Raw genomic sequence first — 246,208 nt, 5'->3', positions numbered from 1 at the left:
CTTTGGGGAGTCTTCACAGGGTCACATCTTGACCTCACACAAATCACACACACACACACACACTGTACTCTTTGTGTGTATGTAGATGTCATATGTTAATGAACCTATGCATATTCATGTAACCTCAATAAAAGAACAGTGTTACGGGAGAACGGACGAGAGCAACTGGGGTCAAGCGAAGGAACGGCGTTTCTCCGGTTCTCTCCCATGCACGAGAAACATGAAGAACTTTGCCTACTTCGTGTCTTGCTTGCGGTGTAATTATATTGTCTTCAACGTTCCAGCGAATAGGTTCAAGCTACAAACCTATCAGAAACCCGATCCGTACCCCGCATGTCCAAAAGGCCACTGCTTCCACTCGAAGCATTTTACGATAGTTACAGGTCAGAGTATCTGTTAAGATTTTAAGAATAATAAATATCTCTTAAAATGTTTCCAATAATGAAACATTTCAATATAATGTAGACAAAAACGAAAAATAAAAAGAGAGTTACGGATCAGGACTCCCGATCCTTACTGCGCATGTGCAAAGTCGGACCGTACAAATCGGGTCTACCCGATCCGTACCGTGCATGTGCAGGGGTTTTCTTCTTCTTCTGTTTTGTTTAATGGCAGTTTACTAGTGATAGAATTTCCGGCTCTTTTAGGTTGTTAGGCCCTAAAAAAATGCACCCTTTAAAGACCCTAAGGGACCAAAACGGCCACGCCCCAAGAAGTGCAATAAAAATATTATATATTCATATTTTTTTCCACTATAAATTGGTCAGTCTTTTAAAACTACTTCTCCCTGAAATATTCATATAAAGTTTTAATTATATTTTCGTTGTTTTAACCCTCTAAATCACAGTTTTATTACATGAGCGCCCTGTTTTTTTAGCCCCAAAAAACAAAAAAACTAAATAGTTTCCAAAAAAACCATTTGAAGTAATATTCGTTTGTTATTATAATTATGCCTTTAGATGGACCAAAGATTGGCACCAACATTCATTCTGATCAATTACTATTTTTTCTAGGAGCACATTAAATGTAATATAATGGTGATCATGTTTTCACTTTTTGATTATGTTAACTGCTTATTAGCACTTATTATTTACTTATTGCTTATTACCACTAAATACTATTACCTTGTTGTGTTCTAAAATAAAAAAAGATATATGAAAATAAAAATACAAGATCACTTTGAACCAGAAAACATTTATTTTTAGAACTTTAGAACAATGAACATATACTGTTTGGAATGGGGAAAGGTATGAGAGATATGAGAAAGAGATAAAGAGTGAGAGATGGGGGCTGGGGGCTGGGGGGGGGGCAGTCCTGCTCAGGTGGAGCAGTTGCTGCAGGCTGTGGTCCTTGCATGCGGCCTTCCCACATTTGCAGCAGGTGGTAACGACCCTCCTTTTTCCTGCGCAAAGGTCACATCGCTTCCTCACCTTAGATTTGATGGCTGCAGAGGGACCTGCAGCAGCAGCAGCACCCTGCGCATTTTTCACAAACTCTACTGTGTGGGAAGAGCGGGGAAGTCGCTCTCTCTTGGCAATGTACGGTTGAACTAAGGTTTCTCCAACCTCCTCGATGTAGAGCCTCCTTCTGTAAGCTTTGCTTTGCTGCCAGGCTGGGTCAACCGCGGTCCACAGGACGTAACCATTATAGAGCGAAATGTCGATCAGGTGGTGGAAAAGGGCTAACGGCCACCTCCTCGTTCGCCTTCTACATGTGTAGGTGGCAACAGCCTAATAAAAAAACAAAACACACACACACAAAAAAACACATTAAACCTACGTATATTTTACACAAGAATATATGAGCAAGAATGAATAAACAAGCTCGGGCTTGTTCTTCCTAATGGTGCCAACCAGGGTATTTTTTTGCCTGAGTAGCTCCTCTGACAGAGGGAAGGAAGTAAAAAAATTGTCACACGTGACGCTGTGTCCCTGGAGCCCCTCTGTCAGCTCCAGAACCACTCGCATCCCCTGGTTGATCTCAGCGTGCCCACCGGCTGCTTTTCCCGTGTAGAGCTGCAGTCTCCAGGCATAAGACGTCTCTACGTCGCAGACCGCCCATACCTTCAGACCATACTTTGCTGGCTTTTGGGGCATATACTGCCTGAAGGCGCACCTCCCTTTGAAAGGAATATGTTGTTCATCCACACAAATTTCCTTGTTTGGGCAGAACATCATCTGGAGGCGATGGGTCCACATATCCCAGATTTTGCGAAATGGACCCAGTTTGTCATCACGGTGTCTTGGTCTCGAAAGTTTGTCATCGAATCGCAGAGCGCTGCTGATGTAGCGAAACCTTTTCTCGGACATGGTAGCCCGAAAAACCACCCGGCCGGATTTCTCACTCCAGAGACTGAGTGTTGATTCGTTTCGGGAATGGTAAACACCAGCCAGAATTAGTAGCCCCACATACGCACGCAGTTCATCGCTGTCCACGTCTTTCCAGTCAGCGATAGTACGTCTCCCCTGGATATTGGTCATTGAGACGATATGCAGGATAATTTCATCGGTGACAAAAAGAGAAAAACTGGATTGTGGGTCACTGATCCCGGCGGTGGCATGAAAAGTAGGTCCGGTGTGTCCCGTGGCCGCTGGAACGTAGCGGAGCGTCTCAGCGTTTGTCGGAGAACACTTTATTCCATTTTTGGAAATCCACCCTGCTGATTCTTCCTCCATCTCTCCGCTCTCATTTTCAGACTCTGATCCATATGAGTCGGAACCGGACTCCAGCTCCTCCGTTTCCTCCTCCGAAGAAATCTCCGCGTCATCTCCCGAATCCTCGGTGGATGATGAGGCGCTATCCTCGCACTCGGGGTCCAGGATCATTTGCAACGCTTCCTCCGTGTTGTACCGTCTTGCCATTGTGAAAAAGACTACTCCCGCGCTACTGCTCATTCTTATAACCACGGCTTTAGTGCAGCTGCATAAACAACCTGAGCTTGCAGACAAAACAAGTCTAATTTGGCTTTGGTATTAGTTTTATATTTGATTTTTTTGCATTGCAGTGTGGACTTCAAAAGGAGAAAAAACGTTTGAAATTAGACACACACTCTTTGATTCTGAGGTTAGACACACACTCCTTTATTTTTTTTTAAGACACACACACATTGATAGTGACCCAAACTCATCATTTGAGCATTAAGACACTGCTGTAAATGTGGGATTTTCCAGCTGTAAATGTTGTATTTTCCAGCAGGCGTCAAATGTGAAACAAGGGCGCCACCTGGTGGACAAATAAAAAAGAATTACAATTCTAAGACCCCTGCTTCAAAGTCACAGTGAAAGTGAAAAGATGACATTTAACTTGATGGTAATGATTGGGCAGTGAAAAATAGCGTTTATAATGGGTTTCAATGGGGCACAAATGGGCCACTAGGGCCTTAAGAGGATGTGCATTATTAGCTTAGCCACTGAAGCTAATTTAAGGAAGTCAGACTTAAATTTTGAAATAAAATTATAGGCAAGGCAAGGCAAGGCAAGTTTATTTGTATAGCACAATTCAACAACAAGGTGATTCAAAGTGCTTTACAGAGACATTAGAAACAAGAACAAATAAAAAGCATGATTTAAAATTGATTAAAACAAGCAAATAAACTAACTAACTAATTAACAAACAAACAAACAAAACAGTATATAAAATCAAAACAGATAAAATCAGAAATAGATAAAATCAGTAGTTAAATGTAAGTTTTGAAATTTAAGCTTAAAAGTGTGGATTTGGTGCTTTATTCAAATGCAGCTGAGAACAGGTGAGTCTTCAACCTGGATTTAAATAAACTGAGTGTTTCAGCTGATCTGAGGCTTTCTGGGAGTTTGTTCCAGATATAAGGAGCATAGAAGCTGAATGCAGCTTCTCCGTGTCTGGTTCTGACTCTGGGAACTGATAAAAGACCAGATCCAGATGACCTGAGGGATCTGGAAGGTTCATACTGGGTCAGGAGGTCACTGATGTATTTTGGTCCTAAACCATTCAGAGCTTTATAGACCAGCATCAGAACTTTAAAGTCTATCCTCTGACGGACAGGCAGCCAGTGTAAAGACCTCAGAGCTGGACTGATGTGGTCCACTTTTTTGGTCTTAGTGAGGACTCGAGCAGCAGAGTTCTGAATGAGCTGTAGTTGTCTGACTGATTTTTTAGGTAGACCTGTAAAGATGCTGTTACAGTAGTCAAGCCTACTAAAGATGAATGCATGGACTAGTTTTTCCAGGTCCTATTGAGACATCAGATCTTTTATCCTTGAAATATTCTCGAGGTGATAGTAAGCTGACTTTGTTATTGTCTTAATGTGTTTTTCTAAGTTTAGGTCTGCATCCATCACTACACCCAAATTTCTCGCCTGGTTTGTGGTTTTTAGATGTATAGATTGAAGTTCTCTGGTGACCTGTAATCGTTTTTCTTTGGCGCCAAAGACTATTACCTCAGTTTTGTTTTTGTTTAGCTGGAGAAAATTGTGGCACAACCAGTCATTGATTTCCTCAATGCATTTACCAAGAGCCTGTACAGGGCCTCGGTCTCCTGGTGACATTGTGATATATATTTGTGTGTCATCTGCATAGCTATGATAGTTTATTTTGTTGTTCTTTATAATCTGTGCCAGTGGGAGCATGTAGATGTTAAACAGAAGGGGTCCCAAGATGGAACCTTGGGGAACTCCACATGTGATACTTGTCTGCTCAGATGTGAAGTTACCTATTGATACAAAGTATTTCCTGTTTTCTAAGTATGTTTTGAACCAGTTTAGTACAGTTCCTGAAAGACCTGTCCAGTTCTCCAGTCGTTTGAGTAATATGTTGTGGTCAACTGTATCAAATGCTGCACTGAGATCCAGTAAAACTAAGACTGACATTTTTCCACTGTCTGTATTCAGACATATGTCATTAAACACTTTGGTCAGAGCGGTTTCAGTGCTGTGGTTCTGTCTAAAACCTGACTGGAAGGCATCGTAGCAATTATTCTGTTTTAAGAAGTAACTGAGCTGTTGAGAAACTGCTTTTTCAATGATCTTACTTAAAAATGGGAGATTTGAGATCGGCCTGTAGTTGTTCATTTGTGTCTTGTCAAGATTGTCCTTTTTCAGTATAGGTTTGATTACAGCAGTTTTTAGTGATTCTGGAAACACACCTGATAATAAAGAAAAGTTGACGATTTGTAACAGGTCTGACTCTAAAGTCTTTGAGACCTTTTTGAAAAAACTTGTTGGCAGGACATCTAAACAGTAGGAGGAGGAGTTCAGTTTACCTAAGATGTCCTCCAGGTCTTTGCTGTTAATAGGTTGAAACTGTTTCATGGTGTTTAAACAGTTTTTTGGTGGACACAGTACATATCCTGGATCTGCTGTTGATGTACCAATTGCTTGTCTAATTTTTTGGATTTTTTCTGTGAAGAATTTGGCAAAGTCATTGCAGGCCATGGTCGAATGAAGTTCAGCTGCCACTGACACAGGAGGGTTTGTTAGCCTGTCAACTGTAGAAAATAAGACCCGAGCATTATGGCTGTTTTTAGTGATGATGTCAGAGAAGTAGGACCTCCTTGCATTCCTCAGTTGTAAGTTATAATTGTGAAGTTTCTCTTTATAAATGTCATAATGAACCTGGAGGTTTGTTTTTCTCCATCTGCGCTCAGCTTTCCTACACTCTCTTTTTTCATTTTTCACCAGTGTGGAGTTTCTCCATGGAGACTTTTTCCTTCCAGAGATAACCTTCACCTTAATGGGAGCAATAGTGTCCATTACATTTAACATGTTAGCATTGAAGCTATTGACGAGCTCATTGACTGACCCTCTGGACAGGTCAGGTGTTAATGGGAAGACCTGGTTAAAAATTGCACTACTGTGTTCAGTTATACACCGTTTTGTGATCACTGTTGTTGATATATTTGTGTGGGCTGAGATTTTACTTTCAAAGAAAACACAGTAATGATCAGACAGGCCCACATCAGACACAGTAACCTTTGAAATGCTCAGGCCTTTGGAGATCAGTAGGTCAAGAGTGTGTCCTCTATTATGTGTGGCCTCTGTTACATGCTGAGTCAGCCCAAAGTTGCCCAGAGTGTTACTCAGGTCTTTAGTCCCTTTGTCTTGAGGGTTGTCCACATGAATGTTAAAATCCCCAACAATAATTACACAGTCAAAATCAACACAGATCACAGACAGCAGTTCACTGAGGTCATTAAAAAAGTCTGTGCAGTATTTGGGAGGCCTGTAAACATTAAGAAACACAACTTTGGATGGGGCCTTCAGCTGTAAAGCCACATATTCAAAAGACTGAAAACTTCCAGGAGATAGCTGCTTACATTGAAATGATTCATTAAATAAGACAGCAACCCCTCCTCCTCTCCTGCTCACCCTGGCCTCACTGATAAAACTGTAGTTAGGAGGGGTCGTCTCGATGAGAACAGCTCCACTGTTACTTTGGTCCAACCAAGTTTCAGTTAAAAACATAAAATCAAGGCTGTGCTCAGTGATTAAATCATTAATTAAAAATGTTTTCCCAGCTAAAGATCTAACGTTTAATAAAGCCAACTTAAGTGTTTTAGAGGTATTACTTGTCCCCTCGTGTTTGGGAGCAGTCTGTGGCACACAAGGTATGTTTACTATGTTTAAAGATCTTTTAGAGTGCAGCTCTCTGTGTTTTGACCAGGCCACATGTCTCCTGTCACCTAAAAGTACAGAAATTTTAAAACCTTCTAGTAAACAGGGTCCCAGCTTCTCCTGGGAAAAGTCACCACTGCCATAATCCTCACAGCCCGGACCCTTCACACATCACACATCAGACTGCGGAGACAGGGCATGAAGAGGAACTAAGGGGGGCGAGGCTGGGCAATGTGACTTCGATTGCTCTGTTGAGGGTGGGGCTCGATGGCGAACCTTTGGCCGCTCTGGTGGGGGGTTTATGGGGGACAAAAAGGGATTGGGACGGGGGGTAGATCTGAGCCCAGCATTGACCCGCTCCATCATCTCCTCAGTGAATTTCAGGTGTGGGGAGGAGGGAGAAAGGGAGGGGGAGGAGGGTGATGGCCTGTCAGGGGTTTGGGGGACTGGGGAAGGTCGTGGTCCCTTGTCCTGGTCGTTGGTATTGTTGAGAGAGTTGGAGGCAAATAGGGACCCCTCTTCTTGCCTTCGATGTCTCTCCTTTCTGAGGCTCTTCCTCAGATGCCTTAGATGTCTTTCCTTTCTGAAGCTCTTCCCGGGTGGGGGCAAATGGAGCTCCTCCTCAAGGTTTCTGCTGGGCTTTGTCTGTTCTTGGAGTACTGTTTGTTCCTCTTTATGAGATAACTCCTCGTTTATCTCAGCCTTGGCACCAAGCACAGATGGATGACGTATGGAATAAAACAAGTTGGAGGTGAACAGTTTCACCCCTGACTTGTTAAAATTAAATCCATTTGCTTTGAACAGATGCCTGCGTTCCCAAAAAATATTAAAGTTGTCGATAAAATGCACTGAGTGGTCAGCACATGCTGATATAAGCCATTTATTCAGTGTAAACAACCTGCTGAATCTCTCGTCTCCTCCTCTGACCGGCGGTACAGGTCCACTGATGAATACAGCTGCATTCAGAGAGTTTACAGTATTTAATAATCCAATAAAGTCCCGTTTCAGAACCTCCGACTGTTGTTTGGACACATCGTTTGACCCTGTATGCAGAACAATGTTTGTCACAGTTGGATATTCATCTGCAATTTGAAGAATTCTCTCCTTCAGGTTGTTGACCATATCGTTAGGAAAGCAGAGGACTTTAGTGTTCTTACCGCACATCCTTTGTACATCCTTTACGGCAGAGTCACCCACAATCAGAGTTTCAGGCCTAGCCTTTAGCTTTCCCTGTGGTCTTTTGCTATTCAGCAGATTTTCAGACCTTACTTCGCTACTTTTAGATGGATGGTTGTCCGATATAGATCCAGGGTCCTTTGATAGTGGAGCAAATCTGTTCTGCAGTTTCACATTCAGTTGTTTTGGAGGTTTGTTGTTATTCTTCCTATTCACGGTTGTCCAGTCCTGTTTCCTCCCGTATACAGGGGTAGAAGAGCTTCTCTGTCTCGTAGGAAGTGAAAGCCAGTCGGTTTCAGAGATTTCAGCTCGCTGTGCCCTGCCTGTGGTACGTCCTCCCCCTTCCAGGAGACATGATTTATGTCTTGGTTTTGCACCAAGACAGTCCAAGGGGGGATTATCACTTGAGGATTTATAATAATGCACAGAGTCTACTTTCTTGGTCATGTTATCTGTGCTCCTTAGCTGTGTACTAGCTTGCTCATTCGCCATTGTTTTGAATCAAAGGCAAGGTTGTTTCATTTCCACACAGTCCATTTACCTCCACGTTTACTTCTAAGCGATGAATTTTTGTCTCCAGTACTGCAATCTTCTGCAGGAGGCTGTGGTAGTCATCTGTGGAGAGGGAAGGCATCTTGTTGCTAGTTAGCCTAGCGGTTAGCCCCTTTCCAGGCTATTGAGGCTGCTCGGTGCCCAGACGCTGTAATCAGGCTTCAGCTGTGTCTAGGCCACAGACACACGGAGCGCTGAGGATAAGGTAACTATAAAAATGTTGCTGTTTCTGTTAAGAACACTTTAGTCCTAATGATCTATGAGTGTCCAGAAGCTATCGCAGGTAAGCTCATAAGGAAAAAAGGGAAAAAATCAGCATAAAAATCAATAAAATCAATAAAAGAAGCAAAGCATTAAAGAGCAAAGAGATGAAGCGTCCACACTTACAAAAACCAAACTTTTTTTTGTAAAATTTGGCTATATTCCATTCAACACAGTGCAAATGGCTTGTAACCGGAAAAAGAAAGCCACAAAAAATCCCCAGGGCCTTTTTATTTATATATGTTTATATATAATATATGCGGTGGCCCCTACAGACAAAGCACGTACAAACTCCAAAAAGGACGTAAAAATTCCAAAACACATTTCTAGCGTTAACTGAACTTCCAAAACAGAGCTACCTAGACACTTAAATTACACAATTGAAAGCATATGTGTTTGTGTATTTATACACAAGCACTCATATATATTCAAATAATTCAAAAACATTTTCATTTACCTGTTACTACCACACACTAAATCCGGTCGTTGGTACTTGCTGGCTTGTGTAGCCACTAGGTAACAAAAGCTCAACACTGCGCCCTAGCATCCTGGAGCACTTCTGTTGTGTTTTGTACGTGTTTCAGAGTTTTTACGTGTTTTAGAGTTTTTACGTGTTTTGGAGTTTTTACGTGTTTTGGAGTTTGTACGTGCTTCTGGGTTTGTACATGCTTTGTCTCTAGGGGCCACCGTAAATATACTTTTATTTATTCACTCCACATAAAATGTAATGTGGAGTGATGATAATAAATATGATAATAAATAAATCATATAATACAAAAACCAACTAGTCACAGTTCAACTTAAACAACACAAAACACTGCAAACCACAACACAATTAAATATAAATTAAAATATGAAAACAAAAAGAAGATGCATATTCTGTCATATTGGCCCGCATGAATAAACTTTCTGAATCCTTTATCATCTGCAACTGAAAATAGTTGTGGATGATTACTATACCTTTCTAATGTGACGTTGTTGTCCCTGGCTCTCTCTCCCTCCAGCAGAGGGAAGCTGACCCCCCACCCACTTGAAACGTAAAGGCAAATAGCCGGAGCGGTTAGTGCTACGTTTGTGCAGATTTGTGCAGGTAAAATTAGCGTTTGTGCTGCTACGGTTTTTGAGATATTAAACATTATTTTATAGGTCATTCAAAGGTCACCATCCCCCCAGACTGCTCCAAAACAAACCAAAATGGTCTACTTTTTTAGTGCTACGTTTGTGCTGATTTGTGCAGGTAAAATTAGCGTTTATGCTGCTATGATTTGAGATATCCTGTTATGGTTTACTGCTGAAAAATGTCTTTTTCAAATGACCTTTCACTTTGTGTGTTCACTTGTTCAATAAAGTTCTGTTAAAAAAACCCTCTTGTTGTATTTAATCAGCTAAATTTGTAATGAGTGTATTTTTTTTTAACTTCAATTTCTTTACTTCAATCACTTTTTGTTCATAAAACCACGATGCAAATGCTTGAGTATTTTTTTTTTTTTAGAGTGGATTAAAAATTTTTTATTGAAAACTACATTTGAACATTTTACACTCCCATGAACACTTTTTGAGAAACGAACAAGCTAGCAGTCTTTTGCATCAAATACACATTTTCTGGCAGAAAAAACTATTATTTGGCATTACTGTGTCTGAAGGATTCTTAGAACAGCGTTCATCTGATTTCTGAACAAGGTAAGCTTACATTTAAAATACTGAGGTTTTAGTTACTGAGTTAATACATGATATAGCTAACTGTCTGGATCAAAAGGATTTTTTTTCAATGTTAAACATTTTCAAAAATGTCCAAGAAAAAAGTTTCTAAAGCACTTTAAAACATGTAGCACACTGGACTAAAGTGCTGTACAGTACATGGGTTAAATACTCAGACTCAATTGAATAAACTCACAAATTCAATAGCTCCATCTTAAAAACAAAAATTCCACAAAATATGAAAGTGTAGATTGGTGGAGAACTTGGGGGAGGGGTTGCCCCTGGCTGTATATATAGTTCAGAAATCACATTTTGCTCCATCATAATCGTAGTGTGTGTTTTTTTTTTTAGATGCCTCGAAAGCCATCTGTAGACAAGGTTTCCAGTTTTGCAGTTCTTTGCAATTCAAAAGAGGCCATAGTCCAAAATGGCAAAATAGCCACTCCAGCTGCATCAGTCTGGAAAGAGCTGAGTCAGCAGCTAGAAGACAAGATGTCAGCAAAGGCCCTGTACACTTTTGTGAAGCTAAATAGACACAACATCTGGTCAGCTTTGAAAATCAGTGATCAGGAAAGTAATAGTGAAGGAGAGTTCGATTCACATTGCATTTCTCCTGGACAAGAAAACTGTCAAGCTTTTGAACTAGAAGTCCCTTTTGAGGACTGGGTTAAATTTATTCCTGAAAAGGTTGAATACAATGACAAGTTTTCTCCTACCCAAAAAAGGGAATACACAATTTTGAAACCTGGCACTTGGACTCATATCATCAACGATCTTATATGGAAGAAGATCAAACATACATGTACACTTGTGTTCCAAAGAGCAAAGGTCCATCCAACTGTCAACAATAATTATCTGGACATCAGAGGCGACTGTAAGGAGTGTCATGGCCAGTTAGAAATGTCATGTGACAGACAGCCAGCAATTAATAGTCCAATGGTGCTCCAGTGTTTCATGAGAAATACAGATCTCTCCCTGCACACTGGCCACTCCAAGCGGTTCATGTCTGGAAACCTGCGTGAACAGATCGCTAAAGAGCTGCGTGAGGGCAGAATGGAACCAGCTGTATGGAGGTCAGCGAGGGCAGCAGATCTGATGGATGTTGGAGATCCTGAGCCAAGCCACCTTCCAAATTTGGCCACTCTGCGAAAAGCCAAACAAGAGAGAAAAGACTTGGAATTAGGAGATAAGGACCCCATTGCATCTCTGCAATTGTTAAAATATAGTGTTCCTCACAGTGGTAGCATCCGAGATATTGGACTGGACAAGTTTTTCTGTCACTACTGGAGTCAAACACAGATGCATGTTTATAAGACATTGTCAAAAAAATCTCCCCCAACTGTGTGTTTTGATGCAACCGGTTCAGTTGTGAAAAAACTGCTGAGACCAAATGGCAAATCTGGCCATATCTTCCTTTATCAGGGTATTCTGAAAGAAAACAATTGCCCCAGTGTCCCAGTGGTGCAAATGCTGTCAGAGAAACATGATGTTAATGCCATCGCAAACTGGTTGACAGAATGGATTCGTGCAGGTGCACCTGTGCCAAAGGAAGCTGTGAGTGACTTTTCTCTGGCAATTCTGGGAGCTCTGGTTAAGGCTTTCACTCCTCATCCTGATCTGAAGTCCTACCTTAATGAATGCTTTCATGTCCTTCTTGGAACCCAGTCTGCCAAACTCCCCCCTTGTTTTATCAGGGTTGATGTTGCGCACTGCATCAAGATGATATGCCAGTGGGACTGCCTGAAGAAGAAAACACATCGTGTTAAAGATTTCTTTGTCAGGTCATTAGCAAAACTTCTTCAGTCTCAATGTTTGGACCATGCAAAACAGCTCCTACATGCTATCACTGTTGTGGCCCTCAGTGAGGCAGAAGGTGATGACAGTTCTGGAGCCCCTCTTCCTTCAGAAAGGTGCAAGAAATACTTGAAAGCCCAAATTGCTCAAGACTCCATCATCATTCCAGATGAACAGACGGAGGAAAGTGAGAGAGTGGATTCAGTGGATGAGATCCAGACTGACCTACGACAGTGGGTAACAGAAATATGTGAGGAGAGCAGGTCACTTGCTGCAGCAAACGGGGATAGAGATAATATTCACTTTCTCCCTGAGATTATTCCTCATATAATAAGACTGGCAAGTTACTTGCCACTCTGGACAGGAATAATGGTCCCTCTCTTCCAAAGCACCAGCATCACAGCAAGTTCAGCCACTGTTGAAGCTGAGTTCAAAAACATAAAACATGGCCTTTTCAAACATGACAACTTGCCTCTTCGAGTCGATCGCTTCATTGCTCGTCATCTTTCCTTCATCGAGGGAAATATGCGGATTTGTTCTGCAAAAGAAAAGGTCAAAGATGAGGCAACAGTGGGATCACTGAAAGTCACAGATGCCAATTCTGGATCCATGACGACTCACAATGCAGAAGACAAAATAAAAATGGATGCTCACCCGTTTGTGGGATCTGATGCTGCCACAAACATTCTTCCGGCTGATGGGGATGCAGTTGAGAACTGGAGGGGCCTAGCTGTTCCACCCAAAAAAAGGAAGAGGACTTCCTACCTCTCTTCATGTACCGAATGGCTCCATGCAGATGAAACTTTTGGAGCCAAAAGAGTGAAAGTGGGATTATTAAAAAATGGAAACCTCCATCAGCCTATTCAATTAGGGGAATCGACAATCTCTGTGCTCAATACCTGTGCATTTGATGCATTTTTTCAGTGCTTATGTTGTGCCTTCTGTGACAGCTCCACATTTCAAAATGCTGTTCTGAAAAACAGTGAAAACCCAGTCCTGCAGCTGGTGAAAGCCATTGCCACAGATGGTGTGACCCAACAAACCTACAGAAGGAGAGCAGAGCTGCTTAGTGTAATGTTTGAAGCTGTCTCGTTAAGGTCTGGTGCGATCCAAATCGCTGCTCAGTGCAATATCTCCGCTGTAATTGCTAAGACAATGAGGAACATCTCAAGTGTTTATTTTACCAAACACTGCTCTTCACAGCACTGCTACCTCAGCAAAGGGATGACAAGGGAAGTGCCATTTGTTTCTCTTGCCATCTCTGTCCTCAAAGAGTCTGGTATGGCTCATCTTGGCACAGCTGTGGAAGCAGGACTTGGCCTACCTGAGTCTACCTGCCTCAGGCCACTCTCCAATCCATCTCTGTGTCCATCAGAATTCAAAACAGAAGACAGCACCACAGGAAATGAGCTCTGTGCAGGGACAGTTACTCACAGCTACAACATTGGAGATATCGTGTGGATTGATACTGACCTTGCAAACCAAACAGAATTTCCACTGAATGAATTTCCCTCCAACCTGGTTCTCCAAGGAAAGTCGTTCACTTTGAGGGCATTAATTGCTTTCCATGGAAAGATGACCACTGATGGTTTGGGGCATTACACTGCATACTGCAGGAGAGCTCCATGTGTGTGGGAGTGCTATGATGACCTGGGAAATGGAGTGACAGGAGCATCTGAAAAGAAAAAAATACAACCCCATGCTGTGTTATACACAGTATAATGAGTGCTGCCTGCATTTTTCTGTTTTATTTGGTTCATTGCAGTTACATGTGTTCAAATGGCTAGTGTGTGTTATCAGTAAGTTCAGTTTTGCACATAAAGTTAAAGTTCTAAATTAAAAATCTTTTAACACTCTTTTCTTTGTCAGTCTGATGCATATATGCTTTTACACACCCAGTCACCTTCACCCGTAGCCTTGAAAGTAACCGTTCCATTTTTCTGTATTTGTTTTGTGTTGACCTGGTGGCTTAAGTCAGGGGTCAGCATCCTTTTCATTTCAAAGGGCCCCCTTTCCCCCTGCTGCTACAAAACCTGTCTAGAGCCTAAAAAAAGAAAGAGCCTATAAATATCTAGAAAATGAGTTGTTGTATCGTGTAAGCTATGGAAATGTAAATAAAAATGCTTATTTTTAGATTTGATAAGACAATGAATCATCAAAGCTTTATATCGGAAAAAAGTATTTGTTAAAATGAAGCCAGCTACGTGAGTCCTTTCCATAATAATTGAAAATTAGGAAAGATGGGCAACCAACTTGAAAATTACAGTAAACAGATTTGAACCTAAGAAACATTAAATCACTTTTAAAAGCCTTGTACATTCAGTGAATAGTCAATGCAGATATTTCATAAAAAAGACAAACTGTTAACAGAACCCTTTCTGGTTGTCTTTATAATAAAAAAAATGACTTACTTGGACTTATAAGAGCCACAGTGGAGGGGCCGGAGAGCCACATGTTGCTTTAGAGCCGCAGGTTGAAGATCCCTCGCCTAGGTGCTGTGGAATATTCAGTTTTCTACACGTAGGTAACAACCTATCAAAGCAAACACTTCATTTTTTCTGAGACAGCTACATTAATAATAATGAACATATATAATTCAAAACAAAATCATAGAGGCCAACTGGGTATGTAAAAAATAATAATAATTTAGGTATACGTGAATCACTTCACATGAAACTCAGTTTTGCCACAGAAAAAATAAAAACTTTAGCCTACCTTGTGTACGTTTCTGCACTAGTAACAAAAGAAATATCGACCTTTCCGCTGAATAAATTGTGTTACTAAAGTGTAAACTAATAAAAGTTAATATGCAGCAAGCCTAGAAAAAGTGCAAAACGCCACAGCTGCTGAAACTCACTGCCACAGACACTGGTGTTATACAGTGTAGGCCGTAATAATTAAAATCATTATATCTCAGATACTGTAGCAGCACAAACGCTAATTTTACCTGCACAAATCAGCACAAACGTAGCACTAAAAAAGTAGACCATTTTGGCCCGTTTTGGAGCAGTCTGGGGGGATGGTGACCTTTGAATGACCTATAAAATAATGTTTAATATCTCAAAAACCGTAGCAGCACAAACGCTAATTTTACCTGCACAAATCTGCACAAACGTAGCACTAACCGCTCCGCCTATTTGCCTTTACGTTTCAAGTGGGTGGGGGGGTCAGCTTCACTCTGCTCCTCCCTCCCGCTCTGTTCCTAAGCTACTGCCAGTGTAACTACCGCCCCTCCCCCCTCTGCCCAGCGCAAAGCACAAGGCTCGCGTGCGGAGTGAAGCGGGAAAAAGTGCGAGAGAGAGAGAGAAAGAAAAAAAAAAACCCACGGCTTGTGACGAGTAGCCGGCTCTGAGAGCCATTTCGTTCGCCACCGACACATCACTACAGTTTACTCCCCAGTGTACGAGGATACTGCCACCTGCTGACCGAGCGAATGAACCCTATTGTAAACTGAATTAGCGTCATTACAAACGTGTGTTAAATTTGATTTAGTGATAGTCGAATGTGTTTATGCTCGTCTGTGTGGAGAGGATTGTTGGAATAGTGATGATGATGTCCGCTATCACTGTCAATTGTCAGTAAACACTTAATCTGGCTGATGAATCTACACGTGACACATTACTTAGTCAGTATTATTAAGTCTGTAAGTAGGTGCCATTCTTTCTATTTTACGGCGCTGTTGTTCAATCGGGGGACGAGAAAAGCATGAATTTGTTTGTAAACGGATTCTCCATTGTTTAAATGTCCCGGGCAGTCGAAAAGGAGGCAGAGCTGCTGAGAAATGCTAAGAGCTAACTGGGCGCTAACCGAGTCATTCAAATACATTAACTCTCGCAATGTTGGCAACAAGAGGAAGTGACTAGAGATGGACCGATCCTATATTATGTATCGGAATCGGGCCGATACTGACTTAAATTACTGGATCGGATATCGGAGAGAAATAAAAAATTTAATCCGATCCATTAAATATCAAAAAAGCACCTCACAAAACTTGCGACACGGCGTAACTCGGCTCATAACCGTAGCACGTTGGAGCAGTGTGGGTCACGTGATAGAGCGGCTGTGTGTGTTTGTAGCCTCGCTACCAAACCAGCATTTCATCTCCGATGAAGTTACCCCAGAGAGAAGTAAAGCAAGTGTGTAAGTTCATCTCTGAATGTTTGTAAATCTTTCCCGCGTTAAGCTTAACAACCGATATATGGAGCGAATGCGTCTTCTGGCTGCTACTTCAATCATAAAACTGATCAATGATCAGCTGATCGGCTTTTCTGTCGCGAGTCTTGTTTGTTTTTGGCCCACTTCGCACCAGAAAGAGGAAACCAGCGGATAAACAACAGCAGCACGTTTAAGCTTGATAAGCTGTTGTTAGAATTTATTTAATATTACTTTCTACACCAGGATCTTTTTCTACGCAGCTGACGGCTGGTAACTGTGCAGGGGCGGATCTAGCAAAGTTTACCCAGGGGGCCGATAGGGCATGAACAGGGGAAAGGGGGCACAAAGACATACTTTTCTGTCTTATTCTCATTTAAAATATCTAGCTTTTAATAAATAATTATCTGAATCTTACACCCAAAGCTTTAATCTGATGTAAAATGTATAGAAGTCCATTAGTGTATATAGTAACTGTTAAGTCTAATATACCCTAGTAAGCTATACTTGGGAAGGTACCATCTGTGCAGTCTGCAGTTCTGTTGAAGAAAGATGTTGAATCTATTTAATTATTCTTGAAAAATAATTTATTTCTGTGCATTTTTTTCCCACATTGCATCAAATTAAAGTTGATTACGTTGATTAAGCATCATGGGGTGGGGGGTGGTTCCCTATTTTTTTTTTTTCTGAGAGTTTGCAACCCTATTGGTTAGGTTGCTTAATATTTCTGCTAAGTACTCTTTAAAATACTAGAAATATTTTGGGTGCAGTGTATTTTTTGCATACAGGTATAACAGAATAGCTTTAGTATTGTTGTTGTTGTTTTTTTTAACTTGAGTATTAACTTGTACAAAAAGCAGCAAGATATTAAAAAACAGTTTTATTGATTAATAATAATAATAATGGATTGGATTTATATAGCCCTTTTTAAGGCACCCAAAGCGCTTTACAATACCACTATTCATTCACTCTCACATTCATACACTGGTGGAGGCAGCTACAGTTGTAGCCACAGCTGCTCTGGGGCAGACTGACAGAAGCGAGGCTGCCATATCGCGCCATCGGCCCCTCTGGCCAACACCAGAACAACTACACAATATAGTGTGATTAAAACACACTATATCGGATTCATATCGGTATCGGCAGATATCCAAATTTATGATATCAGACATAAAAAAGTGGTATCTCTAGAAGTGACGTAAGATTTGCACATGCGTTGTACCGATCGGGTTTCCATTACGGATCCGGTAGTGACAGCGCCGTCGATTCCGGTGTAGACTTCAGGTCTGTCTCAATATGCGTACTTGTGCGTTCTCGTGTACTCGTGATACGTCATCAGTACGCATCAAGTCGAGAACGTGAAAAATTCTCAGATGTGTTCTCGCTCCGCCTGTTTTATCGAGCATGCATTGGTGGTGACTTGTGTGTACTTGGTACAGCTAAATATCTCAGAATGCATTTCGTCTCAAACCCAAATGCGGCAATGGCGGAGGAGTGCGGCTAAAAACTTTTAAATATTACTCTTTCTGGGTCACAGAAAGTAGCTCAATTTATCAAGCTATATATTTCCAAATGTGCTACAACGTTTTCGGAGACGTCTGTGACCCGCCAGCTCCATAGCAGACCGGGAGGTCGAGGGTCACTAGAGCCGCCGAGAACAGCGGACTCCCGACAGGGGTGGATCTAGAAGGGTGGCATGGGGTGGCAAGTGCCACCCTAAAATGATCCCTTGCCACCCCAAGTGCCACCCCAGTTTTGCATATGACCATGTTGGTTATTAAAATAAGATAGCATTAACAGTTTGAGCGTAGTTACAGTCAGCAGTGAATATAAATGCTAAAACTGAATATATTGCATAGTGTTCCCCCCCTGCACCAGTAACAAATGGTTCAGCCCATAGCAGGACCGGCTTTTTTCTTGTTTTCAATAGCAAGCGATGCTTATGATCGTGCCAGAGCACATTTTGAACAACACCATGGGAATTTCGCTTTTTACACAGGTGGGTGGATGTTACACTGTGGAAATGGAAGAAAGGTGAGTGTTATTAACCCTCTGTGGTCCACAGACACGCTGCACCTCCAAATCACATGACTGATGTAAGCTGACATAGCAACAAGCTGCAGCCACGCTGAGTCTCTGTTTCAGCCACATTGAAAGTTCAGACTTCAAAGTTTTTTAATTTTAATTACAGGCCAGTAAATCCAGAGTTATGATAACATATATCAGCCACGCTTTTTTCTAAATACTGTCGTCACGTGTGTGTGTGTGTGTTTTAAGTGTTTTCTAAGGAAAGCACGAAAATAGTAAAGAAAGGAAAAAAGCCACCACTTTCCTATGAGTAGAAAAATGTACCATGTTGACCAATTAAAAAAAAGTCAACAGGTGGGATTTGGTTGTTTAGGAAGAGGGAAAAGTTTTGGGAGTGACGGTAACGGCAGCGAGACAGAGCGAGCGAGTGAGAGAGAGAGAGAGTTTAGATGTGGGAGATTTGTGACGTTTAGTGTGGAGTGTTTACTTAGTGTGTTGTCTTGTGTAGTTGTTCTGTTGTGTAGTCGTTTCGTTTTGTGTGTCAGTGAGGGCACTAATGAATGTCACAAAGGCACATTTGAAACGTAAACACTGTCACTAAGTAGAAAACCAGCGGAGTGATACACCTGCTGTTGTCATGCCGGCAGGTTTATCCCTGTGCTCTTCTGTCTTTTGGTGGACAAACTTGTTTTTCACTGGCACACATCATTTGTGGGGAATCTTATTGCCACACCTGATTGTTCTTTCATTTTAGTAATATTTTTTAATTCTTATACAAAATGAAAAAAAAAACAAAAAACCAACAAAAAAAAAACGACAGGTGTATTGGCTGCATTTTTAGATAAATAGTTGTATATGTTTACAAAATGTACATTTTATATTTGCATTTCAAGTTATAAAAATTTACTCAACATGTCTGTGGATTTTATTTTTACAGTAAAAAAAAACACTACTAGGATTTTTGGGCGATTGTGCCTCAAGAGTTGGCAGTTCTTCTTCGGAAGGTTGCTGGTTCGAGCCCTAGCTCCGACAGTCTCGGCCGTTGTGTCCTTGGGCAAGACACTTCACCCGTTACCTACTGGTGGTGGTCAGAGGGCCCGGTGGCGCCAGTGTCCGGCAGCCTCGCCTCTGTCAGTGCGCCCCAGGGTGGCTGTGGCTACAATGTAACAAAATGAAAAAAAAAAAAAAACCCCAGCAGGTGTATCGGTTTCATTTTTAGATAAATAGTTGTATATGTTTACAAAATGCACATTTTATATTTGCATTTCAAGTTATAAAAATTTACCCAACATGTCTGTGGTTTTTTTACAGTAAAAAAATACTAGTAGGATTTTAAGTTCGTTGTGTGATTTCAGATCAGTAACACTAATGCAGTATGTCAGTGAAAAAAACAAACTAAATTCAGTTGAGCTGAAAAGATACCAAACAAGGCAAGGGGGGAAAAAAATGAAACAATCTGAGGGTGAAATACAAACGTAAACTCAAAAGGAGTCAAAAATGGCCAGTTGTATTTCAGACCTCAGTGGGTTAATCCAACAAATCGTGAAAAATTAGGTTTAAATTTTTGTTCATGACAGTGCAGATTTCTGACATTTAAGCTGTAACAATGTGTTTTCTGTCAAAAAACAGTGTGAAACGTAAGTTAGACTTGTGTTTGTAAATGAACCGCCAGTGTTGTGTAGCTTTCTGGATTTTATAGTTATTGGGCTACATATTTATTTATTATACAGGCTGTACAGTACATAACATCAAAACTCACATGTTTTATGTAACTAAAGTGTGTAATTATGTGGGCTACAGACAATAATTAAGTTATAGACTATATTTATATGAAAAACGTGTATACTTACTGCATTTGAATTATTTTAACCATATGTAACCACCTGCATATGTGTTTGAAAAAAAAAAAGGCTTTGATTTTGCCACCCCATTTGATTTCTTTGCCACCCTCATGCACCCTAAGAAAATTTCTCTAGATCCGCCCCTGACTCCCGGCACATCGTTTTGAACTCCCCGGCGGTCTTTCACTACTCGGGTTAAACATGATATATAAGTCTCTTAGATCACTTCTAAATGTTAATATTTGGTTTATTTCAGTGTTTTATTTGTTCCTGAGTAAATCGGGTTGGCTGAGATTAAAGTTAAGCTTCATAACATATTACATACAGTTAAATTAAGAGGGGGCGGCGGTAAAAACGCCAGACCTGTGACATCATCAAGTACGCTGGTGTTCCAATTGTGCAAATTGCGAGCCGTTCGCGTTCTAAGCTACGAAGCCGCACCGCTTGATGGATTGTCGGAGCATTACGGCTATCGTAGGCGGAGCCTCGCGGAGTGATACGTACTGTGCTTCAACATAATGTTACCGTATTGTGTGTGTATGACCTCTTTTTAAGTTTTGTGGATATTATACATGGTTACACTGAGGATACGTCGGCCAGTTTCCACTGGAAATGCCTTTTGGTTAAACTGTCAGCGAGGAATTTGCACTGTTACATTTTTATATAACTTTAATGCACATAAACAACAGCTGCTTGTTTAAGTGAAAATACATTGATGGGTTTTTTTTTTGCACTAATAAAGTTGTGGAGTTGTAAAGTATTTTGTCTGGTGTCAATTATATCGTAAATAAATAAAATAATTTTTTATTTTTATTTATATAGCACCTTTCAAGACAGAATCACAAAGTGCTGCACATAAGATTACAAGTCATAAAAAGATTTAAAAAGAGAAAATAAAACAGGCAAAAAATTAACCAAAAGCAGTTTTAAAAAAGTGAGTTTTGAGTTGTTTTTTAAAAACAGCTGCTGAGTCCACAGTTCTTAATGTTTGGGGGAGAGAGTTCCAGAGTCTCAGGACCACAGCGGCAAAAGCTCTGTCACCCTTAGTCCTCCTCTTAGTGTTTTTAAAGCAAGTAAGCCCTGATCAGATGACCTCAAAGACCTGCTGGGGACATCGGGCTGTAGCAGATCAAAGATGTAGGCTGGTGCCAGTCCGTGCACAGCTCTGTAGGTCAAGACCAGGATCTTAAAATTGACTCTAAATTTAACAGGAAGCCAGTGTAGCTGAGATAACAACGGTGTCACATGTGAGTACTTGGAGGATTTTGTCAAAAGTCTAGCTGCAGCGTTTTGCACAACCTGCAGACGATCCAGAGAACCTTTGCTTAGACACATAAACAGCGAATTACAATAATCCAAGCATGAAGAAATAAATGCACGTATAGCAATCTCCAGTTCAGAGCGAGATAAAACCGGGCTTAGCCTAGCCACATTTCTTAAATGATAAAAACAAGACCGAACCAGAGATTTCACATGCCCATCCAATGTGAGACTCGAGTCAAAGGTGACACCTAAATTCCTGATAGAGGATTTAACATAAAGTGAGAGAGGACCAAGGGCTTTTGCTATCTGCGATAGAAACCTATCAGGGGCGCATACGAGGACTTCGGTTTTCCCCTCGTTGAGTTGGAGGAAATTTGCAGCCATCCAACGTTTGATCGAATCTAAGCAATCATTCAGACGCTGAAGTGTAGATAAATCCTCGGGCATAAAAGAAACGTACAACTGAATATCATCAGCATAACAGTGATAAGAAATGTCCTCAAAGAGCCCATTATATGCTGGAGGGGGAGAAGATAAATTAAAAACAATAAAGGCCCCAAAACTGACCCTTGAGGGACACCATAGGTAAGGGAGGTAGAGGATGACCTAAAATCGGAGACTGCCACAGAAAAGGATCGGTGATGGAGATAAGAGGAGAACCACTCTAATGCAGTTCCAGATACACCAACCCAATTTTTCAGCCTTTCAATGAGGATGTGATGGTCAGCTGTGCCGAAAGCTGATGTGAGGTCCAACATGAGTAGAACAGAGCATTTTCCTGCATCATTATCCATCAAGATATCACTTTGAGACCCTAAGAAGGGCCGTCTCCGTGGAGTGAAATCGACGCAAACCGGACTGAAACTTATCGTAAATGCCATGTTTATCAGGAGCTGCCATAAGCTGCTTAGCCACAACCTTTTCTAGAAGCTTAGCAATGAACGATAACTTAGAGATAGGTCTGTAGCTGCTCCAAAGAGAGGGGTCAAGCTGAGGTTGTTTTAAAAGTGGGAGAATAGCAGCGTTTTTAAAATAAACCGGAACTATACCAGACGCCAGTGAAGAGTTGATTAAAGTGAGCACACATGGGCCAATAGACTGGAAGACATTTTTGAATAATGATGCAGGTACAATGTCAAGTGAACAGGAGAATGCTTTCACTGAATTCACTAATTTTACCAGCTCAGGTAGCATAGCTGGACTGGCCATCGGGCATTTGCCCGGTGGGCCGCTGGCAATTTTTTGTTTTTATGGGCCAATCGATTTTTTTTTTTTGGAAGGGTATAAATAATGAAAGGTGTTGGATTGGCCAATTGGTCATGATCGACTCTGGGCTGGACCAATTACAGCCGAGGAGGTCGGATGCACCCTCCCCCTTGTTTAGCAATCTTATAGACGAACTAAAGAAAATGGAGAACAAAAAAAGGAAAGGAGGTGCAGAAAAAATTAGGGCCAAAAAAAAACAAGCCCTTCAGGCAGACGCTGCCAGATGTGTAAAAATAACTGAATTGTTTGGCGGTAGCTATGGCATAGCTTCCACAGATTTAGCAACATCAGCAAGTGGTGGAGGCCAGCAGGTGGATAAGGGAAAGGGGAGGCAAGAGGAGAGACCCGAGGCGGCCGCCGGTCATAGTGGCAGAGGAACTGAACTTCAGGTAAGAAGTTATGACCTGCTGTCTGTCTGTGTCAGATATAAACCAAGTTTAGTTGTAGTTTGTTTTCGTTGTGCTGACTTTTTACAGGCGCTTAGAATAACTGGTACTGCGTACTAGCTAGCATGACGGAGTTTATATACTGCTGGGCGGGTGCTATGATGTTACTGATAGTACATTTTATTTTATGCTTAAGGTTAGTTTCTCAAACTCCTCAAAATCTTAACAAATTGTGCCAATCCTTACATGTTGCACCAGGCTGATCTATCATCAAAAGTGGAGAAGTCTGTGACAGAGGAGACAGAAGAGCAGCAGAGAGAGATGGAGAGATGACTTTGTCATCCATGAGGGATGCATTTGACATATGTTTCACATATTATAGCCCAACAAGTTACTTATAGCAATTTAAATAACAGCAATCAGTTTTTGGCAAATACCGGAAATCAGTTTTTTGCAAACAATCACTTTTTGGCACAACACCGGCTATTGCAGTTAATAATACAACAGCTTCTTGCCATTTTTTGTGTTTCTTTTTATCGCTGTGTAACTGAGTTCAATTGAAAGCCTGCATGCGCTAGTACCTCTTGCCACAAGTTCCCAGAGTCCTTTGCGATTTTACCCCTGAATGACGTCACATTTTTGGTGGGCCGGTCTCTAGTCAAAATGCCCGGGCCGATTTTTTGTCCCAGTCCAGCCCTGTCAGGTAGTGAAACAGGAGAGAAAGTATCCAAGATAATGGGCCGGGATGGGGTAGAGATCGAGATAACAGGTGAGTGTGTAAAATTCATTCTCACGTTATGAATTTTTGCAAGCAGAAAAGAGAGAAAATTTTCACAGTCCTCGTTAGAAAAAATAGGGGCCACAGGCAGAGCAGGAGTAACAATGTCACTAATGGTGTTGAATAGCGCCTTAGGATTGCCTCTGCTCTTTGTAACCAAGTGTGAGAAATGGGCAGCCCTCGCATCTCTGATCGCATTATTAAAAGAAGGTAAAAGGTCCTTAAGATAGAGGAGGTGAACATTTAGATGCGTTTTCCTCCACCTGCGCTCCGCTTTACAACAATCACGTTTTAGACAACAAATACTGTCATTTAGCCAAGGAGGAGATTTGGAGGCAGAAACACTCCTCGTCTTAACCGGACAGATTTAATCTGAAATAGAAAGGCAATAATTATTAAAAAGACTGGTTGAGAAATCAACACCATTTTGAGGAGATAGCTGTAAGTTAAAAGCATCCACAAATTTCTCCGCTGTGGAGGAGTTTAAGATGCGAGAGCTAACCATCCGTCTGACGGGGGACAAAGGCTCATTAAAAGACAAGTTAAAAACAATAACATAGTGATCAGAAATAAAAATGTTGTCAGAGCAAATAAAATCAATATTTAAACCCAAAGTAAAAACAAGGTCCAGTGTGTGAGCTTTGCTGTGTGTAGGACCGAACACATGCTGAGCAAAATGAAAAGAACCCATAATGTTCATAAAGTCACTGGTGAATGGGTCGGAGTCATCATCAACGTGAATGTTAAAGTCACCAACTATAAGCACTCTAAACTAGGGCTGCACGATTAATCGTTAGAAAATCACGATCTCGATTCATACTTATGTGCGATCTCATTTCCAAATGACAACGATTAAAAAAAAAAAAAAAAAAAAAAGATGACGATTGTACCGCATTTTGATCCGGGACGTAATGCATGAAAACAAGCGCTCACTCTTCCTGCTCAACAAATGACAAGGGCGGAGCCTTATACCACGTGATACAGAAGCTGTGCCGTGTGATGCTAAAATTAGCAGGGAAAAAACAACGGAGAGCACGTCAGGGATGACGAGAAAGTGACAGGAGAAAATCCGTCCCGGTCAACCACCCAAACATCAATAACGGGAACCTTATACAGCGCCTCCCTATACCCGTCGAACTCCCGCAGGCACAAAGAAATTACGGAGGCTATCACTTATCACCTGACCAAAGATATGGCTCCCATCAACACTGTGCAAAACGAGGGATTTAGGAGAATGATCAACACCCTAGACAAACGCTACACAGTGCCGTCCCGCAACTATTTTTCTATTGTTGCACTACCTGCTCTATACACGCAGTGTCGAGCACCGGTGGAGACGGAATTTCAAGCAGTACAACATTTTGCGGCAACAACAAAACGTGGGACATTTGTTGTTTTTATGTTTCTTTATTGTTTTTATGTTCAGTCTCAACTGTTATGAAGTTGATGTGCAGTTAATAAGTGCAATAAATATTTATACCGGAAAAGAGAATCGTGAGAGAATCGTGATCTCAATTCTGAGCCAAAAAATCGTGATTCTCATTTTATGCAAAATCGTGCAGCCCTACTCTAGACAGCCTCATAGTAGCGGATAAGAAGTCACTGAGCTCCGATAAAAATAACCTGTTATATCCAGGTGGACGATACACCACAGCACAGTAGAAAGGGTCCTTGTTACCAATTTTAAGCAGCTGCAGCTCAAACGAGCGAAAATGTCCAGTTTTCACGGAGCGGCAGGAGAAACGGTCCTGGAAAGCCACGGCAAGCCCACCACCCCGACCAGACAACCGAGGCTGGGTAATAAAAGTACAGCCATCCAGGCAGAGTTCAATAAGTGATGAGTAGTCTACATCCTGCTGCCAGGTCTCAGTCAGGAATAAAAAATCGAGTTTTTTAGATAATATAAAATCATTCAACAAGAATGATTTATTAGACAGAGATCGAGCGTTAAAAAGCGCCATATTCAGTGAGCTAGAAGCCTCATTATTTGCAGAGGCTCGAGTTAATGGATGTAAATACACAGGGTTCGAGCCGTCACACTCGTAGAATCCACTCACCGAGGGAAGAAAAAGCCAGCCCGCAGAAGAGTCTGGATAAACCCTCCTGAGGTGGCACGGTCTCAAAGAGCCGGGCCCAGCGTATCCAAACAAGGCCGTGGAAAACAAGTCCCCCTCCATGGAGCTTTTCTGAACACAGGAGACAACGCACGCTCGACGTCGCTTACCAGCCAAACCACGCCGCCAGTAAAGCCTGAGCTTTACCTGAAAACCTTCTCTTCTCCCTCTCCTTCTCCGTGGTCTAGAGGGACCACTGAAATCGCCTGACGAGGATCCAGCTAATGGAGGAGGGTGGAAAATGCCAGAGGACGACGAGACATCATGTGGCATCATAGAGGATCAGATGGATAGCAAAGCCAGGCGATCATACACCAGGGCAGCAAATACATCATTAAAACTGAGTGAGAACAGTAGAGCAGAAAAGGACAACACAACAGTAGTAGAGCGCGACAAACTGCACCCGGCAGCGGCAGAGCCAATCACAGGCACCATCATACCGGAAAACAGTACCGTCAGTTATATCGTTATTGCAAATTTTCAAATGTATATCGTGATAAATATTTTTGGTCATATCGCCCTGCTCCAGCTGAAAGTCAGTGATGCTGCTCGGTTTGCAGTCCTGAATATCACGGCACAAGCAGGATTCACTGCACTGTTAATGTTAGCTATGTTATATTGCTGCCTCTGTTCGGTGGTGTCGAGCCAAACGGACTTTAACGTGTGTTTGAACGAGCTGACGGTTCACTCGTTAAGCTGAAAGAAAGATGCTTTAATCACAGCAGTCACACATGTGTCCACTGCACCATCTGGAACTCTTCTTGTTTACACTCGTAATAACACAAACACTAAATCCTGCTTCTCTGGTGCTGTTGTGTAGCAGTGTGTACACCTGAGACTGTCACCTGTCTGTCTGTCCTGCACTCTCTCTCTGTTTCTTTCTCTCTGATTGTGGAATAAAAGTATGAACATGTGTTTATAAGTTACACTTGTGTTTGAATCCTGCAGCTTATCACACATTTGATTTCCATGTGTGACGACTGCAAGTGTCCAGAGTGAGGACAGACTGAGGGACCCACTGCTGCACATCATCTGTGAGGCTTTGCACCCCTGATGATCCACCAGGACAAACTCAGCAGTGTGTGAGGAAGAGGAGGAGGAAGAGCCAGCAGCAGCTGACAGATGGAGAGAATAGACAGACTGTTCCCTGTTTGTGAAGGACTGCTAGGAAAGTTTAACATAACTGTCTGTGCTGAATCAGTCTTATTAGGTAATGTTCAAATAATGTTATCATCCCAGTGTTTCCAGTGTGGGAGAAAGTACTCAGGGCCTTCAAGTTACACACTATGAAAGGCAGCAACAAGTTTAATGTTCAGAAACCTAAAGTCTGTATCAGCAGCAGAATGGAGCTAAAATAAATGTTGGTTCCAGTTCTATGAAGCTTTGAGTATTTTGCATTAGTAGCACTACTGTGTTTGTTGCATCTGTAGTGGTGGCACGGCAATGTGAAGGGGACCAAATGGAAAAAACAACCACACGAGCCTTCAATTGTTCTCAAAGCTTTGAATATATTTTCTCCTTTTTTGTGATACAGAGGTTTTGTCATGCTCATCAGCAACACATCTAGAAAAATCCCCTGAGCCTCTCAACAAACCCCTCCTTAAATAGATGCTGGTCATACCATCACCAATAAAATGTAAAAAGGTCTTCCCACCCCGACACAGCCCAACTACAAAAACCTATACAGTGAAACATTGCAGTTATTTTGACACACCTCACAAATATCTAATTACAAAACACCCCCAGCTAAACCATATCACAACTAACTAAATCAAATCAAACTGAAAATTCAACCCACTCCCCCCTCAGCTCTCATCAGATGGTTCAACCCACTATCAGTGGGTGATTGGTAAACTCCTCTCAGGTGAACATCATTAGGCCATAATCATGTGTGCACTCCATGACTAAGGCCTTCAGGAAGTTGACTTCAAGGGAGAGCGAGAGAGAGAGAGAGAGGTTAATGGACTTCAAAACAAAAGCATACAAAATCAAAACTTCCTATTAGACACTGTGAGTGCGTACATCATATAGTGAGGGCGATGCTCCCCAGCACCCTCACATTTCTTCCCCCCCTACACCAGGCTCGCCAACACAGTTGCGAGACAAAAAGTCAGCCACTTTATTCTGCCTTCCCGGTCGATAATGGATGATAAACCGGTATGGTTGTAGAGACAGGAACCAGCGTGTAATCCGGCTGTTTGTGTCCTTCATCCGCTCCAACCACTGCAACGCCTTATGATCTGTCTCCAAGACGAACTCCCTCCCGAGCAGGTAATACTTCAACGTGTCAATAGCCCACTTCACGGCCAGACACTCCAACTCTACTGCTGAATACCGGGTCTCCCTTGGAAACAGCTTTCTGCTAATAAAGGCCACTGGTCTCTGGTTCTCTCCCACGCCCTGCAACAGGACAGCTCCAATTCCTCGATTAGAAGCATCAGTTTGTACCGTAAAAGGCAAGTCAAAGTTGGGACTCTGAAGCACAGGTTCACAACACAAGGCCTCCTTCAAATCTTTGAAGGCCTTCTCTTGCTCCTCTCCCCTCACCAGTTTAGATTTTACTGTACTGGTGAGATCTGACAAGGGTGCCGCCCTCTCTGAAAAGTTTGGAATGAAGCGTTGGTACCAGCTCAATAGTCCAAGGAAAGACTTTACCTGTTTGCGGGTGTGAGGTTTCTCCCTCATCCGGATGGCTTCCACTTTATCTTTGACTGGCTTGATTTCACCGTTTCCAATGTTGTAACCCAGATACTCAAGCTCCTGCTTTGCCAGGGTACACTTTTTGGGGTATATCGTCAGGCCGGCTTCCTTGATTCTTCCAAACACTGCCTCCAAGTGAGTCAGATGTTCCTCCCACGAAGAACTGTGAATGAAAATGTCATCCAGGTAGGCCGCAGCAAATTTTTCCATACCTGCCAACACTTTATTCATTAACCTTTGGAAGATCGCAGGCGCTCCATGCAGGCCAAACAGCATCCTAGTGTATTGCCACAACCCCTGCGGTGTTCTGAAGGCAGTTAAAGGCTTTGCAGCATCCGACAATGGCACCTGCCAATATCCTTTACATAGATCTAACGTAGTGAGGAACTTTGCTTGTCCCACACGATCGATCAGATCTTCCAGCCTGGGTAGAGGAAAAGCATCAAATTCAGACTGTGCATTTACCTTTCTGAAGTCATTGCAGAATCTGAGGCTGTCGTCCTTTTTTACCACCATCACAATAGGATTACTCCATTCACTGGTGGAGGGCTCAATGACCCCCAACTCCAACATCAAAGCTACCTCCTTCTCCAAAACAGGCAGCAATTTTTGCAGAATTAACGCTCCGTATATGAGCTCCATTGCTCCGTGCTTTCGTCGAAGGGACCGATAGGGCCAGTAACTCCAGCCATTACTCGGCTCCTGGTTGAATGGCACTCTTCCCCTCACAACTGTTCCTTTTCGTAACGTCTCTTTTATCCGTTTATGTTTTGGTTAACGTCACTTACGGAGTCTGCCTTCGTCGTCCTGTCCGCTGTACATTCCTCCCCGTTTCGCTGAGAAAAAAAAAAAGCGGCATCCACCCTCGCACACCGGGAGCGTCGTTCTCCCTCCGGCGCCGTCTAACACCAGGTCAGCGCGAGGCATCAGCAGGAAAAAAAAAGTGTAAAACTCCGAAGCGGACTGCAGCGTCGGTCCAGACGTCCTCGTCGCCACTTTTGTTATATCTTCACTCCGGGTTACTAGTATAACAATGATACTCGGACCACGACGTAACTTGAGGTATTTATTATAACGGCATAACTTAACATGGAGCTAGCCCGAGCAACAGCCTAAAAGCATTTTTTCCCATAATGCATCGGGGCATGCCCACTACGGATCCTGTTATAACCCAAAATACACAACAACATTCTCTGCCTTATTGGTGTTCTTTCTTTCAGACGGATGTCATGCTCCACAAGATTTGTTGCCCCCGGTTTCTCCTGAAAAAGACCCGGTGGAATAATGGCACGCAATTCTTCCTGCTGAGATACAGAGAGATGGGAGAGGTCAAGAGAGGCCGCGTTAAGCCCAACAGGAATAAACCCCTCAACCATTTCATCCTCCTCCGCCACTGTTCGCACCAACAACTGCTGTTGGATTGGATTATCCCGGGTTTTCCATTCCTTTAGCAGATTGATGTGAAATGTTTGTCGCGGATTCCTTCTCTCAGGCATCTGGATCTCATAAGTTGTTGAACTCAGCTTTCTTAGCACAGTATATGGACCTTGCCACTTAGCCAACAATTTGTTTTCAGCAGTAGGAAGTAGTAAGAGTACCTGCTGTCCTTGGCTGAATGATCTCTCCCTTGCTGCCCGGTTATAGCAGGCCTGTTGTCGCTGCTGCGCCTTCTGCATATCCTTCTTTACCAGTTTGGTGTTTTGCTCCATTTTCTCCCTCATCTGGAGGACGAAGTCCAAAACACTCATCACCTCTCTCCTCGGCTTCACCCAGGATTCCTGCAGCACATCCAATGGTCCTCTCACCTGCCTGCCATAAAGGAGCTCAAAAGGTGAAAAGCCAGTTGAGGCTTGAGGCACCTCCCTATAAGCAAACAGCAAATAGGGAAGCCACTTATCCCAGTCTTTGGCATTAGCCGAGATGAACTTCTTCAACATTGCTTTCAGAGTTCGATTGTATCGCTCCACCAAGCCATCTGTTTGGGGATGGTAAGGGGTGGTCCGGATACTTCTAATACCTAAAAGCTTATAAACCTGCCTCAGGGTATGTGAAAGGAAGTTTGTTCCCTGATCTGTCAAAATCTCAGACGGAATACCCACTTGGGAAAAAAGCTGCAGAAGGGCATAAGCTATCTGTTTTGCTGTAATATCCCTCAGGGGAAAAGCTTCTGGGTATCTGGTACTGTAATCACAAACCACCAATATATAGCGATTACCTGCCTGGGTTCGCTCTAGCGGCCCCACTATATCCATTGCAATACGACTAAATGGAACCTCAATAACAGGTAAAGGCTATAAAGGAAACTTTGGGACTTTTTTTATCCCCGGCCAGCTGACAGATTGAGCAAGACTGGCAAAACTCCTCAACCTCTCTGTTCATACCTGGCCAAAAGAACCTGCTGGCTATTCGGTCCCTTGTTTTCTGCGTTCCCAGATGCCCCGCCCAGGGAATACTATGCCCCAGTCTCAAAACTTGCTCCCGCCACTGCTGGGGGACTACTAACTTCCCTTTGTCATCCCTCCTGCCTTTGTAGTACAACACTTGTCCTTTGAGGTATTAATCCTCTTCTATCAACTGACCGTGCTGCACTTCTGCTGCCTGTTTAAAAGGGCCTTCCAATGTCACATCCTGTTTCTGCAGCTCTGAATAGTCTTCTTGGACAGTTTCTCCACTACCTGGCACTGGCAGCTCAACAATATTTTTAATCGTCCCCGTCATTTTGTCTATTCTTCTTTGTCTTTTGCTTTTCCTAGCTTTAATGGCAACTTCTGGCAACACCTCCGCAAAAAATGGCAATTCCGAGAAAATGTCAGGTTGCTCGCTCTGGTCCTCCGCCCCATTTTGAGTCTCATACATGTGCTCACTAATTAGCTTCGGGACTGCACTGACACCACTCTCAGCCTTTGGCACCTGCTCATTGCATTGTTCCTCCTCCTTCTGCTTTTGTCTCTGTGACCTTGTGACAATATTCACAGGTTTACAAGTTTGTACCAGCTCCTGCAGAATAGGCACATCCTGACCTAAAATTACAGGATATGACAAGCTTTCCACCATAAGGTACTTCTGTCCAGAAATTTCTAGATAAACTACTGTTACGGGGTAATAATAATAATGGATTGGATTTATATAGTGCTTTTCAAGGCACCCAAAGCGCTTTACAATGCCATTATTCATTCACTCTCACATTCACACACTGGTGGAGGCAGCTACAGTTGTAGCCACAGCTGCTCTGGGGCAGACTGACAGAAGCGAGGCTGCCATATCGCGCCATCGGCCCCTCTGGCCAACACCAGTAGGCGGTAGGGTAAAGTGTCTTGCCCAGGGACACAACGACCAGGACAGAGAGCCCGGGGATCGAACCGGCGATCTTCCGGTTACAGATACGCTTCCCAACCCCCTGAGCCACGGTCGCCCCAATGAGTGTTCAATATATCAGTCTACTCTTCATTCTATCAGAAACAGTTTTCACAGCTTGTACATTTTGTTTTTACACATGTATGTAAGCATTGAGCCAAATTTAGTAATGCCAACATATTAACCGAACAATATTTGTCTCTTATGTATAATACATCTATATATACACTGTCAAAGATACTTGTCTTTGAATCTTTGAATCTTTGACACAGAGTTAAAGCTCACTGCTATAATATATCATAATAATCTGACAATACTATAATATTGGCCATATTATATTTACATTACCACAGTGAGATGATTTTAGTCTCATGAACAACATTAGCTAATTGTTATTTACTAACTAATCTTAAATGACTGTTCAGCACAGAAATGAAGCCCAACAATCATGTTTTACAGTCCTGTGGTCTCAGCCTCAGATACTCAACTAATCAAAGTGATGTCATGACAAAAATGAATGAACAAAAAACATTTTTCTCCTTCATTTCTGTCACACAAAGCTGTATGAAACATTTCTTGCGGTTAGTGTCATGGTTGCTAGGCAACCTGAGCAGCATGACGAAGGCTCCTATTTCACGAGCCTCTCACTTCCGCACTTGTCGTACTTCCTAGTACGCGCCGTACTTAGTATGCAAACTGCGCGTACTCCGAAGCGTGGGGTCGCTGGATTGGGACACAGCCAGAGCAATACTGGAAGAGCATATGGGAGAAGGACACAACCAATAACGGCAATGCTGGGTGGTTAGTGGATCTAAGAACAGACCACAGCAACCTCCCTGAACAGGGTCCAGTAACCAACACAGTGGCAGACATTCAACAAAGGGTCTCCAGTATGAAGAGTTGGACAGCACCAGGCCCCAGCATGGTTCACGCTGACTGGTTGAAGAAGCTGATTGCACTCCACGAATGCCTGGCAGCACAAGTGGACCAGCTGCTTGTCGATGAGAGACACCCGGAATGACTAACCAAAGGCCGGACAGTCTTGATCCTCAAGGGCCCCCAGAAGAGACCGGTCCCCTCCAACTACCGACCAATAACCTGCCTCAGCACCACGTGGAAGCTCCTGTCAGGCATCATAGCTGCTAAGATGAACAGGCACATGGGTCAATACATGAGCGGGGCACAGAAAGGGATGGGCAAGAATACCAGAGACGCAAAACACCAGCTACTGGTAGACCAAGCAGTCAGCCGAGACTGCAGGACCAGACTGACCAACCTGTGCACTGCCTGGATTGATTACAAGAAGGCCTATGACTCAATGCCCCACAGCTGGATACTGGAATCCCTAGAATTGTACAAGATCAATGGGACCCTAAGAGCCTTCATCAGGAACTCAATGGGGATGTGGCGCACAACACTAGAGGCCAACTCCAAGCCCATAGCACAAGTCACCATCAAGTGCGGATCTACCACGGAGATGCTCTGTCCCCACTGCTGTTCTGTACAGGCCTGAACCCCCTCAGTGAGATCATTAACAAGACTGGCTACGGATACCGACTACGGAACGGAGCAGTTGTCAGCCACCTCCCGTACATGGATGACATCAAGCTGTATGCCAAGAGTGAACGAGACATCGATTCACTGATCCACACTACCAGGCTATACAGCAATGACATTGGAATGTCGTTCGGACTGGAGAAGTGTAGTCGAATGGTAACAAAGAGAGGGAAGGTAGTCAGAACTGAGGGGATTGAGCTACCAGAAAGCAACATTGCAGACACAGAGGTGAGTAGCTTGAATAAAGCAATATTGATTCATTAAATCCTGAATCGACTTTTAAATATAACTGTGTTTTGCCAGAAACACCAGAATCTCAGGTTAAAGCTCACAAAACTATTTCAGCAAACAGCAAATGAGAGCAGGTACACGGATTCTGCACAGAGACGTGAACACAAAGCGGACCTGACGCATCAGAATTAGCTTTGTCTTTCTCAGCTGTCTCACCCGACCACCCGTACACGGACGCGCCATCGGGGCTGAAAGCCGACAGCTCACTGATTCTGATGCGTTGGGTCTGCGCTTTGTGTTTACGTCTTTTTTGCGCTCGATTCTGAAGCTGCAGGTTTTGTCTCTCTCCGACCAAAATTCACTGAACCAGCAGCAAAAGAAGCAGCAAACTACGCTTTGCATTTGATAAATACCGTCATGAATTCCCTCTGACTTTTACTATTTTGCTTCCACCACGATAAAAATCACACTTCCTGCACAGCTCTGTGTGTACTTCAAGAACAGTTTCCCATCTCAAATTTCTGCTTTCAGCATTATTCATTCGCTTATTACCCATCAGTCTACCGTTGTTCACAGCGCTGTCTGCTTTTTTTTCATTTAAATGACCTCGGACAAGAAAGCCTCGTTTCTGCTGTTCAATACTGAAGAAATTTAAACATTTTAAAATGATGCAAAACTGCAGAATATTTTTATGGTTATCTGCCACAAAGAGCCAGACCAGGAAAATCTCCTTCATGTTTTTCTGTGTTTTATTCTCAGTTACTTTCACACAAAGGCCTCTGCTGTGATGTTCACAATTCTGATGAAGTCTCACATGTATCAGTACTGATAAATGTTCAGAATTATAATATTTCTGACTGTCTGAGGCTAAGTTGAATTGAATCGAACCGGGACCTTGTGAACCGGAATCGAATAGATTGTAGAAATCAGTGATGATCAGTGATACCCAGCCCTAGTGAGCAGCCTGAAAAGAACTATTGATAACTTTTTTGTTAAGGCCTGATCCGTCTTAAATTCATAGCCAGCTCTGACACGGAGCCATCAATATTTGAATGCTGAAAAAGCAGCAGTGTATCCAGAAACACATTATATGCTGCAATAAATACACTGCCCAAGTGTCCCCTCTCCCCACTGCCTTTCAGCAGCAGACAGCAGCAAACAGGTTGTCAGAGGAGGCCAAGATGATGATTAAGTTTAACATTTTCTACAATATTACCAAAGAGTGCCAAAGAATTTGTGACTCTGCTCTGGTACCTCAGGGGGCAGAAACCCAAGAAAGAGGAGGAACCATCGTGAAAGAACAGACTCCTGTACGTCTCCCGTCTTCCCAAATAAGGGAAACTGTATCAGACTAAATGTGTTTGTGGGTAAGAGTGGAGTTACATCAGAACCACCCCATTGCCATTTTAGTCACTGGATCGTTTAAGCTCTCTGTGACAGAGGATTATGAACACACGGTAAGTGGATCAGAAGTGAGAGGACATGGCTGCAACCACAGACACACAGGTTTGAGGAATAACAGGTGAAAGACCTTACATAGTGAAATATGCTCTCAAGGTCAGTGCCATTCAAATGAAATGTTATTGTTTCAGCCATTATAGTAAAAGATGCAGACGCACAGTCAGCAAGTATCAATGAGTTCATTCCAGACGAAATGTCAAAGCACTACCTGCAGATGGCGCCACAGGAACATAATTACAGCAAAGGCAAAAGGGCTCAGCACTGTTTACTGGGTGTGCATAGGTTTCTATTTATTTAATGCATTTAAAAAAAGGATCTATTTATTTATGGATAGTCAAACAGAAAACAGTTACATGGGGAACAATAAATGTTCCAGTACAACAGACCTCTGTAGGACCCTTCTCAGAAGCATCCTGGTGATACGAACCTGCTCTTCTAATCCAAACTTATAATTAAACATAACAAAGTTTATTAATAGCTTCCTCCCATGTAACACAGAAAAAAAGGTCTGGGATTCATTGCAAATTAGCCTGGCTCTCTCAATTAGGAAAGCAACATTTAATCAGCTCAGTTTTCTTCCACTGGGATTTCTGCCTAATTCCATCCAAGAGCCTGTGGTTAGCAGGATAATGTGTGTGTGTGTGTGTGTGTGTGTGTGTGTGTGTGTGTGTGTGTGTGTGTGTGTGTGTGTGTGTGTGTGTGTGTGTGTGTGTGTGTTTTAATGACTGCATTCCACAGTTGTGAGAAAGAAGCTGAAAATACAGCACGACCTGTACACAGAACTAATTCCCTCACAGCTTCCTTCAGGGCTGGACTTCTAATCACACTGAAAGCATTCTCAAAGCGGTTAGAGCATTTATAAAGTGGATGTATGTGGAACTGAAATGTTTCAGTCAGGTTTTCTTATCTTCATTTGAAGATATAATCGACATAATTTGTTCAACTTTTGTTAAGTGTGTTTTTAACACAGTGGGTTTTTGCTTTTGTGCTGTGTGGAGGAGTGTAATGAATAATTCTTGCTTAGCTGGCTGTTTAGGTCCCTGTGCAGAGATCAGCTAGTGGTTCTGATGTAATGCAAGCTTATATATTACATGTTAGCAAAAACATGAAAGAAAGAAAAGTACTGAGTTAATATGCAATGCATTAAAATTTAGCTAACTGACGAGTCAATATTCCAGCTTCATGTGAATTCTGATTGTTCCGTTATCACATCAAACACATACAACTAAAAACCTGTTACTTTTACATAATGAATAATGAAATGTAACACAAAGTAACTTGAAGCTATTCAGATTTTGTTATCTAGCCTTTTGTTCACATGCTAAGTGTGTTTTAGGTCACTGAAAACAGAATTTTGAAGCTTTTCAGAAACTCTGTCTCTACATTTACATGCAGACAAAGGAACCAGCCGTGCGCCTGTTTCTCCTTTTTGACATCAGACTGTGTTATTGTCTGGAGGCTTCTGAGTGGCCAGCGATTAGGGTCATATCACCACCTGTTATAAAAACTACCTGTGTACATGTGGATGTAGTCTTGCTTCATTACTTTGAAACTTTGAAAAATTGACTGTACGTGTCGACATCTGACCTGGAACGAATTCCACCTTCGATAATGTTACAGCGTTCCACTATTCCAGCTTATTATATTATTATTATTATTCCAGCTGTCTTAGAGGCTGTTGGTTCTGCTTTCAGTCATTTTTGTTCTTGGTTTATCCGTTTGTTAGCGGTCTAGTGTCCACAGATTTCAAGAAATTGATTTCAGCTCTGATGTCCTTTTAACAGGAAGAAACCTCCAGCAGAACCAGGCTCAGGGAGGGGCGGGGCCATCTGCTGCGACCAGTTGGGGGTTTAAAATACTCTAGGAACAACAAGTAGGCCTGCAGTGTGAGAGTCAAGTGCTCTAATAGGGTGATATGGTACTACAAGGTCATTAAGATAAGATGGGGCCTGATTATTTAAGACCACACAAGCTTTTATGGATCATCTTCAAACTTCACAGCAATATTCTGGGTCTTGGGGGACATGAGTACCTAGGTTGGCTAAGTATTTCATCTGGACACTGACTAAACCGTATTGAGTATGTGGTATAAAAGGGCATGGAGAGAGCTGAACAACCACGTCTTATCTTTTCAATACGGTGTCTTACATCCCAGTGACACCATAACAAGCTGACGCCAGCATGTTGTCATAAAACATCATAAAATGCACTGCGAGCTCTTTGGGAGTTTAGAAAATATAAAGATGAATCATCCATTTACCATTTAGCATCCAAAATATTCAAGTTTTTGTGTCCTCGTCGCTCTTGCTGTGTTCGTTTTTGGTGCTTCTGTACCGCCTGAGCTGACGGCTGTGCATCTCTGGCTTTTTTCTCACATCCTCATTTTTTCCTCATAATTTAATGCTATTCCTTTAACTGCTAGTTAAATGCACCTGGGAATAATTGAATGTGTGACTGCTTGGTAGTAAAGACAGATGTTTATGTTTTCATGCAGCGCACACACTTACTGATAGCGTTAGGTTCACCATATTTACATCCTGTGATCACATCTCTGTTTCCTACAATGCACAAGTAATTCAGAGGAAATACTCCAGCATGACTGACCTCTGACTGTTTCCCATACAGACTCCCAAGTTGCTGTTAATTGTAAGCTGGCTACCATTACCATAAATTAATACGTATAAATAAAAAAATGAATTTAGTATATTTGTTCTTTGGCCTCCAGGATAAAAGCTGTTTTGAAGGTAAAGATAACGTTGTTTGTGAGACACGCTGCTTCAAATGAAAATTTCTGCCTTTTGTCACAGAAACATTAGAGACTTAAACACTTCATCAACCTGAGCCTAACTCACAGTACGGATGTTCAGCAAGCAGTGAGGATCTGCATAAAGAGTGCACTGAAGGTGATTATAGGAAATGTGTTCATGCTATAAACTAACTGTCAGCTTCTTTTTCCTCCTTTCTGTCTCTCCTGAGTCTCTCAGCCTTAAAAAAGCTCAAAGACGAGTACCAGTTAAAGCAGATATATGACAACGGCATGCGGTGTTTTGGCTGAGATCATTTTGCACTCCTGCGGTGCAGGTCACCGTGTCACATCAGAAATAACACAAGCTTGCAAGCTTCATTTTGTTGTCATCATTTGAAGCGCCACTTGAAATGGCAGTGTTTCTATTTTAGGCTTCAGACAGAGACGTTTTCTTTTGGTCCCAGGATGTGTTCAAAGGCAGCAGGATGGTGCTGTCGGAGCTTTGGGATGGAGGCAGAGGTGCTGCGCTTCATCAGATATGATCGCAGCAGACAGCACTGAAAGTTCAGAGTGAAAGGGCAGAAAGCTCTCTGTCTGACTGGACCGCTGCCTTTGTGGCGCCAGTTCAACGACACAGCGACCCTCGTCGTTTCTTTGAAACTCACATTGTGCTATTTTGTATTCTATGAACTGTTCAGCTTTACATTTCTGTTGCTACTGTCCTTTTTATATTCCAGTGTTGTGTTTTCAGAGAGGAGACTTCCTGCTGCTGTTGCCTTAAAAATGTCTCTCTGGGATTATTTTCAAAGCAGGTGAAAAAATGAGACATTAAAACAAATTCTTTAATTTTCTTTGCTAGAAAACAGAAACTGTAACCATACCCCGAGGCTGGGGGGCGAGCCCTGAGCAGGTCGGATTCTGCAGCTGAAGGACGCTGGCCTTCCAGGGACCCTGTGTTTTTTTTAACTGTCCAGTTCCTGATAAAGATCAGCAATCTGGCTGCTCTATTTTTAGTAAAGATATTACTGGCAAGGAGGGGATGGAGACTCCAGCTTTGTATGCTGCTTGCTTCCTGCATCATCAGGGATGGCTGTTCATCAGCAAGCACTGTCTGAACCCCACTGCTGTGCCCGACGCTTCAAATTATATGATGATCGGCCTCATTAGCAAAACATTAAAGGGTCTCAACTCCCCACATTCAGAACTCAGTCGCCTGTGTTTAATTGAAATGGGATAAGGCACATTGTGGAAAATGAGAAACGTTATGACAGAAAGAGTTTGTGACCTGATCCGACCTCTGGTGGTGATCAACAAGAATTCCAGGCAAAGCCGACGCCCACTGTCCTAAAACCACATTCACTATATGGTGTACGGTACTGTGCCCCGCATTTCTTTTTGTTTGCCAGTCTTCTTGAGCTGTAGTTCTCAAATCTTTCAAAGTTTTCCTTTGGACATTGGCTGCTTTTTCACCCATTTTCAGTCCTTGTGTCTGAACATTTCAGAGGATTATTCTTTGTTTGGTTTTTGGTAGTTGAACTACTTAAAACTGACCTCCGAATAACTGAAATATAAAAAGACAGCTAACTCAAGAGATGAACCAGAGTTGTGTTTACAACATAAAAAGAACCTATTTTAAATTGGGCACCTTAGTTTTTAGCAGCCTGTTGCAAAAATATAATTTGCTCCCTTTTTTTTTTTTAAATCTATGCAAAATATCAAAGACTACATAATCTGACAGGCAAAAAACAGAACTAGCAAAGTGTTTCCCAAACTGCTGCAATGTGTCCTAAAGAAAGTTGAGGAATGTAGAGGACAAAAATAAGTGTCAGGCCTAAAGAAGGGAGAAAATCTTGCAAAGCCCCTTGAGCTGAGAAATGATCGTTTGCATGAATTAAAACACTTTACAGTTACTACTTCGCTCCTTCAAACACCTTGACTAGAAGCAGTGTGTTTCTCTCCTCACAAGTTGTTCTCTACTTCTGGTCAACATGATTAACCCTTTGATTAGGATTGATAATTCAAGTCCACCTTAAAACTAGTGCATTATATTAAAATCTGTCATAATTCATTATTCTTAGGTCATCCAACTATTTAAGTTGATTTTGAAGGTAACATAATCCTGAAATGAGGTTTGCAAACATTTGATAGTATACTATGGAATATCCTGTACTATGTAGAAGTAGAAGTAGTAAGTAATTAGTAGTAATTATACGATGAGTGGGGCCTATTTCAATTTTCCCAGAACAATATAAAGAAATGAAGGGTGAAACGTGTCTGATTGTCCTGTGGTGTTTGTGTCTGACTGATGTGCTACAGTGTGCTGAATGTTTTGCTGCTGTGGGGATCATTCACAGGGGTTCGTAAAGAGCTCTGTTGGAGCTCTGTTCGCTCCACTTCCTCCCCCTCTATCTGCCAGTGCAGTTAGAAGCTAACCAAGACCAAATGAGAGACCAACATGAGCCCCACTAAAATACTCTGTGTTTCATTCTGATCCCAGATTTTATAGATGTGATGAAGACGGAGAGTAACTCGGTTACTCAGAGTTTCACTGAACAGCCGTACATCAGGGAATGATGATGCATGTAATTACAGACAGATCAGCTGCTGTGTCTACTTGTTGATTGAGCTGTGCTTGGATTGCTGAGAGATGTCACTGTTTCCTGCTCGTGGACTCTGGGGAGACGGCGACGGGCCTTCTGGTTGGCAGCGTCTCAGCTGTAAAACCTGCTGGCTGAAAACCACGCAAATGCTGTTAAATGAGTTTCACTGAGGAAAAGGAAAGTTCTTGGTTTTGTCACTGACGTTTGCCACCTGATGCAAAAACATCACAAATAATTTGTGAATAAGCAACACTTTACCTTGACACTAAAGTACATATACAGCTTGTATTTGAACTGCTGCTATGACTTCTGTTCACACCATGAAGTACTTTATGGTACTTTTGTTACAAGTTGTACTACTGATGTTACCACTCCACGCATCTGAGACTCGATGGCAGTCTGAGTAAAGTGGGCTGCTGTGGTTAGGTCTCAGGCCTTTGAGGTTCCTTTTTTCAAAGGTTGAAGATGGGAACAGATACATCGGTCACACAGATACACAGCTGCAGTGGTAACCAGTTCTGTGTGTTGGTTTTGACATGGAAGGATGCTCAGACTGGTGAGTCTGAGACAGCTCTGCAGGGTCTCGTTTGCTTTCATCAATAAATAAAGAATACATCAAAAACATAACAGTAGTAAAGGAAAATGCTACACAGAGTTTTATATCAGAGTAAAGAAAACTACATGCAGAGTTGCACGATACTGGGTCATCTGCAATCACAGTTATCCCAGACGATTATAGAATATGAATTTTATATTATAACTGTATGCCACTGAATGTTGTCAAGTATGATTTGCACTTTAAAATGTATATTAAAAAAACAGAACCCAATTTTTATGACACCTATTAAGCTGATTGTGAAAGGAAGTTACTGCCTTCAGTTTTCTCGCTGGTCACTTTGTTTCTTCGTCGGCATTGTGCAAAGATTTTCTTGTCCTTTGTAAAAAAACATAAAAATGCTCCTTTGTGTGATATAAATGTGAAGTCTTTACTTTGGCTTTTCATTTACAAACATACTAAGTGCTGCTGTAAACAAACACTTTCAGGTTTTATTCAGTATCTGAGCCATAATTGTCTCTGTTCAGCTAGATTTTGTAATGCACCACCTGTACAATGCAGAGACAGCTGTTGTTGCTTCTTCTGCCACTGTTAACACAGTTTTGGTTTTGTGGTGGCAGAGGACAGATCAGCTCCTCCGTCCCAGCCTGCCCTTTACGCACTAAAGCTTTAATCGGTGCCCTGGTTACATGATTACTGTCTGTGTGTCGGCCCCTGTTATTCTCCTGTTTAGTTGAGCGTTATGACTAAACTAATACTTACTTTACTGTCACGTGTTTTCGCTACTGTGCGTGTGATGTGCTGTCAGGAGGACAGATGTCTTCTTTAAGGTCAGTATTTCATTCATCTGCACACATTTATAGGCAAACCTTTACAACAGGTGTCTCTGTGGTGTTGCCTCTGCATAAACACACATGAAGTCCTCGTAGATGGGAGTATTTAAACCATCACTCACAGCGAGCTGTGCGATCTGTGCTGAAACTGGAGCCTCCTGGAGGCTCTTTTTCTTTCCTGGGTGGAAATTTCCTCTTCAGATTCTTTGATCGAGTCCAAACCGTGACGGCACGGAAGACGGGCGCAGATCAACGTGCTGATTTTCTGAAGCAAAGAGTGAGGCGGTGCCACAATGGGTGACTTTAATCATGTGATAATATGTAAGGTGTCGACACGTTACACATTTTAAGTAACAAGCCCGACGATGACGAGCGGCTGTGCGTCTTGGACGCCGGAGACGCGCAACGGCATGAGGAGCTCAGTCTGTTTGGAGCCACCGGCTGAGATCATTCATCACTCCCAGCACTGACCGACCGGCCGACTGAACAGATAGCGGGATACAAACAGACTCCTTATGTCTCTGTGAAATATCCGTCAACAAAAGATGGATGTCCTCCTCTCCCCCCCAAAAGATACGACAGCGACGGGTGAGTGAAATCGGAGATGCTGCGCAAGGCGGCCAAAATCCCGGAGCTTTTGTGAACAGGGCTGTGGGTGTGTGCGCGTCAGGCTCGCTGTTAAACCTTCAGACTGCACTCGCCAACTTCCCCCGCTTTCATCAAGTCATGTCTGATACAGAGCGATGGGCAAGTTTGACGACAACGAGAGGATAATCCTCAACGTCGGGGGGACGAGGCACGAGACCTACAAAACCACCTTAAAGACGCTGCCGGGGACGCGACTGGCCCTGCTCGCCTCCGATTCGGACATCGACTCCGTGCTGGATCAGCTGCAACAAGTCCCCGGCTTCATCGAGTACAACGCGCGGACCAACGAGTACTTCTTCGACCGTCACCCGGGCGTCTTCGCCTACGTGCTCAACTACTACCGCACCGGCAAGCTTCACTGCCCGGCGGATGTGTGCGGACCGCTGTTCGAGGAGGAGCTCTCCTTTTGGGGCATCGATGAGACGGACGTGGAGCCCTGCTGTTGGATGACATACCGACAGCACCGGGACGCGGAGGAGGCTCTGGACGTGTTCGAGCTCAACGTGGACAACGGAGACGAGGACGACGAGATAGGGAAGAGGCTCGGCATCGAGGACGTGGCTGCCGACGGGAATGTCAGCCTGTGGAGGAAGTGGCAGCCGGTAATCTGGAATCTGTTCGAGGACCCCTACTCATCCAGGGCGGCGAGGGTAAGAGCGCACCGCTGCGTCTGAGGCTCTCCAAAACACACAATGAGCTCCACTCTGCTAACTCTTTGCCTTTCATTCACAGAAACAAACAGCAGCTCACGCTGTTAAGGGTAGCTCCACAGTTTCACTGCATGAGTCAAATTCACAAGTTGGCAAGTTGTCTCGAAACTTGTCCACCTCCCCCAAAATGTGAGCGTTGCGCTCCTGAAGTGTTTTCTTTGCAACCAAAGCTTTACTGTGAATAGGAAGAATCCATTGCTTTATAGTGAGTCCTGCTGATTTCCAGATTTAATTATGCCACTTTAAAAATAAGCAGATTTTTCCAGTCATGATCAAACAAGGTGCCAACACCGTCAGGGTGGATATTCATAGCAGCAGTGTTGTATCCTGTATCTGTCTCTCAGTGCTTCCTGTTTATCGGCCCCAGCTTGGGAAATATCACTCCATCACTGACACTATTTAGATCACAGCCAGCCTTTTCTAATAAACTGCATCTCAGCAGCACTGCTCCAAAGAAATGTGTGGGACTTTCATCTTTTCTAAAATTAGAGCAGTGCCTCGTGCTGGGAATAATAGTGATGTCAACTTATAGGCCACATGTGGCATCTTCATCTTTCCTTTCTGCTCATCTTTTAGTTATTTTAGACTCGAGCACAATGTGAAATCAAAGGATTTAACCACCTGGCTCACAAGGCTTGTTGTTTACTGAATGTGCAACACCAAGATGTTAGAACCAACCCAGACAAGCACATGCTGCCCTCAGGTGTTATAAATCAATCAGCAAAAGTTTGGGAATAGTTCATTCAGTCTCTCTGCAGAAGTCCACATCTGGAACAGCTGCCTGTCTGCTTTCAGAGCAGGAGCTGTGGTAAGCTCGCCTCAGGCTGCTGGTATATTCTGGGGCAAATTGTTCCCTCATTGGCTGATTGATGTGCTGTAAGAGGGAATATGAGCAAGTTGTGATGTCATGTTGTGTAAATGGAAATGATGCCTCACAAAGTCTTCAGGATGTCTCAGACAGCATGCTGCTGCTGCACAGGTTTGAGTGATGTAGGTGATTTGAAGGGTAATTAAACACAAAGACAGCGACGCAGGAACAAAGCGCTCTGGCGAGGTTTGATCTAAGTGTCAGGGCAACAAACATCTGACCTGACATCACTGTTCAGGGTGTGGTTAGAGGTCAGGGGGGCTGGAAGTTTGGAGCTCCTGAAGTGCTCATAGCTGAGGCCACATTTATGATATATATACAAACCAGGGCTCAAATCTGTCACATATAAATGAACGGCATCATGTTTCACTGTGCGTGGTTAAAGGAACGTGCCAGTATCACATTATTCTTCCTCCACTCGTACCTGAGTGACCTGGCATAATTTACAGTTCAAATGAAACCTTGTTTATGTCGTGCTGGGACTCTGTGCAGTCTCTCTGCTCATGCACTGTCTGACATTTTTAACTAACTGTCTTCTGATTCGCTGTCTCATAAATGTAAGGCAGATAGTACTATCATGAGAAGACTACATCAATCATATCGGATGTGTTTGACATCAGAGAGCCACAGATAGAGAAGAAAACTGTCTGAAACGAAGCTTTTACAGTAACAGTATATTGTTACTGTTACATGCATATATTATGTATAGAAAAAGGCATGATAAATTAGGTCCACTTTGTTGTAATGGAGCTGTTTGTTGTAACCACAGTGAATGAAAAAGAAACATAAATAAAAAAAATGCAGTGCTAAAAACTGTGGACGTGAATCAGAGTTCTGCTTGACAGTATTGTGATATTTTGCAATGCCAGTGCCACTCCTCACACCTCCTTCATCAGCCTTTCAAAAAGAGCATTTTGTCTTGGTGTCCATTGTTGCTGCAGCTGCTGTGTCAAAGCTCTGATGCCAGCTTGTTTCTCTCTGCGACACCAGCGGCACTACTTGATCATCCATCTGTGGATTTAATAAAACTATTTGTTTCAACACACTGTGATCTTGATGTTAGTACAAGATTAATATTTCTCTTAGCATTATTTAAAATAAATACATTTTGAAAAAATACAGGCAGCGCAGTAAGCACAGCAACAAGAACGTCCTGGGTTTGAATCCCCACAGCTGTGAGTGGTTGTGTGTCTCAGCCTTGTGACAGGCTGGCCACCTGTCGCCTCGCGTCCTGTGCTAGCCGGGATAGGCTCCAGCACCCGCCACCCTGGAGAGGATGGATAGACTTGAATATCTGTTAGCTGATATTGTTTTTATTTCTTTCTGGAGTTGGTTTTCCCACATTTGTAAGTTTTTACAGCATATATAATATCCAAAATGTCAACAACCACTGGTCTTTAAACCGGGGACAAAATCATCTCAGAGAAGATCGGCAAATAAAAAGGTGGTGAAGGCTCCTGCAGTGCCACTTGGAAACTGAATATCCTCACCACGGCACGATTGTTGCATCCAGTACAGCCCTTTAGCTTTTTCACCCATAATCCTCGGAGGCTCTGAAGGCGTCCGTAAGTCAGGCACAAATGCTCCGCCCACAGGCTGATATTAGGCTAGATATAACCTACAGCTGAGGGAAAATATGCTTTTATCTTTTTTGGTGAAAACATGTAAGCACAAAGTAGATTTCTGTGCTTCGAGCATTTATCGTACCGCGTCTGTACAGAACAATAAGAGCTGCTGTTATATATTCACCACACATCCTGCTCATTGATAAATTTCCCCTCAGTATGTTTGAGCGTTTGCTTTTCCTTTCGTCAGTAAGCTGAATCAGGCTCTGCCTTCTCCACGCAGCAGCTCGTCCATCTAAAAAGAGAACAGCAGAGTCCGTTTTCACCATTATATCATTCCTCCTCTTCAGCGTCTGCAGGACCACCATGAGGCTGATGTTTAAATAAAGAAAGCAGTGTTGTTGCCTCGCACAACAACTCATCAGACAAAGTTTGCTGTAACAGCAGGTGATAAGGCAAACATACATTTCTTAATTATGTTGTACTGATACGCTAATTCTATCATAATTCTGTGGTGAGATAAGAATTGTTCCAGTTTTGAAAACTGTGAAAAATTGCAGAAAAGCCAGAATATCAGTGTAAATTTGTTCACTCGTGGAATTGCTACGAGCCCATGTTCTCAGGTCAGAGGAGTCCTCAAAGATCAGCAGGAAATGTAAATGTCCTTTCACTCCTCATTTCAGAGTCTGACTCTATAATTTTACCAAAGTGGAGGTGCTGGGCAGGATGAGAGTGTGTGGGTGGGCAGGTGACCTCGCCCCAGATCGCTTGTCCTCCTCTTTCAGTCCATCAACAGACTTTGAGCGAGGATGATGGCAGGGAATTTTTCCTGTGTGTGAAAAGGCTGACGTTCCCACACCCGCTGACAAATTTGAGCTTGGATTTATTTCACATCATTAATCTGTAAATGGAAACTCTAACTGATGGGGACAAAATTCAATCTTTCCAGCCTTTTGTTCCTCCAGACGTGGCTGCTAATTTCTTGGAAGTGTTTCTTGGCGATTACCCTGCTGACAGAGGAAGGAGCAGACGTGTAACAGAGGTAAATATTGAGTTAGTCTCCGCGTCGCTTTAGTAGCAGGACGGAGTAGATGGAGATGAATGCTCGTGTTTACAACACGCATACGTCTGTCTTCCTGTAGCAACACTAACCAACCGTATTTTCCTGCCACCAGTACAATAGAGAAGCATCTGCTTCTACGAGCGCCTTCAAACCTTTATTGTCTCCATGAGAATCACATTCCCTCACTGTGATGTGATAATTGCAGCCTTTTTCTTCTTGTTTAAAGCACTCCTGTAGCATTAAAGACCAGCTGGCGTATGGTTAACCTGATAATACAACTCTTACACAAGTGTTAGGTGTGTGCCTGAAAGAACCCCCTCAGGGCATTAATCTACTCCCTGACAAGGTGTTAAGGAGAGAAGGAAGGGAAATGATCCTCCAAGGAAAGGAAGCATGTCGTTTGAGTTCACCTCCAGCCCTGACACCACAGCGGGGACAGCGTTAACAGTGAAGTGCTCTTTAACAGCAGGAAGATGAGACGCGACTGGATCCTGTTTGTCGTCACTGTCGATTTGGTTTATGTCATTTAATAGAAACAAGTAAACTTTCATATGTTCTGTTTTCATTTTGATGGTTATCTCATAGCGCATGAAAAACATCAGATGTCAGCCTCGTGTACGACGATCCACCACAGACCAACAGGAATTTAATTATATATATGAAAAACAACTTTTCCTTAATTTTGTGAGATTTACTGCTAACGATGAAGTTCCTCTCGTTGGACTGAAAGTCCCCGTGGTGTCTGTCAGACTCACTGCCACATTACACGTGTGCATTAACCTAACGCAAAATTTCAGCTCTTCTTACATTCATTTGGAGATTATTTATGTTACAGCTGTTACAGTTTTTAGTTAGGAAACCTGTAAATGTAACTTCAAGTCCCGCCACATTACTATTACTCTACACTGTGTCCTTACATATGCAGAGCTCCCCATCGTCAAAGCAGTGTTGTCAGGTACAGCCAGCTAGCATCAGCCCTAAGCTTCAGGCTCACTGTAATCAGCAGTGTGGGGCATTAGTCTGTGTATAAGGATCGTAATATTCAGGTCAGGTAATCACAATCTATTATGACATAAATCTAATCAAAGCTCATTTCCAGTGTAATTTTCAGTGATCCACCACTAAGAACCCAGCCTGCTGTACAGCATTGGTTACATATGGCTAATGCATCTGTATCGCAGGGTTAACAAGAAGTATAGTCCCTTTGCTAGCAATTGTTACAAACTGAGTAAACACAGAAAGAATGAGTGCATTTGACTCAACAGCCATCCAGCATTTTGGCTGTGCTGCGCTAAAACGAGTTTAGACAGCAGAGGAATGAGTTGTTTTCACCTGCAGGTGGTTATTTCTCAAAAAACTACAGTTAAAAGTCACTTGTTCCTTTGAACATAAAGATCTTCTAATGCAACTACACTGCAGTGAACAGGGTTTAAGAACCAAAGTTCTGACTCTGTAAGCATATACAGCAGTAGTCTAAGGAGCTTGGAAAGAAAAGCGTCTGGACTTGTTGAAGTCACATCCTGGGCCATCTGATCTCAGGAATTCGCATGATAGGGTGGGGCCAGGTTTCACAATGAGCTCACCTGAAACTCTGGCTGATTGGGGCCCACACCCAGTTTCACACCTTGGCTCAGGCGATTAGAGGATCATCAGGGGGTCCTTTTGTCCCTCTGTGGGGGGAAACTCCCACTAGGTTTATATCTGGGACTCTCCACCATTTGACCTTAGAACTGAAGAAGCTTCTCGGATGAGAGGTGAAACGTCTTCAAGTAACTTAAAGAAGTCCAGACGCTTTTCTTTGCAAGCTCCTTTGACTACGATGACCTGGATGACTGAGAACCTTCACAGATATATACAGCAGTAGATGATTTCCACATATTTTTCCTTTTGTAGTTGTAGGTGATAAATATTACCTGCTGAGTAAAACGTCTCAGGGTTGTGATCTGCTGCAGTCCCAGTTTTCTTTCTAACTCACTGTGTTCAGAGACCCATAAATCAAAGACAAGCTGACATCCATCCTGCGACAGGGTTCACCTCTGTGCTGGGTGCCATGCACGGCGTGATGTTGTAAGGATTTTCAGGGGGTAGCTTTGGCCAAACGAAGTGCACAGCTAACAACCGAACACTTTCTTTATATCCAGGGAACATGTCAATAATGTGAGTTATAACTAGAGATGACACGATACCACTTTTTTATGTCCGATACCGATATCATAAATTTGGATATCTGCTGATACCGATATGAATCCGATATAGTGTTTTTAATCAATAAAACAGTTTTTTTAATATCTTGCTGCATTTTGTGTAAGTTCATACTCAAGTTTAAATAAACAACAACGCTAAAGCTATTCTGTTATACCTGTATGCAAAAAATACACTGCACCCAAAATATTTCATAGTTCAGCAAAACTGATCAATCAAATGAACTTAAACCTACTCCAGCCTCCCTATTCTGGTATTTTAAAGAGTAAGCAACCTAACTAACAGGGTTGCAAACTCCCAGCAAAAAAAAAATAGGGAACCACCCTCCACCTCATGATGCTTAATCAATGTAATCAACTTTAATTTGATGCAGTGTGGGAAAAAATGCACAGAAATAAATAATTTTTCAAGAATAATTAAATAGATTCAACATCTTTCTTCAACAGAACTGCAGACTGCACAGATGGTACCTTCCCAAAGGAAAAAGTACTATAGCTTACTAGGGTATATTAGACTTAACAGTTACTACAGTTGGGCAAAAAAGTATTTAGTCAGCCACCGATTGTGCAAGTTCCCCCACCTAAAATGATGACAGAGGTCAGTAATTTGCACCAGAGGTACACTTCAACTGTGAGAGACAGAATGTGAAAAAAAAATCCATGAATCCACATGGTAGGATTTGTAAAGAATTTATTCGTAAATCAGGGTGGAAAATAAGTATTTGGTCAATAACAAAAATACAACTCAATACTTTGTAACATAACCTTTGTTGGCAATAACAGAGGTCAAACGTTTACTATAGGTCTTTACCAGGTTTGCACACACAGTAGCTGGTATTTTGGCCCATTCCTCCATGCAGATCTTCTCGAGAGCAGTGATGTTTTGGAGCTGTCGCCGAGCAACACGGACTTTCAACTCCCGCCACAGATTTTCTATGGGGTTGAGGTCTGGAGACTGGCTAGGCCACTCCAGGACTTTCAAATGCTTCTTACGGAGCCACTCCTTTGTTGCCCAGGGCGGTGTGTTTTGGATCATTGTCATGTTGGAAGACCCAGCCTCGTTTCATCTTCAAAGTTCTCACTGATGGAAGGAGGTTTTGGCTCAAAATCTCACGATACATGGCCCCATTCATTCTGTCCTTAACACGGATCAGTCGTCCTGTCCCCTTGGCAGAAAAACAGCCCCATAGCATGATGTTTCCACCCCCATGCTTCACAGTAGGTATGGTGTTCTTGGGATGCAACTCAGTATTCTTCTTCCTCCAAACACGACGAGTTGAGTTTATACCAAAAAGTTCTACTTTGGTTTCATCTGACCACATGACATTCTCCCAATCCTCTGCTGTATCATCCATGTGCTCTCTGGCAAACTTCAGACGGGCCTGGACATGCACTGGCTTCAGCAGCGGAACACGTCTGGCACTGCGGGATTTGATTCCCTGCCGTTGTAGTGTGTTACTGATGGTGACCTTTGTTACTTTGGTCCCAGCTCTCTGCAGGTCATTCACCAGGTCCCCCCGTGTGGTTCTGGGATCTTTCCTCACCGTTCTCATGATCATTTTGACCCCACGGGATGAGATCTTGCGTGGAGCCCCAGATCGAGGGAGATTATCAGTGGTCTTGTATGTCTTCCATTTTCTGATGATTGCTCCCACAGTTGATTTTTTTCACACCAAGCTGCTTGCCTATTGTAGATTCACTCTTCCCAGTCTGGTGCAGGTCTACAATACTTTTCCTGGTGTCCTTCGAAAGCTCTTTGGTCTTGGCCATGGCGGAGTTTGGAGTCTGACTGTTTGAGGCTGTGGACAGGTGTCTTTTATACAGATGATGAGTTCAAACAGGTGCCATTCATACAGGTAACGAGTGGGGGACAGAAAAGCTTCTTACAGAAGACATTACAGGTCTGTGAGAGCCAGAGATTTTCCTTGTTTGAGGTGACCAAATACTTATTTTCCACCCTAATTTACGAATAAATTCTCTACAAATCCTACCATGTGAATTCATGGATTTTTTTTTTTTCACATTCTGTCTCTCACAGTTGAAGTGTACCTCTGGTGCAAATTACTGACCTCTGTCATCATTTTAAGTGGGGGAACTTGCACAATCGGTGGCTGACTAAATACTTTTTTGCCCCACTGTATATACAGTAATGGACTTCTATATATTTTACATCAGATTAAAACTTTGGGTGTAAGATTCAGATAATTATTTATTTAAAGCTCGACATTTTAAATGAGAATAAGAAAGAAAAGTATGTCTTTGTGCCCCCTTTCCCTGTTCATGCCCTATCGGCCCCCCTGGCTCCAGGTGGCAGTCATCCCAGGCCTCAGTCAGGAGGAGAGGGCGCTGCTCTTGCGGCGACCAGCAGGTTGTCTCTGTCTGTCAGTGTCAGTGTTTTAACTTTTTTTTATTTCATTCTTTTATTCCTTTATTTTATTTTATCTTATTTTTTTTTGCCTGAGGAAATCCTATAGCATCGGCTTGTGCTTTGTGGAACTTCTTTTAATGAAGATGGGTTTTTTTATTTCGCATGGTTTTATTGGCAATCCTGACGGTTGTTTGGAGTCAGTGCTACTCTCAAACAATTACACATCATTGCTTGGTACGGTAATATGTCCCTGAATAATAATACCAGACTTAACAACCTGGTTAAAGTGTCTGGCAAGATTTCAGGGAGGTCTCAGGTCCAGCTTGTGGACTTTTATAACAGGCAGGTGCTGAGGAAGGCAACCTCTGTCCTGTTGTGTTCAGATCATCCTCTCTTTAATGATTTTCAACTGCTTCCATCAGGTCGTCGTTATAAAGTGCCTGCAGTGAAGACAAAGAGACATAGACTGTCTTTTGTACCTAGTGCTATTATCATGGCTAATAACACTAAACCATAAGCGTTGTTGCCATTGCACATTGTACTTTTTTGATGAAAAATCTAGGTTGTTTTATCAGGCTTATATTATATTATCTTGGTGAGTGTATGTGACGTGTTGGTTGTCTGTTTGTTTGTTTGTACGGACATACTGCAAATCAATTTCCCGTTAGTGACAATAAAGTTACCATTGACCATTGGCTAAGCTTTGCTAGACCCGCCCCTGCACAGTTACGTCAGCTGCGTAGAAAAAGATCCTGGTGTAGAAAGTAATATTAAATAAATTCTAACAACAGCTTATCTTGATAAACGTGCTGCTGTTGTTCAGCCGCTGGTTTCCTCTTTCTGGCGCGAAGTGAGCAATAAACAAACAAGAGAGACAGACTCAACAGAAAAGCCGATCAGCTGATCCTTGATCAGTTTCATGATTGAAGTAGCAGCAAGAAGACGCAGTCGCTCCATATATCGGTTGTTAAGCTTAACGCTGGAATGATTTACAAACATTCAGAGATGAACTTACACACTTGCTTTACTTCTCTCTGGGATAACTTCCTCGGAGATGAAATGCTGGTTTGGTAGCGAGGCTACAAACACACACAGCCGCTCTATCACGTGACCCACACTGCTCCGACATGCTACGGTTATGAGCCGAGTTACGCCGTGTCGCAAGTTTTGTGAGGTGCTTTTTTGATATTTAATGGATCGATTACATTTTTTATTTCTCTCTGATATCCGATCCAGTAATTTAAGTCAGTATCGGACCGATACCGATACGTAATATAGGATCGGTCCATCTCTAGTTCTAACACTGACCTCAGACCTCTACACTGCATTTCAATGAGCAAGCTGGATGAAGAAGCAACAGCTGGATGTGAACTGGGATTGTTTCTGGTCACAGTCACTGAAACCACAGAGGTGAACCCTGTCACAGGAGCATATCTGCTTTACCTAATTTTATGCCCTTACATTTGTAGATGTTATTGAGTTTTGTGCTCTTGGAAGCAACTGACCTCTCTAGTGTGCAGTATCATCGTCTTGTGACAAAAACAGGAAAACTGATAGAAAATGCAAATTATATTCAATTATGTTAAATTGTGTGTTCATATGATATAACCTTCAAAACTGTTATGCTTTCCTTAATAATCTCAAAAAATCTCAGTCCTTGTATTTTTTATTGAACAAATACGTTTTCATTTCTGATTGTCCCTCTACAGACACAAACTTAGAGATGTTCCCTAAACCCCGAGTCCGCTAGGGTGACCTATCATATATTCAGTACTGAAAGTAACTAAAGGTAATACTGGATCTGTGAAAGAGTGATAAAAGAACTATCTGGGCTTTAAGTGATGATGTATGAACCCTGCTTCTGGGTCCAAACTACTCAGAGTTTATTAAGGCTGTTGTGTTTTTAACATGTTTTAATGCTTTGTATCTTGTTCTATTTAATCTCAAAAAGCCCCTAAAAACAGTCGGTGATCACTGTCGGCCTCTCTCCGTTTTTAAAGCTCAGTTTGTAAGCCCTTACGATGCAACTACAGCCCAGCCCATGCAGCAGTATATGAATGACTAACCTCGTATTGACTATGTGCACGAGACAATGCTAACTTCCTGGTTTGAGACTGGATGTGGGGTTGTGCATTTCCGGTAGCTTTACTTTGCGGTCAATCGCTACTGCGAAGCTATACTCCAAAATCATGTCCAAAACTCGAAAACGGAAAGATCGCGTTAAGTTACAAAGAGCAGAAGGTGGGAACTCTCACCGCTGTTGTGTCACAAAAAATCTAATGATCAGTTTTGATGTTTAAAGAGTTTAGATCGATCAGTTGTTTACATCACTCAACACAAGCAGAACTGCATCACTGCAGCAGAAGACACATCGTCCACATTCAGAAGCACATCTCTGTATAGTGACTGGTCTTATGATTTAAACAGGCAAATGTTCAGCATTCAAACTACAGGTGAAGAATAGTCAAACCAGATGTTTCCCCATTATGTCGAGATCAGCTAGTCAAGTACACACCTACACAGCATGTTAACAAACTGTGAAAAAAGCCACACAAAAATGAATGATTGCTGGTAACGGTTTCTATACATTAGTATTTACGAAGGGTATGTTGTGATTTACCTTCAAAATTACAGCGGTCCCTCGCTATAACGCGGTTCACCTTTCACCTCGCTGTTTCGCAGATTTTTTAGTGCAAGTTTGCTTGCTTATTTTTACGTCACATTGTGTCCTGCGTCCTGATCGCTGCAGACGATCTCCTCCGTGACGTCTCTCAGTACAGAATCGCTGCATCGATCGCTAGCAGTGTGACTCTGAAGTGCAGTACTGTATGTCCACGATGTCCACGAAACGTTTTGCACCGTCATAAAATTGGCTCCTTGATTTCACCTATCGCTGGTTATTTTTAGAACATAACACCCGCGATAAACGAGGGACAGCTGAGAAATATAACATTTGAATCCCTTTTCTCTTTTGCTCTGAGGCGCGGGGGAAAAATATCGACAAGTCGATGAACATCATTTACAGATATATTGGGTAAATGCCCAAGACATCTATAGAAATGTTAATCGCTACTTGATTCATTCATTTGCTTAACTTGTTTTGGACCGTAAACCAGGCGCGAATAGGACACCGGAAACAAAGCTCCCCACAGGAGTTTCCGCACCGGAAGTAGCATATGCTAATGTGCACATAGTCAATTGTGGATGGATTATCTCAGTTGTTCTCCTGACTGAAGTCTGGTCCGTTTACAGCATCCTGCCATGCGATTGCATTTGTCTCTAACCATCAGGAACCCTCACGCTAACTTTTATCGAGTGGAAAAAAGTTAGCGTTCATCCTCCAGCTTCACAGTTAATGTTATGCTAACATCCCTCTGTTAGCATAGCTAGCGATCACGTAGCACATCATTATATACCAGCTAGCTCAACTTCAGTGACCCTACAAATGTCACTGCTGTTTAGTTTTATGTCTTCATGCTTTACAAATAAAGGCCATTTTTCATTTATGTTGGAAGTGATAGCAGAGCTGTACGTTTGAATTTTTTCAGAAATCTCTCAGTCAGAACATGCTATATCATGTTTAGGTGGAAACTAGCGAGCTAACTTCCTGCTAACTTCTAACTCCGTTAAATTTACTAAATTCTGTTTTCGTGGATGCCTGGATGTTAAACTTAATTGTTACACCTGGTAGAGCAGCAACGCTGATCATTTTATTACAGATGAAAGAATTTAGACGACTTTCAGTGATGCGGCAGTGTTTGTTTGACTTTGGGACCTGAAGCAGAGTTTGGGCTCAGGCACGGCTAATGATGTCACACTTAAAGACTGGATAAGCCACTGGGGAGATATTTTGGAAAAAATTTGTGATTGCTCACCGAGCAAAAGTTCTTTCCGATCATTCAAAGTCTTTAATGCTCGCAGATGGCAAATGCTGTAAAAGCATGTCCCATAATAAATGCACTATTTCACAAATGGACCGAGCAAAAACATCCACCTTGCAAACAGTGCTACAAATTTAAGGGTAAATTGCTCGATGTTTAGCTGATAGATTCAGTTCTATTCAGTTTTATTTATATAGCGCCAAATCCCAACAATAGTTCCCTCAAGGTGTTTTATATTGTAAGGTAAAGAGGTACATTTTCAGATGCTATAGTTTTGTCTTGCACAAGATCATTTGTTTACAATGATATCACAACGAGTGTGGCAATTCTCCACATGACAGCTTCATTAACAGCAGAATGAGTGGCACCAGGGCATAGCTCTGTGTCAGATCAGCCGTCTATAGCTGTCAGAAAGCCTTTCATGTGTTTGTCTCTGCAGGTAAGCTCAAATCCCAAAGTCTGAGCTGCTCCTTTAACCAGCTCGTATGCGAGTGTTCATGTGCCAGCAGTCAGTGGTAGCAGGCGTGTTTCTCTGAGCTCCCCACACTGTTTCTATTGTTGTAGCCATCCTGTTCTCTTCTCACTCTCAGTGCTGTCTCTTTAATCTGCATGCAGTGTGTTTTAAGAGTGACTGTCAGCATGTCCACTGGTGTGTGTGTGTGTCTCTAATAGTAGGAAGTCTGAACATTTCTGGTTGATTATGATTCTGAAAAGGAAAAGTGAATGTATTTTGGTTGTGTGTCTCTGTGTGTATTTGTGTTAACCTGTTTGTTTGTCCCTCTCATGTTTCTGTAGTTGGCCATGGCTGGATTAGGAGGGTAACAAAAAAAAGAACAAAACAAAACAAAAAAGCCCACCCACTAGCTTTTCCATTTCCCCTGTGTATGCTTTGAGGCACAGTTTTAAATGATGCCTGACTTTGTTGTGCCCCCCACCCACACCCCACACCCCCAATTCTTCACAAACGCCTCACCCATCCACCCACGCCCACAGCCCCCATTTTTCCATGATCCCATCTGAAACCGCAGCTTGCTTTCTGCCACTTAAAAGGTTAAAAACCCAAACCGTCTGGGTGCCGCCTGCCGCACGCCTGAAGATACCGAAGCCAGGCTGCACGCTCAGCCTTCCTGTTGTCATGGCAACATCATTGCTCATCACCACGGCCTGTTTTCATTGAGATGTGTCCGGTCCGTGAAACTGATTGATTTCAGAAACCTGCTCGACCGTGAACCCTTAATGTTCAGTAACCCCTTGCGTGCTGGCTTGTTAGTTCTGTGATGCCAAAAAAAAAAAGGGTGTTTGAGAGTCACTTGCACAACAGATCTGCATTTGCATGTCTCTTTAACTGTTTTCTTATCACTGTGAGAGGTGACACATGTTGATTGTGATGTAGCTTCTTAACTTTTTGTCACTGTCTGTCTGAGCTACAGGTGTACAGGCCCTTGTGCCTCATCAGAAACACTTGTTGAATCCTGTTATGCAGAGTTTGAGGCTGTAAGACAGGAAATGTTCCTGATCCACTGCAAACAGACTGCAAGGCCACGCTGAGTAAATAGAGTCTGACGTGTAAACAGTAGCAGACCTGACACTGGGTAGGAGAACAGGGCGAATGGCTGCCCGAGTGTGGGTGGTGACGGCACGCCGCTGGGCATGTTTGTAGCCGCTGCCAGTCACGTTAATCTGCCCCGCCAATCATCATCCTGCGCTGCTTTGGTGGACTATAATAGCTTGTGTGCAGGGGGGAGCGTGGGGGGCTGCAGCTGTGGTAATTAGTTTAGTATGAGTAAGATTAGACATATAGAGGAAACTATCCTAAAATCATTGAGGAATATTAGATTTTTCCACATTTTTATTCAGTATCCCATGATCCCATCTAAGGAATTATGTTATAGGTCACAGGTGTTACACAGTCACCCCTGAAAAGTTTTGGCTTTTGTCCTGATCAATGGGGGCGTGTCCACAGGGAGGTCATGTGATGGTACCGCCCTCCAAACTATGTCTGGACCCTCACTAGCCCATCTCAAATGGCTTTGGGCTAGAGTCGTTTAGTCTTACGATGCATCAGTGATAGAAAGTACTCAAGTACTTTACTGAAATGCAGTTTGACTATATTCTAGTATTTCTACTTATGATATGTGCTGCTTCTTTTACATTTCATAACATTCACTTTAAATCATTGTTTACTAATTTGTCTGAAGATTATAAATAAAAATACTTCTAACATGTTATATTATAAAATGCCACATAACTGTATATAAGCACATGAGATACTGCCAGGAGCTGAAGACCCATCTATTATTTGCTTTATCACAGTCAAACAGAACATTTTGTATCCAAACCCACCAGACCAATCAGAATATCAAGCATTTGATAAATAAACACCTTTTTGTGCTTGGATAATAAAGTGGCTTCATCACTTTTGTGTTTTATGAATTGGCAAATAGATTAGCAAAGCGAATATTTATCCTTTGTGAGAATGCAGTGAGCATTCACCACCAAAAAGATGATTTGGAGGATTGTGCTGTTGTGCACAATCAAAAGCAGAGGTAAGACAGAGCCTTTTGGATAGTTTATGACAGAGAGTGTTCAGCATGCATGGTTGGATCCCTTTCCTCACAGGTCTCGCTGTTTGCTATATGCAGGTCTTGCACTCTCGGTCTTTCTGACAGACTCACCCTTTCTCACATATTCACAGTCACAAGCATTTCACTGAAGAACACAGAGACTTTTAAATTATTACCTCGCAGATGAAAGTGCCAGCTGTGGCATACATGATGACTGTCACTCTAAGACGCTAATTTGGGTTTCCGTCATTCTCTCTCTTTGTAATAACTGTTGAATATTCACGGGGCGATTTGAAATCACTTTTAAAAATAATGTTCTTCATGAATTTTTTTTATCACATTTTGCTTGGAATTATTTTTAGTAACTGTTAGTTCTGACATATTTGTCTTTAATCTTCACGCTTTGCAGTCAGTTGTTTAAAAAAAAAAATCCCAGTTGATGCAACGGCAGTTTGAAAGAAAGAGAAGTAGTGGACTGTGCGTAATAACTTCGGTGGAGATTCAATTCAATTTTATTTATATAGCGCCAAATCTCAACAAAAGTCGCCTCAAGGCGCTTCATAGATACAGAGAAAAACCCAACAATCATATGACCCCCTATGAGCAGCACTTTGGCGACAGTGGGAAGGAAAAACTCCCTTTTAACAGGAAGAAACCTCCAGCAGAACCAGGCTCAGGGAGGGCGGGGCCATCTGCTGTGATTGGTTGGGGTGAGAGAAGGAAGACAGGATAAAGACATGCTGTGGAATTGCAGCATAACTAAGGGAGGATTCAGGGTCACCTGGTCCAGCCCTAACTATATGCTTTAGCAAAAAGGAAGCCTAATCTTGAAAGTAGAGATAGTGTCTGTCTCCTGAATCCAAACTGGAAGCTGGTTCCACAGAAGAGGGGCCTGAAAACTGAAGGCTCTCCCTCCCATTCTACTTTTAAATACTCTAGGAACAACAAGTAGGCCTGCAGAGCGAGAGTGAAGTGCTCTAATAGGGTGATATGGTACTACAAGGTCATTGAGATAAGATGGGGCCTGATTATTTAAGACCTTGTATGTGAGGAGCAGGATTTTGAATTCAATTCTGGATTTAACAGGAAGCCAAAACAGGAGAAATCTGCTCTCTTTCTAGTCCCTGTCAGTACTCTTGCTGCAGCATTTTGGATTAGCTGAAGGCTTTTCAGGGAGTTTTTAGGACTTCCTGATAATAATGAATTACAGTAGTCCAGCCTGGAAGTAATAAATGCATGAACTAGTTTTTCAGCGTCACTCTGAGACAGGATATTTCTAATTTTAGAGATGTTACACACATGGAAGAAATATATTTGTTTAATATGTGCGTTGAAGGACATGTCCTGGTCAAAAATGACTCCAAGGTTCCTCACAGCGTTACTGGAGGCCAAGGTAATGCCATCCAGAGTAAGAATCTGGTTAGATACCATATTTCTAAGGTTTTCAGGGCTGAGTACAATAACCTCAGTTTTATCTGAATGTGGTCGCCCTCAATGGAGCAGCTGGGAAAAAAGACCACAAGGTTCCTGCATTTCATGTAAAATACATACAGTATGTGGAAGGCAGTTGGCATGATGTGCATTTGATTGTGAACGTAGAAGCATTTTGCAGCATGACACAATTACTGCATGTTTGACTTCCATGATTGCCACACTCCTCTGTGTCCTGATGGTAGTTAGAGTCTTCCATTAAAAACCAGACTTGGATTTAGGCACACACCTCAGGTGGGTGGGATGGGTTGCTGCACACAGTCAGTTTGTGTGACAGTCACCACAAAAATGTGGTGGTTTTCACAGAAAGCGTATGGCTCGATGTCGCCCAAACTGGAAGAGCTTTAATATTCAATTTGCAAACAGAAAATGATGCGACCATGGGTGGAGACTGCGAGGAGTGCTGCTGGAACTGGAACGGATCAAACCGAAGGAGATAGGTCTTGTTCTTTGATGTCTGTATCAGCAGGAGGACACCTTGAAAGATACTCAGTTATACAGTAGAAAGACATGCTTCAGAAGTGCACTTAGGAGTGGGTGAGATACAAGCTATGTATCATGCATTTATGAATGTAATGCGATGCATGCTAAAGGTGTGCTCCTCCTGTCTGCGTGTGCTCTACCCATCGACTGCCAGGAGGGGCCCTGACGCAGGCACCGAGACACTAGATGTGCCATTTGTTTGGGCTTACTGCTGAATAATTAATGCTTATCCATTCACTCTAAGAGACTGAGCGCTTCCCAAGGACAATGGATTTACTGAAACTTCTTTCCTCTGGCACCATTTGCACAACCTCAAGGCTCATGCATTAAAAGGTAATTAATAAATCAGGCTTTTAGTCTGATTTGTGTTCAAGTCTGTACTCCAGTTGGCTGACTGTAGCTCAGGTGCTCCTTACATAGCATAGCACGAGTTCACTGGGACCAGCTTAAGCTTGGTTTGATGATCCTGTTTTGTCCCTTAAATCTCAGCAGTTACTAATTTTGTGTGTAAATTGTGGGTCATAAACCCTTGACTCATTAATTTAGCCAAACACATCACATATTTGCTGTTAGTAAATCGAGTCATTCATCAGCTGATGCAGATGATACTAAACATTTATGAATCTAAACAGTGTCTGAGAACCTGAGCTTCTGTAACAAAAGGGGTATTCATTGTTTTGACCATGTGTGGGCGCCACAACAAGAAATCCTCTCCATGCAAACATCCAGCACGCAGAGGAAAAGATGAGTATGATTTTGTATTTGTTGCCACGACTGTGGAATGTGTAACATTTGTACTGTAGCTGATACCCCAGGAACAAAAGGCCACAACACTGAATATTGGATTTCTATTATAAAAGAGACATAAAGTGGTCAAAAAATTAGACCTTTACTTCTTTCTCCTTCAGCTGCTCCCTTAAGGGAACAACCTCCTCCTCATCCTCCATGTCCTCTTACATTACATCCATGAATCTTCACTGTGGTCCCTCTTTTCCCATGTTCTACATGATTTGTCCAGTATATCCACAGTTCCTCCTTTGCAGATGTCCAAATCATCTCAGACTCACTGCTCTTTGTCTCCAAACTTGTCTCCACCTCTAATCCTGTCTCCAAACAAGACCTCATAGCACATCTCACTACCATTATATAAATCTTCCCTTTCACTTTTGCTGCCATCGCTCTGTCACACATCATCGCTTGCACTCATCTCTACTCAGTCCACCTTCCATCCATGTTTGCTACCTCTGCACCAGTCTCCCTCTCAGACATGTACTTTGTCTTGCTTCTGCTGACTTCCATTCCTCTTCTCTCCAGAGCGTACCACCACCTCTCCAGGCTCTCTTCCACCTGCTCTCACTACAGATCACAATTTAATCTGCAACCATGAATAATAACTTCATTAGGGGTGGGATAGCTGAGTGAGAACAATGTGACACTGCCCATGATAATGGTGGTATTATAATACAACAGTTCTAAAGGGGGGGGGGGGGGGGGCATGGATTCGATCAGTCTGTGGCACTGCTCCGGTGTTATGACAGACTCTCTGATAGGAGTCTTCAGCTGTTAGGTCTGGCATATATCACATCTTCACAATATCCCGTAGATTTTCAACGGGGTTAGGGTCAGGCGAGTTTTCTGGCCAATTAAGCACAGGGATACCATTGTCCTTCAATCAGGTACTGGTAGCTTTGCCAATGTGTGCAGGTGCCAAGTCCTGTTGGAAAATTAAATCTGCATCTCCATAAAGTTGGTCAGCAGCAGAAGGCATGAATTGCTCTAAAACTTCCTGGTACATGGCTGTGTTGACCTTGGACCTCAGAAAACACAGCGGAGCAACACGAAACCATCACTGACTGTGGAAACATTTCACCTCTGGAACTCTGGGACCCTGATTTCCAAAGGAATGCAGAATTTTCCTTCACCAGAGAACATCACTTCACTGCTCAGCAGCAGCAATATTGAATCTTTTCACAATGATTCTCTGAGATACTGAATTTGGGGTTTTTATTAGTTGTCAGTTATAATCATCAAAATTAAAAGAAACACACTTGAAATACATCAGTCTGTGTGGAATGAACTCACATTATACACATTTCACTTTTTGAATGGAATTAGTGAAATAAATCAACTTTTTGATGATATTCTAACACCTGTATATATATCACAGCAACAATCACCCCAAAGTGCTTTATACTGTAAGGTAAAGACAGTCAAACCCCAACAATCAGACGACCCCCTTTGAGCAAGCACTTTGGCGACAGTGGGAAGGAAAAACTCCCTTTTGTCACGCTGCCGAGGCGAGCCGTGTGGTGTTGGAGGGAGAAAGGACTCAAAATGCAGGCAGTAGATGATAATGCTAGTGATGTTTACAAAGTGGTGTAGTGGCAAAACAGGCAGTGAGGGATGACAAAACTAAAGAAACTGGGAAAACTAAATAACAAACCTGAGAGGGTACCAGCAGGGGGGAGCAGCAGGGCGCCACGGACGAGGGCCAGGACACCGTGGACCACAAACAAACCAGCAACAGGCAGGAGAACACAGGGCTTAAATACACACAGCAGCAATCAGGGGATGAGAGACAGGAGGGAAACACAGCTGGAAGCAGTTTGTTTTTTTTAGTTTTTTTTTTTAAATTTGACTTTTTTTTTTTTTTTTTACAGAACTTGCAGACAAATTCAATATAAAGATGCAGGAATATGAGTTTAAAGAAATAATAATATAAACCTGTCGCTATTCACATAAATATGATCATAACTCGGTTGGTCCCTTTCACTTTACACTGTTAAGGTAGCGTCAGTGCTTCGTTATGCAATCCGTTCCAGTTGTTCACAGGGGACATCCACATTACTGAAAATCCAGTCCTCGTTTTCACTGCTACTTTACACTCCGCTCGTATACACCTGCGGACACACTAGCGTACATGCGGCAAACAGCAAGAAATCATGGATATACGCAAGTTTTTCAAGAAAGTAAGTCTTCATCACTGGCTGGTAGTAACAATTAGTTAGCTCTAGCTAACAGCAGAGAGTGCCATGTAAATAATGAACCAGGTGCTCCCCATTTTGATAAATAAAAACCTGGCTAGCGCACTAAGTTAAATTGTTAGCATAATGTTAATTTCTGTCACTCATTTTAGCTCTGAAAAATCGAGCTGAGCTCATTCAGGTATGGTTATCATCAGTGGAAATAATAATAATCACTCCTCCATCCCCATTAACCTGTAGGAGTCAGGGCAGAGGATCACAGAGAGGGAGAAGGGAGAGACCTCTGCTGGAGAGGTGGGTCTAAGATTTCACAGGATGGAGTCATTTGTGATGCAGACAGTCTGATTAGAATGTTATGGAACTCAATATGGATATGAAATATGAAACATTTCAGTCACGGTACAACATATAAGACCTGTTTAACTTGAGCTTTTATTTAGAAGAGTCAAGGTTAGAAAGTGGAGAGAGCAAAGATATATATATATATAAGTCAAATTAGCCTGACTCACATATTTTTGAGGGTTCTATTTTAATATTACTTCAATTCAAGTAATTTAGTAATATTTTTCAGGGCTTTAAATTGCAACCATTTTAGTCACATGCATGCTCAAAATGTAATGTTTGTAACTTCAAAATATTTGGGAGCAACAAATTACTGTGGCGCGTGAGCAGAACTCACGATATTAGCAATTTACATTACAATTCAGTATGTTTTAATGTATCTTGAAGGGTGAGGCAGAAGGAGTGGCTGAGGGAGAAAAAGGTCAACAGGCAAGTTCAAGTCAGAGAGAGCAAGGAGAGACAGAGGAGCTGCAGCAAATGGATCGAGAGGCAGAGGAAGATCAAGTTATTACAGAGAGAGGAGAGCAAACAGGCCAAGAGAGGGAAAATGATGAAGCAGCTGCAGCAACTCATACTACTACAGGGTTTGATTTAGGTGACAAAGACACAGGGCCCAGACAGGTGAAGCTGAAGAGCTATCCACATGATACTTTTGGTACACAGAAGCGAGCATTTAACCACAGCTGGTTTGAATATTCAGTCAACCAGAATGCAGCTTTCTGCTTCCCATGTAGAGTGTTTGGCAAAAACATCAAACATGATAGTTTGGTCAGTAGCGGTTGCAAGAACTGGAAGAAAGCTTTAGTCATCTTTGGCAAGCATGAGCTGGCACAAACACATAAGGACAGTGTTGTTACATGGAAAAGCTACCAGGGAACTAGCAAACAGGGAAACGTTGCACAGATGATAGCAACTGCAAATGTGAGAGAGATAGTCGAAAGAAGAGAGTATCTCAGACGAATTGTTGCAGTCACCTCCATGTTAGGGAGGCAGGGACTCCCTTTTCGTGGCCATGATGAAGGTGACGACAGCACCAACAGAGGGAATTTTCTTGCGTGCATAGAGCTTTTGAAGGAGTTTGATCCTTTTCTTCAAAAACATAATCCCCCATCAAATGCACAGTATATCTCGCCAACATCCCAGAATGACATGATTGACTGTTGTGCCCAGGAAGTTACTGGTGTCATTGTATCTGAAATGACAAAGTCTAAAGTCTATGCCATCATGGCAGATGAGGCAAGGGATGAAAAGGCAGAGCAGTTAGCTGTTTGTGTCAGGTACGTGTCAGAGGGGGCAGTGAAGGTTTCCTTGCACTAGCAGAGATAAAATCATTTGATGCCCAGTCCATTGCAAATGAGATTCAGCAGCAGATCCAAAACTATGGTCTTGCAGAGCTTAAATGTGTAGCACAAACATATGATGGTGCAGCCGTGTACAAGCACATTTTAGAAGGCTCCATCCTGAGGCTATCTATGTGCATTGTTATGCTCATCAACTCAACCTGGTTTTGTGCAATACTTGCAAGGCTGTCCCAGAGGCTGTGGAGCTTTTCAGCTTGTTGGAGTGTGTGTATTCTTTCTTCAGCACCTCCCTAGTCAATCATCATAAGTTCATGGAGACTCAGGCAAAGCTTGGATTGACAAAAACTGAGCTTGTGCAACTTTCAAACACTCGCTGGGCATGTCATTTGCGATCAATCAGTGCAGTTCTTGAGACATTGCCTGCCATTTTGGAGTGCCTATCTGCAATTGGATCCCCCATAGCTGTTGGTCACAGAGCAAAGCTCTACAAGTTCTCAGCAGTCTATGCACTACTGATGTTTCAGTCGATTCTGTCTGTAACCGAAGGACTCCACAAATTTCTGCAGAAAGAGACTTTAGACCTGGCAGAAGCTTTTATCTGCAAACAAGCTGTGTGTGACACACTTAAGGGCAAACTCTCAGATGCATTTGCTACAGAGCTGTATGAGAAAACCAAGGCCCTGTGTAACAACCACAGTATCCCTGAACCAGGTGCCAAGACAAGGCACAAGCAGAGGAAAATAGAGGATTTTGTCCTGGAGGCAACTGTGGGTTCACGCACTGAATTGAACAACTCAGACACATTGAAAAGAGAGTTACTTTTCCCTTGTGTGGATCGGATGGTTGGCGAGCTTGATCAAAGATTTTGCAGTGTAGATGCAGGGCTGCTAAAAGGCATCCAGGCATGCAGTCCTAAATCTGAGAACTTCTTGAGTGAACCACACTTGAATGAACTTGCAAAGCACTGCAGACTTGACCTGAAAAAAGAGGAGGTTCTGGTGGCCAGAAACTTTCTTACCCAGAAAACAGAGGCTGGATGTCCACCCAAAAATATGTTGTCTGTGTACAACCTCCTTGATTCAGACATGTTTCCCTCTCTGAAGGCAACCATCCAAGTTGCCCTAACAGTGCCTGTCAGCAGGTGCTCGTGCAAAAGGTCCTTTAGTGCACTGCGTCGGCTGCACTGCGTCGGCTGCACTCCTGGCTGCATCAAACAATGGGTCAGAAAAGACTTCACAGTCTTGCAGTCATGTCTGTTGAAAAAGACACGCTTCAGCATCTGAGTCACAACAGAGTGATTGACCGATTTGCCACTCTTAAAAACAGACGTCATTCTTTGATGCTTCCACCAAGTAACTGGTGATTGCAGCCATAAAAATGATGTACTTTTTTATTTTCAGTTTTTTTCTTGTTATTGATGCAGCAAACACATTTCCTCTGTTTTCTTGTTGCACTGTATTATAAAACAGACTGAAATAAAACAATAGATCTATTGGTGGCCTAGGATGTTTAATCTATCCAAAAAAGTACGAAAACAATTTCTCAGTCTTGTTTTCTGTTTGTGAAATTTTGTGCTCATTCACTATGTTCGTTCATATTGTGTGCATCTCTTGGGGGCTAAGCCCCCCCTGTCCTTAAAACATAGTGACGCCCCTGCCTGGAAGAAATCAGAGCCGACGGGACAGAGGAAGCGTAAACTGAACACACTCACATGAGACAGAGACCTTCAGAATAAAACAGGAAACTCAGACACAGAGAACCAGACAAGACGCTGAACTAAACAGACAGATTCACACACAGTGTGACACCATAGACAGAAGTGGCACCAGGACAGGCACAGAACAGAAACCTAACAAATGGCAAATCATAACAGAATACATACTCAGGATAAACAAAAGCATAAAGAAACACAAAACACTGAGTCGGCAGACTCAGGACCATGACACCTTTTAACAGGAAGTAACCTCTAGCAGAACCAGGCTGAGAGAGGGGCGGGGCCATCTGCCTCAACCAAGGGTGTGGGGAGGAAGACAGGACAAAGACCATTCTGTGGAAGAGAACCGGAGATGAATAATAACTAATGCTTAAATGCAGAGTGGTGTATAAACACAGGGTAAGTGAGTAAAGAAGAAACACTCAGTGCATCATGGGAATCCCCCGGCAGCCTACACCTATTGCAGCATAACTAAGGGAGGATTTAGGATCCTCTGATCCAACCACAACTATAATATTTTAAAAAAGGAAAGTTTGAAGCCTAATCTTGAAAGTAGAGATAGTGTCTGTCTCCTGAATCCAAACTGGAAGCTGGTTCCACAGAAGAGGGGCCTGAAAACTGAAGGCTCTGCCTCCCATTCTACTTTTAAATACTCTAGGAACAACAAGTAGGCCTGCAGAGCGAGAGCGAAGTGCTCTAATAGGGTGATATGATAACATGAGGTATTTCAGATAAATGGACGCTGTTTATTTCCAGTACTCAGATAAAAAATTATATGCAGAACTGTTCTTTCTAATCTATTAAGCTGTGATGATGATGCCCCAGACTTCAGTGTGAGCATGTCATCTGTGGGTTTGGTTAAAGTGTAACTGTGTGAGACAACGAGGCCTTTTTAAAAAGCATTATAATACATCAATGTTTTATCATCAAGTTAAAACATCATCAAATAAAATGTAGCTCAATAAAAAGCTGGACATCCTGGTGAAGCTAATGTTTTGACCCAATAGTGAAATGCTTTCAGTCATGTAAAAGAATATTTCTGTCTGTCTGCTTCTCCTACCCAGGGTTTGAAATCCAGTCACTTAGCAACTGAAGGCTGATGAAATCTAATAAGCTGCACATCCTTCAGACCTTTTTTTTCTTTAAGCCAAAGTAAGTGTTGAAGAAATGCTTTCCTGCTGCTTAGATTAACTCACATCTTGTAGGAGCGCACCATCAGAGCCTCTGACTTTAGGCAAAGGTCAGGCTGCATTTCTAAAGACGTGTTTATGCTCAGTGGCATCTTATTTATCTGCCAAGAGTCACAGTTGTTGCACACAGGCTTTTGGCTGACAGCACACTGCTCAGCTATCCTCACAGCTTTGAAAAAAGGCCAAATATCCATTGTACAGACTGTACACTGTCAGACACACAAGGGTCAGGCTTCAAAAATATCATACAAACAAGGAAAAGACAGACGTGTACGAAACGAGCTGCCATCTCCTAATAATGGAGCAAGCTGACCCCCGTAACAGCTGAAGGTGTTGTTGGTGTTTATTTCTGTCCCTACAAAGTGAAGCGCAGTAACGTTGGTGACGTTTGCTTGGTCATTTTATCTGATGCTAACTGAGTGCCTGGTTACTCGGCAGCATCAGCCCCTGGATCTCTCTGTCTGTCTATGCTGGCTTAAAGGGGGTCCACTGTCAAATGCAGCCACATGTGAGCGAGCAGGTGTTCAGTTACATGGCGAGACAAATCCACACCTCAAAAAGACCAAAGTGACAGACCGCCAGACAACTGAGGACAAAACAGTCCTGTAACAAGTGTGTGGAAAGAAGTTGATCTTGTGAATCACACACATGTAGCTTCAGTGTTGATTTGAAGGTTTTCGCTTGTTTTCCAGCCTGTGGTTTCAGACAATGCAGAGAAAATATTTCATCATTTTGTGTCCTTGGACAAAATCAACGATTCACTTGGTCAGCAGCAAGCTTAATGCTCCAAATGATTCAAATGTGAACTGAGCTATTGCTGGGACTGTCTCGCCGATAGTGTCACAGAATCCATCACAAGACAACACAAGGACAAAGACTGCAAAGCATCCACTGATTGGGCATAAGATTCAGACCACTGACAGGTGAAGTGAACTCAAGACTCCTCGATGCACGTGGGGAGCAAAAGCTGCCCCCATGTGGTCCAATCCAACAGACGAGCTACTGTAGCTTTGTGCAAGTTGTCAAAAATGTAAAGCTGGTTCTGATAGGACGGTGCATCACAGTTTGTGGCTTATGAAGCTGCAAAGCCACAAAGCACTCTGGGTGCCCATGCTGACACCTGTGTACCACTGAAAGCACCAACAATGGGCCTGTGGGACCACAGAGCAATGGAAGAAGGTGGCCTGCTCAGGTGTGTGTGCATTGCTTAGCCTTGGGAACACCTGGCACAAGGATACACAACGGAATAAAGGCAAGCTTTGGGTAACGTCCTGCTGGGAAACCTTGGGTCCTGCATCCACCTGGGAGTTACTTTGACACATGCACCTACCTACCTAAGCACTGTTACAGACCACGTCCACACCTTTAATAGGAACTCCAAATTCCCCAGATCTCAATCCAGCTGAGCATCTGTGGGCTGTGATCCGTAGAGGCCTCAGCTCACAACTTACAGGATACCACAGCACATCTTCAGAGGTCTAGTGGAGTTCATGCCTCAACAAGTCAGGGCTGTTTGGCCAAAATGTTATGCCTGACTGGTGTTCTGTATGCTAACTGTAGGATGAGGAAACCCAGCACACCCTCAGATATCCTCAACATGATAAAGATCTGGCACCAGAGTCCCTCTAGTCCCCTCATCCAGTTTGCAAACAGACACACTCCCTGTGTGCTCCATGAAATAAGCAATGCTATTCAGGGCATTGCCACGCATCCAGAGCCTTGAGCACCGATGATCGTCTGAGTTCACAGTGAGTTATCAAACAGTAAAGTCAGACACAAACACCTTTTTTCTTTTTTTGGTAATTTGGCAACTGTTTATTAAAGGGATCAAATATCTTTATCTTAAACTACGGAACTTTTAGAATTAATTCTAAGGTGTAAGGTAACATGAGTGTGCCGGCTCGGTGTCCACTCAAAGTGTGAATTGTGCTTTCTACCAAAAGTCAAAGAGAGAAACAACAGTAAACATTCAAAGCGCTCTAAGGTACCGTGGAAGGTACCAGTATGGAAAAGAAATAGATTCATTTTGCATCGACTCCATCAGTCATGTTTGTTTCATAAAAGCAAAAGTAAAAATGTGTTTACATCTTGTCTGTTTTCCTGTTACCATTTATTCCATGTCTTTTCTCTTGGGCAGACTCAAGAACTGTAACCAGTTACTGTAAATACTTTTAATGAAACTTCTGTCATCATCATCAGGAGTCTCTCTGGCTGGTAGTAATAATACAGGGTGTGACTGCAGCCAGTGAAAGAGTCCTCCCAGTGGGTTGTTTCTCTGAAAGTCGACTACACGAGGCGTCTGTGCAGAGCCTCTGCCCTCTGACAACATCACAGTCAGGCCTGAGGTGGAGCTGCAGAAAGGTTTTTTTATTTCATAGCTTCCTCCAGGAGGAAATCTGCATAAGATGTGAAATGGACATTGTTGAGTATGTAAGAAGGAATTGGATAAAAACACATTTTCACAATAATGTAAATAATGACTCAGATGTATAGCTGAGGCTTCAATCGCTGTATGAATCAGAGCGAAGACGTTCTCTTCTGCCTCTGCTAATGAACCTTCACCAGACTGCAGACCTCTACCACTTAAGTCTGTTTTCCTCCTGGGATCTGCAGCTTGTTTGATTTGAAGCGGAAAATGTTGTTGGGTAGATGTTACGCTCGGCTGAACAATCCACTCTCTTCTTACTCACTGCACACAGTGATAGGACGTCTCTCGTGGTATAAACCCTGCTGAGAGTGTAATTACTGTATGTATCCATACAGAAAAAGCTTTATGGAAGGCAAAGGCAAAATTTAATTTTACGGTACTCGATCTGTTCAGTGGTCAGCTGTCCTTGGGTTAGAATTAAGAGTACAGATTATTTTTGTTATTGTAAGGTTTTGGTTTTTAGGTTTTTTTTTTTTTACAAGCTTTCACATTTAGATGTTCTCTAATTAGGAAAAAACCTGATTGGAAAAGGATGGATGTTAAACCCAAATCTACAAATCCTTTGGTTTGTCAGTTATTATCAACCATTTATTTTGTGCGGGCTCACTGATGGTCAATATTTCTATATTCTATTTATGTTTCTGCTGAACAGTTATTTCTGCACAGGGGCAGCCCGGTGTCATTGTGAACATCTCTGAGCACTCGGCTGCTGATCAGCAGCACATTCTTTCCACACGACGGTGGAGACCATGTGATCAATTGATCTCAAAGGTAAATGGGCTGATTCTGACATAGAGCTTTTCTACCCTCAGAGCACTTTATACAACAGGCCTCATTCACACCCACTCAAACAAACACTATTTAACACTGGAATAGCATGTCTGTACTGTCTGACCAGCCTGTTGCTGAAATAACAATACTGCTTTAAGTTTAGCCTTCTACAGTAGACGTATACATTTAGATCGAAACGCTCAATCAGTTATTCATCATAACAAGTTAACAGGTTTCAACGTCTTCAACCAAGAACATATTTGATGCATCTTGTCTGCATTATAAAGGAACAGGATGCAGCACATGTACGGACACAAAGTGGTGAAATTAAAGGTTACCAGAGAAAAGCTGAACTGTGCATGTTGGGATCAGTCTGAGGACAAAGTGTGCTGAACATATTAAATAAACAATATGCCTCAGATTTATTTTTAATGCAACCCTAACCCAACAAACCTAGCAGTGATGTTGGGTGGATCTGCAGCTCTGAGAGTAGAAGCATTCATGCAGCAGACATCCAAACGTTTGAATATTTTTAGGTACATTTAAAAATTCCTCATTGTTAAAGCTCACATGTGATGCTTGAGTGATGTTGGAAAATGATGACTTAAGCTTCAGTGACAGAAAAAAGCACATTTCTGTTGTTGAATCAGCTTCGTGGCTGAAGTGAAGGCGAGCTGACCCTAGCTTCTCAGTTTGCATTCTGTGGTTCACTGACACAGACCTGACACAATCCATCCCATTAGTAATTCTCTACCGGATTCAGGTTCCTGTGGTCTCAGAGGAGCCCTCTACTCACACAATCCTCTTCTCTCTGACGGGCACCAGGACAGAGGATATTCATGCCTGAGTGCTGTTCAGTAACAACCACACAAGCTTTGCCGGTACAAAGTTGGAGTCCTGTTTGTGAAGAAGGACTTTAAGAGGCCGCTGCCGGGGACGCTCTAGTTCTCTCATTGTGTTTGCAACATCCTTTAAACATCTTTTATCCTCATTCATGGCAGCTGGTTGCCAGCTGAATTCCTCCTGCATCCTCTTGTTGATAAGACTTTTGTTGGAAGATGCATCATCACTGTGTTTATTAAGGAAAAAATCAAGATAAAACAGGACTAAGAGGAGTTGAACATATATTTCCCTCATGCTCTTTAAATATGTCAGATGTCTGCAGGTTATTTGAAGCCTCGGCATGTTTGTAAAGATTGCTATCATAGCTGAAAGGCTTAACAATGCCTTTGTAAATGATACGGGTGATCAATTGACTGTTTGGTGCATCACCACAGTCAACACGTTCTCACTCCCAAAGCGTAACATTTTACGCTAGGTGACAAATCGTCAACATATTATGTTTTCGGCTACCCACCACGTTCCTAAATGACGACCTCGGAAAAAAGAGGAAATATGAGAACCGTCTGGACTCCATCTACACATGTTCGCTCTTTTTCTTCAAATCGCTTAGAAACACGCTATTTAACATCATTATAGTCCTGGTTAAGATTAGGAATAAGGTTAGGTTTAGGGCTGGAATACAGGGCTGGAACGTCTATTACCGCGGGAGCGTCATTGCACTGGATTCCAGCCATAACCCGCCGCGTACCATAAGAACGCCGAAGGTCTCCTTTCGCGTTCCTCAGGAATGCCGCGGGACGTGACAAAACGTCGACATGTTACGCCTCGGGAGTGAGAACGGGCTGCCACAGTAGATGGACTCTTTCCACCTGACGGGGATTTCTCTTCAAACCACAGATCTGTCACTTGTTAGTCAATGTGTTAACTACACTACACATCTACGTGACACAGTTGTGATTTGGTAGCAAAAAGTACAGCAGCAGTCTTCTTTGTTTCGAACTGATGGTGCAGTTCCAAAAACGTGTTTGGGTGAAATGGAAAGATCAGACCGAGCTTCGGGCAGGTGGATGGCAGGATGGCAAATATTTAATGATTTTTATGACGCCTTTGGTGAAATCTGAGACTCAATCACAAGCCTCACTTTCCCAATTCAACCCAGAGATCAGTGTCACGGCCTGCTACAGAAATTCATACTAATTAATGCAAAGCAGGGAGTTTCCAATGAGACATTTAGTACTAATTATCCTTGATCGTTTGGCACCAATAAACATGTAAAAGATGTAAAAGAAGAAAGAAATATTATTTGAATTCTGCTCCTGAAGGAGAGACTAACATTAGCCTTGAAACAAAGACAGAAGCTGTGGACATACAGTTTACATGTCTGTAGATCAGTATGTCATCAAATTTAGATTTCAGCATCCGCCCAGACTCCAGTGCTCTAATAAATGCTTAAATGCTTTAAAAAAACAACCATGGCAGCGTTTATAGGCTTCTACCTTTCAGAGTTCATTTTGGGCAGCTGCCCCGGGGCTTCTCAGCTGACTCCGCTCACTACTTGTCAGTTGGACGTAAGTGTCACCAAAATGCAATACTTTGTGACAATGTTGAATTTGAGTTATGATATCAGCAGGCCGCTCACTCTGACACACTCATTCCTCAGTTATCAGCGATAAAGCCTGAAATTCAGCACTAACAGTCGGTTCCTAACTAACTCGAGCATCCTTCATTTATCCAGGTAAAAATCTCACTGAGATTAAAAATCTCATTTCCAAGAGACCTGGCATCATGGCAACAGCAGTCAAAGTACACGTACTACATAAGAATATAACATTTAAAACAAATACAATATCCTGTACAAACATGTGAAAAATATACAATAACAAATCATTAAGAGCGACATTAAAAACAATCACACTGAGTCGTTCTCTCGTTCCTTTAAGATGGACTTAAACTCCTCCAAGGTAACCAGTTCTGATCATTTCATTCCAGGAAACAGGGGCAGTGTATTTAAAGCCTTTTTTCCTAATTCTGTTCTGATTTTTGGGACCATCAGTTGTATGACATTGTGCGAACGAAGGCTTTGTTGGTTGTGGTTTTTACCCACATCAACACATAATAAGAGGGAACCAGCCCAACTACAGATTTATAGATAAAGACCAACCAATGGAAAAGTCTGCATGAGGCAAAGAATACAAAGTAACAGCAATAACGAGCAGCATTTACACATGAACGACTTCATAAGAGTCATAAGCCCTGGAGCAAAAGTCACACTTTTAAAAATATGATCCATAACCTGAAGTACAATTTATAAAAGCCATATAAATGTAACAATGACCACTAAATGTTTTTCAATTAAGAGTTATTCTGTGTATTTTGAGAACATAGAACTCACATTTACTTTGGTACTTTCATACCAAAGTAAAAGAGCTCTAGATCAGAGGTGTCCGACTCCAGGCCTCGCGGGCCGGTGTCCTGTAGGTTTTAGACGTGTCCTCGATCCAACACAGCTCATTTAAATGTCTCTAAGTTCTCCAGAGGCCTGGAACTAATGAACTGATTCAGGTGTGTGAGATCCAAGTGACGAAGCGCTCTCCCACAAAACGCTACGTCCAGATGAACAGAATCAACTTTTGGAAATCTCAGTTTTAGTTTTTCTCAATTTTTGAAATCACTGACTGGAATCATCTCCTGATTAAAAGCACAACCACACAGATTGACTGCAGCTGTGTGCAGTGAGTTGGTGATCTGGTTGCTTTGCAGGTCTGTGATCCTCGTCAGAGCTACTTTGGTGCATCGAGATGACATGAAATAGATGGACTCAGTTTCCCATCAGTTTGTGACTTCATGGATATAAACTAAATGCATATAATGGGAATTATTTGCATTTTTGTGATAATGTTGATCAGCATGCTAACCTGCATATATAGAAATATGTAATAAAAATAAATGTTACAGTTCATCCAGAGGATCATTGATAATAATAATAAAGATCTGCAAACATCCTTCTGTCCAGGATGACAAAAAGAGTACAACCAGCTGCTGCATGCACACACACACACACACACACACACACACACACACACACACACACACACACACACACACACACACACACACACACTGCAGATGTGCACACATTAATACAAACTGACTGCAACATGACAACAATTTGTCTCTGTGTGTAAATTCTAATTATTTGCCCTGATGATGAGCTCGTAATGTTAAAACGTTATAAAGTTCCTGACACTGCAAACGACCATCTACATGAATCTGAACACAACACAGCATCAAGTAGACCAACTAGTATGACAGTATTATTATTATAAATCCAGGTAAATAGTTCATATGACTTATGAAGGAAGGGCAAGTACGATTTATAAATGGTTGATATGGGACTAAATGGGCCAAAGAACACGGTGTTTGTGACTAACTGTTATTTATTTCATCATCAACAATGTGAAACTCAGTGTTTTAAAAACATTTACTGAAATCAAGTTACATTAATGAAGTTAACTTAATAATATAACTTAATTAGTTTATTAGCAGAGATTTGATTTATAAGCAAAGACATTATTTATATTTCTGCTCTTTAACTTATTTTGTTTAGGATTGGAAATATTGATGCGGTCATCTGTTTTTGTTTTGTCACTATCCACCACAGAGTCCTTCCCAGTATGTTTCCAGCATCGTGATAAAAAATCATTTGCTCTGAATACACTATGGCCCATTAGTTATGATCACATTTTGAACACACCTGGAATGAAAATGTATTAAATTAAAGGTTTAGCAGCAGTTTAAGCATTCTAATACAAGTGTTATAATGCTCCAGTGTGCGACTGTCTGACTGTTATCTTGGTGTTCGGTTAAAGATGAACTTATTGTGTTGATAGGCAGCACACGGGGCACCATGTTTGTTGTCTTCTTACATACAGTCCAAACAGCACCTGTTTATGCAGAGATGATATGGATGGGAGCCTTGATATTATCTCAGCCGGAGAAAAACTGAGTGTGAGTGAGGTGGAGTCGATCCATTTGGAAAAAATATTCTGCATAGTTTCTGTGTAAATGTTCCAAAAGAGGAGCTTTTTTCTCAAAGGACATCGCTGATTCACTCCCACGTCAGTGTTGCAGGTGTGAGGCTGGCATGACATCACTGCCCCCGGCCGTTTCTATAAATGATTCCAAAATTCAGCTGTTTAATGATAACACTCTGAAAGTCATTTATGGTCCAAATGCCTGTGTCAGTGACGCGTAACCATGTGGCACAGAGAGAAGCACGCCGCTGCTGCAGGTCAGCTCACTGATTGATTGCACCTGGCAGACGGTTTCATAATCAGCCCGTCCTCCGAGGAAACGTTTGATGGTGGAACAAGCAGAGGACCTAACTGCTGCTGTGTCTTACTTTGTGTTGCATGATAGTGGCCGTGTCCATGTTGGACAGCAGTGTACTTCAGAGCTTCTAATACCTGTGTTAACGGTTGAAAAATTATTTTTAACTCTCCATCTTTGATGTTTTTGGAGAATATCAGATCTCTATAAATAAAAGTGACAGGGAAAAGTGCATAATTAAGGTTGCAGTTAGCAGAGCTTTTGATTTTTCTGGTTTTATGGAAAGCCTTCACACAGACTGTGAAGAAACAACAGATGAAACCATTGGTGATGCAGTCACACATTTAAGCATTTCTTCGACTTTGTAGTGAATGACTGAAAGAACTGCTAATGCAGGGGTGTCCAACTCCAGGCCTCGAGAGCTGGTGTCCTGCAGGTTTTAGATGTGTCCTTGATCCATCGCAACTGATTCAAACGGCTAAATGACCTCGTCAACATGTCTTGAAGTTCTCCAGAGGCCTGGGAATGAACTGATCATGTGATTCAGGTGTGTTGATCCAGGGTGAGATCTAAAACCTGCAGGACACCGGCCCTCGAGGCCTGGAGTTGGACACCTCTGTGCTAATGGGAGTGAAGGATGCTTCCTGGTATTCTGTATATTTCAGAGGTTTTCTGTGACTCTGGAGCTGCACACTGTATGTATTGGAGTTTGAATACAATGAGGCACTTTTCACTTTTGAGTTAATATAAAAATGAATTTCAGCAAATTGCTTGATGCGCACGTCTCTATGAAGCTCACTTCCAGCCTGAGCGCTCCCACCTGTTCCTTGAATGCTCCTCTGGAACAGTAAACTGAATGTTGTGGGATTATTTTCCCACATATGGCTCGGTGTAGAGGGTCACTGGGCGTCTGTTCCTGCAGGCCGAGGAGCCATTAAAGAGTTTGACTTCAAAACCACTCAAGCGCACCAAATGCAGCCTCTCGGCATTATGCCTACTGTTATCCAAGGACAACTGCATCGGTGCCAGGCTCCCAGTGTGTGGTAATCCTCACCTGACCAGGTGCATGACACTGTTTCACAGACGCTAGTGCCTCCTGCTGTGTCATATATCTTAAATTGCCACTGTTGTTTGCTGCCAGAAGAGCTGTAATGTTTCAGGCAGCAACAGAATGCATGCAGACAGTATTATGTGTGCATGCCAATACAATAGGAGTGTCAGTCAGCACAACTGCTATGGCTCAGTATGAGCAGACTGTCTTTATGTCTCTGCTTTTGTCTTTTGTCACCAGTAAATAAAAGTGACTCTGGAAATTAGAAACCATCCATCACTCTGCCTTTGGCTTGTTTTACAGGTGTAATATGTCCTCACTATCCTTCTCCATATGTGAAAAAATAAAATTATTTTGACATCGTTTTATCCAAGTTTCTTTTGTCCAGAAAATACTCTTCTAAACCTGCTTGGTTTAGTCTGACTCCGGGTGATTCTGTTCTGTGAACTGGTCACAAGTTAGCACGTCGACTCGAACCTCTGCTTGTTTTCTTAACTTGGGTCGATGTTTCACAGGGTTTTTCTCTGCCATGGAAAAGATGATGTGATCATCCCCCGCTAAGAACCAGGAATTAGCTTTGCTTGATGCCCAAAAAAGTCTGTTTCATTTCCACTGAAACTTTATTTAACCACTTGTTTAATATGATTTACAGTCGTAATGTTCAACTGTTATTTTCTTTTAAAACCATGTTTATTGTGCAAGTGCGGGTTCCCATATGTTCAAAAAGATACATCGAAGAAATAGAACTAGAATAGAAATAGAAATAGAAAAGAATGCACTCAGTGCATGACAGTCAGGACTCGTTCCCCGACCCTAAGGCGCAGGGAAAATACCCTCTCATCCACCGGGAAGAACCCCAACGTACCGGCAGCAAGCCGAGGGGATATTAGAATACCCACCCCAGCCCGCCGCCTCTCACCAGGGGCAACTCCAGACTGAGACAGAGTCCAGCCCCTCTCCAGGAGACTGGTTCCAGAGCCAAGCCATGCATAGAGGTGAGCCCGACTATATCTAGCCGGTACCTCTCAACCTCACGCATTAACTCAGGCTCCTTCCCCACCAGAGAGGTGACATTCCATGTCCCAATTTCCAGTCTTGGTTGCCGGGGATCAGTCTGCCAGGGTCTCCGCTCCTGGCCGCCGCCCGACCCCTACGGCGCCTCCTGCGGGTGGTGGGCCTGTGGGAGGATGTGGCCCATGTCCCCTTTTCGGGCTGTGCCCGGCTGGGCCCCATGGACTAAGGCCCGGCCAGCAGACGCTCGCCTTCGGGCACCCTCCCCGGGCCTGGCTCCAGGGCAGGACCCCAATAACCCTATCCTGGGAGACCAATAATATTATGTTTAAAATGATGTCACAGCTTTGTGAAGGCCAGTCAGCAACATTTCATGTGGTCTTCACCTGGAGCGAGGCATGTTGTTATTGTGCTGGTACACACACTGATGACTGCTTGAGGCTTTCTTTCAAAATCTTCGCACATCATTCATAATTCTTTCCACCTTGACAATAAGCAGCGAATCTTCTCCTCTCAGCGTTTTACTCGCTTCCTCTCCCTTCTTTCTCCAATCAGCTCTAGTTTCAATGACGCACTGTCTCTGTCCAGGTTGTCCCCAACATACTTCAGTCTGGCTTGAATGTGTTTTCACTTGTGTCTTTGGACACATCTCTCATTAGATTTCCTTCCTAAGTCTTTGAAACCATGCTTGCTCTGTGCTGTGTGGTTCTCTTTCTTCTCACTCCAGTTCTCGACACTTGGAAAAGATATGAAAACTTCATATATGTGTTTCCTACTTTGTGAACATAAATCATTTGTTTTTCTCAACTGATGTCTTTCTGTTTACATAAATGACAGCTTCAACAAACAAGCAAACAAACAAACAAATAAACTTTATTATTTGCTGAAGTTTTTATAGTGTGTATAAATTGGGGAGATAATTCTCAGTTTGGACTTAATTTTAGAAGCAAAGCAAGCACAGCAGTGGTTTGTCAGCTTTTCAGGAGGTGAATGGTTTTGATTTTAACTCTGAAAAAGTTTCTGAAATCATTTTGTTATTGTGTGCAAATATAAATAATGGATGCTTTCTAAGGAAAACTAGCGTGTTAGAAATACTATGTTGAAAATCCCTTGGCCAATTACAACAGCTACTCCATAGTTTTATCAGGGTATAGAGCATCATGTGCACAGCAACACAGTCTTGAGAATATAGCTGTGATGAAATGTGTCCAACTGAAAATAATGTTGAAAGCAGAAGAGCCTGTGTGTAGACTGTAGTCCGGCTGGACTGTGTGTATCTGTTTGTTTAGTGATGTGAGGTTTGTATGTCACACATAGTCACGGGTTTAATGAACACATTTATGTATGCATGCAGTAAGAATCAGCATACACTACTTAAAAATCTTATTTTGTCATTTAGCAAGAAGATAAGAACTTTTGTAGTGCAACTGACAATATTAATATATGAAATGACCATGTTTGTGAGAGCCCAGGTCAGTCAGAGACATGAGAGAAAAATGTGGATCCATCAGCCAGCGCTACCATCTTTATTTGGAAGATATAATAAAAAAAGAAATGGGTTATTTTACTAAAGCACCAACCTAAAATACCTGCAGCCTGTTGGCCTTTTATGAGCACTAGATGAGAAAGAGAGGACAGCAGGCAGGATGGTTGCTGTAAAAAAGAGAAAGAGCTAAGTCACTGCATGTCTGGAGTTTTATTTAAATGACCTCCGGTATCACATTCACCCAGATGCTGAAATGGGTCTGCTGTTCAGGTAAATGGCTTGACTTTGACGGGATTACACTTTTAAGTTGAGGTAGCAGAAAGTCAGAAGCCTTGCTAGGATAAGCCTTACTCAGGTGTGGGTCACTGAAGGACAGCAGACTATTTAGAAATCTGCTGCTCAGAATAACAGTCAACATGCTGAGTTCGTCCCACTGCACATTTAATGGTCTGATCTTCATAAAAATGTTGACTCAAGTCAATAAAAGGCCAGCGGTATATGCAGCCACGCTTTACAAGTGCATACTATTAAGAATACTGAGAAAGAGAAAAAGCTTCAAGACTGTAAATATTTGGGATTATGTTTTCAAATTCATCAGACATAAGCAGTGAGCGGTTAGCAACAAGGTTCTTGGTTCCAGCCGTTCTGTGTGGAGTTTGCATGTGCACATGTGGCTTTCCTCTCCCACAATCCAAACATGTTAGGTTCAGTGGTTAATCGAAGTTCACTGTAGGGAAGACTGTGGATGCAAACTGGTGTATGTTTCTATGTTAACCCTGCAATAGGCTGACAACCCGTCCAGGACCTCCAGTGTTGGATAAGCAGGAGAAATAAAAATATAATCTCTTTAATCTGAAAGCTTAAGAATTGCATTGTTCTTTCCGTGAATAGTACCATCCCTTCACTACTCCAAGGTTTGTTTATTCATTTACCCTCCAGGGTTCTGATAAATAGATCTTTCTAGATTTTGTTCATCCCAGTCTTTTGTGATTTAGAAGCACAATAAAATCTTTCTGTGTATGTTCTCAGTCCTCCAGGTGACAGCAATCTAAGCAGCTCCTCAAGTCTTTCTTTGACTTGTTGGGGTCAATGTACTGGGAGGCTGTGGAGCACAAACTGGAGCTAAACCTTCACCCCTTAATCATTTTCTGAAGTCAGTGTTGTCATCAATGAGCAGCGCGAGTTCCCACGTGTTCTACCGCAGCATGTTTGCACTAAAGCCATCCCACTGTTTATGCACCGAGCAGTCATGGGAGTAAAACACAACGAGGTGCTGTGTGAGATCTACAGGTCTGTGTGACGTGCAGTGTCAGATTTAAATGGTGTGTCTGCACACCACCCAGCATGTAAATATAACCCTCTCCTCTGTAGCACCCTCATATTCCCACCCTCCTCAGACACAGGCAATTATGCTATTCATTCTCTGCCAAGCTCTACCTCCATCCATGACTCTCTTCACGTTAGAAGTCACTTAATCAGCATGTTGAAGGAGGCTAGTGCGTTTGTGGAGAGGGTCTCTTTTTCACTTAGACCTACACTTAGAGTGTGCGTATAAGTAGCTTTCCAAACACTAAGACATCCTAATGAGGGTGACAGCCAATAAAGCTCCAGCTTCATCTCCTGCCCACTTCAGCTTTCAGCACTTGGTTAAATTGCGCTCAGGAAAGTTTTAGACATCCAACTTTTAATTTCCTTCGTTCTCATTTAGTTTGGGGCTATGCTTAAAGTTGCACCGTGCGCCACTCCTGTGAGCTAAGAACAGGAAGCTACAATTAACACAGGATCAATAGTATTGAACAGCAGAAGATTGGGAAAGAGTTTCCTGGTCAGGTGAGTCTCGATTTTTGCAGCGACATTTGGATGGTAGATGGTGGATGGTAGCCACGAAGCACCCTACCTCGTATCACCAGTTTAAACTGCTGCTGATGGTGCAGTGGTGTGGGGGACGTTTTCTGTACCTACTTTGGGCCCCTCAGCAAATGTCACAGACTACCTGAGTACTTCTGCTGGCCATGTCCATGCCTTTACAGCTTCCATAATTATTTGTGCTTAGCCTCGTTTTGGTAAATGGACTGGTTCTTATATAGCACTTTTCTACTCTTCTGAGCACTCAAAGCATCACACAAGTTGTGCATTCACCCAATCACACCCATTCACACAAGCATATTTTCTTAGTGCTTTCTAACTAACATTCACACACACATCCATACTCCGATGGATGCACTGGAGTTTGGGGTTAGTATCTTGCCCAAGGATATTTGGCATGCAGAGTGGAGGAGCCAGGGATGAAACCACCAGCCTTCCAATCAGTAGGTGACCTGCTCTACCTCCTGAGCTACAGCACCCCTTAGCAAAAAACACAATGAAAGATCATGAAATGTGACTTATGTTACATTAAATATTATATTCTCAAATTCAAATTCAGCCACTAGCTTCACAAATGTCCAAAATCACTAATCTTCTGGACTGGATCAGAAACAACGGGTAGATTTTTGATAGACTGGTCTAGCCCGAGTACAGAGACCCTCAGAGTGAAGCAGGCTGAACAGAATCACCAAGCAACTGTTGAATTATGATCATAGCAGAGAATCATTAGAGGCAATGCAAAATAAATTAAAGGATCTAATAGGCGTTGTTAAGGATGTTTACATCCTGAACGATTCAACTGGTTTAAGTTCATCACTACATGAACTTTCTTCTTGTCAAGTCTAACAGTTTTGTGCTTTTTGTACTACTTGTACTACAAATCGTCATAAAGGATGAAAGTTATCACAAAAGGCAACACGTTCTCATCCCGACACTATGTGACAAATCGCCGCTATGTTAAGCTTTCGGAGGCACGAGAGCCATTTGGAATGAATGTATACATGTAAATGCATTTCACGCTCTGATCATGAATCACTTTGGAAAACTCTATCTGATGGTTATGGTTAAGATGGCTGGAACGTGTGTTACCGCTGCGAGCAGCATTCTATTGGATTCAGTTGAGAGTCTGGAGCGTATCATAAGGATGCCGAAGGGCACCTTTCGCGTTACTATGAGACGCCTCGGGACAAATCGTCGGTATGTTACGGGAATGGGAATGCTCTGTCCTACCAAATAGTGAAATTACTTCTATTAATGTTTATTTGCCAACCAGGGTTCTCCCAAACCCTGATTACCGCTTCGCCTTAGCTTTCATCGGGGAGACCAGTCTAAAATCAGTGGATGGAGCCTTGTTTTAAAGACCCAAGAATGTGAACATGGTTAGCAGTTTCAGTCATGTGACGTATCTCTGCCATCCTTTTTGATCTCTTGCTCACCGTCTGTGAGCACAGACGGCAGCGGGGCCACGACACTGGAGGAGCCCTGCCTCGACACCATCTGTGCAGCTCTGGCTCTCCACGATCAACATCACATGATGACACTAACGTCACTGCACCACCTGCTGCAACACACATGCATTCATACACATTAACGACATACATGCTCTCAATCTAACCAGCTCCCAGCACAGCAATGAAATTCATGCCCAGCATGTAAGTATAAGGCTGCTGTCAGAACTTCCTATCTGACAGGATGTAGTCTGGTTGTCTGCATGTCTGTCTTGTTATCCTTCACATGAAATCTGCCCTCATGGACTCTCAGTGTATATCTTTACTTTGCTGTCATATGTTGCTATGTGAGTCAGAAACATGCGTGATATCTAACTGGTTCCAGCTGAGTATGTGTTTCAAAGGCATATTCTCTAAATGTCATGGGTAAGCCATTTCATCACACTGCGTCCATGGAGTTGTCTCATTAAGGAGACATCAGACTTTCTCTGTCTCTTGCTTTGCTGTGGAACAGCCTCAGCTCACACATCTTTAAACCATTGCTTCAGTTCACTGAAGATGGTGGACATTTGTTTATGCACAGCTCTCTTAAGTTCCCATCACAGCTTCTCAGTTGAGTTCTTGGCTTTGATTGGGTCACTCTGTTGAACTATCCTGTTGCATGATTCAGTTCCTGCAAAGCTTTAGTTGTTATAGAGTTAGAGCAGCTGTATGCAGTCATGCAAAAACAACCCCTTATTCTTTTCTATGTGTATTATGCAGCAATTTTGACACAACTCTGTAAACCTGTCCTGTTTCTTTGTCGACTGTTGGTGACCGTTGCCCTCGTGCAGTTGGACCAAGCTTTATTAAAATACCTGATCTGAGTCCCAAGATTCTGCTTTGTTTATTTAACTGCAGTAAGAACTCGGTTCAGTTCCTCCAACCTGTATCCCAATAACCTCACAAATACACAAATATCAACTGAAATAAGAAAACACTGAGTCATTATGCCTTATATTGTTAAGAAAAAATCCCAAACAAAACCAGATTCAGATATCCTTCTGTATCCAAAGACTTAGGAATTATGCATTTATGCATTATGCATATTTCTGCCTTGGCAGAAATATGGCAAGAAGTCAAAGTGTGCATTGAGTTTGGGTTTGAGTTTTACCGCTCACATATAAACAGGTGAGGTCTATGTCTGTGTTACTTTCAGATGCCATTAAAGTTTAAAATGGCTTGGGTGGCTGGTTTTTGTAATCCATGTATACAGAAGCCTTACATTTACTGGCTTGCATGAAACAAGCTGGAAAAAAAACCTTTTCTAAGCCCCGATGGGGAAATGAAAACATTAGAGGCAACTTTCAGTGGATCTCACCTATTCAGTACTGTGCTAACACGATATGGGTCATTCTTCTCCAATCAAAATGTAAAAAAGGAACAAGCTAAAGCAGCAGAGTCCCTTTGTTGTTTGTCTGATATTTCTTTATTGAAGTGAAATATACCCCAGTGTTTTCCTCTCACTGAGTATATCCGGTGAGTCATCTTCTGTGCCTTACCAACTCTTAAAATATGACTCAAGTTTAGCATCCCGTTATAGTCAAAATGCTGTCTCAGAGGTGCTTCCACACTAAGAAGAGTAAAAATCTGCAGAAAGCACTAAATGCTTTTAATCTAAAAATATCTGCAGTGCTCTTTTAAGTCAAACGTTCTGTATGGGCAGAAATCTGTGCCATCAGAAACTGAATTTGAAAAAGTTAAATTTGAATTTGAATCGCTTGGATTGAATCTGAATTGTAACTTGAATAAATGCTTTTAAAAACTGAATATGAATTATCCTAATTTGAAATTCAATTTATTGGTTTGAAAATGATCATCACTAAATTGAAATTGAATTTTATATTTTTAAAATGAATTTTTTGCTTTGAAACTGTATTTTATCCTTTAAAAGTTTAGCTCTCGAATAATTTCAGATTCACTTCTCACCATTCAGTTTCAGTTCCAAAATTCAGTTTTCTGGGACTAACATCCGGTTCCGGTTCAAGAGAAAATCGAGCTCAGATTAATAGAACTACGTTTTACTAGTGGACAGAAAGTGTTACTGACGGGAATCTACAGCGTCTTGAGCTGAATTAAGACTTCAGAAGTCATTCGTCATGTCGAATCACCAGCGGATAAACTCTCAGGTTGGTAATAAATGTATTACATGTATAAGAACAAGCATCATGTTAACAAATGATAGCCGTACACAGGGGCGATTCTAGGATCAGAGCTTTGGGGGTGCTGAGCTTTACCATCTCTGTGCAAGTCTGCAAATTTCTTTATTAAATCATAAAATTCTTAAATTCATCAAGTCTCTCTGTGCCTGGGTTAATTTGAATCTCCCCAATCAATGATAATGTTATGTTGGAATGTTGTTAAAGAGGGTCAAAATGCTTCAACCCAGTTTGTTTTGCAGATTCTGTACAGCAGCTTTAATATAGGGAGGACACAACTTCCAGATTGTGAGTAAAATCAGGTTTTTTGTCTTTGTCAGTTTAACAGTTTCTGCCTGTCACTGCTCCCTGTCTGTTTGCTTACCTGGTTCTTCCTGACCTTGTACTTTCTCCTCACGTTCCCTCTTTCCTCTCTCCCTCTTTGGACTGACAATCATACACAAATAGATTGTATTCAATTGGATGAAAAATTACATTAATATGAAAAAAATACTATTAAGATCGCTAACAAAAAGTCCTCTCAGTGTACTTTCAACCTATGAACCTGGCTCTCTCTGTGCACAACCACACACACACACACAACAGGAGTTATAAGGTTAATGGACATCCAGTCAGTTAGCTAGTATCCATTTCAAACAGGACAGTGGTCAGTGTTGGGGAGTAACGGAATACATGTACCGCCGTTACGTATTTAAAATACAAAATATGAGTAACTGTATTCCGTTACAGTTACCGTTTAAAAAGGTGGTATTCAGAATACAGTTACTTTGTTGAAATAAATGGATTACACTGCGGTACTTTCCTGTTTCATTTTGTCGCGGGTCAGGACTGTTTGGGTTTTGTTTGACAGCTACGTTCTGTTGTTCCAGGCGGCAGCGTTACGGTTGCCATGGTTACAGGGCGACGCTCTCTCTCTCTCTGCGACTGTGCGTTTCCTGGGTGAGAGAGCGCCTTTTCGTTGTTGTTGTGCTAAGCTAACAGGCAGAATGCTACAAGCATAGCTCTAAAGAATGTAGCATCATGGGCAGTGTAGTCCGTGTTGCAGGGAGAATGGACTGCCATACACGTTATGGGTCTGTGAGCGAGGAGGAAAAAGGGGAGTGGAAAGGTACGAGTTGTCATCGAGGAAAAACGGGAGCTGGAAGCATGTAAATATAATAATAACCACTGCAGCCAAGAAGAGAGCCTGACGAGCCCAGTTGTAAGTAAGCTATTAAGACTCGACTGTACACCGTGTTCGTGTTTTCCTCCGAAAACAATAAGTTCCGTTGGAGCAGTCTTTCAACGCCTCTCTCTGTCTCTCGCAAGCAAAGTTGACCCACACAACAAAGTAAAGCTATTTTTCGGCTACGAGCCGACAGGGACCCCGCCGTATTAGTCAGAAGTCCCTTTACTATAGTTCGGAGTCGCGGACCTTCAGTAATAGTAATAAATCACACAGCAATAGTACATTCACGTTGTTGTAAAAAGCATGATAATATATTAAGTAATCCAAAGTATTCAGAATACGTTACTGTCATTGAGTAACGTAACGGAATACGTTACAGAATACATTTTGGGGCATGTATTCTGTATTCTGTAATGGAATACATTTTAAAAGTAACCTTCCCAACACTGACAGTGGTAACAACGGCAGGCTACGGACAATTTTAAGTTTTAGATTTTAAACAGGCTGTATACATTTCAATGGGAGCAACAGGACGGTGAAATGTTGATGATTTTACTACAGAGCAGGATGGATTATAGGGTAGCAAACATCGTTGGAAAACATGTTTCCAACACTGCAGGTTACCTGGTGTAATGTTTTCATGGCCTGACTCCTACCTAACTATATAAAGAGTAACTGAAGGTTAAATGCAGCTAATATGTCCTGTTTTAAGCCAGGCACTTACACCTCCACTCCGCTGTGTCTCAGCCACCATCGCTCTGGCAGCAACGGCGCAAGAGCCAGAGCAGGGGAGAGCTGGAACAAACCATTATGGGGGGGGTATCTATACTTTTGTTGTTAAAATGTTACGTCTCAACCAAGTACTGTATGCTTTTTATATTTTTAGTAGTGTGTCACACAAACAGCAAATATTGTCAAAAAAGTAAGAAATCTTTGGGGGTGCTTTGATTCATTTTGGGGGTGCTGAAGCACCAAATATGGGCTAAAATCGCCCCTGGCTGTACAGTAACTTTTATGCTTATTGTAGCTGTTAGCTAAAAACGCTAATTTAGCGTAGTTTGCCCTGGATTCAGCTTCGACAAACAAATATGATCGACTGTTTCTAGTAGAATTCGAAAGTTGTCATCTTGGACCCTCTCAGAGTACCCCCTCTGTATGCTTGCAGAGACCCCTACAGTAGGGAAACATGCAAAACGGTGTCCAAACCTTTGTGTTTTAGCTTTATTTATGTCTTACACAGCATCCCAACTCTTTAGCTAACTTAATAACTTTAGCTAAAGTGAATAGTTAGTCTAATTCATTAGTGCAGCATTACTGGATCACCTGTGTTTGAAGTGATATGATATGTGACTATCACTGTGTTTAACTACCATAATAATTCTTAGGGTACTGAGGGTGTAGACATTGTGTGTAGACATTGTGTGTAGACATTGTGTGTAGACATTGTTGATGAATGGGAATTAATATTTGGATGACAAATGACACTTTTACAAGCATCTCTTAGCAGTTTATAGATTTTTTTGTTATAAGAATTTGTGCTTAGACACATAGAAAGTCAGATATTTGATTGGCTGCCACATTGTCCCTTTTATGATATTTATGTCCTAGAGCAGGTCATGTGCTTATGTAAGCCACTTCACCCAAAGGTTTCCTCGAGTCAGAGTGTCCAAAGCTTTTTCAGAATTGTTGGTTATTGTGTTGTTTATAGGTGTTGGCATGTAAAGTCACTCACATACGGGTGTTCTTGCCACCCCAATGCTCACACACTCAGCAACCTCACGACCAAGGCCACAAAGTGCTGATGGGTTTCCCAACAACTGCTTAAAGAGCTCTAAGCCTGCGGTATGACAGCCATGACAGGCACACATGTCAGACTTTTGTTTTTCCAATTCTTACACTCCAAATAAATAGTCCTTTATCGACCTATACAACTGCTTAGTTCCTCTATATTTAGAGGATCACTTAATTAATATTTATATAATTTCCTGGTCAGTGGCTTTGTTATCCTCTCAAACTGAAACCAACCTGCTAAACAACATAGGTATTTTGTGCCGTTATTCAGTGCCTTGTCAGTCCTTGTTCTTTGGGTCTTTGAAAAAAGATTTCCCCCTTCAACATTTAGAAAGCTTGCCAGCAGAAACACTGCAGATGAACTCTTGAGTACACACTTATGTCACTGCAAGCTTCTAGTTTCTCACTAAAGATCTCCTCAAGTTAAAGTGTATGGTGAGACTCTTGATGCTGGACTGCGTACTGTTAAATTAATGCAGTTTGTTACTATGCTTTCTTCTGGACATTGACCAGTTCCCAACTGTGCTCCCTGAACTAAAAAGAACAGATTTCCTATCATGGCTCATCTCCGAGCTACAATCTCAGAGAAGTTCATGTTAAGGAGGTCTCCATTTGTTACAAAGTACATCTGAATTAGCACCCTAACCCGTTCACTCCAGAGGAAGCCAGCCACTCCTGTCACTGTTGAAACTGTCAGTCACGATGAGTCGCACTGGATTCATGTTAATATGGAATATAAGAGTGCGGCTTGTATAACAGATGACCATAACTCACCCATTGGTTATGGACTTTGCATTTTGAAGCCTTAATGGTAACATTTTGCAGTGTTTTTTTTGGAGCCGACATTTCCTCACTTGGATAGCAGGCCAGAGAAGTTTGCAGGTAATACTAGGAGAAAACAGGCTACAGCCATAATCCACCTATATTAAAGCTGCAATGCACTAATTAGAAATTATTGCTAATAATAACATACTAAACTTTATTGTCTGAAACTCAAGCACAAGTGTCCTGGACAGGATGTACCAGCCATCATACGGGGGGGAGTATCCATACAGCCTGGATGCAAACATGGGTGTTTGTGGGAACTGTCTCACTTTGGAGGCAATGTAAAGCAGCCATAAGAGGAACTGCAGTGTTTTGGCCATTTATTGTCAGCACTGGTGGTTGCAGCAACATGCTTCATCGTTTTCTCTTGTTCACTGAAGTGCTCTGACTTTATCGGCCTTTTACCGTCTCACATGTCACACATCTGTTTTCAATGTGAGAAATGTCTCGGCATATACAGAGACGACCAAAAAATTATCATCACTTCATGTGTTTCACTTACAAGTGTTACCTTTGCTTTTACACTGTAGGCTTTCACTTTCACATGAATGCAGTCATAGCAGCATTGAATGAATGATATATACAAGGTTTGCTGAAATCTGCTCAAAGACAAAGATGGTTACGGTGAGCTGATAGGAGGAGATATTGGCTAAAAATGACAGTGTTAAAAATAAATTAGCTGGACCAAATTCACAAATGTTTTTGAAAAGGTTGAAGTATGGTGGCCCTGAGAGGTCAAATGCACTGCAACTTTAGAAAAATAACAAAAACTCCCAAAACACAGCAGAATACATACAGAAAACGTGCTGGATAAAGGAAGTGTTTCAGGGCGTCATCATGTTTGGCGTATTTTTGCAGCATTTTCTATCAGCTGGTGTTTTCTTAAGTTGGCCACCATATTTAAGACATGAACTAACACTGCTTTTATTCTGTAAGTAAAAGAAGCAAACACCGAGCCAACACAACAAAAAACTTCCCTAGACTGAAAAGTGTGCTTTCTGTAGATGGTGGTTGATGACTGCTTTTAAGTACACTGTACACATGCTGGCCTTTATGTTAGTACAGGCTGTTCCTTTAGTGTGTAAATGAAAGATGACTGTTTATGTAATGGAGGGAAACTGAACCAGATGCTTGTTGCTAATCAGCATCTTAATCTCTCTGCCTTCTTGATGTTTGTCATAGTGCCTTAGACCATATGTCAGGAAGTCCTTCTATTGCCCTTCACCCCTCCCCTCCTGTCATCCCTGACTGTGTTAATCCGTAGTTATCCATGTTTAGTGACCATGAACACAGTCAATGGTGTCAGAAGGGACTTGTAAAAGCGTCACATTCGGAATAGCCCCAAGGACAGAGATTAGAGCCTTTGGAAAGGTCATGTTTTATGGCCCTTCCTTTAACCCCTCCAAATAGAGGTGATTATGGAGGAGAGCACATAGCCAGCGGCCTGCTGTCATGTGTTCCCTCTAACCTTATGCTCACATAACAACAATCACAGGGGCCTATTAATGCCTCAACAGTCATGGCTCTAAAATCGACAGTATAATGTCCCGAGTCTTGAATGGCACTCAAAGACCAACCTGCTGCATGTAGTAACCTGATAGGCTTCCATTATTGTGCCACTGCGCACACGCCTCGGCCTCAGATGGCGAGCAGAGATTCTGCTCCATAAAAGGAAATTTGAACACAAACTGATAAATATTTGTAATCAAACATTTATGATATCTGTGATGATATTACTAACTGTCGCTGTCGCAGTGTTCACGATTTAGTGTCTTTATTTTCTGGCTGCTGGGTTGAGGTTTGATTCCTTTCTGATTTCTGATTATTTAAAGAATTGTGTGAACTCTAGTCTTTGGTTCAGCTTTGCAGCTACTTCTTGTTGGACTTTTTTATCAGCTAAAATGAATCATTTTCTTAAACACAGAACGACGTTGCTTTGAATACCAACAGTATCCACTTTGTTTGGATAGAGTTTCCTGTACAGTGGCATCATTTCTTTCAAGAAGCAGATAATTTCACTTTGAAACTTAAGACTGAGCCTTATCTCACAGGTCAGTTCAGTTCAGTTCGATTTTCTATTTCAAGAAGGGCACAAAGGATCAGTTTGGCATTTAAGCCTGAAAAAGAATAGGGTAGGCAGAGTTCCTGTCACTGGGACAGACAAAGATAGCCACAAGGATTGGATGTGAATCACGTCTGAGCCACCGTGTACCTGTGCCAAAGTGCTACCACAGAATAACACTCCTCACTTAAATCCTATTCCTGGAATCATCATCTGTCTGCACCTTCTAAACTTGCCCTCTGGCCTTTCCATTTAATTCAGGGTCATTTTGTGTTTAATCACACGCTGGACTACAGACGTTTTTTTCCTACAATGATGGAACCCTATGAAAGTGATGTTAGGTAATCAATGAGTAATTTACTGGCCTGTAAGAAGTGCCAAAAGCATCAGTTGAGCCAAACACAGGTGACTTCTACTGAATGTTAAGAGCAGAACAGTCATTGATGATACTTGGAAGCAGCCACAGTTCATAGATGATCAAAGCTGTGTGGAAAGCGGTCTAAATCAATAGGTGTTAGAGAGCAAAGTCTAATGTTTAAGTGCTTTAAATGGCAGTAGAGCTCACTGTCATGGTCCTGGGCCATGTTGGCCCAGTATTCTTGGTTCCTTGTATTTTCGCTCCTTATTTAGGCCATGTTTTCTGAGGTGTCCTGTTGTGGTGTTCCCTAAGTGTTTTCCCTTTGTGACTCTTACCCCCTGTGTGCCCCTCTGTGTATTTATGAGCTCTCGTCTCTCTTTGTGTTTATTCCATGTTTCCCCCAGCCTGTTATGTCTGTGTTCTCCCCGTGCTCTCTCTCCTCCTGTCTGAACCTCTGTGTACTTCCTGTTTTACTTTGACAGTCTCTCGTCAGTATGCGTCATGTTGTGTTCACTCCTGCCCTGTCTCGTTATGTTTATCAGTGTCACCTGTGTTCCCCACCTGTGTGTAATCTCCCTGTGTTCTCTGAGTGTATTTAAGTTATGTCTTCTGTTATGGTAGTTGCTGGTTCGTCTGTGTTGTTTCCCCTCGGTCTCCCTGCGTCTTCCCGTATGTATTTCCCCGGACCTCCCTGCATCCTCGTTTCTGGTTTGTGTTATTAGTTCTACCCAGTTTAGGTTTTCCTGTTTCATGGTACCCACACCATTGCTGTTTGTATTTTCGGTTGTCAAATAAACACTCACCTGCACCAGAGCTGCCGCATTTTGGGTCCTATTTCATATTCCACACGGCTTGCCCCGGCAAACCGTGACAGTACGAACCAGCCACCATGGACCCAGCGGCAGTCAATCCGTCCGAGGAGCTCCAGGATGACATCGGCTACAATGTGGAGATCCTCCTCGGGCTGTGGCTGGAGAATCCTCCGTACGAGCTTCGCCGCGCCGTGGAAGGTCGGCTTCAACGGCTCTTTTCCGGCCTGCCATGGCTACTAAATTCACTTCCTCCGACCATGCAGGCTTTTCTCCGGTACACACCCCACCTTCTCTCAGCCACTCCTGCCTCGCTGCCCGACTCGCCGGATGCGATCTTGCCCGGCCCGTCGGAGCCGTCTGCGGGGAGGAAACGCCGATCGCGCCGCAAGCGCGCCACCCCACAGCCGGACGTTCGGACTTCTAATTCGCCGGCTGTGGTGAGTGAGGACTGTTTTCCATTTGCGGACTGTATGACTGTTCATTCAGGGGCGGTGTTCTGTGCGGCAGATGACTTTGTGAACAGCATATCACCTACCCCGCAGCCACTCTCAGCCCAGTTAGCTCCCCCGCAGCCACTCTCAGCTCAGTTAGCTCCCCCGCAGCCACTCTCAGCTCGGTTAGCTCCCCCGCAGCCACTCTCAGCTCGGTTAGCTCCCCCGCAGCCACTCTCAGCTCAGTTAGCTCCCCCGCAGCCACTCTCAGCCCAGTTAGCTCCCCCGCAGCCAGTGCTCCTCTCAGTTCAGTCTCCAGTGCCACCCTCAGTTCAGTCTCCAGTGCCACCCTCAGTTCAGTCTCCAGTGCCACCCTCAGTTCAGTCTCCAGTGCCACCCTCAGATCAGTCTCCAGTGCCACCGGGGCCTGTAGCGCAGGCCCCAGTAGCTCCAGTGCCGCCTGTAGCGCAGGCCCCAGTAGCTCCAGTGCCCCCGCTACCCGTAGCTCTGGCTCCAGTAATAGTGGTCTCACACACTCACTCCATGCAGGGAGAAAGTATAATTTTACCTCAAGGTGCTTTTCGTAGTTCAGCCGCCTTTGGCACAGTTTGCCGCTCCAGGGCTTCCCCAGAGGCTAGGTCCCAGTCCTCAGCTGATTCTGGACCCCTGGAGTTTAAGCAGCCACCCGAGGGACCGCTCTGGCCTTCGTCTCATGTCTCCGCTGGAGGGTCCGAGGGACCGCTCCGGCCTTCGTCTCCTGTCTCCGCTGGAGGGTCCGAGGGACCGCTCCGGCCTTCGTCTCCTGTCTCCGCTGGAGGGTCCGAGGGACCGCTCCGGCCTTTGCTTTCTGCCTCGTCAGCTGGAGGGCCCGAGGAGCCCGTCCGGCCTTCTGCCTCGTCAGCTGGAGGGCCCGAGGAGCCCGTCCGGCCTTCTGCAGCTTCGTCCTCACCAGCAGCAGCATCATCCTCGCCTGCTGCAGCCTCATCTTCCGCCTCCTCTGGCCCAGCCTCCGTGCCTTCGTCCTCGTCTGGTCCAGCCTCCGCCTGTGCTTCGCCTGGTCCGGCTTCATCAGAGTCTTCGTCCTCGTCTGGTCCGGCTTCATCAGAGTCTTCGTCCTCGTCTGGTCCGGCTCCGGCCTGTGCCCCGCCTGGTCCGGCTCCGGCCTGTGCCCCGCCTGGTCCGGCCTCGGCCTCTGCAGCCCCGCCTGGTCCGGCCCCGTCATCGCCTGCCTCGCCTGGTCCTGTGCCAACTGGGCCTCGGCCAGTACGCTCGACACTGGAGCGCCGCCGCTGCCTTCCGCGCGGCCGGCCCCCTGAACTGCTCCGTCGTCTCCTTCGTCGCCGCCGCTGCCTTCCGCGCGGCCGGCCCCCTGAACTGCTCCGTCGTCTCCTTCGTCGCCGCCGCTGCCTTCCGCGCGGCCGGCCCCCTGAACTGCTCCGTCGTCTTATTCGCCTGAGTGGCCGCCGCTGCCTTCCGCGCTGCCGGCCCCCGGACCGCCATCGCCTGAGTGGCCGCTGCTGCCTTCCGCGCGGCCGGCCCCCGGACCGCCATCGCCGCCGCCGTTGCCGTCCGCACGGCCGGTCCCCCGAACTGTATCCACGTCGCCGCCGTTGCCGTCCGCACGGCCGGTCCCCCAAACTGTATCCACGTCGCCGCCGTTGCCGTCCGCACGGCCGGTCCCCCAAACTGTATCCACGTCGCCGCCGTTGCCGTCCGCACGGCCGGCCCCCCGAACTGTATCCACGTCGCCGCCATTGCCGTCCGCACGGTCGGCCCCCTGGACTCTTTTGTCTTGGACTCCTGTGCTGTCGGCCCCCTGGGCCTCTCTGTTTTGGACTCCGTTTTTCTTGGGCTGTGGTGTGTTTCGTTTCATTGGTTTTCTTGGGTTGGGTCTCGTGTTTTGTTTTTCTTTTTGTCTTTTGGCCTTCTGGTGCTCCTGTTTTGTTTTGCCTCGAGCCCTACGTCCTGGACCCCTGCCGCCCTCCCTGGTCGGGTTGTTTTCTGTTTTTTCTGGCTGTTTTTCTTGTTGGGCTGTCTGGGGCCAGCCTTTGAGGGGGGGGGTACTGTCATGGTCCTGGGCCATGTTGGCCCAGTATTCTTGGTTCCTTGTATTTTCGCTCCTTATTTAGGCCATGTTTTCTGAGGTGTCCTGTTGTGGTGTTCCCTAAGTGTTTTCCCTTTGTGACTCTTACTCCCTGTGTGCCCCTCTGTGTATTTATGAGCTCTCGTCTCTCTTTGTGTTTATTCCATGTTTCCCCCAGCCTGTTATGTCTGTGTTCTCCCCGTGCTCTCTCTCCTCCTGTCTGAACCTCTGTGTACTTCCTGTTTTACTTTGACAGTCTCTCGTCAGTATGCGTCATGTTGTGTTCACTCCTGCCCTGTCTCGTTATGTTTATCAGTGTCACCTGTGTTCCCCACCTGTGTGTAATCTCCCTGTGTTCTCTGAGTGTATTTAAGTTATGTCTTCTGTTGTGGTAGTTGCTGGTTCGTCTGTGTTGTTTCCCCTCGGTCTCCCTGCGTCTTCCCGTATGTATTTCCCCGGACCTCCCTGCATCCTCGTTTCTGGTTTGTGTTATTAGTTCTACCCAGTTTAGGTTTTCCTGTTTCATGGTACCCACACCATTGCTGTTTGTATTTTCGGTTGTCAAATAAACACTCACCTGCACCAGAGCTGCCGCATTTTGGGTCCTATTTCATATTCCACACGGCTTGCCCCGGCAAACCGTGACACTCACAGTCTAAGCTGCTGGGGGAAAACAAAAGGAAGACGTGTCTATCGTTACAGCTCAACTGTTTCCGGGGAAGCGCTGGCCTCCGTAAATCAGCTGACAGGTTTAATGGTCACAAAGAAAAACCCACAGGCCTAAGATGATTACCATGGGACAGGCAGCCATAATGACAGAATAATGTACACTGCTGTGACAAGAAAGATGACTTTTCCTTGGATTGAGAAGGCTGGATGCATTCCCAGTGGATTTTGGTGTGTCCTCTCCTCAAACGTGTCTGTGGAATAAATCACTTTGTGGGAATGCCACGAGAACATCCCTCAACAGCATCCCGAGTCCAAACCTTGATAACAACAGAACGTTATTGGCAGGATTTCATGCATGAAGTTTGTCACGGAGACGATTTTAATAACCGCTCTGCATTATGTGTTTGTCAGGCACAGCAATGATGTTCCTGGGTTAATCTGACCCAGGGCAGCTACACACAAGTGGGTTTATAGCTCATTATTACCAATCATGTCAATCAATATTTAGTGAATACTGTTCTGTACCTCTCACACATCACGGTTCGATCAGTACGTATCACTCGTTTTTCAATAAAAAATGTATAATGTAACATTTTTATTGAAACTTTAAATAAAACATTTTTCGTGACATTGATTTTTTAAAATACATTTTTATTTTTTTAAGGAATAATCATAGCTACAAGCTTGACGCCGCTCGTCTGTCAATGATCACCTCGATTACTCTTCAGAAAATATGAAGCCTTACAGACGTCGTGGCACAAAATACACAGAATCCCACAGATGGCTGTCCGGCTTCCCCGGTCAGGAAGAGGACCCCCAAATATCCATTCCTCCAGTTCTTCCCCAAAACATGCGATCATTTGGAGAATGATTTTCTGTAGTGAGTTCATGACCAGCTCAACACCTTCGATGTCTGTCACACGACTCACTGCCACTACAGACTCGGAGACAAACAGAGTTAGGGCCACATGCACGTGCTGCATTATTTGCTTTGCCACCTGCATTATGCATGCCGTTATGGCACATGCAGCATTCTCCTGAAAGACAGGTGTCACCATTCATTCACTTCTCCTTGTTAGTACAGGTAGTAGCAGAGGAGAAGAAATTCAAACTGCTGCAACATCTCGCTCTGTCCAATCTGTGAATGTCTGCGCTTCTGATGTCACCAAAGCGGCACAGTAAGACGTACACGACTGGCAGCAACGGCGGCTTTGTCGTACGGCGCCATGCACAACAATCTCAGCACTGACAGACAGGACAAACCTCATGCAGCCCTAACTGACCTAAATGTGTGATATAACAAAGGATGCTGCACGAGTGCTCTTAGTTTTTAGTTTTTATTAGACTTTAATTTGATTTCTTGTAGCTTTTAACACAAGAACAAAAAAAGAACAGAAGTTATCAAAGACAGTAGTATTTTACCCTAAAGTATGATATAACTCCACCTGATTTTACAAGCTGTGCACTCTTCAGTCTGTATGTACCCAACCAGTCACATGACATAATATTGTGCTAACGTCCTGTGTCTTTGATTCTGTTTTCAGTCATCACATCTCCCACTGTCCCCTCCTGTTGCCTGCCTGTCGGGAATATGGACAATCTTCCAGGCTTCAGTGAAACTAAAACTTCCAGTCGGCCATTTTAATTTGTATAAACAATGAAGCAGGTTTGCGCGGTGACTGGCTGTAGAAAGTTTCACAGGTATCTCTGTTGACTGAGCGCAGAATTGCTCTCTAACACCGAGCTGTTGCCAAACGTCCTCTTGGGTTCAGATTCTCAGAACTCCCTCGGCTCTGCAGGCAGCATCTATTCCCAGCTCAGGTAGCAGCGAGCAGCGGAGCAGGAAGCCTCACCTGTAGAGGAAGCAGGGTGATCAGTCAGGAACAGGAAGAACACAGACACACCAGGGACCAGTTTGAACCTCTGTTCTCTCTACGCTCTGTCTCTGACTTTGGCCCACATTCACAGTGTTCTTAGATGTGCTCCATCTAGAGTTCCCATGTTTAGGAGCTAATTTTGTGTAAAATGAAATGATCCCTGTCCTGTGTTTGCTTGGACCAGGCCTGATCTTTGATCTTTTTCCGTGTCTGTGTCAAAACTGGACGTCAGCCGTTCATTCATGCAAACATACGTCATTATACAGAATCCATTGCATTCTTTTCTTCTGATTTTAAGTCAGGTTCTTTAGCCTTCACCTCCCCAACATTCATGAACACATCCTTACATACATTCCACATCACTTTGCTTAGAGAGTAGCTTTCCCCCAACCAAGGTGACCTATGACCTGGAAGTGTTTACCTCAGCTGCATGCTCTCTGGTTATGTTCTCACAAAGCCCACAGGACCATGTGACCTGCTAAAAGCCTCCCATCCCTGACTACACTCACGGGCAGAATATATGGAATCACTATCATTAGATGACTTTCAGAGATTTCCTTTAGCTGTCTGAATGCTGTCTCTTATCACTGAGCATCAGACTCTAAACACATCTAAACTCCTGCTGCACTTTATCTGGTGGATGTGTTTGTGCACAGCATGCACCCCACGACACCAGCAGTAAGACTGATGTTGGCTGATGTGACCTCCCATTTGATCTCAGTCATTATTTTATTTTATATTTTTTCAGTTATGGTTTTAATGGCATTACTGTCAAAGCCATTCCTCACACAGTTTTCTAATTTCATCTTTTGTTATTTACAAACAGCCGACTCAGCGTTTTCATTTGGTACAAATGGCTCCAGCCCTGCAGTCAGCCAGCGTTTGACTTTTCCTCCACGATGTTTCTGGACAGGTCAGGGTCACGTAGTGTTTAAAGTGCTGAAGAATTAACAGCAGTTAAAAACAAAGACCCAAAATAACTGACACGGGACACAGCTTTGACTCATTCCCCAGCCCTAACTTGATGTGTGCTTGTTTTGTATCTTCAGTTTTATTCTGAAGGAAAAGGTTTTTGCATAAGAAGACAGCATGGCTCTGCTTACCTCTGTGGCCACGCAGACACATCGTAGAAACACCAAAGTGTGTTTTCCAGCTACGCATAGCCGAAGTTCTCGATGCATATCCACTAATCCCCCCCCCCTTTTTTTCCCAAGTGTTTGTTGTTCAGGAAAACACGGTTTTACATGGTTTCTTTGTTTTCCAACCTTCAGACATCTGGAGCTGTGCTGCTGTTTGAATGTTGGTATTTTTAGAGCATTAATGAATTGAGTTAAAGTGTAAAATGGCCTCTATGGGAGGCCAGACTTTGGCCATTTGTCATCAGAATGAAGTAAGCAAGCTTGAAAGACAGAAATAGCTTTGTTTGGAGTGCCACGTCATCTCAAGCCAATCTACTGGAACCAGTAGGCCAGTTTGGGGAGCCAGTTCTTTGAGGCTCTCCTTCAACTTTCCTGTCTCACATGGCCTTCAGGCATTTTCCACCAAATGCAAAGGCATCAATATCTCCACCATGAGCTCACATCTTCCCCAACTGTGTAAAAGTGCCTGTGAATGCTGTGGATGTAAGTTGAATCCAGTCCCCAAGGTGTAAAACAGGCCGCTGGCAAAACATGTTTTCCTTTTTGTCCCACAGTTTGCAGGTATTCTCTATTTTTCATGCTCTAACCATAAACTTCAATTTCCCAAAAACTGGGTTCCATTATAAGGCAGATTCACCCAGATCGGTAATAATAAGACATTCGCTCTGAACTCTGTTAACACCTGCAAAGCAGTGCATGAATGTTGAAGCTGCAAGCAGCTGAGATTAGCAGGAGGAGGTCACTTTCTCTGTGCATGAAAAACAAGACAAGGCCAAACAAGATGCTTCTTGGTTTGAAATATTAATTGTGTGTGGCATCCAGGTTGAGTGTATATTAGTATTCATAACTATTAAAAACCAAACAGTTTCCCTGTTTTGCTCCTCAGACTGTGTGGGAGTGGAAGACCACTGACATCTTCATCAGTAGATAGAAACAAAAAACTGAAAGGCCACATCCTTAAATTCAGGGTACTAACCTGCTAATGCCAATGCTGCTTAATGAAACAAACAAAGTTCAGGAGATAATCCTAATCTCCAAAGACCTGAACTGCATTTTTATTTTCTCTTTGCTCTTTGGGCTGATTGGGACCTGATGAATGTAAAAACAAAGAATGATATTTTTACCTGATGTAGTTTCTGAGAAGATGACATCAGGGCCTTGTAGAGGAAAATTTAGTATTGTGGTCTAGACAAGCCAAAATGTGATGTCCACATATGTGTACGGCAGGTGCTAGGAGGTTAATGCTGGGCAGGAAAACTTATTTCTAAAGCAGAAGTTTTGTTCATGGTTTTCACCATGAGCTGGAGCAGGCTCAGGCGTACTCACACAACAGTATAATAGAGAGAAAGTAAAGGTGACACCCCATTATCTGTACCAATCAATCAAGTGATCAGGCACAGTGTAGCAGAAAGCCTGGCTGGATGGAGAATATTTCCTAAAATGTAAAACTTGTCCTGAGGACTACAGCTGCTCTGATGCCTATGGAGTCAAAATGCAACGTTCAGAATATGCCAGCAAACAAAACAACAAAACAACAAGCAAAATGTATTGTGCAGGTATACTTGCAATGTACATTACCAGATCGGTCCAGGACCTCAGACTACCCCCGAGGGTAGAACAGCATGTTGGCTCACTGCAGTTTTTTTTGCAGGCTGACTTGGACACTGAGTGTGGTTTCACCCAGTGTAGAAGGACAATTCTCTATAAGTTATATGAGAAGGCAGGCAGCGGTGCAACTCTTTATTAATGCTTCCATACTTGTGTTAAAAACATCAGTGTCTCAGGGCAGACAGCGGTTTGTCCTAAATGATGTAGCTTTGTGATGATTATCAGCCGAAGTGCAAGTGGAGGAGAGTTTGTGCAGCGGCAGCTCTGATATCACTGGTTACAAAAATACAGCAACACTTCTCACCGGAGTGAAATACAGCTCTGCTCATTAACGATGGAGTGTTCATTAATTAGCAATAAAATGTTTGTGAGGCATGCTAGCTGCTTTACATAGCTCCTGGTTGCCATGAGTAACTGGATAGTCACAGAGCAATTGTCTGCCTCAGATTGCTGTGGGTTAAATGTCAGCACAGTAAAGATCTGGCTTAAAACAGCACGTGTCTCTGTGTACGCTCTCTCTGCCACTGTGAACACAAATGTGAACCTTTGCTGTTACTGGGGTTGGTTTTGGGGGCGGGGATAGGAATGATAAAGGATGGTGTGTGAGGTGTTTTTAACTCCATGTGCAGTGAATCGTTGCATGAACTGCCCTCCAGCACAAATCCTCATTGGTCACCATTTACTCCAGACATTTATGTTGTTATGAAGTGATATAGAGTTGGTGGCAAAATCACTTTGTATAACAAAGAACCCACTGACACCACATCTGCTGCCGCTACATCTAAGGCTTCTACACTATGGCAGTTACATCAGTGGGTAAACCAAAGTAATGCTGGATTTCTAAAGATGTATATTTATGGTTTCACCTGAATGAACTGGCTCGGGCATGCATGTGTTCAGGTGCAAAAATGGGTAAGGTGCACCAGTAACTACCTTGTGATTGGTTTGTTGGAAAGAAGAAAGATGGGCAGAAACAATCAACGGGGTCAATCTGCACTTTGTACTGGACCCTAGACATACTTCTTAATGCTCTGAATTTGGGATTTTTTGGGAATGGAGTCCACTTTGGAACCAGCAGCATCTGGAGGAACTGCAGGTTTTGCAGCTGCATTTTTAAGCTCTATAAATTAGCTCTTTGTAAGTTCCTCTACATAAACAGGAGCTTACAAAGCTCACAGTCACAGCCCCTTCCCTCCTCCTGGATGGCAACGACCTTGAGACATTGGAGAATTTGGAAATCACAAACCCGTTAGACAGTCAAGGGAGGGATGGATGTCGATGGCAGATCCCAGGCCTCATTTGGAAGCTGGGTAGTGTGAGCAGGGGAAGTGTGTGCTTTCATTACGAGAAGCTGATACTCGGACCCACCGGTGAGAGGGAGACAGACTGGAGCTACAGACAGTCAAAGGAGGGGAAAGGGGGCACAGGATCCCAGATGAGAGTACGTGTCCATTTTTGGTGTTCTCTTTCTGACTGTCTTTCACATTTTCTTGTCTTCAACTTTCTTTTCTCTCGCACTCTTTTTGCTCTCTCTACTTTCCCATAAATGCAGCGGAGGTGCATTTGGATACTGCCGTTGAATCTCACACGATGGCTTGCCGTTTGCTCTCAGAGCTGCTTATTCACAAACAATTCATGTTCCCACACACGCGTACGAATGGTGACGCACATGCCCACAACCTCCATCTCTGCTTGATCTCTTATCATATCTCCAAACACTATACAGCTTCCCTCCCTCTGGCAATTCATTTCATGTTAACACAACATCAATCTGCAGGGCTGCCCTCTCGCTCCACACATCCATCGCTGGGCTGCTTATCTCAGTCACCTTCAGGGAAAACAAATGATGATTATATCCATCCTGCCTCAGCGCTTAGATCACCTCCACCTCGCAGTGCTTGTGAAATCCCTGCACACTGAAAGCAGTCTGGTTCGCTCATGCTACACACAGGTGCTGTAGTTGTCTGTCTGTGAAGTGCTGTTTGAAATCTGCAAGGGGAGATGGGAACAGCAGACATACTGTACTTATGGTAAACATACAGGACAAGAATATTGTTTTATCCTGGTTATTTATTAGAGTTTTAATTCTGAGGCCTGTTTCTTAAATATTGATTATTGCCATTATTATTATAATGTATCATAATCAAATCCTGTTGATCCTGACATGTTTGACACACTCCTGGGGTGATAAATGCATTTGTCTGTTTGTGGCTGCAGTAGGCATAGGCGGTCCATTGGCTGGTGCTGTGACACAAAGGTTCATGGAGAGAGTATAATCTTATAATCTGACTTACCTGCGGAGCATATTTATAACAGGTGTGAGAAACTTCAGTTCATGGGCAACATATGGACAATTGTTGTCTCAGAGTGGATCATTTACCATTTTTTAAAATATTTCAACTCTAAGTTTATTTATGAAGAACAAAATTTTCGGCCTGACATGTTGAGTGCATTTTCAACATATGACATCCAACGATGTGGTCTAAGGAGGCATCCTCGTCAACCACCACAGCTGGCTTCTTTAGATGAGGAGGAGTAGAGTAGAGACTTTGACTCGGTCTCACCAAAGACGTTTTCTGTTTTGGTTTTTGGGCCATTCAGAAGTGGACTTGCTGGTGTGTTTTCCAGTCACTTTCCTTAAGGGTGCTTGAGTTTCGGGGTGTGAATACTTTGAATTTTTCATCTCCACCACATCCAGAAACACCAACGGCATTCCACAACTAAGTTTTTGAAAAGAAGAACATTCTAGAAGCTGAAATGAGTTACAATCTGCATGTAGCACCTGCACACCCAATCCATGGCCTGGAGGTTATCCACAGTAGCACCTTCAGTCAAACATTGATTTTTGTGAGCACAACAGGAGGTTATGTATATTAGCTTCTACAAGCTTTTTATCTATCTATCTGTTCAACATAGAAGATTAAGCTTGGACTTCATGGTGGGAAATAGTTCATTCTAATCACTGCCGGCTCCTCTGCCTTCCTACACCAGATAGGTCCATCAGTGATGCCTGTGTTGATCTTTCTGCTGGGCAGGGAGGCTGCTCTTTTCTGTTTCAGCAAAAGCACCTCACTGCCTCAGCGTGAGACACAGACAGTGGAGAGGGGGGGAGTGAGGTAGTGGTGGCTTGCGTGTCTGCTTGTGCACCAGACTGTGTGTGTGGTTGCAATATTGTGTGTCTGTCTGCAAGTGTGTGCCAGATATCTCCATGGTACAGCGCTAACATATCGAATGGCTGCTCTGAAATGTCAGTTTGTGTTGTGCATGTTGCCTGGCAGAATGTTCCGGTTGACTGAGCACGTTAATTGGAGAAGCTGTAGTGAAATCGCTGCGTATTTACTCACTCTTTATCCAGATTATCATAATTCCAAACCTCATTATTTAAGCCTAATACTGGAAATAATAACTCATTATTGTAATTGCTGTAGTCTGGGGGCTGTGAGAGTCTTAGTGAAAAAATAACAAACCTCCATGTGAAATTTGTTAAAGATCATAAAATAGCAAGCATGGGTGTTAGATTTGAAAGGGTGCCATTCTTTATTTATTCTTTGCAAGCTAAATAAAGTATGGGAGTGAAAGCTTCTGCACTTAAAGTGACAGTAGCTTATGAAGCACTGAAATAAGCTGAGATGTCAGTTAAAGTCTTTCTTTGTTTCTTTTATGACTCCTGTAGAAGATTATTTTGTTAATTTTTTATCAAGTGCTGTAAGTAACTGAATTCTTGTTGAAAGGTTTGGGGTAAAGCCGGTCATTTGGTCGCTCAGTTATGTATCTAAAAGCAGATTTTGTGCAGTGCTGTTTCTGAGCTCTCTACCTAAATACCAACTGCACTGCAGTTCAGTTTATTCATTATCACAGTCACATTAACAGCAAATCCAAAATCTGCCTTTCATTCTGCATCTGGCTTTTTTCTCATACAACTTTTGACTTTCTGTTCTCAGGTCCCATTGTCTATGATGTAGTGCTCTCTCCCTGATAAACCTTCTGCTGTATAGTACCATCTATAAATACTTGAGTTTTGCATTGTTAATATGCTGGTTTTTAATGGCCAGACTCCCAGCAATCACAGTCACATCTCAAAAAGGGCTGAAAAGCTGCCGCCTTGCTGGACAGAAGTGTAAATATTATTATTACATTGGTGGTGTAATACTAACATCCACCCTATAACGTACACCACCAGCAGTCATTGCTTTAGCTGCTGGGCAGCGAGAAGAAAGTGAGGACTGAAGGTCAAATGTTCGATCCATCATCTGCCACAGACATAGAGTGCATACTTTTCCACCTGCTCACCAACCCTGTTCTTTCTGTTAATGAAAGTCAAGCTTCATATTGCTATAGTTCAGCTCCTCACACGTCCTTTACTGAGGCTTTCTTAGGAAGTTGGTGTGATTGTAATGGGAGCTCATGAATCATTAAGCACTTTTTTCCCAGCAATACAGGGCGATTTCACTAAATTGATGTGGACAACAAGCTGCACGGAGCAGTTGGACCATGGAGGGTTAGGATTGTTCTGTGTGAGCACAGCCATCAACCCCGTTCATTATTATCATCACCCTCTGCCTTTCTTTGTTTTCCTCCTTTGTTACTTCTGATATCTTATTTTTCCCTCAGTCTGCCATTCTTCGTGCCTTCCTTTTAGCATCACTCACTGTTACTTCCTGTACTCACAGCCTTTTTATCACTGACTCGATCTGTGTCTTTTTCTCTGAGGGTTTTAATCTAATTACAGAAATGTAATTATTGAATTAACTGTAAATTTTATCCCTGAGAGCTTTCTGGCACACTGCTATTACAAGTAGGCAGGAAGAAGTTGTAACCATGGTGTAGTAATTTAAATTTAGAACATGTTTACCTCTTTTTAAAACAAGTATAAAGCTTTTTTACATTTTTAAGCAGTATGGCTACCTTTGTAGCATAACAATACATAACGCAATAATTTGAGGCCATTGTTCGAGACTAACTGACGTTTAAAGTAAAACAAAACAGTTCTGAAGGTTAAATTATGTTTCTGCATATAAACAATATTGTATGTCTGAGTATCTAACCAATCAAATGATTCAATTTGACAACATGTGCTCTCGTAACCCAAATCTCACACCGGTACCGAGCATGGAAATAGTAAACTAATACTACTTTATCTCAGACATACAGCTGATGCAGCTCCAGGTCAGTTGGCTCTCTGAAATGATTTCACAGATTGTCCCTACTCTGCTAACAAGAGCTCAAACTGCCCCACTAACTGAAATATCTACAAAAGTGGTTGTAATACAGCTTCAACTCCTGATAAAACCATTAAATCATTTTGCCTTGCAGCTCCATCTTTAAAATCCTTCACCAAATTTTTATTTACAACTGCTCGAACTGGGGTGATACTCCTGTTTCTTGTCATCCAGCCTGGTCACTTCTTATGAAAATCAAATTTCCCTATTTGAGAAATGGACTGGTTCTTTTACAGCACTTTCCTGCTCTACCTGAAACCTCAAATCACTTTCTAAAAAATAATATACCTATTTATGCAAGTACTTTTTATGCTTAAGTGCTTTCTATCTAGCATTCACACTCTGATGGATGCATCAGAGGTTAGTATCTTGCCCAAAGATATTTGGCATACAGACTGGAATGGCCAGGAACTGAACACCAACCTTCCTGAGCTACAGCCACCCCTATCGACTAACCCCAGAAAATTATAGAAACAGGAAGACAAATGGCCAGATGCAACAAAGGGGGTGTCCAAATTCATGGGCTTGATCCTCCTGAGGTCACAGCGACGCGAAGGCTGTCCAAATGCGGCCGACATTCATTCCCCCAGATTTGAAGGATGGGTCAGGTGTATCCTTCATCGCCCACCATATCCCAGAATTCATAGCGCGGCCAATTCCAGTTTTCAACAATGGCGGCAGCTACTTGTTTTAATATTGCTCTTATTACTCTTTCTAGGTAACAAAATAAACTTTTAACATATTTTCAGGCGAGAATGTAGCTGTGTAAACTTCAAATATCTGCTCGGTTTATCAAGACATCACATATTTGCAAAGTGCTCCTGACATTTTCGGAGACGTCTGTTACCCACCAGCTCCATAGCTAGCCGGGATCTCGATGAGCCGGCGAGAACATCTGTGGCTGTATCTCAGGTGGTAGAGCAGGTCCGCTACTGTTTGGAAGGTTAGTGGTTCAATCCCTGGCTCCTCCAGTCTGCATGCCAAGTATCCTTGGGCAGTCCAAGGATATGTGTCCAACCCAATGTGTCCATCGGAGAGTGATGTGTATGTAGTTAGGAAGCACTAAGAACCTTAGAAGACTGTGAATGTGGCATGTTGTATAGAGTCCTTTGGGTACTCTGGGAGAGTAGAAAAGCGCTTTATAAGTACCAGTCCAGTCCATTTAACATCGAGCTCCTGGCACAAAGTTTCAGACCCTCGCGGTCTTTCCCTACTCAGGTTAATCATGATATACAAGTCACTCAGATAAGTTAAAAATATTATTGTTTAGCTTTTTTCAGGGTCTTATTTGTTCCTGAGTAAAGTGTGAGTGTGAGATGGTCGAGAATTTACTCCAGTGTCCTGTTATACTTTAGATAGCAGGGAGCAGACGGATGAGTTTATTAAACTCCATCGAGACAGCGGTGACGCTAATCTTGAAGGCTAGACCGTCCCATTTCACTGCCTCGCACTTGTGGCCTTTTCGGCCTACGTAGACCGCAAAGGCTGGGTCCTCAGGAGGATGCAGCCTCTGAATTGGGACGTAGCTATTGTTTGTAGTTAATATTTAATAAGTCATCTTCTGATTATTTGGTTCAATTCAATTTTATTTATATCACAACAAATCAACAACCAAATCACAACAACAATCTCTTCAAGGTGCTTTATTATTGTAAAGACTCTACCATTACAGAGAGACATCTGCAACAATCAGCCCTATGAGCAAACAGTTGGCGACAGTGGGAAGGAAAAACTCCCTTTTAACAGGAAGAAACCTCCGGCAGAACCAGGCTCAGGGAGGGGCGGGGCCATCTGCTGCGACCGGTTAGAGGTGAGGGATGGAAGACTGTGAACTATTAAAAAAGTGCAAAATCTACACAAGTAAACTGTTAAAAATGACTTCATGAAATAAAGTGTTAGTAATACTTTGATCTTAGCCAAACAATAGTTACACTTTAATTCCAAAATTACTTCTGAAAATCATCTACACCTCTAGACATAACTGTTTTAACGTGACCCTGTTTAAAGGTATCAGATATCATCTGATATTAATAATTCTGTTTGTTTACATTTACAAATTTGTTACTTATTTAAGACTAACTGGCAAAAAAAGTGTTACAGTTTAGACACACTGTGAGTGGAGGTCACACTAGAATACAGTAGCTTGATTTGGGTTTGTCAACATTTAGTTACAAATGGCAGGAATATATTTAAATTATTGCTCACTGAGTGTCGTCCATGGTTTATCACTGAGGCATAAAAGCAGATGGACAGAAGGTGGAAAACAAGAATGCTTTCTGTCATACTGTGTCAGCACAAGGACTTTAAACATTACATGGATAAATAATTGATCCCCTTTCCAATTATTTTGCACGTAGCTCCCACGAGTAGATTTACCGAATGCTATATCTCCCTGTGACATGGCAAATGGAGTACATCAGATTGAAAAGGAGGTGTTCACATTTAGCCGGGGGACAGTCATCAGTCAAAAGGCCTAGATCCCAGAGCAAAACACACTGCCGTGACCTTCATCTGCATTAACATTCAGGTTTTGTGTGTGTGTGTGTGTGTGTGTGTGTAGAGGTAAAAGGGGGATGTGATTGCAGCTACATCAAGCATGAATTTATTCATTGCTGAGGTTGTTAAGCCCAGGGGGACCTGCAGAATGAGCCCAGATCTACTCCATTTGGCAGCGACATCAAATTCCACTTCAGGGGAACAATGATTGTTAACAATCAACATTTAGGTCGTATTAATTGCTGTGCCTAAATCTAAGCAGATGTGACCCTTGGGAACTCTGATAAAATACCTTGTTCTGTTTTAATTTTATTTTCAAAACTAACTTAATGTTAGTGTCATATATTTGGATTATAAGTTCAGAGGGAGCACATAGGCTGTCCTCTGCAGTTGTCTTGTTTATGCTACAAGTTGTCTCTTCTTAGCTAACTTGCTAATATTAGCTACTCATACATTCAAAATTCAAGAAATTTATTGTCAATACAACAATATACACAGTATACAGCGTACTGAAATGCTGTTTCACCTGTATAGGAAGTTCTTTTATTTATGTATTATTCACATTATTTTATTGTATAATGCCTTGGTGCCACTGGATTTTAACATGTCTCTTGTTGAGTCTTTTGTCTCTTAGGCTACGTCCACACTGGCCTGGATAGATACCAAAATGGTGTTTTTGTCTGAAAACGCTCCGCGTCCACACTTGCGTTTTCAGTCATTTTCACAGAGTTGAGCATCCACATTGAAATGGCCCAAAACGCTGACGTTCCAGTCCTGCGCAAAAGTGAGTGAGAACTGTCAAAGAGCTGTCAAAATTGAGAGCAAACAAAACAACTGCTGTATAATGCACTCCGCTATCTTTGTTTAATTGGTCACATGACTGCATCACATGACTAAAATGCGTCATCGTTTTAGAAAGTCTGCATTTTCGAGTGTCCACACTGCGACGGGGCAGCTCCGTTTTGAAATGTATGCGTTTTCAAGAGCATATATGAAGCGCCTTGAGGCGACTTTTGTTGTGATTTGGTGCTATATAAATAAAATTGAATTGAATTGAAATTCAAAATGTTGCGTTTTTCCTTGAGGAAAACGCCATCTCAGTGTGGACGGGAGGCCAAAATGGAGAGAAAATGATGCGTTTTCAAATGAAAACGCATCATTTTGCGGACATGGCCTTAGATGTGTACTGCCTTTTGTTCCTGGAGGAGGTGAGAGCCATTTTAGGCTCAGCGAGACTCTGCTGACCGTCTGCCCCGCAATCATGCATGCTCTCCCCCAAGCTTGGTTTTCTGCTCTTTGTTATAATAATAATAATAATGGATTGGATTTATACAGCGCTTTTCAAGGCACCCAAAGCGCTTTACAATACCACTATTCATTCACTGGGGCGATCATGGCTCAAGAGTTTGGGCGTTCGCCTTGCAATCGGAAGGTTGCCGGTTCGAGCCCCGGTTTGGACAGTCTCGGTCGTTGTGTCCTTGAGCAAGACACTTCACCCGTTGCCTACTGGTTGTGGTCAGAGGGCCCGGTGGCGCCAGTGTCCGGCAGCCTCGCCTCTGTCAGTGCGCCCCAGGGTGGCTATGGCTACAATGTAGCTGCCATCACCAGTGTGTGAATGTGCGTGTGAATGGATGTGTAAAGTGCTTTGGGCCCTTAGGGACTATTAAAAGGGCTATATAAATACAGGCCATTTACCATTCACTCTCACATTCACACACTGGTGGAAGCAGCTACAGTTGTAGCCACAGCTGCCCTGGGGCAGACTGACAGAAGCTAAATGGCCCCTCTTCCTATTGAAAAAACAAAAGTTGTATCCAAGATGGCCGACTTCTAAATGGCCACCATGGACACCACCCATCTTGAGGAGTTTGCCCCCTCACATATACTAATGTGCCACAAACAGGACTTTAATATCACCAACCATTCCCATGTTATTACGATGTATCCATATAAATGACCCACGCTGTAGATTTTCAACTGACAGAAGAAAGTAGAGTGCAGGCAGTACTGTGCAATAGTCTTCAGCCAGCGCTCATTATCTGCATTTTTGTCCCAAGGAGCCAGGAGCTCCCCAGGCTTTCAACGCCTTTCAAATTATTTTTTGTTGGATATTAGCTGAATTTTCACTCCAGTCCTTGCAGTTGGCTATTTTCAGAGGAATTTTGCTTTGTTTCTTTGTTTGTTACCAACTTGCACTGACCTTTGAATCATTCATGCATATAAGGGAGAAATCAGTGGCAAAAACCACATTTTAGTTGTGATGTATCCCAGGGTGATGCTCTTTCTCTGGCAGTGTTTACTGAACTATGGGGGAGGCTTGGACTTCGATATAAGCAGCTCAAATTGACAAGGAGAAAGAAAGAAAGAATAAAGAAAGAAAGAAAGAAAGAAAGAAATGTGTTAGTACTGTGATACAAAAGTTGTCTGATACTATGAATGGAGATACCATAATATAAATCCTATGGGGAAAAATACTGTTGGTACTAACTGAAACTGTTCTTATCTGATTAGTTCTTCAATAAATGTCTGGTATTTACAGAGGTGGGTCGAGTATCCAAAAGTTGTACTCAAGTAAGGGTAGCATTACTTTAAAATATTATTACTCAAGTAAAAGTGAAAAGTAGTCTTCAAAAAGTTACTCAAGTAAAAGTAAAAAAGTACTTGGTGAAAAGACTACTCAAGTAGTGAGTAACTGTTTGAAATGTCCAATTTATTTTTTAAATAACTGCTATCAAACAAAAATAAATAAATATACAAATTTTAGTATTTTCAAAAAGAATACATGTAAAAACAACAAAATAAGGCACAACAATTCTAATTTCCAGATTTCAGTTTTTCACAACATAAAGCTTTTTTCACCAATACCTACAGTAAATAATATAAATATATAAACAGTGCAAACAATTTCCAGTGACAAGATATGCTGTAAACTTTATATTCATTTTTGCTCCAAATGGCACAGCAGCCTCAGAGAAAACAGAACGAGGCAGCTTCAACATATGTTCATACAAGGCAGCTCAGTTTACCATAAGTTGTATGGGTGTGCATCTGTTTCTGCATATTTAGCAAAAATGTGCCCTTTCTTCACTCAGTGAGGTGATGGTTCAGCTTCTGCAGCAGTTTGCTCTCAAGGTTCTTCCTGTGAAGCTGTGACTGTTCAGCAGTGAACAGGAGTCCTGCATGACTGAGAAGTCCTTCACAAGCTCCAGATGCAGGAAGAGCTGTATTGATTTTGATCGGCAGCTTCTTGATGTGAGGAACGCCATGCAATAGATCCACACCTCCAGTGAATGGACATGAAAGGTACCTCTCCAGCCCTGCTTCTGGCTTTCCTGACCCCATGGATCCATCATCTTTGTCGGTTAGGCTGCTGTTTGTGCTGGTCCTCATCCAGCTCTGAGTCTAGGTGATGTCTGATGAAGTGGAGACCTGTGGAAAGATGTATGGTTTTCAAAAGAATCAGGTCTGGTCATTATAGTGCTGTATACACTGCCAAGCTGCAGATGTTTGGCAAGACTTCGGACTTAAGTAAATACCGTATTTACTTAAGTCCCCTCCAAAATGTGAAAGTTGTATAAAAGCAGCTGCTCACCTCTGATGAATCCAAGCAGAATGCAAAGCAGTTTCCTTTTTGAACATTTGCTATTTTTGCCAGTAAACACTGTTCTAATTTTATCCTGTTTATTATGCATGGATCTGCCAAAGAACTGTCAAATGATGGATGTTGGAACTTGTTAAGACTGTTTTTGTCATCCAGGAATACATATTGAAACTGGAGGCTGCAGAGAAACTCTATACCTCACCTGTATTACATTCTGTGTGACCCTCAGCAGTCCCACGGGGGACTGGATCACTGGCTGGATACTCTACAGGGAGTGCAGAATTATTAGGCAAGTTGTATTTTTGAGGAATAATTTTATTATTGAACAACAACCATGTTCTCAATGAACCCAAAAAACTCATTAATATCAAAGCTGAATGTTTTTGGAAGTAGTTTTTAGTTAGTTTTTAGTTTTAGCTATTTTAGGGGGATATCTGTGTGTGCAGGTGACTATTACTGTGCATAATTATTAGGCAACTTAACAAAAAACAAATATATACCCATTTCAATTATTTATTTTTACCAGTGAAACCAATATAAGATCTCCACATTCACAAATATACATTTCTGACATTCAAAAACAAAACAAAAACAAATCAGCGACCAATATAGCCACCTTTCTTTGCAAGGACACTCAAAAGCCTGCCATCCATGGATTCTGTCAGTGTTTTGATCTGTTCACCATCAACATTGCGTGCAGCAGCAACCACAGCCTCCCAGACACTGTTCAGAGAGGTGTACTGTTTTCCCTCCTTGTAAATCTCACATTTGATGATGGACCACAGGTTCTCAATGGGGTTCAGATCAGGTGAACAAGGAGGCCATGTCATTAGTTTTTCTTCTTTTATACCCTTTCTTGCCAGCCACGCTGTGGAGTACTTGGACGCGTGTGATGGAGCATTGTCCTGCATGAAAATCATGTTTTTCTTGAAGGATGCAGACTTCTTCCTGTACCACTGCTTGAAGAAGGTGTCTTCCAGAAACTGGCAGTAGGACTGGGAGTTGAGCTTGACTCCATCCTCAACCCGAAAAGGCCCCACAAGCTCATCTTTGATGATACCAGCCCAAACCAGTACTCCACCTCCACCTTGCTGTGCTCTGAGTCGGACTGGAGCTCTCTGCCCTTTACCAATCCAGCCACGGGCCCATCCATCTGGCCCATCAAGACTCACTCTCATTTCATCAGTCCATAAAACCTTAGAAAAACCAGTCTTGAGATATTTCTTGGCCCAGTCTTGACGTTTCAGCTTGTGTGTCTTGTTCAGTGGTGGTCGTCTTTCAGCCTTTCTTACCTTGGCCATGTCTCTGAGTATTGCACACCTTGTGCTTTTGGGCACTCCAGTGATGTTGCAGCTCTGAAATATGGCCAAACTGGTGGCAAGTGGCATCTTGGCAGCTGCACGCTTGACTTTTCTCAGTTCATGGGCAGTTATTTTGCGCCTTGGTTTTTCCACACGCTTCTTGCGACCCTGTTGACTATTTTGAATGAAACGCTTGATTGTTCGATGATCACGCTTCAGAAGCTTTGCAATTTTGAGACTGCTGCATCCCTCTGCAAGATATCTCACTATTTTTGACTTTTCTGAGCCTGTCAAGTCCTTCTTTTGACCCATTTTGCCAAAGGAAAGGACGTTGCCTAATAATTATGCACACCTGATATAGGGTGTTGATGTCATTAGACCACACCCCTTCTCATTACAGAGATGCACATCACCTAATATGCTTAATTGGTAGTAGGCTTTCGAGCCTATACAGCTTGGAGTAAGACAACATGCATGAAGAGGATGATGTGGACAAAATACTCATTTGCCTAATAATTCTGCACTCCCTGTATATGGCAAGTAGCTATAGTCACTGACTGTTAGTATGTGGGCATTCATCCTGCACAGCACGATGGCAATGTGGGACCTGCAATTTCAACTTTCCTGGGGTGGGGGAGAGAGGTAACACATGAGGCAGCAACCAGACTCGATCAGGGGCCTCCCTGCTCTCCAGCTGTAGACAGATAAGAAATGATAAGCTGCAGGGTGGTTCCCTCTATGTGACTGCCGAAGGATCATTTTTAAGTGTATGCAGACACACTTCAGTCATAAAATCATCTTATGACAAAGGGTTTGTGACATCACTGCCAAATGAGTTATTAAATCTAAATAAGTTTCATACAGGCCATTGTGTTTTGTAATTAAGCCTCTGTCCATTGGTAGAATTATACCTGTACAGCCTGACTGGAACTCCTGTCCTAAACTGGTATTCTGTATTCTGGCTTCCTCCAAAGTCCAAAGACGTGCGGTTAGTGGTTAGTAAAGTGTGATTCTGAATTGTGTGAGTGTGTTTGTGTCCTGGTAAAGTAGATTTTGATGTGAAATAAGCTGCTGATGCTCAGCAACAGATTTGTGCTGATAGTTATTTCTGAAGTCTTTGCAGAAACCTCAGCACAGATCAGATCACACGGCCGGCCTTCAAAGGAACCAAGTCTGAGTTTGTCGTTCATAAGCAAAATGTCAACATTTGCTTTTCTGATGAGTGATTTGAATTTTTTTTATTAAAATAAACTCTTGTTGGGTTTTCTTTTAAAACAGCAAATTGAGCAATGTCAGCTTCACTGTGTTTGTGATAAGTCTCTATTGTGTTATTATTGAATTAAACATTGTTAAGCAACATCTGCAGCCTGACAACAAAACGAGCTATGGCAATACAGCAGTCTACACCGTATGATGTCAGTCGGTGTACACTGTGCTTTAGGTATTTTTTCTGAGATTATTTTACTGCAGTCTGACATAATGACATGCATTCAGTGTGTAAATGTCTAAATATCTGCTGATTTAGAGCATATGCCATGAGAGTAAAGAACCCGAGGTATGGCACTCCAGTTGGATGTTAGTTCAACACGGTGACGTGTAAAAACACATTAGCATTCAGTGCAGTCGTTGTTGGATTTTGCCTCGTCTTTTGTCAGAGTGCTGCTGAGCCACCGTGTTCACATTCCTCATCGCCATAGCAACAGTGCCTTTCCCTACCTCATCTCTCAGTTAGAGCCATGACCCTAAAGATGTTGAATGTTGCTGATCTGCTGTGGGAATCAGTGAATGGGGCAGATGTGATGACTTTGTCTTACATATCCAACAATTCAGACTTCCTTCATGACTGGTAGGATGTGACTCAGACGATGATGTCATAAAGTCATCATTACTCCTGGTATTCAGAATTGCACATTACCTTTGTGTGTCAGTGGAAAACACAAAACAAATCAACAAGTCAGAACCAAGTTTCAATAGTCGTTCTGAGACATAAAACTGCATGTATGGCATCACAAGTTAAATCAGACGAGCAAAGCTTCAAATATGACAGAATTGCACAAAACATGGTTTAAACATTCCTTCCATTAGCTGTGTGCACACGCTCTTTCAATCTTAAGGTTTTATACACTGGTGAAAAAAAGGAAAGGAACACTTTTTAATCAGCTGTAGCATAAAGTCAGTTTCCGTTTCCATTAGTACTACTTGGATCGTCTTGCCACGGTTCACCACGACTCAACTTGGATGGACTGGTTTCCCATTACAATACCTCCAAACGTGCATGGTGACGTAATTAATATGTAACATGAACACTATAACAAAGGTGGACACCGAGGCAAGAAAATACCTGCTGCTTGGTTTGTGTCTTTTCGTCAGACTCGGGGACCACAGCGTCGGGTTTTTTTTTAGCCATTTCCCTCATTGTCTTGTTTTTATTTCCAGAAATGAGATGCTCTCATCGAGTGACGCTACTGACCAGCCTATCTGAGACATGCAGTCTGACAATGTCACATTTTACTACCTGCTCATATCGCTGGGAACCTCAGCTGAGCAGGCTGAGCAGGTACTATTTTAGTACCTGGTACTATTAACTAATGGAAAACCCTGAAAACCATAGTGAACCGTCGATCCGAGTAGGTCCTAATGGAAAAGGGGTTTTACACTTCAGGGGTGTTGATCTGGTCACTTGTTAATCAGTTTCAACTGCTTCAACAGGGACACTAGAGGGGCAACAATGATACAGCCCCCAAAACAAGAATGGTTTTATGGGTGGAGGACACTTTTCCCTTCTTATGTTTTTTCACTGGTTTTGCATTTGGCTGCAATCACATTGACTGCTACTGTAATACATGGATATTATAGAGTTTGCACAGGCACTGCAACTCCTCCAGGATGCCAGATCAATACATGCCATTGCCAGCATGTTTCCTGTGTCTCCCAGCACGGTCTCAAGAGCATGGAGGAAATTCCAGGAGATAGGAAAGATCAAGATCAAGATAAACTGTATTATCCACGAGGGGCAATCTGATTTGTAGCCAGCAGCATAAATATCACACATAACACATACACCCAAAAACCCACAAATCACATTATAGAATTTAAAACATTAATAGTGGTAGGAACAAATGTGAATTTAAATCTATTTGTTTTACAACAAGACAAAGAATAACTCCTCCCTGAAGGCAACTGCTCATACTCACACAGGATGTTTGCTCTCACCCCAACTCCTTTCTGCCTTCAGGGTCACCCTCCCTCTATACAGAAGGCAAGATCATTTAGCGTTATGCCTCACACTTTGAAACAAAATTTAACAATATGCTCCAACGTCTTTCTATTCCTCAAACTAAGAAACCCAAACCAGCAGATTAAAGGAAAGTTTAAAACATTTTCATAAACACTTTATCCAATTCGGGCTCAGGGAGGGGCGGGACCATCTGCTGCAACTGGTTGGGGTGAGAGAAGGAAGACAGGATAAAGACATGCTGTGGAAGAGAGACAGAGATTAATAACAGATATGATTCAGTGCAGAGAGGTCTGTTAACACATAGTGAGTGAAGAAGAAACACCCAGTGCATCATAGGAATCCCCGGCAGCCTACGTCTATTGCAGCATAACTAAGGGAGGATTCAGGGTCACCTGGTCCAGCCCTAACTATATGCTTTAGCAAAAAGGAAAGTTTGAAGCCTAATCTTGAAAGTAGAGATAGTGTCTGTCTCCCGAATCCAAACTGGAAGCTGGTTCCACAGAAGAGGGGCCTGAAAACTGAAGGCTCTGCCTCCCATTCTACTTTTAAATACTCTAGGAACAACAAGTAGGCCTGCAGAGCGAGAGCGAAGTGCTCTAATAGGGTGATATGGTACTACAAGGTCATTAAGATAAAATGGGGCCTGATTATTTAAGACCTTGTATGTGAGGAGCAGGATTTTGAATTCTGGATTTAACAGGAAGCCAAAACAGGAGAAATCTGCTCTCTCTTTCTAGTCCCTGTCAGGACTCTTGCTGCAGCATTTTGGATTAGCTGAAGGCTTTTCAGCGAGTTGTTTGGACATCCTGATAATAATGAATTACAGTAGTCCAGCCTGGAAGTAATAAATGCATGAACTAGTTTTTCAGCGTCACTCTGAGACAGGATATTTCTAACTTTAGAGATGTTGCACAAATGGAAGAACGCAGTCTTACATATTTGTTTAATATGTGCGTTGAAGGACATGTCCTGGTCAAAAATGACTCCAAGGTTCCTCACAGTGTTACTGGAGGCCAAGGTAATGCCATCCAGAGTAAGAATCTGCTTAGATACCATATTTCTAAGATTTTCAGGGCCTAAGACATTCCTGCAGTTTAACTAATTGGTGTGTGTTATCTGGCTTCATGGACAGATAGAGCTGGGTGTCATTAAAAGTACATGGAAAATCCAAAAAAGTAAGCAGGAAAAGTTTTGCATGCCATCCAGGTGCTTCAGAACCATCTAGAGCAAGGTGCACACAGCATCGTCTACCCCTCTACCTGTTCTACCTGTTCTGTTCTCTAGCAAATTGGAGGACGTCTAGGTTTTCCTGAGTACCATGCAAAAGTTAAGTTTTTGCTAGTTTCAAGTTTTCATCACAAGGGAAGTCAAAGCAACAGGCTGAAAATCATTTAGCGTCAACCTGGAGCCCTTCCAGGTTGAAGGGACTGCGAAACTCAAGAGACTTTGAGAAAAGACGAAAAAAAAAATTCATTGCCTGGATCCACGTGGATCCTGGATTCCTTCTGGTGCAACACAAGGCCTGGACTTCATGTGACACAAGTATGCAGGCAGTTCCTGGAGGATGACGGAATCGATACCGTTGACTGACTTCACGCTCCTCCCGACTGAGGGTCACAATCAGCCAGGGTTTCAGGTGAACTCATTGTGAAACCTGGCCCCACCCTATCATGTGATTTCCTGAGGTCAAAAGGCCCAGGATGTGAGTGGGCGTTAAGGCGTCTGGGAAGGGATCTCATCACTGGATTATAGATGGCAGACAGTTGGTGTCGTAAACCCCACCCTCTGTTCAAAGATGGTCGTTCCATCTTGGACCTCAGATTGTCCAGGAACTCAAAGACGCCCTGGTTCAGGTCTGGGAGGAGATCACCCAGGACATCATTCATGGTCTCATTAGGAGCATTCCTCACAACACTGGTGTCCTTTGCATGTATACAAGTATGTGAACGTGTGCTATAGAAACTCCTGAGTACCATTTTGAGTTGCGCACTAGTTTCAGCAGCGTTCACTTGTTAGTGAATAAATGATCACTAGAAGCCATGATGTCAGAGTGAACACAGAAGGGAACAAAATATGATGAGTGACAAACAGCACCTCTTTCTGCAGTTTTTCTGTTAGTGCACCTCTAAAGTCTTAACTAACCTGCAGTTTTGGTATTCACTGGATGAATCACCCCCTCCCAGTCTTCCTCCCTGTCCTTCATGGTCCCCTACGTGTGCAGTATATCATAATTTCAGGCTGCAGTTGTCTCACATTTTAGGATTTTATCAAAGCCTGAAAATGAAGAATATTCTAGTTTTGGGAGGCCACAGTTAGGATGCTTGGGGTTATGAATTTTCCATAGTGTGGTATTAGCTGTTCCATGATGGAGTGAGAGAAATCTGTACTCGGGCTGCTCTGTTTTGGACACTGCCAGCTGGGCTATTTGTGTGTTTGTGATCCACTTCAGTGTAGTTTTTGTCTAAATTAAGCTGATGAAATCTGGAGCAGGAAACTTGTCACAGCATAAATAATAGCAAAGTGACAGATAAAAGTATGTATGTGACGTAAAGGCTGTTTTTAGCAAAATGAGATTGACAGGAAGTGGTGCAGAAGTCAGCAGTGGGTACTGTCTGTATGTGTGTGTGTGTTCAGTCACACTCAAAGAGGGTATGTAGAGCCATTTGAATAGGCCTGTTTCTCTTCTTTATTCTTATCCTCCACATAATTGCATGTTTGTTTCTTTTAAAAGACAATAATGTATTCATGAAATCTTGGGAGGGACGAGTAAATGCCAGCTAGGCTTTTAGTCACAACAGAAAAGAGGGCAGATACTGACATGAATTTTTAACATTCTATCACAAAGACAAACACACAAATCATATGTTCCTTTTCGCTCATCTATAAACTGACAACAGGAAAAAGGCACATAATCCATATTTATTACATTGCTATTCAATGTGTTTGAAAATCCTATTACACTGAACAACACAGTCTCACAGTGTGAAGGAAACAAAGTCTAACCTTGGTCATTGCAAGTCCTCAGTCAGTGCAAGCAAATTAGTCCCAAAATATGAAGATTTAGTCAAGTTTAAATGCAGCCCACTTCCAGCGCTGCTTATTGAATGAATACCATGAGCTCTCACAGTGGTGTGTAAGGAAATGTGCTTCACTGTTTGCTGGGGTTTTTCTCCAGTTAAAGTCAAGTGACAGATTCATCAGGATGATGGTCTCATGTCTTAAGTCAGGTGAGCAGACTCCAAGTTAATTTTCAAGTCTGGCAAGTCCAAGAAATATAGAGTCTCAAATCAGTGAAGACAAGTTTTCATTTAAGAATCAAATTTGTTGCTACTGGACATCTCTACACTTGGGTCAGATCTTAAGGGAATCAGAACATGTTTAAATAATGTGTACTGCAACGCCCCGCTAGACTTTAGAGTAAACACGTTGTGTCAATAACAGCTCCATTAGTTAATTCATAAAAGCCCCATTTGAATATCCAGGATAGACAGACACTACTTTTGCTGTCTGACCTATTTCTTGCTTCCTATGATTTTGGAAGCATTTCTTAAAGTCTGTCAGTGGTATTTTTATTTGTCTTGCTGTTCCAAGGTAGTCAAAGGAGTGTGAAATTAGTTTTTATGCCAAAAACGATTCCCTTCCAGCTCTGACTTTGCCAGCGTATGTCGGAGCCACCTGGATAGTCAACTTGTCAGTATTTCTCCTGACAGAAGCAGGTAGTGTTGAATAAACCTGGAATAACACACATCAAAAAAAATCTGCTTCACACCTTTTCAGCAAAAACAGGAGCTCACTCTGCAGGTGGGGGAGAGATATAGGAGAGGTGAAGAATGACCCAACCTGGGTGTCTTGTGTAGTCTGGGAGAAGATTGGATGATGGGGTGGGTGCAGTTTTCTTTGCGGTGGGGTCGGGTGGGCTGCCCTGGACTCTGTGGGGTGGGGTGGTGCTGCTGCTGTGGGCCCCGGTCCGGATGGGCCTGGGCCCCCTTGCCCTGGTGGATTTTAGAGTGTGGGTGTTACGTCCCCCCCCGAAGGGGTCTAGGCATGCGAGTGAGGGGACCAGTAACAAATGAGTCCAGAACAGAATGAAAGGAAAACAGACAGGTGTTCTTAGTAAATAACATAGTCTTTATTATAGATAATCATAACATAAGGAGCCGGCAACGCCGTATTACCAATAACATGCCGAAAAAGGGAAAAAAGGTTGCAACAACAAAGAACACAACAACCAAACAAAAACTCCACACCACGAGGAGGCACTTCCAGGGGCCCACAAGCTCACCCTGTCACTAACAGCAGCTGACTTTACTGCTGCCAAGGCCCACAAGCCCACACTACTCACGTAAAGCAGCTATACTGCTTCCACAACTCCACACTTCAGGCAGGCTACCTACACACCAAGCAGAGACACCCCCACCCTGCTCACAGCTCATCCCCAGCTTATATGACCTCAGAGAGGTGAGTGCTGACTGGGCCCAGGTGGTAAATGAGTCCAATGAGCAGCAGCTGTGTCCTGGTGAGAGAGAAGAGCAAGAGAGAGACAGAGGGGTGGAGCAAAAGAGGAGGAGGCGGAGAAAAACACCACACCCACACAAGGGCAGTATCAGGAGGCCCAGCTAGGGCCGTAACACCCCCTCCCATAAATACAAACCAGTGGTTTGTCACAGAACGTCCTACCCAGCTTTTAAACATATCACCTACCATGCACGCATACCCTGCCACATCTGCCAAGACCTTTCTGAGGGGTTGAAAACACTGAACGGGGTTGGCTCAAGTCCCTCAACATAGTGTCTCAAGTGACAGCCAGGTGTTTGAGCCATCACATATGGAGGACCCATCAGACAGCTAGAAGGCCGTACAGCATCACTTCTCTGGTGCTTCTTCGCTAGGTCATGGCGAAAGGCATGCTGGTTAGCCAGAGGTGCAGGTTTGAGTGTTTGTGTCGTACACAATGTGTCACACTGCAGGTCATCTGGACCCGAAAGACAGTCAACAGGTGGCAGATTACAAATAGTTGATCTCTGACAGTGACCAAATGACACCACTGAGCAATTATGCGCCGATTGTTGCCTAGGACTGGCAACTTTGTTGGTTTGTGAACCACAGTTCACTCTTTTGAAAGCAGATCGATTTTGCTTTGAGTTTTCTTTCAAACAGTGAGCAATCAAGTGGCCAGGTTTGTGGCAGAAGAAACAGAGCTTTGTTTTAGCTCTTGAAACCACGCCTGTATCGGCTTTGTTAGCTGGCACACTCCTAACTCTCAAAACTGACTGTTTCTGTTTGTAGGCCCCACAATCTGCTATTAAATGGCCAGACTTGAAACAGAAAAAACACTTTCGTTTTGCCTTGGAATGGGACACAAGTACCTCACCCTTTGGGTACTGTGTAGCTGGCACATCACTAACCTTCACTAGATCATCGCGTTGGTCGTGCTTAATGACACTGGTTTTATGGAAGAGGGCAAACTCATCAGCGAGTGTTGCAGCATGCTGTAATGAGGAAACCTTCTGTTCACTGAGGTATACTGCAATCTGCTCGGAGATGCAGTTCTTAAATTCCTCCACCAGCATTAATTCACGCATCGACGCCAGGTCAGTAGCTTCGCTGGACACACACCACCGATCAAAAAGCACACTTTTCTTCCTTGCAAAATCTTGGTAGGATTGACCCTGCACCTTTTTCAGCCCCCGAAATCGCTGCCTATAAGCTTCTGGGACTAGCTCGTGAGCTAGCAGGATGGCACTTTTCAGCTTGTCATAATTCAGACTGTCCTGAGCTGACAGTGAGGAACAAACTTTTTGAGCCTTACCCGCCAGCTTACATTGGAGCAAAATGGCCCACGAATCCCGTGGCCAGTGCAAGGCCGTGGCTATTCGTTCAAACGACTCGAAGTAGCTGTCGACCTCAGTGTCACGGAACATCGGAACCAGATGACTGTTTTTCCCTACGTCAAACGAGGTGTCGGCCTGACGAATGGAGGCAGTCGGAGGAAGGGAAACCTGCCGGAGTTCCAGCTGTCGCAACCTCACAGCTGTCTCTGCCTCCACCTTCCTCAACTCGACCTCCCTGGCTCTAGCAAGCTCTGCGTCTAAACGCCTAAGCTCCAGCTCTTTCTTTAGCTGGAACTCCCTTTCACGATCCTCCTTTTCTAACTGGAGACGAGCCAGGCGTACACGGAGCTTAGCATCCAGCTTCGAGCCGTCACTTGATTCAATGGAGAGGGGTTCGAAGCGAGGCACTGTCATGGGTTTGTCCTCAGGCAGCCCCTGATCAACAGGTGTCAACACCAATGGACCTACAGCTTGAGCTGGCGCCTGCGGAACGGGCTGAGACGCTGCACCACGCTCACCCTTAAACACTGCAATATCAAAGGTAGCCATTGACTCTAAAACAAAAACTACCTGAGGCTAACAATAACAACAAAGAAGCACCACCTCCAATACACAAATGAAAAACAGGCGGGAAATGTGTGGCCACAGGTTAACCAATAAATAAAAATACCGCCGACCCTCTCCCCAGACCTGCCTACTAAAAACTTAGCCTAGTTAGCTTCTGGAGTGTACCAGGCTCGAGGCAACTTTAAAGGCTAAGCATCAAGTGCACAAAGCACCGACAAGCCTACCCCCGACAGGGAACTAATCCCCACCCGGGATTACTCCGAAAATAACAAAGGAAAAATAAAAAATGAGTGCCCGAAGGAGGAGCTTACGCTCAGCTAGACACTCCCCTTTGCTAACTGGAGAGAGAGTGCAGCAGATACAATACAACTAAACAAGCCACCGGCAAACAACTCACTAATTCTCAATTGCTGTTCCTTCCATTCATATCCCGGACGAGCCCCCACTTTGTTACGTCCCCCCCCCCGAAGGGGTCTAGGCATGCGAGTGAGGGGACCAGTAACAAATGAGTCCAGAACAGAATGAAAGGAAAACAGACAGGTGTTCTTAGTAAATAACATAGTCTTTATTATAGATAATCATAACATAAGGAGCCGGCAACGCCGTATTACCAATAACATGCCGAAAAAGGGAAAAAAGGTTGCAACAACAAAGAACACAACAACCAAACAAAAACTCCACACCACGAGGAGGCACTTCCAGGGGCCCACAAGCTCACCCTGTCACTAACAGCAGCTGACTTTACTGCTGCCAAGGCCCACAAGCCCACACTACTCACGTAAAGCAGCTATACTGCTTCCACAACTCCACACTTCAGGCAGGCTACCTACACACCAAGCAGAGACACCCCCACCCTGCTCACAGCTCATCCCCAGCTTATATGACCTCAGAGAGGTGAGTGCTGACTGGGCCCAGGTGGTAAATGAGTCCAATGAGCAGCAGCTGTGTCCTGGTGAGAGAGAAGAGCAAGAGAGAGACAGAGGGGTGGAGCAAAAGAGGAGGAGGCGGAGAAAAACACCACACCCACACAAGGGCAGTATCAGGAGGCCCAGCTAGGGCCGTAACAGTGGGGGTGCCTACTGGGGTCAGCGGGGGAGCTGGCCCCAGGGAGGGGCCGCTTCCCCTCCCTTTCTTCCCTCCCCATCCTCAGCTGTCTCCCTCTCCACCACACCTACACACACGCAGGGCTTGGGGTGCAGGTGTGTCACCAGGGTGCAGGCGAGGCACTCCCCCTCTGTCCCCTTCTGGCCGCCTGTGCCTCAATTTTATTCTGCAACCTAGACATCCACATTACTCACACTCTCACATAACACATACATATAGGGCCTTGGGGGTGGGCACGTTTTACAGCATCCAGAGGATGGTCGGTGTATTCAAACCCACCTCTGGCGCTGGTGCCCTACCCTCAATTTTAAATGCATATAGACACTGAGGGTTTTCGGGAGGAGCCGTGCTGCTCTCTGAGAGGAAGCTAGTACCATGCTCTCCTGTGTTTTAAATGTACTTTAGAACAGCATGCAGCAGCACTACATATGAGCGGGCGGAGGGAGGTTTGGGGTCTTGGGGTCTTCACTCACCCCCTTTCTGTTAACCAGAACGGGGGTGAGTTCCAGCTGGGGGGCTGGGAGGAGGTGCTGGCTGTTGGATTGGGGTCTGAGATGCGGGGCCTCCCTGCTACTGCAGATAAGGAGGCGGCCTGCTTTCCACCCCAGAGAGAAGGGTTACATCTCCTGGGTCTGGGTACGGTTTGCCCCTCTGGGGACGGGGGTACCTGGACCTGGGATATAGAGTATGTTTGGGGAGTGTGAATGTGTGCACAGTGTCTATTTGTGTCTGTCTACACGTTGGGTGAGTGCCAAGTATTTGTTTGTGTATATGGGGTGGGAATGCATGTCTGTGTCCGTGTGCGCCTGTTCGTCTGTGTCTATATGTCAGGTTGGGTCTCAGGCCCTCCAAAGTACGGAGGCCTATCTCCCCTCACCACACTCCCTGCCGGTGGCTGTCGCCCTCAGACGTTGGTGTGTTGGTGGTTCTTGGTGTCTGGGGCTGGGCGCTCATGCATGGACCGGCTCATTCCTGGTGGCCAATTGGCGGGGCCTGGGGCCTGGCTGGGCCCCTTCCGGGGGGTGGGGTGTCCTCAGGCCTCTGGCCTCTGGGCATGAGGCCCGGTCCTCTTTGGCACAGCTGGCTGCCGGCAGAGCCCGCGGGCACGCCACTGCAACCCCCTCTGGCCTCTGCTCCGTGTCTGCTGGGTGACCTCTCGTTTGGGGCTCTCTTCAGCTCTTCCCAGAAGGGTGGCACGGTGCCCCCTGGTGGTCCTCCTTGGGTCTTCGTATTCTGAGGCCTCTGGATGTCTGGGGCCTTGATCTCCTCCATACCTGCTTCATGCCCTGGGGGACGAGACTATGGCTCCCCACACTCCCTAGCAGATCGTTGCATGGAGAAACCTTTGGAATACAAGCGTGCTGATCCACACAGGTGTACACACAGGTGTTCACAGACACAAACTACACCTTTCTTGGCTGCTGCTCAAAGCACATTGTGCGTTGTCGATCTTGCTTGCTGCACAATGATCCAATTGGTAAAGTAAATCCGCTCGGCATCTTTCTTGGCTTTCAGACAACAATTCTGATGGCTAAAGATCCAAACGGGAAAGGCAAAAACAAAACAAAAAAAACACTGGCTTGTATGTCTGCCTTTTTCCACTGTGGCTCACACGACAATCCTGTTGTCAAATTGAGGCTCCTCAACTTACCAGACAGCCAGGCCCAGAGCGCTCTGTGCCATCCTGAATCAGATGTGTTGTGGAACACGAAACATCAAGGATGTTAAGTCAAATGAGGCTATTCGTCTTCCACTGGAGCCTCGTCTCTGATCCTGGTCTGTTTCACATGATCGTGTAGGACTTGTCCAAGCAATGAAATGTTGTTACTGCTGCTTTTAAGTTAAAGGAAAAGTATACATTTTTACTTTTTGTAAGTTTCTATTTTTTTAACTGTTATTTATTTATTTTGTCAAGATTCCAAACACAGCACAGTAAGAGAAAAAAATCATTTGAATCCCTGCTGATTTTGTAAGTTTGCCACTAACAAAGAAATGATCGGTCTATTATTTCAGTGGTAGGTGTATTTGAACAGTGAGAGGCAGAACAATCACCAATAAATCCAGAAAAATTCACTTCAGAAATGTTATAAATGAATTCACATTTTCATGAAGGGGATAAGTATTTGATCCATCAGGACGATTTCTGCCTCCTAGGTGTGTTTTATACTGGTAATAAGCTGACACTGGGAGTCTTCCCAACCTTTATAAAAGGCAGATGTCCATAGAAGCGATCAGTCTATCCAGAACTCTTCACCATGGTCAAGACCACAGAGCTACAGGATTTTGCACCTACACAAGGCTGGAATGGGCTACAAGACCATCGTCAAGCAGCGGGATGGTGTCAACAGCTGGTGTGATTTGCAAATGGAGGAACCATAAAATATCCCCCTCAGTCTGGAATTCCACGCAAGATCTCAACTGGTGGAGTTTCAATGAAAATGAGAACGCTGTGGAACCAGCCCAGCACTACTCGGGAGGTGATGTCAAGGCAGCTGGGATCACAGTCACCAAGAAAACCACTGGTAACACACCATGCCGTGAAGGACTGAAACTCTGCAGTGCCCGCAATGTCCCCCTGCTGAAGAAAGCACAAGTTTGCCCCTGAACATCTCAACGATTCAGAGGTGAAAGTGTTGTGGTCAGATAAGACCTGCCTAAGAATGCTGCCCCCACCGTCAAACATGGAGGTGGAAACATTAAGTTTTGGGGTAGTTTTTCTGCCAAGAGGATGGGACAACTGCACCGCATCAAAGGAGGGTGGATGGGGCCATGTACCATCAAATCTTGGGTGAGAACCTCCTTCCCTAGGCCAGGGTATTGAAAATGGGTCGTGGATGGGTATTCCAGCATGACAGTGATCCAAAACACATCGTCAAGGCAACAAAGGATTGGCTGAAGAAGAAGAATATTAAGGTCTTGGAGTGGCTGAGTCAGTCTCCTTAATCCCAAAGAAAATCTGTGGAGGGAGGTGAAGGTTCGAGCTGCCAAACATCAGCCACGAAACATTAATGACATCCTCTGCAAAGAGCAGTGGGACAGCATCCCCCCTGAGGTGTGGGCAAAATTTATAGCCGACTACGATCCACGCCAGACCTCTGTGATTGCCAACAAAGGTTTTGCCACCAAGTATTAAAGCACAGTTTGCAAAGGGATCAAATACTTATTTCATTCATGAACATGTATAACTTTGTATAACTTATAACTAAATTTATAACTTTCTTGAAATGCATTATTGGTGATTGTTCTGCCTCTCACTGTTCAACCATTGAAATTATGGACTGATCGTTTCTTTGTTAGCGAGCAAACTTATAAAACCAGCAGGGATTCAAATCATGTTTTCCCCGACTGAACCTTTTTTTGTGACATACGGGTTCTTAAATACATCAGCACCATTATGTCTACTATTCATGCCACTGTACTGTAAACGTGCTCAAATAAGTATCAACATTCATGAGTCAGTGATTTGTCTGAGCCATAGGCAAAGAGCTGAAATATTGATGGTTAGATGAACAGATGAAAGAGCAAAGCAGTAAGAGAGGCTTGTTGGTTATATTTAGAAGCACAGTCTCACTGGGATCTTCAAGCAGGAGTATTTTTGTCTGACTGGAGAGGTTGAATACAGCTTTTGTTGTAGGTTTTTGAGTGATGTTACGATAAGCGTTCACATGCTGTCTGCCTGCTGTTCACTTTAATCTTTGTCTTCAATTCTTTGTTTTTCTTTTTTTTTACCAGGCATTATTTGGGCCAGCTTTGACAGGAAACAACAGCTGAGAAATGTGCTTAGTTTAAGATACAAGGAACATTGTGGTGACACACAGTTTTATTAGCTGGTTTGCTCATTGTTCATGTAAGGGATGTATACGGGCATTTCAGCACCAGTGCTTCATTCTTAACAGGTTACACACCTCCCTAATCCATACTGCACAACCTATGGAGCCTATAGGCTTTAAAGAAATGAGTTAAAAGGATGCAACTTGGACTGTTTAGATATTTGTTCGGGTACAGTTAAGAGATGGCACGTTACCACTTTTTTTTTTATGTCCGATACCGACACCAATATCATAAATTTGGATATCTGCCGATACTGATATAAATCCGATATAGCGAATTTTATAATCAGTAAAATGTTTTTTTTAATATCTTGCTGCATTTTGTATAAGTTCATACTCAAGTTTAAAAAACAAAACAAAACTAAAGCTATTCTGTTATACCTGTATGCAAAAAATACACTGCACCCAAAATATTTCATAGATCAGCAAAATCTAATAAACTTAAACCTGCTCCATACTCCCTATTCTGGTATTTTAAAGAGTACTTGGTGGAAATATTAAACAACCTAACTAATAGCAGGGCTCTAGAGTGCGACCAATTTGGTCGCAAATGCGACCAAATTTTTCAGTGGTGCGACTAAAAAAAAATATTTAGTTGCACCTGTGCGACCAACTGTTCGGGTAAAAAAAAAAAAATCTGCAACCTTCCCTGTGGTCAACAACAGACACACATTTTGCCCCTATCGTGGACTAAACCAATCAGAGATAGTAAGGGGCGGGACCTCTCTGATTGGCCGTGGTCCAGTTGAAAGTGCAGGTGGAAGTGGGAGGTGAGTAGCTTGAATAAAGTGATATCAATTCATTAAATCCTGAATCGACTTTTAAATATAACTGTGTTTTGTCAGAAACGCCAGATTCTCAGATTAAAGCTCACAAAACCATTTCAACAACAACCAAACAGCAAATGAGAGCAGGTACACGGATTCTACACAAAGACGTAAACACAGACCCGACGCATCAGAATCAGCTTTGTCTTTCTCGGCTTTCTCACCCGACGGCCTTAGATGGACACGCTGTCGGAGCTTAGCGGTCCTGATGCGTCCGGTCCGCGCTGTGATTACGTCTTTTTGCGCTGATTCTGAGCTGCAGGTTTTGTCTCTCCAATCAAAATTCACCGAGCCAGCAGCAAAAGAAGCAGCAAACTGCGCTTCACATTTGATCAATGTCGTCATGAATTTTGCTGTTTTGCTTCCACGACTATTAAAATCACACTCCATGCACAGCTAGCTCTCTCTCTATCTCTCTGTACTTCAAGAACAGTTTCCCGTCTCCAATCTCTGTTTTCTGTATTGTTCATTCGCTTATTACCCACCAGTCTACCGTTGTTTACAGCGCTGTAGCTGCTGTCTTTTTCTTTTCTTTTGTTCACTTAAATGACCTCGGACAAGAAAGCCTATTCTTTCTGTTGTTCAATACTGAAGAAATTTAAACTTTATATGCAGAACATTGTAGAATATTTTTAAGGTTATCTGCTATAAAAAGCCAGACCAGGAAAATCTCCTTCATGTTTTTCTGTGTTTTATTCTCAGTTACTTTCACACAAAGGCCTCTGCTGTGATGTTCACAATTCTGATGAAGTCTCACATGTATCAGTACTGATAAATGATCAGAATTATAATATTTCTGACTGTCTGACGTAATCAACTTTAATTTAATGCACGTGTAAAAAAAATAAATAAATAAATAAAAATGCACAGAAATCAGTTGTTTTTCTACAATATTAAATAGATTCAAAATCTTCTTCAACAGAATTGCAGACTGCACAGATGGTACCTTCCCAAAGGAAAAAGTACTATAGCTTACTAGGGTATAAATTTGACTTAATAGTTCATATACAGTAATGGACTTCTATATATTTTACATCAGATTAAAGCTTTGGGTGAAAGATTCAGATAATTATTTATTAAAAGCTCGACATTTTAAATGACAATAAGAAAGAAAAGTATGTCTTTGTGCCCCCTTTCCCTGTTAATGCCCTATCGGCCCCCCTGGCAAAACTTTGCTAGATCCGCCCCTGCACAGTTACCAGCCGGTGTAGAAAGTAACATTAAATAAATTCTACCAACAGCTGATCAAGCTTAAACGTGCTGCTGTTGTTTAGCGCCTGGTTTCCTCTTTCTGGTGTAAAGTGGGCGATAAATAAACAAGAGAGAAAAGCCAATCAGCTGATCATTGATCAGTTTCATGATTGAAGTAGCAACAGGAGAGGGAGGGGGAGAGAGGCAGTCGCTGGGAATGCTTTACAAACATTCAGAGATGACCTTACACACTTGCTTTACTTCTCTGGGATAACTGTCTCGGAGATGAAATGCCGGTTTGGAAGCACGTAGTGAGGCTCCAAATGCTCAACCAGACCGCCGACAGGTCTCGCATGCCACAACCGCTCTATCACGAGACGCATACTCCTCTGGCGCGCTAAGGTTATGAGCTGGGTTACACTATGTTGCAGGTTTTGTGATATTGAATGGATCAGATTACATTTTTTATTTCTCTCCGATATCTGATCCAGTAATTTAGGTCAGTATCGGACCGATACCGATACGTAATATCGGATCGGTCCATCTCTAGGCAGAGACTCACAAACACGCAACAAGTAAAAGCTGTTGCAGTAAATGAAGGTACGCATTATTTGGTGATTTCTTTTGGTTCTAGGCTTCAGCCATTGATTTTGACTGTGACGGATCCAAGACTTCAAACAGTCCTTATATATAAAATTATATTAGTTTTTCCAGTTACTTATATAAATACTTTGTATCTAAATAAACAGATTAATATAGTGTTATGCTCAATAAGTTGAATTAAGTCTGCACTTCAGTTATATCTTGATTATTTGTGATCCACTGTGGTGATCCACGTATACAAAAATATGCAAAAAAAACCTTTCTGTATGTAACACCGGCCAGTTTCTTTGGTTTTAGCTGTTCTGATTCCTTAAATGGAACTATTACTTCAGCTTTTGTTATTTTAACTTTTCACATCAGATGGTTTGTCACACAGTGCAATGAAAAGGCTTGAAAACAGGGCACGCCCTACAAAATGCAGGCAGGTGACTGGAAGTAGCAAGCTATTCTGTTTGTATTAAAATAAAAATGTCCATGTAAAGGCTCTAACAGGCTGTGATTTTCCAAAAATACAACCACTGTTGTGACCCTGTTGGTCAGCAGTTCTCTCGAGATGCTGCCTGGTTTGAACTAGATGTGGTTTAATGGCAAACACAGGCTGAATCCTATCAACATAATCTATCTTAAATGCTCCATGAACCTAGCTTTGTCACATCGTACTTTTTATTGCACAATTGGCAGCACGGTGGCACGGTGGTTAGCACTGTTGCCGCACAGCAAGAAGTTCCTGAGTTCAATTCCAACATCAGGTCTTTCTGTGTGGAGTTTGCATGTTCTCCCTGTGTTTGCGTGGGTTCCCTCCGGGTACTCCGGCTTCCTCCCACCGTCCAAAGACATGCAGCTTGTGGGGATAGGTTAATTGTTTAATCCAAATTGCCACTAGGTGTGAATGTGAGTGTGAATGGTTGTCTGTCTCTGTGTGTTGGCCCTGCGACAGACTGGCGACCTGTCCAGGGTGTACCCCGCCTCTCGCCCTATGACAGCTGAGATAGGCTCCAGCGCCCCCCACGACCCTGAAAAGGATAAGCGGAAGCGAATGGATGTATTGCACAATACCAAAGAAATCATATGAGCATAAATTAGGCCTTGTGCTTATTAAAGCTGAATGTCTCTACATTTGTCTTGACCCTTTGAGTCAACAGCAGGGGCTGGCAAGGATTCATTTGTCTCTACTTCAGCTCCCCAACATTTCCTCCAACGCTGACTTCATCCACTTAAAGTGACAACGAATTATTCAAATTAGCATGCCTGGAAAAATTTTTGATAGGCTATTTTTAGCCCCAACAAGTGGCTGGTTGCCAAAATCTGTGGATTTAGAAGGGTTCCCTCTGTGAGCTGGCTGTCATGTCACAGCGAGCAGTATAATGAGGGAGCTAATGCCAGAGAGAACGAGGGGAACATTCTGTGGTTTTCGGTTTGCAGTGTGGGGTTGGATGTTGCTTGCTAACATCTGTCCTGCATCATCTGTTGGTTCTCAGTAAGCGCTGAAACCAGTCTCTTAGGCTGAGAGACAGCAGCTAATGTTGCATTGTCATTAGTCTGTGCTAACAACAACAAAAACATGTTTTTAGTTCAGGGAGACCGAGGCAGGAAGTGACAGTGAGGGGAAACCCTCTCCCTGCTAAAGAACACGAGCATTCATTTACCCCTCTGCTGGCTCCTCCGCCTCCCATTCTTCTTCCCTTTCTCTCTCCTCATTTGCGATTCACCATCGTGAGCGATCACAAAAAGGAAAAAAGGAACGGTGCTGTTTCCATGGTGGCAGCTGACATGGATGAAGAAAAGTGCAGTCCTGTGTCTGACAAAAACATGCGTTTGGGGAGGACTTTACTGTAATGTAAGATTAATAGACTCTATTTTTGCCATCTCTGATATTCCCCAGGACTCATCACTGTCTGCCCCTTGCTCTATTTTTCCCCTGCTTATTTTATAGACACAGGGCTTTCTTTTATTAAATAAAGGCTGAGATGGAAATCAGTTACTTGGCGGTTTAATTATGTATGTGGTACGATGATCTTTAAATGGTCCATTCAGTTAACTACACTGATTAAAGTTGATTTAGCTGCTGTTTGATTTTAGATTGGGAGCTGAATGTGACAGCATGCACAGTGCTCCTACAGGGTGGCCCAGCTAGCAAACAGCAAGCCTAAGAACATACACGAACTGTGTATACAGCTAACGGGCTGGACTCTCCGGATGCAGTCATCCAAAGGTTCTCGATCCCCACAGGGCGAGTGAGCTTTACAGAACTTTAGCTTTAAACTACTTCAAGATTTCAAAATCTTCTATATCGGTGCCAGTTTTCTATACTCTCTCCTTGTCTATTCAGTTCACTTAGCTTTCAGTGTTAGTATTCAGCAGACTGACTACACAGAGTGGACAGCAGCATGTTCAGCGTTTGAAAACAGCATCATTGGAGGATTGTGTCAGTCACTTGGCCTCTTATTCACACTTGAAAGGTCAAACAAGTGAATAATATCTTCATGTAGACTGAGCCTGTCCTTAAAGAAAGGGCTGCCATCAAACTTGATGTTTCAATTCAAATCAACCCATATGGAAAAGAAATAGTAAAAACTTATATGTGATTATTCATGAAAGTGGCCACTTTCTCATTACTTTCATACATTGTTTTAGTAAGTATCCAAAACATACAAGTTTCATTATATAATTTTTCAAGGGATCTTATATCTGTTTTCACTCTTATATGCTTTTCATACAAGTTTCACACAAGACAGATACAAACTTTATAAGATTTATAAATATCTTTTCCATATGGGAATTTTCACATGAAAGCAGAAAAAGCTGAAATAGAGCCTGTTTGTGATTTGCAAGGGTTGTTTTTCCTCGTCTGATTGTCTGATGTCAACACTAAAACATTAGTTACCTGCATATGTGTTGTGTATATTATTACAAATTCGACAGTGAGTACTGTAACAATACAATCAATGATAATCATGTTTACGTTTATTATCAAGATTTGACCCAAATACATTTGGGATGAAACAGAATTTCTGTTTTTTTATTTTTTAAATGTGTGTGGACACAAGAAGTGACGCAAATCTGACTCTAATGGGATCATGTAACTGGAAGCTCATTGCAAACACGTTTACAAGCTTCTTCCAAACTTTATGAAAAGTGTTTATAGCTCACTAGTTTAAGTTTCAGTAAGGCTACTGACAGTAGCTGCTAGCGGTCTGCTAGTCCTACGAATAAAACCCTAGTGTTAATTGTTCACTTATTTGCACCTCTTTGCAGGCATCAGTGTAGACCTGTCCACACATGCAGAGCATCAATGTGTCTCGCTGATCAAGCTAACCAAACTTTTATCCAAATATGTTTTTGTTAAATAAACAAATGAATAAATAAATAAATAAAAACAATGACAGTTAAAATGTCAAATGTGAACAACTCTTTATAATTTAATTCTCTGTCCATAAAAGACACTTAAAAGTGATTTGTGGCATAGATACATGGAGGTTTTTTAGATATGGAGACAGCTAACGGTTCATCTGGAATATGTGGTCCATCTGTTTTGTCCGTCTCTCTCGCTAGCTGCAAAAATCCCTAATCTGGTCGGATTACAGACTTCCAAAAGTCAGAAAACAATCAGCTGTGGAATTGGTTTGATTTATGTTTACGAGACTCACTTCATTGGTTACTAGGCAGCGCAAAGAGAGGAAGAAGACAGGGTTAGATACAGTGCGAGACGCTCTCGTCATTATGTAGGTGATCAGTGTCGCTCCCTGGTGTGTTGTCAGAAAAGTGGGTTGTAGTGATGTGAAAGCAAGGAGGGGGAGTTGCTTTGAAGAGACACAACACTACTGAGTGACAGACGGAGGGATGTCTCTGCTTCCAGCTGGAGCTAAGCTCAGCGACTGAAGGAGCAGAAAGCTTTGGATGTCTGCACGCTGATCTCTGCCTGATCCAGCTAGAGTAATGCAAGGTAGCAACATATTTACACTGAGAGGATCTGTTTGAACTTTGATCAATTAAATTTGTGTTTGATGGAAAAATGCTTTTATTTTTACATTTTTTTCAACACTGAAATGAAAATGTTGTTGTTGTTGTTGTTTTGCTCACTTCAGAAATAACAAAATACTTAACCATCACCAGCTCACCGAGCTCGAACACACGGAGCAGTTCTAGTATTTATTTTGGAGTCGTGTTTTTGGCTCTCTTTGAGAAATGTCTGGCTCTTTCAGCTGTGAAACCTTCAGTGTGCTCAGCATCTACTTCTGGATGCTGTGTTGTTATGAGTATTATAAATGAAGTATAAATTGAGTTCATCAGAGCTTTTGAAATCTGACTCTAAATGAATCTAATGACTGCAGCAGGTCAGTGCAAGCAGGTGCAGCACATAGATCCGTGTTTCCGTGTGACTTTCACCCAAACTGAAGAACAGACTTCTTGCACAGTCTGCATCACACAGACAGCCATATGATAGTCATAGCATTCATTCAAACGTTCTCCAAATGCTGATAGGTCCAGTTCAGTTACTCCAATTGGTGGGGGCAGAGCCTGGCAGACATTAGTTACAGCTGCTGGTGTGAAATGGATGAATCATGAATTTTAAAAAAGACCAACCCTACAGCTGGTCTGAAGTCTGAAACCATTTATGCAGCAGGCGACTGACTCACCTGAAGCCAAGTGGCCATTAGACGAACTGCATATTTATCCCTTTTTCTTCATTACAGTTGGTCACCAGAGGACTGTGGTGCTCTGGTTCAGCAGGACGCTTCACTCCCAGTGGTAGCTGTTATTCTGCCCTCACTGCTACACTCCATACAGTTATGCAGATAGATAAACTCCCCGAACACTGACAGGTGTATTGTCCCTTTTATTGACGCTGCCTTCAATTATCAACAGAGTGAAACTACAAACGGAAGAAAATAAGCAATATTCAGTCAATATATTCACACGATAATGCAAATCAGTTGACTGAACTAGCTAACATTGGAAAGAAAGTAAATCTGAATACAGTACACCTTTAACCATAAGAGTGCATAAATAATAGCAAATATAGTTGCATTAACTCTTGTTCAACTTAAATACTCATAAGCGATGCTTTCTGTAAAACCACGAAGAGGATGGATGTAGATGTTTATCAGAACAACATGCTGAGTCAGTCTTTTCTCAAAGTATGCTGCATTACTAACTCTACAGCTAATAACAAACAAATCTTGGCATGAAAGAACTGTAGTGACTCTTGCTGGTGGGAAGAAGAACTACACCAGCACAGCTGTTCACCACTGGGATAAAGTTCATTGACTTGGTAACTGCCCATTTTGTGTTACAATGTCATAAACCTCATGTAATGTTGGATTGGACTAAAGAGCTAGTGGAGTAGCAGCAGAGCCAGAGGGATCAGGTGTCTTGAGGTGAATGCACCCTCCCAGTACATGCTATCTTTGCATACTGGGAGTTAGGGCTGCGACTATGTGGACGTGCAGTTTAAGCTGAGACATGGAAAAGCCCTGAAACTGAAATTATAACCAGACAATCAGAAGAGAAACACAAGACAGCTCACATACAGGCTCAAACCCCACAGGTTTCATCATGTCACTGTGCACACGCGCGTGTGTGCATGTGTCTGACTTCCTCTCAGACTGTGTTAGCACCTCCAGGGTCCCCTTAGCTTCATCATGTCATAACAGCTTTACAGGGGCCTTCACCATCACAGTGGTGGATGGTGGTCTCGGGTCCAGGAACCGAACACAGAGCTTCCACTCATAGTGTCAAACAGATGGTGGACGTGAGGACAGCAAGCGTGCTGATTGGCCAAGCCAGCAGGGCAGTTTCTGAAACAGAGCCTGAGCAGCGCGGTGGACTGGTTGTGTCTGTGCATGTGAATGTGGGGGATTTTTCACTGGGAGACTGCCAAGATTTGTCCATCCTACGTGTTGCTGTGCCAGTATACAAACAAATGTATTGTCCATTAGAGTCGTTCCGTTTTTAGCTCTATGACTGAGACCCAAAGCTACCGGGATTTACAGAGAGTATCTCAAATCGTGGGGTTTAAGACTGGCAGCTGTTCGTCACAACAGACTGTAAATGTCTTTCCAGACTGGCAGCTAATAATCATGGATCTCTCCATGACAGTTCAGCAGTACTGCAACCTCTGACACACGTTAAGCTCTTGCACTGTAGAGGATGTAGTTTTGTCTCTGTGGTATTTACTACATTTCCGCTATAATAAATCCAACTGCTGTCTGATCACTATTACAAATGGAAGCACCTGACCCAGGCGGAGCAAAGGCCTGCAAACGTATGCATAGATGGAGGTGGTGAATCAAACACAGTCCAAAGTGTTTCTGTTTTTTAAAACCATGTACTCGAGCGAGAACACAGCAGATGTGATGTGCAGAGTAGACAAAGCCTTGACTTCATGTTTAAGTCAGGACAAGGCTTTCTTTCATGTATCAACCCTGACTGCAGAAAGCTGTGGAGTCCACACACACTGGTGTTGAATGTGACATCTGTTGTGCTACCAGGCCAAAGGCAGTTGTGATGCACTGGAAGCTGGTGTGTTTGCAGCAGTTTGATCTGGCATTTTCCTTGTGTCTCTTCTCCTGGCTGTGGACAGCGAGAAGAGACACGAGGCAGAAATGTCAGGTGAAAAATTGTGTGATTATGAGGATGGCTTCCACGGTTCAAGTCTGACAACTATCAGACCCCATCAGGGTTTGGGGAGGTGATGGGGCTGCTGACAGAAACTCCTAATGAATCACTCTGTTTGTACAGTGCGTCTAACAGAGGTACTACATGGATGACTTGACATCTCCTGCTTTTCATTTCTCAGTCATTATGAAATCCTGGTTTCATGATGCTGCTTATGGTTTTTCTGAATAATCAGAGTTAACACTACATCATAAGATAATAAAATAAAGTCTTTCCTGAAGGAGACAGTTCTTCCTCTGAGTGGCAGATAGGGAACCAAGCCTAACGTGATGCAGCAGTGATATGAAAGCATTCAGCTCAGACACAATAAAATAACACAAAATCAGCGCCTGAGCAACATGAAGGTCTCATCTTTTTCCAAGCCACTTGTTGATATTCAGTAAGAACAAACGGCTGCATATAATTTGTAAGGGGAGAGAAAGATATGCTTGAGATTTCAGTCATGCTTAAAGCAATGTTATTGCTGTGCTAGTTGCCCTTGGAGACCAAGATGCTCAATTCAGTCTGCAGAATAAATCCACTGGACAAACAGAGCAAACAACACATTGATGATGTTTCTTTTTTTTTGTTGTTAGTGTGTTAAAAACACCAAATCAGCTTCAGAGGCACCTTTGCGATTCATCGTGTTTAGACCAAGAGTGCATTCAATCATAGAGACCATGTTAGAGTTCACTGATACAACAGCTCTGGTCCTTTAGTAGAACTGATGGATGTTTCCTTTTTGAGGAGAATTTTTCAATGCAGGAGATTTAAAAAAGGCCATATTTCTAATTTGTTTTTCATGCAGTGTTCTGTAGTAGAGCACTCCTGATTAACTGGACTGGTAAACTGGTAAAAAATCTAAATAATCTATCAATCCATTTTCTCACACTTATCCAACATGATGGCAGAAAAGGAGCCACTGTCCCCCCATTCTCTCTTCACACATAATGAAGAATGTTTCATACTTAATGTTTTTTAATTGATCAGCACAAGAATTAGACAAAAAATATAATTAGACAAAGATAACCCGAGGAAAATCAAAATCCAGCTTAAGTGAAAAGTTATTCAAACTACTTTATTAAGGGAACAGCTTTGAAAAACTGCATTTTGTATTTACTTGGGTTCTTTTTTTACTTTGTCTAATTTTATAATGTGTTTAATGAACTGAAACATCGACGTGTGACTGTAAGGAAGAGGACTGCCTTACTATTATTTATATTATAATCTGTATAGCACTTTAGAGAACACCTTGCACTTTATTAAAGGCACCTTATCAAGCACTTCATTTAGCATCGCACTTTCAGCATGGATTTGCACAGTTAAACATTTGCACACAAGAAGTTTAATTGAATATTTACTGGGAATTTCAAAATCAGTTGCTAGCCTTGTTTCAGATCCTGCACAGCTGCTCTTCATCTAGGAACGTGGTGGTGTCTGTGAGGAGAAAGGAATGGTGATTGAGAGAACATAAGCTTTTACCAGTAAGGAAACCTGTGTTCTCGCCAAGGTGTTTGGGCAAATGTTTCCCCGGGGTCCAGACACCATTTAAAGGTTCCGGGAGAGACCATGGGTTAAGGGAGTGTGGGGAATCTTTTGTGCTTGGGTTTTTGGGGTTTTATAATATTGGGTTTGGTGTAGGATTAAAGTCTAAAATATTTATTAAAAGTGAAATGTATGTATTTATTTATTTATTCAAATTGGTATATTGTATACTGTGGTGGAAGGTTGGGATTTAAGAATTCACCTGTGAGTGGAATAATGGTTTAGTCTGTGACAGCTGAAGGTATTTAAGGCTGCCAGCTCTCATTAGAGAGGGTTGATTGTGCTGTGAAGAAGCTCAAGGGTGAATTGTTTTTAAAGAGCGCTGTATGGCAAATAACTATAAGTTTGTTCCACTAAAATTGTCCCGTTTCTCATTGTAAATCCAGCTGCTAAGGGCTGCCTTGTTATAGTGACAAATAAGCAAATAGTTTTTGTCAGCAGTATTGGTGGACATACTTTTTCTACTGTCAAATCTATAGTCTCTACCCCATGTGCACGTGACGTGGCAGCCGTACATGAAGGTCACAGGTCGTAGCTCCTCAGCAGCCGTTATCACTGTGTCTGAAAAACTCTCTGAAGAAGCATGCCAGACAAATGGAGCTCGTCCTCTGGCTAAATTAGATCTGCATTGTTCAGAAATCGACTGAACAGTGTGTGTGTGTGTATGTGTGTGTGTGTGTGTGTGTGTGTGGTGCTCCCTGTGCTGGCTTTAAACAGCGACTCATAGAAGCACAGGACTTCTTCATCATGCAGAGTGCATGTGCTGCAATCACATGATAAGTTAGCACATTTGCATTTTTAACACCTACCATAAATAACCTTGTGAGGCTGTGTGTAAACAGGGGCATCAGTGCTACACCAGCATGTGAGTGTGAGCTCAGGTCCAGCTGCTGTACTGTGACATGATCCAGCTTTTAAAGGCTGCTGTATGCTACATCCTTTCTCTACAGACGTGAACACATCAGAATTACATCCCAGCATGAGACAGAACTAGTCATTAGTTGGCGCAGCATCCACACAGCTACAGGAAACAGCTCAGGCTGCTCGTTTCAGCCAATGTCATGATAAGACAGAGATGGAGACAGCAGGGAAGGTGAAATAAAGACATCATAAAAGAAACACAGGAAAAAAGAATGAATTTTGAATTAGTGAATTTTTCCATTTTTCTGTTTAATGTACACAAAGAAGCGACTACAAAACAAACAAACACTGTGAAAATTTAAAAGAGCTTCCACAGGAGCTCTGACCTATCGGGGCATGCAAACTGGAGCTATGGTGGCATCCTGTGGTGCTGGCAAAGGATTGTTTGGTCCTGCTGGTTAGCATGTTACAGTGCATGCCACATATGCTCCATCAGATTCAAATCTGCAGTTTCAAAGCTGGGTCAACACCTTGGCGGGGTGCAGTGTCTTGCAGGCACAGGCTGCTACCATGGGTTGGTGCCTGTCTATAGGGTTAAATGTAAAAATAATATCTACACGTACAGCAGTAGTCTTAGATTTCTAGCAATATATTGCATTCTAATAACGTGATCAGTATTTTTCATGTTGCCTGTTGTGGTTGTGGCTGATAAGCATACTTGTAAACCCTGTAAACCAGCGGTCTCCAACCTTTTTTGCGCCACAGACCGGTTTATGTCCAACAATATTTTCATAGACCGGCCTTTCAGGTGTCGCAGATAAATATAACAAAATAAAACCAGTACCGGTACCAAAAAATGTATTCATAACACACAGGAAAAGACCCAGGGAAACAGAGTTAACGATAAAAATGATTAAAAAAATAATGCTAAAAACCGATAAAAACCTAAAACCCATGAATTTCACACCTGAGCCTCAACTCTCGCGCGGCCCAGTACTGGTCCATAGCCCGGGGGTTGGAGACCGCTGCTCTAAACCACAAAAACAAACTTTTTACTCATTCAGCTCTCAAAAACTACGCTTATATTTTGTATTCAAACCGTGCATGACGTGAAAACTCGTCTCAGTTGTTTAGATCTTGCATTTTGGAATCCTTCAAACAGTTTGGAGAGACTCAGCCACGTCCCTCGAGAGGGAGCATTATTCTTCTGAATGATGTTTATTTTTGCAGCAGGTATCAGAATTTGATTGCATCCAGATTGAGTCCGATGATTTGCTTAATTTCTTAGCAAAATCAGAGAAAAAGTAAAATCCTTCACATGCAGTGCACTGTACTGCAGAGATTTATTGTGTTAGTTCAGAAGTGACATCCCACTGCAGCAATGGCGTCTTGTTTACCTTCGCCTACAGCTTGGATCAGTCTATAGTAGAGGAAAAATAAACTCATAGCCCAATGTCAGAGGTGGGAACTGAACAGCCTTGTTATATTGCCTCTGTCAAACTTTTTACAGCACTTTCTGCATATCTATCTACATATACTATATATTCAACAATCTCAAAATACATATAAACTGAGTAATCCACAGTACATGGTGTTTAGTGATACCGACTTATCCCCACACACTGTGCTGAGGCTTTAACTTTGTGCCATTGAAAATGTATGAACAAAAACACTTACAGGGTAGTAAAGATACATAAAGAGAGGCACTTGAGTGAATGCACACACACAGTTCAGGATCACAGTAACCCAAATAGTGGCAATGATATTTATGAGAGCGTGTGAGTCATGCAATCCAAAACAAGGCAGAGTGTGAAACGACTTCTTTAGAGCACAGTAGGTAGAGCGCACCAGTGGAGGGACTGTGGGAGGATGGTGGAGAAGCAGCATACCAGGCTGTAAATCTGCTCCATCTAGCTCTTAGAGAAAGTTGAGCATGTCTTCTTCCACAGCAGCTCAATGTCTGGATTTGAGCTCAGGAAGCTGTTTCCATTAAGGATTTGCAAAATATGTCAAAAACATGAAGTAAAATAGCTTGGGAAATTATCGATGTTACTTTAATAACATGCAGACTCCCCCTGGGAAAATGAATAGATTGCTAATGCCAAACTGATGTCAATGATATATTTATCGTAGATCTATAGATTTAGACTTTACCACTGTGCAACAAATTTCTATCTGCTCAAGAATGTCCAGTAAGGTACGCTACCAGTGAATGAGTTAAGAACAAGTCTGCAACTGGGTGCCAGTTAACCTATTAAAGCATAGCAGTTTACTATTGACCTTTCAAATAATACTGCATCTTACAGGGTTTCATAAGGTATGGCATTTTCCCAGTTGCCATACGTCACATCTTACTCCAAAGACGATTGCTTAGCACTAACATAAGTGACAGAAATAAGGCCAAAGTCAGTCGATCTATAATTAAGATGATCATTTTTTATAACGTGTTGCTAATAGACATGCCCAGATGTATTAGAGATCAGGGTTTGAACATCCTACAGCAGAATAGCCTTTTTAATTTGCCCTGTAAGCTTTGAGCTATTGGCTCTAGACTAATATAGTAACAGCAGCTAAACTATGAGGTCAGAATGAAGTATGTTTTTGAGAGCGGGTGTGTAACTCAATATGCAAAACCAAATGAAGAGATTCCCCGTCACCTTTCTCCACTGGGTTTGAAGTCTACTGGGCGTTTCTTGCTTTACTAGACTGGATCTGCATTCCCAGATTGAGTCTCCGCTCTTTAGTCCCTTCAAAATGATGCAAATGTAATAAACCTGTTGTAGTTTGTCCCTTTCTCACGAGAACACTTATTGAAGGATTTTGGTGTCAAATCTATCCTAAATAGTATAGGAAGCCATGGTTGAAATGAAATGTAATGGCGATAATGTGTTTTTCTCTATTTTGTCTTCTTTCTCTTAGTTTATTGCCTTCGTGTCTTTGTTCTTCATCCTGGTTTCCATTACCACCTTCTGTTTGGAGACTCATGAGGCTTTCAACAAAATCATCAACAAGACTGATGTGGCGCGGGACAGCAACGTGACCGACTCAGGTCCACAGTATGAGATCGAAACGGATCCTGCTCTTACGTATGTGGAAGGTGTTTGTGTCTTCTGGTTCACCATTGAGTTCCTGGTGCGTGTGACCTTCTGCCCAGTCAAGTTGGAGTTTTTTAAGAGTCTTCTTAACATCATCGACTTCGTGGCTATCTTGCCTTTCTACTTGGAGGTTGGGCTGAGCGGCCTTTCTTCAAAGGCTGCCAAGGATGTGTTGGGTTTCCTCAGGGTGGTTCGTTTTGTTCGTATTCTGCGTATCTTCAAGTTAACACGACACTTTGTGGGACTTAGAGTACTGGGCCACACGTTACGGGCTAGCACCAATGAATTCCTGCTGCTCATCATCTTCCTGGCATTGGGAGTGTTAATTTTTGCCACAATGATATACTATGCCGAAAGAATCGGCGCCAAGCCCAATGATCCCACGGCTACCCTCCACACTAAGTTCAAGAACATCCCCATCGGCTTCTGGTGGGCCGTGGTAACCATGACAACACTGGGATATGGTGATATGTATCCAGAGACCTGGTCAGGTATGGTCGTGGGCGCATTATGTGCTTTAGCTGGTGTGCTGACGATAGCCATGCCTGTGCCCGTTATCGTCAATAACTTTGGGATGTACTATTCTCTGGCTATGGCCAAGCAGAAGTTACCCAAAAAGAGGAAGAAACATATCCCTCAAGCAGTGCAGGGAGGGTCCCCCACCTACTGCAAAGCTGATCTCAACACCACCTGCAACAGTACTCAAGGTGACCTGTGCCACGTCAAAGGGAGCAGGGTACTAGAACGCAACCGTTCAGGTAAGACCATATGTTTAGACAAAGGTCATATGGAAAACAGAACTAAGACGCTTTGTTTAACAGTTAATTCAGATTACACTGAAGGGGGTTGTTTATGTAGTGGCAATGAAGAGAATTCATGAGGGACTTCCTTTCAGTTAGAAAGCCGTGGCCATCTGACAGATTCTACTGATTTCCCCATGTGACCCATAAGCTCCAAAGCAGTTCCCCTACAGATGACTGAGCTGTTTTTACAGCACCAATGCCAAAGGTACAGAGAGTGGGAGATAAGCATTCAGACTCCTTGTTTCCAAGTGTTTCTTCCTGTAAGGATTGCTCATTTGGTGCTCAGACTGTAGGTGGCTGTTTTTCCCTCCAGTACCATATCAGTAATTGACTCTGACACATCTGATATTGATGGAAATTAATGTTGACCTCTGTATACTCGCTTTCTTTCAATTCTAATACAGACATTCCTCGGGGTTGGTGCTCCCTACTATCTGTTTATTAAGTCCCTGAAACTTACATTTAATAACCGCAGAATATTTCATGATTCATTGACTGGATGCACAAACAGAATCATTCTGCCATAGTCACCTCTCGGATTTTCTCAAAGGTCATTTAGAATTTAAGGCTGCAAAGATACTTTCCTCTCATGTGTCCTTTAGATAGGACATATAGATACCAGCTTTGTACTGAGTCTGATAGTTCATACAACCCCCAACCCTATGACATCAGAATATGTTGTTGTTTTAACTGTTGTTGGTAATGGCACACATATTTCTTTTCCAAATCATACAACTTGTTCTGAACAATTACATATTTTTTGCAGTTTTTAAATCAAACAATCACAGTGTAATCAAAGTACAGAATTGTAGCTTTTAATTCAAAGAGTTTTACAATAATGTTTGCATTTACTGTTTATGAATCACAGCCATAGTTCCCATTGTCAGAGGCTCAAAGTAATTGGACAAACTAACATAATTTTAAATGAAAGGATTCAAAACAGTCCTTTCAAGTCTAGAGCCCATGGATCTCATTACATGTATATTTCCGCCACTGAGACGCTCTGCTAGGTCTTTATTTAATTGCCACTCGTTTGTAAGTTGTCCCTTCAGTTTTTGGTTTTGGTTTTTGGGGGAGGGGCTCCTTGCACTGATGTCTCTTTGGATCAAATATAGAGAATTCACCTGTCCAGGTAACATATATGCGAGTTAATTCATTGGAGCCATGAAGGTGCATCTGAAATTAAGACTATGTCAAACAATTGACTCTAATTCCTGAACAGATAATACAGTTTTTGCACCCGTTCAGTTAAAGTCTGCACCAATCACGTCTTCACTGTTTGATTTAAAATCTAATACGTTTGAGGGCACAGATGTATAAATCTGTGTAGCTATGGTAATTGCTAACGCTCCACACTGGTGTTATTTAATCTTGATACTTTTTCATCTTCACCATCCCCCCCAAAAAATTAATATGATTCTCCTGCAAAGGGAAACACTGCTATACCAAGGACCTCCACTGTCATCCACAAACTATTAGAACCACGTAAATGTACCAGCCCTTCAATTTTATTACATATTTAATCATAAAAATTGACATGGCCAATTGTGAAACTGTCAGTACGTGTCTTTAGTCCCCAAAGAGGAGCTCTATGACTGCCAGAGCATGTAGTTACACGTTAAGAAGAATGTATTAGCCTGATCTCCTTCCTAATAATGGATGGAAAATGTCACTCAAATACACAGTCATAGCTCTTTTATATAGACAAGGCAAAAACGACATCAGGTTTTGGCTCTATGAATTATGCTGTTTGGCAGGGTTTTCCTTTTTGGGTAAGAATGGAAACATCAGTCTCACCTGTATCTTTTCACAAGGTTAAAGTAAAAACAGATTTCTTGAAATCTTTGAAATCCACAGAGTGTCGTCATTCCATGGATTCAGATTGTAGTTTCTTTCTGTTGAAGGCAGACGTGAGGATTGTAGTTTCATTGCTTGGTAACTTCTTCTGTTGTCATGTCTATGAGGGAAAAGTACCACAAAATCATCAGCTTGGTGTAAATTGCATGAATGAACAAAAGCAAATATGGATGTGCAAATGGATTTTTCTCTCAGATCTGTCTGTAGACTGCAGCGGGGGCAGCGACCTCACCATGTCTCCTGAGGAGAGGGTTCCCATGCGTAGGTCCAGCACCCGAGAACAGGACCACCGGAGTGGGGGGACCTGTTTCCTGCTTGCTGCCAGTGATTACACCTGCCCTGCAGACGGAGGGATACGAAAGACAGGTAGTTTAACTGATATGTAAAATTTCACTTTTTTAATGTCATTTAATTCAAAATAGAATTAGAACATTGTGATGTGATTTAATAAAAGTATTCTAAAAAGCATGCAGATCTGTTGTTTATTGGGAAATCATTGTCAAATCCACGCTTGCTGTTGTGCACTGCTACTGATTAGTTGCTTGAATCATCAGTCATCATTAGTAAAGTTCAGTTTCCTGGAACCACCGGTCTGAATAAACCGCCTGTCATTTTAGAAGGTACTATTAAAATCACAGATACTTGTCCAAATGCTCATCAGCTGATCCATGTCCTTAGTGAGTGGCACACCAACATCCCAGGAAGGGAGGAGGCTTTATATTCAGCCCTAGTCAGCTCAGGTAACGTAACCTGTTGACGTGCTGTTGCGACTCTCCACAGACACACTGCATAACATTTTTGGCCTTTCTAAGGGGCAAATGCATCCCGGCAGCTGACTCAGAACTGTTGCTTTCTTTATTCCTGTTTTCTGGTTGCCTGGAAACAGTTGAATACATTTCTGACCCAGTGTCTTACTTTTTTGGCTGTGGACTGGTCCACTGTCCGTCCACAGAATGCAAAATAATTGCCAAGTACATCATCTGCCTGTAAGGTGATGATACACCAGCAAATAGTTTTTCACTGTCAGAGAGGATAAAAGGTTAAGGAACAAGATTTTAGTCAACTCATAAACATATTTATAGGGTAGGGTATAAATCACCAATGGATATCAGTCTTATAGCTCTGGCTACCGTTCTTACAAATCCTGTACTGGCTGAGCCCTACCAAACATCATCATCAGAGGATCTGCAGGAAAGAGACGAGGTTTTAGTTTCTGCTTGTAACTCTTGGCCATAAAGCTAACATTTATTTCTAAAGACATTATACATTATCAGCTCCTGTTAGAATTGATAAATACACTATTTATCAGTTTCTTAAACTTTTTCTCTTGTACCTTTGGTTTTTACATTATTTAGCAAACCATCAGTTCCAATAAAGCAGTTCTTTAAATTTGAGTTTGCAGAAAAATGAAGAAGTCACTTTCCCAAATATTATGAGTTGGAAATAGCTCTGATTGCATGACTGAAATAATGTTTTTCATAAAACTACAGGAATAAAATTCATCTTTATTTGCTGTCAGACTTGCCCTCCTGAATTGCATAGCACATGTCACCTTGTGCCAGTACATTGTGAAAAGGTCAGACTCAGAAAGGGCTTGCTAACACTTTGACCCAGCCTAAAGGTTATTGTTAAGTTTGCACCTGCTGAATTTCCTAAAAGTGTTGTTGCTGTTCTGTATGATATCAAAGGCAGAAAAGGTCAGGAAAGTAGTGATGGGATTTCCGGCTCTTTTTAGAGAACCGGCTCTTTCGGCTCGGCTCATTAAAAAGAGCCGGCTCGTTCGCCCCCTGAACCGGCTCTTCAGGTTGTTTTGTTGCTTTAATTAATTTATTATTAACAATAATATGAAATTATGCACAAAAGTAATTACTAATGTAAAAAAAAGAGTGGTTTTATTTATACATGTTTACATATAAACATATGCGGTGGCCCCTAGAGACAAAGCACGTACAAACTCCAAAACACATTTCTAGCGTTAACTGAACTTCCAAAACAGAGCTACCTACATCACTTAAATTGCACAATTGAACGCAATGTGTTTGTGTATTTATACACAGGCACTCATATATATTCAAATAATTAAAAAAATGTTCATTTACCTGTTACTACCACACACTAAATCCGGTCGTTGGTACTTGCTGGCTTGTGTAGCCACTAGGTAACAAAAGCTCAACACTGCCCCCTAGCATCCTGGAGCACCTCTGTTGTGTTTTGTACGTGTTTTGAGTTTTTATGTGCTTTGTCTGTAGGGGCCACCGTAAATATACTTTTATTTATTCACTCCACATAAAATGTAATAAATAAATCATATAATACAAAAACCAACTATTCACAGTTCAACTTTTAACTATTTAAATTTTCAGCTTTTTCCTTTTAAACAAATTTAAAGTGAAACAACACAAAACACTGCAAACCACAACACAATTAAATATAAATTAAAATATGAAAACAAAAAGAAGATGCACATTCTCTGTCATATGGACCTGCATGAATAAACTTTCTGAATCCTTTATCATCCGCAACTGAAAATAGTTGTGGATGATTACTATACCTTTCTAATGTGACGTTGTTGTCCCTGGCTCTCTTTCACTCTCTCTCCCTCCCGCTCTGTTCCTGTGCTACTGCGAGTGTAACTATCGCCCCTCCCTCCTCTGCCCAGCAAAGCACAAGGCTCGCGTGCGGAGTGAAGCGGAAAAAAGTGCCAGAGAGAGGATGAGAGAAAGAAAAAAAAAAAACCCACGGCTTGCGATAAGGAGCCGGCTCGCATCGTTCACGTCAAAGATCCGGCTCTAAGAGCCATTTCATTCGCGACCGACACATCACTACAGGAAACAAAGCACATAAATCAAGCAGCTCACAGAGCAGAGATTAGTTCAAACTGCAGTTTTTTTGATAGATGCAGATTATCTCTGCTAAATAGAGAACATACCAAAATGTCATTTGGATGCTATGTGAAACATATGTCATTCAGATTGCTTCTTCTATTTACCTGCAGAGACATGAATCTTGTGTTAATCTGCAAAGTACAGTGGAAGCATTAAGCCTTGGCTAACTGCCTTGTATGGGAAGGTAGCTGCATCTCCAGGAGCCTAGCTGAATATCCGGCTCCTAATGTTATTGCTGTAAAGCCACCTAGCACTCATTGGATGGCAGGCAAATCAGTGCTTCTGTTCCACTGATTATTTTGCTAAAGCACCCATTATACAAGAATTCTAATGAATGCAAATCATTCATTAGGCTTGCTAACAGAGCCTTATTTTTCATTGCATTAATAATAATAATAATAATGGATTGGATTTATATAGCGCTTTTCAAGGCACCCAAAGCGCTTTACAATACCACTATTCATTCACTCTCACATTCATACACTGGTGGAGGCAAGCTACAGTTGTAGCCACAGCTGCCCTGGGGCAGACTGACAGAAGCGAGGCTGCCATATCGCCATATCATATTAAGCAAAAGAAACAACAACAACAAAAAACAACTGCTGATGGCTTTGAGGTGGTTACTGGAGTAGTCTAACAGGTTAACCTGTCCACATCTTCAGCGACAGCGCATCATGATTTTCAGTGAAGTCAGGTGAGCAGCTGTCCCTTTTATCCATCGTGGTTGCAGTTGCCACCACACTGACGGTAATGCATAAAACATGGGTTCCTTTCTTGTTCCCACTACCTGTTGGCTCAGACCCAGGCTCTCTTTTGTTCTGCTCGCTTGGCTCGTTCTGAAAGAGCCCCAGTTTAATTTGCACCCATGCTCTCAGTGAATCAAATGGTGGTGTATGCAGAGTGGTAATGAGGCAACATTTCCATTTGCTGCTCCTCATCAGCCGATTGGCATGCTCCATTACTGCGCTGGCTGCTGTGGCTTGTTTGGTTATTTTGAACCCAATGCAGATTTACTGATATGCATCACATGCAGCATTTTCAGAAGTTTGAGCTGTTGTTGTTAAGATGATTGAATTAAGGTGTGTCGATTATCATCATCATCAGTATGTGTCTGGATTCATACACACACAGTAACATTTGATACATAATCTAAGACATATGCATGTTGTTCATTTTAAGCTACATATTGTGGTTCAATATATGAATTGGTGGTTTATATGTGCACTTGTTAACTTTAACCGTTCCTTGAAAATTTTATCCATTTCTAATGGGAGAAAATACTAATGATGCTGTCACTGGTGCCACAACATGAACGACTGTTTTTTTCTTCAGCCCTAAAGTTAAAGAATTATAATATCTCTCATTTAGCTAAAACGACTCTGACAGAGTTCACAGAGGTATTTCTCAGGGGTGGAGCTTGCTGTGCAAGTTACAGAAATACAATTACGGAGGAGCTCCGCTGGCTTGCAAAGTTCAAAGAACTTCAAGATACATACAGCTTCAAATGGCAACACATAAAGTTTCCAAAATAGATATGCTACTTACTAATTACCTAGCTAACTACAGGGTAGCACGACTGCTCTATTATTAGTTTAAGTTTTCATTACAAGCACCAAGAAACAGAAACACTTTCTACAATATAAACAAAATCAAAAGCTGACTCTTCCGTCCCATATCAACTTTTCATTAAGTAACTAAGCACCACTTTTTCAGAGGAAAGATTGTCAGTAAAGTGAAAGAGAAATGAAGTAGATTCCCAGCATCAGAGGACTGACTACAAATCCCACGAATGTTCCTGTTGTGCGTCAAACACTGGCCTGATCACTGACCTCAGACTCCCTAACCAAAGACAGCTGTGCAGCTTCTTTCTTCAACTTAATTTCACCAAAGCTGCCATCTGTGACGTCGTGCAGCTATGAGGGGCATCTCTGATGAAATTATGGACATGTCGCTGCCGCTGATAGAGAGGAGCAGCCACACGCCAGTAGAAACAGATAACCTTTACCATGACTAATTCACTAGTTCACTGACCATCCACGAGTTAGCAAACCTGTGGTCCAAGATGCTGCAGAACAAATCACAGAGCTTTCTTTTCTGTATCAAGATCTGCAGATGTGGGTCAAAGCAGGAACAAGTTCATTAAAGCAGAATGTTTTCTTAAGAATCTACTTAAAGGAATATTGATCTTTTTAAATGACAGCATTTTGTACTGTTGAAATTCAATATTTCATCTTAAAAGTTTTAAATAAATAGCACAGCTGGCCAAACAGCAAACACAAGTGAGATTCAACTCTGACATGCTAAACTGCTGGCATTGTTACATTTTTGGACCCTAAAGAGAAAAACATGAATACTGTGCATGGTGGGGCTTTAAAGTCTTCCACTTTTTCATCGCTCAATTTTAAAACATTTAGACAATTTGATGTGGCATAGAGATTCTCTTGCCATCTGAAAATATAATATTATTGGGCAATATATTGATATAGTAGTGCATTGTTCAACAATAAAAGTAGCCTTTTTTTCAACATCTGCTGTGACGACAAGGCTACCAGTAACTCCCTGCTAGCATAGCATGAATGCAGCATAAAGAACAGCTCGGGTTTAAAATGTCGCCACACAAACTTATTTTGTTTCAGAGTAGGCAAAGATTTAAATAAAGAGAATTTAATTTAATTATGCATCGATTTACTGCAGGAACTAAAGATGTGAACAGCTATCGGTGTATCCACTTTTGTTTGTATTTGTTGTAGATGTAATGGATTTCATATTTCAGTTACTTCAGCAACAATATAGATAGTTTGCACTTAAAGCAATCTTAAGAAGCACTTTTGAGCCAGTCAGGTTGTTTCTTCCTCTCAAGCAGCTCCAGGCCTAAGAATTTCAACATGCTTTATGGCCAGTGTCATGAAATGTGCTGTACATGCACTCACCATACAGTATGCTACTGTTGCTATGTCTCACTCCTGTCTCCTGTCTTGTCTCGGTTCACTCGGCTGGCTCGGATTTGGATCGTTGCCTGCCTGCCTGCCTGCCTGCCTGTGTGTGTTCATGTCCTGTTCCTGCACAACCACCTCCACCACCACCACCACCTTTGTCGCCCCCCTCATCTGAAGGCTATGAGAAATCCCGGAGCTTAAACAACATAGCGGGCATGACTGGCATGGCTGGTAACACTCTGAGGCTGTCTCCTGTGACCTCGCCCTATGGATCGCCCTGCCCGCTACGCCGCTCTCGCTCCCCTATCCCTTCCATCCTGTGAGATGTCCACCTCTGGACCGCTTTGACCCCAACCAACCCATATCTGTTCCACTAACAAACCACATCCCTCTGGCATCAAATCCGAACTCTGTTTAGTTCTTGTGACTAGTGGAGAAGTACTCCACCATCGTAGCCAAGAATCGTGTAAATGTCTCGAGTAACCTGAGCAAGTTCTGCGCTTTTCCTTCGAGGTACATCTTCTTAGCTCACATTCATCTCCTGATGTACCTTTTAGCTTGATATTATCATAATGTGAGTCTTGCAATAAAAAAACTGTTACTGGTGGCTTCAGAGGTAGCAGCCATAACGTGTAATAAAGGACATTTAATAATCAGGGATATTAGATGTTGTTATATTTAGATACCTTGAAATAGATGTGCTTCCAGAAAAAGAAAGAGAGATGTCACTTTGTTTTAACCTCACACAAACTGTGACTTTGTTGATGGTAAACTGTGTTATAATTGGGTTGGAGTTGGAGAGGAGGGGCAAGTCGCTTTTCACCCGCTGTTGGGCCTGCTCATGTTTTTGCATGGATCATCCTGTAACCATCGTCTTCAAGCAGCGTGCACAGAGGAGGGGAGGAGAGCTCGAGGATCTGTAGAACAGACTTGGAGTTGTTTCTATAAAATGTTGTTATGTTGGGATTTAGGCGAGGGAGGGCGTACCCGACTCGTACCATGTCTCATTTTGCCATTGGCTTCAGCAACAATCCACCGAGGAGACTGAAAAGCCCAGCTGGGCGTTGCTTTCTGCTCATTTGCTGCTATTTCTGAATAACTTTCTCCTCCTCTGTGTCTAATTTTCTTTTTCCTCTGACGTAGTGCCACCAAATCTGTTGTGTTTCTGGTTGTTTACTCACAGATAACTGCAAAGAGGTTGTCTTTACTGGTTTTACACAAGCAGAGAGCAGCGTTCTATCTTAATGGCTTGAAGAAAGGCACCGCCATAGTGGAAAGGTAAAGGAATGAGGGTGCGGTGCCATCTCACCCTTTTCTTGGCTATTTTTCAGTGTGTGTGTGTGTGGGGTGGGGGTGGGGGGCATAGACAGGTAGCATTTTATTCATGAGATAATGTCCACAAAAAATAAATAGATGTACGTCCCCAGACTACACAGTTGAAATTGAAGCTAATCAGTCTTTTTGACAATGACAGGCATAAACTGCCTCTGCGTACCAACAGGTGTGGGGAACCAGACGTAACCATGCAGCAGTGTGCCTCGCCCATCACTACAGTATGTCTATAGAAGTAGCAGGAGGTTGCTAAGCAACTGGCTCACAACTAGATGCATCTTCCACGTAGCTCGGCAAAAAGTCAAACTATCAGAAAGAGGAGCTTGTCTTTGTCTTTGCACCTAGTTATTGATTCACGCCTTACATGAACGACCCCAGCACACAGACGAGCCTTTAGAAATAAAATTTTGTACTGTTTTGATTTTTGTGCATATATTTTTAAACAGACAGCGTGTGCATGGTGAGATCTGATGCATTTCTTTCATCCAGACATGTGTTTATATTTTATTTAGACAATTCATTTCCTATTTGAATAACAGTGGGATAAATTGTCATCAGTATGAGGACCTATTGCAGTGGGAAGACCTCATTTGGAGCCATAAGGCCACGCCTACAGGACAATAAGGATGAGGACGCACCCGAGAGCCACTGACTGACAGGCTGTCGGTGAGCAGACTGGACGACTCACAAAAAATTCTTATTTTGAAAAGGAGAGGAAAGCAAACTGGGCTCGTCCTTAAAAGAGACTATCTAGTGCGTAGATTCTGCTCCTGTAAATACAAAACAACACAGCACATCTGGGCCATGTGGCTCTGTCCACACATCTGTCTTTTGATATAGCGAGTCAGGTACGAGGCGGCTCGCTGCTACGTTGCGCCGTTGACACTCTGAGTCAATCATATTTCTTGCTGTGGTATCCCTCCTCGCAATAAATGTATTGAGATGCATCAGTCGAGGCACTTTGTGTTCAAAACAAGGAGTGTGTTCATATATGAAATTCCACACCGAGTATATACAGTGTAGAGAGGCAACGTTGAACAAATGTGACATTACGATCATCTCTGCTTTTGTTTCTCTCTGTATTTTCAGTAGGTTAATTGCTCTGCTGTGTGTAACTGTGTGTGTGTGTGCGTGCGTGTGTGCGTGTCCTAACAATCCAGGGTAAGGTCTATAGCTTGAAAGGCCCGGTCAGAGAAGACCAGCGAGTGGACTCGATGCTGTCACTCTTGTACATTTAGCACAAACAGAAATGAGACAGAGCTCCCCTGTGATGCAGTGCCGTTGTAGAAGTCCCCTCTCTACCCTGCGTTAGTGCTGCAGACGTTCATCTCTATACAAACCAAATTGTTCTGACCAGACTATTCCTCATGACTCCTGGTGGCTAACAAAAATAACTTGATTCTTCCAGATCTTTCCCCTTGTGGGGGTGAAGCAAACGTGTAGCAGAAGTTTACCAAGTTATACAGCGGGACTTCTAGAATGGCTACATCTGCACCGTAGCAATCCCACATACCCACACAATCAGATTGGATTCGCAATAAGCACCCGAAAAACAAAAGCACCGATCCACACTGTGATTTCAGGAGCCTGTTAAAACAGGAAGGTGAAGGAAAACGAGTGAAAAAGCAGCTGGAGAAGCTGCCAGGCGAGATCTGAAAGTGGCACAACCGGCACAGTTGTAGGCTAGCTGTTCCAGTGTCGCCCTGAACCCACCATCCTCCTCATGTAGTACACACGCTGCTTCACTCTTTGAATTGACAAAGGGGTACCGTTCTTCGTGTATTTCTAGGATGATGTTATAACTTGAAAAAAAAGGTGTTTATTTTTTTGAAACCAGAACATGTATTTTTGTGTCTTACTGTGGAGTACTTTGCTCTTTCCTGTAAAGTCCTGGTAGTCTGATGCTGTGCTTCTACATCGTGTCCTCCAACTGTCAGGCTTTTGATCCAAGTTCATGTTTCGTATGTTTTACTGTGAGCATAATTCTAGTTTTTGTAATTCTGTATTTGTGGAGCCTTTTGTTGGCAAGTGCATGCTGAAAAGAAAAATCATTATGTCAAATTGTAAAAAAAAATAAAATATGATGACATATTGTATATCACGTTCAAAACAATGTGTATAGAGTAAAGGTAAATACTATGTGAGAGACTCACATAAACTATTTATCTTTTAACAGATGGTCTCTGTCTTTGCTTAATTTCACCTATTTTCTTCTTGGTTGTCAGAAAAACACAAATGTGTGTTTAACCTTCACGCACACCACACAAACCCTCACTTTTCATATAGGAGTCAATCATCTCCACTTTTCTAAATAGAAAATCGACTTATTTCTTTTGATAATGCTTAACTTCACCTATGAAACCACCTTCAAACTTTCCCCTTTACATTAGTGACTCAGGTCTCTGCGCACAGAAAAAAAAAAAAAATCGAACCTGAATTGAAATTAAAATTAGAACTTTAACAATCCTGTTCTGCGGTGTTAGTCAGTGACTGGCTGCTCCTGTATGGGATCAGAACGATGCCACCTTATCCCACAGTCCAGCCAATGATGCGATTCACATTCGTATATACGCAGCTGATCAACGTGGTTGACAGGCTCTGACAGCGTCCTCATGTGCCGGTGTTTTAGCGAGCAAAGCGGCTGATGTGGAGTGAAGGCAGGTTAATGACAACGTGTACAACCATTGGAGATGTGAGCAGGACAGACGGAACAACTGACGGGAAAGTGTGAACTTTATACCAGTTTTTAAATTGTGTTGATCGGCCACGTAAAACCAGATTTATGATAAAATATCTGCTGTTTGGTTTTCTTCCTGAATACTGTCGTTGTTTATATTTACTGCGGGTAGAAACGGTAAAAACGGCGTTTTATAAGGAAAACGCTCGAAAGCCTGTGAACAAAAACAACGCCAACCCCCCTCCCCCAGCCTTTCCTATTGGTGGAAAAATGAAACCTGGTCGACCAATCAAAAAATGATATGGCAACATGACATTTGGTTGTTTAGGAAGGGGGAAGTTTTAGGAGTGACGGCGGAGATTTGCGACATTTAGCGTGTTTGGAGTCTGAACATAGTGTGTTGTCTTGTGTAGTTAGTGTGTAGTGAGTGTGTAGTGAGTGTGTAGTGAGTGTGTAGTTAGTGTGTAGTGTAGTCAGTAGTGTTGTTGTGTGTGTCAGAACAATGAGGCGACTGCTGAGTGTTACAGGTGTTACAGCAGTGATACATCTGCTGCTGTCAGGCCTGCAGGTATCAGGCTGTTGTTCTCCTTCATCTCATAGTGGACAGAAATTATTTTTTGGAGCGGCACAAATAATTTGTGTGGCATCAGATTTGATGCAGAACAGCTGATTGTTCTGTAAATAGTTTGAAATGTTTATTTAAAAAACACCTTGGCTGCATTTTTAGGTAAACAGCTGCAAAAAACCACAGACTCATAATGCAGTCAGAGCTTTATAAAAAATAAATAAATTTAAAAAAAAAAGAAAGTTGTGTTTTCAAAATTGGAGTTCAGGTTATTTTTACTTCCAATAGTGTTAACATGCTGCACATGAACAAGATTTTTTTTGATTTTCATTGTAAGTGGACTAAAGCAGTTAATTAAAAGTCGTCTAACATAAATGTAAATGCTGTAATCTGATTATTTTAATAAACATGTAACTTGGATGCTGGCGTGACCACAGTGCACACGTCTGCTGTTGCTCACAGTGGTCCAAGTGTCCGCTCAGGGAGTTTGTGTGAAACACCCTCAACATTGAACCAGCTGTCCAACCTGAGCCAACCTGCCCGACTTAAACTGACTGCAGTGAATCTCAAACAGATACATTTTTTTGCCATGATATATGATTTTCATCATTTATAGATTTGATATTTCTGCAAGTTTATTACAGTTAGTAGCCAACTTGCTCCTATTCAGTTAACTACTGAAACCAGACTGATCCATCTAATCGCTCATTTATTGACGCCTCAACACAAAGTGGATGTGAAGATGGCAGCTGGCTGTGAGTGGTCACACACCTGGTCCCCATCTTTGAAGCAACTGTTTCAAAAGCAACATGCTCGCTGCAAACAGCTGCCGTAATTTCGGTTGTGTCGTGGTGACCATGCTGACTGCTGTTGTCCTTAGTGTGACATTCCTTATGAGGACATTTGAGCGATGGCGGGGGTGTAAGGGTCATTTGACACTTGCCGTGAACACACCAACAGCGCTGGGCGACAAAGATGATGTAAAATTGTAACATCGCTAGCCCCATTTCTGCATACATGAAGCATAAATAGAGGTGGCAATGTAATGACGTCACTGACTACACATGTGACCAACGCTGGAGGTGTACTGGTGTATACTCTAACCTTGAATTAAAGCCAGGAGGCAAGTTTGTGTTCCATCACTTTGTTCCTTTAGATTAATGGTATAGACTGGTTCTGATATAGTGCTTTATAGTGCTATATAGTGCTCTACTCTGAGTGCTCCACAGCAATCTGATGGATGCATCAGAGATGAACTTGGAATTAGCATCTAAAAATAGTTCTGCTGTCTAAACATTTAGAACCACAGACTGCACTTAGTCTGGTTTCCAGAGTTTTGCTCATAATGTTTGAAAAACGTCAGAAAGGTTGCCAAGATGAGCAGAACACACATTTACCAAACAGATTCGGTCATGGACTTCAGCGATAACTGGCAGGAAAGATCTTTATGTAGAAAACAATTGGACATCTTCTTGAAAGAAGACCTGAAGACGTTCCTCCAAAATGAGTCTCTCCTCTCTCAGCAGAGGGGTCTTTATCCAGCTGTGCAGAGCTTCATCACATTTTGTTTTTTGGGGTTTTTTGCATTCTGCAAATAAAAAAATAAAAAAATCAAGTCCAGTAATTATTATATGGCAAGTATATACTGCAGAAAGAATGGAAACTAGATCCCCAAAAATGTAAAAGTTTATTGGGATAAAGCTTTTGGGAGATTTTTTGGAGAGAAAATTTACTCATATCTTTAAAAATGTTATGTATGTGATCATATTTCACTGATGTGGTTCAAGCAAAATATGTCTAATGTATTGCCTCAGGTCAAACTGTCATTCAGTAAAATGTGCAGTACTCCAGTTTGATGGGAAGCTGATTGTTGTAGCTGCACTTTCCCATTTACTCTTATAACACAGGTGTGTTTAAAGCCAAGCCAGTGCAGCTGTGAATGAGAGTAACAGACAAACAAAGCAGCTGGTCTTTGTATGGAGACCAGCTCTGATTACTCCCACAGGTTCAGGCTGAGATAATGGTGAGTCAGCACCTTCCTCTCCCACTTCCTGTTTTCCCTGATCATTTCCCACTTCGGGTTCAACAGTCAACAGCACTCGGCACACCATATCTCTGAGACATCCCAATTTCCTTTACTCCAGTCGCTATGGAAACAGCCACAGAGATGCCAAGGAGATGTAAACACCCAAAGCTGGGAGTGTGTTTTTCAGGACAGGAACTCTGCGTTTCCCTTCTTCTCTTCCACCCACCAACCCTGCCTCAACCTTGGCACGGTGGGGGTGGGGGACGCTGCTGAAATCCAAAATACCAAATTCGTGGCAGGAATATTGCATCATGGGCTGTTTTAAACATCTTTGGAAGGGGGGGGCAACTTTATTAGATAGATCAGTGGCAGAGAGAGAAGGTGGAAGACATGCGGCAGGTTGGACTCGAACCGGGACGGCTGCTCTCAGCCATAATGCATGTAGGCGCCCACTCATCGCACTCTGAGCTAAACCGGAGCCCTGAAAATTCTTATTTTACCAAAGTAACCTCTACATTTTTACTGGTCTACTATCATTGCATTGTACGATTATTTTAATTTTAATTGTATGATATGCTTAGTACTGATGACTACTACTGCAACAAGCCTTTCCATTGGCCACTTGAACCACTGATCCGTTTTGTATTTCTTGTAAGCAAGATGTGTTGCACATTAAAATTAAATGTCTCGCCTGTTTCTACTACAGTTCGGACTGGATCCCAATTGAAATTGGTCTATGAGTCAGAGTTCGTCACTTCTGACTGATAACAGACATAAAACTGTGAGTTGTTGAGGACATCCTCAACTGTCGTTAAGCATTTCTGGCACTGTTAGCTACTGTTAGCATCTGTTAGCTGTCGTTTGCCAGAAGTGAAACTTTCTTTGAAGTGGATGTAACATTGCTGGAGTCTTAGTGAATAAACTCATATGATATGAGAAAGTAATTGTTTATCAGAGTGAAAGTGTAATTTTTTAGGACACTCAAGCCTAACATTAGCTGGCACAATGTTACGTCATAAACCAGTTGCTGTTGTTTAGCCAGCTCTTGCCAGCTGTTCAGAGACGAGAGACTGCACGTCTACTCTCCTGCAAACAGGTAACTGTGACAATATTGGGAATAAGTAGGCATTTTTATGCGCATTTTGTATGTTAGTTACAACCCGGTAATAAAGGGGTAATAGTAGGGTAACACTCAATTACCTCGGGTAGTTTCTGTGTAATAAGCCGGAAACAGAGCTGAAAAATGCAGAAGTGCTTGTTTCTATTAATCAACACATTACTAACCAGTTAATAACCTTTTCAAACACACTTAAAGAATAGTAATGACTACCCGGAAACACCTGTGGGAGCTTCTCTCTAACAAGCAGGAGTTTAATACCATGGTCATGATAGATGATTAATAAAAGCATCAGGAAGTCTTAGAGAATAACACATATGAATACATTGGATTCACACAGGAATCCCTCCCTCACTGCATAGATTATACATGGATGACAACACATAATATAGTAAATATATTTCAGGTAAAAAAGAAAGATGTCCAGTACACAAAAATGACATGCCATCCATGTTCTCCTGCTCGTCCACTTCAGCGTTGTAGGGGCAGCAACACTATCGTCCTGCACTGCCTCAATCATTGATTGCCACCCTTCAAATCTACATCTCTTCTTAAAGACTTCACATGGTATACTTTACATGATGAGGAATGGAACTAGAAAAGTTCATCCACGAAGTGTCATTAAAATCAACAGAAAATATCACATAACAACCAATCAGCCCCAAGCATTTACAATCCATAGAACTGCAGCGGTTCCATTAAAATAAACTGACAAAAATAAATAAGGTTCATTTCTTTTTTTTGCCTGTCCCGTTTGGCTCTTTTGCATCAGAATTATTGTCTAAAGGCGAAGAAAGATGCCCAGCGGATTTACTTTACCAAATGGACCATCCCAGCCTTACCGTAATGGTCTATTTGATTCACCTTTTATTGTTTATTTTATTTTATTTTCACTTGCTAAATATGGGGCAGACTTGACTGGGGAAAAGAAAGGTAAGAAATAAGGTTAATTTCTAAGAAAGGATTCCCCTGGTAAGTGTCATGATAAAAGGTACCTGACAATGACTGTTGTAATCATGACCCTTTGTATATTTATACACACTGCTGAAATGCAAGCAAGATGCTAGGTCCTGGAGCTGCTACACAGCGGCAGTGTGGCATTTAAATCCTGATAAGTACCATGTACTGAGACTGGCGTAGTCGTCCAGGGCAGAGTGAGTCAGGCAGTAGAGTAGGGGCTCCGTTTACAGGCTTTGTTATAGTTAAATACTCAAAAAGCCACAGGGACACTCTAAATGACTCACACACTGACATGGAGACCCTCACTGAAAACCAGAAGGGCAGCATGTAGTGGCCTGCGCTAAGTGTTAGGACCTGCTAGGGCTCTAAATACCAGCATCAGTTTTGGGAGATGACAGAAAGTTAACAATTAAGATAGAAAGAAATACACAGCAGAAATGAGAGGAACTTCAAACTGCAAAGACACTCCAGCTGCAGCAGGAAATGAGTCCACACATCAGCTTCGCAGGGAAGCGGCCCTTGAGCGATCCTGCGCACCACTTCATGACTGTAAGTATGTGGGTTACCAATGTGTACTCCTCCATAGTTTAGAGTTTTCATCCTTTATTTAGCTGCAGGAAGAGGGAGTCATGGCAGTGCAAATGTTCTCTTCAGCTACATTAAATCGGTTTCATAATATTTGTTTATGTACTGCTTTGTGAAGGTTTGCAGGACTTTAATGATCCCTGAGCACACCAGGAGAATGGTGTAGATACAAAATAACAAAGTATTTCTCATCACTTCAAGGCTTTATTATTGTTGTTGTTGTTGTTGTTGATAATAATAATAATAATAAGTATGTTATTATCATCATCATTGTTGTGGTTGTTTTGCTGTTATTAATTTTATTAATTTCCTACATAGAATTGTCTCTCTTTTCACAGAGAGGTCAGAGGTCACCCTGTGACAGGTAAATGATCCCCAGAGAGGGATGGATACTAGATAGATTTACGTTGACGTTAATGCCATCCTGCTTCTTCATCTGTATTACTAAATAGTGTAAAGCGTCACAGCAACGTCTCACGTGTCTGTCTGAATACAATGGGAACATCTAGAGGAAATCAATGTTTGAATGTGAAACAGGTGTTCGAAACACGGGACGTTCTAGCAGGAACTGCACACTGCGAAACACCTGTCCTCCTGATTCTTCTGTTCTGTTCCCATTAACATTTTCATCAACACTTATGGGAACTGAAAGAGGTTTTTGAGGCCTTGTTTGTGACACAGACAATGAGAGCCACTGTCTCAGCATACCACTTCTAAAACGAACTATCCCCTCTGGGCCCTGAGGGTTAAGCTGACCAGAGCTGACCACAATGTCTGATGGAAGAAAAACAAAGCGTTTGACTTTGTGAAATAAGCTGTTGTTTGGTTCTCTCACCTTTCAAAGCTTTTGAAATGTTCCTATCAAGCTCTACATTGTTGAGGCTGCCTTATTTTGATGTGTTTTTTTTATACTTCTTAGTGTAAATAGAAATGCAGATGTTTAAAGTTACAGTCTTTAAAGACAATGTAGTGTGTGGTTTGTCGGTGTCATGGGTCAGGCACACTAGAAAAGCTGTCCAAGAAACATTAGTATTGCTATTAGCTGTTGCAACCACTCTGTGAGGTGATAGCGTAGGTCACCTGGGCCCTATTTCAGGAAGCCGGTTTAGAAAACTCAGAGTGAAAAACGATACTCAGGGTTGAGTAACCCCGAACTGTCCAACTCGGAATATTCGGTTTCAGAAAGGCTGATAACAATTAGTTCAGTCAACGCGGAGTTGCTTTAACCCCAAGTTAAGCGCGCGCACGAGGATACCTAAAGCCCTGATTAGTGGAGCACAGATTAAGCGAGTCACCATGGAGACGGAGGGAAAGAAGGCGCGGTCAATGTATTTTACAGCGCTTGAGGCCGAAATTCTGATGGCAGCATATGCCGATAACACGCAAATTCCGCGGAAAAAAAGTAACACAGCCTCAGCTGCAAAAGAAAGGGAGCATGCATGGCAAAACATGGCCGACAGAGTCAATGCGTGAGTGTTAATTTAAATATTGATCTAGGGATTTCCACCCATTTAACACGTTATTTTATTATTTTTTATTTTATTTTTTATTTTATACATTTTATTTTGTGATGTGATGTGAGCGCAGGTGCAACCCAACAGGCCCCAAACATTCCTGGCAGCAAGTAAAAATGAAATATAAAAATATAGTCCAAACAGGTAAGGTGTAATTGTATTATGAGCCATAGTGCTTGGTCTGTTTGTCCGATGTAAATCAATTGCAGTTAGAGGCTACATTAATTTCCCCTCTGTAAGCACTTATTGAAATTATCTGAGCACATTACAAGTACATATTTGCTTACTCTGTATGCTCAAATGCGACCCGTTATAGCCAACAGAAAAAAAGCGGAGGCCCGAAAAACAGGTGGGGGTCCTCCACCACCATCACTCACAGAGGCGGAGCAGTTGGCTTCCACATTTGTGATAATATTGGCAGCATCACATATGATCTTCACAGTGCAGAGAACACAAATTAGCATCCATTACTATAATGAAATAATTTGTTAGTTTGAAATGCTACAGGGAACTATGTACAGTGGGGCAAAAAAGTATTTAGTCAGCCACCGATTGTGCAAGTTCCCCCACTTAAAATGATGACAGAGGTCAGTAATTTGCACCAGAGGTACACTTCAACTGTGAGAGACAGAATGTGAAAAAAAAAAAAAAAAAAAAAAAAAAAAAAAATCCATGAATCCACATGGTAGGATTTGTAAAGAATTTATTCGTAAATCAGGGTGGAAAATAAGTATTTGGTCAATAACAAAAATACAACTCAATACTTTGTAACATAACCTTTGTTGGCAATAACAGAGGTCAAACGTTTACTATAGGTCTTTACCAGGTTTGCACACACAGTAGCTGGTATTTTGGCCCATTCCTCCATGCAGATCTTCTCGAGAGCAGTGATGTTTTGGGGCTGTCGCCGAGCAACACGGACTTTCAACTCCCACCACAGATTTTCTATGGGGTTGAGGTCTGGAGACTGGCTAGGCCACTCCAGGACTTTCAAATGCTTCTTACGGAGCCACTCCTTTGTTGCCCGGGCGGTGTGTTTTGGATCATTGTCATGTTGGAAGACCCAGCCTCGTTTCATCTTCAAAGTTCTCACTGATGGAAGGAGGTTTTGGCTCAAAATCTCACGATACATGGCCCCATTCATTCTGTCCTTAACACGGATCAGTCGTCCTGTCCCCTTGGCAGAAAAACAGCCCCATAGCATGATGTTTCCACCCCCATGCTTCACAGTAGGTATGGTGTTCTTGGGATGCAACTCAGTATTCTTCTTCCTCCAAACACGACGAGTTGAGTTTATACCAAAAAGTTCTACTTTGGTTTCATCTGACCACATGACATTCTCCCAATCCTCTGCTGTATCATCCATGTGCTCTCTGGCAAACTTCAGACGGGCCTGGACATGCACTGGCTTCAGCAGCGGAACACGTCTGGCACTGCGGGATTTGATTCCCTGCCATTGTAGTGTGTTACTGATGGTGACCTTTGTTACTTTGGTCCCAGCTCTCTGCAGGTCATTCACCAGGTCCCCCCGTGTGGTTCTGGGATCTTTGCTCACCGTTCTCATGATCATTTTGACCCCACGGGATGAGATCTTGCGTGGAGCCCCAGATCGAGGGAGATTATCAGTGGTCTTGTATGTCTTCCATTTTCTGATGATTGCTCCCACAGTTGATTTTTTCACACCAAGCTGCTTGCCTATTGTAGATTCACTCTTCCCAGTCTGGTGCAGGTCTACAATACTTTTCCTGGTGTCCTTCGAAAACTCTTTGGTCTTGGCCATGGCGGAGTTTGGAGTCTGACTGTTTGAGGCTGTGGACAGGTGTCTTTTATACAGATGATGAGTTCAAACAGGTGCCATTCATACAGGTAACGAGTGGGGGACAGAAAAGCTTCTTACAGAAGACGTTACAGGTCTGTGAGAGCCAGAGATTTTCCTTGTTTGAGGTGACCAAATACTTATTTTCCACCCTGATTTACGAATAAATTCTTTACAAATCCTACCATGTGAATTCATGGATTTTTTTTTCACATTCTGTCTCTCACAGTTGAAGTGTACCTCTGGTGCAAATTACTGACCTCTGTCATCATTTTAAGTGGGGGAACTTGCACAATCGGTGGCTGACTGAATACTTTTTTGCCCCACTGTACCTGCACATTAATGCTGTGGAAAGACTTCCTGTTCACATAGTCTCCTTCATTTACTGAAGGAGCAATGATTGGAATGTGAGTGCCATCTATACAGCCAATCACGCCTGGGAACCATGAGAATAAATGTGAAATTTAAGTAGTAGTTCACGTATCACCACATCATGAATTAAGTTTCGTTCATCCTGATACCTGCAATTTTGTGGAATCCCTCTTTGATAAATCTTGTGGGTCTATGACCGGGGAACACCACAAACGAGTACAGGAGACGTTTCAGTGCAACTGTAACATTCCTGACTGCCCGACAGACGGTAGCCTTGGAAATGTGCTCAGCGTCACCAATATTATACAGAAAGCTCCCGTTTGCAAAAAACCGAAGTGCAATACAAATAATATGTACAGAACTGAGAGGATGTCCGCGATGTGTCACATGAGCAATATTAGGCCTGAGGATGTTATTCAAATAAATTATAGATTGTGCTGAAAAACGGTAACGTTCACACAGAAAATCATCAGGAAATGATAAAATGTCCAAACGCGCTCTAATCACTCTCTCCCGGCGGAGAGCTCTGCGGGGAATTCAACATCTACTGGCTCTTCAAGGAAGGAGCACGCCATGTCTGACACTTCCTACAGTCAGGTTTCCTACAAAGAGGCAGAGAAGGTCAGGGTTAGTTGAAGTAAACCTGCTAGGGGGCAGGTTAGCTTCACGGAGTGTGTCGTCATAGTAACTCACTCAGAATTACTCTAAACTCGCTTTGTGAAACTGAAAACCCAGAGTTTTCGTTCACTCAGGGTATACTTACTCAGAGTTTGCACTAAACCGGCTTCCTGAAATAGGGCCCTGGTGGCAAAAAATCAGAGTCCTGCATTGGGCGAACTGGAATCTTTCTCAGACAGACTGGTTGCGGTCCATCACAGTTTCTTTGCAACAGATGACTCAACTCAGCTTTCATGATTCGGCTGTGTGGCAGGCAGGAATTGGACCCAAACGCAAACTCACGGGGACACGGGTGATAAACTAAAAAGAACAGCTTTATTGCTGGAAAAACATCACAAGTTATAAAAAACTAAACTGGGAAAAACTAAATATAAAGCTCACCAGGAACCACAGGGAGACTCACACACAGCATGAGGAAGATCACAACACTGACACAGAAACACAGGGCTCAAATACACTGGGAAATAACAAGAGGAATGAGACACAGACGGGGAGCACAGCTGGGAGAAATCAGACATAACGAGACCCAAGGGAAGCGAAGCTCAATACATTCACGTAGGACACAGACTTTCAAAGTAAAACAGGAAATGTAACATAGACGCAGACTTGACTAGGGGAGACAGAGCAACGAAGAAACACAGGGGGAGACAGAGCAACGAAGAAACACAGAGGGCAGCTACGAAATACTCAGAAAACTAAAGAGAATACAAGAAAGCCAAACTAAGACACTAGACTAAAGAATAAACTGGGGCAACAAAGAGAACTAAGATCATAATACAAAAACTCAGACACAAGAAACTCAAAACACTGGGTCACCGCCCCAGGACCGTGACACAGCTGCTTGCCAACTGGTTGTAATATGGTTATATTCCTACTTTCTATAAAAGCATGGTTGCCAAGCCATGTCATTTTGCAGTTAAATCATCATCCTGAAGCAACTAGTTCACTATTTATGGAGGAATTTCAGAATTTCCTTTCCTGAGTTTCTACGACTGTCACGGTTCTGGGTCATATCGACCCAGCATTTTGAGTTCTTATCTTTTGGTTTGATTTTGTATTATGGGCTATTCTTAATCTCTGGTTGTGTCTTGTTGATTATTATTATTCTTAGTCTATGTTTCAGTTAAGGGTTTTGTTCTTGTACACTCGTGTTTTTAGTATAGCTTAAGTTCTGCGTTAAGTCTGCGTCATTGTGAATTGTTTCCTGTTTTACTTTGAAAGTCCATGTCCTTTGTCAATGTATTGAGTTTTGCTAACCCTAACCCACCCTAACCCGCAGACCGTGACAATGACATTTTGGCTGGACATTCAATGTTTTATGTGAATGCCAAATTTGCCACAGATGACGATTTTTGCTTATTTGTCACAGTTTATCACCATCTGATTATAAAAAAACTGGTAGTTGCCAGCTTGAAGTCACAAACTGACAGCAGACTGGTAGCAGACTAATCATTTTGTTGTCACATTTGCTGCCTTGACTCGAAGTGACTTTGAAAATTGCAACAACCTAATGGTCACAGACGTCTTCTGCATCTTTTTTAGCAACCATTTCAAAATCAATGACAGTTGTTTTTCATAGTGTCGCTGTAGCATGAGAACACTTTTTGCTACAGTCACACTCTCAGGGTCTGCCAAGAGCTTTCCGAAGTGACAGTAACCACAGATGAGACACAAATATCCAGAGACAGAATAAGACCATTAAGATGAGGCGAATGTCTTTTAAGCAAAAATGAGTGTCTCAGCTGTTTGATGAGTACTTTTTCAGTGCCTACTGTATTGCTGCCAAAAATACATTAAAAGCCTGTACTGAAAAGCAAATGAGATCACCGACTGAACAAATGATGAAGATTTACAACATACTGAGTCAATTTCGAGTATCTTCAGGTTCCCAGAATCATTTTATGTACTGTAGAAGTGAAGCACCTGACATCCTGAGCCTTGATATCCTGACGATAAGCAGAGTGGTGGGTGGGGGTTGGCGTCAGACATACCCACTGATCAGCCCAGCCTTTATCCAGCTCAGCTGCCTCTGTGTTATAACACAAAGAGAGATCACAGACAGCATGTGCCCAGCAGCATGCTAATGAGCCAGTCGGAGTAAGGTGAGCCGATGCACACCATTGCATCAGGCATTGCGAGGGGCACTCATATCAGCCAGTTAAATTTAGCATGGTGGATTTTTGATCTCACAGTGGTTGCCGAGCTTTTCTCCTGTTGTCACAGTTAAGCAGCCAGAGTACCTGAGGATGCTCTGAAGCTTTTAAGTGTCTGATATTTTTGTAGTGTATAGAACAGCTTTAGGCTCTTAATTTTGAATGTGGAGATTTGAGCCAAAAAGACATTTTGTCAAAAGTATTAAGCATAAAAAAGTCAGTTTGAGCTTACAGAACTGGAACAACTCAAACTTAGTACACATGCAGTATGTGATGACGGTATGTAGACAAGGTTTACTTTTAAGGGGAAATATTATTATAAGATTAGAAACTGGATAATCAAGAGAAGGTAAAGGAAACTTTTAACCTATTTGCAACTGTAGATTTGCTTGTTTTTACACGTGTGCCACATGTAGTAGGAATGCAGTACCTCTGGTAATTTTAGTTCCTCATAAGAAACGGTATAATTTAATTTAATCAAGTAAACGTGTGTGGAGTCTACTCTGTTCCTACACTGTGAAAAGATCAGAAAATAAAAAGTGAAAGCTTCTGTGTTAACCTGGACTGCTTTAAGGACAGAGTAAGGTTTAGGTGTTTACAAGTGATCCACTGCGCCGATCAACGCCGACTCTGCATTCACCAACGAGCTGAATCAGTTCTACGCCCGTTTCGAGGTTAGCCAGGCGGCTAATGCTATCTACCGCCTGACTACCGAGGACAGTGACGTCATCAGCGAGAGACCGGTGACCAGCATCGCGGAGCATGACGTCCGAGCGGCATTGAGGAGAGTGAACACAAGGAAAGCGGCGGGGCCAGACGGCATCACCGGCCGTCTGCTGCGCTGCTGTGCTGACCAGCTAGCAGGTGTGTTCACTTACATCTTCAACGAGTCCCTGGCGAAGTCTGTGGTCCCCACATGCTTCAAAAGATCCACCATCATCCCTGTGCCCAAGAACAGCAAACCCTCATCCCTGAACGATTACCGGCCAGTTGCACTGACCTCGGTAGTAATGAAGGTGTTTGAGAGGCTGCTGAAGAACATCATCTCCTCCTCCATCCCAGACACCACAGATCCGCTGCAGTTCGCCTACAGATCCAACAGATCCACAGAGGATGCCATCGCCCACGTCCTACACACCACTCTCAGCCATGTGGACAAGAAACAGGGTAACTATGTGCGAATGCTGTTTGTTGATTACAGTTCAGCGTTTAACACAATAGTACCCTGCAGACTGTTCACAAAGCTCAGGGATCTGGGACTTAACAGCTTAACAGCTGCTTCTCCAACAGCATCACCATCAACACAGGAGCACCTCAGGGATGTGTCCTCTCGCCACTGCTCTACTCCCTCTACACTTCAGACTGTGTGGCCACCCATGGCTCCAACACCATTGTGAAGTTTGCTGACGACACAGTGGTGTTGGGCGCCATCTCCAACAACGATGAGGCGGCCTACATGGATGAAGTGAAGAATCTGGCATCGTGGTGCCAGGACAACCACCTCCAGCTGAACGTCAGCAAGACCAAGGAGCTGGTGGTGGACTTCAGAAGGGGTCAGCACAGAGACTACAAGCCCATTATCATCAATGGAGCTCCAGTGGAGAGGGTGCAGTCCTTCAAGTATCTTGGTGTCCACATCTCCTCAGACCTGACATGGGCTGCCCACATTCAGGTCCAGACCAAAAAGGCTAGGCAGCGCCTGTATCACCTACGACAACTGAGGAAGTTCAGGGTCTCTCCAAAGATCCTCAGGATTTTCTATACAGGCGCTGTGGAGAGCATCCTCACACAGAACATGACATCGTGGTTTGGGAACAGCTGTGTGAAGGACCAAAAAGCTCTCCAGAGAGTGATCCGTACAGCAGAACGCTGCTGCAGGATTGCTCTCCCCCCGCTTCAGGACACCTACACCAGGAGATGCCGGACTAGAGCAGTGCAGATACTGAAGGACCCGTCCCATCCTGGCAACAAACTGTTCCAACTTCTGCAATCTGGTAGAAGGTTCAGCATCATCCGGGCAAGGACAGAGAGGCTCAAGAGGAGCTTCTATCCCCAAGCCATCCGGGCCCTAAACACACACACCCGCCCTCTCACATCATCTATAACTGACTGAGACAGGACTCTCTTCCAGACACTAAACCAAGGAACAATGTACATTTCAATTCCTTTAATTTTAAATATGTTTATATTGTCTATTCTGTAAAATAGTCAGATGTCTATTCATATTAATGTACAGAATTCACCTGCTTGCTGCTACTACTGCACATTCACCCAATGTATATACTATATATATAATGTTCTTCCTCTACCCCTCCCCCCCCCTTTTTGCACATGTCGAGGAGCGTGTCAGGCTACATTTCACTGTGTGTTATACTTGTATAACTATGCATGTGACAAATAAAGAACCTTGAACCTTGAAGGTGTGTTAATGGAAATGTTTGACCGTTCCTCCAGAAGTGCATTTGTGAGGTCAGACACTAATGTGGAACAAAAAGGCCTGGCTTGCAGTTTCTGTTCTAATTCATCCCAGAGGTTTTCTATCAGATTGAGGTCAGGACTCTGTGCAGGCCTGTCAAGTTCTTCTGTAATCATCCATGTCTTTCTGGACTTATGGACGTTTTGTGCACTTGTGTGCAATCATGTTGGAATAGGAAGGGACCATCTCTAAAGTCTTCCCACAAAGTTAGGAGCAGGAAAGTGTCCAAAATGTCTTGGTATGCTGAAGCATTAAGAGTTCCTTTTACTGAAACTAAGAGGCTGAGTCGAAAAACAAAACAACTTGACACCAAACTTTCCACTTGGCACTATACAGTCACACAAGTATCATTCTCCTGGCAACTGCCAAACCCAGACACCTCCATTGGATTGCCAGGTGGAAAAAGGTAATTTACTACTCCAGAGGACATGTCTCCATTGCTCTGAAGTCCAGTAGCAGTGCCCTTTAAACCACTTTGGGTTGTGTTGGGTTGGATGCAGGACTCGGCCACTGAAAGCCATTCCTTGAAGCTGTTTGTGAGATAATCTGAGGGTCACATGAAGTTGGGAGATCTGTAGTCAATGCCTCTGCAGAAAGGTGGCAAACATCTGCTGACTATGATTTTATTTAGTAATACAATATTTAGTAGTGAGAAAATTTCACAACTGGTCTTGACATCCTGTCAGGGTGCCATGCTGGAAGTGACTGAGCTCCTGAGAGCAACTCATTCTTTGACAAATGTTTGTAGAAGCAGTCTGCATGATTTGGTGGTTGATGTTATACACCTGTGGCCATGGAAGTGATTGGAACACCTGAATTCAGTGATTCGGAAAGGTGAATACTTTTGGCGATATAAGCGGTGTCCCAAAACCCAGGCCGCGTCCTTCAGAGGCCGCATTTGTAGGCCGATTAAGTCACAGCGACGCGACAAAGGCTGTCCCAATTCGAAGGCTGCTCCAAATGCAGCTGACAAATGCGTCCTTCATTTCGCAGATTTGAAGGATGGGTTCGGTGTGTCCTTCATGGCCCACCATATCCCAGAATTCATAGCGTGGCCCAGCCAATTCCAGATTCTAACAATGGCGACAGCTACTTAGTTTTAATATTCCTCTTATTAAACTTTCTGGGTCACAAAATAAACTTTTCACTTTTTTTTTTTCAGGCGAGAATGTAGCTGTGTAAACTTCAAATATCTGCTCGGTTTATCAAGACATCACATATTTGCAAAAGTGCTCCGACGTTTTCGGAGACGTCTGTGACCCACCAGCTCGATAGCTGACCAGGGCGATAACAGCAAACTCCCGGCACATCGTTTTCAAACCCCCGTGGTCTTTCACTACTCAGGTTAAACATGATATACAAGTCATTTACATAACTTAAAGTTATTGTTTGGCTTTTTTCAGTGTTTTATTTATGAGTAAATCAGTTTGCCTGAGATTAAAGTTCTAGTTTTCACAATAGTTTATAGCTTTCTGAATAAACGTCAAGCAGACAACTGGTTAAACAGAAGTGTGAGACGGTCGAAAATTTACTCCAGTGTCCTGTTATATTTTAGATAGCAAGGAGCAGACGGCCGAGTTTATTAAACTCCACGGCGGTGACAGCGGTGCTGCAGATCTGAAGGCGAGACCGTCCCATTTCACAGCCTCGCACTTCCAGCCTTCTCGTTCTTCGAAGGACCCGGCCCACGTAGCCCGTGAAGGCCGGGTGCTCCGAAGGATGCGGCCTAGGTTTTGGGACACAGCAATTATGCATTATGACTCCTGTCACACATGAATATGAAGTGCAAATGAAATGGTTGACACTTATGGAAAAAAGTGATTGAAACAGACTGTCAGCTTTAATTCTTATATTTTCTAATACTGTCAAAATGGAACTATACAAGTTGAAATAAATTCCTAGTTATGACTTTTCTGTTAAATACTCAACTGAACCACACCATCTCCATCTTAAATGTTCTGGCACAGGTGCCTGGTTTGCAAAAGTGCCTTTAAATTCCTGCACTTTTGCTGGAACGCCAACTTCTGGTCTGTTTTTGGGGTCAAGTAGAAGCCTACTATTTTGCAGTTTCTAAAGCGCAGCCCTATACGACTCAGTTTCCAAAGCCTTGCATTGGGACCTCATCCCCAACCATAAATTGCTGTATCTAGTTGATCTCCAAATAGTGAGGAAGATTGCAACTTTCTTATTATGCCTTTAGAGGAATAAGAAAGTTGCAGTGAGAGGCCCATTCTGCAATGTATGAATCAGTACTGTCCAAAACAGTGTTCCCCAGAGAGTGGACCCGACTTTGACAACAGCAGATCACGTCAGTGTTGTACTTTTCTAACATCCACTGTAGAGTGGAAATGTGTTTCAAACGTATCTGTAAAACTATAAAACTCATGTGCATCTTTCTACTCATTAAAACAATTTTAATGTCATATAGGAGACACAACCTTTAAAGGTGGATTCTTAGACGTCTGACTGGCAGGTGTCACACAGAGCTTTAGCAGGTTTTCTGGTTATGGAGGTGCACTTAACCAAAATTTTATAACATCTCTTCAGTAACCATTTTTACACATGATATTCATAGAAGTTTCAACTTTAATCAGGACATACAAATTTGAACAATTGGACTAAATTACCATTTTGAATCTCTTAGCTCAGCAACATCAATTAGTCATCATGTCTGGGAGACAGAGAGCACTGAGGGTTAGGGTGTTTAATATAGAATTAGAGGTGTGGGAGCTGTAATTCACAGAATCCATTTTTGCTGTTCTGGATTATTGCTAGAAACGGTGTCAGAGATAAATTCTAATATATTTAATAGTTATGCTAGGTTTTAAAAAAGGCAGTAATTACAGCATGGAAGCCTCCCACACCCAGTATCCTTCTCCTCCCTCCTCGGAATTGTGAATAATTCAGATGCCTGTGATTTAAATGCAGCCAAACAACCGTGAACTTACTAGTAGTTTGCTCTTGTACCCAGGTCACAGTATGTACTTTGCTTTTCCATTCCAGCTGCCTTACTTAAGCACTTTGAGCTTATACATTCAAACCTTTTTGGCTTTTACAGAAGAGGGTTGTAGAGATCACATGGGTAAAAAACTAATTTCAGTCAAAGTTTGCGTTCTGTCTTATACTGTTTGTTTTTAGTTGATGTTAGTATCACGAGGTGTTCTCTGAGAAGGGAAACTTCTGAAACAGTAAGAATGGGAAAAGTGGAGCGAAGGCAGTAGGAAAGATAAAAACTAGGTTTCTAAAGTTTACGTTATTTAACTTAAAACCAACAACTAAAATACCCTGGCCAGGGACACAAGGATTTAAATATATAAAACAGCACAACTACAAGTTCTAGTCTCGGCCGATCAATTAAAATCAATAAAAGTCTAATTAAGAAAAGTCAACTAAAAAGGCGGCAGTGCCCTCAGATGTCCTCTCCATCACTTCGCACCAGCGTCCACTGAAGAAAAGGGACAGCAGCAGTCACGTTTCTTTATTTACGCGGAGCGTCTCCATTAATTAACCGGGTGGGAACTTATCCCAAACAACACGCGTGGGTGGTGTCTCGTTATCTCCCGAGATGGGACGTCCTTCCGTCCCCACTTTGTTGGCCACCACCAGGCTTCCTTTAGTCGGGTCTCAGTGCCCCTCACCACGCCAGCCATCCTACTGCCAGTTACCGCTCCACGGCTCTCCCTCTCGTCCATTCCGCCGCGCCTTCTTATTGGCCTTCGGCGGCCAAAAGGGGAACCCTCATTGGTTGTAGTCCGCTCAGGTGTGCCGAATTAGTGATCAGTAGGGGTAGGGAGTGTGCCCGGAACAATATGCACAATAAAACATGCGATAAAAATGTAGGAATAAAATACTCTACGTTATTAAAAGATTAGAAATGATAAAACACAGCAACCCATGCAGAAAGATTAGAAAAAACCCACCAAGTTAAAACATGTCAATTCCACCCTGTGACATCACATGCAGCTTACAGTCCGTACAGACTGAGTAAAACAACCAACAGAGTCACTGTGGTTCTTCAGAACAATGTATCCAGTTACATGTGGTATAAAATCATAATAGCATTTCATAAAATGAATGTCACCAATAGTCAAGCAGGGTGGTGGTGAAGTGAACTTACTGCTTCAGGACCTGGACCACAACTCTGCGAATTCTGCTCACTAACAGAAAATCCCGAATGACAATGGTTATGAGCTTTAGAGCATGAAGGTTATGCAATAGGACACTGATCTGAAACATATCGGGGTGTTCACCCCTGAATTGTTAAACTAAATCAATGAATGAACATTATGGAATGGCCTATTCAACGTTTAGCCTTAAATCCAACTGAAATGGTTTCACACAACCTCAAAACAAGCTGCTGACAGGTGTCCTGCATGAAATGCTACCAGGAGAGAGGAAGGCAGACAAAAGGCCGTCCCAGAGGGGTTATGCTTTTGAATGGAGCGTGGAGGATACGTAATGAAGGCAGCTGTTGTTGTCATTTGGCATTTTATAAATCAAACTGAACTGAAGTGAAAGTCCCCCAGCCTGGCTGAATTCAAACAGTTCCTCCACACCCATGTAAAGGACTCATTACCGTTATCACAAACATTCGACTGCAGTTCTTGCTGCCCAGGGTGATTAGGTTCAGGTGGTAATTACTTTTTTGATAGGTTTGATCTCTTTTTTTTTCTTAATAAATAAATCATTTAAAACTGTTTATTTTTGCCGAAAAAGAGAAAGAAATGAGGAAAGGACAAACCCTTTTTCACAGAACTGTAAATCTGCATACAAAACACCTGTTTTGCAGCTCATAATAACAACACAATGGATTTCACTGGAGTCGCAAATTCAATCAATTTGTGAGAAATGCAAATGAAAAGAGATGATACACAGAAGACAAATACTGGTAATCTATAAGCAATAATCGTCATCCACACCCCTCAGAGGATAGGGACCGTTTTCATGAACATCCTGACAAACCTGGACATGAGAGTAAAGCAGGTGTTCGTGTGTTCACAGAACGAGAGCTGGGTTATTGATCCGGAGGCACCAGGAAACCCTGCTCTCCCATTTCCACTGTAATGAAACATAATAACTTTAAGAGTGGCAACTTTGCCATGCACAAGCCTCCAGAAGATCTGGGCCTGTGTGTGCTGTAATATGTAATCTGAATACATAAACATAGACTGAAAAGTAACTTCTCTATGTATTGTGTTTGGTACTAAAAAGGTCCATTAATGCTTAAGTAAACAGTAGCCACTGAAACACAAAACAAGGACAATAAAGTCAATAAAACATATTGGTGTGACTGCACTGCACATTATCTGGTGCTTACCATGATTTAAAATCTTATTTTTAGACAGGCCAGGTAATTTGCCTTCTTTTAAAAATGATATGTTTGTTTCTAAGCCTTGATTTTAGATTATAAACTTAAATCAAGAATAACCATATAATTGTGTCTATATTAGTACAGAAATCCTGAAATGGAAAGAATAACTCTTAAAATAGCCTGCATTAGGTCTCTCACCGGATCGCTCTCAAAATAGAAGTTGTTTCAAGATGCAGTGACAAACTCCATTTGCTTGATTTAATAAAAATTCACACAAGGCATCTGTTGAAAACATGATTTATTCAAAAATCATGTCTGACTTCAAATTTTTACATAAAAGAGAAAACATTTTACCAAAATCTATGATACAAATCTCATTTCAGAGACAGCCGTTTGTCCCAGCATGCCAGCATTATTGTGGCACAACACTAACATTGGTTTAGGGAACATTTGATGAGGGTTTGTTAACCGACATCAGAACACTACACTAAGAAAATACGTTGGTGCAGCTCTAATCTTAAGGCTGATTTCTATGGGAAATGATATCAGAAAGACTCTATGTTATTGGCACAAACACAATTTCCCTGAAACTAACAGAACAGTATGAAGTATAATCAATGGGCTCATGTGCTAATTCTGTAGCATGAACTGATACAGGTGTTCTTCAATCTTACTTTTCAGTCGCAGTACAGTTTGTAAAGAAATAATGTGAACTTATTTGTTCTTGCTCTTTGTTCTTGCTTTTTCAAAAGAATCAGCATCTGTCCACAAGACTGTTTCAATTTGTTGTCGCTGTATTCACAGTGTCTGTATTTGCTATAAGCAAAACCAACCCCTTCTTTAAAGCCAGCAATCTCATGCTGGGATAGCATGTTTCTGCAACTGGCTATAAAAAACACCAAACTATTCAATTTCACCATTTGACATTTCAATCCTTACACCACTGTAAAGCAGTGATAGATCTTGAAGAATTCTTTTCGGTACAACATCAACACCCCACTGAGCAATGTCATTTCCTTTAGCGATAGCAAGAAAGTCATATTGCAGCTAACTTTGACCTAAATTTTGAATCAATATTTTCTAAAGTACAATAAAACATAACCAATGTGTTTGCAGAAGCATGGGACCCTAACGGGTTACATATTATAATTGTGTACAGTATTAATTGCAATGCATTTGGCCTGTAAATATGGGGTGAGATGTAAAGAGGGATCCGTTTGTTAAATCATGGAAGAATCCCTCTCTGCTTCTTTGTGGTGCAGTGTTCAACAGATTCTCTCATCAGTCAATAACTGCTTTACACTTTCAATTAATGGTACGTAGTAAAAACTTTTGTTGCTTATGGACATGACCCTTCAAAGACCTTGCTTTACCCAACAAATCTTCTGGGATACTACTACTTCCTGTGAGTTGACTGGGCTGAACAGTTCCCCTATGGCTCTACTCTGTCCATAGCAATGCTGGAGAAAGGATCCATGAATTTATCAAATGTAGCCAACGCCTCATCTTGAAGCTGAGTGGTTCTCTCGGCATGATCTTCAAACACTGCCCTCAATTTTTCCTTGAGCGTATCCAGAAGAACTGCCTGATATTGTTGCACTCCTGAGATGATATGTTTGACCGTTCTCTGTGAAAATATTTGACAAACAAAGTTACTCCAAACACAATTCTTACACAACAGGTATAATCAGTTACACCTGATGATTAGACCATAAAAACAAAGAAACAAAAACAAAGTGAATGAAGTGATTACTGTTAAAGCTGTGAAATGGAAGAAATGGAAAAGTAGTTAAAGACAATAAAAAAGGGGTTGCCCATTTTCTGATGAGACAAGACAAGAGATTGTGTTCATGAGAACGAGATTTTATCTTGTAATTAAGGAATTTTTGTTCGCACTTAGATATTAGTTTGTTTACATGTTTGTTGTATTTATTAAATTATTTATCCATCCATCCATCCATCCATTCAGGCTCATCCTTTTCAGGGTCGCGGGGGGGCACTGGAGCCTATCCCAGCTGTCATAGGGCGAGAGGCGGGGTACACCCTGGACAGGTCGCCAGTCTGTCGCAGGGCCAACACACAGGGACAAACAACCGTTCGCACTCACATTCACTCCCACATTCACACCTAGTAGGAACTTTGGACGGTGGGAGGAAGCCGGAGTACCCGGAGAGAACCCACGCAAACACGGGGAGAACATGCAAGCTCCACACAGAAAGACCCCGGCCTCATGGTGGAATTGAACTCAGGACCTTCTTACTGTGCGGCAACAGTGCTAACCACCGTGCCCGTTATTTATGTATTTTAAAATAATGTAATTTAGATTTTCACGTAGAATTGATGTTTATATAAATATATATGTCATATTTTTATTGTATGCATTTATTATTTTATTTAATTTTCCAAAGAATTATGCCCATACGTTTTGGCAGTATTTCTGGCCAATAGATTTTGTATTTTTTTGTTTACTTTTTTTACAGGGCTTTCAAATACTGTCTTATCTGTAACTGTACTGAGCATTTGTAACTCCTACGAGATGCCCAAATTGCTGCCACATGAACGATTTAAACAAGCAAAGTGTCTTTGATGCAAACTACACCAGGAGACATGCCAGCCACAGAGTGCGTGCCTGCTCCGGCTGCAGCATGACCTTTACACTCATCCTGGTGATTTACAATCCAACCATAGTGAAAAACACTTGAAAATGGAGAAAATGAGTAAAAGTAATATAGGACCATGGCTGTGTCATCAGAAGTCACACTACGTTTTATTTAGGTTAATTCAATTCAATTCAATTCAATTTTATTTATATAGCGCCAAATCACAACAAAAGTCGCCTCAAGGCGCTTCATAGATACAGAGAAAAACCCAACAATCATATGACCCCCTATGAGCAAGCACTTTGGCGACAGTGGGAAGGAAAAACTCCCTTTTAACAGGAAGAAACCTCCGGCAGAACCAGGCTCAGGGAGGGGCGGCCATCTGCTGCGACCGGTTGGGGTGAGAGAAGGAAGACAGGATAAAGACATGCTGTGGAAGAGAGACAGAGGTTAATAACAGATATGATTCAATGCAGAGAGGTCTATTAATACATAGTGAGTGAGAAAGGTGACTGGAAAGGAAAAACTCAATGCATCATGGGAATCCCCCGGCAGCCTACGTCTATTGCAGCATAACTAAGGGAGGATTCAGGGTCACCTGGTCCAGCCCTAACTATATGCTTTAGCAAAAAGGAAAGTTTTAAGCCTAATCTTAAAAGTAGAGATAGTGTCTGTCTCCCGAATCCAAACTGGAAGCTGGTTCCACAGAAGAGGGGCCTGAAAACTGAAGGCTCTGCCTCCCATTCTACTTTTAAATACTCTAGGAACAACAAGTAGGCCTGCAGAGCGAGAGCGAAGCGCTCTAATAGGGTGATATGGTACTACAAGGTCATTAAGATAAGATGGGGCCTGATTATTTAAGACCTTGTATGTGAGGAGCAGGATTTTGAATTCAATTCTGGATTTAACAGGAAGCCAATGAAGGGAAGCCAAAACAGGAGAAATATGCTCTCTCTTTCTAGTCCCTGTCAGGACTCTTGCTGCAGCATTTTGGATTAGTTGAAGGCTTTTCAGCGAGTTTTTTGGACATCCTGATAATAATGGATTACAGTAGTCCAGCCTGGAAGTAATAAATGCATGAACTAGTTTTTCAGCGTCACTCTGAGACAGGATATTTCTAATTTTAGAGATGTTGCGCAAATGGAAGAAAGCAGTCTTACATATTTGTTTAATATGTGCGTTGAAGGACATGTCCTGGTCAAAAATGACTCCAAGGTTCCTCACCGCGTTACTGGAGGCCAAGGTAATGCCATCCAGAGTAAGAATCTGGTTAGATACCATAATTCTAAGATTTTCAGGGCCGAGTACAATAACCTCAGTTTTATCTGAATTAAGAAGCAGAAAGTTAGCGGCCATCCAGGTCTTTATGTCTTTAAGACATTCCTGCAGTTTAATTAATTGGTGTGTGTCATCTGGCTTCATGGACAGATAGAGCTGGGTGTCATCTGCATAGCAGTGAAAATGTATGCTATGTCTTCTAATGATACTGCCTAAGGGAAGCATGTATAATGGAAACAGAATTGGTCCTAGCACTGAACCCTGTGGAACTCCATAATTAACCTCAGTGTGTGAAGAGGACTCTCCATTTACATGCACAAACTGGAGTCTATTAGATAGATATGATACAAACCACTGCAGTGCAGCACCTGTAATACCTACAGCATGTTCTAATCGCTCTAATAGGATATTATGGTCGACAGTATCGAACGCTGCACTGAGGTCTAGCAGGACAAGCACAGAGATGAGTCCACTGTCAGAGGCCATAAGAAGATCATTTGTAACCTTCACTAAAGCTGTTTCTGTGCTGTGCTGAGCTCTGAAACCTGACTGAAACTCTTCAAATAAACCATTCCTCTGCAGATGATCTGTTAGCTGTTTGACAACTACTCTTTCAAGGATTTTTGATATGAAAGGAAGGTTGGAGATTGGCCTATAATTAGCTAAGACTGCTGGGTCTAGAGATGGCTTTTTGAGTAAAGGTTTAACTACAGCCAGCTTGAAGGCCTGTGCTACATAGCCGATCATTAGAGATAGGTTGATCATATTTAAGATCGAAGAATTAATTAATGGCAGGACTTCTTTGAGCAGTTTTGTAGGAATGGGGTCTAAAAGACAGGTTGATGGTTTGGAGGAAGTAATTATTGAAGTTAACTCAGAAAGATCAATTGGAGAAAAAGAGTCTAACTTAACATCAATAGTACTAAGAGTAGCTGTAGATAATATTACATCTGTGGGATGATTACTGGTAATTTTTTCTCTAATGATAAAAATTTTATTTGTGAAGAAGTTCATGAAGTCATTACTAGTTAACGTTAAAGGGATGGTTGGCTCAAAAGAGCTCTGACTTTTTGTCAGCCTGGCTACAGTGCTGAAGAGAAACCTGGGGTTGTTCTTATTTACTTCAATCAGTGACGAATAGTAGGATGTTCTGGCTTTGCGGAGGGCTTTCTTATAAAGCAGCAAACTATTTCTCCAGGCTAAATGATGATCCTCTAGATTTGTGACACGCCATTTCCTCTCCAGATTACGAGTCATCTGCTTTAGGGTACGTGTTTGAGAATTATACCACGGAGTCAGGTACTTCTGATTTGAGGCCTTAGTTTTCACAGGAGCTACAGTATCCAGAGTCGTACGTAGTGAGGAGGTGAAATGATTAACAAGATAATCGACCTCTGTTGGGGTAGCGTTCAGATAGCTGCTCTGCTCTATGTTGGTACAGGGCATTGGAGATGATAACAGTGGGTGGATTATATTCTTAAACTTAGTTACAGCACTTTCAGAAAGACATCTACTTTGATAAAGTCTACTCTTCACCACTGTGTAATCAATTATTGTAAAAGTAAATGTTATCAGGAAATGATCAGACAGGAGAGGGTTTTCAGGAAACACTGTTAAATGTTCAGTTTCTACGCCATATGTTAAAACAAGATCTAGAGTGTGATTAAAGTGGTGGGTGGGTTCTTTTACATTTTGAGAGAAGCCAATTGAGTCTAATAACAGATTAAATGCCACGTTTTATTTAGGTTAACACTTACTGTGACCGGGCTGTCAACCTGAGGCTCCTGCGCTTCAGGCAAAGATCCACGAGTTGATCTTTCCACAGTGCTGGTTGTTGTTGTAGTACCACGGTTGGCAAACACAGAACCAGACAATTTTCCGATCCTACAGAGTGGGACGTTGGGGGGATCCTCCATCCTCTTGGTGAGTTTCCATTTGTCAAATACAGAGGGTGCGTCCGTTTAATGTGGCGAAAGAACGAGTTAAAAACTCCTGTTCACAGCCATCTTTTCCACAATAAACCACCAAATCCTGCCTTCGACCACGAGCTGCATTCATGTGGCTTAGGAGCACATTCAGAGTTAAAGAAACAAAGATCCAACAGATCATACATCTCCAGAGCGCCATGGTGAACTGTTTATGCGCTGTAGCCATGCGGCATACTTTACCGCTCTCCACCGAAGGCCACAGATGAGAGCGTGGGACCATGGGAAATGTAGGCAATTTAAAAATATATTTTTCCTTAATTATCCAATTTTTCAGTTTTAAATTATGTCAATTATTTTTATTTTTAGGCAATAAGCATTTTAGACTTCATTTTTGAATTTTGTGTACTTTGAAAAAAAATATATAAATAATTTTCTGCACATTCTCAGTACCTGTCATGACCTTACTTTCTTGGGACCAAATCATTTTCCCTGCTTTGTTAACCAACTGGACCGTTACCAAGATAAAAATCATTTATTTAAAAAAAACAAACAATAGTTTAAGGTTGGTAACATTAAGTTCAATAATTACATTTATGAACAACACAATAGTATAACTGTGCTATTAAGATAAAGTCGTGTTTTGTGAGGGCCGCTAGTTAGCAAGCTAGCTAACATGATCATTAGCTAAATGACTTCAGCTGTGGGATATTGCTACTGTGAGCGGAGGCTTTGGAACCGAGCTAGAGAACCGCTGTCACGGCTTGGATGCGTTTGACCATACTGTCTGTGTTGTAACTAAGAATATTATAATTAATGTTATCATTAATATTATTAATATTATAATTAATGCTAGAATATATTACTGTCTAGCATTAATTTGCCTAATTGTGTATTTTTTTTATATCCCGCAACTGTTATTGCTTAAGACTGCTGAACAAGATGCCAACACTTGCCATCGAAGTGGGAGTAACCCCTTAGGCTTTGATGTGTCTGAATGTCAGCCTCAAACTTCCAGTCCCATTTCCTACACTGCAGACAAAACAATGAAAATGCCAGACCCACCGGAGTATGTGGTGTATACAGATTCAGAACTGGACATGGTGCGCAGTCAGTACTTTGCATTGCTTCACAGTGGAAAGGAAAAGGACTGTAAGATGTCGAAGGAGCTCTGTTGCAGACTTATAAGGAGCACAGTCACCAGCATGGTTGCAATCCTCCATGCTAGTCCCATGAGAAAAGAAGTAAGACACCCCTCCAAACTTGAAATGAGAGCAATGTCACAGAAGATTGTCAACTATTACCCCATGTTACGTGATGCTGACACACACATGCCATATGTAAGTCATTCTTTACCCACTACAATATCTAAAATTGAGCGAGATAAAAAAAAGAATGTACAAATATATATTATTTTACCACAGCTGACCATCTACACCAAACTGTACAAACGACTCCAAAATATGAAGTCTCCAAGGAGGAAGCAGGGCTCCATGCTGCAGCGAGGCAGGCCCAGGAAGATTATTTTCAGCTCAGACGACACAGGCAATGGGACTGAAGGGGACCTAAGTGGCGAAGCAAGTGGTTCAAGTGACTATACCATACTTGACCTCAGCAAGGACAACTCAAATGCAGGTGTGTACTCTGGTCTGCTGTAGTAATGACTTTTGGACATATAAAACTTCAAACTTTTGTCCTCAGTTTTCTATTCAGAGTGTATTGCAAGATTTAGACAGTTTTGAATATTTGCCTTAACTTTCTAGCCATTTCCTGTTATTAAATTCTGTTCATCCTCTACTTTTTTTCTCAGAGAAAGCATCAAAATTCCAGCTACACTCTACTGTACCAACACAGTCAAACAATAATACCCTGGCTTCACCACTATTATCTAAGTCAGCCTCATGGTCTGCACCCAGGGCTGCTATAGGTCCACCAACTCCAGATGACGATGTTGGTAAGTCCACCGTCACCCTTAGCTACCTCTCTATCTGCTGACTGTCTCCTCTTACAAACTGTTCCACCATATGGCTACAACAATGAACCCCTTTCTAAATGTGTATTCCACACAATGGTGTGTCAACATATGATATATCCCTCATACCATCTTGCCAGTCAGCCATAGCACACACACAGTGTTGCACACAATCACCAGACAGTAGTATATATTTTAATACCTTGTGTTGTAGTGGGTGTTATTCAGTACTGATTATTTACACATGTAAATCCTCATGCTGGTCACATCTATCATGCTTTATCACGGTGTTTCTGTCATAGATCAAATTACCTAAAAGATTTTTATCCATCAGCTCATAATCACTGTCCACACTGTTGTGAACGGTATACACAGTAAACAAACTGTACCTTGTTTTCACAATGATTTTATTCATGGGCATCTTTAACTTTCCTTTTAATATTTGATTCTGTTCGAAGTAACAATTAACATAAATCCATGATCATTATAGGACAAGGACATAAAGGGAAATCATCAGGACATGTAGGGTCAGTTCATTACTTAAACATATTTAACCCAAACATTAATTCTCATAAATATTAAACTGAAAACAGTAACTTAAAAATAATCCTACAACCTTGTTAGAAATGACTGATTAGAAAAATCTGGATTTTCTGAAGTCTAGTTACACCTTGTCTTACAATTGCTCTTTGCTTTCCCTAGCAGACCATGACAGCCTGAAGATGCAGGCAAGACATTACAAAACCTTGAGCAACATGTACAGGAAACCAAATGCAAAACCCAACCAAAGTGACGTTGCTCAAATTTTGGACTGGAGTTTGAGGCCACACGAGCTTTTATTGATGCAGATATTACAAGGGAAGAAGACAGGCCCACAAACATATTTGAAGCATACCTGTGCTTCAAAGATATTCGTAATGTAAGTTCAACTACCTTCAGTTAAATTCCTTGCTTTTCTCTGGATAGGTTTAGTTAGTTCTTGACTAACTGAGCACAACCTTGTCATAGGTGATGGATGAACTGCATCGCATCGTTGGTGGTTCCAACTGCAAATACATAGATCACATGGAGGGTCGATGGGCAGAGTTTTGATCGAAGGTGCAGTTCTTTGGCATTTGGAAGAAGGTCCTGAAACCTCCTCTCCCCTTGGAGGTAAGTGGCCTTTTCATACATTAAATCCATCAGATATGTTCAGATTACTTTATTAAGATACTTTTCTCTGTCCACGGTGGAGTTTACTGTGACTCTCTTCAATGCACTTCCATCTCTTTTTCCTTCACCAACTACACCACCGAAGTGCCAGTGAGGCTCTCCTTCATATCCTCAAGGTGAGAACAGCTGCAATACCAGCCACTGTAACTTGTACTCCATTTACTTGTATTATTATTATTATTATTATTATTATATTATTATTTTGCTTTTCATGCTTAATAAGACAGGGTCAAAGTTCAATTCAGCAGGGATTAAATTACTCCTTATTCAGGATTTCTAAATTGTCATTTAAAACCTACTCCAGAGAGGCAGCACAGAGCAAAAGCACATTGCAGTCGGGATACAAGTAAAATGGGTAAAATTATATATTTAAAAAGGCCTTCAAAAACTAGAATATGTAACAAAGTTTAAAAAAAAGCACAAATATACATGATAAAAAGGCTGTAAACTAGAGAAAATTCATGCTCAGAATTAATACATTTCCAAAATTTCATTTATTTCTTCTATTCCAACAGTAAATCATTCTAAACATTCTTGCTTTTGCTTTTTGTGTCTTAAGCTGTTTGGATGCACAGCAACCCTTTCATTTAAAATCTTGAAGAATTTGTCCTTTTCCTCAGAAAAGGAATCCCGGGCGTTGTAGTCATCTGCTGTTGCTATCACAAGTAGAGAGGCACAGCGACAAACACATGACTGGGTCCTTACCTGATGTGATACAAACAGCACCTAGTCTTAATCCACTGTAGAGAATGGCAAGTCAGCCTTTATGTTTCCTGGTAATAAAAACTGAATTCATAGAGTTGATGCTTATTCACCAAGATGATCTGGAAAAAAAAGCTTTATTTCATTTCTTGTTGTGCAAATTAAAATTGGGAGAAACAATTGTGAAGGCTCCATGCAACCACACAGCTGAAATACTAATAATAATATTCATGTTTACCTTTCTTTCCTATTTTTGCATTGTGCTGTAAAGCTTCAGTGATTATATATTAACCAATTTAAACTTTTGAGTTAGTTTGTAATACATGACAGCAGTAAGCTACAGGCCAAATGATGGCATAGAGTCTGTTTGTTATGGTTTCTTTTTGAATTAGCTGGCTGCCGCTGCAGTCCTTCCTGGTTAGGGTAACAGAGGAGGCTGAGGGTGGAGCTGGTTTGAATGCAGAGGCCAATAACATGGACTTAACCATCTATAGTGTTCACACAGGGGGGCTGGGGTTCCTTCTTGTATTATGGTTAGCTATTATCTCTGTGGTTTTCACCTTTGGTGTATACAACGGTTCATTCACTTACTGAAGCTGTCTCTCATTTGGGCAGGTCAGTTTGCTGAGTGAAGGGTTGTGTCCCAATAGAGACTGAAAATGTGATGTCATTTCCGGGGTGAAACTGCAAAGGATTGTAGGTACATGTGGCAAGTAGTACTAGCGCACACAGGCTTTCACAAGACAACAGTTAAACAGCAATAAAAAGAAACACAGAGTGGCAAGAAGCTGTTGTATTATTAACTGCAATAGCCGGTCACGCGACAGCCATGGGAAGCCGACGGGCAAAGAGATCGGTTTTTATCCGATTCCGTCGTGGAAGAGAAATTGTTCAAGCCATGTTTCCGAAGTAACAAAGAGGCGACTGGATTGCAGCCATTCAAAGACCAAATATAACGTCCCAGAACACTCCAGCTCACAGGTTAGTCTGCTCCAAGCATTTACACAAAGGTAAGACTGTTCTTGTAGTTGTTACGTAATTTATCATAACATAATTGTTGATGTCGGTTACAAATAAGTCTTAATTTGAATTGAATTCGTTGCTATGCTGCTTTGTTCACTGTGGCTTTGCGGGCTAATGTTTGTTTTGTAGGAAAACCAGCCTACAAAACGCTGGAATGTGATCCAGACTGGCCCCCTCTATCAGCCTGGGTCATACCGAGTTTAAAGCTGCTGCCACAGCCAGAGTGTTGTATTGAAGCAAGCAAGTGATGAATAACTATTTTCCAGTATGTTGATTTGTTTTTCACTGAAGCAGCTAATAAAGCTGATGGATTTTTACAATTTTGCCTCTTTCTTGTAAGATTCTATAACAGAATGAAACAATAATGCCAGTTATAAATAAAGACAATAATTGAATGAATTACGAAACTCATTTTATTTCTATTAGATCTGAAAATGTTGTTTAACACTACAACCTGAAACGACAAATAGATGCGTTGGCCTATACAGGAGATAAAGGAAAAAACAACAGCTGTGAGATGGAATCGTCCAAATCACCAAAGTAAACTGGACCTGGGCTTGTTGCAGGATCTGAAGTTACTAAACATGTTGTGAGTGTGTGCGCTCACACTTAGGACCATATAATAATAAATATGTGCGTGATGAAAGTTGGGCAGCACGCTAACGTCCTTACTCCACTCTGTGCTCGTGTGGGTCTGACCCTTCCACTCCTTTGATTTTTTACTCATACTTTTTTTTTTGCCTTTTCATCAAGTCTGTCTTTGTGCGGACCTGCCGTGTTCTCCATCATTTTGTACAAAACTGTTTCTGGGGCAAATAAAATGCAAGTAGCGATTACAACCGCAGAATTAATGATTACCGGCGCTTGATGCAGTGTTTTGATTTTGCTGCCACTCGTACCCACAATGCAATGTGCGAAGGTCACGTGGTCTGTCGATCTCTATTCAGCGACCGCACAGTTCGTAGTACGTGCACTTCGCGGACTGCAGCTGTGTCCCAAAACGTAGGCCGCATTCTTCCGAGGACCCGGCCTTTGCGGTCTACGTGGGCTGGGTCCTTCGAAGACCGAGAAAGCCGGAAGTGTGAGGCTGTGAAATGGGACGGTCTAGCCTTCAGATTAACGTCACCGCTGTCTCAGTGGAGTTTAATAAACTCAGCCATCTGCTCCTTGCTATCTAAAATATAACAGGACACTGGTGTAAATTCTCCACCGTCTCACACTTCTGTTTAATCAGTTTTCTTTTTGACATTTATTCAGCTGTGTAAAAATCCCGGAGGAACCCACCCGGGGGATTAATAAAGCTTTATTTAATCTAATCTAAGATAATAACTTTGATCTCAGCCAAACCGATTTACTCCAGAACAAATAAAACACCGAAAAAGTGTGAATAATGTCACACTCGAGTAAACGGCGTTCTGGTTAGCCTCATTGGAGAAGTTGGGATTCCAATATGGCAATGCCCTCGAAAGCGATTGTTTTGCTAGCCCGCTACAAAAAGAAATTACTACTAAACACGTATGCAGCCATTGCTGGACTCGGTGGGCCGATGGTGATTTTTTGTTTTGATGTGTCGATGTTTCTTTTTTTCTTTTTTTTTACGTAACGGTATAAACAATGAAAGGTGGCAGATGTGTAAAAATAACTCAGTTGTTTGGTGGTGGCATCGCGGGACTTCCACAGAGGCAACAGGTGGATGAGGGAAAGGGGAGGCAGGAGGAGGAGAGACCCGAGGCGGTGCCGGTCCGAGTGTCAGGTGAACTGAACTTCAGGTAAGAAGTTATGACCTGCAGTCTATCTGGGTCAGATATAAACCAAGTTTAGGTGGAGTTTATTTTAGCTGTGCTGACTTTTTACAGTCAGCTACAATAACTCGTACTGCGTGAACTAGCATGACGGAGTTTCTACAGCTGGGTGGGTGCTTTGATGTTACTGATAGTGAACTTTATTTTATTCATAAGGTTAGTTAATAGAGTTTCCAACCGTCCTGTAAAAAACAGAATCGTCTGGTATTCAGAGAAAATATTACGCGTTTCGTATTGAGCTGAAAAGGAACAGTTTGTCCCGGACTTCAGCTACAATGGAAAAGACACAAAGCTGGAGTTATTCTGTCTTTACACTGTCAGCTGTTTCTTCTTCTCTCATTCTCTCCCCTCCCTCTCCTGTTGCTACTTCAATCATGAAACTGATCAATGATCAGCTGATCGGCTTTTCTCTCGTGTTTATTTATCGCCACTTTGCGCCAGAAACAGGAAACCAGCGGATGTCGCGCTAAACAACAGCAGCATGTTTAAGCTTGATCAGCTGTTGTTAGAATTTATTTAATATTAATTTCTAGTATCAGCTGATGTTTGCTGGAGCCACAGCTGTAAAGCTGCTGGTCATGATGGTTTGGTTATCTGGTGAGAGGGAAACATGAAGATGAAACCAGGAGATGTCCTTACTGGATCATCAGAGCTGAACAGGTGATGGAGAAACAGGTTTACCTTTTAGGTCACATGGATGAGTCGAAGTTATGAACTGTTTCTGAGAGACAAATAACACCAGGATCCTTTTCTAAGTAGCTGACAGCTGGTAACTGTGCAGGGGCGGGTCTAGCAAAGTGTTGCCAGGGGGCCAGGTAGGGCATTAACAGGGAAAGGGGGGCACAAAGAAATACTTTTCTTTCTTATTCTCATTTAAAATGTCTCGCTTTTATTAAATAATCATCTGAATCTTACAACAAACGATTGATAGACTGATACATATATACCAACAAGACAGTGTACATCTGAGACTGCCATACGTACGGTGCGTCTTATGGTCGTGAAAATACGGTATATATCATCAGAACAGTGAACATCACTGTCACAACAGTGTTTGTTTTCATTCAAAGGCTTTATGATTTTGCTATAATGGTGGGCCGGTCTCTTGTCAAAATGCCCGGGACGATTTTTTGTCCCAGTCCAGCCCTCTATGCAGCTCATCTGCAGTCTGGTGTGTATAAGAATTTCTTTTACTTGTTACTTATTACTTATCACATTATTTTATTGTATGATACCTTGGTGCCACTGGATTTTAACATGTCTCACACCCATACAGTAAGACAGATGGTGGGGGTGTAGTAAGGAAGTTGGGGGAAGCAGACAACTCCACAGGAAGAGTCTTTTGTGTCTTCGAGGACTCTGGGAGGTAGCAAGGGAGTGTGAACCTTAAGGTGTGAAACAGCTGTGTACTGCCTTTTGTTCCTGGAGAAGGTATTTAACTGAGAGCCATGCTGGGCTCAGGGAGACTCTGCTGACCGTCTGTCCCGCGGTCATGCAGGGACTTCATCAAGCTTGGTTGTCTGTTCTTTGTGTGTTTGATTAAAGAATGTTAGCTACCGCTCACTGCTCATCTGCAGGCTTTATTTAATGGAAAACTTCCACAACAGGCAAAAAAAGCTTTTTGCTAAAAAAAAATATTTAGAGCAGAAGTTTTTTGCACTGCATTTTAAAATGTAAACATATTGCATTTATTTACAATTAAAGACACACAGAGCAGGAAGTGTGTTACTGTTTTACATCCACAGACACACAAGAAAAGAAGCAGGCAACATGAGGTCAAGTTATGGCAATTTTATTTGTGTATGTCAGTGCATGTATTCAGATTAGAGTTTTTAAAAAACAAACAAACGTCCCAAGTAAAGTTTGGGGGGATTTTTGTGAAAGAAAGGTTGAGAGAGGGGGAAGGAGGAAGATGCTGCTGGGTCACTTCTTTCTCAGCAGTCTGCTCCAGAATCCCCTCCTGTCCTCGGCTTGCTTTTCTTTTGCCTTCAGCTCTTTTAAGGTTTTGTTGAGCTGCTCCTCGGCATCTTTAAATGTTTCTTTCAGCTGCTGTTTGGCCAGTTTCCCTTTGTGTTTGAGGAGCTCTTTAGCTTCCTTTTTGTGCTTTCGTATTTCTTTAAGTGCATCTTTGCAGCCTTTCTTGGTCACCGTCGTTTCTTCCTTGAATACCTTCAACTGAATTTTCTCTTCTGCAAGTTCTTCTTGCACTTTCATCAGTTCCTTCTTCATGTTTTGAGTGTAACTCTTTGTATCTTCCAGTTCTTTCTTTGCTTCCTGTGTTTTCATTTTCTCTTCCTCCAACACTTTTTGAGCTTCCAACAATTCTTTCTTCAAATTTTCAATCTCATTTTCTGCCTCGTGTTTACGTTTTTTCTCCTCTTCAAGTTGGTGCTTCACATGCAGTAATTCCTTAGTGTTTCAGCTTCAGCCGTTACATTTGCAGCTTCTTGTGTTGCCAACTGCATTTTCCTTTTTTCCTCTCCAAAAGCTTCCTGCACCTCCTGTAATTCCTGCATCACATTTCCTGCCTCCTTCTTTGCAGTTTGATATTTATTTTTGGCTTCTTGTGCTGTGCTTTTCTCTTCCTCCAATGCTTTTTGAGCTTCCAACAGTTCTTTCTTCATATTTTCATTCTCGTTTTCTGCCTGTTGTTTTCCCATTTTCTCTCCTTTAAGTTTGAGACCCACATGCAGTAATTCCTGCAATACTACTTCGGTTTCAAACTTTGAATTTTTAGCTTCTCCTCTTGATTTTTCTGCCTCTTCTTTTAATTTGACATTTTCAGCCTGTATCATTTGAAATTTAAAATGAATCAGCTGTACTGTATTGTGAGGTGAAGCACTCGCCGATCCTCTTCTCGATCTCCCTTGATTCATTTTGGCCTTTTAAACAAAGGAACCAACGTTTTGTAGAGGAGTGAAGTGAAGTTTTCGATGTTTCTTCGTCAACTGTCGTTTGTCCTGCACAGAGATGCTGCTGTAGATGTGTCTCTAGCTGTGTCTGGATACAATGAAACATGCTGTAACTAAGTGCTTGTGTTGCACAGTTCTACTAAACATTCCATTCCATGCATGCTCCGCCCACATGGTCAGGAATGTCAGGTGCTGCATCGCCAAATGCTGCTCCCGTTGCCTAGCAATAACAGCTGTTTACTTTTTGGGGTCTGGTTCATTGTCCACTGCCTCGTTTGAGTTTTGGACCAAATGCATTCTGGGATATTGCATTTCATCATTTTGAGCTGATTGGAGACCAAAACAGCCAATCAGATATTTTTGCATCCAAGTCTGTGATTGGCTGGTTTTGTGGCACAAATATAACGGTGTAGAGAAAGAGTTGAGCGCGCGCGGGCAGAAATGTTGAGAGCACGAGCAACACTGCAAAAACTGAGCGAGAGGGGCTGCTGTTGTGTGTGTGTGCGTGGATAATAGCAAACACTGAAATACATTTTTTGCACGCAGCAATGAGTTTTGTTCACTCAAATTCAGCTTTTCTTTGCTCAAAATAAATTTCTCCTCAAAATACAACACTTGCACCTGCAAACTTTTTTTTATGTGCGCTCAGAATAGTGGCACAAAAATAACGCCATAGATGGCCAGTAGAGGTTTTCTACAATATGCTGGACCTGGCGGCGTTGAATGCCCACATTTTGTACAAGGCATGTACAGGGTGGACAGGCAAAAGAAGATTGTTTCTGAGTCTTCTAGCTAAGGAACTTTGTTGCCGATTCATGCAGCTCAAGGAAATATTAGCACAGAGGCAGGCTGCTTAAGCTGCTGAAGCTGCTGCAGCTGCTGTGCCAGGGACTGTAAAGACAACGCAGTGCCAGGTGCAAGAGAGCTGCAACAGGAATCACAGCAGTTTACCTGTGCAACATGTCAGAAATTCACCTGTGCCAAATGCAGGGATGATGGACACTGGGTCTGCAAACACTGTAAAGTTGGAAACACTTTGAACATACACTTTCAAACACTTTGAAATAAAACAGACTTGTGTACCCATATATTGTGAATGTGTGTCTTTTGTATAGGAATTTCTTTTACTTGTGTATTAATCACATTATTTTATTGTATGATACCTTGGTGCCACTGGATTTTAACATGTCTCACACCCATACAGTAAGACAGATGGTGGGGGTGTAGTAAGGAAGTTGGGGGAAGCAGACAACTCCACAGGAAGAGTCTTTTGTGTCTTCGAGGACTCTGGGAGGTAGCAAGGGAGTGTGAACCTTAAGGTGTGAAACAGCTGTGTACTGGTCAATGGTCAATGGTCAATGGTAACTTTATTGTCCCTGACGGGAAATTGATTCGCAGTATGTCAAAACGAACAACAAACATACAACCAACACATCACGTACACTCATTAAAAAAAAAAAAATACTATAATATAATATAAGCCTGATAAAACAACCTAGATTTTCCATCGAAAAAAGTGCAATGTGCAATGGCAACAACACTTACAATTTAGTGTTGTTAATTAAGATAATAGCACTAGGTACAAACGACAATTTGTGTCGCTTTGTCTTCACTGCAGTCATTTTATAACGACGACCTGATGGAAGCAGTTGAAAATCGTTAAAGAGAGGATGATCTGAACACAACAGGACAGAAGTTGCCTTCCTTAGCACCTGCCTGTTATAAAAGTCCACAAGCTGGACCTGAGACCTCCCTGAAATCTTGCCCGCCACTTTAACCAGATTGTTAAGTCTGGTCTTATTATCCATGGACATACTACCGTACCAAGCAATGATACAGAAAGTTAAAACAGATTCAATAAAACTTTTATAAAAGAGAGTCATCATTTCAGATGAAACCTTAAAACCTCTCAACCTCCTTAAAAAGTACAGTCTTTGTTGGGCCTTTTTCACTGTAGCAGCAAGATTTAACTCAAAGGACAGGGTCTTATCAAGAACAACCCCCAAGTACTTGTAGCTATCCACCATTTCAATGGCTGCACCATTTACCACTGTAAGCGCAGGATGAGGGGATGACTTCCTGAAATCAATAACCATGTCCTTGGTTTTCAAGGTGTTAATCATTAAGAAGGACTGATCACACCATGAAACAAACTCCTCCACAACAGGCCCATGGGAATCCTCTTCACCATGAAGGAGGCTTACAATGACTGTGTCATCTGCGTATTTGATGAAATGCCTATTGGCCTGTGTGCTGCGACAGTCATTAGTGTACAAAATATACAAAAGAGGAGAGAGACAACAACCTTGTGGTGAGCCAGTGGAAGAGTTCAGCTGTTTGGAAAAACAGCCGTTTATTCTCACACACTGTGATCTATCAGTTAAGAAGTCTAAGATCCAACCAACGAGATTAAAATTAAGTTTAAATTGGTTAAGAAGCTTGTCCACTAAAAGATGTGGCTGGATAGTATTAAAAGCAGAAGAAAAATTGATAAATAAAAGCCGAGCATGAGCTTTGGCGCCATCAAGATGGCGATAAAGGAAGTTCAACAGAGTGACCACTGCATCATCCACACCTCTACAAGGCCTGTATGCAAATTGTAGTGGATCTATCAGCTTCTCTACTTGCTGCAGGATCTCCTTCCTGACAAGGAAGGAGAAGGACTTCGAAGGACTTCATCACTAAAGATGTAAGAGCAACAGGCCTAAAATCATTTAATGATGTAGGTTTTGTGGTCTTAGCAACTGGAGAAATAATTGATTTTTTCCATACCTCTGGAACCTTCTGTTGCTGAAGAGATAAAAGAAAGATGTGATAAAAAATACCACATAATTGCTCAGCGCATGTTCTAAGCACCTGGCCACATATATTATCAGGACCTGGACTTTTATTAGTCTTACTCATTTTAAAAAGATTTCCCACCCTTCTTTCATCAAAGAACAAAACTGGGGGGGGGCTCTGGTGCTCTCTATTAAGGAATCAAGTGTATTCCTTGGAATATAGTTATCATTAAATCTCAAATAAAATCTGTTCAGCTCATTGGCTAACTGAAAATCTGAACTAAAACCAGGGAGACTTATCTTATTACAGTCACTGAGACAGTGACCAGTCATGTGTTTCATGCCAGCCCAAGCCACCCTTAAGTTATTGCTACCCATCTCCGCCTCTACCTTATCCTTGTATTTTATTTTAGCTTTTTTAATTTCTGATCTAATCTCCTTCCTAATTTCTCTGACTTTCAAGGTATTCCCTTCAGTAAAAGCTTTATTCCTTTCGTGAATCAGCCTCGTAAGAACTTTAGAGGACCATGGTTTGTTATTAGGGAAAGAATGCACAACCTTTGAGGGAATAATCATGTCTCTACAAAAGGATATATATCCGCAGACAACGTCAGTGAGTTCATTAATGTCTCTACATGATTCAGTAAACACCGACCAGTCTGTACAGTCAAAGCAGCCCTGCAGGGCTAAAGAGGCATCATCACTCCAAACCTTTATGCGGTGTTTCCTCACTTTCTCTCTTCTCAATACAGTCTTATAGACTGGCAGAAGATGCACCGTGTTGTTATCCGAGGATCCGAGGGCGGGGCCAGCCACAGATGTATACGCACCTTTTATGGAGCCATAACATAAATCCAGAGTCTTATTGAAGCGAGTGGGACAGTGCACATACTGATAAAAACTGCTCAGTGTTTTCTTCAAGTCACAGCGATTAAAGTCCCCAAGAACAATATTAGGGGCTTCAGGAGAGAGAGATTGTAGAGAGTGGATGGCATTGGAGATGGTGTCAGTCGCCTTCTTAGGATTCGCTTTGGGGTGGATGTAAACGACGGTGACGTTGATCTGTGGGAATTCCCTCGGCAGATAAAACGGCCTCAAAGACACAGAGAGGAGCTCAATGTCAGGCAGACACACTTGTCTACGAACGGTCACGTTTTTACACCATTTCTGATTTATATACAAACACACCCCTCCTCCTTGCGATTTCTGGGTAGCTCCGGGGTCTCGATCCAAACGTATGGGAAACCCGAAGCCATTTAATTCCAGAGAACAATCAGGGTCAGAATCCTTGAGCCAAGTCTCTGTGAATGCCATTAGACATGCGTCCCTGTAGTCACGTAAATGTGCAACATTCAAATGCAGTTCATCTAATTTACTCCTCAGAGACTGCACATTAGCCAGGATTATTGATGGTAAAGGAATACGGTTGTACCGTATTTGCTTCCGCAATCGCTGACGTAGGCCTCCCTTCTTACCCTGCTTCCTTGCTTTGACTCTGTTAAAAACAAAAGTGCCCCTGTGGTTACTGGATAATCCAGAGCTGGAAAACACTGGAGGGTGAAAAGAGTCCAAAGACGGGCCTGTCCACCGAAGATCCAGAAGAAACTCCCGTGAGTATGTAATTGTGTGGGAGTAGCACTGACTCCAAACAACCGTCAGGATTGCCAATAAAACCAAGCGAAATAAAAAACCCATCTTCAACAAAAGAAGTTCCACAAAGCACAAGCCGATGCTGTAGGATTTCCTCAGGCAAAAAAAAGAAAGAAAAATAAGATAAAATAAAGGAATAAAAAATAAGTTAAGACACTGACACTGACAGACAGAGACAACCTGCTGGTCGCCGCAAGAGCAGCGCAGTGCCTTTTGTTCCTGGAGAAGGTATTTAACTGAGAGCCATGCTAGGCTCAGACTCTGCTGACCGTCTGTCCCGCGGTCATGCAGGCTCTCCACCAAGCCTGGTTGTCTGTTCTTTGTGTGTTTTGATTAAAGAATGTTAGCTACCGCTCGTTTGCAGGCTTTATTTAATGGAAAACTTCTGCAACAAAATGGCGTCATGAACAGGGTGGTCCGTGTGGTCGCTGAACAACGGTTCCGTGGATGGGCTGATCACCCCTGAAAAAGGTACCTTTGTCCTACCAGTTGTTGAAGCAAAGGAAATGCAGGAATCACAGAGCCGTGTGTTTCAGTCACCACCGAGACCATCGATTTTGAGGGGACTCCTGCAGATGGGTGAGTTGTAGCTAACTTTGTATACAGTCATGAGGAGTTTTTTTGTCTGGCCAAGCAGCGAAGTGCCTGCTGCTCCGGAGTTCGAGTCTCCGGAAGGAAAATCCTGGGGTTTGAGTCCCCAGACTTGTGTTCAGTTCCGGGGTTGTGCAAAAGAAAAGCAATCGTCTGCCAGAAAGTAATTGCAAAAACACAGGTCCATCACGGAATGGTGATTCGAGTCCACCGTTGATAATCACATCTGCACAATACAGTGTGCAGAGTGACGGTATTTTAGCACTTCTCTGCCGAGAAGGGAAGAAGGCCATTGCAGGGGACTCTCTGAATGTAAATATGGGATCTAAATCCAGTAGCGGCCGACGCTCCACCGAGCGGCCACAGACAAAACTCAATGCGTGACTGTATGGTAAGAACTGAGTAAATGTGTGGTGTGTAAGATGGCAGAGAATGGCTGTGTGAGTTGGGGAGAAAGGAAAAGAAATGTTGAACAAGTGAGTTAATAGGTTGATGTGTGCGTGTAAAAAGAGTGAAAAATGGGGTTAAAAATGTTGAAAATTGGGAACAAAAACAAGAAAAGAAATGTGTGTAAAATATGTTTCCAACTAGCGGGAGAAGGTGGTACACCAGCTCCCCTAGGGTGGACACACACACACAAAATTAGCAGAATTGTTGATGAAAATAAGCAATAAAATAGGAAGAGGGTTTGGTGTTCTTCAACGTAGGGCAACTACAATCTCTCTGGGTTTTTAAGAAAGGGTAGTTCAGAACATGAGAGGGGAGATGTGTTGTTTTAAGCAATGAGAAGAATGATCAAAATGTTTCAGTGTGTCACTTGCAGGTGAAGAGCAGACCTGGATCAATTTTCCACGTGCAGCAGTCGGAAGAAAATTATAGGTTAACACCATTAGAAACACTCAAGCCAGGTTTTGGCTGAATTATTTTACAGCTTAACTTCCATGTGTTTGTCACCCTGAGAACACAAGCTCCAAGAATCTCTCCCTGAAGACAAGAAATGCAGTTCCAGAACAACGAGATGGATCTCAAGAGCTCACAGCAGCATCCTGAGCAGTGAAGAAAGGGTCCAGCAGCAGCAGCTGTGCAAGACAGCGACAGCAAGGAGAAAAATGGCATCATCATGACTGGATGGATGGATGTGCATTTCCAACGAGCTGCAACTTCACTGTGTGTAAATGGACCTTTGAAAGACTGCCTGAGTTGGACATTTACCACTTTTGGAGAAAATGGCAAGATGAGACAGTGGAAAACACAGGACAAAGCTGAAAGACAACGGACTCTCACTGGACTGCTGCAAGGGGGGAGATGAGATGAGACCACAGTGGAAGGAGCAGGGAGGACATGGAGGAAGCTGTTTTAGTGTGGAAATGAAATTTGGGTTTAGGAAACTGGGAAGAAAAAACGACTGCCTTGCGTGGAGAATTGAAAAGTGTCTGGAGCACCGCAAAGAGGAGAGGTACACAAAAATTACACAAACAGAAAAATGCATTAATCCTACTAACGCAAAAACACATGCAATGAAGCTCATGAAGATCAAACAGCATTTTAAGCATTTCTGTTACTATCATCTTGTCCGGTTCACTTAGTAGGTTAAGAAGTGATTCATAGACTAGTGAACTAGTATTATATTGGGCAAAAATGATTGAACCATAGCAGGGGTGAACAGAATGCTGCAGGGGGGTTAGATGAGTGGAGACTAATAGATTATTGAGGTTCTTGTTTCTGATGTGTGAGGGAGGTCTTATCATGACACACACCTGGTTACATTGAAAAAAACTCATTATCTAATATAATATTGTTGTTGTGTGAGCAGTGTTGGGAAGGTTACTTTTAAAATGTATTCCATTACAGAATACAGAATACATGCCCCAAAATGTATTCTGTAACGTATTCCGTTACGTTACTCAATGACAGTAACGTATTCTGAATACTTTGGATTACTTAATATATTATCATGCTTTTTACAACAACGTGAATGTACTATTGCTGTGTGATTTATTACTATTACTGAAGGTCCGCGACTCCGAACTGTAGTAAAGGGACCTCTGACTAATACGGCGGGGTCCCTGTCGGCTCGTAGCCGAAAAATAGCTTTACTTTGTTGTCTGGGTCAACTTTTCTTGTGAGAGACAGAGAGAGGCGTTGAAAGACTGCTCCAACGGAACTTATTGTTTTCGGAGGAAAACACGAACACGGTGTACAGTCGAGTCTTAATAGCTTACTTACAACTGGGCTCGTCAGGCACTCTTCTTGGCTGAAGTGGTTATTATTATATTTACATGCTTCCAGCTCCCGTTTTTCCTCGATGACAACTCGTACCTTTCCACTCCCCTTTTTCTCCCTCCTCGCGCTCACAGACCCATAACGTGTATGGCAGTCCATTCTCCCTGCAACACGGACTACACTGCCCATGATGCTACATTCTTTAGAGCTATGCTTGTAGCATTCTGCCTGTTAGCTTAGCACAACAACAACAACAACAAAAAGGCGCTCTCTCACCCAGGAAACACACAGTCGCAGAGAGAGAGAGAGCGTGTCACCCTGTAACCATGGCAACCGTAACGCTGCCGCCTGGAACAACAGAACGTAGCTGTCAAACAAAACCCAAACAGTCCTGACCCGCGACGAAATGAAACAGGAAAGTACCGCAGTGTAATCCATTTATTTCAACAAAGTAACTGTATTCTGAATACCACCTTTTTAAACGGTAACTGTAACGGAATACAGTTACTCATATTTTGTATTTTAAATACGTAACGGTACATGTATTCCGTTACTCCCCAACACTGTGTGTGAGGTGTGACTGGTGGATGAAAGTTTTGGGGATTTACTGATGCATTTTCCTTTGGTACCACTTTGAACCTGCTACTTAGTTTTGTTTTGATCTATCATTCTAAGAGAGTATGCTTAGACAACTTCTAAAAGAGGCCTTCATATTTTTTGATTTTAACAGTGCACTGAGATTTTTTGTTTGGCAATTTTCTCTTCTAAAAGCAGGTCTGCAAGATCGGGATCGAAAGCGCTACACAACATGTTGATCAATCGCAAGTGAGCTTCTCCAAAATTAAAATGGGCTCGGGAGAAAGCCACTTATGGGACAATCAGAAAACAAGTCCCTGCCAAAAAGGATTCAGCGAGGTGATCCAGTCTAAATTCTTTTTTTCTTTTTTGAAATGGCATCATTGCTGGCAGTAGAAACTTATTGCGTCACGAGAGGTTCTACTGTCAGCAAATAACAAATGGGGACTGACTGGACTGACAAAAGCTTTCATTGACTTGACACCAGTATGCAAGATTGCACCTCCACCTCGACCTGACCAAGGGGTGGATGTATGTTTCTTTTTACAGGAGCAGAAAGATGACAGCAGCAGGTTGCATGAGCTTTTGGGCCATGCTGACTTAACCTTTTAATTGCCACTTTCTGTGTCTGTGAATTTACCAGCAGTGTGTTTTTCATGACCTAGTATTGTTTACAGTGCAGAGGTCACTGTGAGAAAGTGTGCATGCAGATGCGCTGCGCTAACATCTACATCACTTTTTCCACAGCAGAGGGTTAATCGTGGGATCTAATCACATGATTTACAGCAGGACACACCACTGGCTAATGTATTTTTCTTATAACGGGGTCTGGAGTGCAGCCACTCCAGGGGAGAGGCCCTGGGAATTTCTAAGAGACAATGCACAACTTTATTGTGCATGTCTAATTGTGCTAAGCTGACAGAGGGCAAAAGAGGGTTTTCTGGTGTTGAGGTTAAAATTTATAATCTTAAATGTTTATATGCTGATTACATTGCTTTATAAGAAAGGCCTAACTCTGAGTACACTCTGTGCCAAAAGTGCTGACAGGAAATTACATGCTTTTGCAGAGCGTGCTTTTGCAGCTAGAAAGTGAAACTAACTAGGCTGTTTGATCGAAACTTAAAGTGTGGTGTGAAGTAGAGAGCAAGTATATAAATAACTAGGCTTCCGTTTGTGCTTCAGACCTGGGGTTGTGTGTTTTGTGCTCAGGTCTCCATATCCCGGATATGTAAAATAAAGATCATTTTTAAAGTAAAAGATCACTTTTGAGCCGTGTCTTTCTTGGCCCTAAAGAATCCAAAAGAACCGGAATTTAATACCGGGGAAGCTTTCATTTTTAAAGTGCAGATGGAGACCATGACAAGGAGAGAAGGCTTCAAGAGGACCAGTGAGAAGCAGGGACCATCTCCAGGACAGCTGACAAACCAGAGTGGGCTGCACCACTGGGGTTCCAAGAGATTGTCATGAGGAGATTTTGAACAGCAAAATTTTAAAATAAAATGAAATTTTTCTACGTTGACGTTGAGGAAGACTACAGGAGTGTACGACTTGCTCTGCTCCTAATCTACAGCCGTGTTGGAACAGAAATCAAGGGATGAAGAGAGCGTGCCAAGCTCCAAAGGTGACAGCGCAGAGGGAGACCAGCGTTGGAATTATGACTCTGTAAACGGCACAGACACCAGGAGCCATGACCGTGACTGGGAATGTCCACCTCATGCTGTTTCACTCTGCCATGCAAAGTACTTTGACACTCTGGAGAAGGCCTTTCCTCTGTATCATTGTTGTTTCCATTTGCATGTGAGAGCTTAGATTGTGGGGAAGATTAAAGATGAACAAAGGGTGGTGAGACAACAGTGAAGTGAGGATACACAGTGTGAAACTCCTTTAAGTGAACAATAATGTTGATGTGATAAACAGAATGTCGGGAAAGAAATTCTGGTTTTAATGTGATTCTTTGATTTAAGAATCAAAGGGAGGAATTGTATCGGAATTTCTTTTACTTGTTACTTATTACTTATCACATTATTTTATTGTATGATACCTTGGTGCCACTGGATTTTAACATGTCTCACACCCATACAGTAGGGTGGGGGTGGTGGGGTGGTGGGGGTGTAGTAAGGAAGTTGGGGGAAGCAGACAACTCCACAGGAAGAGTCTTTTGTGTCTTCGAGGACTCTGGGAGGTAGCAAGGGAGTGTGAACCTTAAGGTGTGAAACAGCTGTGTACTGCCTTTTGTTCCTGGAGAAGGTATTTAACTGAGAGTGTCTGTGAAGGTTCTCAGTCATCCAGGTCATCGTAGTCAAAGGAGCTTGGAAAGAAAAGCGTCTGGACTTCTTTAAGTTGCTTGAAGACGTTTCACCTCTCATCCGAGAAGCTTCTTCAGTTCTAAGGTCAAATGGTGGAGAGTCCCAGATATAAACCTAGTGAGGAGTTTCCCCCCACAGAGGGACAAAAGGACCCCCTGATGATCCTCTAATCGCCTGAGCCAAGGTGTGAAACTGGGCGTGGGTCCCAATCAGCCAGAGTTTCAGGTGTGTTCATTGTGAAACCTGGCCCCACCTTATCATGCGAATTCCTGAGATCAGATGGCCCAGGATGTGAGTGGGCGTTAAGGCGTCTGGGAAGGGATCTCAAAACTGGATTATAGATGGCAGAGAGTTGGTGTCGTAAACCCCCGCCTCTGTTCAAAGATGGTCGCTCACAGTGGACATAGATGGCTTCTTTCACTCCTCTTTCGAACCATCTGTCCTCTCTGTCCAAAATGTGAACATTGGCATCCTCGAAAGAGTGTCCTTTATCCTTAAGATGCAGATGGACTGCTGAGTCTTGTCCTGTGGAGGTGGCTCTTCTGTGTTGTGCCATGCCCTTGTGAAGTGGCTGTTTGGTCTCTCCAATGTAGAGGTCTGAGCATTCCTCGCTGCACTGTACAGCATACACCACATTGTTAAGTTTGTGTTTTGGCGTTTTGTCTTTCGGGTGAACCAGTTTCTGTCTGAGCGTGTTGCTGGGTCTGAAATACACTGGGATGTCATGCTTGGAGAAAACTCTCCTAAATTTCTCTGATACACCGCCTACATAGGGGATGACAATGTTGTTGCGTCTGTCCTTCTTATCCTCCCTCGCTGGTGTCTGGTCTTCTTTTCTGTGCCTCTTTGCTGACTTTAAGAACGCCCATTTAGGATAGCCGCACGTTTTGAGTGCTTCCTTTACATGTGTGTGTTCCTTCTTTTTACCTTCAGGCTTAGAGGGAACATGTTCTGCCCGGTGGTGTAGGGTCCTGATTACTCCAAGTTTGTGTTCCAGAGGGTGATGGGAGTCAAAGAGGAGGTACTGGTCCGTGTGTGTGGGCTTCCGGTAAACTTCGATGTTGAGTTTGCCGTTCTCTTCAATGTGCACGGCGCAGTCCAGGAAAGGCAAACAGTTCTCCTTTGTGTCTTCCCTGGTGAACTTGATGTTTTTATCCACAGCGTTAATGTGCGCAGTGAAGGATTCCACTTCTTGTGTCTTGATTTTGACCCAGGTGTCGTCCACATATCTGTACCAGTGGCTGGGTACTCTTCCTTTGAAAGAGCCAAGAGCCTTCCTTTCCACTTCCTCCATGTAAAGGTTGGCTACAATAGGTGACACGGGGGAGCCCATGGCACAGCCATGTTTTTGTCTGTAAAAGCCTTCGTTGTACTTGAAATATGTAGTGGTGAGGCAGAGGTCTAACAGTGTGCAGATCTGATCGGGTGTGAAGTTGGTCCTGTCCTCCAAGGAGCTGTCTTCTTGTAGTCGTTTTCTGACAGTCTCCACGGCCTCCGTGGTGGGTATGCAAGTTAAAAGAGAGACCACATCAAAGGACACCATGGTTTCATCTGGATCCAGGGTAAGTTTCTGGACCTTGTCGGTGAAGTCGGTGGAGTTCTTGATGTGGTGTGGGGTGTTCCCCACGAGAGGCGCAAGGATGGTAGCAAGGTGTTTAGCAATGTTGTAAGTGGCTGAGTTTATGCTACTGACTATGGGTCTGAGTGGGACAGCTTCCTTGTGGATCTTGGGAAGTCCATAGATGCAGGGTATGGCATCCCCTGGGTAAAGGCGGTGATATGTAAGGTGGTCAATAATTTTGTCCTTTTCAAAGTCTTGAAGGCAAGCTATAACTTTCTTTTTGTAGCTGCTTGTGGGGTCTCACTTTAGGGCTTCGTAGGTATTGTTGTCACTGAGGAGAGTAGTGATCTTTGTATGGTAATCTGTAGTGTTTAGGACCACGGTGCATCTGCCATTTCTCCACAACAGTTGCCCATAGTGGACCTCATCACAGCCACAGAATCTGCCATACGGATTAATAAATTATCACAGACAGAAGCAGAGCAAATCAGGATGAAAGTCTCAGCCACGCTCTCCAGTGCCAAAGTCCCTCCATCCAACCTCACAATACAGGAAAAGAAGGCCGTCGCTTCCCTGAGCAAAGACCACAACATCACTGTTTTACCAGCTGATAAGGGAAGATGCACCGTGGTCCTAAACACTACAGATTACCATACAAAGATCACTACTCTCCTCAGTGACAACAATACCTATGAAGCCCTAAAGCGAGACCCCACAAGCAGCTACAAAAAGAAAGTTATAGCTTGCCTTCAAGACTTTGAAAAGGACAAAATTATTGACCGCCTTACATATCACCGCCTTTACCCAGGGGATGCCATACCCTGCATCTATGGACTTCCCAAGATCCACAAGGAAGCTGTCCCACTCAGACCCATAGTCAGTAGCATAAACTCAGCCACTTACAACATTGCTAAACACCTTGCTACCATCCTTGCGCCTCTCGTGGGGAACACCCCACACCACATCAAGAACTCCACCGACTTCACCGACAAGGTCCAGAAACTTACCCTGGATCCAGATGAAACCATGGTGTCCTTTGATGTGGTCTCTCTTTTCACTTGCATACCCACCACGGAGGCCGTGGAGACTGTCAGAAAACGACTACAAGAAGACAGCTCCTTGGAGGACAGGACCAACTTCACACCCGATCAGATCTGCACACTGTTAGACCTCTGCCTCACCACTACATATTTCAAGTACAACGAAGGCTTTTACAGACAAAAACATGGCTGTGCCATGGGCTCCCCCGTGTCACCTATTGTAGCCAACCTTTACATGGAGGAAGTGGAAAGGAAGGCTCTTGGCTCTTTCAAAGGAAGAGTACCCAGCCACTGGTACAGATATGTGGACGACACCTGGGTCAAAATCAAGACACAAGAAGTGGAATCCTTCACTGCGCACATTAACGCTGTGGATAAAAACATCAAGTTCACCAGGGAAGACACAAAGGAGAACTGTTTGCCTTTCCTGGACTGCGCCGTGCACATTGAAGAGAACGGCAAACTCAACATCGAAGTTTACCGGAAGCCCACACACACGGACCAGTACCTCCTCTTTGACTCCCATCACCCTCTGGAACACAAACTTGGAGTAATCAGGACCCTACACCACCGGGCAGAACATGTTCCCTCTAAGCCTGAAGGTAAAAAGAAGGAACACACACATGTAAAGGAAGCACTCAAAACGTGCGGCTATCCTAAATGGGCGTTCTTAAAGTCAGCAAAGAGGCACAGAAAAGAAGACCAGACACCAGCGAGGGAGGATAAGAAGGACAGACGCAACAACATTGTCATCCCCTATGTAGCCGGTGTATCAGAGAAACTCAGGAGAGTTTTCTCCAAGCATGACATCCCAGTGTATTTCAGACCCAGCAACACGCTCAGACAGAAACTGGTTCACCCGAAAGACAAAACGCCAAAACACAAACTTAACAATGTGGTGTATGCTGTACAGTGCAGCGAGGAATGCTCAGACCTCTACATTGGAGAGACCAAACAGCCACTTCACAAGGGCATGGCACAACACAGAAGAGCCACCTCCACAGGACAAGACTCAGCAGTCCATCTGCATCTTAAGGATAAAGGACACTCTTTCGAGGATGCCAATGTTCACATTTTGGACAGAGAGGACAGATGGTTCAAAAGAGGAGTGAAAGAAGCCATCTATGTCCACTGTGAGCGACCATCTTTGAACAGAGGCGGGGGTTTACGACACCAACTCTCTGCCATCTATAATCCAGTTTTGAGATCCCTTCCCAGACGCCTTAACGCCCACTCACATCCTGGGCCATTTGACCTCAGGAATTCGCATGATAAGGTGGGGCCAGGTTTCACAATGAACACACCCGAAACTGGCTCATTGGGACCCACGCCCAGTTTCACACCTTGGCTCAGGCGATTAGAGGATCATCAGGGGGTCCTTTTGTCCCTCTGTGGGGGGAAACTCCCACTAGGTTTATATCTGGGACTCTCCACCATTTGACCTTAGAACTGAAGAAGCTTCTCGGATGAGAGGTGAAACGTCTTCAAGCAACTTAAAGAAGTCCAGACGCTTTTCTTTCCAAGCTCCTTTGACTATTTAACTGAGAGCCATGCTGGGCTCAGGGAGACTCTGCTGACCGTCTGTCCCGCGGTCATGCAGGCTTTCCACCAAGCTTGGTTGTCTGTGCTTTGTGTGTTTTGATTAAAGAACGTTAGCTACCGCTCACTGCTCGTCTGCAGGCTTTATTTAATAGAAAACTTCCACAACAGGTGTTACCTGCATCTTCGTACTCGGAAGGCAGAATTTCCGAGTTCTGAATACAATCAAAAGCACCACGACTACAGATTTCCTGTTGGATGTAAAAAGCACACGTGACGCTGTGACGTAGGCTAGAATCATGGCGGCAGTCGATGACGGTCCAGGCGTGGGATTTCTCTCGTGGAAATATACACATTATTTTTTCCTTTCTGTTGGTAGGTGGCACAGTGCACTTGTGGCAGGATAGTGCTAACATGTAAGCAAGCTAGAAGACTTACAATCTTGCTGGGTATCCAGTTAGGGAAGCAACACATTAACCAGAGAATTCTGAGTAAAACCAAAGTTACTTTCCCTAGTGACTAGTTACTTTGAAAGTAATGAGTAACTTGAAGTAACTGAGTTACTTTTGATAGAAGTAACTAGTAATGTAAGTACGTTACTAATTTAAAGTAACTTACCCAACACTGCTTATATATCTTGTTTAACCTGAGTGGCAAAAGACAGCGGGGGTCTGAAAAAGATTAAGCCGGGAGTCCGCTGCTCTCGCCGGGTCGAGTAACCTTTGAAACCCCCGGCTAGCTAGTGAGCTGGTGGGTAACAGACGTCTCCGAAAACGTTGTAGCACTTATGCAAATATGCAATGTCTTGATAAACCAAGCAGATATTTAAAGATTACACGGCTACTTTCTCGCCTGAAAATATGTTAAAAGTTTATTTTGTGACAGAAAGATTAATATGAGCAATATTAGAACTTAGTAGCGGCCGCCATTGTTGGAAACTGAAATTGGCTGGGCCGCGCTATGAATTCTGGGATATGGTGGGCCACGAAGGACACACCCGACCCATCCATCAAATTCAAGGAAATGAAGGACGCATTTGTCGGTCGCATTTAAAGGAGTCGACGAATTTGGACAGCCTTTGTCGCCTGGCTGTGACATAATCGGCCTTCAAATGCGGCTTCAGGAGGATGCAGCCGACGTTTTGGGACACAGCTCACGTACGTCGGGTACTATGAAGTGCGGAAGTCAGAGGCTCGTGAAATGGAAAGGTCTAGCCTTTGTCGCGCTGCTCAGGTTGCCTAGCAACCATGATACTAACCGCGAGAAACGTTTCATACAGGAGAAAAAATGTTTTTTTGTTTGTTTGTTTATTTTATTTTATGAAATCACTTTGATTAGTTGAGTATCTGAGGCTGAGACCACAGGACTGTAAAACATGATTGTTGGGCTTCATTTCTGTACTGAACAGTCATTTAAGATTAGTTAGTAAAGCTCCCCCGCTACTGGGATCAGCGGGGGAGCTGGCCCCTCCCTTTCTTCCCTCCCCATCCTCAGCTGCCTCCCTATTCCCGCTCTACCACACCCACCCACACACGCAGGGCTTGGGGTGCAGGTATGTCACCAGGGTGCAGGCGAGGCACTCCCCCTCTGTCCCCTTCTGGCCGCCTGTGCCTCAATTTTATTCTGCAACCTAGACATCCACATTACTCACACTCTCACATAACACATACATATAGGGCCTTGGGGTGGGCACGTTTTACAGCATCCAGAGGATGGTCGGTGTACTCCAACCCACCTCTGGCGCTGGTGCCCTACCCTCAATTTTAAATGCATATAGACACTAAGGGTTTTCGGGAGGAGCCGTGCTGCTCTCTGAGAGGAAGCTAGTACCATGCTGTCCTGAGTTTTAAATGCACTTTAGAACACCACACAGCAACACTACATATGAGCGGGCATAGGGAGGTTTGGGGTCTTCACTCACCCCGGTTCTGTTAGCCGTCAGGGCTGGGGGGCTGGGAGGAGGTGCTGGCCGTCAGACTGGGGTCTGGGATGCGGGGCCTCCCTGCTACTGCAGATAAGGAGGTGGTCTGCTTGCCTCCACCCCAGAGAGAAGGGTTACAGATGGAGCGGGTCAAAGCTGGGCTCAGATCTACCCCCCGGCCCAATCCCTTTTTGTCCCCCATAAACCCCCCACCAGAGCGGCCAAAGGTTCGCCATCGAGCCCCACCCTCAACAGAGCAATCGAAGTCACATTGCCCAGCCTCGCCCCCCTTAGTTCCTCCTTACCACCTTCATGCTCTGTCTCCGCAGTCTGATGTGTGATGTGTGGAGGGTCCGGGCTGCGAGGATTATGGCAGTGGTGACTTTTCCCAGGAGAAGCTGGGACCCTGTTTACTAGAAGATTTTAAAATCTCTGTACTTTTAGGTGACAGAAGGAGACATGTGGCCTGGTCAAAACACAGAGAGCTGCACTCTAAAAGATCTTTAAACATAGTAAACATACCTTGTGTGCCACAGACTGCTCCCAAACACGAGGGGACAAGTAATGCCTCTAAAACACTTAAGTTGGCTTTATTAAACGTTAGATCTTTAGCTGGGAAAACATCTTTAATTAATGATTTAATCACTGAGCACAGCCTTAATTTTATGTTTTTAACTGAAACTTGGTTGGACCAAAGTAACAGTGGAGCTGTTCTCATCGAGACGACCCCTCCTAACTACAGTTTTATCAGTGAGGTCAGGGTGAGCAGGAGAGGAGGAGGGGTTGCTGTCTTATTTAATGAATCATTTCAATGTAAGCAGCTATCTCCTGGAAGTTTTCAGTCTTTTGAATATGTGGCTTTACAGCTGAAGGCCCCATCCAAAGTTGTGTTTCTTAATGTTTACAGGCCTCCCAAATACTGCACAGACTTTGTTAATGACCTCAGTGAACTGCTGTCTGTGATCTGTGTTGATTTTGACTGTGTAATTATTGTTGGGGATTTTAACATCCATGTGGACAACCCTCAGGACAAAGGGACTAAAGACCTGAGTAACACTCTGGGCAACTTTGGGCTGACTCAGCATGTAACAGAGGCCACACATAATAGAGGACACACTCTTGACCTACTGATCTCCAAGGGCCTGAGCATTTCAAACATTACTGTGTCTGATGTGGGCCTGTCTGATCATTACTGTGTTTTCTTTGAAAGTAAAATCTCAGCCCACACAAATATATCAACAGCAGTGATCACAAAACGGTGTATAACTGAAAACAGTAGTGAGATCTTTAACCAGGTCTTCCCATTAACACCTGACCTGTCCAGAGGTTCAGTCAATGAGCTCGTCAATAGCTTCAATGCAAAAATGTTAAATGTAATGGATACTATTGCCCCCATTAAGGTGAAGGTTATCTCTGGAAGGAAAAAGTCTCCATGGAGAAACTCCACACTAGTGAAAAATGAAAAAAGAGAGTGTAGGAAAGCTGAGCACAAATGGAGAAAAACAAACCTCCAGGTTCACTATGACATCTATAAAGAGAAACTTCACAATTATAATTTACAACTGAGGAATGCAAGAAGGTCCTACTTCTCTGACATCATCACTAAAAACAGCCATAATGCTCAGGTCTTATTTTCTACAGTTGACAGGCTAACAAACCCTCCTGTGCCAGTGGCAGCTGAACTTCATTCAACCATGGCCTGCAATGACTTTGCCAAATTCTTCACAGAAAAAATCCAAAAGATTAGACAAGCAATTGGTACATCAACAGCAGATCCAGAATATGTACTGTGTCCACCGAAAAACAGTTTAAACACCATGAAACCGTTTGACCCTATTAACAGCAAAGACCTGGAGGACATCTTCGGTCAACTTAACTCCTCCTCCTGCTGTTTAGATGTCCTGCCAACAAGTTTTTCCAAAAAGGTCTCAAAGACTTTGGAGTTAGACTTGTTACAGATCGTCAACTTTTCCTTAATGTCAGGTGTGTTTCCAGAATCACTAAAAACTGCTGTAATAAAACCTATACTGAAAAAGGACAATCTTGACAAGACACAAATGAACAACTACAGGCCAATCTCAAATCTCCCATTTTTAAGTAAGATCATTGAAAAAGCAGTTTCTCAACAGCTCAATTACTTCTTAACACAGAATAACTGCTATGATGCCTTCCAGTCAGGTTTTAGACAGAACTACAGCACTGAAACCGCTCTGACCAAAGTGTTTCATGACATATGTCTGAATACAGACAGTGGAAAAATGTCAGTCTTAGTTTTACTGGATCTCAGTGCAGCATTTGATACAGTTGACCACAACATATTACTCAAACGACTGGAGAACTGGGCAGGTCTTTCAGGAACTGTACTAAACTGGTTCAAAACATACTTAGAAAACAGGAAATACTTTGTATCAATAGGTAACTTCACATCTGAGCAGACAAGTATCACATTCAATTAAATTCAATTAAATTCAATTTTATTTATATAGCGCCAAATCACAACATAAGTCGCCTCAAGGCGCTTCATAGATACAGAGAAAAACCCAACAATCATATGACCCCCTATGAGCAAGGACTTTGGCGACAGTGGGAAGGAAAAACTCCCTTTTAACAGGAAGAAACCTCCGGCAGAACCAGGCTCAGGGAGGGGCGGCCATCTGCTGCGACCGGTTGGGGTGAGAGAAGGAAGACAGGATAAAAGACATGCTATGGAAGAGAGACAGAGGTTAATAACAGATATGATTCAATGCAGAGAGGTCTGTTAATACATAGTGAGCGAGAAAGGTGACTGGAAAGGAAAAACTCAATGCATCATGGGAATCCCCCGGCAGCCTATGTCTATTGCAGCATAACTAAGGGAGGATTCAGGGTCACCTGGTCCAGCCCTAACTATATGCTTTAGCAAAAAGGAAAGTTTTAAGCCTAATCTTGAAAGTAGAGATAGTGTCTGTCTCCTGAATCCAAACTGGAAGCTGGTTCCACAGAAGAGGGGCCTGAAAACTGAAGGCTCTCCCTCCCATTCTACTTTTAAATACTCTAGGAACAACAAGTAGGCCTGCAGAGCGAGAGTGAAGTGCTCTAATAGGGTGATATGGTACTACAAGGTCATTAAGATAAGATGGGGCCTGATTATTTAAGACCTTGTATGTGAGGAGCAGGATTTTGAATTCAATTCTGGATTTAACAGGAAGCCAATGAAGGGAAGCCAAAACAGGAGAAATCTGCTCTCTCTTTCAAGTCCCTGTCAGTACTCTTGCTGCAGCATTTTGGATTAGCTGAAGGCTTTTCAGCGAGTTGTTTGGACATCCTGATAATAATGAATTACAGTAGTCCAGCCTGGAAGTAATAAATGCATGAACTAGTTTTTCAGCGTCACTCTGAGACAGGATATTTCTAATTTTAGAGATGTTGCGCAAATGGAAGAACGCAGTCTTACATATTTGTTTAATATGTACATTGAAGGACATGTCCTGGTCAAAAATGACTCCAAGGTTCCTCACAGCGTTACTGGAGGCCAAGGTAATGCCATCCAGAGTAAGAATCTGGTTAGATACCATATTTCTAAGCTTTTCAGGGCCGAGTACAATAACCTCAGTTTTATCTGAATTAAGAAGCAGAAAGTTAGCGGCCATCCAGGTCTTTATGTCTTTAAGACATTCCTGCAGTTTAACTAATTGGTGTGTGTTATCTGGCTTCATGGACAGATAGAGCTGGGTGTCATCTGCATAGCAGTGAAAATGTATGCTATGTCTTCTAATGATACTGCCTAAGGGAAACATGTATAATGTAAACAGAATTGGTCCTAGCACTGAACCCTGTGGAACTCCATAATTAACCTCAGTGTGTGAAGAGGACTCTCCATTTACATGAACAAATTGGAGTCTATTAGATAGATATGATACAAACCACTGCAGCACAGTACCTGTAATACCTACAGCATGTTCTAATCGCTCTAATAGGATATTATGGTCGACAGTATCGAATGCTGCACTAAGGTCTAGCAGGACAAGCACAGAGATGAGTCCACTGTCAGAGGCCATAAGAAGATCATTTGTAACCTTCACTAAAGCTGTTTCTGTGCTGTGATGAGCTCTGAAACCTGACTGAAACTCTTCAAATAAACCATTCCTCTGCAGATGATCTGTTAGCTGTTTGACAACTACTCTTTCAAGGATTTTTGATATGAAAGGAAGGTTGGAGATTGGCCTGTAATTAGCTAAGACTGCTGGGTCTAGAGATGGCTTTTTGAGTAAAGGTTTAACTACAGCTAGCTTGAAGGCCTGTGGTACATAGCCGATCATTAGAGATAGGTTGATCGAAGAATTAATTAATGGCAGGACTTCTTTGAGCAGTTATGTAGGAATGGGGTCTAAAAGACACGTTGATGGTTTGGAGGAAGTAATTATTGAAGTTAACTCAGAAAGATCAATTAGAGAAAAAGAGTCTAACTTAACATCAATGGTACTAAGAGTAGCTGTAGATAATATTACATCTGTGGGATGATTACTGGTAATTTTTTCTCTAATGATAAAAATTTTATTTGTGAAGAAGTTCATGAAGTCATTACTAGTTAACGTTAAAGGGATTGTTGGCTCAAAAGAGCTCTGACTTTTTGTCAGCCTGGCTACAGTGCTGAAGAGATACCTGGGGTTGTTCTTATTTTCTTCAATCAGTGATGAATAGTAAGATGTTCTGGCTTTGCGGAGGGCTTTCTTATAAAACAGCAAACTATTTCTCCAGGCTAAATGATGATCCTCTAAATTTGTGACACGCCATTTCCTCTCCAGATTACGAGTCATCTGCTTTAGGGTACGTGTTTGAAAATTATACCACGGAGTCAGGTACTTCTGATTAGAGACCTTAGTTTTCACTGGAGCTACAGTATCCAGAGTCGTACGTAGTGAGGAGGTGAAATTATTAACAAGATAATCGACCTCTGTTGGGGTAGCGTTCAGATAGCTGCTCTGCTCTATGTTGGTACAGGGCATTGGAGATGATAACAGTGGGTGGATTATAGTCTTAAACTTAGTTACAGCGCTTTCAGAAAGACATCTACTTTGATAAAGTCTACTCTCCACCGCTGTGTAATCAATTATTGTAAATGTAAATGTTATCAGGAAATGATCAGACAGGAGAGGGTTTTCAGGAAACACTGTTAAATGTTCAGTTTCTATGCCATATGTTAAAACAAGATCTAAAGTGTGATTAAAGTGGTGGGTGGGTTCTTTTACATTTTGAGAGAAACCATTTGAGTCTAATAACAGATTAAATGCCATGTTGAGGCTGTCATTTTTAGCATCTACATGGATGTTAAAATCACCCACAATAATTCTTTTATCTGAGCTCAGAACTAAATTAGATATAAAGTCTGAGAAATCAGACAGAAACTCTGTGTAAGGCCCAGGTGGACGATAGATGATAACAAGTAAGACTGGTTTCTGAGTTTTACAGCTGGGGTGGACGAGGCTAAGCATCAGGCTTTCAAATGAATTAAAAGTCTGTCTTGGTCTTTCATTAATTAATAGGCTGGTGTGAAAAATTGCTGCCACACCGCCCCCTCGGCCTGTGCTTCGAGATTTCTGGTAGTTAGAATGACTCGGGGGTGTTGATTCATTTAAACTAACGTAATCATCCTGCTGCAACCAGGTTTCTGTAAGGCAGAGTAAATCAATTTGTTGATCAATTATTAAGTCATGTACTAACAGAGACTTGGAGGAGAGAGACCTAATATTTAATAATCCACATTTCACTGTTTTACTCTTTGGTTCAGGTGAGGATACTTTATTGTTCTTTCTTTGTAATTGTTTATGTTTAAGTTGTTTGTTGCTGGTTTTTAGTTTGTTTTTTGTCTGTTTGGGAGCTGACACAGTCTCTATGGAGATGGGTTTTTGGGGGGGTAGCAGGAGGAGAGAAGCTGCAGAGAGGCGTGTAAGACTGCAGCTCTGCTTCGTGGTGCCAACTCTGGATAGTCATATTTTGGGGGGTTTAATAAATTTGTCCATATTTCTAGAAATGAGAGCTGCTCCATCCAAAGTGGGATGGATGCCGTCTCTCCTAACAAGACCAGGTTTCCTCCAGAAGGTTTGCCAATTATCTATGAAGCCCACATCGTTTCTGGGACACCACTCAGACAGCCAGCAATTTAAGGAGAACATGCGGCTAAACATGTCACTCCTGGTCTGATTGGGGAGGGGACCAGAGAAAACTACAGAGTCCGACATTGTTTTGGCAAAGTTGCACACCGATTCAATATTGATTTTAGTGACCTCCGATTGGCGTAACCGGGTGTCATTACTGCCGACGTGAATTATGATCTTACTGAATTTACGTTTACCCTTAGCCAGCAGTTTTAAATTTCCTTCAATGTCGCCTGCTCTGGCCCCTGGAAGACAATTGACTATGGTTGCCGGTGTCTCTAGCTTCACATGTCTGAGAACAGAATCACCAATTACCAGAGTTTGACCCCCGGCGGGTGTGTCGCCGAGTGGGGAAAAACGGTTAGACACATGAACGGGTTGGTGGTGTACCTGGGGCTTCTGTTTAGGACTATGCTTCCTCCTCACCGTGACCCAGCCGCCCTCTTTCCCCAGCTGCTTGGGGTCTGCCGGGGAACAGCTAGCGGGGCCTACGCTATCTTCGGCTGCACCAGCTACAGGGGCCTGGCTAGCTATGGGTGAATGAAGGGTGCGAAGCCGAGTCTCCAATTCAGTAATCCTGGCCTCCAGAGCTGCAAATATGCTACATTTGTTACAGATATCATCACTGCTAAAGGAGGCCGAGGAGTAACTAAACATCTGACACAATGAGCAAGAAAGTGCAGGAGGGACAGGTGAAGTAGCCATGGTGCTAACAAGTCGGCTACGAGCTAGGCTAAGCTAAGCTAGCGAAACAGTACAGAGACAGTGAGTGAATACTTTGGCTATAAATTAGGTAGTGAGTACACAGAAAGTGTGCTTCGGATGAAGCACGTGAAGATTATACTATGAAAAAGAATGTATTTAAAAGTTGTTAATTAAATTGCTAAGCAAATAAGCTACTCAGAAACACCACTGTGTTTGAGCAGGAACAGGAAGTGATACTCTACCGCAGAGCGAGCATGTGGAGTTCCCCAAGGTTCCATCTTGGATATCTGGAACAAACTCCCAGAAAGCCTCAGATCAGCTGAAACACTCAGTTTATTTAAATCCAGGTTGAAGACTCACCTGTTCTCAGCTGCATTTGAATAAAGCACCAAATCCACACTTTTAAGCTTAAATTTCAAAACTAACATTTTAACTACTGATTTTATCTATTGTTCTGATTTTATCAGTTTTGATTTTATATACTGTTTTGTTTGTTTGTTTGTTAATTAGTTAGTTTGTTTGCTTGTTTTAATCAATTTTAAATCATGCTTTTTATTTGTTTTTTGTTTCTAATGTCTCTGTAAAGCACTTTGAATCACCTTGTTGTTGAATTGTGCTATACAAATAAACTGGCCTTGCCTCGCCTTGCCTTACATCTCCTGGGTCTGGGTACGGTTTGCCCCTCTGAGGGCGGGGGTACCTGGACCTGGGATATAGAGTATGTTTGGGGAGTGCGACTGTCTGTGCAGTGTCTATTTGTGTCTGTCTACACGTCAGGTGAGTGCCGAGTATTTGTTTGTGTATATGGGGGTGGGAATGCACGTTTGTGTCCGCGTGCGCCTGATCGTCTGTGTCTATATGTCAGGTTGGGTCTTAGACTCAACCTCTCTGGGAACATCTCAGGCCCTCTAAAGTACGGAGGCCTATCTCCCCTCACCACACTCCCTGCCGGTGGCTGACGCCCTCAGACGTTGGTGTGTTGGTGGTCCTTGTCGACTGGGGCTGGGCGCTCATGTATGTACTGGCTCACTCCTGGTGGCCGATTGGCGGGGCCTGGTGCCTGTGGCCCGGCTGGGCCCCTTCCGGGGGGTGGGATGCCCTCAGGCCTCTGGCCTCTGGGCCTGAAGCTTGGTCCTCTCTGGCACAGCTGGCTGCTGGCAGAGCCCGCGGGCACGCCACTGCAACCCCCTCTGGCCTCTGCTCCGTAGCTGCTGGGTGACCTCTCGTTTGGGGCTCTACTCAGCTCTTCCCAGGAGGGTGGCACGGTTCCCCCCCCCTTTGGTGGTCCTCCTCGGGTCCTTGTACTCTGGGGCCTCTGGATGTCTGGGGCCTGGATCTCCTCCATACCTGCTTCATACCCTGGAGGACGGGGCTATGGCTCCCCACACTCCCTAGCAGATCGTTACATGGAGAAACCTTTGGAATACAAGCATGCTGATCCACACAGGTATGCACACAGGTGTACACACGGGTGTACACACGGGTGTTCACAGACGCGGACTACAGCTTTCTTGGCTGCTGCCTCAAAGCACATTGTGCGCTGTCTATCTTGCATGCTGCACAATATCGTTTATTATTTAGTAACTACTGATATCTACTGCTAGCTAGTTTATAGTGATGGTGCTGTTTTTATTATGTTGTTCTTTGTTGTTTGCTTTCTCTTCTGTTTTTTTTTCTCCATACAGGTGATCCAGGTGTTTTGTTTGTTTTTTTTCTTCCCCCCTTTCTCACCGTCTCTTCTCCCCTCTGTTTTTCTTTCTCTCCCTCTCTTTCTTTCATTCTTTCTCCCTGTCCTATCCCCCAGTCATGTCTGTCCCGTTTGTAGCAACCGAACATAAAATAAATTCATAATTATAATAAAGGTCAATCAAATGGACCAATATGGCAAGGCCATGATGATCCACTTGGTAAAGTAAATCCACTTGGCATCTTTCTTGGCCTTAATACAACAATTCTGACGGCTAAAGATCCAAACGGGACACACAAAAAAAAAAAAAAAAAAAAAAAAAACATTACTTAGTAAATAACAATTAGGTAATGTTGTTCAGGAGACTGAAGTCATCTCACTTTGGCAATGTTAATATAATATGGGCAATATTATATTTATTGTCAGATTATTATGATATATTATACAGAGCTTGAACTCTGTGTCAAATACTGAGCTTCAGTAAAGATTCAAGTTGCATTTATTTATATTTCCTATCACCTTAAATCTTCGCTCAAAAACAAGTATCTTTGACAGTGTAACTGTGTCTGATAGAATGAAGAGTAGACTGATATATGAAATATTCCTTTATTGGGTGAGAAAATCAGACCATGTCATAACTGCTGTGAGTCATACAGAATAGACATCAGAGCCTTAAACAGGCTGACGTCTGCTAAATGGGTCAAACTGGGCAGAAAGTCTACAAACACATAACATCCTTATAGAATATGATGTAACACTATAGATCAACTTAGCTCAGAATATATAAAATATATAAACAATTACAGCAATATGATGCAACAAACACAGCATCTACTGATCCAAAATACTCAAAGCTTCATAGAACTGAAACCAACATTTATTTTTAGCTCCATTCTGCTGCTGATACATACTTTAGGTTTCTGAACATTAAACTTGTTGCTGCCTTTCATGGTGTGTAGCTTGAAGGCCCTGAGTACTTTCTCCCACACTGAAAACACTGGGATGATAACATTATTTGAACATTACCTAATAAGACTGATTCAGCACAGACAGTTATGTTAAACTTTCCTAGCAGTCCTTCACAAACAGGGAACAGTCTGTCTATTCTCTCCATCTGTCAGCTGCTGCTGGCTCTTCCTCCTCCTCTTCCTCACACACTGCTGAGTTTGTCCTGGTGGATCATCAGGGGTGCAAAGCCTCACAGATGATGTGCAGCAGTGGGTCCCTCAGTCTGTCCTCACTCTGGACACTTGCAGTCGTCACACATGGAAATCAAATGTGTGATAAGCTGCAGGATTCAAACACAAGTGTAACTTATAAACACATGTTCATACTTTTATTCCACAATCAGAGAGAAAGAAACAGAGAGAGAGTGCAGGACAGACAGGTGACAGTCTCAGGTGTACACACTGCTACACAACAGCACCAGAGAAGCAGGATTTAGTGTTTGTGTTATTATGAGTGTAAACAAGAAGAGTTCCAGATGGTGCAGTGGACACATGTGTGACTGCTGTGATTAAAGCATCTTTCTTTCAGCTTAACGAGTGAACCGTCAGCTCGTTCAAACACATTCATTATTAAACATTTGCACATAAATAAGTGATATAATATTCAGTACTTATGTCTGTGAAGGTTCTCAGTCGTCCAGGTCATCGTAGTCAAAGGAGCTTGCAAAGAAAAGCGTCTGGACTTCTTTAAGTTGCTTGAAGACGTTTTACCTCTCATCCGAGAAGCTTCTTCAGTTCTAAGGTCAAATGGTGGAGAGTCCTAGATTTAAACCTAGTGGGAGTGTCCCCCCACAGAGGGACAAAAAGACCCCCTGACGATCCTCTAATCGCCTAAGCCAAGGTGTGAAACTGGGTGTGGGTCCCAATAAGCCAGGGTTTCGGGTGAGCTCATTGTGAAACCTGGCCCCACCTTATCATGCGAATTCCTGAGGTCGGATGGCCCAGGATGTGACATTGTGCACATTGAAGAGAACGGCAAACTCAACATCGAAGTTTACCGGAAGCCCACACACACGGACCAGTACCTCCTCTTTGACTCCCATCACCCTCTGGAACACAAACTTGGAGTAATCAGGACCCTACACCACCGGGCAGAACATGTTCCCTCTAAGCCTGAAGGGAAAAAGAAGGAACACACACATGTAAAGGAAGGACTTAAAACATGTGGTTATCCTAATTGGGCGTTCTTAAAGTCAGCAAAGAGGCACAGAAAAGAAAACCAGACACCAGCGAGGGAGGATAAGAAGGACAGACACAACAACATTGTCGTCCCCTATGTAGCCGGTGTATCAGAAAAACTCAGGAGAGTTTTCTCCAAGCACAACATCCTGGTGCATTTCAGACCCAGCAACACGCTCAGACAGAAACTGGTTCACCCGAAAGACAAAACTCCAAAACACAAACTTAACAATGTGGTGTATGCTGTACAGTGCAGCGAGGAATGCCCAGACCTCTACATCGGAGAGACCAAACAGCCACTTCACAAGCGCATGGCACAACACAGAAGAGCCACCTCCACAGGACAAGACTCAGCTGTCCATCTGCATCTAAAGGTCAAAGGTCACATATTCGAGGATGCCAGCGTTCACATTTTGGACAGAGAGGACAGATGGTTTGAAAGAGGAGTGAAAGAAGCATCTATGTCCACTGTGAGAGACCATCTTTGAACAGAGGCGGTGGTTTACGACACCAACTCTCTGCCATCTATAATCCAGTTTTGAGATCCCTCCCCAGACGCCTTAACGCCCACTCACATCCTGGGCCATCTGACCTCAGGAATTCGCATGATAGGGTGGGGCCAGGTTTCACAATGAGCTCACCTGAAACTCTGGCTGATTGGGACCCACACCCAGTTTCACACCTTGGCTCAGGCGATTAGAGGATCATCAGGGGGTCCTTTTGTCCCTCTGTGGGGGGAAACTCCCACTAGGTTTAAATCTGGGACTCTCCACCATTTGACCTTAGAACTGAAGAAGCTTCTCGGATGAGAGGTGAAACGTCTTCAAGTAACTTAAAGAAGTCCAGACGCTTTTCTTTGCAAGCTCCTTATTCAGTACTTATTTTTAAAAGTTTACTCTTCGGCCGCCCCGCTTCAGGCATCCGCCGTTTTTTTCAGAAAAAAATATCCACACCCACCACCGCGCTATGAATCCTGGGATATGTGGGGCCATGAAGTCTACACAAGACCACACTTCAAATTTTGGAAATCGATGGTGCATTTCTCGACAGCATTTGGAGTACACTTCGAATTGGGACACCCTTCGTCGCATCACTGTGACGTAATCGGTATCCAAATGCGCACTACGAAGCCTGCGGTCGCTGAATTGGGACACAGCCAAGGTTTGTTAAATGTTTGTTAAGTTGACCTCTTTCATGAGCCCACTTGGTTCTTAAAACAGTTTGTTTCTGTCATTTTGAATTTTTCTAATAGTTTTGTCTTTTTGGGGTATAAAACCCCATTTTGTGAAGAAAATAAACTGCTGTAATAAAAGATCAAGACACAAAATTAAGTGAACAGGCAATCAACAGAAAGCCTGGTTACATTAAAAAAAACCTGTTAACTATTTGTAAATCCACAGTCAGCTAAGCATAATTACAGTGAGAAACTGTTCCACAGTCTCGGTGTCGCAGACTGAAGGGCTCTGCCTCCTCTACTCTTTAATCTTGTACAAAGAAGATCAAATTCTGAGCCTGTGATCAAAGACTGCAGGCTGCAGAGTGTTTAGGACATTTAGTGCTCTGTATGTATTTTAAAACAAATCCTAAAATCTTCTGGGAACCAGCGTAACGAATATAAAATAGGAGTAATGTGAGCTCACTCATTAGATCATGTTCGTAGTCGGGCCACAGCCTTTGTATCGCTTGGAGGCACGAAAGAGATGATTTATATAAGCCATTAAATAAGGCATTACACTAATCTAAGCACAATGACACAAATGCATGAATTATTATCTACAGTTAAGCCAAAAAGACCATATGTCACAACTTATAAATGTCCCTTAATCGAAGGAAACAGGAACAAGAACTAAATTTTACACGTGAAACAGAAACTAGCAAGGAATCAATATAAAGCACAGATTTTAACTTAGCAGTTAAATAAAAGGAGGTAAGACCTAGACTGGTTTTAGGAGGAACTATGACCATGGTCTCAGTCTTGATGGTATTTTAACAAGGTAATTGCTAGAGAGCATGTATTTGCTCTAACAGTGAAGGTCCTATTAGATAAATAAGAAAACCAATGTAACACAGAGGCAGAGATCACAGTCAGAACATTAAGCATATGCAGTGATATGTCATCATGGGCGTCAGGAGCAATCACAGATTAGTACAGGCCTTCAAAGGAACAGTTTTAGTAGGATGTTTCTTTTGAAAACCAGACCGAAACAGGTTTAAAAAAATCCCAACACTGTTTATAGATTCCTGTAAGTAGCTTTGTTAACAGCGCTGCGACCCCTCAGCCTTCTCTCAGTGCACTTCATGATGTAGTCACCTGAAATGGTTTCACTTCACAGGTGGACCTGTCAGGGCTCATTTTTGGAATTTCTTTCCTTCTTAATGGGGTTGGGACCATCAGTTGTGCAGCAGTCAGGTTGGTACACAGCTGACAGCTCTTTTTGACAACTGTTAGAGTTTATATTACAGGAAGAACCAATCAGCTTAAGTAAGTAAAGGTGAAACAACAGTTCATCATTACTTTAAGAACTGAAGGTAAGTCAGTCCAAAAACCTTTTATAATGTTGAATGTGTCCCTAAGAGCAGTCGCAAAAACCATCAAGCACTACAATGAAACTGTCTCACATGAGGACCAGCCCAGGAAAGAAAGACCAAGAGTCCCCTCTGCTGCTGAGAATACATTCATCCTAGTCACCAGCCTCAGAACATAAACAGCAGCTCAGATTAGAGCCCAGATAGATGCCACACAGAGCTCCAGTAGCAGACACATCTGTACATCAACTGTTCAGAGGAGACTAATAATAATAATAATAATAATACATTTTATTTAAATAGCGCCTTTCAAAGCACCCAAGGACACTGTACAACAGATAAAAAACTGGAAATATACACAATGATAAAAATAGAGATAAAAGTTAAAACATACAGAAATTTAAGAATAGGCAATTTTAAACAGATGAGTTTTAAGGGTGGACTTAAAAAGAGAGAATGAGCTAATATTTCTGAGGTCCGGGGGTAGGGAATTCCAAAGTCGAGGGGCAGTGCAACTAAAGGCCCTCCCTCCCATTGTGATCAGACGAGCAGAGGGAACAGAGAGAGAAAGAGAAGATGAAGATCTGAGGCAGCGGGATGGGAGCTTCATCTGTAATAAGTCAGAGAGGTACGGTGGAGAGAGAGAATGAATAGCCTTGAATGTATACAGAATTATTTTAAAATGGATGCGAAATTTGACCGGGAGCCAGTGAAGTTGCTTCAGGATTGGGGAGATGTGGTGGGTAGAAGAAGTCCTAGTAATAATACGGGCAGCAGAGTTCTGGACACGTTGGAGCTTGTTGATAGATTTTTGTGTGAGGCCAAATAATAATGAGTTGCAGTAGTCAATCCTAGAAATAACAAGATTATGGATGAGAATGGCAGTGGCGTGAGGTGTGAGGAAGGGGCGGAGGCGATTAATGTTACGGAGTTGGAAATATGCTGCACGTGTAATATTATTGATATGCGAGTTAAAGGATAATGTGCTATCGAGAATGACACCCAAGCTTTTCACAGAAGGAGAGGTAGGGACCAGCGAGTTATTGATGGTGAGAGAGAAATTGTTAATTCTGGATAGCAGTTGTTTGGTGCCAACCAGAAGAAGTTCTGATTTATTGCTGTTGAGTTTAAGAAAGTTGGAGGAGAACCAAGAATTAAGTTCAGCTAGACAGAGGATGAGGGAGGGTGGAGGAAGAGTAGAGTCAGGTTTGGTAGAGAGATAGAGCTGGGTGTCATCGGCGTAGCAGTGGAACTGAATATTATATTTACGAAAAATATGTCCGAGTGGAAGAAGGTAAATGATGAAAAGAAGGGGCCCGAGGACAGATCCCTGGGGCACCCCAGTGGATAAAGGAGAAAGCTGAGAAGTGAAGGATTTTAATTGAATGAACTGAGTGCGGTCAGATAGGTATGATTTAAACCAGGCTAGTGGAGTGTGAGAGAGACCAATAGAAGCTAATCTGCTAAGGAGAATGGGATGAGAGATGGTGTCAAAAGCTGCACTCAGATCAAGAAGGATAAGGATGGAGAGGAGACCAGAATCAGCTGCTATAAGAAGGTCGTTTGTTATTTTTATAAGAGCAGTTTCAGTGCTATGTAAAGGACGAAAACCGGACTGGAACTGTTCGTAAAGGTTATTATCAGTTAGGTGAAGATGGACTTGTGAAGCAACTATTTTTTCAAGGATTTTTGAGAGAAATGGTAGATTGGAGATAGGACGAAAATTATTAAAGTTATTGGGATCTAGACCAGTTTTTTTCAGAATTGGGGTAATAGCAGCAACTTTGAAGGAAGCAGGAACAGTTCCAGTGGTGAGTGAAGAGTGAATAATAGCAGATATGAGGGGAAGGAGAGGGAGTAAGCAGGCTTTGACGAGGACAGTGGGGATAGGATCGAGCTGGCAGGTAGAAGGCTTTGATTTATGGATGAGATCAGCAATATCAGCTAAGGATGGAAGTTGAAAAACAGAGAGGAAGTGAGAAGGGGGAGGAGTTAGGACAGAGAAGCTACATTGAGCATTAGGGTCCAGGTCTAAGTGTATTTTATGAATTTTATCAATAAAGAATAGCATTAGAGCATCACAGAAGTTAGATGAATAGAGATGAGCAGGGAGAGAATCAGGTGGCCTGTTAAAAGAATTGAATAGTGAGAAAAGGGTCTTGGTAGAGTTCTTACTTGAGCAGACAATAGCAGAGTAATAAGCAGATTTGGTTTGACTAATACATTCCTGGTAAAACAGAACGTGGTTATTAAACATATCCTTATGAATAGTAAGGCCAGTTTTCTTATAGAGGCGTTCAAGCTGTCGGCCTTTAGCTTTCAGTAGCCGGAGTTCGGGGGTGTACCAGGGTGCAGAGCGAGAAAAAAGTACAGTTCTGGTTTTTTGTGGAGCCAGGGGATTTAAAATACTACTAAGGCTATGATTATAAAAAAGTACCAGGTCCTCTTGAATAGCTAAGTTGTTAGAAGACAAGCAGCTAGAAAAAGCAGAGGAAAGGATATCAAGATTTATATTCTTGATATTCCGGAAAGAAATAATACGGGGGTTGTTAATTACAGAGAGGGTCATGTGAACATTAAAGGAGAGAAGTAGATGGTCCGAAATTGGCAGTTCGTCAGCTGTACAGATGGAGGGGGTAAGTCCAGAACAGCAGACTAAGTCCAAAGTGTGGCCCTTAATGTGGGTAGGGAAGTTTATGTATTGTTTAAGGCTGAAGCTATCAAGGCAGGATAGAAGGTCCTTGGTAAGAGGATGGTCGCAGTTATCCACGTGAACGTTAAAGTCACCCAGCAATATTATATTAGGGGAGACAGTAGCTAGATTGGTCAGCAGATCGGCAAAGTCACTGATAAAAACAGAATTAAATTTTGGGGGGCGGTAGATGACAGCTATTACAGTTGGGGTAGGTCCTGAAAGTTGACAAACAGCAGATTCAAAGGAGCTGTACGTAGGGGCGGACAGCGGCGAGACTTTCCAGTTCTCGCGATAGATTATCGCGAGGCCACCACCACGACCGGAGTCGCGAGGTTGGCAGGTGTAAACAAACCCCGGGGGGGTGGAGTCGTTGAGTTGCGAAAAGTCATTGGGCTGTTGCCATGTCTCAGTCAAGCAGAAAAAGTCAAACTTACGGTCTGTTAGGAGATCCTGGATGAGATGTCCTTTGTTCGTAAGCGAACGGATATTAAGCAGGCCGAAGTTGACAGGAATACTGTCGGACTGAATGAGAGTGTTAGCCGACCTAGGCAGACCAGTCAGAACATTGTGGTCAATAGACCTGCAGGGGTTCCGTTGAGAGCGACGAGAGGTGGACCAGAAGGACTGAATTGGTTTGGAATTATCCTGATGGGAATACCGACGGGAGCCTCGATGTACGTACTTTCGGCGAGGGAGGAAGGCAATGTCCGTGTGGAAATGAAGAGCAGCCAACGGCGGAGCAGCTAAAGAAAAGCGGAGCCGGAGGAGCTCATCAGCTGTATATTGATGAAGTCCAGTGCCGAGTCGGTAGATCGATGACATAAGGATCCAGACCCACACTGAGAGTACATAGATCCTGAAAGGCCACATCATGGACAGGAACAGCCGGGTAGGGACACCGGTGGGCCTTAGAAACAGGAGTAGGACGGAAGTCCAAAAGTCCAGAGTCCAGTAGCGTTAACGTTAGCGATAGTGGTGAGCGGCGGCCGGTGAGTAGCGGCAGCCAGTCGCGCCAGACTGTGTGAATCAGGCCTTTATGGTCAAATAGCTCCTAAGAAACCACAAATAAGGAAAAGCAACAAGCAGAAGAGATTTAAAGAAACACAAGAATGGATATTAGACCAGTGGGAATCTGTGCTTTGGGCTGATAAATCCAAATGTGAGCTCTTTGATTCCACCTGCTGTGTCTTTGTGCCGAAAAGGTGAACGATGGTCTCTACATGCATGGTTCCCACTGCGAAGCATGGAGGAGGAGGGGGATTTGGTGTGGGGGGGATTTGCTGGTGACACTGTTGGGGATTTGTTCAAAACTGAAGGCACACTGACCCAGCATGGCTACCACAGCATCCTGCAGCAACATGCCATCCCATCATTTATTTTTCAACAGCACAATGACCCCAAACACACCTCCAGGCTGTTTAGGGGCTATTTGACCAATATAGAATGTAAATAGTTCTTTACATTGCCAGTGTTGATGTGTTTTCTGTTTTAATTGATTCGTTGATTTAGTGTAATTAATGGTTCTGTTTGCTTGCCTGTCCATATTTCATGTTTAGTCAGTCTGTGTTTTAGTATGTGTGTGTGTGTTTCCTGTTTTATTCTATGTCTTGTGTCTTTCATGCATTCTGTTCTGTTTTGCTTCCTCCCTGTCTCGTTGTCTCTGATTAGTTCCAGCCATGTTCCCTTCCTGTTTCCCATCCCCTCATTATTCTCTGTGTAGTTAAATCCTCTGTCTTACTCTGCTTGCTGTCATGTCCTCCATGGTGCTTTGTGTTTTCCTGTGCTCCTCATTTCCCTTGCTATTCTTAGTTGGAATTGGGAAACTGGGAACTGAGTTCCCTGTTTTTATATATTTACTGTTTGGGTTTTCTGCAAAGCCAATAAAGCTGCCTCTTTCACTTAACCTTTTTGTTTGGGTCCTGTGTTTGGATTCTACTCCTGGCTGCCACACAGCCAGCCATGACAATAGTCATGAAAATAAAGGAAAAACCATTAAATGAGAAGGTCTTGATGCATGCCTAATCATCCAGGTAAGTAAATCACCGATCAATCAAACAATTTGCAGCTAGATGTAGAGTTTTTTTTCTTGAACATGCTACATCTAGATGAACATTAAATGAGAAGGTGTGTCTCAGTTTCACTTCAGCTCCTTGTATGTTGTAACTTTACTCTTCTTTGCAGCTGGCTCACGGACCAACAACAGCACAAGCAAGTGTGGTCCACAGACTGGTGGTACCACATACTTTTCACCCTGCCTTTATCTGGCAACAGAGCTCTTTTCAGGCAGACAAGCAGTCCGTGGAGTGGAGTGGATATTGACTGAGCTACATCTGCTGGACCATAAACTCTACTTAAGTTAGTGAGAGGGAAAATGCAGCAAGGCAGTATTGGATGGATGGCTGTACAATGGTTATTGATGTTAAGGAGAGGAGGTGAGTAGAGGCAAGAACCGAATGGTAAAAGTTTAAAAAAAGGAGAGGTGTTGCACAGAGTTCAGGGAAGAGTTTAAACAGACTGTGGATGCTATGGAAGAGAAAAGTACATCTGTAGTGCTGCTATATTGCCAAGAAGGTGTTTAGTGTATGTTCTGGACAGACAAGTGTTGAGAACATTAAAGAAGTACTTTGAGGAGCTAATGGAGGAGATGAGCGTGAGAGGAGGACAAATGGAGGACAGTAACATGTAAGGATTAGTAAGGAGGAAGTGAGGGCAACTATGAAGAGGATGGAGAGTGAAAAAGCCTATGGAGAAGTCTAGGAAAGAGGACAGTGGACTATGTAACCAGATTGTGTTAAACAATCTTGAAAAATTAAAAGATCCCTGAGGAATGGAGAAGAAGTGTATGGTATTGATTTTCTCCAGATACTGTGGTAATCCAGAGAAAGAATATGACAGGGTGCCAACAGTGTCATGGGCCGAGTCACCAGTGTTTTTCTGTGATGTTGCTGTTTCCACCCCTAGGTGAAGCATTCATCAGTGCACCTGCCACAGTCACCTGTGGAAGATCCTGGTTAATCTACAGGTGGTATTTAAGACCATCGTTTCTTCGTTAGTTTGTCAGCTACCTCGAGTTTGTAACAAGCCATCTTTACTCGTTGTGTTATGTGTTTTCTATGTTTAACTTACCATACTCCACTAGTGCCCTTGTAGTCTCTGGATCCACCACTTGCTCTGACAGCAGCTCACTCACTTCTTGGACGCCGGTCACCATTTTTCGGATCTCCCTTGCGATTAACTGCTCTCGGACTTATCACCACCTGCCTGCCCTCCTATCTGCACCGAGAAGTATTGGCGAGTGGTGCAGGAGATTTAGGTGGGCAGCAAGACTGTGGTGAGGTGTGTAATAGCAGTGACAAATAGGTTTAAGGTGATATTACCACAGGTGTAGTAGTGATGGGGAGGTTGATAGATCAGAATTAGAATACTTTAATAATCCCTAAGAAAGTTATGTGGGGTACAGATGCTCCAAGACAGTAACAGTAACAGACTAAACTATTTAAATAATGGAATATGTTACAAAGTTTACAAATTTAAGAAATGGCAGTAATATATACAAATCGCTCAATTATAAATATCAAGAATATTACAGAGGTGAAATATATATTATTGACATTTAACTCTAACCAGTGAACTTTGTCATTTGTTATTTTACTGTAGAGCGTGTGCAAAAGGATGTTTTATGTGAAGGCTGTGTGCAGGCAGGAAAAGGACCCAAAGTGCAGACAGTCGGAGGCACAATGTAAATTCAAAACAGCTTTAATGCTGAACTCAAAAAAGGTAACAAAACTGAGAGTCCAAATAAACTCAGGCAAGCAGACAGAACACACAGCATAGAAAACGGTAGATCGCGACACCAACAAACTGAAACACAGGGCTTAAATACATAGAGGGCGCAATCAGGGAATGGGCAACAGGAGGGAAACACAGCTGGGGCAAATCAGGCCTAACGAAACTGGGGAAGCAAAACCAGATACATTAACATAAGACAAGGACCTTCAAAATAAAACAGGAAACATAACACAGACTGAACTTACAGACACAGACTCACAGGCAGGCACTACAACAGAGGGAACAGAGACGTGGGACCAGGGCAGACAGACACTGACTGGACACGGGGATATAGCAGACAGGGGAGACAGCAACTAAGGACAACACGGAGACATAAACCATAAGAAAGAACTCTAACAAAGAAACCAAACACTAGAAATGATAAATAATATAATAAACTCAAAACCCTCGGTCAACGACCCAGGCATCCTAACAGGATGTAACTATTGCAGTATTTACAGTGTGTTAGATGGAGGAGTTGTACAGGGAGATGGCCATGGGCAGGAATGATTTCCTGTGTCGTTTAGCAGTGGTGCTTTTTTGCAGTATTACTCTCTCACTGAGAGCTGTTACAAGAGTTTGGTCCACATAGTTCCTGGTGAATAATGGCTCCACCAGGTCTGCTCTTCATCACAGATTCTGTTCATAATTTTATGGACAGAATTTCTAGGTTTAGCCAAACCTTTCCAGGGATGCTGAGGAGTGTGATTCCCCTATAGTTGGAACACACCCTCCGGTCCCCTTTCTTAAAGATGGGGACCACCACCCAGGTTTGCCAATCCAGGGTTACTGCCCCTGATCTCCACACAACATTGTAGAGGCATGTCAACCAAGACAGTCCTACAACATCCAGGGTGGACCTCATCCACCTCAGGGGCTCTGCCACCAAGGAGTTTTTTTTAACTGCGTCAGTTACCTCCCCCAGGATTGGTGGCTCCTCCCCTTTGTCCCCAGACTGTTTTCTTCATGGAAGACATGCCAGTGGAATTAAGAAGGGCCTCGAAGTATTCCTTCCACCGCCCGACAATTTTCTCAGTCTAAGTCAGCAGTGCTCTATTCACACTATACGCAGTACAAGCAAAACACCGCGTTCCCCTCCTGAGTCACCTGACGGTTTGCCAGAATCTCTTCAAGGCAGTCTGAAAGTCTTTTTCCATGGCCACTCCGAACTCCTCCCACACCCGAGTTTTTGCTTCAGCCACTGCCCAAGCTGCGTTCTGCTAGGCCTGTCTGTACATATCAGCTGCCTCCAAAGTCCCACAGGCTAACCAAGACTGGTTGGACTCCTTCTTCAGCCTTGTGGCTCCTTTCACCTTTGGTGTCCACCATTTGGTTTGGCGGTTACCACCAAACAGGCACCAACCACCTTGCGGCCACAGCTCAATGCAACGGCTTCAACAATGGAGATGCTGAACATGGTCCATGCGGACTCCATGTTCCCAGTCTCCCTCGGAATGCTGTTGAAGCTCTGCTGGAGGTGTGCGTTGAAGATCTCGCGGACCAGGGCCTATGCTAGACATTCCCAGCACACCCTCACTATATTTTTAGGCGCGCCAGGTCTGTCCAGCATTTCCCCCCACCACTTGATCCAACTCACCAGCCGCTCTCTTTATCCGAGTGTCCCGAACATACGGCCTCAACTCTGTGATACGATTACAAAATCGATCATCGACCTGGGGCCTAGGGTGCCACGTGCACTTATGGACACTCTCATGTTCAAACATGGTGTTCATTATGGCCAAACTGTGGTCCATAGTCCAATAACAAAACACTGCTCAGGTTCAGATCTGGGAGGCCGTTCCTCTCAATCACGCCTCTCCAGGTCTCGCTGTTGTTGCCCACATGAGCGTTGAAGTCTCCCAGTAGGACAACAGAGTCCCCAGGCGGAACACCCTCCAGTACCCCACCCAGGGACTCCAAAAAGGCTGGGTACTCTGAACTGTCACTCGTTGCATAAGTGCAACCGACGGTAAGGACCCATTCCCCAACCTGGAGGCACGGGGAACAAACCCTATCGTCCTCTCTGAGAAACCCCAACATACCGGCAGCAAGATGAGGGGATACCAAGACACCCTCCTCAGCCCGCCACCTCTCACCAGGGGCAACTCCATACTAACACAGAGTTCAGCCCCTCTCCAGGAGTCTGGTTCCAGAGCCCAAGCTGGGCTTTGAGGTGAGCCCGCCTATATCTAGCCGGTATCTCTCAGCCTCATGCACTAACTCAGGCTCTTACCCCACCAGAGAGGTGACATTCCATGTCCCAATTGCCAGTCTTGGTAGTCGGGGATCCTCCTGGTCCCCGCCCGGCTCACAATGCACCCTACCCTACAGCGCCTCCTGCGGGTGGTGGGCATGCAGGGAGATAGGCCCATGTCCTTTTTTCGGGCTGGGTCAGCTATTCAAGAGTCTGATGGCAGTGGGGAAGAAGGAGTTAGTGAGTCTCGATGTTCTGGATTTCACACTTCTGAACCTTCGTCTCGAGGGCAGAAGTGTGAGCAGTCCGTATTGGGGGTGTGTGGGGTCTTTGAGGATGGAGGCAGCTCTCCTCTGGACTCCGCGATGGTAGATGCTTTGCAGAGAGGGCAACGGAGTTCTGATGATCTTCTCAGCGGTTGTTATCACTCTCTGCATTCGTTTGTGGTCCACAGCAGTAGTGCTGCTGTACCATGCAGTGATGCAGCTGGTCAGGGTGCTCCCCACAATGCAGCTGTAGAACCTGTGAAGGGCAGCGGCAATGGTGTCTGATGTGGGCCTATTGGATCGGTAGGCATACTGCAGGGGGTCCAGAGTGTCTGTGATGTTGCTCTGGATGTAGGACAGCACCACTCTCTCAAAACACTTCGCAATGATTGGTGTGAGTGCAACTGGTCTATAGTCATTCAGGCAGGTGGCTGGGCTTTTCTTGGGGAGAGGGATGATGGTTGTGGTCTTGAAGCATGTGGGGACAGTGTTCTGGCTGAGGGAGAGGTTGAAGATGGAGGTCAGAACCTCCGCCAGCTCATTGGCACATGCTTTAAGAGCCCGTCCCGGGATGTTGTCTGGTCCTGCTGCCTTGCGGGGATTGATCCATTAACTAACTGCACATTGGACTGGGACTATCAAGGGGTGTCCAAATTTATAAGCGGCATCCTCCTGAGGACCGACCTGGCCTTCGGTGGACCAAGCTCATGTACGCCGCAAAGGCCGGGTTAGCCGGTAGTGAGCGGTTGTGAAATGGGACAACGGTTTAGCCTTCAGATTTGCGTCACCAGCTGTCTTGGTGGAGTTTAATAAATTCAGCCATCTGCTCTTTTTTTTTTTTTTTTTTCAGGGTTTTTAAAACAGCTTTATTCAGTCTTTTTATCTTGTTACACGTCTTATCCAAAGCAGCGTTTTGAAATAAATCCCACCTCTCAGTGTTCTGTTCAGACACTAATTTTGCAGCCTCTGAGGAACTTTAAGCTGAACTGCTAAAGCTCTGCAAGATATTTTCAGTCTCATCTTTTATTTATAAAAACATCTTTATGAAATATTTTCAAAATATCGGAGTAGCTTAATTTTCATGCTAGTACATCGATCAATTCCTTTTGTTTTTTTCGCCTGTCCCGTTTGGTTCTTTTGCCATCAGAATTATTGTCTAAAGGCCAAGAAAGATGCCCAACGGATTTACTTTACCAAATGGACCATGCCGGCCTTGCCGTTTTGGTCTATTTGATTCACCTTTGCCTTATTGTTTATTTTATTTTTATTTTCGCTTGCTACACACAGGAAAGACATGACTGGGGGAAAGAAAAGGGAGAAAGAAAGAGGGAAAGAAAAACAGCAGGGAAGAGGAACGGTGATAAAGGGCAAAAAAACAAAAACAAACAAAACAAACAGACAAAAAATACATATATCAATCACCTGGATCACCTGTTGAGAAAGAAAAAGATAAAACAAGCAAAAAAAGAGAGCAATACAATAAACAACATCATTGCGAGGATATATGTGAGTATAACAGTGAATACTAAATATTAAACATTATTGTGCAGCACGTAAGATTGAAAGCGCACAGTGTGCTTTGAGGTAGGAGCCAAAAAGGGTGTAGTTTGTGACTGTGAGCATGAGCGTGCTTTTATTCAAAAGGTTGCTTCATGTAATGATCTGCTAGAGGGTGTGGGGAGTGTTACGTAAAGCAGTTTCATCCCAGTTCTTTTTTATTCCTCGGGCATCCAGAGACGGCACCGGACTCAGTAGTCATTTCATAAAACCTTTATTCATTTTCAGTTATGCATGGACCTTCTAGAAGGGGAGACGTGCATGGCCGGTGTCCCTCTGCAGATCTTCACTTCTTTGTTTGTCACAGTTTTATAGAAGCAACCCCATCGTAAAACCCACATGGTGTGTTGTAAACTCATTGTAAACGTCGGTCATAAAGAGGGCCATCTCCCCTCACCCAAGCTACACCAAATTCCTCTACAAAACATAGTTAACAGATTACAAGCACTGAGACCCCCACTCTGCATCCACTGGGCCATTGGCCTCTTGTTGTCTTACTTTTACAGGTAAGCATGTGGAGAGTCTCCTGCAAACCTACTTCTAAATAATGATAATTATGAGCTTTTATTACATTCAGGTACAAGCATTAACATCAGCATCCCCCAACTGTAGCTTCCTGTCTCCTTATATGACAGGCTGACCCCCAGTGTCCATAAATTCCCCTCCCTCTACACAATTACACACACTCTCAGGCCTATAGCTAAACCAAACTGAAAGACACAGACAAATCCTTCCCTATTCCTCTGATCTACTGCTGGACCCTCTCATCTAAGCAGCTTTAAGCACATTATATTCTAATTATGTTTTCTTGTACTAACAGGAGCCACAGCCCCGTCCTCCAGGGCATGAAGCAGGTATGGAGGAGATCCAGGCTCCAGACATCCAGAGGCTCTCAGAGCACAAGAGACCAAGGGAGACCAACAGAGGGGCAGCCGTGCCACTGTCCCAGAAAGAGCTGAGGAGAGCCCCAGATGAGGGGTCACTCAGCAGTCGCGGAGCAGAAGCCAGGGGGGGTTGCAATGACATGCCCGTGAGCTCCGCTGGCAGCCAGCTGTGCCAGAGTGACCGAGCCCCAGGCCCAGAGGCTGAGGGCACCCCACCCCCCGAAGGGCCCCAAGCGAGCCCCAGGCTCCAGGCCCCGAAAAGCAGCCACCAGGAGTGAGCCGGTGCGTATCTGGACGCCCAACCACCAACCACCAAGAACCACCAATGCACCGATGACCGATGTCTGAGGGCGTCTGCCACTGGCAGGGGAAGTGGTGGGGGGAGATAGGCCTCCATACCTTAGAGGGCCTGAGATGTCCCCAGAGAGGTGGCGTCTGATACCCGATGCCAGGGGTGAGGTTGTACACCCTGATGGTCTTTTGGATTCCGTGTAGCGTGCCCACCCCCAAGATCCTATATGTATGTGTTATGAGAGTGTGAGTAATGTGAATGTCTAAGTTGTGAGATAAAATTGAGGCACAGGCAGCCAGAAGGGGACAGGGGGGGATGCCTCCCCTGCACCCTGGTGACACACCTTTACCCCAAGGCCCTGCATGTGTGGGTGATTGTGGTGGAGCGGGTAGAGGGAGGCAGCTGGAGATGGGGAGGGAAGGAAGGGAGGGGCTCTTAACTTGAGCTACGAACCAGATGTCGTGTAGTTGATAAGTCGGTGGGAGAGGGCTCTGTGCCGCCTGTCATCTGGGACAAAGCTACGAAGCTGGTCTGCATCACTCACGGACCCGATAAGGTTTTGTTTTTTGTTTTCTGTTTTATATCGCTGCGTTGCAGCAAACTGTAAGGTTTTCTTTTCTTTTTTCCCATTTCAAGTTTATAAAAATGTTTTCTCTGTTCAGGGGTTTTGGCTGGTGGCAATTTCTGGGGTTAGTCAGTTGGGAAGGGAGAATGATCACTCCAAAATGCAGGAGCACTGGTTCCAAATTACTGCAAATTTTCTCGCAAAATGATAGGAAAATTTATTAGAATAATAACATGGAATATAAATGGATGTGGTAGTCCTGTTAAAAGACGTAAAATATGGTCTTATTTAAAAACAACACAAGCGGACGTAGTATTTCTACAGGAGACACATTTAAAGCAAGGTGAAGTCAAAAGTAAAAACTGGGTGGGCAGGTCACATTTTCTACAGCTCCTTCTCAAGTGCAAGTCCTTCTCAATGGGGTTATCATCCTCATCAGAAGAAATATTAACTTTGTACTGGTAAAGGAATTTAAAGATGCAGAGGGAAGAATAATATGTGTTCAGGCACGGATTGAAGGTGTGATGATGATTGTTTGCAATATCTAGCATATGCTTCTATAAAGAAGAAAGAAAGTTTCTTGATGAAATCAGGGAAATCACTGGGTAACGATGGCCTAACAGCTGAGTATTGAAAAACATTTATTGACATTCTTGCTGTGGTCCTACAAAAAGTGTATAAAGCTTATGAAAATGGGCAGATCCCAGCTACATTTAATTGTTGGAGGTTTTTTTGTTTGTTTTTTGTTGTTTGTTTTTTTGTTTTTCTCCCTCTTATACAGGTTTAATTATATGTTGCAAAATCAATAAAAAACTTAAATGTCAAAAAAAGAGAGAAAGAATAAAGGTGGTCAAACAAAATGTTGATTTTCAAGCTTATTAGAATGATACAAAGTCTTCTTTTGTCTTCTGTACCATATTATGCTTTCACATTTCAAAAATAACTGCACCTAGTTTGAGGAGAGGCTTTAGACTTTTGCACAGTACTGTATACGATTAGTAATTAGTAATTCATAAACCATAATGTCACCAGTTTGAGTAAAAGCATACTTGTGCTCTCAGACACTTTGTGTAGCTGCGCAGTTACTTTAAAACAACACCAATTCTGAGGATGCTTGCAACATCTACCAATCTACCAATTCACACCCATTGGTTACTTAGGCTTTAATTTTGATTTCAAAAAGTATGTACTGCATGCTTTGAAGCTCAGAGCCTGCAACTAGCTGCACTGCTATGTGTTTGTCCTTTATGCATAATGCATGGCTAATACCCAAACTGCAGGTTTCAGTTTGTTCAGGCACTAATGCTCATTTTTGCTACCTCTTCTGCTGAAGGTGTTAAGTTGTCACCCACTCACATATTTCAAATATCAGTCAACCAATGAATATAATCGCTTAATCCCCTGTGACTTCATGTTAGAAATTAGAAGAGCTACAGCCATCTGTTTTGGTTACAGACTGAAGGGCAGTGAAGGACATGCATCCTCAAGGAAAGTCAGTGTTGAATTGCACAGCGACCTGTACACATACACATTAGGAGGTTGAGCATTTGTAGCCAGTGACACACTGAGTAAATCTACCGGACCACCCAATTATGCAGCCCCTGTAGGGTTGGTATCGGTCATAGGATAGGTCATTGACAAACAGATGGGTCAAGACTTTATTTAAATGTGTAATGTATGCATGTGTTGGTGTTTTTCTCTATCTGTTGTGTAGAGTCATGCAAACAGCATTCAAGCATGGCAGTGCTTTGTTGTTTTCAAAGTCAAATTGGGTGTCCCCCGTTCTGTAGTTCATAAATCCTCACTTATCCATCCAGTTAATGTGTCCACGTGGATGATGTTTTACAAATGACAAATTTGATTTCCAATCCTCACCACAAGTTATATCCCTTGTTTAATTGTCCGAATTAAAACCAGCTTCACCTCTAACAGACCAATCAGGCAAAGAAATTACTTCCATTAGCCCATTTTCACCTGCTTAGACAGTCAGGATTCATTAAGGTTGTCAGTTTTTTAATCCACATGTAATTAAGCACTGAGGACCTCCAAGGTCCTACTGTACAAAGATAATATTGCCTGTCCAGTTATCAACCAGTGAGCATGACCCTATATTTTGGCTCAATTCAAGGAACAGTCCAACTGGGTCACCTAAATTGAAGTTTCTCTTTCCGTAAGCAAAGTTACATTAGATCAATCTCCTTTTAAATAAAAACTAATTTTAAAAAAACAATTCCCCGCTCGCCCCTGCGGGCGGTTTATCCTTCAAGCTCGGGTCCTCTACCAGAGGCCTGGGAGCTTGAGGGTCCTGCGCAGTATCTTAGCTGTTCCCAGGACTGCGCTCTTCTGGACAGAGATCTTCGATGTTGTTCCCGGGATCTGCTGGAGCCACTTGCCTAGTCTGGGAGTCACCGCGCCGAGTGCTCCGATTACCACCGTTACCTTCACCCTCCACATCTTCTTGAACATTTCTCTGAGCCCTTGGTATTTCTCCAGCTCCTCGTGTTCCTTCCTTCTGATGTTGCTGTCATTCAGTATCACTACATCTATCACTACAGCCATCTTCTTCTGTTTGTCTACCACCACTATGTCCGGTTGGTTAGCCACCACCATTTTGTCCGTCTGTATCTGGAAGACCCACAGGATCTTAGCTCGGTCATTCTCCACCACCCTTGGGGGCATCTCCCATTTTGACCTCGGGACTTCCAGGTTATACTCGGCACAGATGTTCCTGTACACTATGCCGGCCACTTGGTTATGGCGTTCCATGTATGCCTTGCCTGCTAGCATCTTGCACCCTGCTGTTATGTGCTGGATTGTCTCTGGAGCATCTTTACACAGCCTGCACCTGGGGTCTTGCCTGGTGTGATAGACCCCAGCCTCTATGGATCTTGTACTCAGAGCTTGTTCTTGTGCTGCCATGATTAGTGCTTCTGTGCTGTCTTTCAGTCCAGCTTTGTCCAGCCACTGGTAGGATTTCTGGATATCAGCCACCTCCTCTATCTGCCGGTGGTACATACCGTGCAGGGGCCTGTCCTTCCATGATGGTTCCTCGTCTCCCTCCTCTTTCTTGGGTTTCTGCTGCCTGAGATATTCACTGAGCACACTGTGAGTTGAGGCCATCTTCGTGATGTATTCTTGGATGTTCCTTGTCTCATCCTGGACTGTTGTGCTGACGCTCACCAGTCCCCGGCCCCCTTCCTTCCACTTAGCATACAGCCTCAGGGTGCTGGACTTGGGGTGAAACCCTCCATGCATGGTAAGGAACTTTCTTGTGTGGATGTCAGTGGCTTCTATTTCCTCCTTTGGCCAGCTTATTATCCCAGCAGGGTGCCTGATCACGGGCAGGGTGTAGGTGTTGATAGCCTGGATCTTGTTCTTACCATTCAGCTGACTCCTCAGGACTTGCCTGACCCTCTGCAGGTACTTGGTGGTTGCAGCTTTCCTAGCGGCCTCTTCATGGTTCCCATTCACCTGCGGAATCCCCAGCTACTTGTAACTGTCCTCTATGTCTGCAATGTTGCCTTCTGGTAGTTCGATCCCCTCAGTTCTGACTACCTTCCCTCTCTTTGTTACCATCATTCTGATGTCATTGCTGTTTATCCTAGTGGTTCTGCTCGTCAAGTATTAATTTTGACTGTCTGAGAAGGCTCTCATTCCAGGTCATCGTAAATGGCCTGCATTTGTATAGCGCTTTTCTAGTCCCTAAGGACCCCAAAGCGCTTCACACTACATTCAGTCATTCACCCATTCACACACACACATTCACACACTGGTGATGGCAAGCTACATTGTAGCCACAGCTGCCCTGGGGTGCACTGACAGAGGCGAGGCTGCCGGACACTGGCGCCACCGGGCCCTCTGACCACCACCAGTGGTCAGAGGTCTAAGGAGCTTGGAAAGAAAAGCATCTGGACTTATTTAGGTTTCTTGAAGACGTTTCACCTCTAATCTGAGAAGCTCCTTCAGTTCTAAGAGCGAGGACCCCATAACTCTCTTGGGGACACTCACATAGGGCTTAAAATCTGGGACTCTCCACCAATTGCTCTCAGAACAAGAAATAGTTTGGATAACTGGAAATGGAATTAATCCACCAGGTTCTTAGCTCCTCAGATCCCAGGGGTGTACCATTTGGACCTGTGCTAATGCTGAAATGTAGAACTTATCACAATGCAAAGAAATGTGTCACTAACTCATGACTGACACATGGAGCCCTGGCAACCCTGTCATATACTCCTGATTAAACCACCAAGAAATTCTGGATTGTAACCAATTACTACAATTACTGAGAGTAATAGAGAATGTATTGTTAGGCCATTGTAGTGGTGCATGGGCTGCGGTGCAGCAGCAGGGAAGACGGACACCGTGGCACCGCAATCATGCCTCGGCAGCTTAAAATCTGTGTAGGGTACCGTGTTTGCAGTTTTTGGTGTGTATGTTCAGCTGGCGACTGGAAAGTCGCAGTGTAACGTGTAACAGCAACCGCTAATAAAGTGTGTTAGATGCAGAAAAGCATGAACATGTGGACTGGGCTGTCCATTAGGGTGCCTGGGTTGTTGACCCAGAGTTTTTTTTTTTGTTTTACATTATTATTGAACTTTGATTTTGACATTAGTTATCATTTCTAGTCTTTTGGTTTCTTTGTTAGAGTCCTTGGTCTTCTGGTTTCTGTCTCTGTGTTCCATGGTTGCTCTGTCTCCCCTGTCAGCTGTATCCCCTTGTCAAGCCCGCCTGTCTGTGTTATGTTTCCTGTTTTACTTTGAAAGTCCGTGTCTCGTCTTAATGTATCTGGTTTTGCTTCTCTTTTCTTGTTAGTCGTTAGTTGTTTTGAATTTGAATTTGAATTTTTTTGAATTTGAATTTGAATTTAGTCCTGATTTGTCCCAGGTGTTTTTCCCTCCTGTTTCCCATTCCCTGATTGCTCCCTCTCTGTATTTAAGCCCTGTGTTTTCTTTGGTCTGTGTTGTGAGCTCCCTAATCCTGTACTGTGTGTTCCATCTGCCGAGCCTGTTTAGGTTATTTGTAGTTTCAGTTTAGTTAGTTTTCATGTTCAGCAATAAAGCTGTTTTTGAGTGCAGCTTTGCCTACCGGTAGTCTACACTTTGGGTCCACCATTCCTGCCTGACACTGCCGTAGTTTCATTACAACCATGAACAGTATAAAAGTCAGACTGAGTCACAACCAAAACACCTTAACATAGTTGGATGACGGGACGGCTGACTGCTCTCAAATGCTGTTATTTGATGCTCATGATCTTCATCTTTGCTGGATACAGCTGGCAGAGTGGCCCCCAATCATTCCTCCATGTAGGACAAACCCTACATTTGTATGTCCGGTGGAAGCTAAATGTTTGAACCTTGTATCATCAGTCACTGCTCCGCTGCAGCAATAATAGAAGTCGTACATACAGAGGTGTGAAAAAGCATTTGCTACCTTCCTGATTATTTTGCTTGTTTGTTTTGTTTTGCACACTTGTCATCAGAATATTTTATTAATCCCAGAGGAAATGATGTGGTCAGAGTTGCTCCAAGACGGTAAGTAGACAGTAGGTGAGTAGACAAGTTAAACAAGTTAAAGTACCATATTAAATACTATAATACATTACAAAATAGCTCTAATATTTAGCAATGAAAATATAAATAAAATTGAAATAATGCACCCCTCTTATCTTACTAATAGTTATTTTCTCTGTAGTGGATTTGCAGATATTATGTGTGCACTGTTTTGAGATGGAGGAATAGCCAGATAGCATCAGGCAGGAATCACCTCCTGTGTTGTTCAGTGGTTCTTTTTTGTAATCTCAGTCTCTCACTGAGCCTGCTCCTGGGGCTGGCCCGCACTTCATGGAGTGGGTCGCAGGTATTATCCAGCATCTTCATTTTCTTGGAGAATATCTGCCTCTCTGACATGACCTTGAGACAGTCCAGTTCCATTGCCATAATGTTACTGGCCTCGTGGATCAATTGTGGATCTTGTGGATCTTGTTGGCATCAACCTGCTGCTCCAGCATGCAGCAGCATAGAGTATGACACTGCCCACAACAGAGTCGCAGACCATCCTGAGCATCATCCAACAGATGTTGAAAGACCTCAGCCTCCTTAGAAGATACAGATGATTCTGGCCCTTCCTGTACAGTGCAGTGGTGTTTTAACCCAGTCCAGTTTATTGTCCATGTGTACTCTGAGGTATTTATAGTCCTCCACTGTCTCCACATCAACTCCCTGGATTGGAACAGGGGTCACTGGATTCATTTGTCAGCATTTCCTTGTTTCTTATTTGTTATGTATAACTGTAGATGATTCTGCTCACACCACATGATAAAGGAGACCAGCCTGGTGATCCATCTTAACACCTTCACTGATGCATCCACCCACAGGAGAGTCATCCGAAAACTTCTGTGATGGCAGGTCTCTGTGTAGTGGCTGAAGTCTGTGTTGTAGAGGGTGAAGAGGAAGGGGGATAAGATAGCCCCTTGTGGTGGGCCTGTGTTGCTGACCCCCTTGTTAGACACATACTGTTGAAGATGCACATATTCTGGTCCTCCTGTCAGGTAATCTACAACCCCCCCCCCCCCCCCCCCAGCTTGTAGTTTGAAGAATGACAGATGCGCAGTGAGATTTAAAGTACGCAGAATGAAGGCTGATTGGCATGAAAAAGCCTGGCAGAAAGCTGATTGAACCCGACCGTGATGTTACAATCAGCTTGACAGCGTGAGAAAGTGGAAGTGATGTGATTCGTAGATTAGCTGCCAACACTTGGGAAGCAGACAGATAGGTGACTACAGAGGGTTGGTTGGTTCAGGGGGTTGGGAAGCTCATCTTGTAACCGGAAGGTTGCCGGTTTGGTCCCCTCTTCTGTCTGTCTTGGTTGTCATGTCCTTGGGCAAGACACTTCACCTGCTGGTGATGGCCAGAGGGGCTGATGGCACGATAAGGCAGCCTCGCCATATCGAGGCTGCCATTTGAGTTGAGGGTCTCGAAAGCACTATATAAATGCAATCCATTATTATTATAAAGCATAAGCTTCATTTCTGCTGTCTAGGATGGCACAACCAACCATTAGATTTAGGAGACACTTACCTTTTCTCACAGGAGCAGGTGGGTTTCGATAGCTTTTTTCACTTAATAACCTAATTGATCATTTAAGAACTGTAATTTTTATTTTCTGGGGTTGGTTTTTGCCAAATACTAAAAACGTATGACTTGAAACATGCAAGTGTGATAAATATGCACCCAAAATAAGAAATGCGAATACTTTCTCAGAGCACTGTATGTTTGGCTCAGACTGAACCCAGGTCTTAACACCTGCAGTCTTACACATCTCATGGTTGTCAGCTGGTGGTAATCTGGTTAACACTCCTGCTGTTGTTGCTTTTGCAGCTTCAAAGCTCTTACTGGATTTGTCACATGAGTTTCTGCTGGGAGGTTTTTTTAGACTGCTGCCTGTGCTCGCAGAACATGAGAGCACACACACACACACACACACACACACTATAAAACACACTATAAAATGATAATATTAAGAGATAAAATGCAGTATTTGACACATACGTACTTGCAAATATTGCCTCTTAGCTACTGTAGCGTGAGGAGCAGTTAATGTTTAAGAAGAATTAACTTTGTGATTGTTCTTTTGCTAGTAGTTCATTTTAAACAGTTCACAAACTGACACCTTTTTAACTTTTTGTAATTTCAATATGACACCTAGATGGTAATGGGACGAAGATAGATAAAAAAAGAAAGAGTTACATAACTGATTTTCCCAATTTAGCTGCAGCTACTTCTGCAGGCTTAGATTCCCTGCAAATATTAAGCAAACATGCGTTTCAAAGTGCTATCTAGTTGTGTTGCTGCACGATGAACCGTCACAGATCGTCTGAGAGGTCTGGGACCGGTCATGCCACTGTGCAAGTCAAAACTAAACATCCAAAACAGCAGCTGTAATGAGAGCGCTTTAATAGATCATCTCCATCTTGTAGTTTAACCTGAGTTTCTGATTTAGTTTCTTTACCTTTACAAGTCTCCAGTAACACAATAGAAAATAAACAGGTGGCTATCTATTGGACACATAAAAGTGAAATCTTTTGTCTACTTCCTTTCCTGCCTGCGGCTGCAGGGCTGCTTGAATTGCCATGAAGTGATTGGTTGTGTTATCAGCTGAAGTGGGCCGACGGCGGACCCGAGGCGCTGCAGACCTCTTTGTTTTATTACCATCATTTGATTAGCGGTGTCTGAGCACTGAGTATCTTTGGCATTGTGCTCACAGCTGAAAGCATCAGTCTGTGTGTGAGTTGGATGATAGTGGTAGGAATCTGACTTGGGAATATCTCAGGCACATGAAACATCATGCTGGTACTGGAGGGGAAGCTGCTATGCTCAGTCTTTAAAGCAAAAAAAGAGGGGGGGGGGGGGTTCACTGTATCTGGGCTATTCGAGTGCAGTGTAGCTGTTCTGACATTTAGGTGGATAGATCCAGTTCTGAAAGGATTCACTTGAGGTGGTTTGGGTTTGTGATGAAACCTCCTTGAGAAATGCTCCACCGCTTTTAACAGGCAGGTCCTTCAGATCAAGAACACCAGAGGGCTCACACCACCCATCTGGCATGCAAAACTTTAAAGGATCCTTCAAAAGTTGCTGGAGATCTGGATGAAAAGAAAGATAAAGGTGTCCTCATTGATGTGATCGGTTGAACCACAGCAGAAACTGGCTCACCTTTGGCCTAGCTGCAATGCAACATCTACAAATGGCACTACATGGCCAGTTAAAGCAGTCAAAGCATACAAGGGGCTAACAGAGAGACAACATAAAAGCACAAATCTAGTGGTTTAGGGCACTTTGTAACAACACTGATCCATCATTTACACTGATCTTGATATATGCATGTTTTAATATACTTGTCTACCCAAATATGACTGCGTCTTATAAGATTAATGAGAAAATGCCAAACTGAAGGTTAATGTATTATTTTACCAGAAATATGAAAATGGACACTTCAACTAAAGAGGGGACATGTTTTATCCCATGTTTTTCCTGTGTAATATGCTGAATAATCTTATATTTGCTTTCTGTTGCTGGTATATTCTCCAGCTGCCATCAGACTATTTTTGCTATAACTGTTGGAGTCAAATTGTTAAATGTTGTTATTGTGTTACTTAAATTTGCAATTCTTAGTTCAAACAGCATGATCAAAGACATTCTTTTGTTTCTATTGCCCTCCCCAGCCAGTCTGTTGGTGTGGGAGGCTGTAGTGTTTTATTATAGGCACATCCTATGTGAGGGTTCTGTTTTCTTGTTTAGTAAGCTTCCTGCCTTTATGACCCTTTTGTGGGCAGGAGGTCACACAAACGCACCCCCAAACACAAACACACACTCCCATGCACACATACACACACACATTCTCACACATGCATAGACACACTCACATACACACACGTGTTTACATGTGCACACACATACACACATAGAACTTTATCTTTTAGAACCATAGGGGGGTTTTACAATGGGTGGTGCTTGTGTGTACTGTAACTGTTTTCAACAAAAGGCAGCAAGGTTGGATTCAGAGTGCTTTCCTGAGACACCAACTGGGGCCTCCCTTACGCAAGTAAAATCGATCGATCGCTGATTGCCTTGCTTCCTTGTCGTTAATGGGAATAAGTTTCTAAACCAGCAGGGCCTGTGGGAAGCCCCGACCCAACAATAACGACTGGCATTTGTTTTTAGTATGTGAAGGCAAGCCACACAGGGTAAGCGCCACACCTCACCACTAGCTGCTTTAAATATATTCTACTTATTGTCCAATATTGTTTCTTTATTAAATTTATTTTTTCATCACACCTTCCAGTGTTTATATGGCATGCACACATATTAACACTGCAAGGTCAAAGTTCTGTTTTTTGTTATATTAATACATCTTTTTTTGTTTGAGTTACCGGGGCTTCTCCTTCCTGGCTGGCAAAGAGCTGGGAGAGCTGAAGTACTGCTGACAGCCTCATTGGATGACAACACATGCTTCATTTGAGGTGTGTCTCTGTTCTCCTTGACCTCCACTCCTACAATGAATTCTGAGGTGAGCACTGGGGGGAAAACAAACACTTGGGAAGTTGGTGAGGTTTTATCCCAACGTCATGCTGGAGGTACCTGGCAGAGGCGGAGGAAGAGTGAAACTGTACAAACTATAGAATCGCACAGAGTTAACAATCCCTGACAGAATGTGTCGAGTTGATGCTTACTCTTGACCGCAGTTTCATCTTACTGAGAATATTTCTAACAAAATAATCTAAAAGTAGATTTGATCAGGTCACCTCTGCATGTTTGTCTGGTGGGCCAATTTACCTTCAAGCCTCATTTGTGCAAAGAAACTCTAAATACATTCTGTCAGCTCTGACTTAACCTCTGACATAACAATCTTCCACAGGGACACGACCTTTTCAGTTGTGTTTCCATCTAGTTGGGACTGGTAGTATAAGGGCTCACTTTACTAATATAGATTATTAATCATTTTAACAAAGGATTACGGTGGGGTTGATGAGCACTTCAGTCTTCTGACTGAATGGACACGTTGGGGTAATGGCTCGATGCGAAACATACTTTTAGGGATGATTTGAGCTCACTTAAAGGCATGTATGCTTAACTTTTGTGGTTTTCACTTTGCTATTAAATACAAATAACTGGTCCACTATGTATTGAAAATATTCTGCTTATGTCTGCCTGTTTTAATAAATTGCTGCATTTCTACATAAAGAATATGAAATGAAGCATTTCTGGTAAATTCCGTTTGCTTTGTTTTCATGGACCCTGGCACGACACGGTTTTATATATCAGGAAATATTAAAATATGTATCTGTGACAGCAGCCTTCCTACCAAATGTGCTGCGATATCTCGGTCGTTGTGTCCTTGGGCAAGATACTAACCCCATGTTTGCCTATTGGAGGTGGTCAGAGGGCCCGGTGACGCCAGTGTCCGGCAGCCTCGCTTCTGTCAGTGCGCCCCAGGGTGGCTGTGGCTACAACGTAGCTGCCATCACCAGTGTGTGAATGTGTGTGAATGGGTGAATGACTGAACGTGTAAAGCGCTTTGGGGTCCTTAGGAACTAAGTAAAGCGCTATATAAATACAGGCCATTTACCATTTATATCTCTTCCTATTCCTGTTATAATGCACAGAGGTGTTTATGTAGCTTATCTGTTGTGTTTAATTAAAAACCTTTAGATAATGATTTATTTCGTAGTATATGCTTCACATGTTTTATCCAAAGCACACTCTCTGCTGAATCAGTTGCTAATAATATTCACAGTATTCCCTCATTGTGTAACTAGCCAGGCCCCTGCAGTCAGAGTGGGGAAAGGTCACTTAGCCACTGTTTGTCATAGTTAGATGTGAGGCAGGCAGGATGAAGGACCCAAATGCAGGACTCGAAAAATCAAGGAGTGAACTCAGGGAGGCAGCTTTATTGCTCTAGCAAACAATGCAAACAAATAAGCGCTAACCAAAACTCTGAAAACTAGGAACATGGAACTGAAACTGGGAAAACAAGGAATTTACAAGGCACGCAACAACAGACAGGGGAAAACACAGGGCTAAAATACACAAGGGAAGGGGAAATGTAGTCCTAAACAGAAGCCCACGCCCATGTCTCTAATCAAGCCCTACCTTTAATTAATGCTTCAATTTTAAATATGATCAGTCTGTCACTAAAGCCTCCAGTTTGGACATTGTCGTTATGTCAGTCTGTCTGCAAGGGTAAGCCACTGGAAATACATGAAGTATATCTGCTGTTTCAGATGAACAAGTGTTTAAGTTAACTAGTTAGATTTGTTTACACTCTCTGTGTTCCAGATATATATTTGTTCCTTTTAATCTGCCAGTGCATCATGTAGTTTGACAAGATTAAAGATGTCAATAAAAAATACATCTCCAGCTCCTGCAAATACATATAGCTTACATATCAACATTATCTTCAGACAACAATAAAGCTACTTTAATTAAAAACATATATATTTTGTTTCTTTTCCCCAGAACACCACCAATCATCTCGATCCAATCTCGAGTTTACCTGTTCATCCTGTTCACTCCGTCAGGCATTTAGCACCTGCTGATCATTTAGGAAGCGCGCCCACATTAACTGGGGAAAGTCACAATTTACTTAAGGTGGCTGCTTCATTGAATTGCTAAATCTCTATTAATTTTCATAACCTTAAGTGTTTTTTGTGATGTTTCCTTTTTATTATTAAATAGTTAAAACCTAGGAAATGATTCGGACAAAGTTTATAATTAAATAAAAAATGCTTTATTATTGTGGCAGGGCGTGGTCTGTGATGCCGTGCAGGGTGAGATGGATTCAACTACAATCAACATGTGCTCTGTTCTGTGTTGTTCTTGGAGGTGGTGATGTGTATGGCTGGCAGCAGCGAGTGTGGCGAGCTGGCTGTTTCGTCAGCATTAATTCAATTGAATTTTATTTATACAGTGCCAAATCACAACAACAGTAGCCTCAAGGCGCTTAATATGGTAAGGTAGACCCTACAATAACACATACAGAGAAAAACTCAACAATCATATGATCCCCTATGAGCAAGCACTTTGGCGACAGTGGGAAGGAAAAACTCCCTTTTAACAGGAAAAAACCTCCGACAGAACCAGGCTCAGGGAGGGGCGGGGCCATCTGCTGCGACCGGTTGGGGTGAGAGAAGGAAGACAGGATAAAGACATGCTGTGGAAGAGAGACAGAGATTAATAACAAGTACGATTCAGCAGAGAGGTCTATTAACACACAGTGAGTGAGAAAAAGTGACTGAAAAGGAAAAACTCAATGCATCATGGGCAGATGTGGGTAGTAACGTTACATTTACTTGAGTAAGTTTTTGAAAAAAATGTACTTTTAAAGTACCTTTTTTGCACGATACTTTTTGCTTTTACTTGAGTACATTTGTGAAGAAGAAACGGTACTTTTACTCCGCTACATTTGCAAAATTCGACTCGTTACTTTAAAAAAATAATTCGTTTAACACATTAGATAACATGCCGCCAGTGGAGTTTCCGGTAACTTTTTTACCAATCAGATGTGGCCATGCAGTCACATGACCAGTTTGAAACTGTGGCAGAGCGGCCCATGCGTTTCAAAGTAGCGCACACACGGAAAGAAGAAACATGAAAACAGGGCAGAGCCAGTCATCTACGCTAGAGCTGAAGAGGATGAACAGCCTTGGCCTCACATACAAAGAATGTTTCGCTTAAAAGCAGCACAAAAGAACAGCTATGTCTTCAGTGAGAGCCAAAACAACAACTTTTCAGCGTGCAACAACTCAGCTCGTGTAACCTGAGGAAACGGTAAGTTTTCTCTAAATATCTTTTAGCTGTGGTTAGCTGGATGTCAGTCTTATGTTACAGATGCTGTGTCGAGCTGCGAGTCATATTTTCGGCGCTACGTTGTAGTGAGATAAGTTTGTGGGTGTTTTGTGCAGCTTCGGCTGTCCTGTTAACTGCTCTCTGGTTAGCCTATAAGCTAACAGCTAGCCTGGTTAATGACGCTAGAGTTCCACGCACATGCAAACAGCTCGTCTCTACTGCTTTAACTGTTAAAACAGAAGGCAATACTGTGGCTGACAGGGTTTATTATGTGAAGCTTGTTTAGTTTAAACAGTCTGCGTTAAGCTGGGCAAACACTGTGCGATTGTTTTCAGTCACGTTATTCAGCTCCTGCTCAAACTGTACAATTAAATCGCAGGGTTAGGGTTCGTACAATATAAATATTATATTGCACGAACATGATATGATATTGTTCAAACGTGAAAGGTATATTGCACGAACATGAAAAGTATATTGTTAGAACAATAAACGTTTCACGTTATAACGTGACATAGCTCTATTTTTCTTTTGCCTGGGTGGCAGCTCTACGCTTACGTACTCCGATGAGCTTGCTTCATCCTACAAGTTGTGCCTCCATCTCTTTTGTCCAGATCACACGCTGCACTGCTGTGCTGCTCCACCTTTTCTCTTTCATTTCTGTGTTTGTGTGTGCGCAGTGTGAGAGGCTGCGTTGAGGGGCGATAGGATTTCAAACAGGTTTGATTATCATGCGACCAAACGATTGATAATTGGGAGCTGATCGTGAGGTGTTAACTGCTTTTCGTTACCCCATGTAAACGACACGATGCACACACGATTAAGGCAAAACACGGCCGATCCCCAAAACGGTTGCGCGACTGAAAAATCGGCTCAAAATGGGCCACAAATGGCACAGTGTATGGCTCCAAGCAAACATCCACAGCTTGGCAGTGTATACAGCACTATAATGACCAGACCTGATTCTTTTGAAAACCATACATCTTTCCACAGGTCTCCACTTCATCAGAAATCACATAGACACAGAGCTGGATGAGACCAGCACAAACAGCGGCCTAACCAACGAAGATGATGGATCCATGGGGTCAGGAAAGCCAGAAGCAGGGCTGGAGAGGTACCTTTCATGTCCATTCACTGGAGGTGTGGATCTATTGCATGGCATTCCTCACATCAAGAAGCTGCCGATCAAAATCAATACAGCTCTTCCTGCATCTGGAGCTTGTGAAGGACTTCTCAGTCATGCAGGACTCCTGTTCACTGCTGAACAGTTACAGCTTCACAGAAAGAACCTTGAGAGCAAACTGCTGCTGAAGCTTAACCATCACCTCACTGAGTGAAGAAAGGGCACATTTTTGCTAAATATGCAGAAATAGATGCACACCCATACAACTTATGGTAAACTGAGCTGCCTTGTATGAACATATGTTGAAGCTGCCTCGTTCTGTTTTCACTGAGGCTGCTGTGCCATTTGGAGCAAAAATGAATATAAAGTTTACAGCATATCTTGTCACTGGAAATTGTTTGCACTGTTTATATATTTATATTATTTACTGTAGGTATTGGTGAAAAAAGCTTTATGTTGTGAAAAACTGAAATCTGGAAATTAGAATTGTTGTGCCTTATTTTGTTGTTTTTACATATATTCCTGTTGAAAATAGTAAAATTTGTGTATTTATTTATTTTTGTTTGTCTGATAGCATTTATTTAAAAAATAAATCGGACATTTCAAACAGTTACTCGCTACATGAGTAGTCTTTTCGCCAAGTACTTTTTTACTCTTGAGTAACTTTTTTGATGACTACTTTTCACTTTTACTTGAGTAATAATGTTTTAAAGTAATGCTACTCTTACTTGAGTACAATTTTTGGATACTCGACCCACCTCTGATCATGGGAATCCCCCGACAGCCTACGTCTACTGCAGCATAACTAAGGGAGTTCACATCACGCAGGACCTGTCATGGTTCTGTCACATCAACACCGTGGTGAAAAAGGCCCGTCAGCGTCTCTACCACCTCAGACGCTTGAGAGACTTCCAACTGCCCTCCAAGGTGCTCAGGAACTTTTACTCGTGCACCATAGAGAGCATCCTGACGGGAAACATCTTAACCTGGTTCGGGAACAGCACCATGCAGGACAGACGAGCTC

At 42.8% G+C, this 246,208-nt stretch overlaps 2 protein-coding genes across 11 annotated transcripts; both read left to right on the top strand.

The window, feature by feature from the left end:
* Positions 1 to 41,930: 41,930 nt before the first annotated feature.
* Positions 41,931 to 153,515, top strand: kcnc2 (potassium voltage-gated channel, Shaw-related subfamily, member 2). 5 transcript variants are annotated; one of them, XR_005698187.1, is made up of 5 exons: positions 41,931 to 43,234; positions 141,354 to 142,287; positions 144,385 to 144,555; positions 150,188 to 150,523; positions 151,194 to 153,515. XR_005698187.1 is itself a non-coding variant. In XM_040047046.1 (5 exons), exons 1-4 carry the CDS (start codon positions 42,680 to 42,682, stop codon positions 151,253 to 151,255), a joined length of 1,722 nt encoding a protein of 573 aa, XP_039902980.1. In that variant the 5' UTR covers positions 41,933 to 42,679; the 3' UTR covers positions 151,256 to 151,288; positions 151,882 to 153,515. The 5 variants fall into 5 exon arrangements, 3 of the variants coding, with proteins under 3 accessions (XP_039902979.1, XP_039902981.1, XP_039902980.1); XR_005698186.1 differs by having other exon boundaries at positions 150,188 to 151,288; positions 151,882 to 153,515; XM_040047046.1 differs by lacking the exon at positions 150,188 to 150,523 and having other exon boundaries at positions 41,933 to 43,234; positions 151,194 to 151,288; positions 151,882 to 153,515.
* A 22,310-nt stretch (positions 153,516 to 175,825) lies between these two features.
* On the top strand, positions 175,826 to 185,418 carry LOC120743418. 6 transcript variants are annotated; one of them, XR_005698185.1, is made up of 7 exons: positions 175,828 to 176,367; positions 179,216 to 181,030; positions 181,206 to 181,349; positions 182,070 to 182,286; positions 182,376 to 182,519; positions 182,665 to 182,695; positions 183,897 to 185,418. XR_005698185.1 is itself a non-coding variant. In XM_040047042.1 (6 exons), exons 2-6 carry the CDS (start codon positions 180,442 to 180,444, stop codon positions 182,377 to 182,379), a joined length of 870 nt encoding a protein of 289 aa, XP_039902976.1. In that variant the 5' UTR covers positions 175,827 to 176,367; positions 179,216 to 180,441; the 3' UTR covers positions 182,380 to 185,418. The 6 variants fall into 6 exon arrangements, 3 of the variants coding, with proteins under 3 accessions (XP_039902975.1, XP_039902976.1, XP_039902973.1); XM_040047042.1 differs by having other exon boundaries at positions 175,827 to 176,367; positions 179,216 to 180,735; positions 180,820 to 181,030; positions 182,376 to 185,418; XR_005698183.1 differs by having other exon boundaries at positions 182,665 to 185,418.
* The last annotated feature ends 60,790 nt before the right edge of the window (positions 185,419 to 246,208 follow it).

The sequence above is a fragment of the Simochromis diagramma genome, unplaced genomic scaffold (genome assembly GCF_900408965.1).
Source record: "Simochromis diagramma unplaced genomic scaffold, fSimDia1.1 OVJJ01000331.1, whole genome shotgun sequence".
Taxonomy (NCBI): domain Eukaryota; kingdom Metazoa; phylum Chordata; class Actinopteri; order Cichliformes; family Cichlidae; genus Simochromis; species Simochromis diagramma.
The sequence above is the reverse complement of the archived record's forward strand: the minus strand, read 5'-3'. Positions and strand labels throughout refer to the sequence as shown.

Coding starts and splice junctions, on each gene's coding strand:
- kcnc2 (XM_040047045.1), top strand. CDS start 42,680: ATGGGCAAGTTTGACGACAACGAGAGGATAATCCTCAACGTCGGGGGG. Junction 43,235..141,353: donor ACTCATCCAGGGCGGCGAGG/GTAAGAGCGCAC, acceptor TCTTTCTCTTAG/TTTATTGCCTTCGTGTCTTT. Junction 144,556..150,187: donor CGGAGGGATACGAAAGACAG/GTAGTTTAACTG, acceptor CCTCATCTGAAG/GCTATGAGAAATCCCGGAGC.
- LOC120743418 (XM_040047039.1), top strand. CDS start 180,442: ATGAAAATGCCAGACCCACCGGAGTATGTGGTGTATACAGATTCAGAA. Junction 181,031..181,205: donor CAAGGACAACTCAAATGCAG/GTGTGTACTCTG, acceptor TTTTTTTCTCAG/AGAAAGCATCAAAATTCCAG. Junction 181,350..182,069: donor AACTCCAGATGACGATGTTG/GTAAGTCCACCG, acceptor TGCTTTCCCTAG/CAGACCATGACAGCCTGAAG.